At 35.0% G+C, this 288,358-nt stretch overlaps 4 protein-coding genes and 1 long non-coding RNA gene across 7 annotated transcripts; 1 reads left to right on the top strand and 4 right to left on the bottom strand.

The window, feature by feature from the left end:
• Nucleotides 1-19,360: 19,360 nt before the first annotated feature.
• LOC118682326 (protein croquemort) lies at nt 19,361-21,238 on the bottom strand. The gene is made up of 5 exons (XM_070106314.1): nt 21,083-21,238; nt 20,664-20,966; nt 19,799-20,607; nt 19,628-19,718; nt 19,361-19,555 (listed from the first exon to the last, which is right to left on the bottom strand). The coding sequence occupies exons 1-5, from the start codon at nt 21,209-21,211 to the stop codon at nt 19,433-19,435; spliced, it is 1,455 nt and encodes a 484-aa protein (XP_069962415.1). The 5' UTR covers nt 21,212-21,238; the 3' UTR covers nt 19,361-19,432.
• Nucleotides 21,239-26,480: 5,242 nt separating this feature from the next.
• On the bottom strand, nt 26,481-28,358 carry ninaD (neither inactivation nor afterpotential D). The gene is made up of 5 exons (XM_070106313.1): nt 28,203-28,358; nt 27,784-28,086; nt 26,919-27,727; nt 26,748-26,838; nt 26,481-26,675 (listed from the first exon to the last, which is right to left on the bottom strand). Exons 1-5 carry the CDS (start codon nt 28,329-28,331, stop codon nt 26,553-26,555), a joined length of 1,455 nt encoding a protein of 484 aa, XP_069962414.1. The 5' UTR covers nt 28,332-28,358; the 3' UTR covers nt 26,481-26,552.
• An 8,145-nt stretch (nt 28,359-36,503) lies between these two features.
• Nucleotides 36,504-40,620, bottom strand: Arr1 (arrestin 1). Its single transcript, XM_014247816.3, has 4 exons — nt 40,256-40,620; nt 37,922-38,729; nt 37,731-37,860; nt 36,504-36,979 (listed from the first exon to the last, which is right to left on the bottom strand). Exons 1-4 carry the CDS (start codon nt 40,362-40,364, stop codon nt 36,935-36,937), a joined length of 1,092 nt encoding a protein of 363 aa, XP_014103291.1. The 5' UTR covers nt 40,365-40,620; the 3' UTR covers nt 36,504-36,934.
• Nucleotides 40,621-70,066: 29,446 nt separating this feature from the next.
• On the bottom strand, nt 70,067-236,442 carry rdo (reduced ocelli). Of its 2 annotated transcripts, none has more exons than XM_036374553.2 (15): nt 235,099-236,442; nt 202,369-202,402; nt 169,063-169,089; nt 105,965-106,094; nt 101,188-101,385; nt 94,657-94,784; nt 91,172-91,315; nt 90,847-90,951; nt 90,429-90,555; nt 90,142-90,338; nt 87,953-88,108; nt 83,342-83,488; nt 82,761-82,923; nt 80,980-81,111; nt 70,067-72,854 (listed from the first exon to the last, which is right to left on the bottom strand). In XM_036374553.2, exons 4-15 carry the CDS (start codon nt 106,092-106,094, stop codon nt 72,340-72,342), a joined length of 2,142 nt encoding a protein of 713 aa, XP_036230446.2. In that variant the 5' UTR covers nt 169,063-169,089; nt 202,369-202,402; nt 235,099-236,442; the 3' UTR covers nt 70,067-72,339. The 2 variants fall into 2 exon arrangements, with proteins under 2 accessions (XP_036230446.2, XP_069962413.1); XM_070106312.1 differs by lacking the exon at nt 235,099-236,442 and adding an exon at nt 223,614-223,716.
• LOC118683136 (uncharacterized) lies at nt 96,803-106,027 on the top strand. 2 transcript variants are annotated; one of them, XR_004978991.2, is made up of 3 exons: nt 96,803-97,100; nt 105,794-105,874; nt 105,943-106,027. It is a non-coding gene; the product is annotated as an uncharacterized lncRNA (long non-coding RNA). The 2 variants fall into 2 exon arrangements; XR_004978992.2 differs by lacking the exon at nt 96,803-97,100 and adding an exon at nt 101,330-101,414.
• Nucleotides 236,443-288,358: the final 51,916 nt, after the last annotated feature.

Raw genomic sequence — 288,358 nt, 5'->3', positions numbered from 1 at the left:
AATTGTAATTGCCCCTTAATGCAGAGTGTTTGCGTTTAATTAAATGAGCATCGAATCTGCGTTGACATTGCAACGCAGGTGTTTGTTGTGAGTTAAGCGTTTTAAGTGCCAAATAAAGAGAGCAGTTTTATCACATGCTGAAAGTTCTCAAAAAAAGTTGTATGGTTGATAATGTTCGTGAAAAATAATACAGATTTTATGTAACTGAAGAATTTTTAAATGGAAAATTAAATGTGATTCTGCACTATGGTTGTTAAATTTACAATGCTTGCTTTGTCAAAGAAACTGCCCGGAGGTGGTCGAGTCGCAGCTTCCATGTACAAGTATATGGACTATTGAAATGAAGAAGTTATACACGTTATGTATATCTTTAAAGGCTGCATGATAATGATTTTTGGTTTTTGCGGGGTTTTGACATTAAACGTTGGTTGTTAGGTCTATGCCTCGCACCCAATTAACGTAAGAAACTCATTTGTATTGTAACACTAGTTTTATGCTGCCGTCTAAAGCAAAATTCATCATGAATGAACTAATGTGTCCGAGTCACTTGTATTATAGTTATTCCAGATCTACACTACATATTATCTTAGAATTGATTGGAGACAACCACCAACTCGCTAAACCTTTCGCCTAACTATTTGTAATATCCGCTTAAGATTAATCAACAGATATCTGTCCTATTGTGTGGATCTTCTTTGTGAGTTTTTAATAACGGAAATTTATGAGTATTTGGCAATTTTGCTTGCAGTATTATTGTCGAGTTTAGTTTGCGAAGAGAGAGAGCAGATGTTAAGTTCTTCTGCGAACCTCTTTCCGTCATATATCGGATATTTTGGTATTGATAAAGTCAATGCCATCACCTACATGTGAGCCAACTTAAATATTCTCTGAAAGCTTCTATTGAAATCCAAACTAAATACTAAAAGCTGACATAGGTCTCCCCTATGAACAAGATGCCTTGAGTTCCAATAAACTAGTTTTCATCCACTTTTCGTTATGCATTTATCTCACACTCTTTGCAACAGATGTAAAATTGGGGTTATTTTATTAAGAAGAGTTAATTAGGAACAAATTCGTTTTAAATAATTAAAATATTTTATAGAAATATCTTTCAGTATTTGTTGTAGGTTTCTTTTCACAAAGGTGTTTTGCTAAATATTTGAATATATATTTATTAGTTTTCGGCACTAAATCACAGAATACCTACAAACTTAACCTTCCTAAGATGCCTCAGGTATGAACCTACATATTCATATTGTATAAGTCAACCATTATTAAATTAAATTAAATTTTTATATTAGGTATATAAGGACTCTGAGGAGCTCTATATCGCTTTAAGTCATATTTTTTATGAAAAAAGATTTTCAAATGCGAAATATTGACAGGTATTAGAGACAGTGGTTAGAGACAGTTATTGTTCGCATTTGGTTTTTTTAAGGAAAATACGTCCTTGCAATATTATACTTTGGAAAGTGGGTGTTATTGTATTGAATTTTATCCATATAAAATAAACATCGTTGGAATTTCACAAAGCAAACTTGGATCAAATCAATGGAGTGTATTATAAAGTATGTAGTTAATATAAAACGCAAGTTAAGCGTGGGCGGAACGCAACTAGTTTCTTCAATAATTTACCTGCTACACATGTGAGCCATATGTTTCGCCCTCGTTACTTTATATAGTGGATTTTGAAATAATATTATTCACATCCAACCAGGACCATAGAGAGAAAACCGGGGTCCAAGAATGATTGTTGTAAAAAAAATTGGCTGGAGAAAAAATTTGCAAAACATTATTGCAGAGCAGAGGGCTCCGCTGAGAACTCCGAGCTTAGGAATAATTGTGCTCGATATTTTTCCCTTTCTACTTCACTGCACCTAACTTAACTAAATAAATTGTTACTTCAATGGACTCAAATTTGCTTTATATTCTTCAACACTAAAGACGCTGGTGAAATTCTAGTTCAATTTAATGTCATTTCTTCTAAATCTATTTGTGTCAATTGTACGCTTTTTGCAATATCCGAAGAACCTTCTACTTGTTCTATGTGTTAGTGCACTTTCAATGGGCGTGAAAATTTTCTATTGCGTGTCAATACGCAATAAAAAGCATCATCAGGTTGTCATTTGCCATGCAAATAAATGTGCATCCGAAGGAAGTGCTCATATTTTGCAATACACGAAAATTTCTTTAAAAAAATATATCAACAAAATGAATGAGAACGAATAAAATGCAGAGTATAACAACTTCATTGCCAAGGAATAAACTGCCTTGGAATCCACCCGCACATTTTTATACACGATCTGAACGGCACGAACGAGTGCAAGCGGCTCCTTGCAGCTATGCCAGCAATTCTTAGGCTGTCTGTGTGCGTGAGTGTACAATATATATATGTGTGTGTGTGAGTGTATGGAAAAACATTAATTGGGGGAATGGGAAAAAGCGTTGGCTTCAAAAAAATAGCATTTTCTCAAAAAACTAGACTCGGCAACATGAGCAACCAGTCGATAGAAGCAGCAGCAGTTGCAGCCACAGCAAGAAGCACAAAGCTGGCATGAAAAGGCGAAATCGGCACATTAATACTTTTTTTCGATATAACTGCTGTAATATGAGCAACAGGAGTATTGCCGCTGCGCTTTTTCAGCTCAGGCACTTCGTAGGAAGGATGTTAGCCTGCAATAAATTTAAGCAAAAGTAAACAACAGTTTTTGTTTATCTTCATATTTTACTTACTTTACAAATATTGTGCGGAAATGAACTAGGAGCAAACTTTATTTGTGTACTGCTAGTATTTACTTCTATGCATAGCTTGTATTTCCTCATGTCTGGATTCTTCTCGTTTTTTTTTCTTTTTTTGTGTAGCAAATTTGCTAGTTTTTCTGCTTCAATTACTCGCAACAACAGCATTAAATGTATTTGTAGTTGTATGTGAGTTTTCCTATGCTGTTTTTGCTATAAATATTTATGAGTGTTGCACTGCAATTGGCACACAATCATAATAAAGTGTTGACACTGACTGCAGCGGCGTGTAATCACTTTGTTTGCTTTGCTTTGTGGGAATGTGACTTTGCGAAAGCGCAATTTTCTCTAAAAATAAAATTCAAGTCGAAGAGACCGCTATGCTTCAACAAACCTTTGCTCGATTTATTACGTCTGATGACATATGTATATGAAGTTTCTTCCCACTCGGTCCACGTCCGAACGTCAAACCTTAAGTTGGTAGTTGGCTCCAGTTTTCTAGCCATCCATTTCATATTCATAGACGGATGTAATAGTTGAAAAGGAAGGTTCTCAGGGGCATCTGAGGTATTTTGCTACAAAATTCACTCTATGGGAATATTCTTCCTGTCCTGAATACTTTGTAGTGCGAACCTTCCAGTGACTTTTTAATACTCTCAGACATCAAGAAAATGCTATATATAATATTTTATCTGACAGGTTGACTGAAACTTTCGGAAAAAAGTTCGCAATAGGAACTGGCGTCCACATATACGGTATCAAGAGACTTGAACAGTTGTAGTCCGATTTGGACAATTTTTGATTATAATGTGACACATATTCACTATTCGTGCAAAGTTTTATGCCGATATATTGATGCTGGGTGCTTGATTGGTATACTGGGAAGTGAAAGAATCAGATGAAATTTAAATAGGAGTTATATGGAAAGTAGGCGTGGTTTTTTCCGATTTCGCCCATTTTCGCACTGTCACATAGAAATGTCAGCTGCTATTGTGCTGTACCAAATTTGGTTGAAATTGATTTAATAGGTCCGGAGATGTGTGATTTCACCTCAAGGTGGGCGGTAAAACGCCCATCGTCCAATTTAACACCGGCTTCCATAAGACCGTCTCGCCCACTATTCAAAAACTTCAAAACCGCAGATGCTCCTCCTTAAAGCGATTCACTGTAATAACAGTGCTGTATTTTATTATGGAGCTTAGTTATGGCAATTTATACATTTTCGATTAATGGATCCCTTCCACTTGGATTTGAACTCGTCTCATCATCCTGATCATTTATATATGTATAACTCGATATCTATCTCGATTAGTTTTAGGTGAACAAAACTATTATACTTTGTAGCAGCGCGCTGCAGGAGCGTAACAATAGAAAATGGCATCTAAAACTTGAAATAATTTTTTCTATGAATTTTTGTGCCTACCTGTTACTAGTAAAAGGAGTCAGATAGATAGTGCTTCACTTATTAATAATTTTGACCAAGAAATATACAGTCTTTCAAATAACTCATCCACAGTCAGCTGAAAACTTCTTCAAAACTTAGTATTATTAGTTTATAATTGTAAGAAAAACTGTGTTATTACTCCTACAGCTTAATAATGGCTCAAGAGCACCTCCAGAAAACAATGACTACTCAATTCAATTAACCACACACAATTAAATCCATTGTTTGTATTTAGTATGAAAATCAATATCGATACTTACATTCGTTTGACATGAATATTCGCACAGTATAGTTTTTTCATGTGAAAAAAATGTCGGACCATGAAAAAAGTGCCGCCTGTACATCGATCAAACCGTTTTATGCTGACAAGTTTTAAGTTAACAAAAACTTTTGATTGGATTTCTTTTGAACCTCGAAATAAAGTGTTCTAACAGATTGAAGCTACACTTTCATAATCGCGAAAAAACGAGCAGAAAAAATTACCTTTACCTCACAACTCACGCTAAAGTATATGCAAATAAAATCTCATACCGATTGGTAAATATATCTGTAATCTGTTATTGACGTTTTGCGGTTTCATTGGCAATAAAGGTAAATTAAAAATTCTGCCGCATATAAAAAGCCATGAATTTATTATATAAACCGGAAATGTGTCACAACACAAATGTGGAAAGTGGTTAAACACGATTTAACCTACACTTAGCAACATAATTGAGTAGACAGAGAGAGATAAATATAGTAAAATTTAATTTTTCGCAGTTGGCTAATTAATTCGATCAGTGGATAACACCAAAGAGCCTGAGAGCTGAAGTTCAATATTCTATCATTTTGAGGTCTAGAACTTACAGCCGCCAAGTTGAAAATGAAAGGATCCAAAACTAGTAAATAGAATTGAAAGAATTTAAATATAAGATCAATTGAAAATCGCATAAAAAGAGGAGCTAAACACTACCGCTATTAGAGGTTGGCCCAATTTTTGTTAGACCGTTATATACTTGTAGTAGGCAATTAAAATTTGCGATGGTCTTCAGAATGTGTTTCGAGTTCTTATTGACTGACTAGCAGAAAGTGGCAACATCTATAGCAGACTGGCGTAAAAATCTCTATTAACTTAATTCATCATGGGTTATACCTAAAAGAAGTCACGGTGCTGAGTAAAATGAAACCATGGTCCCCTTACTGGCGTATTGAAACTCACTTATCCAGTAGTGGATTTATAGATTTGCAGACTAATCAACTTTTGCATTCTCTAAATTTCGATACATTAGTCCACCATATGTTCGATATCTGACCACTATAGCATATAGTTGCCATACAAACTGAACGATCGAAATCAAGTTCTTGTATGGAATTTGTATTTGTGTATTTGTATTTGCTATAATACAGCTTCGGTGCAGCCGAACTTAACATTTTTTATTGTTTTTCTTATAATTCTGAAAAATTTAATAAACAATTTAGACCCAAATCTGTCGCTCTTCAAAATTTGGTGCCGTAGGCTTCAGCTTACTCAGCCTGCTGGTAAATCCACCACTGCACTTATCGAAATAATATCATCGCCAATCACACACCTTCGTTCCTTAACAACTATCAACATGAAGTAAAGTGTGCACTAACAGCACAACCGTTACCACCCAAATCGTTCATTTAATAACTGGCTTCAATCACGCTCAATGTCGTGGAGAGATCCTTATCTTTTCATGAATTGAAGTTTACAATGAGTTAAAGAGGCGAGCTATGAATTATGTTATCATTAGTTAGCTAGTGTTACTCCTACTTATCCAGACATATTGTGCCCGGACGCCATTGTCGAAGGCGTCAAATATAATATAAAGGTCTTGATAAAGGGAAACCTTTTCAAATGTTATGTATATTCTAAAAAATTATGTGGATATTTCAGAACACTAGCTTAATAATACACTGAACAGGTCACGAAGCCCAAAAGGAAACGTCAGAGACCCTATAAAATATAAATATTAAAGATCAGCATGATAAGCTGAGTCGATATAGTCATGTCCGTCTGTCCGTCTGTCTATCTGTCTGTATATATTAGGTAAAGTAAAAAGTTCGTTCGGTTTTTTATTGATTTTTCAAAAGATGATAACTTTGTGTACATTTGTCCGATTTAAGTCAAATATGCGCCGTTTTGTTGGCAGTAGAGGGCCAAATTGAGCGTTTGGCCATAGGGGAGCAGCTCGCAGTAGATTATTCCTTGCCCATTCCCACCAAACACACAGCAAAATCTTCCTGGCCGTCAATCAGGTCTTGGCCACCATCTGGGCCGCTTTCCCGAGCTTTGACCACGACCGTTTGCGCTCGATGTTGTCATAAGTGACCCATTTTTCATCGCCAGTCACAATCCGCTTCAGAAACGGGTCGATTTTGTTGCGATTCAGCAGCGATTCGCAGATGGAAATTCGGTCCATCATGTTTTTTTGCGTTAGTTCGTGTGACACCCAAACATCGAGCTCCTTTTTGAATCCAAGGTTATGCAAATGATTCCAAACGGTTTTCTGGCTTATCTTTAGTTCCTCAGCAATTAAATAAGTGCTCACGTGACGGTCTGTTTCCACTATTTCCATGATTTCATCCCAATTTTCGACGACAGGCCTCCCGACGCGTGGTGCATCTTTGACATCGAAATTATCGGAACGGAATCTAGCAAATCACATTTGTGCTACACGTTTCAGCCGCTTTGGCTGCTTTTTCGCTTTGATCGAAGAAAAATTGTAAAATATAGCGAATTTTCTCTTTGTTGGTGTCAATCTTTGACGAGCGCTCACAACGTACTGAGTCAATTTATCGTTTCGTTTTCAGCGCCGTATAGTATGACATGATGCGACACGTAACACTAGTACTATGGACAATAACGCCATCTCTTAGATAAAAACCGAACGAGCTTTTTACTTGACCTAATATAACATATATACGATCTAGTCCCTGAGTTTTTGAGATACCGATCTGAAATTTAGCGCTTGATCTTTTCTCTCCAAGAAACTGCTTAATTGACGGAATCAGCGATATGCAACCACTATAGCATGTATCTGCCATCCAAACTGAACAAGTATATTAGCTTCGGTGCAACCGACGTTAACATTTTTTCTTGCTTTTATTATTTTTTGTATCTATTGTACATGAGGTGTTTATGCTGAGTGTACTGATGCGTGGTTATTGCACGGGTATAATTGATTGCATTTATAATCACAGGTGCGCCGACAAGAGTGCAATTGTAACTGCATGTGTTGCATTTCCTGCGTGTTAAAGGACTTGCAATATGCAGCATATGGGTTTATCACGACGCTGTTTTTGTTGCTATATTTTTTTTTTTTTAGTTTACAACATTTTTAAATGTAATTTTTTTTGTATTCACTAAAGTGGCTGATTATCCTGTACATCCTGATTCAAATTGTAAGTTTTTTATAAAATATTATAATAAATTTATATATGTTAATTCAAAAATTAAACGAGTTCAATAATAATCAATACTTGACGTTTATTAATAGCGTTTTTACTGATTTAAAACACTTGTTTCAGATAGAGAACAAGCAATATATCTGGATTAGTTTGCAGAATTACTGATGACTTAGGTAACTATTTCTTTTGAAGGATCTGTTCAATTTTGTACCAACAGCACAGCAGGATCTGTCTCTCACATAACGCCATGAGGCTTGGTTTGCTATTGGTAAGCACTAACCAGTTTATGAGCAGTTCTTATACTCTGCAAAAAGTAATCTAACTGAGGCAAACTATTTAATAAAAGTAATTAATTCTCTGATATGATATGGTAAATAAAAGTTTATGACTTGCCCACCAATCTGTTGGATCTCTCTAGCACTTCGATGAAAGATGTTGACGCGCGAAACCAGGCACTTCTCACTAAATTATTTGCGAGTGGAGCTCACCAAAGAATCTTTCATCTTCAGTTACAAAATAATATAAATAAAGAATGCAAACCGTTACCTTTTCTGTGTACAAGGTTTAGGCAGTTTTCCCGATTGTGTGTGAAATGTGCCACTTAGTTGAAGATTATTTGACGGTTGATTAATTGGTTTTCTTCATTTCACCTTTAATAATAATAAAACTTAATTAATTTAATAGCCAGATCATAACCATACTTAATTTTGTATATTGTTCCATAATTTCAAAAATATTTCTGGAGATGTATGTTGGGATATAATTTCATCCGAAGTTTAATTTTAATAAACATTGAAATAATCTCATGATTAATACATGCAGTGGGAGATCCACAGGGGGGTTCTGATTCAGGAAAACTGGATCCGCTACTGAGTACATGTACAATATTTCTTGGTCCTCAGGTAAAGAATACTCAAGTAATCGCAAAGAAATATTTTAGAACTCGATTAAAGACTGGCAAGATATATACAAATTAGCCTTCATAAATATCAAAAAATATAAAAGAATAATGCTAATAAAATATACATGGTTGTTTTTTATCCCATCAGTTTACTTGTTTTATTTTGATTTTTATTACCTTTATTTTGAGTCCAATGCCGTTTTTGATATAGCTTGTTGACTTTAAAGTGAACATCTCAAGTCTAAGTCTAAGAATAATTTTTATGTTGCCGTAATTGACTAAACATTCTTTTGCTTCTCCATTACTTGTTGAACTAATATGTAGACAGTAACATACAAATCTCCGCTGTAACTTTTGAATTCAGATTCGACGTCGACCTTTAAGTTTAGGCATATTAAGAAGCGGCGGAAAACTCTCATTATAAGGGATAAGCAATACTACTATGTCGATATATATATATGTTAGAAGCGCTCATGTAAATATCAAAAACGATTTATTTCTGGGAAAGCATAGGAAAATACAACTCTTACTGTATGTGATTGATTCAAAATAATAACTGAACTTCAGGCACCGAAAGCGGAGAACACCAAACAAGAAGTAAGCTTCCAAAATGTATTGTTATTTAATGTCCGTTTTTTGAGCTTTTTTGCAGCTACACAGTTTGTCATTGTTTTTATGGATCAAATGGCAATTTAATCATAATATGACAAACAACTACAACACAGTTGAACTCACCTACAGCGATGAACACATGCATACCTTTATATTTATATATGGTACATACGTACATACTTTTACGTTTGTGAGATAATATTTTATACGTTTGTCCATACTACAATTTTTGTAAGCCTTTCATTATTTTTTTTATCAGCTCTTAACATATTTACATTAGATATTAAATTTTTGACATTCAGAAAATAGATAGAAATTTTAATTTAACGAAACAGCGTAAAAGCCAATTTCCTCTCATTTGATGTTAACAAAAAAATATGCCGACAAAGTCTATGCTTGAGAGAACACTCAAACTAGCTTGGTAGTGCGACAAAAGCAATAGCAACAACAATAAAAAATCTAACAAGTAGGCGTGCAAAATGATTAATGCATGACAGTGGAGCATAACGGATAAACCAACAATTACTGTACAATGCCGCTTCTTCGCTTTACGAACAACACTGCACTTACATACATACATACGTATAAGTGCTTTTTGCTCAGCGTATTTCAGGCAAATACCATGGTTATATAAGCCCCTTTTACTGCCTCTGTACAAGTACGCACACTTAGGCATAAATTCACACGTATTTGTGTCTGCTCTCATCCCGCTTTTAGGCCATGTTACTCATACGCTTCGGCGCACAGCACAAAACAACACAACGACTTGTATGAATTCCCTTTGTCGGCTGCATTGTTGTATTTATTTAAAAACAACAATAACAACACACAAGCACAAATTTCATTAGCGACAGTCTGCTGTTGACAGCAACAACAAGAAAATGTGCGACCACAGTTGCATAAATATTGCCTTAACCCGTCATTCTATACCATATGTATGTATATAAATATTGTAAAATTTATTATTACATACCTATAGCATATATATATATGATTTCGTGCATACATGAATAGGCACAGTCTACAATTCAGTAATGTGAAAAATACTCGCATTTTAACCACTTGTGAAAGTGTTGCAAGTATGTGAGTGTGTGTTAGTGTGCGTGTCACTGTCATTCAGATTTATTTAAATGCACTTAGGCAGCAAACGCTGGCAACATAAATGACCGCACAGCCGAATTACGAAGCGGCTGTGGTGTGAAAGGCCTGCCCAAGTAGTTAGGAGCAAGCCGGGCCACAAGCCAAAGTCGACAGGTCAATAAAGTCTCTTGGTCCAGCTGCTAAGTGCGGTACATCAGCCCTGTGTATGTATTTCACAGACATACAAATATACTTCGCTTTTATGAGAAATAACAACAACAACAAGCGCCGCAACAGCGATGTAGAAAAGTCCGCATTGCTGCTCTATTGAATTGATATTGCCCTGACCTCATTTTCCATCATTTCACAAATATGCGAGCGTAAAGACCTATAAATAAGTAAACGATACGGATCAATGCAAAATGTATTAAGCATTTTTTAATCGCAATCGCAATGCCGTTGCAATACGACGTATTGAATGAGGTAAGCGGTCAATATAAGCTATGGCTATTCTGCTTTTGTATATAAATATGTTGCACACATACACTTACATATACATAAATATATATTTATTTGCGTAGATTGCGGCTTAATGCGAGACAATTCTACCGTTTAAATTAGGTCAGCATTTTGCTGCAGTAATTTTTTCATAACTTAAGTTAATATAATCCACGTTCGCATTATATTTCACTTACAACTTGTATTCGCTAAAAGAAAAATAGAAAAAGACGAAGGGAAAACTTGTCCTGCTAGTTCTTGGCTTGTGTGCTGTAAAAGGTATAAATTTTTGAGGATGAGATTTTTAAGTGAGAAAGGAATGATGTAACAATAGTCTGTTAGCTAAGAAGATCATGCCAGCTTTAGCTTAATATTCACATTGATTTTTGACCCTTGTGCCATTGAACAATTAGGCAACACTTAGTGCGGTCGCTTAAAAATTGTGAATTCAAAGGAAAACGATTGCGACCTTCACTGCAGTAGAAAAAAAAGTCAAAAATATTATTAAGTTGTAAGGGATTTCCCATATAACATATAACCTACGATTGTTAAACAAATTGAACTTTAACAAAATGGCAGGCATGCGAGTTTTGCTCCAAATTAGATGGCTTTTGGGCCGGCAAAATTCCTTATTTTATAAAATCGAAAGAAGATCAGAGAAAAATATGAAAAATAAAAATCAAACTGTTCGGATTATTTGTTTTTGAATTGCAGTTAAATACCAAAAAACATCGTTAAAAGGTGAACAGATTGAGGTGATTTAACGGAGTGGGTTTAATTTTGAAAGCTTTAACTCAAAAAATATTTAAAAATTTTCATTTGTTGTTAGTTGTTAGTTTGAAAGAGTGTGAATCCTATAATATGTATTCTTCAAAATATTCTTAAAGCTTCTCGCGAAACAAAAAATTGTGTGTGGCACTCGGGGACTGCCGCGGTAAAGGTCTTGCATAGCATGTTTTTATCAACTTATGCCATTATAATTATTTAGTTATTTTTTATGCAGTATTTTTTTTTCTTCCTTATTAATTCAAGGTTTTTCTTTGATATTAATCCAAGTTTTACTTTTTGTGCGTGGTGATCGATAAGAAAACACATTTTTTTCTTTTATTGAATAAATGAGAAGTTAATATTGTTTAAGATATTTTTATTTTCATGTAGGTTATTAAGGAATTTTTATCATTGAAACTATAGGTTTATGGTAACAGAAATAAGAAACCGCGTCAATGGTGGTCCCATATTTTGTTGTGGATTCTTGTTGATCATTATTCACTTTCAAATTCAAATTTTCCGAAAGAAAAGTTGTCAACCGCTAAGGATTTTTATCAGCGAAGTTGATGTTGAAACCGCCAGTCAAGATAGTTGGAGATTTATAAGCATTGATAATCTGATTGAAATACCAAATTTCAATTGTATTGTTCAATTAAAACGAGTACTGTTCCAAAAGGTGGGGTAGCTATTTACCAAAGTAATAATAATATTACTAATATTATGACTCCGAATATATCATTTATTTGATATTAATTAATTAATATTATTTTTATTTGCCATTAAAAAATGTGTCTCATCATGCTGATCAATTATACAAGGTGCGTTCCAAAGTAAACAGTAAAAAAGTAACAAAGTAAACTCTAGTGGTGCCATATATATGTCGTCTAGTTCGTTAGAATCTGCTATCCTTTATCGATTTCCAGTAGAAATTTCATGACATTTCATCTATTGGAAGTGAAGTTATTGCGTTTTAAGTGTCAGTATGTTTTCATCGGTTGCCATCGGTGCGAAAATGAGCTTCGAACAAAGAGCCAACATTAAATTTTGTTTTAAAATTGGTAAAACTTTTACCGAAATGTTTTAATTGATGCAACAAGTTTATGGCGGTGATTGCTTATCCCGTAGCAGAGTGCACGAGTGGTTTCAACGTTTTCAAAGTTGTCGTGAGGACATAAATGACAATGAACATGTGGGCCAACCAAAATCTGTCAAAAAAGTCGAAAGTGAAGACAATGCTGATTTGTTTTTATGATTCCAAGGGTATTGTCCACAAAGAATTTGTTCCACCCGGCCAAAACGTTAATGCGGTATTCTACCTTGGAGTTTTGAAGCGTTTGGTGCGCCGTATTCGACGTGTTCGGTCCGAATATCGCGAAGATGGAGGTTGTCGTTTGTGGCACGATAATGCGCCGTCTCATGGATCGACGCTTGTGGCCGATTATTTGACCATAAATCACATTTTAACAATCAACCACTCCTGGTATCACCTGATATGGCACCATGCACAGACGTGGAGGCCATTCAACAGGCTTGCACCGGCATACTGGCGGTCATACCGAGCAACGAGCTAAAACACTCGCTCGAGATGCTTTTGGACCGTGCAAAAAGCTGTGTTAAAGCAGAAGGAGACTATTTTGAATAAAATTAATTGATTTTGCCGATAAAACCATTTGTTCTGTCTTTTTTTTAAAGTCCTGTTTACTTTGGAAAGCATAGGTTTCCGACGTTTCATTTTGGGTGTTGCAGACAACAAACGTAATATACGCTGTTCAGGGTATAAAAATGTGGTATTGGAAATTAATAACGTGGTGTGCTCTTTTTTGGTACCAGCTTATGTTGAGCGAAAGCAGCATTCGACGTAAATTTCATTATAAGTATGATTATACTTGTAGTCTCAAATATCATTTTTCATTATCCCAAATTAGATAGATGGCGATCAGAAAGTAAGAAAATCTATCGAAATGCCTAAAGGCATTTATTTCTATATAAGATGGTTCAGAAAGTTTCAGCTATAAATCATTTTCTTCGATGTTTTGCCATGTTCGCATTTCAGATTCTATCATATCATTGTTAAGATGTCTTGCTTTAAAACCCATATTAAGGGATACACCTTGTATGAAAAAACAGTTTTTTTCACATTTTGATATGTTATACCTTAAAATATAGCATGCAAAGTTGATATCTCAAATGGTTTTTGAGGTACAGCGTTCTAAAGTGTAGTCGCTCAGTTCAAGCAGCTCCAACAGTTTAAATGTGCTTGAGTGATTAGGCCGATCATTATTAAATTTTTACTGATAATATCTTCTAGTAGAGCGTTTTTTATGTTCCACTCACGGAGAAGACCGTTATCAGTACAGCAGCGGAGGAGCTGTTATTTACTTAATTTTTCAAAAACTTTTTCGTGTATTTCCAAAGTATTATAAATAGCTCATAAAGCTTTAAAGCAATTGATATGTCGTTTTTTTTGCTTTCTAAAAAATCACACTAGGTGTGCACTTCCATGATGCGTGAATAATATTTAATGTTTTATATTTAATTAAATATTTTTTCCAATATTAGTTAGTTGATTCAAGTTGATTTATTGAAATACTCGTACTTGTTCTGCAATTCGTTTTTACGATTCCATATAGTAGCCTTCGAGGGCGTAAACTTACCGAGGGAAATTTTTGCCCAAAATATATATATATTTAGGTCTCAGCTAGACGATTATCTCTGCATGATGCCTAAATTTCCAACGAACATAACATTGAATACTGAGTACAGAAAAAAGTCGATGGAGACCGAATCCGAAAAAGACAATGTAGAACAATATATTTACTATTGACTTATGTCACGGTGTTTTGTCTGAAAGAAACTGTACTTGTACTTTTATTCTTCAAAATGAGATCTTTTCCGCGAGTTGTGCTTCAAACGTAACTGTGAAACTATCCCGAAGTTTCATGGCATTAAAACTAATTAGTTTAGTGGTGACGCATACTGGAAGAGTATGTAATTTGTAGTTAGAAATTGAGCTATTTATCTATGTCTGAAACCATAAGGCTTCAAGTAACGCAGAATGAATATTTCGTGTCGCAAAAAAGAAGGAACTTGCTTTTGGCACAGTAGGAGAATTTCATTCCTATCAGCAACTATTCCTCTTCATAAAAGATTAAGAATTATGAGCATATTTATCCAATATAAAACTAATATCCTTATTATAAGTCTTACTTAAAAATATTCTTATTAAATCTATCAGAGACTTGAAGATGTCTGCGAGTCCTTCATATATTACGGAATCTTCTATTTGTAATATAAACCCAAGTTGCACACTATATACGGGAGAAATATTATATGTACTTGTAGTTCGACCAAACCTAAAATTTGTTAGCACCAAGAAATGTATTAAAATCATACTGATGAACCTTGAGTAAATAATGGATTGCGGCATATTAAACACGAGAATAGTAGGTCTCATTAATTTATACCAACCCTCCTACTGCAACGCATATCGTTCTCATTCATTCAAATATTGTGGCTCTATGCTACAGCCGACGCTCAGAGTTAACTTAATGCCCGAACACTTGCGTGCTAAAATCCCATAAATACATAATTCATAGTTTTTCAACAAAAACAAAAAATCTCGTAATTTAATTTTGCTGTAAAAGTATTTTTAGTTGAAAGTATATGGTGTTTGCTGTTGCATGTGCTTGGTGCATGTTACACACAATTATTAACATATTAATAAATTTTACCATTTTGAGAGGCTATACTTAACCAGTTACCGCCAAGTATGCAACGCTTGATTACGGTAAGTTTGTTTAATAATTTTCGTTTTTTTCTCTCGGTCGCTCAGTGTTGCATGAAACGTGCAACATATGCGTTTTGCATCTTGACAGCCATTTTAACTTTCTGTTAGCGCAATTTCAACAAATTAGAAATTGAATGGGGGCATTTACCCCAGTTGGTCAGTAGCTATGAAAGGGAGGTGAAACCAGCACACTAAAACCAAGTGCTGACTACGTGGGCAGTTGCGAAAAACACCGTAGGCACCGTTGGCCAGTGGCATGCAACTTAATGGGCTAAGTTAACACCTACATGGAAGCTCACACGGGTTAGTGGTTTGCGGTCGCGTTTACGGTTAGCGTGAACTGTGCTTCGTACCAGAAAATATTACCCAAAATTATCGCTAAAAATAACAGCAAACTAGTAGCAGTTTGTACATGATTATACACATCATAAATATTTATTTATGCACCTAACGATTGTTCTAACCCAAAATATATGTAATTTACGCTTTAAAATACTACAAAGCCGCTCGTTGGTCCTTAGTCAAAGTGACAAGTAAAAATGGAAACAATAATTATTTAAAGCCATATAGTAACAGGCCTTTATAAATCCAAATACGGTGCTTTCTAGAGCTAGTATGTATTTACGAAAAAAAAAATTAAGGAATATTTTGGCTTTACTACGTCAGAAGTTTTGCTATCTTGTATGGCTTCTAAAAGGTGGCAACCAAACGGCAGAGAATCACAAGAACTAGATGACAAATTGACATGGACATCTTTAGGTTGATAAAATTATGTACCAATAATGTCTCCGAAATACAAATCTCAGTCAAATCAAGTCAGGCGGTAATTATTTGTGGATGATACGAAGCATTTTCACTTATATATGACAGAATGTGTCTCATTTCTCATGTGTGATAAGTGCGCGAATTATCAATATTTTTCCAATGTGAGTCTTTGCAATATGTAATTTGTCCTCTGGATAGGAGTGGAGCAATGTACATGCACTACGAAAGGTCAATTGAGGCGCCACGCAAGGTGGGGTTCTGTCTCCTTTTCTCTGAATCTTAGTAGTAAATTACGTATTGAAAGAACTCGAGTGACGATGCTGTCGATTGATAGCCTATGCAGATGATGTTGCACTCGTCGTTAAATGATAATCACATTCCTCAATGTGATAGCTAGCTGGGCGAAAAGAAGTCCTTAAGCTGTCAATCCAAAAAAAATTAAACTGGTTTCATTTACCAAGAGGTATTAAATCCCGGATGCACCCCTTCCCTTATTGGGTGGCTCTCGCCTTTACCCTGTCGAAAATATGAAGTACTTAGACATAATCCGTGATAGCAAGCTGCCATGGTATCCCAATGTTGAGGGCTACTGAAAGATTCTGGATCTTTGGTGTTACAAATAACTTCTCTAGATATTCCAACTTTATAGAACAAATCACTATTTACTACAAATTTTATTATGTAATTCACCTACTAATTTTGCAAATGTATGAGTCCCACTTCGTTCTAATGTCTCCTTAAGAATTTTAGCCGACCCAAACTGAACGATCAAAATCAGCATAATGCCCTTTTTAGCTATAAAAAATGCACCTGTGAAGAGTATTATAGCTTTGGTGCAGCCGAAAATAAGAGCATTTCGTTGTTTAGTAGCAGATTTGTTATCACCTGTAAATAACGGGTGATCCAAGTGGATATACTTTTTTTAATAGCTTTTCTCGACAGAACACGCGTGAGTCGTGTCAAGCTACAAATCGTTCAACACGAAATTTCACGTTCTGTAAAGAATGTGTTTCGCGCGCTTTGCTCTACTTATGATAAACATAATCGGCCTACTAAGCATACTCCCAGCATTTATTATTGGTAAATATTCGACCGAACAGACCACGTCCGGCACGCAGTGAAGAAAATATAGCGGCCGTAAGTAAGAGTGTACACGAAGACCGTGTAGAGTAGATTCGGTGATGTTTGCCGCAACTGGGACTGACGTATGGAACGACTTGGCGCATTTTACGTCAAAATCCAGTTTGCAAGAACTAAAGCCGCTCGACCTTACCTAACGACATCGCTTTAAGATTCGACGTTTTCGAGATTTCAATAAACAAGCCACAGGAAAATCGACTTTAAACTTATGTATATGCAATTTTTTCCAAATGCACTGTCTTAATGGTTTCATGAAAAATCTATTAACCTGAATATATGTTTAGCCTCCATCTGTAAAAATGATGTTTTCATTCAATTTCAAATTTTGTTCAGCGATGAGGCCCATTTCTGGCTCAATGCAAAAATACCGCATTTGGGACGAAGAGCAAAATGAAGAGAATCAAGACCTGCCATTTCGTCCAGAAAAACAACGGTTTTGTGTGGTTTGTGGGCCGGTGGAATCATCGCTTTTTGGGCCGCTCGATTGGCTACCAAGATCGGACAATACCGCTTCGAATCAGACCTTGGAGCAAAACATCACGCGTGTCATTCGCCAGTTACTAGTCCAAATGCTCGAACAAGTCATCGAAAATTGTACTCAATGGATGGACCATCTGAGACGTAGCCGCGGCCAACATTTGAAAGAGATAATCTTCAAAAAAAAAAAAATGATAAAGAATGTTCTTTCGAATGATAATAAACATTCTTCATTAAATTTGAATTTTCTGTGATTTTTCTTAAAAAAAGTAGGGAACCTCAAAATGGATTACCCTACATATCTCGTATGTATGTACATACATTTGTATGTAGGTATTTCACCAATTCACACAATAAAATCCATATCAAATGTGATAACAATGCCAGTTTTTGCTTTTATAAATACACGTGTAATGACTAAGTCTTATAAAGCTTTCGTGTATGTGCACTAGGATGTTTAAAATGGTTCTAGACACAGATTAAATTAAAATTAAAAAATCTGACAAATAATGGGACGTTTGAAAAAAAAATCAACTTGGAAAATAACGGGCACCCTAATATACGCATACAAAACTCACTGTGAAATTAGTAGCATGTTTTAATTATTATTGCCCCCAACAACGCATATCGCTGTCATAAATATTTGTATCAATTTTAATGACGATAATAAAAGGGTTCATCTCTTACACTAGGTAACCTAAATGAAAGTTAAAAGTGTTTGCTTATCGCCATGTCCGCGAGAGGTGCCAAAAGAATTATTGTAAGATAACAATATGCTAACTAACCTGGTAACTATCACTTTTTCGAAGGGAAGGTGATTAGAAAATTAGATATTGTTAACTAACAGACAACTTCCCTCATAAGAGAATGTAGGCAACCGAGGTAGTAAGTGAGAAAAGAAGCTTCCGAAATAAAAACTGGATTTTCTGATAAGAATAAAATAGTATAAAATTAGAAAGCAAACCCTTATTTTATTATGCTCTACACATTCACCTACTCATCGCTTATGGGCATTTTTATGCGTTGCATAGTGTTAGCACCTTATCAACAAACGAGTATAAATACCATCAAAAATACAATTATTCTGTCTGATTGACTTTAGTTTACACCTGCATACGTATAGCAATAAAAGTAGTTATTCAAAGATAAGGCGCTGACCTTGATATGTTAAATCAAAGAAACCATTAGAAGGGGATTAACTGTAATGTAATCCAATACTATATATAACGCAAATATTTTAAAATTGGTAGGGTTTAGTTACAGCGAACGTTACAAAATTATTGGTTTCTGGCCAAAAATTGGATATCACACTCTCTCCGATAACAAGTGAACCCACATAATGTTAACGTGTTAGATTCCATTGTTTTCAGAATATACTTAAAGCATGACAGTACTGAAAGTTGTCGAGGTCAGAAACCTAACAAAGTCAGATAAGATATATCTAAGTATTATGTGCTCTAATGTAAGACATCTTATATGTATAACCGGCGTTTTGATTGAGAAAGAGTATAAGCACATTCTTGAGTCACTACCTTCAACAAAATAGCGCCTTAGGCCAGAGGCAATTTGTTTTCGATATACATATGAAGGTAGATGTGATTAGGTGATGCGTTACATAAGATCCAACTTGCTGAGATGCAAATTTCTGTTATGTATGAATAGTAGAATTTCCCGGGCTAAAGAAACGACTGTGGCTAAAGATCATTTACCGTTCCATTATAAAAATTGAAAGCCTAGGTTTTGACAGTTTTAATAAAAATAGTTTTAATATCTATTTAATAAAAGCAATAAAATATTTTAGACATTTATTCTAAGCTTCTCCATACCAACGGTGAGTAACGGTCAAGTATATGCCAACAGTTCCAATAATAGCGCCTATAACTATAGAAGCAATTCCGCAATAAAATCCAATTGCCGGCAGATTCAAAGCGAGCTGTGAACGTTATAAACAGTATGGAAGTAGAAAGAGTGAAATAAATATCAATTTGGGGCAAACATGTCTCACCTTGATTTCCTTCGCAAGCTCCTTATTGACTACAGCCTTACTAGAGGTCACAAAAAGCGGCGCATAAAACTCCGGTATGTTACGCAATATGCTAAATTTAAAAAGAAGTTATATAAAAATATATATTTCTTAACATTCTAAACACCCTGTCCAAAATAATTCGTTACTTACGTTATATCACTGTCGTTTCTTATGTGTAAGCTGACCATGACATTGGCATTCACCTGCAACGGTATACCCAGTTTTCGCTCCATAACTATGAAGAAATTGTGTTTTTCATAATCGGGTTCAAGACCAGTTATCGTGCTTGAGTAGCTCTCATCGGCATACATGAAATGTGGGTGCGACATGTACATGGGTACGCCAGAAGCGCATGGACCGAGGTCGGTCACACCAGTCGCCGGACAATTGTCGGGTTGTTTATCCGGTGGACAATAACATTTCATATCGGAATTACGTTGACCGTTATCGAATGTGTCCGGTTTCGTTTCATACATAGTCCCTTTGATACCTTCAACTTCAACTTCACTGGTTGGCACCAGATTGATAATGCGGCAAGTGTCGGTAATATAGACAGTGATGTACTCTTCGGGACCAATATTCGGTACCCACAGATCGGCAGTACTTCCATTCACGCGACCGCAATCACCCTCATAGAAGCCAGTGTGATTTGCACCGTTCCAAAATTTAATTTCACCCATTTGACTCAAATCGCCTTGACCAGTATGTATGGTGAAGAGACCCTCGAACTCTTTAGAGCCGTTGCGATTAAGAAACCAAGCAAAATGATTCGAATCGACAGCGCCAGTCAACGAACTATTTAGTTTCATAGCATAGTCCAGGAACTGATCGTAAAAACCATCGAAAAGCCATTCACCGGCAGTGTGTGTTTGATAGAGAGCGCCACCATTATTATTGAGTGCAATATTGAAACCGTATTTGAGGATTCTCGATTCATTTCGCATCAAGCTCGCTGCGGCCTGCAATAATGAACGTGGTTTACAAATATGTCAAATGCGTTTGCTACGTTCCTTACCAAAGAGGGCAGATGCGGACAAGTTACTAGGTCATCCAGCGACGCTCCCGACATCTCGGGTTCAAAGTACCATGTACGCTGCCCATAAAAAGACACGGTTTTGTTTGAATACCAGGTTATATCTTCTTTAAGCTTGTCCTCTCTATAAACAAATGGTCCCACTTGCTGAAAATTTGGCTTAACACCATTTGTGCGCACCTGGTCCGGATTTGTCCAATTGAAGAGATACATATACAAGTAGACCGGTATGGGTGTTTGCACCCATTTGTCGTATGTGGTCGAGCAAGGACTAAGTGGCAGCATCTGCGAAGAAAAAACGTATTAGTAATGTTAGAAGGCTTTTAAAAATTGCGAATCTTCGAAGTTCTTTTATTAAAAGTTCTTCAAGAATGTAATGAGCTCAAATGTGAAAAACTCACATTGTATATTATATCGGTTATAAAGTCTGTCCACAAAATAACGAAGAGTAATCCTGAGACAATGAACACAACGGCTAATAGAAAAACCCATATTTTCTGCTGAGTAACGCCACAACAACTGCAACACATTTTAACACCTTCGCAGCTGCAAGTGAAGTGAGGCCAAATAGCTCTTTAAAATTAGTAGCCGGTTGGCAGTACTTGACATAGCAACAACAACACAGCAGATAATTCAATCTTATCAATCCAGCAACTTTATTAACAAGCTAAAGTATATATATTCCAATATTCTCCTGATTGAATTAGGGCAATAAACCAATTAACTACTTGTATGGTAGTCAAGCAATGTCTTACGCAGTATTTGCCGGTTTCAAGTGGGACTGCTTACTGCATACTTATATTCTTATATGACAGATCCCTGACCTTTGTATCGTAAATATTTTCTCGGCAAGAAATCTAGTACTTTTTGATGTGATAAATCTTTAGCAATGAAAATTAAAAAAATATTTATAAATATTAATTTATTAATTATAATCTCCTCACGTATTCTGAAATCCTTAACTTCAGAATAATTTTATTGGTGAGTTCGGTCAGTATTCAGAGAGTACTACTTTAAAAATTTCTAAGATAGGCTAATGAGTTATATTCTATTCCAGTTACGGTAGAAGTATACGAGTATTTAAGGAAGTGAGGAGTAACGAAAAGTAGAAGGTAATTGAGAAAGTAATGTCGCTTTCATACAGTTTGTGTATTTTATTATAAAAGGGAGAGATTTAAAGATTCTAAACAACTTATCGAAATGATTTTATCTTTAAAGCTCAACGAACTAATAACACTTAGTTTTCCACGATGTTTGCAACACCAAAAGGAAAACCCTAGAATATAAAATACATACAAGTATATAATATAATAATTGTCAGCATGACGAGCTGAGTCGATTAAGCCTTGTCTGCCGATATGCCGGACCATAATAGCATATAGCTATCATGAGAACTCAGCAATCGGAATCGACCGCTTGTTTAAAAAAGATTTTTAATTTGACGAGATATTTTCCAGAAACTTGCCACGAATTATGGGATTCTTGGATACTTTTGTTGGATTCGACTCTTCTGGAAACATCCATACGGTCGACTGATGTTTACTTACGAGCTCTTACGCGTAAATCCACGATATTATAAACGTGTTTCGAAACACCGTTATCGTATTTTTTAACATTTCTCTCAATTTTCATGCAATATTGAATGTATGCTAGTCCCACTAATGCCTATAGTTGTATCAATCTCACGATAGGTTACATGACGATCTTGTCTTGATCAATAGTTTCCGGAACAACAACTAATTTTGGACGACCTTCACGAAATTGATCTCGAAGTGATCTACGACTATACCATCGATAAATACTGGTCCCTAAAGGAGCTTCTTCGCCAAAAATTTAATTACGTTCATCGATGCACCGTTGCTGAGTAAATCCAAGTCAAAAGTTGTAAAGTTGAAAGTTGAGATAAGTAGTTTAAGTTACTGTGAAGAACACAAATAGCGCTCATATGTCAAAAGGTTCTGAGTATGTATAACATCAAAAATATCAAACTTTACGATGATTGTGAGTTGGCAGATTGCAATACTTGGGTTGCCAAGTCCCAAAGTACAATATAAAACGCAACCTACGTATACCCTGTTCATGGTATAATTATTTTACATTTACATAGCTATCTATGCCATAGCTGAACAGCAACAGAACGATTACAGAGAGCAAGAACTTTGTATTCAAAAGAAAATTACATGGGGTCATTAAATCATCATTGCACAATTTTAAATTGCAACTGATTCTTTCACATTTCCATATACAAATTAAGCACCAATTAATAAAATATGTCGGGAAAAAACTTCGAACGAACAGTCCCTCTAAAGTGTGCCCCCTTATGACCAAATATTGTCCAAATCGAACTAAGACTGTTCAAGTCCCTAGGTACTGTGGACCCCATTGCCTATAGTGGACTTATTACCGAATATATCGGTTAAAGTGTGAGATAAATAAATGAAATTCGGATAGAATGCTTTCCAGATGATAGTATTTCTGAGTGTCAAAAATGGGTTGAATCAGTTCAATATTTCCCTTATCTCTCATATACCTAATATAAAGATTCACTAACTGTGTTCTGGGTGACGTTTTCACATCAACTCATTATATTAAATTTAGCTTCTTCAGTTGAGTTTATATCCCATATATCTCATATGAAGATAATTTTAATACAGTCAAACCTGAGTAAGAGAGAACTGGGTAAGCGAGAAAACACTATTAGTGAGAATAATTCTGAGGTCCTGAACTTTGACCTCTCAAAAACCTCTATGAGTAAGAAACAAAAACCTCCATAAGTGATAGTCGTTTTCCTACTTTTATATTTACCTCTATAAGCGACAGTTTTCCTATGTATGACACATTCTTTTTTTCAGAAATCAGGAACTATGTTGTTTTCTAGTAATTCAATGAAATAATATTTAACTGTATTAACTTATTTGTCATGCTCGCTGAAGCTCATAAAAATCATTTGCAACGAACAGTACATCTCTTACAACAATTTTTAATGTCTAAACGAAAAGTCAACGTGTTGTCGTGTTAGTGGGGAACCTCTATAAGCGAGAATAAAATCATGGTCCTTGAACTCTCTCTTAACCATGTTTAACTATAAAATTTTAATTGAAGCGAAGTAAAATATAGTGATAAAACTAAGGGAGTCTATGACCTATAATATAACTTAATAAAATACCAAATTTGATTGTAATCCTAACGGTTGTTTGTATCACCTAAGACTAAGCTAATTTTTTTTTAAGTGAGCGTGGCCCGCCCCCTAATAGGCTTAATGTGCATATCTCCTAAAACGCTAACGCTATAATAACGAAATTTCCTGAAATCAATTTTTTTTAGCACCCCTATCGACAGTGTGAAAATGGGTGAAGTCGGGTGACAACCCCGCCCACTCCCTATATAAACACGCTAGAGTCATTAAATTTTAACTCAGGGAGGGTATGAGATGACTTTATAGGATCCGCGTTCAAAATTAGGCAGTGGGCGTGGCACCGCCCACTTTTAGATGAAAACCCATATCTTGGGATCTACTTAACCGATTTCAACCAAATTCGGTGCACAAAATTCTTCTAATACAAGTATTTCTATGTTATAGTGTAAAATGTGCAAAATCGGATTACAACCACGCCTATTTTATATAACACTATTTTAAATTCCATCTGATTCTTTCAATCAAGCAAACAAGTTTGTATCGGGGTAAAACTTTTCATGAATAATGCGTTTAAAATATGCCACCTTGTGACCAAAAATTGTTTAAACCAGTGCCTATAGTTGACTACAAATATTTACCGAAAATATCGGTCAATGTGTCAGAAATATGATTGTTCATATAATACAATAAATAAATGAAACTCTTGATAATAGTAAGTCTTTGTATCAAAAATGGGTTGATTCGGATCAATACCTTTAATATAAAATTTCGCCAAGACCTGAAGTAATTTCCCGGGCCTTGATCTTTGCAAGTTGGTTGGTTACATCCGAACTTAAAACTTCCTTACTTGTTTTAATGTCAAGTTTTGCTAACTCTGAAGGTATTTTCCATGCTTTAATTTTGTCTTAAGTTGCAGGAGTATAAAATGTTCGGTTACACCAGAACTAAGCGCTTTCTTACTTTTTAAAGAGTAGGCTTAGTCCCGCTCCTAAAGGTTTAATGTATGTAGATCTAACCCTAAATCGACGGACTGAATAATCGGTATTCACCTATTGTCAATTCTAACTTTCACACTAAGCATAGATATTTATTATAAATTTTCAATTTATTTTTCAAGATTAAAATTATTGTATAATAAGGAAGCATGAACTGAAATTATGAATACATAATTTCTCTTTCCATCTCCCAAAGCTTCAATGTCAGAAATTTGATTATAAAATAAGTAAATGTTCGCGAAATTGGAGAGCTAAAATGGCAAACGCTTTGCTTGAGCAGAATATTAAAATTGTTCATTTCCACATGTCACACGGCAGTAGGATAGTGGCGGTGAGTGGGTGAAGCGCGGAAAATGATGAATACTCAGTGAAATTTTTGACAAAGCGGATTCACTTTGTGGCAAATTGACATTTCTTTAATGAATTTGTAATCCAAAAAAATGGAGATCACACTTTTCAAAGACATTTCGTGGAAAATAATTGTCCAATCTGTGGACGGATAACGTTTTGAGAATAAAGCGTGTTGATCGATAAGAAATTCCGTAGGTGATTTTGAAATCTTTAAACAGTCATTCATTAGCCCTACATATTACTTATTCTCCATTGTTATGCTAAAATATGAGTTAAATAAATGGCTATTTATTGAAAACTCATGAATTGTGCGCCACTCGACCAATTTATTAAAGTTTAGTTTGTAGTATTATGGAATAAAGATCGAAATGGCAGCAATTGGGCAACAATCTCACCTACTTCCAAAAGAAGGCTTTTGAATATTATCGACGTATTATATTTTACAATAGATAATTTGATAATTTGAAAAATCCTCCATCGGTTATATATATGGGAGATATTCTAATTAATAGTGCACGGTATAATTAGCTTGAAATGGGTTCAGACCTCCCATAGTCCTATTACGATTTGCCTCTATGATAAAACTTATACCGTGAATATCGATAAGCGAAGGCTTGTTTTTATAGACCAAACAATAATGGTCCAGACCTTGCTTTAGTTCCCATATACATACCTATTATAATAGCTTCCACCCCTCTGATCAATGTATAAGAAGAATTTTACACAGTTGAGATTATCTAATCGAAATCTGCCTTTTTAGACACAGAGCTGCAACTAAAAGGAATGTAGTACATTAACTTTTTTGTGACAAGGTATATGTAATGTAAAACATTAATGCAAACTTACATTTCCCGAGCTTCTTAAGCTTAAAAAAATGTTCGTTGAAATGACTTTTGATATCACACGGTTGCACGAAATACATAGATTTTCAAAACGTAACACAAGTATTCTATAAATATTTTGATAGAATTGGAAACATTTCATAAAATTTCGATACATTAGATAATAATTTGGACAAAACTATGTTAATTTAATCTTTATGAATTTTAGTAATCGAAAAATATTTGTATATGTAATAAAAACATTCTTAAAGTTAAGATAACACGGCAGCACACTATAGAAAATTTAAACCCTATTTGAGGTGTTTGGTCGTTTTAGTAGTAAAATATTAGTAGGCAACCCCCTGCGAAATGGCTATATTTATACTTTTGCAAGATGCTGCTACTTTTGGTCACCTAACGGTTGTATTATCTGTATAAAGAAACGACTGTGGCTAAAGATCATTTACCGTTCCATTATAAAAATTGAAAGCCTAGGTTTTGACAGTTTTAATAAAAATAGTTTTAATATCTATTTAATAAAAGCAATAAAATATTTTAGACATTTATTCTAAGCTTCTCCATACCAACGGTGAGTAACGGTCAAGTATATGCCAACAGTTCCAATAATAGCGCCTATAACTATAGAAGCAATTCCGCAATAAAATCCAATTGCCGGCAGATTCAAAGCGAGCTGTGAACGTTATAAACAGTATGGAAGTAGAAAGAGTGAAATAAATATCAATTTGGGGCAAACATGTCTCACCTTGATTTCCTTCGCAAGCTCCTTATTGACTACAGCCTTACTAGAGGTCACAAAAAGCGGCGCATAAAACTCCGGTATGTTACGCAATATGCTAAATTTAAAAAGAAGTTATATAAAAATATATATTTCTTAACATTCTAAACACCCTGTCCAAAATAATTCGTTACTTACGTTATATCACTGTCGTTTCTTATGTGTAAGCTGACCATGACATTGGCATTCACCTGCAACGGTATACCCAGTTTTCGCTCCATAACTATGAAGAAATTGTGTTTTTCATAATCGGGTTCAAGACCAGTTATCGTGCTTGAGTAGCTCTCATCGGCATACATGAAATGTGGGTGCGACATGTACATGGGTACGCCAGAAGCGCATGGACCGAGGTCGGTCACACCAGTCGCCGGACAATTGTCGGGTTGTTTATCCGGTGGACAATAACATTTCATATCGGAATTACGTTGACCGTTATCGAATGTGTCCGGTTTCGTTTCATACATAGTCCCTTTGATACCTTCAACTTCAACTTCACTGGTTGGCACCAGATTGATAATGCGGCAAGTGTCGGTAATATAGACAGTGATGTACTCTTCGGGACCAATATTCGGTACCCACAGATCGGCAGTACTTCCATTCACGCGACCGCAATCACCCTCATAGAAGCCAGTGTGATTTGCACCGTTCCAAAATTTAATTTCACCCATTTGACTCAAATCGCCTTGACCAGTATGTATGGTGAAGAGACCCTCGAACTCTTTAGAGCCGTTGCGATTAAGAAACCAAGCAAAATGATTCGAATCGACAGCGCCAGTCAACGAACTATTTAGTTTCATAGCATAGTCCAGGAACTGATCGTAAAAACCATCGAAAAGCCATTCACCGGCAGTGTGTGTTTGATAGAGAGCGCCACCATTATTATTGAGTGCAATATTGAAACCGTATTTGAGGATTCTCGATTCATTTCGCATCAAGCTCGCTGCGGCCTGCAATAATGAACGTGGTTTACAAATATGTCAAATGCGTTTGCTACGTTCCTTACCAAAGAGGGCAGATGCGGACAAGTTACTAGGTCATCCAGCGACGCTCCCGACATCTCGGGTTCAAAGTACCATGTACGCTGCCCATAAAAAGACACGGTTTTGTTTGAATACCAGGTTATATCTTCTTTAAGCTTGTCCTCTCTATAAACAAATGGTCCCACTTGCTGAAAATTTGGCTTAACACCATTTGTGCGCACCTGGTCCGGATTTGTCCAATTGAAGAGATACATATACAAGTAGACCGGTATGGGTGTTTGCACCCATTTGTCGTATGTGGTCGAGCAAGGACTAAGTGGCAGCATCTGCGAAGAAAAAACGTATTAGTAATGTTAGAAGGCTTTTAAAAATTGCGAATCTTCGAAGTTCTTTTATTAAAAGTTCTTCAAGAATGTAATGAGCTCAAATGTGAAAAACTCACATTGTATATTATATCGGTTATAAAGTCTGTCCACAAAATAACGAAGAGTAATCCTGAGACAATGAACACAACGGCTAATAGAAAAACCCATATTTTCTGCTGAGTAACGCCACAACAACTGCAACACATTTTAACACCTTCGCAGCTGCAAGTGAAGTGAGGCCAAATAGCTCTTTAAAATTAGTAGCCGGTTGGCAGTACTTGACATAGCAACAACAACACAGCAGATAATTCAATCTTATCAATCCAGCAACTTTATTAACAAGCTAAAGTATATATATTCCAATATTCTCCTGATTGAATTAGGGCAATAAACCAATTAACTACTTGTATGGTAGTCAAGCAATGTCTTACGCAGTATTTGCCGGTTTCAAGTGGGACTGCTTACTGCATACTTATATTCTTATATGACAGATCCCTGACCTTTGTATCGTAAATATTTTCTCGGCAAGAAATCTAGTACTTTTTGATGTGATAAATCTTTAGCAATGAAAATTAAAAAAATATTTATAAATATTAATTTATTAATTATAATCTCCTCACGTATTCTGAAATCCTTAACTTCAGAATAATTTTATTGGTGAGTTCGGTCAGTATTCAGAGAGTACTACTTTAAAAATTTCTAAGATAGGCTAATGAGTTATATTCTATTCCAGTTACGGTAGAAGTATACGAGTATTTAAGGAAGTGAGGAGTAACGAAAAGTAGAAGGTAATTGAGAAAGTAATGTCGCTTTCATACAGTTTGTGTATTTTATTATAAAAGGGAGAGATTTAAAGATTCTAAACAACTTATCGAAATGATTTTATCTTTAAAGCTCAACGAACTAATAACACTTAGTTTTCCACGATGTTTGCAACACCAAAAGGAAAACCCTAGAATATAAAATACATACAAGTATATAATATAATAATTGTCAGCATGACGAGCTGAGTCGATTAAGCCTTGTCTGCCGATATGCCGGACCACAATAGCATATAGCTATCATGAGAACTCAGCAATCGGAATCGACCGCTTGTTTAAAAAAGATTTTTAATTTGACGAGATATTTTCCAGAAACTTGCCACGAATTATGGGATTCTTGGATACTTTTGTTGGATTCGACTCTTCTGGAAACATCCATACGGTCGACTGATGTTTACTTACGAGCTCTTACGCGTAAATCCACGATATTATAAACGTGTTTCGAAACACCGTTATCGTATTTTTTAACATTTCTCTCAATTTTCATGCAATATTGAATGTATGCTAGTCCCACTAATGCCTATAGTTGTATGAATCTCACGATAGGTTACATGACGATCTTGTCTTGATCAATAGTTTCCGGAACAACAACTAATTTTGGACGACCTTCACGAAATTGATCTCGAAGTGATCTACGACTATACCATCGATAAATACTGGTCCCTAAAGGAGCTTCTTCGCCAAAAATTTAATTACGTTCATCGATGCACCGTTGCTGAGTAAATCCAAGTCAAAAGTTGTAAAGTTGAAAGTTGAGATAAGTAGTTTAAGTTACTGTGAAGAACACAAATAGCGCTCATATGTCAAAAGGTTCTGAGTATGTATAACATCAAAAATATCAAACTTTACGATGATTGTGAGTTGGCAGATTGCAATACTTGGGTTGCCAAGTCCCAAAGTACAATATAAAACGCAACCTACGTATACCCTGTTCATGGTATAATTATTTTACATTTACATAGCTATCTATGCCATAGCTGAACAGCAACAGAACGATTACAGAGAGCAAGAACTTTGTATTCAAAAGAAAATTACATGGGGTCATTAAATCATCATTGCACAATTTTAAATTGCAACTGATTCTTTCACATTTCCATATACAAATTAAGCACCAATTAATAAAATATGTCGGGAAAAAACTTCGAACGAACAGTCCCTCTAAAGTGTGCCCCCTTATGACCAAATATTGTCCAAATCGAACTAAGACTGTTCAAGTCCCTAGGTACTGTGGACCCCATTGCCTATAGTGGACTTATTACCGAATATATCGGTTAAAGTGTGAGATAAATAAATGAAATTCGGATAGAATGCTTTCCAGATGATAGTATTTCTGAGTGTCAAAAATGGGTTGAATCAGTTCAATATTTCCCTTATCTCTCATATACCTAATATAAAGATTCACTAACTGTGTTCTGGGTGACGTTTTCACATCAACTCATTATATTAAATTTAGCTTCTTCAGTTGAGTTTATATCCCATATATCTCATATGAAGATAATTTTAATACAGTCAAACCTGAGTAAGAGAGAACTGGGTAAGCGAGAAAACACTATTAGTGAGAATAATTCTGAGGTCCTGAACTTTGACCTCTCAAAAACCTCTATGAGTAAGAAACAAAAACCTCCATAAGTGATAGTCGTTTTCCTACTTTTATATTTACCTCTATAAGCGACAGTTTTCCTATGTATGACACATTCTTTTTTTCAGAAATCAGGAACTATGTTGTTTTCTAGTAATTCAATGAAATAATATTTAACTGTATTAACTTATTTGTCATGCTCGCTGAAGCTCATAAAAATCATTTGCAACGAACAGTACATCTCTTACAACAATTTTTAATGTCTAAACGAAAAGTCAACGTGTTGTCGTGTTAGTGGGGAACCTCTATAAGCGAGAATAAAATCATGGTCCTTGAACTCTCTCTTAACCATGTTTAACTATAAAATTTTAATTGAAGCGAAGTAAAATATAGTGATAAAACTAAGGGAGTCTATGACCTATAATATAACTTAATAAAATACCAAATTTGATTGTAATCCTAACGGTTGTTTGTATCACCTAAGACTAAGCTAATTTTTTTTTAAGTGAGCGTGGCCCGCCCCCTAATAGGCTTAATGTGCATATCTCCTAAAACGCTAACGCTATAATAACGAAATTTCCTGAAATCAATTTTTTTTAGCACCCCTATCGACAGTGTGAAAATGGGTGAAGTCGGGTGACAACCCCGCCCACTCCCTATATAAACACGCTAGAGTCATTAAATTTTAACTCAGGGAGGGTATGAGATGACTTTATAGGATCCGCGTTCAAAATTAGGCAGTGGGCGTGGCACCGCCCACTTTTAGATGAAAACCCATATCTTGGGATCTACTTAACCGATTTCAACCAAATTCGGTGCACAAAATTCTTCTAATACAAGTATTTCTATGTTATAGTGTAAAATGTGCAAAATCGGATTACAACCACGCCTATTTTATATAACACTATTTTAAATTCCATCTGATTCTTTCAATCAAGCAAACAAGTTTGTATCGGGGTAAAACTTTTCATGAATAATGCGTTTAAAATATGCCACCTTGTGACCAAAAATTGTTTAAACCAGTGCCTATAGTTGACTACAAATATTTACCGAAAATATCGGTCAATGTGTCAGAAATATGATTGTTCATATAATACAATAAATAAATGAAACTCTTGATAATAGTAAGTCTTTGTATCAAAAATGGGTTGATTCGGATCAATACCTTTAATATAAAATTTCGCCAAGACCTGAAGTAATTTCCCGGGCCTTGATCTTTGCAAGTTGGTTGGTTACATCCGAACTTAAAACTTCCTTACTTGTTTTAATGTCAAGTTTTGCTAACTCTGAAGGTATTTTCCATGCTTTAATTTTGTCTTAAGTTGCAGGAGTATAAAATGTTCGGTTACACCAGAACTAAGCGCTTTCTTACTTTTTAAAGAGTAGGCTTAGTCCCGCTCCTAAAGGTTTAATGTATGTAGATCTAACCCTAAATCGACGGACTGAATAATCGGTATTCAGCTATTGTCAATTCTAACTTTCACACTAAGCATAGATATTTATTATAAATTTTCAATTTATTTTTCAAGATTAAAATTATTGTATAATAAGGAAGCATGAACTGAAATTATGAATACATAAATTCTCTTTCCATCTCCCAAAGCTTCAATGTCAGAAATTTGATTATAAAATAAGTAAATGTTCGCGAAATTGGAGAGCTAAAATGGCAAACGCTTTGCTTGAGCAGAATATTAAAATTGTTCATTTCCACATGTCACACGGCAGTAGGATAGTGGCGGTGAGTGGGTGAAGCGCGGAAAATGATGAATACTCAGTGAAATTTTTGACAAAGCGGATTCACTTTGTGGCAAATTGACATTTCTTTAATGAATTTGTAATCCAAAAAAATGGAGATCACACTTTTCAAAGACATTTCGTGGAAAATAATTGTCCAATCTGTGGACGGATAACGTTTTGAGAATAAAGCGTGTTGATCGATAAGAAATTCCGTAGGTGATTTTGAAATCTTTAAACAGTCATTCATTAGCCCTACATATTACTTATTCTCCATTGTTATGCTAAAATATGAGTTAAATAAATGGCTATTTATTGAAAACTCATGAATTGTGCGCCACTCGACCAATTTATTAAAGTTTAGTTTGTAGTATTATGGAATAAAGATCGAAATGGCAGCAATTGGGCAACAATCTCACCTACTTCCAAAAGAAGGCTTTTGAATATTATCGACGTATTATATTTTACAATAGATAATTTGATAATTTGAAAAATCCTCCATCGGTTATATATATGGGAGATATTCTAATTAATAGTGCACGGTATAATTAGCTTGAAATGGGTTCAGACCTCCCATAGTCCTATTACGATTTGCCTCTATGATAAAACTTATACCGTGAATATCGATAAGCGAAGGCTTGTTTTTATAGACCAAACAATAATGGTCCAGACCTTGCTTTAGTTCCCATATACATACCTATTATAATAGCTTCCACCCCTCTGATCAATGTATAAGAAGAATTTTACACAGTTGAGATTATCTAATCGAAATCTGCCTTTTTAGACACAGAGCTGCAACTAAAAGGAATGTAGTACATTAACTTTTTTGTGACAAGGTATATGTAATGTAAAACATTAATGCAAACTTACATTTCCCGAGCTTCTTAAGCTTAAAAAAATGTTCGTTGAAATGACTTTTGATATCACACGGTTGCACGAAATACATAGATTTTCAAAACGTAACACAAGTATTCTATAAATATTTTGATAGAATTGGAAACATTTCATAAAATTTCGATACATTAGATAATAATTTGGACAAAACTATGTTAATTTAATCTTTATGAATTTTAGTAATCGAAAAATATTTGTATATGTAATAAAAACATTCTTAAAGTTAAGATAACACGGCAGCACACTATAGAAAATTTAAACCCTATTTGAGGTGTTTGGTCGTTTTAGTAGTAAAATATTAGTAGGCAACCCCCTGCGAAATGGCTATATTTATACTTTTGCAAGATGCTGCTACTTTTGGTCACCTAACGGTTGTATGTATCTGCTAAAATTCGAGGTAGAAATAGGGTTATGTATATTTAAATGATCAGGATGACGAGACGAGTTGAAATCCGAGTGACTGTCTGTCCGTTGGCGCAAGCTGTAACTTGAGTAAAAATGAAGATATCTTGATGAAACTTGGTACACAAGATACAAGCATACAAATCAAGCGGCAATGAATATATCGGCACAAAACTTTGCACAAATAGTGCCTTTGAGCTATACAATCTCATGTTTAAAAATTGTTAAAATCGGACCATAACTGCTCAATTTACCAGTTACCAAATATGGAGACCCCAGTGCCTGGTGTTAACTTTGTACGGAAGTACCATAACGGTCAATCTGTGAGATATATTATTGCAATTCGAAGAGAGCCTCTTTCCGTTAATAGTATGCCTGTATGTCAAAGATGGATTGAATCGGGTCAATACTTTCCTTAACCCCCATAAATGTTACCTTATCAAAATAATTTCGAACTTCCGGTTTATCCGGTATAATAAAATTAAGTGAATATATTTTTCATCTAATAATGCATATTTGTATCCAAAATGAGCAAAATCGGGTGTAAACTTGCCCTAGCCCCATATAAGTAATCACAGAATTTTCAAACTTCCGGTTAATTTTACTCCATATTATTTATATTAAAGAATGTTGCGAAACAATTCAACATGCATTATTCGATGAAATTATAAATGGATTACAAATTAATTTGGTATTAAGTTATATTATAGGTCAAGGATTCACTTAGTGTTATTTCTATATTTCACTTCGCTTCAGCTAAACTTATATTAAAATCATCTTCAAATGTAAGAGATATAAACTCAACTGAAGAAGATAAATTTAATATAATGACTTCAATGTAAAAATGTCAACCAGAGGATCGAAATTCATTATTTCGGTGAAATAAGGTTTAGACCAATTTCTAGATCAATTTCATTAATGTTCCTATAAAATTTTTAAGAAAACTTCTTCATTTAATCACACACACATCACACATTTTGTCAGGTGGAGAGTCGGAAATTATTACACAGGCTATATTGGGAACAGAGAAAGCGCTAATTTCAAGCAATTTTATAAATTTATCACTCACACATTGAACGACATGTTCGGCATAAGGTCCGTTAGAATAACGAAAGTCAATATAGGTCGTATTCGGGAGTTGGGGTGATTCGTAAACTAAATTCACATATTTTTGATATTGGACTATAGTATAGTTCTGGCCGGTATATATGGCAGAAGGCCAACCCGAAGTTTGAACATTTTTTATTAGGTATATGGGAGGTAGGTTTAGTACTGACCCGACTTTACCTATTTTGGGCAATACTATATATATATGTATTATTAGCAGAAACAGATGTTCACTGAGTTTCATGAATGTATTTCACATACCATCACCAATATAAAGGGTGTTTTTTTAGAGGTATAGAACTTTAAATTGCAATAAAACAAGGATGGATTATTCGATTGACATGAACTTTATTTATCCGAAAGATAATCTTGTGGCTTTACATTTTAAATATGATTTCTGGCATATAACCGCCACAGCTGGCTCGGATGTAGTCCAATCTGGACGTCCAATTTTCGATGACTTTTTCCAACATTTGTGCCGTATATCGGCAATAACACGGCGAATGTTGTCTTCCAAATGGTTAAGCGCTTGTGGCTTATGCGCATAGACCAATGACTTTACATAACCCCGCAGAAAGTAGTCTACCAGTGTTAAATCATAAGATCTTGGAGGCCAATACACAGGTCCAAAACGTGAAATTAGGCGGTCACCAAACGTGTCTTTCAATAAGTCGATTGTGGCACGAGCTGTGTGACATGTTGCGCCGTCTTGTTGAAACCACAGCTCCTGGACATCATGGTTGTTCAATTCAGGAATGAAAAAGTTAGTAATCATGGCTCTATACCGATCACCATTGACTGTAACGTTCTGGCCATCATCGTTTTTTAAGAAGTACGGACCAATGATTCCACCAGCCCATAAAGCGCACCAAACAGTCAGTTTTTCTGGATGTAACGGTGCTTGGACATAAACTTCAGGATAAGCTTCACTCCAAATGCGGCAGTTTTGTTTGTTGATGCGCTTCATCGCATCATATGATAAAATGAACGTAGTGCGATATACGTATTCCGCACAGAACCATTATTTTCGAAATAAAATTGCAGGCGTGAGTCTATTCGTGATGAATTGCCATACCAAACTGAAAATAAATCACTTGACAGCTGTTCAATCGGTTCATTTTGAACAGTAGTGCCAACATAAAGTTCTATACATCGAAAAAAAACACCCGTTATACATAACGCATGAAGTCAACCGCATGTTTGAAAATTTTGATATTAGTTACACGATTTTGTCTGTTTTAGGTAAACAGAAGCAGCGTTATTAGAAAAACGGAAGTTCCTCCATTTTTAACATACAGACATACTATTTTCAGGAAAGAGTTCTGGAATAGTTATGGTCCGATTTTGACGATTTTTTGAGCTATACCCTATACCTTAAAGGCACTATTTGTGCAAAGTTTTATCGACCATATTCATTAGAGATTGATTTGTACACTGGAAAGTGAAAAAATCAGATGGAATTTAAAGTTGTGTTATACTCGTATGGGAAGTAGGCACGTAGTAGTGCTTAAGTTATCGTTTGCACAGACAAACGGTCGAATGGACCGACAGATAGGCAGTCGCTTGGAATTTAACTCGTCTCGTCATTTTGATCACGATTTATCACTTTTTCATATATGCGTGAGCAGTTAACTCCCTTACTGTAAGTAATAGGGTTTGTATGCTGCGAGCGCGACGAAATTTTTTAACGCAAAAAAAAAACAGCAGTTACAATTCTTAGGTATGAGAACGCCGATTGCAACTTATTATTATCTTACAAAAAAAATTGTCATATTTAATATATTCCTGTCCTATGCATACAATTTTTTTTTATATAACGCATAAATATGTTTAAAGAATGGTTACTCTTTCAGATTTTCATAGTTTATTTTAGATTTTTTTTTGTTTTTGAAGTAAATTCAATACTTATGCACTTTGTTGCATACATACATACAAATATACTAATTGCAGCTAACAAATGCTAACAACACGTAATTAAAAGTAACAAGCTTCAAGTTTCCTCTCCTCTCAACAAACCAAATATAATAAATAAATCACATTGATAAATAATTATTCGGATAAATATACATATACTAGTACATTCTTATACTTGTATAATATGTCAGTATATATAATATATAAATAAGTAATGCACTTCGTAATTGTGACTAGTGGATTAATGCGGATTTGTCAAAGTCCATTTGTAAGTAGTTGTAGAGTATAATTAGCAACATCATCAAAAACTCTCTACCGCAATATTTCTTTTTCAAGTAAATCAAGTGTACAGCAGGGCTTAAGCTTCTACTTCTGCCTCGGCCTCCTGGGCTTTGCGGCTGGGCTGTGAAAACATAATAGTGCGAGAAAATATAATCGATATAATTGCTGAATCAATAAATGAACATGAAATAGTAAATTATGGTTGAGAGAAAAAATTGGTTAATCGATTTTTTTTGCGCTCTGCGTTATATTATTAATACTCAATGCTTCAAAATCATTTAACTTAGTAAATTTTGGTAATAATCGAAAAACATCGATAAAAAAATATGAAAAGCATTAACTTTCGTCTATTGTGGTCAGATCTGAACAATATGTGCGGTGATTGCAGCATTGCTGAAGATATATTGAGCAGCTTCTTGGGGAGAAAAGGACTAAATCGATTTAATTCGTCAGGCTGATTATTTTTATATATACTTGATTGGGTCTCCGACGTTTTTTTCTGGGTGTTACAAGGCTCTGCATGCGTAGTGATTTTTAAGTTCTACGGAGGTAAGTTCTAAGAAAAGTTGATCTCGAGTTGTTTCTGAAAAGCAGCTTAAGGGATGAAGAGGTTGTCTTATCACCATATTTTACAAATTTATTTAGGTTTTCAACTTTTTTCATTCTGCACTTTTAGAGAGCGCTTCTTTTAGTAGAGTTGACTGGACTCCTTTCGGAAACTTTTGTGCTATACAAACACAACCTCAATACATTAGTACTACTCTCTCAGAAATTTAAACGGAGAAGATTAAATTCAGAAACTGTAATCTCACCAAGGCTAATTATGACGGAAAATTCAATTAAAATTAACAAACTATAGTTAAAATTAATACCTTTGGATGCATCAAAATAAATGGTAACTCGGCACATAGTTCACCTCCCAAAGCGCCCAGAAACAGCTTGACCTTTACGGCGTACGAAACGATAATGCCAAAAGCATCTCGCGCATCTTGACTGGCGATCCTGTAAGAATTATATAAAGTTAAAAAACAAAGCTCATATCAGGTGCTTTGGTGTCACTCACAAAGTAGTCGATGCCAGTGACGTCTCCTTGCGTTTCACATCACCCTCAACGGCGATGCCAGCACGGTCACAATTCGCCACTAAGGTCGGAACCAAATACATAACCTTTTGCAAGCTGGAACCCGGATTGAGCGGACAACCCTCACTGGTCTCCACAAATGCAATCGTATTGCGAAATTGTCCATTCTGGAAGAGGACCACATCGACACCCTGCTGTACCATCGTCTTGATCTTCTTTACCACCTTATTCGAATTATTACGCACACAAATATTCACAGCAATTTTCTCGCTGTGATGATATAGTTGCTTATCCAGCGTGACTTCCAGCTCCAGTTCACCGGGTGAGAGTAGAAAATCTTTCCGTACCACTGTACAAGGCTGTATGCCCTGCTTATTCGGTGCGTACTGTACTTTGCGTATACCCAAATTAATGGTGCTACGACGATGTGAGCGATCACATTCGCTATCGCCTGTAAAGACTTTCACGAAATATTGTACACCGCAAGGTTGCGTTTCATCGTTGGCCTTCTGCTGCAGCACTACTGAAGCTGGTGAACTGGGTGGCAAATCCATAACGAATGGGAAAGCGTTGGAGCCGAGCTTCTTTAGTAAACGTTCCTGCATTTTGGTCAGCTGTATGTCGACCTTCTGCTGTGGATACACCTGCTGCGAGACGAGTGTAAGCTCTTTTTGGAAACGCAGACCGATCATTTCATCGTCTTCGCGTCCATAACGGAAGTTGCAGATGAGTTGCACGTATATTTTACGGTTTTGCCGTACGTATTCATCATCCAGAACGATAATACCATCTGTAACACATTTATGATATAATTATTTCTAACAAGGAATTGCTTGAAAAAAATTTGGACGAGTTTCGGAAATGCTTATCTTTCCATCTGCAAACTGTAATGCTTTCTTGAGTAGAATGTATATTAACATATTATATCAGAACCCTCAAATTATATTTTTAAATTGATCAAACTGGGATTTATTCTAATTTATTAATCTTACTTGTATTATAATTCTTATTTTTAATAAATAGATCATTAATAAGGAAGTTGTCTAGAAAAAATTTAGTATAAATGGTACCCTAAAATTTAGGAGGGAAAAGGCTACTATAATCGGTTCATAGCCCAGTATTGCATGTGAAATATGTATGTGCTGCAGAAATACTCGTAACATTCTCTCAAATAATTAACAGAGAAGAGAGCATAAGTAGTTTGTTGTTGGTAAAGCTTGAAAGATATGAATACACAGTTACGTGCCAACATATGTGTAAGGTCATCTTTTAGGCTGATCCTGCCGACTTATACGATGGGGATCTCATTCTGATAGTTGAAAAGTCATCCTTGGTCACACAAAAAACTCCTAATTAGTATCAAGTGACCTTTACCTACGTCGAAATGCTTTATGTTTATAAAAAATCTGTTTAGTCGACTAATTTCCAAATTGCAGACCGAAATCACGACGTACAAAATGGTTCAACTTTAATCTAACGGAAACGGGACAGTCTAGAAAAAATATCGAGATGTTTCTGCTTTTCAATTTTGATAGTTAGCGTCCACCAAGTCTTTAACCGCACCGTATGATAAACATAGCTGAAGGAAAGTACTTCAATGGACTTCTTGGGTCTGAAGGATCATACAGCCGCGCAACCTTCAGGTCACGCGGGGTCCAGTTCAGTGCTAAATTGTAAAAAGACGTTGTAGCTCCAACCCGTTCCCAGACTGATGAGCTTCCTTGCAATGATTCCAAGCTATCCAGGGCTAAGCTAACAGATTGTAGAAATGACGAGGTAGCAAAATAGTGCATTAGTACAGTCAGTTGCAGGGTTCCAGACAATTCACAGTGGCATTTCTAGGTAAAAGTATTATTACTAAATAAAAAATGACTACTGTTTTTTGAAAAACGGTACGAGATTTTAGATAAAAACCGTTAGTTAGGTACCTTGAGCTGTGATATTAAAAGTCGTTAGCTTTATTTAATATTTACACAAAAAGGGCTTTTAAAAGCTCGTTAAGTCTTCGAAACTTTTTGGACCTAAACAAATTAATTTATTTTATTTGGTAATCTAAAGTTCACAAGTATTACGATAAGCGGTTAGGTATCACTGCTAGACGACGCTTTATTTTACTCGAAGGGCGTCTACATTTATCTTTAAACATTAATTTTTCAATTCTGCGCAAAGTTCAGACTTCTGTAATTTTATACTATCCGTCAGTATAATTCAAATTCATAGTCAAACCAAAAGCTCCGATGATTAATGACTTCATGGCTGTGTATGTAGTGTAGCCCGAAAATGAAAATTTATTAACACATACACACGCTCACTCACCGACTGGCTCCACCACCGTTATGGAGTCAACGAATTCACGCTTGTTCATGTACAAGGTGATCATGTTGTTGGGTGAGACCTTTTTAAAGACCTTAAAGTTGACAACCATCTTGCCGACTGCTTTCTACTGCTTTGAGTTAAACAAAATTTATTAAATCAGACTCGGACGCGCGAAACACACTGAACGTTCGCAAATTCGAAAAATTATTTCACAAAATTGTTTTATTTGGAAAACGCGGAATACGACGCGTATGCGTGCACTCAGTTAGCTTCCTAAGCGCTGGAGGTTTGTGGATTTAATGGACGCTTCGGACGATTCTCTATTGGCGCGTTGCACGTCTGCGGCGGTTTTAAATTAAATACCGTTTGCCAAGCAACCTTTATAGTGGACGAAAGCAGCTGACATGATTTGACTCTTATTGAATTAGCGAACGTATGCGTGTGTGTGTGTGTGAGGGTGTTTGGCAAATACGAAAATGTCGTGTTATTTACATACACATAAGCAAGCGCACCCACATATTAGCAGAGAGGCTAATGCACACCCACCCACAAGTACACATGTGACTGCACTGCGCTGGGTACAATTTCTACGGCTTCGGCGACTAGCCTGACTTTCACAATTGCTGGCGTGCAGCCTGGTCAGTTTGACCGAAATTGAGTTCGACATATACACACATACATATATGAGAGGGTGCAATGGGCTGAGCCACTGTGTGGGCGTAAAATGCGCTGTGTGGCCTCTGGCTTGCGGTACATTTGGAGAATTTGAGCCTCTGTTTGCATATATGTACAACTCTGGGCGCTTATGCTTGTTCTTCTGTGGACTTATGTGACTATTTTGAGCATTACAAAGTATGTTTGTTTGCGTGTATCTAACTACGCAATACCTTTGGTAATGACATTCAACACTCTGGTAACAGAAAATCAATGAAATTTAATAATATCTCATAGAAACACATGCACTTATTGTTAACAGAAACCTAAATAAAAGCTATTTTAATTGGCGGAATGGGTCTTAAAGATCTCATTCGTTTGCTTATTTCATAAAATATACCTTATTCTAATACATTTTTTATTTGGATGTGAGCGTATTTTTGGCACTTTATTGGAATGCTATGTGTCAACTTTTTGTTATTGTTCCAAAATACAATAATTTAAATGATTTGATTGATTTTGATTGGTGGTATATGCTATATTGCTTTGATCTAGAATATTTGCTCGGATATTTTAGTACTGCCTTGGATAATATTCCGTGCGAAATCTCGTATAGACATTTTGTCAAATATAAAAAAGTTGCTTACAAGAACTTGATTCTGATCGTTCAGTATGTATGACACCTACATGCTATAGTAGTCTGATATCGGCGGTTCCGACAAAAGAGCAATTTCTGGGGGAGAAAAGGATGTGTGCAAATTTTCAAATCGATGGAATGGAACAAATCATTGTAATCCCTAGGTTCATATACAACTTCTCTTCCCGATTGAGGCGGAAAACACTTTGATTATCTGAGAACATAGTATATGTAGACACAGCCCAGAAATTTATTCATACGATGCTATTTATTTTTCAACTTTTTGAATTAATCAGCTAGTTAAGCTTATTTAGTTATGAACCACAGTCGTGTTCCGTAACTCTCTGTTTGAACATAATTTCTAGAAAGAGTTTCTTACCGTGTATAGTTATCTGACCATTCACTACTCTCATAAGATAGTATATAACTTTCTCTCTCAGTTAAAATACTAAATATTCAAAAAAAATTAAGAGAATTTTGACAATTGGATTCTCAAAATCTGATTGGATTAGTCAATTTCAGCATATCAGTCAATTTATGCTTTTGTCATTTTTATCACCATCGTATCGCATTAAATGCTTTCGCAGCTATAGAATCTACATTCTTTTGAATATCATGTGTGATTTATCGTTGCATTTCAACGTTCCCAATATTTTTGGTGTTAGTGTTTGTAGCAAGATATACGAAATTATCTACAACTCCCTATTTGGGACAGTAAAAGTAAGTCAAGATGCAAATGCTATGACTACTTAGACGATAATATCTGCTTTCAAGAGCTTGTCCATTAACAAATACATTTTTACTTCTTTGTCCAATGATAATGTAGTTGATCCATTGTTTTGCACTGGTTGACATTACCTTTGCTTTTCGTATTACCATTGAAGAAAGATCAAACTAAGGCGAGTCCAGCAAAAAAAAAAGAAGAAACGTTAACTTCGTTTGGATCGCTCAGTTTGTTTGGCAGATATATGCTATAGTGATTCGATATGGAAAGTTTCCTCAGATATCTTAGCGTTGCCTTAGGCAATTATCTATACGAAATCTCGTGAAGATATTTTGTGAAACAAAAAAGTTTTTCATACAAGAATTTAATTTTGATTTGTTATCGGCGGACAGCATGGGTAAATCAACTCAGCTGGTCGCGCTGATCATGTACTTGTATATATATTTTTCCAACTTTTCATTCTGGGTGTTACAAAATTCGTGTAAAACTTAATATACCCTGTTCAATATGCTGTCTGTTATGATAGGAAAATGATATCGATTACCTAAATATGTTATGTTTCTATGTTTGACTGTGCAACATGTATCTCTGCAACAATTAAGTTGTTTTGTAAAAAATTAGCAAAAATGGAAATACCCATTAGAGCCGTTTTATATTAGATACGATTGAAGAAGATAAATATTCATATAAAGCGTATATATACAACATTTTGGTGTTAAAGTTTTCTTGTGTTGCTAGGCACGCGCTCTTTACAAGACAGAACTGCATGTGTATCGCTCCTAAAAAACATTTCTGGCTTCAACGAAGTCGACCAATCCATTACTGAAAGTTTCATCGGGATTTTTTAATTTAATACTAGTTCGAATAACCTGCATTTGAAATCACCAATATTTAAAAAACACTCTTTATTAAATTCGACGCTCTTATAGAGAGGACTATGATCTCATCAGAGAGTGGTATTTGTCGTCGAACTTATCGAGTGACTTTTTGCATCAACTAGTCTGACTGAGAAATATTACAAACAAGGACAGGTGAATTATTTTAGTTTCTACAACTTTAGCTGAAATCGTAATCAAAAAGAGTGGTTGCGTGGCTACCGCAGAACTTAGCGAGTCCTAAATTTAAACAAGATTGTGTTGGAACCAAAGAAATTTGATATTTCAGTACAAATTAATGCACAAGTTAAATTAAATCAGTGCTAAATATGAGTAAGTGGCGAGAAGTATAAAAAATGGCATACACCTAAATAGTTAGAGCATTGCGAGCACGTTTAAGCTTTAAGCTACAGGTATTGCGACGTGACTTACTGCCTCAGCCATAGTCATTCTAACAAGTAAGGTCCATACATACGCATGAATGTACGACGCATAATTTAAAATAAATGTGCCAACAATAAGGAACAACTTTGCGACTGCCAAATTATGCGACTCATTTTCTGCGGTAGACGCTTCTTCATAAAGAGAAATATGGTAGGAATTCCCTAACACATAAAAATCTGCACACTTACATACATATGCATATTTATTCGTATACCAACACATATTGTAACTATGTATGTATATGCATGTATCCGCAATGTCATAAAACTAGGCAACACACAAGTGGCGGTACTCATGTAGTTCTCAAATCGCCATAAATATATTGTGCAATGTGTCGCAGGGCGGTACTGCTGACCCGGAATGGCCGTTCAGAGGCGTGAAGTCGACTTTGTGGCCAAAAGAAGAAGTTTGTGCATATTTTTTATGGCGCTCGCGTAATTATTACGAGTATGTTCATTGAATGGCAGTGTGTTAAGTAGTCATGTTTCATGTAAATTACATTAGATGGGTGGACGAGGCGGAACGAACGCGCTCAGCTGGTGCACAGTTTTATATGCAAGAACAAGTTAATATGTGTGTTTGTTGGCGCACCAATAGAACTTTCCGGTAGTTAATTGAAATAACTTGACCAGACAGTTGACTTTCACACCATTTCAACTGATTTTGCAATTTAGAAGTGAGACATTAAATATGGAACTGCCACCGTACACATGCATATATTAGGGAGTATATTCTAATGGGTAAGAAAAGCTTAAAACTAAAAACATTACTTCGATATATTTAGACTAAGTATATACAGACTTACAGCTTATATACATATATATGAAACTAGCGAATCCCCAGATATTTAGACTTGATTCCTAGGAGGAGTAGAACAAAATGTCATTATCTTAATCTATAATAGTGTATCTTTGTGCTTAAAATGGATAACATCGGGTGAAAACTTTTCGGACATACGGCTGACTTTATTCCATATGGATTGGTGGTGGTATGTGAGGTACCTTAATGAAATCCATGAAACATTTTGTTAGTATGTGGCATGTTAATAATATGTGGTATTGGGAAAAATAGATAAAATCGGGTCAACCATTCTCAACTCCCATATACTACAAGTATATACCATTTAATGATTCTCGTTTTTCTAGTATACCTTAACAATGTCAAAATTAACTCAATTAGCTAGTCCCTTTCTTTGCCCCCAATATACCCCATATAATTATTTCCGTCTTTCCACCTGACTTTAAACCGTTTAGTTTGATCAAAATGTGATATTTAATGAAATTTAATGGACAAGTTTTCTTAAAAATTATGTGGTTTACCGTTTAATTAGAATGGAATTGGTCTATACCTTGATTTATACCTCATATACCTAATATAATGGATTCCAATCTCTGGTGGTGTGTTTTCCACAGCAACTCAATATATTAAATTTAGCCTCTTCGGTCGAGTTGACATCACATACCAATATCTCAGTTGAAGATGCTTTTACTATAATTTTTGCTGATGTGAACTAAAACATTGCAATAAAATTAGTCTAACTTAATGACCTTCAATACAATTTCATTCTAATTTATTCACGATTTCTTCTTGCTGCAGAGTATAATAGTTTTGTTCACTTAACGGTTGTTTGTGTCATCTAAAACTAATCGAGATAGTTAAAGGGTTATGTACAATATATATAAATGATCAGGATGGCAAGACGAGTTGAAGTAGTTTGGTCTATGGTTTGAAATTCTTAAACCTTCGGTATTCACCTGAGCGGTATACACTTGGACTTGTTTTAAATGTAACTATTTGTGGGGAATACCCAGTTCTAAAATTGTCGCAGATTACCTTCAACTGAAAAATTAAGTTTTGACTGAGTTACTTATAGCGTTTCATAATTTTACGATCAATACGTTTTGTGAGAGTGCTCCGATTTTGTTCGTCTGCACTACCAATCAGAGGAATCCATGTACCAAGTTTCATCAATATATCTCAATGTTTAGTGAACTTATCGCTTGCATGGACAGGTGAACGAAAATTAATTCCCCTTTTACAAACCACCATTTGGTGGTCAAAGCTATAATATTCGCTTTTACTATTATACGAATTTCTGTCTTTATTAGCTCCAATTATCCTTATAAAGAAGCTTTTCATAACTTATACTGAATAGCTTTGATATATAATATGAGGCCTTCATCAAGAGTTAAATCTTCAACTAAAAAAGTTTCAAAGCTCACACGGGCCTGACATACATAGCTTTTGTTTAATGGGGACCGAAGTCAAAGCCGTTAAATTTAATTTCCTTAAAGGGGTTACTGGTCCCCATACGTAGGTTTACAAGCACAATGCATGTGCGTGCTTCGAGCGTCCAACACGCGTCAGTACCACAAGTACCACAAAAGCCATAACATTTATTTTAACAGCAAGGTTTTCGCATGTAGTTGTTATGCTTTAAGCAAAACACTAAATTGAATTTGAATCCGTTTCAAGTTGATTTCATTTTGCACCAGTGCCACCAAAATTGGTCTGATTATCACTTCCGGCTCGACTGCACATCCGGTTACTTTGCTGCTGTTGGTTATTTATTTGTTGCCGTTCGCTTGAGTAGGTAGCGGAGCGCCTATTTGATGGTGCAGGTCATGTGACTTCTGATAGGCTGATTTGCCAAGCACACTTGTTGGTGAACTTCCGCAGCGATGGAGCAATTCGGCTATGGGAACCTGCGGCGGAAGGTCAGTATCGCTACAAAATTCAATTTCGATGGTCAGTTGACCATCAACAATGCCGAAAATTTTGCATCACGGCTTAGTGCCTTTGTGCGCGCGAATGCAAAAATAGCAAAAATCACGCCCTATGGCATAGTAACTGCCGCGCGCAGCGTTAGCACGATGACTGCGGTATTTGGTTTAGGAATATTTATACGCTCGCCAAATGCTGCACGGGGCTTAATAGTTTGGCTCACCTAGCGAGTGCATAATTATCGAGTTAGACATAAAGTTCCATATTTTATGTTCACAGGCGTCAAAATAAACCTTGTGCATGTGTGCAAAATATTGGCATGCCGCAGTCAATAGAGGAAACAGTACTTTATCGAGGCCATAACGTAAATTTATTTACAATTAACGGAAAGCTTATAAAAACATTAGAAGGGAACTTAAATTTGGAATAAATCTATGTATATGTATATCATATCATATAGCACCATCTTCACTATAACAGTTTTCCTCGAAGCAATGTTGAATTTCCTACAAGAAAGTTTATATTCCTTCATTCATTTTCATATCTCTTAAACTACTTATCACCTGAAGCTATCTTACAAAAATAAGAGATCCACTAGTATTAAGCAAGATATTAAAAGAAATTTTGGCACAAGTTTTAACAAGATTAAATCAGACACTAGAACTAAAGAAAAAAAATAGAATGGGCTAAATTAGAGCGGGATCAAACATTATATGCTATAATCGTAAGATGTAAAAGACTGCTGTATTTGGGAATACCTATAACCAAAATATGTTTTCGGAAATAACTATACGTTACTAGAAAACTTGTGAACCCAATGCTTCTATTTTATTTTCGGTATTTCTAGGCTTGTCCTAAGCGAAAAAGACAACAGATCAGTATGGAAATATTTCGGTTCTGGTTGTACTTATATGCTGTTTGCAGAACGATATATGATTACAAGAATCTACCAGGCAGGCCAAAAAGTTCGTAGCGTTTCAAAAAAGAAGTTCGCTATAATATAATGCATATATGAGTATTTTGTAAATCGACTTAACCTCTAAAAACACGTGTATAAATTTCACAGCTTTCGGACAATTTGTGTTTTGAAAATATGGTAAAGAGTTTTATGCATTAATGAAAAAGTATTTTTTGGTGAAATAATAGCTTCATGAGTGTTATCCGTAAATCCACACGGAATAAATAGATTTATAGTACTGCTTTATAAAAAAGGTATAGAAAAATTGGAACAATAAGGATGGGTGAACAAAGCTAAGCATAATAAAGCATTACCGTAGTTTTGGAATTAATATTCTTAGGCTATTCCAACTCCAAGCCTTAGGTTACTTATTATTTTGTTTTTTATATCTTGTTACAAAATATTGTGATTTACAGTTTGGATACAACTGTACCACGGTTCGCTGGAAACAATGCACAAATTGGATATTTCAGTGTTAAAAATCTGTCCAAACATAGCAAGAGCTGAAAACGCTAAGCTATGCTATATATATATGAAGGCATGCATGTTCATATACACAATGCCAATAAAAACAATATGAACCTTTCAATTGAACACTGCAACATAACCGTTATGCCGTAGTCGCTGACTAAAATTGCATACTTCGCTCCGTACGCCCGCGCATTTTCTGCATATTCTTTGTAAACAAAATATCTTCCAGCATGTTTACAGCCGTGATTCGTGTTTTTTTTCTGCTTTGCTTTTATTTGCCGTTAGTCTTAAAATTTTCACTCCTCAATATACATACATACATATGTCCCCTGTATTGCCAGTGCTAACGGTGCGACGTGGGCGCATGCCATGGAACTTTGTCATTTTGTTTCTTGAACGTTGGTAGGAGAATTCTTACGTCCCCCATTGCCATGGCTTTTTGACAATGTGTGAACTAGCAAAATGGCAACAAATGAACTGGAAACGCTGTTGACGACTGCAACAACAGCAGTAACAGCAAACATTGCTTCCGAACACTCAACAGCCAATTTCACGGTAAATAGTTGCTTGTGTTCTCGTGTCGTTATGTCTTTATTACATTTTTCGTCGATTTTTTTCCCTTCTTTGGCAGGTGAAAATTGCGACTGAACATGGAAATTGCTGTGCTTGTTGTGCAATCGAAAATAAATTTGAAACTAATTTTTCTTGGCTTTGTGTTTGGCTGAGAGCGAGTTGGGTTTGGAAGTGAGTGTTTATAAATCCGGTGTGGCTGTGGGAAGGGTAAAACCTGATTTTTACTTGTGAAACATTTATTGTCTATTATACTCATATAATAAATTAAAGCTTAACTTGGTGAGAACTTCTCTACCGATAAATTTTGCTTTAAAGGCAGATATGTTCAAAATAGGTACACAAGGATGAGCTCGAGAAAATGTGAATGGTCCATTCAATATGCAATATCTGCAGATGTTTTGTGAAATTATTGTATTTTAATACTTATATATACATTCTAAAAACCTACCAGCATATTATTTTTAAGTAGAAAATCTTTCAACTGTATTATAGCCAAAAGTTAAAAGAAAACCTCGAATTTTCTTAACTTATTTTTCTTGAGTAGTTAAAACGGCACTTATAAAAACAATTTTTCGTAAAATGGCGGACTTCTAAAAAAATTTAAAATTTTGGCACGAAAAAATGAGAATACTGTTTCGAGAAAAAACATTTATAGTTTTTATGTGCTTTAGCCGTCTTCACTTTCAACGGCCGAATACATTGGTAATATAGCGAACAGAGAAATGCTTGTCAGTATTTTACCAATTAATAATATTTTTAGGACCCTAAAATGTACTTTGCTTCAAAAAAAAATTAGACTTACACGAATTTACGGACTGATCTGATTCAGTTTTTGTTTAAAATCTAAGTTCTATATAATATGTTCTTACTATATAATCAACGAAGCTACAGCTACCATGTCTACCAGTTATCGGTATAGTAGCATTGAAATTAAAATGGTTACTGTTATTTAAAGTTGGATTGTCATTTGGAATCCTGCTACCAACCATTTTTGAATTTGTATACTTTTAGGGAGGAATACGGGCCGTCCCACAAAATTGCTTTATGTCGGTGTGTTGGTAGAAAGGCCGAAAAATATTAATTTTCAATAGGGACGAATTTAATATTTTTACTTAATAATTTAAAACCTGGGAAAAATCGTAATGTAGAGTCATCAGGTTGTGAAAGATGTTTGTAGGATAAGGGAACATTAGAGTGTAGACTAAGATAAATTATTGAAATTGGCTTGGTGAGTTGAAACTTGAAGCTTCCTTTTTAACCAACCAGCCGTTGACTCGTAGACAAACATTAAGAACTCTAGTTGTGTTGTCGGTAGGTCCTTATCTCGTTTGTTGTATTTTGGTTTCATCAGAAGTTTAATTTACAAGCCCCAGGCTCAGTATTATACGTATGTAATGATATCTGCTATCAAAATCAAGTTCTTATATTTAAACTTTTTTATTGGTAAACTGTTTTCTAGCTTCGTTCTATCTTCCAAAGTTAACGTTTTTTCCTCTATTATGATAATAATGTGGCATAGAGCCCAAATCGGATTAAATTGGCTCAGTGTTTATTAGAGTGCTTTTTTTTTGAACTATATGGCCTTGGTCTAGTACTTAATATTAATATTAAGAGCTTAAACTTTCAGGGAATTTTTTTTAATGTATTTCCAACCAAATTTCCTCGTGGAATCGAAAAAAAAAGTTAAAAACAAGTAAGGAAGGGCTAAGTTCGGATGTAACCGAACATTTAATACTCTCGCAAAGTCAAATGGCTTTAGATTTCTTTGTGGATTTTGCCGCCTTGTTCTATGTTGACCGATATTTTCGATAAATAGTCAACTATAGGTACTGGGGTCCATATATTCAGTACCTAGGGGCTTGAACAGTTTAAATTCGATTTAGACAATTTTTGGTCACAAGGTGGCATACTTCAAACATATTATTCACACAAAGTTTTACGCCGATATAATCATTGTTGCTTGATTTGTGAAAAAATCGGAAAAATCATCCCTGATATAAAATTTACTGTCTCTGTCTTGTTTAGTGCTTGATTTATCGCGCTTTTAGGAGTTCTTAACAGTACCGTTATATGGTGAGTGGTCGGGGTTGTCACCCGATTTCACTCATTTTTACACCGTCGATAGCAAGCTAAAAACATTTGTTCCCAGTGAATTTAGTTATTATAGCTTCAATGGTATAGGGGATATGCACATTAAACTTATTAGGGGGCGGGACCCCGCCCACTTTAAAAAAAAATTTTAAATGCAGATGCCCCTCCCTGATGTGATCCTGTATACCAAATAGTCTTGTATCTTGTTGTGAAGCTTAGTTATGGCAATTTATTTGTTTTTGATTAATGGCGTTTTTTGGGCGTGGTAGTGGTCCAATTATGCCCATCTGCAATACCAATCGCCTTACGGTACCAAGAAATATGTGGACCAAGTTTCATGAAGATATCTCAGTTTTTACTCAAGTTAGAGCTTGCACGGGCGGACGGACAGACGGACGGACGGACGGACGGACGGACGAACAGACAGTCACCCGGATTTCAACTCGTCTCTTCATCCTGATCATTTATATATACATAACCCTATATCTAACTCGATTAGTTTTAGGTGATACAAACAACCGTTAGGCGAACAAAACTATTATACTCTGTAGCAACAGGTTGCGAAAGTATAATATAAAAAAAGCACCCTAGTGTTTATCCAGGCTTTATATAACTATGTCATACAATGTCTTGTGTTACCGGTCAGTATGTAAGATATCGCTTGGGGCTCATGATAAATTCTTGTCAAATTCTTTTGTCATATAAACCTGATAGAAAAACAATATACCCCCTAAAAATTAAGGAATGGATAGATTTTGTCCACATTTTAGCTTTTTTAGCAAATTACATACTATAATGAATTATGGTGAACTTCGACGCTTAATATTACTTACTTTGAAAAATGGCGAAATTATTTTTTTTACTTGAGACTCAATCTCTCTGTATAACTGTTGATATGATTGCTGATGCACTCGCCTGAGGGTGTTGTCGTTCACCTCCCTTGCGGTCGCTTAATATTATTGCGCATTATTGCGATTTATATTTGAATAAAAAAGTTATGGAAATTTGCTTACAAGTTACACTTAAACGTCGATAACTCAAACACTTTACGCGAAAAGTTTGGTTCACAGATTTCAGGGTATGTCACGCCTACAGAGTCAATTTAGGTACAGTGGTTGCAAAGTTGTTAATCTTAACAGGTATAATTTGGTAATTTTTATACTCTTCCAATAGTTTTATTCACCTAATGTATGCTGAATTTTAAGAAGAGTCATTTCTAAAGCTTGGTGTAGTCAATATATAATTGATAATTGAGCCCTTCTTACTGAATCAGAAATAATGAAGTATTTTAAAAGTCTGTGATAACAACGAATTAGATTCCCCAAGATCCCTTTGATATGAAGCAAAATAGGAAGCGTAAACTGAAAGCTTTGAATTGTAAGGTTATTTTATGAAACCAAAATTTCAATTAGGTAGATCATCTTGTACAAAGATAAGTTTTGTGGAATAAATGAGTTTAAGAAACGGATTAATAGCCCTAATCCTGTTTCGTTTAAAGCTCTCTCTTTGGTATGTATATTCCGAAGATATACGGTATATTTTGTTTGTCACGTTTGTACCACCCAGAAGAAAATGTCGAAGTTTCTATAAATTTCATATATAAATGACGAGCTGAGTCGATGTAACCATGACCGTCTGTCAGTCCGTCTGCCTGTCTTGAAATTTTGCAAACAAATTTTACTCTCAAAAAAATTGCTCATTTGTCGGAATAGTCGATCGAATCGAATGCGGAACGCTTTTTCACTTGGCGAGATACCTTCACGAAATTTTCCATGGATTATTGACTAAGGCAATACTGCAATCTCCATAGAAATTTTTCAGATCGGATCACTTTAACAAATAATAATACAAACTGAAGGATCTTGGGTTATGTCTAATGCAATGGTGCAATTTCCGTATACTTTTTTCAGATCGAGTCACAAATTGACTGGTCAAAATGAGGTTCTGGTAAGGATCTTTTGCATTTGTGAAGGGTATTATAGCTTCGGTGCAACCGTATTTTCGTTTTTTCTTGTTTCTATAACATTTTGCCAAATTAAACACTGCACCGGCTGCCAATGTTGGACCTGCTGCAGTCAAACCAAAAAGTTTTGCTGTTGAAACAATAAAATTATGAAGTAAAAGTACACAAATAATAAGTGCCATAAAAATATTGAGGCGTTTAGCAAGTCGGCGAATACACCCACACATACGCCCACACGCGCGGAGGTTTAGGCACAGACCAGAATCAAATTTTGATTTCTTCCGAGCTGCAGCAAACACCTGCCACCAGCCGAGGCTTGAAGAGCAAACACGCGAAGTTAAATTTCTAAGAAATTGGTGAGGCAAGGAAGCGAGAATTGGGGCCAGCTGTGAGGCGCTTCTGTGCATACGCATATATAGTTGTGGGAACAAAAAATAAATAAAAACAGCGAAATTTATGCTTTTGCAAAAGTTTGCCGACTGCACCCATGGGGCTTTTTAGCGATTGCCAGTTTGGTAGGAACGAAAAAGCAAAGCTGAGCAAATTAGGGGCCAGTTGGGTGATTAGTGCGAAAGCTAGTTGCTAGGGAGTCGTGTTGGGTGATGCGGATAAAATTTCATGCACAGACGTGCTGTAAACAGTGAGCACTGATTGTTAGGTTAGTTTAAGTTGACTTTAGTTTTTATGCGTCAGTGTTTCACTTTTATTTCTCTCCAGCCAATAATCATTATCCTTATGTTCGCATCAAAACGGTGATTTTATATGTACTTACATACTTCTGGTTATTTTAAGCACAGTTTGATTATCTAAATTTGTATACAAGTATTTTAAGAACGACGCAACTTAAAAACATCTACACAAATGAAATATTAGTTCTCAAATTCAAATAAATAGCTTAGCTTCCAAATCAAAAACGAGTTCGGTCACTTATAGCATTATTATAGGAACCTCACTCCTATGGAAATAATGAATTTCGTTACTTCATATAAACTTCAATTGCAAATCACGGACCAATGGACCAGGTGAGCATTATATTTTTAGATATTTAAAGTGTAAAATTGGCTAACTAAATCACAAAACAATAAAAAATGTTAACTTTGGTTAATACTCCTCACAAATACAAAAGATTTCTTTCAAGAACTTGATTTCGATTGTTCAGTTTGTATGGCAGCAATATGCTATTTTGACTCAATCTGTACAATTTCTTTCGGAGATTATATAATATACATAAAATACAATACAATAATCCATGCCAAATTTCGGGAAGATATCTCATCAAATAAAAAAGCTTTCCATACAAGCGATTGTTTCCGATTTCGTCAGTTTGTACGAGTATAACAGCTATACACTCTAGTGGTTCGGTATCGCTGTGCCGAGAAATGAAAAGCTTCTTCGGGAGAAAAGGACGTCAGTAAAATTTCTAAACGATTTATCAAAAACTGAGGGTCGGGTTCGCGTATAAACAGGCAGACGGACAGACAGACGGACATAGCTAAATCGACCCAGCTCGTCATGCTAATCATTCTTATATAAATTTTATACGGTCTTTGGTTCTTTCTGATGTTACCAACATCGTCGCAAGCTAAATATATCCTATTCAGGATTGTAAGGAAACATCCTCAACCATACTTAAGTTTCATCCCAAAAGGAGATAAAATAAGCTCTGACCTTTTGCTAGCCCGATATAACCATAACATTGATTTTGGAAATTTCAGTTTGACTTTCCAAACGAAGATGTCCATTATCCTGTTATGTTTTTAAGAGAACACTTTTACACTAAGAGAATTGATTTAGTGTAACTACTCACCTATTCTGCGATATGTTTTATATATATTGGGCATAAGTGATCTTCTTCTTAGATCATAGTTGTGTAACGTGTTTTAAACTTGATTTTGACACTGAGATAATTGTGACTTGGCAAACAATTTTTTCTATGCATCCCATTAGATTAAACCATTACATTACCAAACCATTTATAGGGAAGACGAATTACTTTTCCTTGATTCCGCTTATATTTAAAAAGGCTAAAATATTATTTTAAACACTGTTAGTTTTATTACTACTGTAGTGACCTGCTTAACCGCCACTGCGTATTAGTAGCATAAATGCATACAACTCCAAACAATCGGCATTGATTCGTTTTCATATTTAAACGTACATCTATTGATTTTGAATATGTGTTTGTAATATATATATATACATTTACTGATGGCAGCAAAGCTTAGACAACAAAGATTATGTGGACCACTTTAGTAAGCCAGTACACGAGAAGATTTTCTGCAATTTGAGAAATGCCACGCGATTTCCATCCTGCACTCAACTTTGATATACTGCAAATGGATATGGCAAACCAAATCCAATTCCATTGTGGGCAGCCTCCGGCTAAAAAAGTACTCCACAAATACTGATGTTGTTTTTATTGCATCGCCAAGCAGTAGTGGCGTAATAAATGGCACAATCGGAAGAAAATCACGCTTGTGTGTACACCAATACACCTAAACGCTTGAACTCGAACGTACAACACAAATCGTCTGTCACAAGCGCCATTTACTTTGCGAATGCCAGCGTCGCTGCTAAACATACTTCAATGTGGAATATGAAAATTCATCAACGAACACAACCATGTGTACATATTTGTATTGTAAATACCTATATATTAGGAGCATATACTACAATGTTATATTTAGTGCTCACTTAGCCTGTTTTGGTTGATATAAAATCATATAATTAATCTGTTGTTCGGGAGAGGTGTTTAAAATACTATATTTTAAAGCCAACTAGTGAACTTTCAATCTGCCAAATGTCCTTCCTTAGCTGTAGTTCTAGAATTACGCTTCTAGGTATTGTCTTGATAACGCACCTTCTGAAGATTCTTAACGACAAGTGTTTGTTTTTCATAAGCTCCAAATAAACCATGAATAATAATAGTCGGTGCGACCTCATTAACCACATCTTCAATATGCTGACTCAGTGTTATCTGCCAGTATTTACGGGACCTATAGCGATATTTTAACATAACTTAGTTATTTGACTTATAATGGGTTCCTTTCCGTAGTTTTATGACGAAAGACATTTGATTTTTTATTCGATTATCTAGTTGGTATAATTGAGAACTTACTATACTAGGTTCACTTTATATGGTACAGTACCAGAATCAAAAGCCCGTCTCTGTATTTGAATGAAAATGAAAGATATTTTTCGTGTCAGAGAAGTCAGACAGTTACTTTTCTCTATAAGTATAATTTATTTTGAAACGAAATTTTGTAGTGTAAAGTTTGTACGAGTATTCATTTAGAAAAGGTGTTAAAGCTTTAAAAAATATGTTGCGCTAAGACTGTTAGCCAACTTTTATTAAAAATTTTCGTTATTGCCTAGAATATAAGTTTATGAGTAGATTACGAGCAGTTCCGTGAATCTGGAACTATGGCCTGAGAACATAAGGGGTCACATATACCACTGTCTGGAAAAGTATTCGTTTCAATGCTCCTTCATTTCTCAATATTTTGTGTGTTTCAGCCTCGAAGGTTTTCACCGATATAGTTCTCGTATATATCAGAGGTATTCTTGATCGAGCGAATAAATTCTAGCAAGTACCATAGATGACAAAAACAGGATTACTCTATAATTTTCTACTGGCAAAATTTGTGTATGTGTGCGGTAAAAATCACGGAGCTCTCAGCTGTAATGCATCGAAGAAGTCGAGAAAATTACTAGTTTGCTAATGGAATGCCTACAGGGAAATCGAACTGTTGGGAAAAATTCCAGTCTAAAGAAGTGGTAGAATTATATAGAGTTATATATTATATATTTTAAAAGAAGCTTTTTATTCTAGAAAAACGTTCGTGCAACAATTTTGAAATGAAGCTTTTTTATATTTGTCGGTTCAGGCTCGAGTCCAGACGCTGCTTACTGGTAGTGCACAACCAATCTACAACGGAACCAATCCACAACGGAAGATAATCAGACTGAAAATGACAAATAGCCAGCTGATTACTTAAGTATACAAACAAGCTTTTATTTAGATGCAAGATGGCAAAAAAATAGACCAGTTGCTATTATGGGATACAAGTTAGGCAATTGCCATCGTCATCGTAGTTTGAAAGCATTTTACAACTAGTCTCTATTACTGCGGTTTCTCTGCAAACTTACAAACGTTTACATACGCCTACATACGCTGGCATTAACAAACAGATAGACGAATGCTAACATTTTCATTTTACTTTAAATTGCAATTCCAATCACCGGCCGTGTGATGTATGCCAGCGATAGCTTTTTCTACCCACACGCATAGTCGTTTGTGAATATGTTGGCATTGGAGCGGCTGTTGCGTTGGATCGTGGCACTGCGAAGTAATCGGAATGCATTTTCCATGAAGCAAGAGAGCTGTACGATAAACCAGCACCAAATAAAATATATATGTTTGAATTGCAGCAACAACAGAACCACCAATAAAAGCCATTCCGTTAGAGGCAAGTGAAAAAATTTAATTAAAAGTGAAAGTGTTGTAGGTAAGATAATATTCCAAATTTGTTGGTAAATTTCTATAGAGCCTCAAATACCGTTATCTTGTAAGCTGCCAGAGGCTGCGGATTTCTGCGAACATAAGAAAGCGTTTACAGCACAGTATTACGAGGCGCCATGGGCGAAGCAGAATAGAGGATAGAATACCCTTTTCAAATAAAAATATTTCCATACAATAACTTGATTTCGATCGTTCAGTTTGTATGGCAGCTGTAAGCTATAATGGTCCGATATCGATGGTTCCGACAAATTAGCAGCTTCTTGGGGGAAAAGAACGTGTGCAAAATTTTAGAATGATACCTCAAAAACTGACGAACTAGTTCGCGGACAGATGGACATGGCTAAATGGACTTAGTTCGTCACGTGGATCATTTATATATACTCAATTTTAGAATAAAATTACATTAAGTGCTTTATTACTAGTCTGTTGAATAATACCATAGATTTTAAAGCAGTGAAAATCTGATACCATAGTTTTATCGATAAATTTACACAAAATTGTCATTTCGCAGCGCAGAAAAAGTCTGCGTACAAGCTGTAAAATGGGAATTCTTCGCGTTAAAACCAAGAGAAAAAGTGTCGGAAAATTAAAGTTTTACTTGTGGTGGAAATAATGGTTAAAATTTTGAAAGAAGGAATCATACGGTGAAATCGGTCGAATTGTTGGAAGAATATATTCTTCTATAAAAAGAATAACAAAAAATTACAAATATACCGGCTTTTTCATATGTTACAGAAAATATGAAGCAAAACCCCCGACTTTTTTGAGAAATCCCTCTGCACTGACATGATTCTCAAAATTAAAAAAGGGCACGGTTTAATAGTCGAGTTATATACAGGAAGTCGTTCGTATCGTCAGTCAATAGGCAAGAGTATAATGCTTTCACGAAAGAGAGTTATTTTGTCCGATGAAAACAAGTTTTGGGTCTTTGAAATCAAAGACCGTAAGATTTTAGGGCGAAAAACGAACAAGGCACTCGATAAGGAAATTTTGATGCAAAGTATTGATATGGGAATGAATAGCTAGTAGTGTGCTCATTTGAACATTTCATAAACACTTTCTCATTTTTCGGTGTAAAAATATTTTTTGATCAAAGTAATATTTGTTTTTGCCTGTATGGACATTGTTGTTGGATAGTATATGACTTACAGAAAATTATCCCACCCACGTACTTGACAGTAAAGTCTATTGAAAATTTGGCCCAGCTTAAGTAAAACATTCCTAAATAAGCTTAGCAATAAATCTGTCAAATAAACATTCCATTTTGTTTGTTGTAACTGTTAGGAGAGATGCTACATTTGTTTGCAAATTCTTTAGAATTTATTTATTTTACAAACTTGCAAAACGCTGTAAAAATAGTGCAGTTTGTGTTGTTGATTTACTTACTTTTTATTATTTTAGCTAGTATTCTATTATTACTCACTAGCAAAAGAAAGGAGTTACTGTTACCTATAGTAAAAAAAATTAGCAAACCAATTTAATTCAATGCCGGGCTGTGAGAGTGTCATTCCGCTAAAAAAATGTTTGAATTTAACAAGTAGTGTATGGTTTTTTACCAAACGAACAATTTGCTTAATGTTAAAGTCTCAAATGCGGTAATTTTTTCAAAACAAAAGCAAAAAACGTTAACTAGGGCTGCACCGAAGAAATAACCCTTCACAGCTGTATTTCACATTGCATACAAGGGTATAAAAATATCTTTTTTTTATTTTAATCAGTTTGGATATCAGCTATAAGCTATAGTGGTCTGATCCGAGCAATTTCACCGGAGATTTTACCGTTGCCTAAGACTATAATCAGTGCCGAATTTCGTGAGGTCTTCTTAAAAAAGTATTCTAAATATGGTCCGATATCGGCGATTTATTATTCCGATAAATGAGCACCTTCTTTGCGAGAGAAGGACGTGTGTAAAATTTCAGATCGATATTTCAAATACTTAGGGACTAGTTTGCGTATATACAGACAGACGGACATGGCCAAATCGTGTCTACACATTATGCTGCTCATTTATATATATATTTTACAGAATCTGAGACCTTTCCTTCTGAGAGGTACAAACTTCGTGGCAATTTTAATATACCCTATTCAGGGTATAACAACATTAAAGTTAGTCGACTAAAATCATATTTGAACTTATATATTTTATCCGACTTATGATGAATTTTTGACATACATAATATACATAACTCCATATGTAGAGATTATAGGGACTCAGGCTTCCACGATGCTCTATTTGTCGAAGAAGGTCGAAAATTTGTTAAATATCCTGGTCTCCGAGATGACTTCAGCGTATTCAGTTGGCTCCCATGGCTACACCAAGAGTTCCCAATTGTGCCTTGAGTATGTTGAGTGTTCGCATTTATATTTTTCTTGAGCTTCTATATAAATAATATACATCCATGTAGGAAGGCAAGCTCATAACGAGTACTAAATACACATATGCTCTTACTTTTTATGCGTCGTCCATTTATTACATGCTCGCCACCATTTTTAGTATCTTATATAACCTTTTTTTATTTTTTTTAGCATAAATATGCGTCGTCGCTAAGCAAGGCTGTTTCTGCTTAAATACGCAAATGTCATTCCGGGCACTTAAGTGATTCCCAAATGCGCAACGCAGCCACAAACTGTGAGAGTGTGTATGTATATGTTTGCCTCCCTTCACACCCTACCCACATGTTTAATAATTTCTTAACTCGGCATGTGAATGTCCATTTGTATGCACATAATTATGTACTTCCTAACAGCTGTCTAAGCTGGCATCCCCAAGCACCTCTTCGATTGTCGCTAATGCCAACGGGCGATGCCGCAGCAAGACCAGCCATTAACAGCCGCAAGTAAGATTTGTTTTTGCTTAACAATATGTGTGCAGTGGTCACTACGCCACACACACTCACATACACACGTGTACTATAATAACAATACAGTAGCTCCTTTGCTCTTGACTTTGCTGCGGCAGCTGCGTTCGTGTGGCGTATGGTTGTTATTGTTGCTATGGCGGTCCGTCAATCGATGTGCTGCCCGTAGCATGTATACTCTCAATTTCTTAGTTCGTTAAGTCACAAACGTTTGATAAATTGCTAGGCATTATGCTGTCCATTGCCCCGTTGGCCACATTGTCCGCCGTCTGGCATATGTCTCGAGGCGTAAATTGCAACCACATCTACTATGGGTCAACAAATGCAAATATGTACCCAAATTGTTATAAATTAGAAGAGAGCGATTAGAGAGTGGACGATTTTAACTCCATTGATTAAAAAGACTCAATAAAGTGGTATGACTGTTTTCTTCCATGATACCAAGTTTGTTTTAAAGACTTTAGGCAAGTTTTCACTATTGTAAATGGCTGAAACGCGAAAAAAAATGTCAAAAATGTCAATATTACTGTTTTCCAATTCAAAACTTTTTAACGCTTGGCGAAACGATGGCGGTGAATATACTCTGACCATGTTTGCTTAGCATAAGTTATATAAATATATGTATACAAGACAATGATAACAACAATAAACGAGTTCCATCCAAACCAACACATATAACACCCCCCCCCCTCTCCATGATCCGACGATCACCTCCAATTAGGTGACTTCGATTACAACTAATTTGCGCAGGATCTAAATACTCCGCAACAACAACACATGATTGCTCTAAGCATGCTCGAGAGCAATTTTTTACAAAGGATTGATGGACTTTTAACGAACCTCGTTGAATATCGGACAAAATGGAAAGGATTGTAAAACTACCTTACGATGTAAGAAAATTTGGATCCCGCGGAAAAATTCATCACGTTTATAAACTAGTAATTATCATAGGAGGATCTTCGAACGCACTTCATTGTTTAAGTAATATCAGCTGATAGAATGCCTTCTGGTTTGACTTGGTATTTCCGAACACCGAAATTAGTGGGTATGGACATAAGTATATATAAGTTGCACCCATATATTTTTTAATTTTTATTGGCAGAAGGCCTTTTCTTTTGCCCTCGCGTGCATCAATTATAGGATCCTCCAAAACAACGGAAAGTGACTGACGAACGACTGCACACTTTGCTATCAATCCCATCGAGAGCTGTGCCGGGACCAGGAACATAGAACTTCAGTTACATGGAAGTGTGCTCATCAAGGCTGAACGAATTCAGTCATAAAGCAAAAGTCACGTGTGTTTGTAGGTGTAATTGTTTTATCATTTATAGAATCTCTATTAACAACCAACTAACTCAGAGCTGGACTTGTAAGGACTAAAAGAGGTTGCCGTGCTTATTGACTCATAGACGCAAAGACTATTTTCCAACATGATAAGAGATTTCTCTTTAACCTACACTGAGAATATTGAAGAATATCCTGAGTGGGATATTTTTGATTTTGTCTTTTAAACTCAGTGAGTCACTCGAGCCCTGTCCGAGTTATATAAAATAATATATTGGCAGATTTGATATGTATCAGTGATTTATTACAATATATTCGACAATCATTCATGGAAGTATGAGTATTTGAACTCATTTTTGTATATATATATAGACAGAGGGACGAGCATATCTAAATCGACTCATCTCGTCACGCTGATAATTTATATACATACACAAATGTAATACCCAGATGGATAGGTCGAATACTGATATATGTATACTTAATAGGGTTTTTGACATTTGCTTCTGGCATTACATACTTATTTCCGAAACAATTTTAAGGAACCTCACCTTTCGCTGGGCCAACTTCCACAATTTCCGTCGTTTCAGGATTCGGAAGAGATCTAAGCTTTTGACATGATAATATATTGAATATAGAAAAGAGCTAAATTAAGTCGTCCATTAACTGACAAAGCTATCAGTTTCAGTATTTTCACAATATGGAGCACCCAATTAAAACACTGTTGGACTAAAGAAACGCTCGTGAAGTGTTCGTAATTACATTCAAGCGCTTAACGCATAAGCATATAAGCGCCTCATACACAAGTCGGCACACCAACACACACACAAGGATAGAGCAAAGCCGCAATTGTTTGCATGAGCGCCAAATTGAGCTATGGAACTTAACGGTTGTTGGTGTGAATAAGCAACTAACTGCGGCATAAGTGCGAGCAAATTAATCATCGCTTTGATTTAGTGCCACTTAGATGATAGAACTACATGTATATAAATACGTACACGTGTGCTTGTATGTGTTTTGCATGCGGATTTGTCTACCGTTTGTAGCATAAGCGTTAAAGTGAGTGCAACACCTCGCCACGCATAAAGCACCGTTAAGATTTGTTAATTGCCAACATTCACAACCAGCCGCAGATAATCAAATGGCCGAACCGGGCAGATAGCCAGACCAAGCGGCAAGGAAATTGAATAAATTAATGGAATTCATATGCTGGTCATTAGCATTCCAGTTCACACACGCACACAAAGCATCCAATTACTCACAGTAATTGTGCGCAATGCGATTCATTAGAGGCTCACATAGACACATGTGCACATACCCAAGCAATTTTATACACTCGAGAAAAATATTTGCTGCCTTTCAAACATTTTCTGTTCACTGCTTCATGTTAGCTGCCTGCTGCAGCAGCCAACTTCAGGTCAATAAATAAAGCCAGCCAATACCACTTAACATTGCAGCAGCACAAGTATAGTTGAAGAATTTTCTCAAAAGACTTCTTAACTCTTGCAACGCATTTAACCGCAGCCCCAACGGATGCCCGTTAGTATTTGCTGCAACTTTTCATGCCATGCCACATGCCAAGCCTCGGTTGCGCTACTACTACTGCTGCTTCTTTTACTGTTGTTATTCCTTTTGCTGTTGTTGTTGCCATTGCTTTTACAGAAAACTAACGAGTTATGCCATTGCCAATACCAAAAACTGCCAGACAAACAAAACGTTCGACCGCCGTTGCTACTAGTGAGATTACAAATCACCAACAGATGCACATACACTTGCCACTCACACACATACACACACACAGAAGGAAAAAAGGAAATAGGAGCAGAGTATTTATGTGAGCTCGAGTGCTGTTGGTAAGAAAAATTTTGAATGAAAACAGAATTTTTGTCCAGAAGGAGAATTTGCCAAGATTGCCATACACTGTTGCCTACATAAAGGCGCACACGGCAGCACAGCTTGTAGTGCAGCTGGCCGTAGGTGGCGCATGAAGTCGGTGCTTAGGAGCAAGCTATTAGGACAAATGACCACACCGGGCGTTCGCTTGCAATAACCGCAGTTCCAGCAATGCATTTTGTTCCTTGTCTGACCATTGTCCGTGCACTAAGCCAAGCCAAGTGCAGGGACGCCCACTTACTTAGATATGTATACAGTTAGCAACACCAATCCACGCACTAAAAATACACACGCTATTCCTCCTTCGACTTGCGTGAATATAATACTTTTTCCTGCCTTCCGAAATCCATAGTAATCATGCTTAGTTATTGTAGAATTGAAAAAAAAAAACAACAACAATAGCAACGCAGTGACCAACTTAACATGCCAGTGAAATACCTTTTCAACGTTATTGTGGCCGGAATGCAAACAAAATGAACAGTTAGTGAAATTGAACCGCCGGCCAGCTCAAAGGAAGAACGCACGTTAAATGGGTCGAAGTGAAATCCGCTTCGGAACCGCAGCAGTAAAAAGAGTTGCAAACTCGGTCAGTTTACTACTAATGCAAGATTAAAGATAGTTGCATTAAGAAGAAACAAAACGAAGACCTGCCGAAGTGGCGCGAAAACGAAAATGAGAGGAAAGCTGGCAGACTTAACTCGGAGAGTACGTGACAAAAATACCGCATCGCAAAGCCCTCAGTCGACAACTAACTAACTGACTCAACTGTTGCAGAACGTAGCGAAAGTGAAACTGCATAAAGTGCGGTCAAATTGTTGGGGAAAGTGATTGGAAAATCACAAAAGTGTTTTCCAAGTAAATTGCGCTTACAGAAGAAGTTCGAGTTGTTATTAAAGTGCTTCTCCTTATTAGTGCGCTTGTAATAGCACCCTGCTTAAAACTTCAAATTTAAAGTTGTAAAGGAATTAGAAAATGTGTATCACGTCCAATCCGTGCTTATTAAAGTGTAGCTAGAAGAAGAGCTTGCATTTCTACTCTAGGCCAGAAAGATCTCGCAGTCGCGTAGACGTTGGCCGTCTTGCTAGCTCATCGGATTTGCAGTTTTCGACAAATCCGCTATGATCTGGCACCCAACGGAGTCTGATAATGAAGTAGGTTGATGATATATCTAGTGATGGTAGACACTCCTTGACTTACTTTGAGAGCACAGTTTGCCAGCTCAACGCTAATATTACCACCCTGCTGTCGGAGTGAATGCTTCTCTCCCTGAAAGAAACTGCGCCTCGGAGATGTAAGGCTACTTCCATATTAGCCAATTTTGCCTGAAAAATACTTCAGTAGTTCGACTCCCCTCCAAACCTTCCCACTAGCTTCGACCCATTCGTGAAATAGCTCACTGCTCTTCTTCTCCGGCGACTTCTCCCCGTGCCCATATCCCTCATCGATATATGAGCCGAGAGCCAGCCACCAAGAGAAGCATCTGCGACGGAATTCAGCAAAAGACCATTGCTAGGTAGCTAAGCCTGGCACGGGGTACCACTGATCTAGGCTTGGTGTTATCAGTTTTATGTAAGACACAAAATTTTCTTTTTATTCAGGTTTCGACAATAATAAAAATTGTGTAACTCAAACTTAATTGTCGGACAGCTGTTAAAAGTTTACAACGCCTTTAAAGCTTTATGTCAATATAAAATATATAATATAATATATAAGAGACATGTGCATGTAGGTCCCAAACTTCGCCCACCGTCCTAATAATGTCCAACTAGAATGAGAAACAATTAAAAAAAAAATACTTCAATTTAAATACTAAGTTTCAATTATTCACTAATCATAAAAATAGGCTTGTACATTTCAACAATTAAGGCGTCAAAAAGCACGAAGCAAACTAGCCACAGATTCGCAAATGCTCTCCACGCAACTTTAACTAGAACTGATGGAGAGCAAAACGCTGCAGCCGCCGACAACAAAAACACTTACAATCAGCGATGCGGCCAAGGCGGCGTTCGTGTCGGCAATTCAGAAAACAGCATTGCTGCGGTTTGACACACACTGTGACGCAGCAAATGTCCACGCACATTCCGTCATATGAACGGACGAGTGCAAGCAAGTTGGCCATGACGTCGGTAAATGAAAGATAATTTTGCGCGCATTGTCTGAAAGTGTCTGAAATTGCGCGCGGACTGCAGCTATCTGCCGTTTCGTTACTGACTCATGGAGAATTCATCTTTACTCCAAATGCCACTTTCTGAATACGTAATCTTCGACATGCCACGTTTCTACTTCGTTGCGACGACACTTTAACAATGGTCGCTTACATTAGTTCGACGGAAATTACTTCCGTTTCCGAAGCGTGGTTGCGCAATTGCAGATGTGTGGGCCTGTGTTAGATATGAGAGATGACGATGGTGGTAACGCCACTTTGGCTAAGTGAATGTCGCTTCCCAACTGCGCGCCACGCTGTCGCCTTGCTGTGTCCTTCCTCTCAGCCGCTGCCAACCGCAAACATTGTTGGCAATATGCTCGCTATGATGAAAATTGCAACAAAGCAATGTTGCAAGTCGCCATTTGTGCGGCTGTGGTGTCTGCTTCATATTGCAAGATATACTATTCAAGTTGTTATTTTTGCAGCCAATGCATGCAATGCTCAGCATGATTACCGAAGTTGTTCTGCGCGGTGAAAGCAAACAAAAATGTGGAAATTCGCTGCGACGGTAGTCAGAAAAGAGCGGTCACAGTATGCTGTGATGTTTGTAAATTTAGCCCAGAGCAAATTATCTTCTTTTAAGTTGCATCGAATTACTGAAGCATTAATAGATATATCTGCGTAATTTGGCTCAAGTTGATCTCTTCGAGAAATACATTATCGTGAATTTTTTATAAAAGAGTTTAGATACTTTGCACCACCGTGCCTTATTATAAGCGTTCGCGGCATATCGGCGAAAGTACGAGTATCTTGATTGAGTCGTATTGTCTTGGTCGCCCTGTATAATGGGTAACAATACCGCGTCCTAAATTGCTGCCACGTATAGGTATATTGAGGGGCAAAATGTATCACATCGCTTCTATCTAAGCACGTATTGCCACCTAGAAGCTTTGCAATACGGGTTAATTTTAATTGACTCGCTAATAACAAGTATCATTTAATACCTCATCAACAAATTATCTCAGGTCAAAAAAATTTGAATTGATATATGTATATATGTATATGCCACCGCTAGATCTTTGCTTGCGCTTATCTTCTCTAGAATGTTGTACACATATGTTAACTATTAACCGTCTAAAGGATATTCTCACAAATGAGATCTGATCACTTAAACTGACCTTACGTCCTTTGCCCAGAGTCTCCTGTTAAGATAAATACGTATCTACATATCTGGGGCACAGCTGAATATTAATTCAGATGCCATATGCAGATTTTTAAGAGAACAATAGTAGTTATATATGCCATTCCGGGTCGAATATATTCATATATACTTTTAGAGGAAGTAACCAAAAGTTACCTGTCTACATACTGTACATACTGTTGAATGCTTTCGATTTCAACTTTTTATTTCTTACCACAAAATAGCGTTTGTACAGCTGTTACAAAAAAAACTTAAGACCTGAACTGAGGTGTAATTACTCCCTGAACAGAGAAGTTTGTAACACTTAGAAGGAAACTTCGGAGACCCTTTAAAGTATATTACTATATAAAATTATATAAATGGTCAGCGTGACGAGCTGAGTCGATTTAGCCATGCCCATCTGTTTGTCTGTATATTAGAGTGGGTTGATTTACAGGAAGCCAAAAAACAGAAAAATCACGTATGCGGGAAATATCTTGAAACACTTTGCCTAGGAGAATGTGGTTCTAAAACCGGTTTCGAGCCAGCGTTTGTATATTAAGTTTGCCACGATATTTGAAGCTCAAAAAGAAACGTCAGAGACCCTATAAAGTAGATACTCGTATATAAATTATCGGCGTGACGAGCTGAGTCGATTAATCAATCTGTCTGTGTGTTTATATACAAACTACTCCCTCAGTTTTTGAGATATCGATCTGAAATTTGGCACTAATCCTGTTCTCCCCCAAAATCTGCTCTATAGCTGCCATCCAAACTGAACGATCGGGATCAAGGGCTTGTATGGAAAACTTTTGCATTTGAGGATATAACTTCATAAAATTTGACTTGGGTTATTTTCTAAGTCAACGGCGCAATCTCTAAAGAAATAGTTCAGATTCCTTCACTATAGCATTTAGGTGCCATACAAACTGACCAATCATAATCAAGTTTTTGTAACTAATATTTTGAATTTGTAAGGGTGTTACAGCTTCGGTGCAACCAAAGTTAACGTTTTTTCTTGTTTTGTTATGTTAGTAATGTCATTTAAATAAGGCTGGATACGAAAAGTAAGAATTAAAGCATTCAATTTCATGCAAAAATAATGGATTTCTTTTTACTACACCTAATCAGGGGTTTTGTGAAATCCAAGGCAGACTTGCGTAGTTGTCATTATTGCAAACCAATTCTGATTTTCAATGGTGTCACAGAATCTAAATGGACTTCCGTCTTTTCGAACATATGCAAAAACCAATTTTCGAATCAGCTGTTTACTAATGTGACAAAACTTGCAAATGAATAAATTTACCGAGTTCCGCTATTTTGGCTTTTATTTTATTGAAAAAAAACGAAAAATTAAAAGGAAGATTTTAAAAGATCAAAGTAATCCTCTTGATGCACTAGGGGAGTCGCATGTAAAATTTGCATTGCTTTTACTTGTATGTTTGTATACATTTTTACTTTACAGATTTATATCACATTATCGACTGAATAAAGACGCATTTGGGTGTTAAATCACGTTTTGTAAATCCTTTTAAAATATCTGGATTTTGTCCCATAAACTCATTAATTATGACATTTTGTGTTTTATTCTTATGTTTTCCCTATAGAAATAACGATAAATTAAATCGTAAGAATAATATAAATTATTTTCTTAACTTACATTTCAAATCTGTCAGCAAAAATCCTTTTGCTTTATTTCTGATACAATTTCTGTTTCGAACGTCAAACCAATAATATCTGAATTTATGACACCTTCTACATTTTCTTATCGGTTTCAATTCTGATTCCGACAACTATCAGATTTTGCAACACCCCTGAATAATATTATATCTCAGTAAAACGCCATTTTTAATTTTCCAGTTGACAATTTCTATTTAAGGATTAGCAAAAATCTGCCATAATAGGACGTTTCCATCACCCTTGATGGCCACTCTCACTCTCTTTCTTCGCCACCATAATTTCCAAAGTTATCCTAAAATGTATATTGATGATTGTGGAGATAGTCTAGCTTAATACTTAAATTTGCTACTGAAGTCTGAAAGTGTTTTAGCATGTTTTTCACAATTTCTTCATAATTTGGTACTTTATAGTTAACTAAGATATTTATGACTATCAACACAACACTTTTTCAAGCTTAAATTTTCGGAACAGTCACAATCTTGATGATTTTTTTATTAAGTTCGTATTTGAGTAGCATCAAAATTTAAAATCTTTCCACATCAATTGGCTTATAACTCCCTAATAAGAAAAAATTAAGCTCCTGAGTTTATTTTGAGAAAAAACCTTTGACGTAGATGTTTCACCCTCCCTTTCATTTCCACTGGTAAATTGGACCGATTTTTAGGAATGTGGCGACATCATTGTTTCTGAGGGCATGATAATTACTTTTGAAACACAAGAGGATATTGTCTTTGAGTATAACTAGATATTTTGTAGACTGCAGCTTTAGATATTCCCACGTTTGATTTTTATTAAACCGCATAGTTTTCCGCATATTTTCGTTAAACACCCTGAGAGTGCTGAAAAATATTTTTTATTACTAATAATCATAAAAACAAGAGCACATTCAATACTTTCATGAATAAACTCATGATCTGGGCAAAATAAAAATGTATATTTTTTTTAAAGCTGCGTATCAATAAAACCAAGTAATTATCAATTTGAGTATCGATTTTTATTGCTGGTAAGATTTTTAACTGTCTTACATGGGAAATTCATAAATGTAAATACTGTAATTAATATCTGAAACCGAGCGAATATAAAATTATTATATAGAAAATTGTTAATTAAAATGTAAACGTACTTAAAGCTAATTTTTTTTAGAACTAAACTTTATAAATAAAATATACTAAAACACGCCTATTTAATGAAGTGCTACTGTTTGATTAAAAATTAGGTTTGAGCATTTTTCTTGTGAAATATTAACTAAAGAACTGTGAATAATATGCATTCAAATGCAAAACTAGATATGGTTGTTGATGTTCATTTAATATGCTGTTACATTAATAATTACTGCTATATTTTATTTTTAAAATGTCTCCGATTAAAAAAGTAAAACAAAAAAGTGAAAGAAAACTTAACACAACATCTTTATAAATTATATAATTATTAATATATATATAATCTTATAATTAGACTTGCTATGTCTTCTGTCGTGTTGTGAAGACTCTTTTTGCTTTGTGCTTAAAATATTAAAATCTTTTAAGCCTAACTAATCAACACTTAGGGCAATACTTGTTTAAATTTAATTTCAATTAGTTCTATGAATATTTTTTTACTGACAGTTCGTGAGAAAGTGTTATGACTGAAAATTTCATTTTCCGAGCTTTGCCGATTTTGAATCACCACGAATTTCAGGGTTTGCAATGCAAAACTGTGTCTGAAAAGTGATATGCTCCAAATGAGGACCACAGTGGAACATCTTGCTTATAAAGCAAAGTAGACTTTTGTTGGACTGAGTTGCCAACTAATTTTCCACGTATATATTTAGATACATTTTGAGGCAAATATATCACTTTTATCCCTTAAGCTTGAACCCTTTGTAAGACAAAGGTCTGCTTTATACTTTTTGCCTTTTTAAATAAGTAAATTTTTAAATATAGTTTTCAACAATACTAATTTTCTTGCAGTTTAATGAATATAGAGGCACATATATCAAAAAAATGTTGAACTTATATGGGTACCCCTAATGTGATTATATGCTATAAGAGTTATACATATGAATGTCATTGAGTGCATTTTACACACGATATATACATATATAAATTACATTACTTATATACTTATGTTGTTAGCCCTATACATCGGTATTCGATTCGATAGTTTTGAAAATTTATTATATTATTTTCCGTACTTTGCTAAACACAATTGTTTTCGTTAGTATCACATTTTGAATGTGTCGCCGCTACTTACAAGCTATAATTAGTATAGCTTACACATTAGCGCTTATAATTAGCAAATGCATGTATTACACACTAAATATTTAATCTTAATCTCTCTTATCAAGTAAATGAAACGTTTGTGGCACACTTCCGCGCCTAATTTTATGCTTCATTAGGTTTTAGCGTTTTTTTTTTCTTTACACATATATTTACCGTTATATTTTGGCAAACAAAAGTTGGTATTGAATTTTGTTTTTTGCTTCACGCGCTTCTTATCAGAAACGATTGTCATTGGAGCCTAAATGTATGTAGCAACTAAAATATGTAAAATTTAATTGTCGAAACAAGCATTTAGGAGCAAACAAAATGTGTGTAGTTCAATTATCGAAATTATTGAATTGAAAATTACTTCGTATTTTTAAATTAGAAATGGAATTTTTGATTACCGATTTCGTGATATTTAATTGCTCCGGAAATTGGAAAAGCATATAAGCAAAGATAGGTGAAGAAGAAGTGCAGTTGAGTGAAATGAAGCAAAAATAGCGTTCGAATTCTTTTTGCAGTTATAATGCACCTCCTGCTGTTGTTGGGCATGCTTTTCTGCATTAAATCATTAAAATTCACCGGAAAGAAAGCCATATCGTACTGAGTGCTCTCGAGTGTTGACTAAGTTGCTGCATATGTGTGCGCTCATCTGAGAAAACATTCTTCTGCCAGTACCTCTGTATGCATGTAAAATTGTAAAGTGTTTTTTCCGATGTCTCGAGGTATCTTCACTTATGCGTATTCGTATGGTGGCAGAAGCGGAATAGAATCATATCTTGTAATTGCGAAATATCCGCACTTAAATCAATGGAAATGGCTCAATTACATTCAAAAACGGAGACATTCCCTGCATATGAAGTAGCTGCATTTGTATGTAGTGCCAGTGTACACTTACCACTGAGCATATGTTAGGTTCAGTTCTGGAATTTCACGCATTCAGTACAGTTTATGTAGGTTGGTGCTCACTGAGACTTGAAGAATTAATTTTGTAGTTACTAGAGAAGTTTTTTAACAGTAACGGGAGACGAAAGTTATTTAGTTGAAAGGAGAGCCGCAGGGTAGAGGAAAATGCTTAGTTTTCTAGGTAGATTTTAGATATTTACCACAATTCGAAGGCATTAGAAGACCAAAGATAACTATTTGAACGGGCTCTCCCCATAAACTCTTTGAGTCATATTTACTCAAAAAAACATGAAACAATCGATGGAAATTGATATCAGTGGATACTTTGTTATTATTACCGATCGCAAGCAGGTGAACAATGTTTTGAGGTTTGCTGGTGAGCCATATCATACTGCGGTTCAAAATATTCTCACTTATTCACATTGGACTTGCCTATTACTTCGTGTGACCTTATTTAAGAAGCAAGAACTCCTTAGCAATCCTTGGACCAATCACAGTTTCTTTGAAAACAATGGATTTATAAACGAACTCATGGCGTTTAATTTTTATAGGAACGTATCAGACAGCAGAGGATTATAAAGGCGCAGATGCTGTTTGTGAAGTTGGTCGGTAATGAATATGCATCTAGGCTTAGTAGGCTAGAAACGTCGTTTGAACTATACAAGCCTGAGGATATAAAACGCGGTATAAATTCGTGAAAAGGGAAGATGCACTGGAGTTGAATAAAATTAGTAATTTTACTTAAAATATCTGAGTGATTATAACCTGAAATAAAAGGTATGTATTAGGTATAGTCGTTGTTTCCTCTGTTTTCAAACTTTTCTGAAATTTTCGAATTATTTAAATTAAGTAAATAAGAGCAAGAGCTCAGCCAAACATCCGCTGAAGATTTTAAAGTAATATTAATATATTCCGAGGGTCCAAATTGAGGCTACTATTCCAATCGTTTCTGCTTACGACGTCTTTGTTTAATTTTATACAATCTTATTTATAGGTTTCTTAAAAATAGTTATCGTTTAATGCTTTCGAATGATAAAAAATATAACTCCGCTTCGCTACACGTGGAGCTTGTGTACATATTGGTTGAGAGCACTTACGTGTGCGTTGTGGTTGTAAACGCCACCTGCTTTCCTCTTTCTATCGTTCTGCCCGCTCTCACAGTCCATGGCGAAAACGCTAAAGTCGTCGCTGGTGTGTTGACACTTTTATTTGTGGCTGCTGCGGTAGCTGAGGCGCTTGCAACATCAATACTCGTCGGTCAGTTCACACTGATCAGCGGTTCGATTGTGGTCAGCTGCAGTTGCTGGGGTTGTTGTAGTTGTTGTTCGGTTTTATAATGCGTTGGCGGTGTGGGCAGTACAACAACGATTGCTTCAGATGGCAGATTATTATGTGCTGGCGACATGGTTGCCGCAGCACCCGCGGCCGAAGGCGCACCTGGTGGTATAACGGTGGCAGCTGCGGCTACTGCCGCCATGGCGGTGGCCGTATTATTGCCGTTACAACTATTATATGTTAGACTATTCAGAACGCTATTTGCTGTGACTGGTGGTGATGGTGGCAGTTGTGATGGTGGCTCTTTGCTTGGTGGCGGTGGTGCGGGCGGCAACACCAGCTCATCGATGGTGCAAACGCGGTCATCGATGGGAAATTTGAAGTTGATTTCATTTGTGGGCGTGGTAGGGGTATTAGCGTGCTCAGGCGGGTTGCTGCCATTTACACCATTTCCGTTACTAGTTTCTAAACCTTTTTCGATACACTTACCGCTCTCACCTAAGGAGAGGGTGGATGAAAGAAAATATCATTAGTATATTTTGTAATTTTATATTAAAAAGTTTCCTGTTTTATGTGATATATGATATGTTTCTCATTTGAATTAATTAGGTCGATTTTAACGTAAATATGTGTAAATATCTCGAGCGCAAGGCAAAATGTAGCCATGAAAACACTTAAATATATGATCTGTTATTTAAGTCAATAATATACCAAAAATATTGATTAGTACAACATTTTTATAGCCTGTACAGGGTATATCAAGTTTGCCACGATGTTTGTAACACCGAGAAGGCAACGTCTGAGATTCTTTACAGAAGATGTACGAGCTGTGTTCAAAGGAAATGGCGAATTTTGATTTTTCGCGGGCTGTGCACATTCTATTATCGGTATTTTGTTTTTGGTATAATCGGACACATATGTTTATCATATGCTTGCATTAGGAGCCAATTTCTATTGGTGGTTTGTTTTTGACAACAGAAAAGGTTAGTCACGTTTTTGTGTGCTCTTCGATTTTTGAGTTTTGAAAGAAATGAATCAAATAATATTATATGTAATGAATTGTGCGTTAAAATGTGTTTATAAGTAATACAATCGCTTTACATATGCCCAAGAAGATATTGATCACGACGACCACCATGGAGATGCGACCACATCAAAAAGCAAAGAAAACATCGAAACAGTGAAAAAAATTGTTCTTGAAAATCATCGAATCACTATTAGGGAAGTTGCAGAGAATGTTGACATATCAATCGGCTCATGCTGTTGAATTTTCTCGTATAGTTGAGGCATGAAACGTGTGGCAGCGCAGTTTATTCCGAAATTGCTAAATTTTGAGTAAAAGTAATGTCGTAGTATCACTCGGGAGTTGTTGAATGACGTCAAGAACGACTTTTTCCCATTCCCAAAACTAAAGAAATCAATGAAAGGAAAGAGCTTTGTCATAAGTGATGAGGTCAAGTCAGAATCGAAGAAAGAACTGAAGAACACCTCGTATATATGTAACGTGGCAACTCTCGCTGTGCGTAAAAGCAACACCCAAGATCAGCGACTAGAGTAGTCGCCAGTAGCACCAGTAGCCTCATTACAACAAAGTTCAACAAATATTTTTTTAAATAACCTTTGCCAATAAATATTTACGATTGTATATGTACACATTAGCGTGACAAACGAGTAAATTTAGTCATGTTCGTCTGTCTGTATGCAAACTCAGTTTTCGAGATATTGACCTCAAATGTTGCCCCTTATATAGGATTTTTAGATTATTGTCCTGGACTTCGCTACAATCGCCGAACGAATTGTTCAGATCGGAATAATATAGCATACTCCTATAACTGCCACTGGCTGATCAAATCAAAATTCAAAATTGTATTCATAAATATTCTTTTTTCCTTATTAAGTAATCTTAATTCGACTTGAAGGTTGTTTCTACCAAACTAAGTGGATAGAAAGAACTAGCAAAATATACCATATTATAAAAGTCTGGAATACTGTATTTCATCAGAAATATCGTTAGTAAATAGCAAGAACAAAATCAGACCAAGACGATTTACTTGCAGAAACCCTTAAGGCTCGCAAATTCACGGTAGAATGGTGCCAGGGGAATAATGTCAATAGACACTATAGTTTGAAACATTGATTTAAAAGTGAGCAGTTTATTGTAAGTATTTAGACCGAATTTCCAATCAATGAGAGGGTACAGTGTCTTAATCACAATATTTATTTTATTAAAAATATTCGAAACATGTTGTTATACTCTTGAAGCATGTTGAGCAGAGTGTAATAGTTTTATTCAATTAACGGTTGTTTGTATCTACTAAAAATAATCGAGTTAGATATAGTGTTATATATACAGGTTGGTTGAAAAGTTTCAGCTCTCACGAAGAAATATCACTACTAGCTTTAATTTTCTTTTCTCAAATTGGTACATCTGTCGTGAGAGCACATGCAAAGTTACAAGTCATTCTGCAAATTAATTCTTTGTTTACAAGCCATTTGAAGTTGACATGTTAGAGTATTTTTTTAAATCGAATGTTGTGCAGTTATTTGATTCTTTGTTTTAAAATGTTTAAAGGCAAAGGAAATTTATGAAAAATTATTAAAACTGTATAAGGAGTCCTCACCTTCAAAATGCACTGTTGGGCTGGTGAATTTAAACGTCGTCGTACTAGGCCTGAAGACAATCCACGCAAAGGACCGCCAAAAACCGCAACCACACCAGAAATATTGATCAAGTTCATAATATTGTTGGTGAGGATCCAAGTATTATTTCACATGGAGCAGTACATATTAAAAAGCTGCTTGGAAAGTTAGTGCCACACACGTTAATAATTCAACAAAAATTGGATCGAAAACAAATTTCTCAGCATAGTTTGGAGCATTTTAAGCAGAATAAAACCGATTTCTTGCATCGTTTTATAACTATGGATGAGACTTGGATATACTACCATGGTTCTAAATTGAAACAACAACGCTTACAGTGGTCTGAAGCAGGTTGCTCAGCTCCAAAGCAGGTGAAGTCACAACGATCAGCAAAGAAGGTTATGGCATCAGTTTTTTGGGATGCAAAGAGAATTTTTGGTGAGTGATTATCTGCAGAAAGGTAAAACAATCAATTTTGAATGTTATTGTAGTCTTTTGGATTAGCTGGATGAAAAAGTTTGTGGAAAAGACCTCGTTTGCAACTCGCAAAAATATTTTAGCAGTGACGAAAGTCAACGAATCAAAGTACGAATTGCTTGAGTATCCACTGTTTTTACCAGATTTGGCTCCCAGCGACTACTACCTGTTCGTACCAAAAACAGTACTTTTTCATTTCGAGCGCAGAAACTGTTCAACCAACTTGTATATAAATGCTCAGGATGACGAGACGAGTTGAATTCTGAATGACTGTTTGTCTGTCCGTCCGTGTGTGCAAGCGGTAACTGGACTAAAAATTAGGATTGGCAAAAAAGCAAAAACGAGCTCTTAGATGATCTAATTGGACCACTGCCACGCCGACAAAACGCCATTAATCGAAAGCATTTATAATTTCATAACTAAGCACTAAATTAAGATATAAAGTTGTTATTTGGTACACGGGATTGCAGTAGCAAGTTGCACCTGTGAACGAATATGTTTGAAAAAGGGTCTTCTTCTAATAAACCACTGAAGCTACAATATTCAAATTCGCCTAGGACAAATCCTACAATACCCCTTATCGATAGTGCGAAAATGGCTTTTTAGGAGCCGGGGTCAAAATTGGACGATGGGCCTGGCACCGCTAACATTTAGGTGAAATTATATATGTACATATCTCCGGACCTACTACACCAATTTCGGTATATACTTGTAACATAAGCCTAACGATTCTATGTCACAATGTGATGGTACACTCACTTTCCATATAGCACAATTTTGAATTCCATATGATTCATTTTCTTTCCAGTATTCAAGCACCAATGAATATATTCGGATAAATTTGGCTTTGATGTATCCTTGTACGTTGCAAGAGTATAAAATGTTCGGTTATATACGAAGATAGTCCTTCCTTATTATTTATAAATTAATTTTGTATCATAAATAACGCTGAGATATATTATTTTTTCATGCCAAGGAACAGTAGCATTGATTAGTGCAACACAGCTCTTGGACAAATATGGAATAAAGTTTTGAACGATTTTAATTAGTTCATTCGGAAACCTAAATTGATTTATTTTGTAAACGTGTCCATCATGCCACACTGAGTCAAAAGCAGCTTTGATGTCCATTAATACCATACCATGGATCAACAGTGTTATGTTCATTTCTTTCAAAAACCTTTTCCAGTATTTTACTGATTGATGGGAGTAAACCTATGGGATGGTAAGAACAAGAGTCTTCGGTTGGTTTATTATTTATATTATTTAAGCCTTTTTCCATGCTTTTAGAAAGTAATTTAACCGTTAGCATACAAAAATTATATTTACAAGATAACGCACTCCTTTATTAGGTAGAGATTTCAGACAACTTGTGTGAATCCTATTAAAAATTTGACTAAGAAACGCACATTTTTCATTAGCAGTACAGTAACAGATTGTATTTTCTATCAACGTTGGTATGTTTGAATATTACTTCTTAAAACTATATTTTCGAAATTTGCATTTTATTTGCATATACACAATATATGTATGTGTGCACATACATGTGCATCAACAAGCCATTTCCTAGTTTGTAATCTTTTCTGCCACGAACAGTCGCACAAAGCAAACTTTCCAGCTGACTAGCACATTACAGATCACGTTTGTTTTGTCGTTTGCTTGTTTGCTTTTAATTTCTTCACAGATCGTATTTTATGTTTTTGTTTTGAGCTTTTTTGTTGATTCTGCTTTACCCTGCAGAGCACTTTTAATATAATATATCTATTCCCACCAAAAAGGAAACAAATGAAAAGAAATTGTGTTCAGAGTTTTTCAAAAGTTTGCTTTCGTTCTGCCGCTGGCGCTGGTGTCGATAATGGTTTGTGTGGCTTCACACACAAATACACACACATGCGACTTTTGGTTGTTTTTCTGCAATTCTACAACTATCATTACCGTTAATATTATTATTGGCGCAATGAAGTGTTGGTGTTGTTGTTGTTGCTCTTTTATTCATTTATACTTTTTATGAGCGGGTAGTAAGTTAGTGCACGCCACAGGATTGCTTTTACAGTTTGAAAAATGGCGATAGCTGCTTTCCGGCACTCTCAGCGCTGCAACACAGCATGCCATAAAGGAAAACGATATCGTTAACGTGGCAAAGCGGAAACGCGAAACAACAAGCCAACTTTCCTACACTGTGGCATTGAGTGGCGTGATGCTTTGGAAGTTCGAGCAGCGGAAGAAATTTGATTTTGGCAATTACGAGTGCTTAAATGATTGCTTTGCTTAGGTATAAAGGCTGCGAGTAGTAAAATGTTGAGGTAAAATTTCACTTTTTAACAGGCTTTTTTTTGTTGCTTTATGTCATTTACATTTTTTTATTTATAGCTATCGAGTGAAATGCTTTGACTTTGTAACCTTTCCGAAATTAATGGAAAATGGTGCATTTGTAATCATAATCGGATTATAGCTACTGCGGTGTGATTGAAAAAGAGCGCTATAACTCTTAAAGCAATGAAGCTTGGCGCAATAAGTCACATTTGCGGAATTTCTGTATCGCAAGCACTACTAAGTACCTTGTAACGGTATTGTTAAAAATAAAACAAGTGCAATAGCTCTCCACAGAATATCAACAATAAGTTTTCAAAATTTCACTTTTGGTATGACCCAACTGACTTGCATGGGAAATTTCATGAAGTTGAACTCATATGTTTTGTAGTTTGTAAGATTCTACGCTTGAGCTTTGAGATGTTCACACATCCTTCAAATCCTCGACACTTTCCGGTCCTTCCGAGATTGTGGCCTAATTTGAAGCAATGGGGTAAATGTGGTGTCGAAGACCATTCTAATCGGTGCTTCCCCATGACAACTATGATTAACTTCGTCCCTCCGTTAAATACCTAGTTAGCTCCTTATAATGACCATACTGGTTTCTAACTCTCAGATGGCACTCCGATAGCCGAGCGAGTGTACTTCGCTTCGTCGATCTATGAGAATCCGCTGACCCACTTTTAGTAGTTTTTGGATAACACAGGAAAAGAAATATCTATTAATCGAATTTGGATCAAACCTACGACTTAACCTAATTATTTAGTTTATTTTTATAGTTTGTTACTTATAAAGGGTAATTTGGTGCTCTCTTTCCCCGTGAGAAATACAGCGTGAGCTCTGCTTAATTTGAAGCGACACGAGAAACATCAACAGAAGTTAATACGCAGTCCCTCACCATAATTGTGGCACCAGTTCAAATAAATATTTTTTAAATTAATAGCTGAATAATTTGATACCACTTCATTATTTGCGCCATCTTATACAAATATTTACCGACTCTCTCAATTTTGAGTCGAGTTGATTTTAATGCAGCTACTGCTATGAAATATATATAATATATCCTCCGTTCTTTTCATTAAAACTTCACCTTCGTTCGCTGCTGGAGGGGGAGTTCAGAGCGACCCGCCGTGGCCCCTCATTAATTAAGTGCAATTTTTTTTACTTTTTAGCTTCCGTTCTCCCAAGTGGCACTCGAGTTCATTTTCGTTTATGTTTTAATTTTGCATTTTCACTTTCTCTTCAATGCATCTTTTTAGCAATTTAAATTTTTTCTTCACACTTTTCGCGGTCTACAGCCTTAAGTGTGAGCTTACTTCTGTACCCGGCTACGCAGCGCAGAAAGTTAATAAGCCATGCTGTTTGCAAATGATGAAGGCTTGCCTTCTGCGTAACCCCTGCGCCTGTGGTTCTATGCCCAAAAGGTTATGTCAGCGGCGGGATAGGTAGCAGTGGGATATGCTGGGAAGATGCAGCATTACCTCTCCGTATTACTTTCAGAGTTTTCACGTTTCCCATGCATTTCTTGCTCCCGGCGTTTATGCTCAGAACCCAGAGCGTTTGCTTCAACACCTATTTGGTTTGGAGTGACGTTGTGAGGTTTATGCAAGTGTTGTTTTTTTGTTTTTGCAACAAGTTAACTTAAATATACTAGGAGGAATTTTTCCGCGTACATTTTCTTAATTTTCACTTTTGGTTTTTCTTGCCTCCTTTCGAGCAACATTTAAATTAATTGGATCTTGTTTATTGCTTGCTCTTGGGGTTACCACTTTCTTAACATCAGGTTTTGTATCTTCGCACATTTTATGTGCTTTTAATTTTTTTTATTAATTTTAGTGCCTGTTTAAATTAATTAAAAACTATTTGTTTTGACGGCGATGCGAGCAATTTAAATGAGAATACTGGCGTTTCTAATTCTCTTCGTTGGTTCTATGTCATAATCACTGACCATTTGTATTAAATGGACAATACTAAGAAGCTTAGTAAATCTAGTAAGCTTTAAAGCTCTGCTCATTACCTGCATAATTCGGGAACAATATTATTCTTTAAATTATCTCTTCGCTTGCACTTTGTTTTCCTCACCATTCTTCTCTTTCGGCTTAAAGTTTTTGTACGAAACAAAACAGTTAGCCATGTTGCAGGAGTCGCCACGGCAAATAGCAAATGAGCTGGCTTACAATGGCTACTACAACACATTATCCCCGCTAAGCCTTTGTTTTCTTACCGTTATAAAACGTTTTGTCTAAGTGCAAATAGTGAAAGCTCACCAATTTTTTTACTTCGCTTCTGCATATGTTTCCAGTTATAGTATTTGCCTCGGCAGCATTTGTGGAGTATGAAGTATTCACAGTTAACTCACTAATTCGTACACATAAACTTCACATTTCTCTTGTTTATTAACGAGAAATTAAAACGGTGAATATGAGTGTACTCTTTGTGCGAGCAATTTGGAATACTTACTTAAGTCACAAAGAATCCTCAGTAGCTACTGTTATACTATATGTTAGAAGAGTAGCTTATCTCTCACTACGAAAATAGTAAGACAACGTTATATTTCTAATACAAGATGTTCTTTTTACTTCCCGAAGAGGGGAATTTGCGCAATCACATTTTTTTTATATACTCTAACAATCTCTTGATGATAAATTTTTTATATACATATACTAGCGGCAATTAAGTCTTGTTTGACTCTGTTGAAATTTAAAATAGCAGGATCATTTTGTACTAGTTATTAATATTTCGATGTCTTCGGGATTATTTCAATGAATAAAATAAGTGAACTCGTAGAACCGATATTTATATGTCTTATTTTTCATCGCTTATCAAGGGCTCTTGCGAAAGATACATATATATATTTGTTTTACAGTGACTTGGACTATTATTACGAATGTACCAAAGTTTAATTTGGTCAATCAACAGAGAGGCATACAGAAAGGGAACTGGAAACCGGTAACTTTTCATGTTTGTTTCATGAGTTCGGGACGTCCTAATATCAAAACAATTGTGGGGTAATCCGAGAATGTAAGCCATTAGATATAGAAGTGTGTTTAATGGGTTAATATTATATACCCTAAAGTTTACACTTCCAGTTAAACACGTGTAACGTGATACTTGACTGCCAAAAGTACTCGACGTTTATCATCATTAATTCATTTGGCATAATCACCAATTCGCTTTCACTTTCATTCGCTACTCACCTCCGTTCAGTCGATCCTCACGTGTATAGTAACGTGCTCGCCTCTTGGAAAAACAAACAGCCATAGCCAGTATAATGACAACAATTAAAACCAATATAATGCCACCAAGTATGGCGAGAGTATTAAGGCCACCTAAAAGTAAACAAGCGAAGGGTGAAAATAGTAAGTAAATGAAGGAATGGAGATGAAAATACTTGTAATAAGAAAAATGCAAAACCAAGTGATTGTACTCATTATGGTAAAACAACTAGGTAACAAAAGCTACTGTGAGCTCGTTATAGGGCAACGTAACCCCTGATTATAGTTGCCAGTTTGCTTTTTACTCAAATACTGCATGATTTTGTAAATTATTAATTGGTGCTGTTTTATCAACTTGGTTTCAATACTTTAAGCAGTTTAAATGAGTTCAAAAAGCAAAAGTAAGAAAATAGGTTAATTGCATATATTGGATCTACAACTAAATTCGTGGATTTTGCCAAGAAATGACGTAACTTGATTATTATTCCATTCTTCCTAAATTCCGAACATGCGTTGGAAAGCTGTTCCCTTGTGCGTCTTTTTTCGAATATGTCATTAATTTGAGCCGTAAACAATATTGATTTTCATACCCTGCACAGATAACTATTGGGTTTACCAGGATGTTTGTAAGACCCAAAAAGAAAGAAAGAATCGTGGTCCCGATAAAGTATATAATAGCTGAACGAACTGAGTCGATTTAGCCAAGTCCGTCAAAGTGTCCGTACACACGTCCTTTTCGCACCAAGAAGCTGCTCCTTTGTCGGAACCGCCGATATTGGACAACTATAGGGTTGGCTGACATACAAACTGAACGATCGAAATCAAAATAAAAATCCTTTAAACCCTTTTATCAAAAAAAAAAAAACACCTGTGAAATGAGTTGTTTGTTCTTGTTTTCACTCAAATACATATGTCGAATTTTGTGACTGAAAAAGTGATCTTTTCGGATAGAAGCTAACCGAACGTGCCAAAAGTTGTTTGAAAGTAGGGATTTCGAATTGGATGCCGAAAAAGGTCTTGGGCGGCCACAAAAGTTTGAAAATGAGTAACTGGAAACATGACTCGATGCGATCTTTGAAGTCATTTAAGCAGCGATATCAAAACATTTAAACCAGCTGGATATATTCAAAAATACGGAAATTGGGTGCCATATAAATCGAATCGGATTGTGACTGGTGATAACGGCAAAGTCCTTGACGCCAAGGTAATGCTCTGGATTCGGTGGGATTAAATTATGAGCTTCAGAAATCGGGAAAATACATTAATGGGGAACGCTACCTAACCTTGGCTCTTTTGATTATTATTTGTTGCGGTCAATGCAGAATGCCCTTCAAACCAAATCACGGTATCAAATTGGCAAAATGGCTTGATTCATTCTGGGCAGTCAAGCTGGCGAAGTTCTCTTGGAATGGAATCTCTAAATTGCCAGAAAGATAAGAAAATGTTATAGCTTCATATGAGCAATATATTGAGTAATACTATTGTACATAATTTTCTTGAATTAACGTTGAAGCCTTTTATATTCGTTTAGATATACTCGTATTTGCTTCCAAAATGTTTTGTAGATCATGAGCAATTGTTAGCAAGTAGTAGAAATGGAATGTATTGACGAATTTAAATCCATGAAGATTTCATGTGTGTTTTTCTTTAACATATTGTAATCTTTATATAATATATCGTAATAATTACATAATTTATTTTGCAATCATTGTATATTATATCGTAATCATTACTTCTACAAACATTCGATCAATTATTCTTACCTCGTTCAAGAAAATTGTGCGACGTACTGGCTGCATTCTGCTCCTCATCTGTTATGTAATCCAAGCAATCATGAAGCTTTGATATGTCCAAATCTGTGATTTCGGAACCGCGCAACGGTTTTGGCAAAAAACAAATCGGATAAGTTTCCCATTTCCACTGGAGCTGCAGCGAAATATTAGTAAATCCATAAATATATGCGAAAGTTGCGATGTTACGTAAAAAACAAGCACATAAATTCAGAATTAAAATAGGAATTTGCCACAAATCACAGTTGTGATTGCAACAAATGCAAAAACAAATGCGCTATATTTCTACTAGTGTACGATTTTGCATTTGCAAGTATTTGCATACAAATGCAAACGAAATTGCGGGTAAATTTATCGGAAGCAAAACAGAAAAATAACAATAAGTGCAATTCAAAAAGTCGTAGCATCACCAGCAGCATCGCCATCTAGTGGCTGTGTTGGCAGTATGCATTTGTATGCAACAAATGCTTGTTGCATGAGCAAAACTGCGCTATTCCAGCATTGCCGCATTTTTTGCATTTGCTTTTTGAGGTCAAATTGTCTGTGGTACTCACATGCTGCACGACATTTATTAATTTTCCCATGTGACACTCGTCGCATATCAGCGGATTGTTGTCCAGCCGCACGTTGCGTATGCGCTGAATGCGCACCACTGTGTCCTCATTGATGCCGTACAGTTGGTTGCGCGACAAGTCCAAAAACTGTTGGTGTTCATTAGTTGTGCGAATATTAGTTGCGAACGATTTGTATAATTATAAATATGTGTGGCGCATGTAATGAAAAGAGAAATACTTATTAATGAATTATTATAATATTATATTGTATATATATATAATACCATATATAGATATACCAAACTATTCGAACAATACCGTATTGTAGGATATAAATTAATGGAAGTATTTCCTATCAAGTATTTGTATAATTTTTCGAATTATCGAACTTAGTTTACTTAAGATTAAGTTAGTCTTAAAGTTTAGAATTTCTCTTGCTTCTTTATAAATTCATATCGAGGTAAACTAATAAGTTTTACTTTACATGTTTAGCTTATAATTAATTCCTTCTGGTAGAGTTACGGAAAATTATCTAAAAATGTATTTATAACTTTTGATTTGAGTTTTAATTATGGAGCATGGATCTATTTTTGATATCCATAACAAATTTGTAATAATGTATTGTAGGTATATGCTACAATACATATAGTGGTCAGTTATCAGCGGTTCTGACAAATGAGTAGGTTCTTGGAGAGAAAAGAACGTGTGCAAACTTTCATATTTATATCTCAAAAACTAAAGGACTAGTTCGTATATGTACAGACAGACGGTCATACCTACATCGTCATGCTGATTTAACAAAGATATAAGACTTTAATGAAATGCTAATATGTCACACACCACTGCAGTGAATATGGTAATAAATAAATGCACTTGTAACTTTGAATACAATATTAAATTTACAAAATAAGGCCTAAGCTAGATAAGGCTAAATGAAAGTATGTTTATCCGAAACGAGTGATCGCGAAAAATGTGTGGACGAATCGATTCAAATGGAAATTACTGCGCTGCTCAGCTCCGCTGGCTGCTCATGTGAGTTCGCGAAACGGTGTTGAAAAAGTATAATCGCACCGCGCAGGCTCGTTGTCATAGTAGAAGCCGACGTTTCTTTCTATGTGTTGCAAACTTGGTGACAAATTTAATACGGGGCTTGCCTTTTATATTTCGGGATTAGAGATTAAAATCAAATATTAGTCATCGAAAAACACTTTATTGTTTTTCCAATTATTCTCCATTAAGATTTGCGTTGCTCCAGTTATATGATTACGACATGCCAAGTTTTACCAAAAAAACAGGCAAGAAGTTGCTTGGAAGTACTTCGTGCCCGAACAACCTTTGTTGGATTCGACTCATCTGGACCGCTGTTTATTTTTTTTACCATACCATCGATAAACACTGGTCCTTAGAGTAGCTTCATCGTTGTTGTTGTTGTAAAAAATAATCGCGCGTAAATGTTCGCGATTTAATTATATTTTTTGGCCAACATGAATATTTTAAGTTATTGTAAACTATACTAATAGCGCTCGTATGTCAAAACGTTCTGAGTATGTCACATCAAAATGTAAATCAAAAATATCAAACTTTACGATAAAGTTGTGAATTAGCAGAAGGCAACACTAATATACTGTTGCCAAATTTCGAAACATAAAAGGCAACCTACGTATGCTCTGTTCAGTGTATACTTTTTTTCAAATGCAATACATAATATGTACATATTTTATTAATTTATATATAGTATATGGCATAGATAGCTAAACATTGTCGAACAGCAGTAAAAAAAATTACAAAAAGCAAAACATTTGTATATGACAGAGAAATACATGAGGTCATCACATCATAAATTAAATAATGTAAGGTTTGTTGCGTTTGATTATGCGTTATTAGATAGACTGTCGCAATTTGTGAAATCTTGCACCCTTGAGTCTATGGGAAATATGACAACATTTATCACTACTTTGTCAGCGAAGTTTTACTGAATAAATTCGATCAAAAATAATTATGTTGCCTGCTCGGAACTATCTACGAAGAACTATCTTGTAATTTTGTTGATAAATATCACATACATATATAAACAAATATCAAGGATGAGTTTATTGGAAATTGAAAAGATGACGTAGTTAGACTTGTTATGCATTAAATTTTTTTAAATGTATCTTGTCTTTGTACAAAACCGGTAGCATATACTTGTTGGGTTCATTAATTTGATTAAATTGACACTCTATGCAGAAACCAAGAAACGATTACTTATAAGATAATTATTAAGTGTGTTACTCCTTAAACGTTCATTCCCACCGCTTAACGAAACTATTACACTTTGCTGTAGAAATAGTAATATTTTGAAATGTTCGAAAATGATCAAACGGTATAAAATACTAATATCAGTGTATTATAAAATAACGGCAAATATTCAACAAAAATGCCACGAATGCCAAATACATTTGTGTGTTTAATTTAGATTTCGTTGAACATTTCATTTCAGCCAGCAGCAACCACAAATATTATTTCCCGGAAGGCAACGCCTGGAGCGCTGCGACCGACTATTTGTGTGAAATGTGGAATATGTATGTACATATATATTAAATACTTATTATACATATACTGGAAGATTGAATGCAAATATTTTTTTAAATATATATTTAGTTTTCACTTACATGCAAATTTATATGATTTAAATATATTTTAAAAAAATTCATGGGCAGGAAATTAAATTGTATATGTATATAGTAATTTAATTATGATATTTCTTTAGAAGTTATACATTTTTTCCAAACAATATTTTTAAATTTATTTACTAAAGGAAGTTTGTAATTGATATAACGGTAAATAACTTTGTGAGTAAAACTGACCGCCACGGAAATGAAATTCCCTGGATTTATGTACGATCGAATTCAAGGAGAAGGAAAATTATTAGAAATATTTCAATTGATATTTTATTATATTAAAAATAGTTTTAATTATTTATTTGATAATCGAAATATAAAAAAAAATATTACAAACTGCAATCCAAAATTATTTTTATTAGTTAGTTGTTTTATTAGCTTGATAGAATGATCCGATTTGGGTCAAATATGCAAGCGGTCCAATTATTGACAGTACAGGTCCGAATAAAGAGCTTAGATATCAATCGTGGCTTGGCCACTGTTTGTGCCGGGTCGACCACGACCTATTTCGCTTGACTTTGTCGACGTCGTAAGTGACCCACTTTTCATCACCAGTAGCCATCCGCTGTGGAAATTTAACGATTTTATGCCGAGCGTATTTTTAATTCCAGCCATTTTTTAAATGGTACCATTGATATTTTGTGCCAATTTTAGCTCCTGGGTAATCCAAACAGTGCTTACACTGGACGCGACATTTTGCCACATTTAATCTATATTTTCGATAATTGGTCTTCCAGAGCGTGGTACATCTTTGACATCAAAATTACCGGAACGGAATCGACGAAAGCAAAATTGCACGCGATTGGCTATCACAGTTTATGTATCGGAACCATAAACACTATTCGTTTTTAGCCGCTTGGTTTGTGTTTAACCCTTATCGAAGAAGAATTCTTAAATATTATATATTTCTTCTGTGTCTATAAAGCAATCACAAAAAAGTCTGAGAATTTTTTTTCAGTACGAAATCTTATATTTCAAAGACCGCGTTAGATAAAGATTACTAAAGCCATTTATAGCTTTCATCTCACAAACAGGAACAGCTGCAACTGCTATTTTATCTATTGTCTAATTTATCAGGAGGGGTCGCTGATGTTTGTGTGATTGGCAAAAAGTAGAAAAGAGTGAGTTATGTAAGTATGCTTCAAAGATGAGAATAGGCATTTCTTGAGTGCAACATCCTGAGACACCCCTGCAAATAGGGAAAAGAACCCGGCTGTTCTCGAATTGTTGTTATTATCATAAAGAGGTGAGAGATAATCGAAATTTCGAAACAACAACAATAAATACATTCAAAACTGTACAGATCCAAATGTTCGGACAGATGCCAACACGCAATGGTGAATGTGTGACAACAATGTAGTTTACACTTGCATGTTGCAATATTTTGTGGGTGGCATGTTGCATGTCCGTTATATTATTTTTATATACATATATCTCGCCACACTTGTTATTGCCTTTGCATGCATGCAACGAATGTCGCTCGCTGCTGCTCGTAATGTAGGTCTGTAGTTTGTCGGGTCGGCCGTTGGACGTCGGTTGTCGGTTGCATGGCAGAGCAATTTGTAGCAGACGAGCGATGACGAATTTTTTGCCCTCAGTTTATATTCTTTTCAAGTTTGTTGTTTTTCTACTTTACTTTTCATTTCATTTTTCTATTCATTTTAAGCGCTAACGCTTTGGACTTGCCAGCTTGCATGCCACACAGAAATTTGTGTTCGGTTTTATCGCAGTGCTAACATTTGGACATTGTTGTTGGGAGTGTTATATCGCTTTTTACTGCCATGACAGACTTGACGCACACACAGCAACACAAATACACACACATTCAATTTTATTTTGGTTTAGACGCCTCCACGCTCAACTAACCAGTGGTCGCAAAACTTTTGTTTCAACTTATTTCTATAAATTTGTCCGGATTTTCGCTCGCTTCATTCTTCATCTATGCACTCACCTCCAGCTCCCGGCACGGATCGATTACTTGCAATGACATATTGTCCAAATGATTGCCGGATATGTTGAGATAGCGCAGCTGCTTGAACGGCACCAGGAGTCCCATCGGCAGCACTCCCATGTCGGCTACCGAGAGATGTGTCAGCTGTGGTATGACCTGAAAATGGGAGACAACAACAACAGCAGATAAATTAAATTCCGTAAGTGATAGCAATGAGCATAGGGCGGTAATCGAATTTTGAGTAGTTGAGCAGGAAGTTCGGAATGTTTTATTGCAAAGTTTTTATTGTTTTTGGTCGTGGAAAAGTTTTTATATTCGATATGGTACTTAAACTGTGCAAACATAATATTTGCAGAGAGATAGGTTATATATGTAATTGCTAACCGAGATTAAATGTAATCACTTTAAGAGATTGTGTGCTTTTTAGTTTTATCTTAAATTCAAAGTTAGCTCTTGGAAAACACAACTTAAAACTCCAATACTTTAGTTTCGAAAAAAAAGCAATGAAGTCTGATTTAATGTCTATTTAAATAAATTTTCTGAGTAATCGGTTGTGTGGGTGATATATGTTGTAGTTATCCGATTTTCTTTTTGTTTTTCACTGTCACTATTAAGCATGTATAAGAGAACTGTTCTGCAAAAATACGTGCTCTTAAATTTTTAATTAAAGGCTTTATATCGGGAAATAAAAAAATCTGTATACCCGGTTAAAGGGAGATACTATGTGATATAGTTGTCCGATCTGATTCCTGAAATGCTAAAATTTTGGTTCAGACGTTCAGATTTTGTTTTTGTTTGGTTTCTACTCTCTCGTTATCATACCAGTCCATGTCTCTTTTTCCTAATTTTAAAATACTTAGTGACTCTTACACGTACTTATAAAGGTCAGATGAATAGTAACTGCAGAAAATTTTTTCCATTTTCGATCTTGCGAGGCTTCCATTGTCCAATTCATTAATATTTCAGTATTCCGGAACATCGAAAGTGTTTAGTTGAATAATACTCTTTTGTAATAAGTTTCCTTCTAATTTTCGAAATGTATTATTGATTATTATATTTACTTTTCCCGAATTTTATGAGTTCCTTCTTATCTTTGATACATGGTCCTAACATTACCATGGAGAAATAAGTTTTTACAGTATACTTCATTTCCAAACAAAGAGTTTTAACAAAATTTTGTATTTTTTTGTTTGCTTTTTTTATTTAATTTCTTGATATTATCTGTATTCGAAAACTTTAGCAAAGGGTTTCCAGTCTTCTCATAGAGCTAAATAGTATTCAGAGCACTCACCTAATATAAAGGACTAATGATCCTTAATTACTAATTGTGATATACTAACTACTTGGTTGTTTTGAAAGAGCCATTCTTAACCGAAAGTCCTTTGTTTTCTGGTTCGCTTCTTCAACTAGCCGTTTGTACAGGCCAACTCTCCTGGAAATGCTACACAAATTGTCTATTGTAAAATAAAAAAAAAATATTCGAAAAGATGTTTGTTGTATTCTTTCAAAAGCCAATTTGAACTAATCGAGTTGGTTTTTCCATAAACAATAGGATCAACTGGATATTGGTATCGCCTCTCTGAGAGGGCGGTAGACGTCTGGTGTAAAAAATTGTTACATTTGTCGGATCATTTGTTCGTCTCTTACTGACACAAAGTTCGATATTGTTTGACTGGTATGGTTTATGTTCCAAGAAAATTCTCACAGGAAAGAAATTGAATGAAAGGGTAATTTTCGAGACGACAAGAAAAAATTATATCACAAATTTTCCAAAGAATCCCTACTCTTTCTGGGATAAAGTAAATGAAATTACTGAAATATGTTTCGCTGTACTTTTATGAGCTATAAATATATACTAAGTAAAGATTTGAATGGTTTTCGGTTAGTCGATTAGTGCGTCAAAACTTCCACCCATTTATAAATTTTTGTTCTTGATATATTTATAATATATTATAACAATCAAGCATAAGGGTTTGAAAATAATTATAAATGTAAATTTTTATAGTTAGTGCAATTAAAATCCATCTAAAACATTTTCGACTATTTATTTCTAGTTACTTCCCTAAATGGTCTCACAATTTACATACTCTGAAACAAATCTCCCACCCGTCCTTCAACCAGTTCATTAATTGAAAATCAATTACATATTCCTGCATTCATATGATGTTTTTTGTATGTACTAGACTCACCTCGAATGTTTCACGCATGTCATGCAAATTCATCTGCACATTGCCGCTAATATTCAGCGTTTGCAGATTGCTTAGTCGCCACACTGACTGCGGCTCCAGTCTTACCAGCTTGTTGTATGACAAATCCAGGAACGTCAAATTGCCCAAATGTTTAAACGAGTTGTTGGGCACTTTCGCCAATCGATTGTAGGACAAGTCTGTAAAGAGGAAATATGAAGTGTGACAACAGCGTAGCAGGCGCACTAAAGCACAATTTGTGTGCGGCACTTTGTTGCAAATAAACTTACCCAAGTGTTGCAGAACTTTTTGATTTCGAAACAGCTCATCAACAACGACGGACAGTTGATTGCCATCAAGTAGGACTTTACTGAGATTTTTGACGTCGCGAAATTCATCCTTGTCGAGGAATTTAAACTAAAATTAGAGAAAAAAGTACCAAAGCATGGAAGTTGCAAAGGTCGGTTAATCTTTCACTGAGAAATGATGTTTGCCAACATTAAATGTACTCAGTGCAATTCAAGTAAAAAAGAAATAAAGTCAAAAGTCAAAAGTCAATAGTCATTGTCTGTGAGGTAGAAAAAATTTTCAACCAAAAGCGATGACTTGCAAAAGTCAATACAACAATGAGTTTAAGGTGTGGCTTTGTAGGTTTATAAAAAAAACAAATAATGCAAATAATTTCGCTCTTGAATTGGCCATGCTTACCTCATTACGTCCCAAATCCAGCTCTTGCAGCATTGGCAATAAATTATACAACTGCGGATTGATTTTCTTCAATTGACAATTACGGCATTTGAAAATGCGCAGCTCCTGTGGAAGGCACAAAGAAACAATGGCTAAATACAAGGTGGAAGCAGTAAAACAAAATATTATATTTGTTTGAATTGGTTTTTCATTTCAATTTTCGATTGATTATTTCTTCAATTTTCTCCACTGCATGTGCGCAATTTAGTGAGAGTTAGCTTATGTTTCTGCGAATTTGAATAACGGCAACAGGAATTATGTGCGGGCATATAATAGCACAGCTTACCGGCAAATCGCGAAATACATCGGGTGGCAGGTCTTGTAATGGATTTCCGCTCAGGTCGAGATACTGCAATTTGTTGAGCAGGAAGAATATGCGCGGAACGAGCTCCAATATTGAATTATCAGCCAAATTGAGTTTTTGAAGTTCCTGAAAATATAACAAAAATTGATTTTATTAAAGAATTAGGCAACTACTAACAAAGACATAAAGTTTTACAAATGATATTCTCTAACCGTTTATATGTAAGTATATAGTTTCTGCTAGAGCTCATTGTGAGAGAGAGCTAGTGCGTTAGAATCTGCTATCCTTTATCGACTTCCAGTAGAAATTTCATGATTTGAAGTGAAGAATTTCATCTATTGGAAGTGAAGTTATTGCGTTTTAAGTGTCAGTATGTTTTTGTCATCGATGCGAAAATGAGCTTCGAACAAAGAGACAACAATAAATGTTGTTTTAAAATTGGTAAAATTTTTACCGAAACGATGAAACAAGTTTATGGCGATGATTGCCTATCCTGTAGCAGAGTGCACAGTGGTTTCAACGTTTTCAAAGTGGTCGTGAGGACATAAATGACAATGAACATGTGGGCCAACCAAAATCCGTCAAAAAAGTCGAAAGTGAAGACAATGCTGATTTGTTTTTATGATTCCAAGGGTATTGTCCACAAAGAATTTGTTCCACCCGGCCAAAACGTTAATGCGGTATTCTACCTTGGAGTTTTGAAGCGTTTGGTGCGCCGTATTCGACGTGTTCGGCCCGAATATCGCGAAGATGGAAGTTGGCATTTGTTGCACGATAATGCGCCGTCTCATCGATCGACGCTTGTGGCCGATTATTTGACCAAAAATCACATTTTAACAATCAACCACTCCTGGTATTCACCTGATATGGCACCGTGCGATTTCTACCTTTTCGGAAAATTGCATTTGCCGATGAAAGGAAAGCGTTATGCAGACGTAGAGGCCATTCAACAGGCTTGCACCGGCGTCCTGGCGGTCATACCGGGCAACAAGCTAAAACAGTCGTTCGACATGCTTTTGGACCGTGCAAAAAGCTGTATTAAAGCAGAAGGAGACTATTTTGAATAAAATGAATTGATTTTGCCGATAAAACCATTTGTTCTGTCTTTTTTTTTAAAGTCCTGTTTACTTTGGAAAGCACCTTGTAGTAACAGCAGCTTTGAAAAACCGGCAGTAAGATATTTTTTTTTAATATTTTACATTTGCATATACAATATAAAGCCAACCGCAAGTACTGAATGGATTCTATTTACTTTAAGCACCAGATCATATCATTATAAGTAAAGGACAGGTGCTCAGCTTTCATTAAGGCTCCAAGTTTTACAAATTAGCTGATATGTGCGTAGAGACTTAGCCATAGGTGATATTCAACATGAATGCACTAACAATCTGGGTTTGATGCTACAAAAGTTACAATCCGAGTTTGAAATTGTATTTTTATGAGTGTGTTATATACTAACGGATGTTTATCTAGATGTGTGGTTTTTAAAGAATTAAATTTCGTAGATGGTATTTTTGACAGCTATTGCTTGGTTCTAATCAGTTTGGTGTTTAATTTCGCAGATGACTTAAATCGCTTCAGTGAAAGTGTTTAGACATAACTGAATATCATGAGCAGCAACTTAAATTAATTGGCGCTCCCAAACAATAATTCAATCTTTTCCGTGTTCTTGCTTATAAGAGCGAAAATGTCAATGTTAAATTAAGTTTAAAGTGCAACTAAATGTGAGAGTAAGGCATCTACGCCTTTCTACCATATGTATACTACATTTCTGTACTTTTTAGCTTTCATTTAGAAACCCATTTTCTTGTTTACAGGAAAGACGAATTTTTCGCTTTTTGCTAAGCTATAATTTGTGACCGTAATTTATTTTTCCTGTACGCTTTCTTAACTTTGAAGATTTCACACTAAATTCTCGAAATAGGTGGCTCATAAATTCTAGTTTAGTTTCCTTTGCGATGTGTTCATTCATCAAACACTCTATCCTTATTAATCCATAGTAATCGCTAATAAATATCTTTCGAAATATAAATGCGGGACCGTTGTAAAATATTGTAAGCGGAAGCTTTGCCATCGAAGACAAATTAAAAATAGACGAGGCAGACAATTTTCCGCATTCGCTATTTATTTTACGAGCACGATCCACTAGAAAATCTTGGAGGAGTGCAAGCATGCACATACTAAGTGTTTTCGCTGACCCGCACACAATGTGATGATGAACTATGTAGGACCCTGCAGGAAGTGAAAAACAAGTTTGGATATTATGCTACATATTTGGCAACACGCCTGGGAGAGATTTTTAAAATAAGATTGTTTAAGCAAAGTTAAACTAAAATATTCTAATAAATATCTCAAAAGAAAAAACCTTTAACTTCGGCTGCACCGAAGCTATAATACCCTCCATCCTTGATCGGCTAGTTTATATGGCAGCTATATGCTATAGAGATCCGATCTGAACCATTTCTTCGGAGATTGTAGTGACTTCATAAACCTCAATCAGTGCCAAATTTCGTAATATCTTGTGAAATAAAAAAGATAAGCATACACGGATTTGAGTTGGATCGTTCAGTTTGAATGGCAGCTACATGCTATACTTGTAGTCGGGATATGGGGGGTTCCGAAAAAATGAGCAGTTTCTTGGTGAGAAAAGGACGTGTACAAAACTTCAGATCAATATCTCAAAACCTGAGGAATTAGCTCACTATAATTTATATAATAAACCCTGTTCAGGGTACAAAAAAAGTAAAGTGAAAATTTTAAAATAATTTCCTGTAGAGACGCAACTGACCCAAAGGCTAAAGCTGAGCGCACGGGCATGAGCAGCTGCATGCTGAATGTTGAGTACCGTTAACTAGATGCAGAGCGAAGAAGCATAATGTATATATTGCAATGTGCAATACAAAAACAGCAAAACGGGAAGAGCAAACACAAGGAAATAAAACAAAATAACACATAAAATTTATTACCGCCCACGTTCGGGCGATAAAAACCCGGTGAATAAGACAGTAGCAGGTGGTGGGGCGAAGAGCCTGTGAGATGAGCATTATTGGCAGTTTAAACGAAACGAAAGTAAATACGAGCTTAAGCCCGGACACTAACCAAGTTGCTGCAAAGCCGGATGCGCATTGGCTCTCGATTGCTAAGACCTGATTGAATCCATATAAAATATACATATATACATATATTCACAGTCAATTCATCAGCCGAGCGCCTTGGCGATGCAATGCGATAATTACATTAAGTTGGTATTTACGCGTTTTCCACCCGCATTCTGATGAATTTTAAAATTAATGCACAAGGCGTTTCTCAAAAAGTGGAAGAGAGAAAAAAAAACGAAAGGCAATCACAGGGAGGCGCAAATTAAACATTAAACGGTTGTTTTGGTTGGGCAGCTGATTGACTTTGTCTTTATGGAATATTTTCCCTTTTCAAGGTCGTTAAATTGTTTGTTTTTGTTGCATACTTACGGTTAAATGACCAAACGTAGTGCTGGATATGTTTAATATCTTATTCTTGGACAAATCCAGTTCACGTAAATTATCCTGTCCTCGGAAATTATTTCGATTTACATTCGTGATGTTGTTTCTTGATAAATCTGAAAAATAAAGAGATTTTGCTTTTACTAATTTGAACTTACATATAAAAAATTTTTTTCATCACTTATATTATCTGTGTAAATACTGTTTATATAAGTTTATGAACGTACAAAGGCCGACACTTTAAATCCTGGATCTGGAAATTTTATCGGCAATATTTTAAGGTATTTTATTATTTCGCTTATGTCATTTTGGTAAGTAAGTTTTCTGACAATTAAAAATATAAAGTTATATTATATAGAGGAGATCCTCCAGATCAAGAATATATATTAACCGTGGGAAACTCATAGTTTCCGAAATATTTGCATTTAAAGTTTTAAAATTCAACTAGTTAGTGTACGTATTTTTCAATTTAAAATAAATTGTACACTTATATTTTTCACTTTTATATCCTTTAACACTGCGATAATTCTTTTGTACACATTTATTTACCATTAAATAGTGAAAAATAGCTTTAATTCAATATCTAACTCATTGTTCAACTCTAATAATTCTGACAATAACAAAAGGGTTGCAAATGCAATAACCAGTGTTACCATACTAATATACTTTGCAAACGAAGAAAAATAAAATAAAAAGAGAGATTATACCTCGAATAGAGGAACCATAATCGTTGATGGACAATAATAAATCTTTTAGTTTTTTTTTTTAACTTGAGAAACCCTATTGTTGGACAGACAAGGGTTATTTTTTTTTTAAGTGCGTCCGAAGGCCGTCACCACAAAAAGGAGTTCTAAGTAAAAAAGTAACATTGTCAAAAAGGATATAATATAATCCTTTACGCCAATGTTCTCTAACGGATATTACTACTGTAAGCTTTGAAGAAAAGTACCGTTTCATCTTTTTAATTTGCTATTTATTTCATATTTGGCAAATACAATTCAAGTGGGTTTAGAGCGAATAATTGTGTTAATAATAAGATTTTTCCTCTTCCAGTCATTATTAAATTTTGAATTTTGAAAATGAGTGCAATTTCATCAGGTAAGTTATTACACTTTTAAATTTTTTTAAATATTTATTAATAATTATATTTAGAGTCGAGGAACAATCGCACAGTCATGGCATTATTCACAAAATTAATGTGATTAAAGTGGCGGAGTTGAAGGACATGTGGAACATTGGAAAAGCATTCCAAACTTTCCAAGTATTCCAAACTGTCAATGGTGCTCTCTATGGACGTTTAGATGCTATATCTCGATCTAAGGGGACTTGATTCGAGAACGCGAAAATACCCTTGAATCAAAAATGTTAACTTATGTTTTGCTTCTCATCACATTGGTCGCATTAAGAGGTGCGTAAAAACAGTATATTCAGGTAACCATATATGACCGGTATAACTAATGCTGTAGTATTATATCAAGTAGACCATCAGGAGAAGTTGGGTAAAATTGGTGGCCCTTGGAAATAAGTACAGATCGATGAAAGTAAATTTGGCAGAAGGAAATATTATATAACAAAGGTAATATTAAAAATAAACAATAATACATAATTAGTTATATATTTTTCTTATTTCAGAGGGTCACTATATGTTGGAAATGGTGGAAGATGGCAGGGAGGAATTGCGGTTGGAAGTATGTTCTGATAATGTCAGATCTGCTAAGGGGCTCATACGGGCGGGTTATAAAAAGATTTTTTGCCATAATAACTATACTAATCTGGAAAGCTTTGCGGATTTAATAATAAAATATTTGGCGAAGAAATATTGCGAATAGGGATGATGATCCGTTTGTAAAATTTAATGAGGCAATAATACATACATATAAGCCATTAAACAATTTCGTTTTATTTTATTGGAATAATTTCATAATATTTTTTTTTTTTGGTTTTGGATTCCTGTATTTGGGGTATAATCTGTTTTCTTTATTTCTTTTAGTTTTTATTTTTATTTTATTTACAAAAGATGTCGATAAGGTAACACTGGTTATTTGACATTTTGCAACCCTTTTGTTATTGTCAGAATTAATAGAATTGAACAATGAGTTAAATATTGAATTAAAGCTATTTTTGCACTATATAATGTAAAATAAATGTAAAAACACGAACTACCGCAGTGTTAATGGAAATTATTTAGTTTTTTAAAGTGAAAAATACATACTTTAAATAGTTGAAATTTTCAACGTTCAATGCAAATATCTCGAAAACTATAAGTTTCCCGCACATACCCATTTTATCCCCGAAGTCCTGGGACGGTATTTTAAATCCGACCCTTATTATTATAGAACTATTGAAAAGACCCGTTTGTATTTTGGATATGTATGTGGCATAAAATTTCACGAAATTTAGTAGTCACTTAAAAGCGGCTACGAAATTGTGAGGTGAGGAACGACGTTATCTTTGGCATTGCGAAAAACTGAAATTTTGCACACGTCCTTTTACCTCAAAGAAGTTACTAATTTGTCGGAACCGCCGATATTGGACCACTACAGCATATTGTTGCCATACAAACTCGTCAATCAAAATCCTGTCCTTGTATGGAACACCTTTTATTTAACAAGATATCTTCACGAAATTTGGCATGGGTTATTACAAAAGCAGCGAAGCAGATCGCATCACTAAACCATATAGCTGCCACACAAACTGACCGATCAAAATCAAGTTCTTGAATGTATTGTATTTGTTAAAGTGGTATTAAGTGGGTATCGGCGCAATCGAAGTTAACGTTTTTTCTTTTTTTGTTGTGGCTATGAGAAGTAAACTTTTAGCAAGTGAGCGGCGCGCAAATATAATAAGCACGGATATGGCGAATCGAAGCCGGCTATTGCAGCACTTTGTAAGACTGTGGGACAAGCGAGTAGGATGCAAGTTTCTGTGATATGATTTCTGTCAACACTGCTTATCAATTAGTAACCCCTAGTACCGATATTTACCAGGATTTTATCGAACCAATGGCTGCCTTTTCCATGATTTAGCTCACCATTTCAAACGTTAAGAAAGTCATCGACCTTTTTATGCCATAATAATTCACAGCTTTTGTTTATGTAAGCTTCGAATGGATTTTCAAAAAGAAATTTGCGATCAGTTTTATTTAAGTAAATTTACCCAATTTTTTATTCCGACACTGATTGTCCATAAATCAATTAGTTCCAATGATTATTTGCTAAGGGGAAAATAAATAAAACAAAAAATAGTCTTCTTTTAATGTGTCACTTTTTTTTTAGTTTCCAACAAAACCGTTAATTATCCTCAAGGCTTTAATGCTCACTTTCATAACGGTTGAATTACAAACTGACAAAGTACTCTCTTTTAAAACATAGAAAGTCGCTTATTTCATTACTAATTTGACTTTTGGCTTCATGTTTGTTTTCTGAACTTTTTTTCGCTGCATTGAATTCGCTTGCTTATTGTGCCATTCTCCATAATACGTACTCTTATGTAGTATATACTCGTGCATACATATGTACTAACAAACAGTGCATTGCATGTTGCTCATATGCTACCTTGCTTCGTTGCCAACGCGACGAACAAATGGTAAATGACATAAACCTTTTATTTGTTTAAAACTTATCCACATGTGACTGCAACGCCCCCCGCGACAAATGTACATCGTCCTGGCGGGGTATGGGAACGTGTAGGTTATACAATTCAATTTTTTTACGCTGTTCAGCTGCTGAATTTTCACTTTTGCTGACACAGACAAAGGCAATCATTTTGAATTCCATTAAATGCGTACAATAACTGTAAAAACGATGCACACTGTCGGCCATATAATCTTTTATTTATCTTCATTTTTTTGCATTCACGATTTTTATGCTAAAAACAACGGTGTTTTCCTTGTCTCTTTAGCGGTTTTATTTTTACATTTTCATTGCTCTTTTTACTGCGGCCTGTGAATTTATCTACTGATGACTTTTTGTCGTTTTTGCCAGTCAAAAACGGAGATATTAAATTTAAATTGCTGCAGTTTCGTAATGAATGCAACGACTTTGATTTTTAAAGCGAATTGTATTACCAAATGACAAAAACCGTTAGCTGAGCTTCGCAAATATCAAAAGGTAAAAGTCGTAATAAATTGAATTTTTTGACGATGCGGATTGGTTTTATTCAGAATAAGAAAAATGTTGGCTTCGGTTATACCGAAGCTTTAATACCCTTCACAAATACAAAATATTCCTTACAAGAACTTTAATTTGATCGGCTAGGTTGACTGGCAGCTTTAGTATATGCCATAGTGATCCGATCTGAACAATTTCTTCGGAGATTGCACCATTGCCTTAGGTCATTTCGTGAAGATATCTCGTCAAACAAAACAGCTTTCCAAGCACTTGATTCCGATCGTTCGGTTTGTATGGCATGTATATACTATTTTATCGGGGGTGCGGCAAATGAGCAGGTTCTTGGGATGAAAACGACGTGTGCACTATTCGCGTATATACAGACAGAAGGAACTTGCAGACGGACGTGACTAGATCGACATTATTCGGCATGCTGGTCATTTATGTATATATTTTATGGGGCATAGCATTGATAAAAGAATCAACAAATTGATAGGGATGTATTATTATACAAGTGTTTTTCGGTCAATATTTCTGTCAGTTTATACAAGTATTACTGTTATGCCTTGATGAAAAAATAAAACTTAGCGTGAGAGTATTATTTGTCAAGGCAAAACAAAAATCTGACTCTTCCACTCTTACCGCGTGAGAGTTAAGTAAATGTCACGAGCCTTTACTATATCGACTATATAGGCAAAATTATTATAGTGATTTCCGAAGTTCTGAATGTCTCAAAAAGTTTACGAACTATTGACTGTACATGTGTAACGTTTTTATGATATTGGCGATTTTCGTTTGTTAAAGGCTCACACTTCGTTGCTAGTTCCTCCATATTCGCTAGAGATGTTTTCGTGTGACTTTTTCTTATTTCCAAAAATAAAGAGCACCCTGAAGGGCCATTGTATTACAAAATAGATGAAATGGTATAAATGCATAATATCGAATGGTGACTATTTTAAAAGTGATAACATCATTGTAGACGAATGGATAACATTTTTTTCCAAAATGAAACTTCCCCTTATTTTTTGAACACACCTCGTAGATGCCACCATCGCATATATTGAAAATGAAAATTGGTGCATGCAGTCATATCAAGGTTCAGGGTTAGTCTTGGAAATTTTGTATACTTCAGATTAGGCGAATCAGAAAATATTATACTCGTAAGTCTATAAGTACCAAACATACTAATTTTTTGAAAAAGTGACTACTAAATCTAGTAAATAAAAAAAAAAAATTGCAAATGTAATTCTGTATGCAAATGTGAAAAATCTCAATATGGTTCGGTCCCAGCTTGTCATAAAAAGATGTGATGGAAATAATAAACAAATTTGGTTATTATTTATGAATATTTTGATAAACCGTGAACAGTCTGGCATCTGATAAGGTATCAGCTTGCAAACTAAAAATATTGTCAGAGTAGACACATGCTTTATTTAAAAGATAAATTCAAAGGCCTTAAATTTGATTAATATCCCGATGGCTCTCTACTTCAAATAGCAGTAACTGAAGGGTTTAAAATGCGGAGTAATCAGCAGTAGCAAGAATAGTCGGTAAAACCTTTCTTATTAACACCGTAATCTCTTCGCAATTATTGCCCCACAATCTTAAAAACAAAATGAAATACAATTTAAGCATGCAATCACATCTTTTGAGTTCCGTTATTCACTTTTCCTTCTTATTTCCCTTCTTAGGCTATTAAGCTGGCGATTTCTTTACGTTGAGAGAAAACTCGTTAATTTTACGATATTGAATGTGATTGCAAAATGCCTTTCGTGTGAATTCAATAAGCCACCTCAGTGCTGACCAACAGCGGCATCACCAACACTACATACATACAGACATCAGGGTGCTGGAGTTTGCTTTAAAATATCTCCCTGTTTTGGTTACATTTTGCACATTGATTGTCCTTTATTTTATGATTATTTTCTGCAATCTTCTTATTTCACTTATTCACATTTTTCGCGTCCTCTCTGTCGGCTCTGCGCAGGTTTATTTGTCGGCTAGTAAAAATGTAATCCTTGAAATCGCTGTCACTACATAAAGTTCATACGGCGTGCCCTTTTCTGTGGCGGACGATTTTACGAGAAAACTATGTGTTTGTATGTGCGCATGTGTGTGTTTGTCCATTTGCGTTTCCACTTAACTGTTGTGAGCTTTTGTTGTTGTGTTGTTGCATTCGTTGTAAATTGATTTTGTTTTCATTTTTGTTATTTTTGATTGATTGTTGGCATTGTGCGCGTAAAACCCGCTTTCATACTTATGGATTTTATTTAAATTTTTACGTTCGTGATACGAGCATTTCGCACATTTACCGTTATTTCGGCATAATCCGACACGAGCAGATTTGTTTTATTTTATAGATCTTTCCAAATTTTACACTCATTTTTATTATGGTATGTTCGGTACTTACCCAGTATACGTAGTTTTATTAAACCAAAAAAGCATTCAGTGCCCATCGAGGGGATTTGCGAGTCTGTGATGCGCAGCACCTCGAGATGCGAGAAATTCCGGAAGTACTGACCGATGGTGATGGTGTTGCCCGGCCCTTTGATGATAATGACGCGCACATCCTTGGCGATCTGACTCACCGGCATAGCGCTGAGGCCACCTGCAAAAATGAAAGCCCACAAAATATGAGTGAGTTGTTGAAAATTGAGGTTTTTTGTTATTACAATTTGATTTAATATTCCCAATACAATTGTAGGTTGATTGTATATAAAGCGGATAAAAATACTTTGCTAATGAATGGAGGTGTGCGGCACAGGCCATTTGTATTTTTACGATTCGGCAATAAGCGCAAATTTGGTATTAGTTGAGAATTTACGAGTTCAAAAGGTAGCAGGTGATTGTAGGTTAATGGGCTTATTGATATGCATTGGTAGTAAAAATGTTTGCCATTTTACTTCAATAATATTTCCAGTTCACATGCTTGTGTGGAATATTATGTAAAGAACTTATGATAATTTGTAATCCTTGCTCATTTTGAAGCCTTCCGTATGCAAGCGCCAAAATAAACAGAATACAACCAATCAAAAAGCAGACTTTTTCCTCTGTTTTCTGATTGAATTCGTTTATGGGTAGAGTGTGAATATCCAGCCGAATTTGTTATTTATGAGTTTGGGAGCCGCTGTAATGGGCCGAAGGCTTTCATGGCATTTGAGGCATAATGGAAAATTATATAAATTTGTTTTTTTTTTTTGTTTTTAATTTTTTAATACTTGTCGGCACTCGGCAATAATGCTGTATGTGAATTTTTGGTGTGAGGAAACTTCTTTTGAAAAAAATGCAGACTCGAAGTTAAAATACAATATGTTCTTTCGACAAACATTGAATAGCTTTGAAGAGGAAACTCTTCCCTTATATTTACCAAAGCTATAATACGCTTCACAGGTGCATTTTTCCAGCATAAACGATCTGGAAAATTTATGCAGGTATTTCTGCGTTGCCTTGCGCAATAACCCATGCTACATTTTATTAAGATATCTATCGCATTATCTAAAAAAAAATTCCATACAAGAACTTGATTTTAAGCGGTCAGTTTTCATGACAGCTATATGCTATTATAGTCCCATTTTAACAATTTTTTCGAAGATTGTAGGGATGGCTTGGATAGTAATTCATGCCGAATGTCGTCATGATATCTCGTCAAATAAAAAAAAGTTGTTACAATGACATGATTTTTATCGTATAGTTTTATGGCAGCTATATCCTAAGTTGTCCGATATTGGCGGTTGCGATAAATGCGCAACTTCTTAGGAAGAAATGAACTGGTGCGAAATTTGAGATGGATATCTCAAAAACTGAGGGACTAGTTCGCGTATATACATACAGACAGACAGACAGCTTTGGCTAAATCGACTCGTTCAAGCCGATCAAATATATGTATACTTTATAGGTTCTTCGACGTTTTCTTTTGGGTGTTCCAAGCATCGGGGCGACCTTAATATACCCTGTTCAGAGTAAAAGTCAGAGGTAGTCCAATTCGATGGCATTATCAGTCAGATTTTTTTTCTATACTTGGAACTAAATGTATATGTTACTATTTACGTCAACTCAGCAGGCAAACGTGGCAAAAATGGAATATGAGCCGCACATGCCGACTGTTAAAATTCAAATGTAATGATATAAGAACTCTAGTAGGAGTACTAACAGGCCACTGTCTAATAGGCAGACATGCAAGTAGACTTGGCACGCCATATAACGACTATTGTAGAAGCTGTCAGGAAATAGAAGAGGAGGAGACCATTAAACATCTTCTATGCGATTGCGCAGCACCATATAGGAAAAGAATCGCAAACATCGGTCGTGGGTTTCTTGACGACGTCTTGGAGGTTGCACGGATAAATCTTGTCTCACTGATGAAGTTCATCAGAAGTAGGGGACCACAGTCCCAGTGGTATCACAATGGGCCTCCTAAAGGCCTAGGTGTGTCGAATGACAGCCACTTTACCTACCTACCTACCTACTATTTACGTCGAAGGAATAACCATCAAGAGGGTAAAATCGACTAGGAGAAAACTTAAAATCATTAATCTGAAAGTGAATTTTCCCTTTTTGCGAGATAAATTCTGTAAAAAATTTACTCTAACGCAACACCAATATTTTTAACTAATTCCTAAATTCGCAAGAATCTGTCACACTGTCACACATTTGTTGCCGTCTGACGATTTTAGCTCTTTCTCTGGAATCCAGGGTTTTGGACGAAAATTATACTGGACAATGGCAAGTTGAGTATGTTAATGGGCATATTGTAGCGGAAGAGAATGGAAGTGGAATGAATCATCAATGGCTCATTTTACCTCTAAAATACGGTTGTGTTGACGATTCATGTACGAGGTGAGTTCAAAGAAAAAGTTGAGTTTTGATTTTTTTTAAAGTGTTTAACTATTCATAAATATCTATTTTGTCCCCTTCAAAGTAATCCTACTCAGATATAATACACTTGTGCCGACGGTTTTTCTAATCCTCGAAGCACTTCTGAAGTGCGGTTTTTGGTATGGCCATCAGCTCTTTCTTCGATTCTGACTTGATCTCATCACTTATGGCAAAACGCTTTCCTTTCTTGGGAATTGAAAATTGTATTGTTGAATACGGTGGTTGACGCATGATTACGGTTTTGTTTTTGGCAAAAAAATCACGAATAAGCACTGATGTGTGAGCTGGTGCATTATCGCAAACTTCGGTGCCACACATTTCATGCTTAAAACATTTGAGAAAATTGAATGGCATGAGCCAATTGATATGCCAACATCCTCTGCAACTTCCCAAATAGTAATTCGACGATTTTCAAGAACAATTTTTTTTACTGTTTCGATGTTTTCTTCGCTTGTAGATGTGGGCGCACCTCCATGATGCTCATCGTCATCAACATCTTCTTGGCCTTCTGTAAAGCGCTTGTATCACTTATAAACACTTATTTGAGTCAAAGTGGACTCACCGAATGGCACAGTCAACATTTCAAGTGCTTTGAGGCACTTTATTCCATTTTTAACGCAAACTTTAATACATATTATATGATCCATTTCTTTCAAAAGTAAAAAACTGAAGAGCCCACAAAAACGTAACTAACCATTTCTGATGTCACAAACAATCTACTAATCGAAATTGGCTCCTAATGCAAGAACATCATAAACATATGTGTCCGATTATAACAAACACAAAATATCGATAATCGAATGTACACAGCTTGCGAAAAATCCAAATTCACCTTTTCCTTTGAACACACCTCGTGTATATGGTAGGCAAGGGAACAAAGAGACGAAGAATTAACGCTCGTTTAAATGCGTTGTAATTTTACTCGGCCTTACTGCGGCTGCAAATATCGAAACTTTTACTTTCAAGTAGTTGGTCACCTCACTCACTGACACCTCAAAAGTGATTGAACTAAAAATCTACTTTGCTTACATTTCAGTATGTAAATAAGTCAAACAAATTTAGCGCTCTTTTGCAACAATGTGAAAACTCTACCTCAAGCTTCTGTCGCGTACCAGTATACCCAAACTTTACTATAAGCCTAAACTTATATGCAGATTAATTTAGAAGCCTGCGCTATTTTGCGGCTTGGGGACGAGGGTCGGAGTGGCGTGCCATGCTGAGGGACCCTGAAGAAAAATTATTAAACAAAAAAGAACCGCCCTCTTTCCATTTTTGTTTTTCAAATTCATACATCTGTAGACAACTGTGACAACTGCAGCTTCATTTCAACTTTTTTTTGTTTTTTATTTTTGGCGTTGCTATACACAACAACGTGGCGCTTCTTTGTCGTACTAACACGCCTATATTGCTGCAGCGCCTGCCATGTTGCCTCTTACGATGTTTGCATTTTTAAGTCCATGCAGAGTGCATTTTTTAATGTACATATACACACACACATTGCTAAGTACTTGTTGTTAGGGTTGCCTATGAACAACAAAACCACACGCATACTTATGCATAAATGCATGTACATATATATGCATGTGTGCGTATGAATTCCACACTAGAAGCTGAAATATTCGAAATTCATGCTTGGTTTCGTTCTTCGTGCCCGTTTTTCATTTTTGCATTTTTAATTTTTCCGACTTTCATTTTTCCATTTTTTCCGATTTTTGCTTCGTTTGCAATTTCTCGCATCCGACAATTTCCGCTTATGATTTTTTATGCGAAATTCTGCGTAGTTGTTGCCACGCCTGTTTCTTTGCTGCCGCGGCATGGTTGCGCCACACAGATTCTCCGAAGGATGCAAAGCATTAATGTAGATTGCAAAGTTTCTTCGTCGCGCTTATTTCCATTTGCATTGTGTGAACGCCTCTCAGCGCACCGTCACTTTCGTGCAGCGCGGCGTGTCGAAACAGGGGCTTGGAAACGTTTCATTGTGGCTGAAATTATGTACTGTTTACTTTTGTTGCACGAAACAAAGCACGTTTGCAATTTGTGCGTTTCATCATACGCACGTAGCTAGCATAATCTGTTGTAATACTTCTTCTCCAGCGGCATTGTATTGTATTATACCATTTAAGAGATTTCGTTTATTATAGCAAGGACAATGCTGACAGGGATTGAGTCTGCTCGAGTGTGTGGCAGTTTGCATGCGAAATTACCCACCATTCATTGCAACGGTAAAAATTTACTTATAATATGAATTTAGCAATGATAATGTACAGCGCATTTTTCATTTTTCTTAAAGAAAAATCGCTGTTGCTACTCACCTTTTGTACAAATCACCTGGCGGCGATTGTGCTCATCCACGTTGCACGCGCACTCCGTCGGACAGTTTTGGCCGGTGCCTGTCAGCACGGGCATTGCCAGTAGGCAAATCACAAACCACTGCAGCAGCATCTGGAATCAAAGAAGAAAAAAGAGACGTTGGATGAGAGATGGTATTTTATAGCAACAAAGCCATTACAACAAAATGCAAAACAGATTCAAAGTGTGAGTCCTCTAAATTTCAAAGTTCTATTTGGCTTGGGATTTATGTCAATTAAAGCTACTTATACGTCTCTGAGACGTTGCGCAGTGGAGCTATACGAGTATAAGAATGCATTATTTAACATTTGCTACAGGAGAGAAGATAACTTAAAATATTCAAATGAGAATCCTTTTGAAAACAATATCTGGTTAAAATGTTAAAATATGTTTCTTAGACAAAAATTAATTAATAATTGTTAAATCTTCCCAAATCACTTAAGAATTCAACCCACTATTTATAATATATATATTTTCCACAGAAAACATTGAATGTTTTATACACATTTTTTACTTATCAAAACTTTAAAGCGTTTTTGCAGCAACACATGTTTTGAAAGTCGGTGCCCTTCATAACTTTAAAACTACTGCACCGATCTTAACCTTAAAAATTTTCAATTTTGAACACTTTTTTTCTACTTAATTTTCAAGGTAACAGCAAAAAATTATTTTCAATTTAGTTAATAATTTGTATTTTACAATAATAAATAAGCCGAAATGTTTGCTAAAACTCGAGTTGTTTTCTTTCAAAGTATTCTAAAAATAAAAAATAGGATTTTGATATACCCTATCGATGTTACCAGAGAAAAACAATTATTTATGGCTTGAACCTGACTATTTTGATTTCTGATAATCCAGCAGTAAGTTATAAGCGGCACCGCAAACTTTTTTTCCGAGACGTGTTCGAATATTTGCTGCCATTGCCGTGTTTTTAAATATTTCTTCCTAAAATTTTATGCGATATTCTTCGAATGTGATACTTTTTGTAATTCAAAAACTGAATTTGTACAAAAAATTCCCAAAAACCATGCTTTTTTTTGAACGTTTTAAGCTTATTCCCGTAAACTGGTTGGTAAACTCCTAAGTCAAAAATATGTTTAATTTTATGTTATGTTTTACTTTCATTAATTAGCCAAACGTTGCAGAGTAGTGAATCGACTGGTTCGATATATATGACTGGTTCTGTTTGTTGTTGGCTTAAAGAGGCGAAGGGAGTCAAAGACGGCTACATTGATAATAAAATATAAATATAGTATGCACATATCGAATAAGAAAATTCTACAAAAGAATTTGCTTGAACTTAGTCGCAAGTGTAGAGATTTAAGATATTATAAATTGATAGATATACAAATCAATACCCTTTAACGCAATTCGCAATTTGCACATCTGAACAGAAACTAAACATCAAAATTACACTACTTTTCCAGAGCATTAATTAACTGGCCCTACGACAAAATAAATCATTCCTAGTATAACCAAATAAATATTCTTCAGGTATATTAATTACTATGTGACCACAAATATCACAAAATTACAGAAACTAGAAACTAAATATGTCATTTCAGAATTTATAATAACGAAAGCAGTCATTCATCATGACAATTACTGCGATTGTAAAGTTTTTCTACAAATTAATGCGAACTCTGACCTCCTGTAAGTACTTCACAGGTTTCAAATTGCAAAGCGCACTTTCGATATGCGTGTCAACTCTAAGTTAATTTCCCCAAAGCAATGCATCTAAGTCAAAATGCATTTGCGTAAATTTGAATGCATCAATTTCAGCTTTAGTTCATTATAAATATAGTGAAAAACTTAATAAATATTTTGATTGACTTTGTGACCTTATGCAGAATATTACCCATTTGCAAATTAGTGCAATGTGAATATGAAAGCACTTGACTACTTTAGAGAGTTGTAGATGTGGGCATAATAATAATAGTGATATCCCTGAGAGAAATATTAGGAAGTACTACTAACTAAAATAACATTTGCCTGGCTGATATATGACTTCCTTTTCAAGTTTAATAAAACTTACATTTTATATAAGAAACAAAATTATGATAAATATAGTAGACTTAATGGATACGGAGCATTTCTTTTATATAAATTCAATTTTGTACGCAACAACATTCTTATCGAGAACGCTGTTCAACGAGCCTTATTTTGAAGTCTAAGAAGAGGAAAATCTTGCTGGCGGTCAGATTCGGAAAATGCAGTATATGCGGAAGCAATTGCAACCCCGATTCGAAAAAATGTTACCATAATTTTCATTTATTGTTGAAACAGTAAATCGAGCGGTTCGGATCTTACGCGGCACTCCTTTTTCATAGAGTTTTTGTATTCCCAAATATGCAAATACGATTTGGCCAACACATTCTTTTGATACCTCTAAAGAGTTTATTAAGATAAACTTCATTCTATGAACACCCAAATTCTTTTTATTATATTATTTAAATGAATCACAAACTGAAACTGTAGGAACTCCAAGTTCATTTTAACTTCTTTTTTAAGGAGATAAGGTAAATTCGTGCAAAAACATGCATGTTTTTGGGAAGAAAAAGTTAAAATCTCTTTCGTAGCACCATAGGCACGTGTATCGGAAAAAAGTTAAATAGCGGTTCACTTCATAACTTGTTGTTGAAACATTAGAAATCAAGATTCATTCGTTTTCTAATACTTTTTCCCAGGTAAAGTCGGTTGGGGCCTACTAAATTAACACAGTTGAAAATACTTCTCCGGCGTTACATCGTATGTTATTTACATAAATAGTTTTGAAGAAATAAAGGGCACCGACTTTCAAAACGTGAGTGGTATAGAAATGCTTTTTGGACAAATAAAATGCTATTACAATTACGGGTTTCCCATGTAGTTCACTCGCTTTTGCACAATACTCGTATATGTGTCTACATCTCTCCACTCGTCTGTTCTTTATATTCAGGACTCGGGAGGACCAATATGTAAAAGAGCTTATAGCTTTTGATAGATGAAACAGATTTTGCTTCAATTGGTGGTACAATGGTGATTCTGTCATCATCCGCCAAGAGATGTCCAATTTTTTACATTTCGTTCTGATATCTTTATTTTGGCTTTGTTGCCCAAGCACAATCAGCGGAGATCTACTTTCACTCTGCACATCCTTCTGTACATTTCGATTTCCACATAGCAGCTGCGTGAATTAAGCTCAAATTAAGCTATTAGGCATTGGAAACTTTTTCAAAAGCTTATCTGAGTCTTTCCGGTGAGTTGCGGCAGCAGCAGAGAGCCACACAAACATTGAAACACGGGCAAAACAGCTTACAACTAAAAGCCAGCAATCAACTGCCAAATGCCGCTAACAAACACAACATCAGCAACAACAAGAGCAAAAGTGTGCAACAAATCAGCAAACCTAATCGACTTGCAAACCCGCACTGACTGACTGAGAGCTCACAGGCGCTGCCGACTGAATTGTGCCTTGTATAAAACAGCTCCAATCTAACGGTGCGGGAGGAGGTGGGACCAAACAGCAGAGAGCTGCTATAAAGACCTGCTGAAAGAGAAAGGAAAGCCGCTTGGTGGCGAAATGAAATTTGCTTAAATGTTATCGGTATCAACTTTCAACGCTGAGCAGCACTCAAGCAACTTCTGCGATGACGTTGGCGGCGACGCTGACGTCAAAGTCAGAAGCAAAGTGGCAGTGATAATAGCAGTGCAGAAGAAGACTCGGATTAGATGACTGCCTGACACTGTGCAGGCAAAGTGTTCAATTGTTGTTGTTGCTGAAGGCACAAGAGAATATGTGTGTATGCGTAAGGGGGAAATGATAATGATGAGACAGAACAGTTTAGCGGAAAGGCACCAACTGCAAAATGGCAAATGGCATGCAGCACGTGGCGAATTTGGCAGCAAAGTATTGAATGGAATGGATGAATGGTAAGCCATGAATACCGTTAGCTAAACATATGTGGCAAGAACTTAGCTTTTTTATAAAGGCAACGAGTTGGCGCGAGAATAAATTGCTTAAAGGCCGTTGGACTGTTCGCTGGAAGCGGTATAGGTGGCCGCTTGAAATAGGATATGTTAGTCAATTACACGTGATGCGAGCACGCCACTTAAAGGTTAAGTTCATGACCGCTGCCACACTGTGTACACATATGTATGTGTCGGTGTGTGTTGGCTGGCAGGCTGCATGTAATCGAATATAATAAATCAAATAAAGCGGCTCTTGTGTGGCAGTGGAGTGTACTTTGTATTAAATACCACGAAAAGTTGACCGCAAACCGACGTGCAACAAAGCAGCAAAATTAGTTGCAACCGACATACAAAGTTAAAAACGTACTCATTATAGGAGCAAGTTAATATATAATATGATGTTACTTTAACATTGTGCTCACTCAGAAGATGTTACGTGATATGTTCCGGATGATATTTCTGGGTCAAAATACTTCCAGCTGGAGTAGTCAGCTTTTTAGAAACTTTGTATATACTCAGAAAAACAATTGCATGGAATGAATTCATCGATTCGTCGGCAACAAAAAAGGCAGAGCTAAAGGAGATGAAATTGGCCAAAATCGGAGCATCGCTTGAAATGTTTATAAAACAATAGAGGTTTCGCTTGGAATTATGCAAAGAGAGTATCTACAACCAATCAGGGATATCAAGTTCATGTATTTCAAATTAAAATCCCTTGAAATAGGTCACACATATAGATAAAAAAAGATTCTCAGCATGGTCCTCATTTAGCCCGATACCATTGAATAAGCGATACTCTAACCCGTCAGTAAAATATATTTTCTGGAGGTCTACAAAGTAGTTTTTTTGCATTCGATGTCCAATTGGCCAAATAATTCGGTAGAGACCTTCTGCAGGTAACTGATGTGATGCGCAACAAGCAGTGTATTTACCAGCGGATCCTGAGCTATCGAGCTGTACAATAGTATATCAAATTTATTATTGAAGTATTCCATTGATCTTGCCGTAGCTTGAGTTGCAGCCATACCAACCAACAAAACAACTGGTAAAAAGATATAAAATAAAATTTTGGTAGATTAAATATAAACAAATTTAAAACATCTTAACAATTATTTAACCCTTTCGGGCCTACTGGGACAATAGGTCCCAGCAATTTTTAAACTTCTTTATCTTTATTAGTATTTAAGCGATCGCAAATGTAATATATCTCAAATTTTGATTTTTGTCTCTATTTCGCTATGTAAACACATTTTGCAACATGCTAAAATTTCGTCAGTTCAATTGCAAAATTTTATAACAGTGCTTGTGTCAGCTTCAAAGTGCACACTTAGCGGTTTTCAGTAAATAATACTTGTAGTAAATACTTTTTAATAATTATCTTGGAAGCGGTAAGCACCGATAAATTATAAGTTAAATTTACCAAAAAATCCCAATAAGTATTTTATTTATATGAACTAAGCAACATTTCTGATGTCGAAAAGAAAACTAAATCTAGACGATGTTGAGTCAATTGTGCCTGAAGAATTGGACTCAAGAGACGATTGTGAAGACTCTGTTAGAGAGAGTTTTTTTGTGATAGCTCTGAAGAAACAGATTGCGCTTCAGAGACTGATATTGGCGAAAAGATTACCCCTTACAAGTATAACCGGAGACGCTGTGAACGATGCACATCGCTTGGCACAAAAAACATATGATTGGGCTGAAGTACACGTTTTTGTTTCGAATGCTTTACACTTTATCACAAATTACATAAATAAAAAATCACAATTAGGAAGTATATATAAATTATCTTAAAATTCAACCAAAACGTATTTCGACTACTAATATTCAAGTTACAGACTTTTACACTTATTGGTATTATATGTCCACTGAAAATACAGATTATACATATGTCCCAGGATAAAACGACGACTTCAAGATTTTCAAGTGTGCGGTACATAATTTTTTTAGCCACTTTTCAGAATATGTATAAAAAATTTAATTGTAGCATATCTTGTGTTTTAAAACAAAACTATGACTCGAAAGGATAAAACGAGATCTTAGCATCGCAGCTGCAGAGGTACAGGCACAATTTTTAAGTTTCCTGTGTGCACAATAGTTCAATACACTTAACATACCTAAAAGTCTCTCACTTTTGTTAACTACTGAAAACTTAGTTCCGTACGCAATTCTACAACGTGTTCTCTCCCAAAAGAGGTGTCCAAAACTCATAGTTAACGAAAATAAGCGACTTCAGTAATTGATGAATGGGTAAATAAGAATTAATGTGTACACTTACTTTCTAAGGATCTCCTACGTAGATCACTGGGAGAATATGTGTTTGTGTGCGCTGTGTAATCAGAAGCTTGAGGAAGCTGTAAAAGCTTCTACTGCGCTCAGAACAAATGGCAGCTCTATTAAAAGCGGAATACTAGGGCATCATATACACAGCCAATTGCACTTTACTTTAGATATATGCGAGAGAATGTACGGAAATGTTAATGCAGATGCATTTGGCCTAACCGCTGTTCTGTTTATGCAATTAGATTGTTTACCGGGCGGAATTTATAAACAGTCATACACTCAGGGGTTATCAAAGGGGAATGGAAGCATTGAATCTTGTCGATACATTTACTAAGATGTATTGATTCAGAGCAGTGCTAACTTGAGAGACAACAAACAACTTTATTTGAGCTGTGTGAATTTTTCAAATTTTGCACAGAGCGTCACTGAGCAATTAATTACGTTAAAAATTGAACTTTGGCGTTACAACGTCCACTTTTATATCCCTTTTAGAAATAACAATTCTGGTTTTCCCATGAAGTCACATTAAGACAGTTTGAAAACGATATAGAATATCAATTTCCCCACAATTATTATTTATCGCAACTTTGATCACATTTTGAAAATAGCAGTTCACAATAAAATTATCTGATTTTTCGACATAGAGGTTTTAACTTTTGAGTATAACGTTATTATAATTTTCAATACTGTATACTGTAAATATAATGTAAAGTGGAAAAATCAAATGAAATTTCATATTTTGTTACACGAGAAGTAGGCGTGGTTGTACGTGTATTCCGCTTTGTTTCTGATGTATATATCCAGTGAGTATTCGCGCATTTGATAGTTTTACACCTAACCGTTATATGGGGAGTTGGTGGTATTATCACCCATTTTCACTGCGTGAGAGAAGGCGCCAAAATGCTTTGTCCTCAGCAAGTTTGGTTGATTTAGCTTCAGAGATTTGTGAGATATTTAATCTGTTATGGAGCGGGGCAACTTTTTAAAAATTGGCAACCCAGACATGCCCCTGACCACAGCGATCTTCTGTACAAAATTACAGTTATGTGTCTTAATTCGGATCTCAGTTACAGTACTTTATGGGTTTTCGCTTAGTGGCATTTTGTGGCGTGATAATGGTCCGATTACGCTGGTCTGTAATACCAATCTCTCTATTGTGCTAAAAAACACGTGTGCATATATAAAATGAAAGCGATTTAAAAATAACAATCACTGAACTCATAGATATCGAAAAATCGTAATATCGCTCATCTCTATTATGTAAACGTAGCAAAAGTACCAACACCAAGTTCACCACCGCTCCTACCGTCCGCGTATGTGGATATCCACGAAAATTAGATTTTTCCCGTAAAAACGAGTCAGCTAATTGCTCTGTTACAACACATGTTTGTAGTAATTAAAAAATAAACTTGAATATATTTCAAATATTCTTAAACTAACTCAAGATCACAGTCGAATACAATTATTTATCAATAGTTAGACTATTTTTAATAGTTGAATTTTAGTTTTGATCTTTTACAATATAAAAAGTTTTAACTGAAAATCTAAATCTATGCAAAATTATGTATACAAATTGAGCAATGGAAACATTAGTCAAATGAAAACAAAAGAGAACAACTAACCTATTACGGGCATAACTTTTGACAAACTTCGATACGGGCGGTAAGTACGAAATGGCGCGTCACTAACTGAAGCATGAGAGGCGCTTCCAGTTAAAAAAGCAGATCTTCTGCAAAATATCGTTTATTTTTAGAATCCACCACGGAGCGATTCGACCTATAACCCATTATATGTCAAGTTTTGAGCAAGCGTCATGTTTCACATGGAAAAACGATATGGAGGGTAATAGGAGGAACATAACATCTCGAGTAAGGTCATTAAAATTAAAATTGTGAACATATCAAATTACATAATTGACGCTACATTACATAATTTTCTTTAAATTTACCGTTTTGTAAGCTCAACGATATTGAACACCTCGAAGGGACGTGAGCAGCAAAATATTATAAAATAATGTACATATAAATATTATATAATTTCGGCCTTCTTTTTTTCATTCCCATCACTGCAATAAATGCCAATACAGCATTTGTACTGAGCCGGGAAATTAGTTTTGAAGCACTTTTCTGTGTTCTGTTTTTGGTTTTTGTTTTATTTCATTTCTTTCTTTTTAGAAATTAGGCCAATTTAAATGGCCCCACCCTTTACGCCCACCAGTTTTGCTATGGGCTTTACTGTTGTTGTTGTAGTTATTGAAGCGCATTAATGTAAATACCAGGCAACTTGTTCCCCATTATGTTATTCTGAATTATATCCAATTTATTATTTGAAATAATATTTCGAGCGTAAATGTAATTTATCAATTTACAGTCCGCCAGCCGACGCTATTCAAAAAGTGAAGCAGCGTAATATTCAATATTCCGTTATTCCGCCCACGGACCAACATTTGCTGCACGGCACCGTTCCCTTTCTGGTCGCTGGCTTTCCTTCGGGCATAGCATTATTGGTCCGGCGTTGGATGTACGGTTTTTGGTAGCTCGTAGTTAAGTGGTTTGGAGCAGGTGCCGCGCTATATTCCCATTCACGGCTCGAGCTGCTCACTTCAGCGGAAAACTGTAATTGCCAATAAATGTGTTCATGAATTTTAATGTCGGCTATTTTTCGGCAAAATGCTGACAGCACCGTTAAAGGATAAGCATTATTCATTTCAAGGTTGCATTCTGTTTTTGTTATAACGTTATTTATTTAGCAGTTTATTGTGGTAGTTCGAGCCCTCGTTGGGAAAACTTGGTTATCTTTTACACAGAGGAGGGATTATACCGATGGGTATATTATATTTACTTGAAATGGCCTTGGTTGTTTTATCTATATCTGTCTACAATTAGCCAATCATGGACTGGAAATCATTGAGGAATTGTTTCTAATTAATGCCCTTAAAATGTATAACATTTTGGTAGAAAAAATAATCATATTCATATGATATCCTTTTAATATAAATATTACTTTGATTTTTAATTTAGCCATTTCTAATGGCGGTTTCAAATATAATTTTTCCATAACCTTCTTTTCAATTACAAAGTCACTAATAACCCAACTATCTCCAAAATTCTTTCAATATAATTCTGATTGAATTGCAATCGAAGGAGGAAAGTATGAGACGATACTTTGCGTCTAGTTTATTTTCAGACATGTCTTCCATTCTTACGTGGCAATATGTGGATTTGGGGAAATTTTTAAGCTATTTCAAGTCACATATTGACTGATGTACTATATGTTATAAAGTTAATCTGTATAATATTAATAAACCAATTTATTTCTGAAGCTGTTTCTCGCTTTTAATAGTTTCGAACTAAACTTTATATGGATGACGGTGATTTTTACCGAGTTTGTCTATTTTCACTATGAAATATAATAAGTAGATATGCAATTTCTCCACTAACTTTGGTTAGCGATTATTACAAATAGTCTTCGTTTCGACGCCTCTGTGTTTTGCTCAGTTGCTTGTTCGTTTCGTCACTCTAAATCATAAGTAGCTAAATCACACAACGCTTGTAAAACGAAAAATTGAAGCACATGCATAGCTTTTAAGCTTTTATTGTACCTAGATTCTACCAACTCGCGCAAGCTAAGCACTAATGCAATTAATATTATTATGATTTATATGGCAACATTGCACGGACTTTAGTATGCTAAAGGCATAATTGAATAAAAAAGTGCGTTGGTGAAACATATTAAAGGTTTAAAAACCAGCTTTGAGTCACGTGCGCGCTACATTAGATTTCATCGATGATTTGTGTTGAAATGCTAGCGGCAATATGTCAAATTAATCGCTATGAATTTTAAGTAATTGAATTGGCACTGCTCTTCGACAATCAATTGGAATTCAAAATATAAAATAATATATCAAAAATTAAATAAATTAGAACCGTTTGTTAATTGATTGACTTTGCGACCTACGAACAAACGTGTTGAAAATAAATAATTTATAGTCCATTGAACTAAATTGATTTATAATCCCCTTTAAGTTGCAAGTAACCTAAACAAATATATTTTTGATGCAAAATGGTAATTAAATTTAAAGCCATGCTGGCCTTTACTCTTCAAGCGTCAGACTGCCTGCAAATTATACAAAACTAGAATGCGGGCTACTTGTTCGTTTTTGTTGCAGCGCCGTGGCGGGTCAGTGTCACAATTTCTCGCGTTACCCTCGCACTTTGCCGCGCTAAATCTTCAACGGTATTCCACAGTTGCATGGGGTATCATAAAATATTGTAATCGTCGTGTCTTTCCCTTTGACCTTGTGCTGGCCCAAGCGCTTGGAAATTGCCGAGCAAGGGCGGAGATATGCGTGCTTTCCTTGGCTGCAGAAATATTCGTGCTGCCTGCCTTGTTGGAAATTTTTACAGCAAATAAAGGACACGTCTGTGTATACAAATTTAAATATGTAACTGACTGTGTAGAATACAATATCATTTGTTGGATTGTAATGATAGAACATTTCCGTGTAGAATAAAGCTCGCTCAAACGTCTGCTGGACTCGTCATAAGAACAGTAAAGCCAAGTTGCAATCCAAGAAGTCTCTGCCAGAAGTCTACCAATGTTAAATACAATAATATTTTTTATAAATATAATAATAATTATAAATATATGTGTGGTTGATGATCTAGTGCTAAGTCCAAAAGATCTTTCGCCGTGTTTAAGTGAATTTATAGAAATATAAACGTGAATATATGATTTAGGCTATGTCTGCTAATATTGAATTGCTTTATATACAATATATGTTATCATATATTTTCCGGTACTTAACCTAAATCATAAGTTAACTAAAATAACTACCGATTTTGAAATTACTTTGCTCCACCACCCACAGTAGTACAATCGGGGCAATAAATTTATCAGAAGGGCGTGCTATAAGCTTCTAAAACCAGATGAAACTATTAATAAGAAATGCTACCGGCAACAACTCATCTATGTAATTGAAGCGAGCAATTGTTGAAAAATACCTGGTATTTGGAAAACAGCGGTTGGGAAGTTCTGCCTCACCCACCTTATAGCCCAGACCTTGCCCCTTCTGACTATCATTTGTTTCGGTCGATACAGAACGCTCTCACTGGAATATAGTTCAGTTCACATCAGAACAGGGTATCAGCCAAGTCGGCTGTCCTTTGATACGTTTTTTTTGGATGGTTTGTTAGAAAGGTGCGAAAATGTTTTAGCTTCGGATGAACAATACTTTGAAAAATTCTATTGCACATATTTTTCTTAAATACACGCTCAAATTTCGAAAAAATCCGCAGAAAATGGTTATAGATTCAATATTTCTTATCTACATCGTTTAAAATTTGTCTCTGTTTTCGAAATCTTGTATTACCTACACATTTATTATTAAGCAAATTTTTGAATATTCTTACTGGCATCTTTCACTTTATGTATTCTAACACTTTAGTAGTTCAAATGGATACAAGCGCACATATAGCAAATACTTATAAATAGCGAAAGGTAGAAACCGTTTTACAACAATTTTGCTAGTTATCTGTTTAGTTACAGGGCAACACCCACCAACACACACTTACGTCACAAGAAAACGCGCATAGAAATCACTGCTTTAATGGCAATCTCTGCGGCTTAAAAATGAGGCATAATAATGTGTGCGCGCCTAGGCGCTTGCTCCAAATTTTTCAATATCACAGCAGGTTGAACGCTCGAGCTCCTTGCTCGTGTGAATACAAATATGCGGCAGCATGAAGTTGTGTGACGCACATGATGCTACTTGCCCACAAATGTGAGAACTGCATATTACCAACGCTTTAAACACAAATATGGAGACATGACATATACCTATGACTGTACTAGTATGGAGATGCTTGAAGCAGTTAAATAGTCCTCCATCCTTCGCACGCATACACTTGCACTAATGCTCAACGAGACTGAGAATTCGAGCACGTACTGTTTAAGTAATCGCTACAAACGCTTTCCACACCAGCAACAAAGGGAAAGCGTTTACCAAAGTGGAGTGTCGAACGACGCCGCCTGACCAGGCGCAATGTATTGCCGAAAGGTTGTAAGGCACCGAGCTGCTCGTGAAGCAGCGAAATTACACGGGCATCTTCACGCCTACTTCGGCTTAAGTCGCTTATTACACTTGTGTCTTCTCCCATAAAGTGGTGAAGTGGACGTGTGATTGGATAAGTTTGACTGCAGCTTGGTCTACTAAACGTGTCTGTTTGTCTCTCGTGTTCCACTTCGAAGCTTTTGTATAATTATGTAAATATAAAAATATATATAAACTCAAAATATTGATTAAACGAGAATTTGTTGTCGCACGTGGTAATTTCAGGATTTGTGAAGGAACTTCTTTTAAATTAAAGTAAATACCGCACGTTTTCACTGGGATGCTCTCAAAATAATTGACAGAGAGAAGTTTTGGAAAGCTTTGAAACTGTGATTTAAATAGCTATAAATATTTCTGTCTAGTAGGATTCAATGCGGATAAAAGTGTGCTTGGTGAGGTTTTTAATAATACCAGCAGGAATAAAGTTCTGTTTGTTCGAGAGTTATACAGGTACGAGTATAGGTACATGTGGTTTCTGAGGTATTGACATTTAACTGTGGACATAATTTTCACCTAATACTATCGTACTATCGTAACCTGGACGTTGAGCTTACGATTCTATTTACTTCATAACTATTTCTGTTTAAAAGTAGAGATTGAAGATTAAATACAATTTAATTAATGCCCTTTTGATTTATAAATGTAGATATATGAATACCTCTTCATTTTTGCATTTTTAATTATTTAACTTACCATTATTTATAACCAAAAATTTTTAACAAAATAAACAATTTTTTTTGAAATTATATTTATAAAGAAATAAAAAGTGTGGATCTGGTGACGAAAAAACCAATTGTTGACATCCGAAACATATGGGAATATTATTGACTATCTGACATATAAGATCTAAATATTTCACAGCCAGTTCGATTCAGAACAAATAAGTTACTTGCTTCTCATGACTTGACTTCAATCTTCTTCATCTGAGGCAATCCAGCCACTTTCTTCTCTATTATCTAGCCTTTGTAAGACTGAGTTTGAAACATCTCGGTAGTTTGCCTACGATGAACCAGAAGACTTAGCCAAAATTGACATCATTCATCTCAAGAAATTTTGCGATAGGCTCAAAGCGCTTTGTCAATTTGTAAGGATCTTATGATCTACAATATTTAATATGTAAGAGTTTTAGATACCACAACGAACCAAGCGAGATCGTTGTTAAGATCGCCCTCTTAACCAAACCTAATCTAAGTCTAAGACTTTCAACTCAGGTTTGTCGAAATGTGCAAGCTTAATTTCGAAACTTCCAGTTTTCGCATTTGTCCCTGTCAATATCTGTTGCAGCATTTCATCATCATTATTATTTTCTGGAATTTTTTTTAACCTAATACAAACATATTTTCAAGAAGCTGCTCGCCCAATTTTAAAAAGTCCTGTATTTCTAAAACAAGCATTATATAAAAAAGTCCTTCACAGGCAATATATTAATCATTGGTCCTTCGAGCCAGTAAAGAGCACAGCCAAAATAAGTCCTGTTATACGTATAGCCAACAAAAAAGAACCTGTTTTTAAAATACAGGCAACGAAACGTCCTGTATTAATAAAATGCAGGTAAAAATTAAAGCCCTGTTGTTCATAAAGTCTCTTCAAAAAAAATTAATCGCTAATACAAAACCGAATGAGTATTGTTCTAAAAAATACCCAAGAGTAAGAAGCGCTTCGTATTTCGGAGACACAAAAATATTTTAATGAGAAAACTACTACCGATGCAGCTAAAGTTAAAAATATTGAGACTGTGATTTTAAACAAACAAAAGAGTGGGGATAGTTCTGAAGAAAAGGCACATAAAGTGGCTAAGTTTAAAGATGTTAAAGATGAAAAATTAACTTGGCATTTTCTTTAGAAGACGAAGCTGAAGCTATGATGCGAAAGAGGAATTTAAAAAACCAACACAATTGCCGAAAAACCGCAAAGTTGTCTCAGTTACACAAAATCCAATACTCACTAAAAAAGACGAAGATCATGTAGCCGATGACGAGCAGCCAACAAGTACGGTTCGCAAAACTGCTACAATGGAGAATCATATTGATAAAAACCAATATCACGTCTGTACCAGCAAAGAAAATCGAATCAACCATTTCTAAGTCCGTTAATTAAAATATTTTCCCTCGGCAATATGTTCAAATATCTTTAAATATGCAAATCTTAGACAGTGCCGAGACAGTACAAAACGTACATACTTACATAAACATAAACATAGAGTTAGATGCAATGCAGATGCATACAAAACAAGCAAGGAAATTCTAGGTTCAGGTGTAACCGAACATTTTATACTCTCGCAACTTGCCAGGATTAAAGCCGGGAAATTACTTCAGGTGTTAGCGAAATTTTATATTAAAGGAAGTATTGATCCGATTCAACCCATTTTTGACACAAAACATACTATATTCGAAGGTTTCATTTATTTATTTTAGTATATGAAGTATATATCCTTCCCGATATTTTCGGTAAAAATATTATTACAAACATATTCAGTACTTAGGGGCTTGAACAGTAAGTTCGATTTAGACAGTTTTCAGTCACAAGGTGACATATTTTAAACGCATTATTCACGCAAAGTTTTACGCCGATATAATCTTTGTTGCTTGATTTGCGTAGTGGAAAGTGAAAGAATCAGATGGAATTTAAAATGATGTTATATGGGAAATATGCGTGGTTGTAATCCGATTTAACCCATTTTCGCATTATAACATAGAAATATGAAAGGAATGTTATGTACCGAATTTTGTTGAAATCGGTTAAGCAGATCCCAAGATATGGGTTTCCACCTAAAAGTGGGCTGTGCCACGCCCACTGTCTAATTTTGAACGCGGTTCCTATAAAGTCAGAGATAAAATTTAATGTCTCTGGCGTGTTTAGTGATTGACTTATCGCGCTTTTAGTATTTTTTAACAGTACCGTTATATGGGGAGTGGGCGGGGTTGTCACCCGATTTAACCCATTTTCACACCGATACACACATAGAGATGCTAAAAAAATTTGTTCCTAGTGAATTTTGTTATTATAGCTTCAGTGGTATAGGAGATATGCACATTAAACTTATTAGGGGGCGAGACCACGTTCACTTAAAACAAAAAATTTAACTGCAGATGCCCCTCCCTATTGCGATCCTGTATACAAAATAAGAGTCTTGTATCTTGTTGTGGAGCTTAGTTATGGCAATTTATTTGTTTTTGATTAATGGCGTTTTGTGAGCGTGGCAGTGGTCCGATTACGCCTAATTGCAGTACAGCTTGCTCAGACGGACGTAAGGACGGACAGACAGTCATCCGGATTTCTATTCGTCTCTTCACCCTTATCATTTATATATATATATATATAACCCTATACCTCTCTCGATTAGTTTTAGGTGATAAAAACAACCGTTAGGTGAACCAAACTTTTATACTCTGTACCAACAGGTTGCGAGAGTATAAAAACACATGTTTTAAAAAATACATTTGTGAATTATAAATCTGTGCACTTGAAAACAACGCTAACGTATTGCAAATTAAATGGATACAAGAACATATTTATACACATTATATCACATAATATTATTATGTATACAGTACTCTTAGTTCAATAAGATAAAATTAAATTTGTATAGAAAGACTAGAAAGTCTAAAGAAAAATCTGAAGGAATATATTCACACTCAAATACAAGTCTTTTCTAGCCCCCACGAGCACTGACTATTATCAAAATCTAAAATTTAAATGTATTTGAGGAAATGTTTGTTGATGTGATGCTTTGTACTATTAATTATCAATTGAAAATACAAAAGCAAAAGCATTTTTTAATTGAGTGCTAACACGTTAAATTCACTTTATTAAGTGTTGAAATTTAAAAAATCAGTTGTTTTAATATATCACAAAATCAAAAAAAAAAAATCTGTAAATAGTTTTTTCATATATTAAACGGTCAATAAATTTTAAATCTTAATAAATTTTGGGTCTTTTAATTTAAATGCCCAATTATTTTGACTGATCTATAATACAAAATGTTATAAGAAAGGCTAAATTTGGGGCGCTCTCACATTGGAATAAGTTGGGCACCCCTTTATCCCTTGACCGTTTTAGTACAAAAACTTAAGCTACTGGATCACCGAAAAGAGGGGAGAAGGTCATTAAATTGATAAACCAAAGTTATGTCAACGCCTATTAGACTTCACGACCATACTTAAAAGTTATAATGTCCATTTGCACACACAATACAATTAGAAATAATGTTACCACGTACCGCAAAAAATTAAAGTCAAAGATATGAAAATCAAACAAAAAGCGAGTTGCCATCTATAAAAAAAGCTGACAATAAAAAAGGAAACGGTGAGCGAAAAATAAAATTAATAAAGGGTTTCAAGGCATTTCTGGAAATTAAGAAATATATTTTGAAATAGAGATGCTACTTATTCAAAATACTGTTAAGTATATGGTAAAAAAACATGCCACAATTATAAAGCTGTTTAGAAAAACGTAACCCTTTTCGTATTGCTAAAAATGTTATTCGAGATGAATTCACCTTGCACCGTACTTCACTTTCACCAACTCTATTATTTTCAATATCTTCATTGGTAAACATCGACAGTAAAAAATACCCTTTTCCAACCAAAAGCCACCTCGACATACAAGCGCAAATTCATTTTTATTTTTGTGGGTGGTAAGCCCCTTCAAAATCCATACCGCTTTCAAACTACAAATGTCCGTTCAATGTTCAAACTATTTAGATTGAAAGTAGTTATTTTTATAAATGCATTTAATGCGACTTTCACTTGATATACCATCAGCATTCCCTCCCCTGCAGCAATACAAATTTAAATTTTATTAAAAATGTCAGCTTAATGACATAATTCTGTGGTACTCAACGAAACTTTTTTGATGTGTTTTAACTTTTCCATAATCCATTCAATAAAAGTAAATGCAAAATAAAAGCGTACACTGAATAGAGTAAAACAAAAGAGGACGTGCAAAAAGTGGAGGAGAAAACATTGAACTACACTGAACTTTTCCTATTAATTAAACGAAGCAGGCCTTGAAAAGAGTCAGCGGTGGCACGGGTTCAACCACTCACACAAATTTATTTATGCGTGCCAACTGGTATAACAGTGGTATTTAGGTAGAGCCAGGTACCACACGTATGAATATTTCAATGAATATATGTGTGTGGAGCCAAAAAGGTTGTGGTAATTACAAATTACGAAGGAAAACTTATGTAATGCTATGTCAAGGACGTAATATACTCTAAGCTAGTTTTAAGGAATTCATTAATAATTAATTTGTACGAAATTTTATTACTTATAATGCTGGCTAAATGTCGGAGTATTAAGTGTTTTTATTAGCTCTCTAAAAACACTTCATTTCTAATGTCGAAAACTTAAAAATAGATGTAGGAAAGAAAAGTGTGTTATATCAATTATCTTATATTACCTCCGATCTATCTCGTTTCTTCTATGCAGGGTATAAGACTCTCAAACTGCACTTGCTAATATCGCAATCGCTGAAAGTTGTATAGCTGATGATTCTTATTATAGAAGTTATCTTTAGATGTCGATATGAAATCATCAAGCCATATAAGAGCTCACAGCTATCAATGAAACTATTTATGAACAACTTGGTCCAGCCTGAATGAAATAACACTTACAATGCGATTACGATATCGTAACCGGTAATTCAGTGGACGTTGTTGTTGACCAAGCAGTCTGTTCCAGATACGAAGGTTTAAAAAAACTCCTTTGGTATCGCCAGGAATATTCATTAGTTCACATATCTTTTTGATATTTAGGACAATCAAAATCGTTTCGCCTCTTTTTATTCTCTCCGTCTAACAATCATCGAAAATTAGCGAATATTTGCTAATTTTTTATTTTAGTATTTATAATTAATAGATTTTTTGAAATACTCCCTGAAAATTTGAAGTACATCCAACAAATACTTTTCGAGTTATTCGATAATTAGCAAAGGGTTCTGAACCGCCAAGGATTAGTGGTGGTCACCACAAGGAGCTTCGGTTGTAACTGGATCAGCGCAAATAGCCTTTACTTTTAAAACTATAATTTTTTTTCTTCAAATTTCAAATTTTCAAATTTCTTCATGTATCTGACACCTATCCCCGCGAATGGCGGGCGAACAAAAATATTTTGTTTAATTAAAATCATTTTGTTCTTGGGTCTCTTGAGCGTTAAAATTACAGTTAATCTTCTAATACAAACGTCAATTGCAGGCTGACAACATAACAAGCCCTCAAAGCGTGACATATTAATGAAATTCTCGATTATATCTAACGCTGTACCAAATTTATTAAAAAAACAAGTAAGGAAGGGCTAAGTTCGGATGTAACCGAACATTTTATACTCTCGCAAAGTCAAATGGTATACTCGTTTGAGATTTCTTTGTGGATTGACTGATATTTTCGGTAGAAGGTCAACTATAGGCACTGGGGTCCACGTATTTAGTACTTAGGGGCTTAAACAGTTTTGGTTAGATTTAGACAATTTTTGGCCACAAGGTGGCATACTTTAATCGCATTATTCACGCAAAGTTTTACCCCGATATAATCATTGTTGCTTGATATGCATAGTGGAAAGTGAAAGAATCAGATGGAATTTAAAATGGTGTTATATGGGAAGTAGGCGTGGTTGTAGTCCAATTTCGCCCATTTTAGCACTATGACATAGAAACATGAAAATAACGTTATGCACCGAATTTGGTTGAAATCGGTTAAGCAAATCTCAAGATATGGGTTTTCACCTAAAAGTGGGCTGTGCCACGCCCACTGTCTAATTTTGAACGCGGTTCCTATAAAGTCATCTTATACCATCTCAGAGATAAAATTGTATGTCTCTGGCGTGTTTAGTGCTTGATTTATCGCGCTTTTAGTAGTTTTTAACGGTACCGTTATATGGGGAGTGGGCGGAGTTGCCACCCGATTTCAACTATTTTCACACCGTCAATAGAAGTGCTAAAGACATTTGCTTCCAGTGAATTTTGTTATTATGGCATTAGCGGTTTAGGAGATATGCACATTAAACCTATTAGAGGCGGGACCACGCCCACTTTTTAAAAAAAAATTTTAACTGCAGATGCCCCTCCCTAATGTGATCCTGTGTACCAAATAAGAGTCTTGTATCTTATTGCGGAGCTTAGTTATGGCAAGTTATTTGTTTTTGATTAATGGCGTTTTGTGGGCGTGGCAGTGGTCCGATTACGCCCATCTGCAATACCAACCGTCTCACGGTACCATGAAACATGTCTACCAAGTTTCATAAAGATATCTCAATTTTTACTCAAGTTAGAGCTTGCACGGACGGACGGACAGACGGACAGACGGACAGACGGACGGACAGACGGACGGACGGACAGACAGTCACCCGGATTTCAACTCGTCTCTTCATCCTGATCATTTATATATATATAACCCTATATCTAACTCGATTAATTTTAGGTGATACAAACAACCGTTAGGTGAACAAAACTATTATACTCTGTAGCAACAGGTTGCGAGAGTATAATAATTTCAAATAAATTTTGAATGAAAGCTAACTTGTGGAATTTTTTTTCAAAGTTTCTGGCTAACTAAACGCATTAAAATCTATGTAAAAGGGATCTAATATTTTTGAGAAGATTTGAGAAAACGTTGCACAAATTCACTTAAAGCGTTTTATTAAAATCCCCGTCAATGGTTTCTTTCTGAGTTTGAAACTAAATTATTTTCTATGTTGCCAAATGTTCAATGGCAAGCAAGAGATAACGGATATTTACCCACATATATATATACATACTCGTACATATGTATGTATGTATGTGGGACTACTGTAAAGCATAGACACAAGTACCTTCATACAAAACGGAAATTCAATCGGCACATCCGGTTGGCCATTTCAAAATTTCGAACCTTATGCAAATATCTACCGGTGCGTGGCAACACACAACGTTCTTTACTTTCGCATCGTTCCCATGAACAATAAGGAAGTGGTCTTACTGCTGTATTCATTCGTATCTGCGCTCGTGTGCTGATGAGGACTGGCTGTGAACGTTGGTTGTGCATGTACGTTCACTCTTTTGTGAAATCCTTTTAATATGCTCAACACTTATTTTTCGGGATTTTCATTTTGCGTTCGTTGCGTAAAAGTTTATAAAGTTAAGTTTTTATTTGTTTTTATTATTTTCATTTTATTGTTGTGTTTACTTTTGTGCTGTATCAGTTGAGTCAACTTTTGGCGAACGAAATTCAAGGTGTTAGAGCAGGCGCGACCAAGCCAACACACTACGTATAGCTGAAATGTTTGCTAGTACGTACAAATATGGCAAGCTCTCGCCTTGATTTGACCCTTTATTAGCCAAGAGTAGGTGTAAAGTTTTAAAGAAAATATTGAATTTCCCACTGAGGCTGCCAAATTGGCATAATGCCAAGATTTTCCTGTTGCTCGTCATTGCATTAGTTAGCCATTGGTGTAAAGAAAAAGTCTTCAGGTTTATTTCGTTGAGAATGCAAATTTATGACTACTTTCAATTAGGTCTCTGACGTTAGGGAACTCAGTGATGGGCAACAAAATTTGCTTTAAGGCGTACATTATTTTGGTTTAAGTAGTGAAAATAGCTGAAAATATTCAGTTAAAAACTTTACGTATTCATTAATTTTGCACGGATCTTTAGAAATTTGAAATGTATGAAAATTTTCGAAATTCGTTTGCGATCTTTATATATGTAAATGAGTAATTTTCAATCAAATAAAACAAAAACAGATTTAAGGTATAAAAACGTACAACCCTCAGGGAAAAATATATTATAAGCAAAATCTTAATTCTACATTTAATTAACTCAGCTAAGAAATGGCGAAAAAATAAATAAATTCTCCATCTCTTAAAACTAAAGCAAACATTTACAACAAAGGTGTTATAAGCCCTGCACTCTGATCAAATTCACAAGGAAAAACAATAACAAAGTTAGCTAGTGAATTCGATACAAGAGAGTATGCCAATATCTTCATTTAATTTCTACAATATATCTTGTTAACACTTTATTCAATATCAATTATATTTAACTAATTAGTAATGCTACAAAGTTTATTATTTTCAAAGCTTTATGTTGGTAATCAGCAGTACGTCAGTTAAGACGAGACAAATTCTTTACTAAAGTTAGTCTGAATTGCGAATTAATACAGTTAAACATTTTTAAAATAAGATACATTTTATTGGTAGTATTTATTCGATTCAATTGTACACTCACCTTTTTGCACTTTAACGAAAAATGATACGGCGTATAAAAAGGGAACACGGGCGGAAACTTGCGGACGTCTGATCGGGGTGATTCGCTGATGAAAAAGAAAAGCTCTGGTCTATTGTTACTCCCTTTTGAGTGTTGGGTAGTGTAGAGTTGTGGTAGGATGTGATGTGTGGGTGGTCTGTGTGGTGTGATATCTGCGTGGTGTGATGTGTGCAGGGGTGGTGTGTGTTAATGGGTGGAGTCTTCTTGTGGATCGTGTTGATGTGGTGTGTTGGCGCTCAGTGGCGCGTATGGAGGGGGGAGGCGTAACTCATCTAGCCAGGTAGAATGATTTCAGTTAAAATTTAATTTTCGATCGAAGACTTGATCCTGCAATAGAACCCATATATGTATAATTACTATAGACGTTGATAAAAAAATTACCAAATTATTGAAATATGGGGCTTTCTTCGTCTTAATATTATATTATAATCCAAGGTTCCGAGGTATTTTGCGTTTCATAAAGTATATTACTTTAGAATTAATGTCTAAAAATTTGAAGTAAATCCTTTCCTTTTGGAATTATTCAATAATTGTCTAGTTAGTTTATTCAATAAACTAGTCTAGTTAGTTTATTCAATAAAAAAATTTTTTTTTTTACTTTTCAAAAGTAATTCTCATGCGCACAGAAGCAATTATGTCCCCAAATTCAACAAAAACATTACAATCTATTTGCGGAAATGAAAGGGATGGTGAAACATCTACGACGAAGTTATTTTTTAAATATGAACTTGAAAGATAAAACTTATTGTCAAAGCCTTGGAAGTGGGGATATTATTTTGTTTACATTTGTAGAAAATTTCCGAAGCTTCGTATGGAAAAGTTGAAAGATGGACTATTTATTGGTTCTCAAATACGACAATTCATAAAATATGCAAATCAAAGTTGTGACTGTTTCTGGAAGTGAAGCTTGAAAAAGTTTTGTGTTGATAGTCGAAATTCTCCTAGGCAACCATAAACCATAACATTATGAAGAAATTTTGCAAAAGTATGCTGACAAACTTTAAGATTCCAGGAGAAAGTAGTGTAACAAGTTAGACTATATCCACAATCATCCGGATAAATGTTTGGTTAATTTAGATAATTATAGTCAGAAAGAGAATGTGTGGTTCTACTGGGGTCTAACAGTGATGGAAGAAAGGTATCAAGGTTGAGGGGATCGTCAGATTATTGCTTATCCTTAAAAAAAATTGTCAACTGGAGAATTACAGAGGAAAAACTTATAAAATGCGCTTTATTGAGGTATAACATATGATTATATTTGTCTCTCTACTTACTTCGATGTATCCTCATTTTCCTATCCTAACCTGATATTATATATATTTTTGTTATTATTTCATGTTTTTTGATTTCTGTAATAAAACTAAAGATTTAAAAATAAAGAAGAGCAAATTTTACAAAACCACTGATAGGACCATGCATTGTGAGCACAATCTTATATTTAGGGCGCCAAAATTACTGTAGACCAGAGTTATCTATTAATAAAATAAATTTTGTTTTTGATGCGATGAATTTTTGATGAATCTCCAAGCTTTAGAGATAGTCACCGCAAGGAGCTGCGGTTGGAACAGGATCAACACAAACACACATTACTTTTAAATTTATAATTATTTTTGAAGTTTCTGCCAAGTCAAGTTGAAACCTTTTTTAATGATTCTATGTTTTTACTGTTACAATATAAAAATATTTACTAACAAAAAAAATTATTTCAAATGGAAATGGAAAAATTTTCATGTCTCTGACTACTCCTAGCCTCATAAGAGAGAATGTAGATATCTCAGCAAAGTAGTATAAACACTCGATATTTTATTGCTATTTTTAAGGACATTACCAGTAGCGCGTTCGATTCGATACTTTTAAATTGCTGGCGAATGACATACAAAAATTTTTAAATTAAACGTGAAAAATTGGTCTTACATAAGATTACCATACTATTTAACAGATTCTGTATATACTCAAGTGATACTTCTTTTGATTAGCTACATCCTGGTTATATAATTAAAGCAAAGAAAGTCTAAAGAGAAAGTAGAAAAATAAATGAAGTTGACGAAGTTGAGAAAAAATAATTAATGCGAAACATTTGTTAAACATTTTCAATGACAATTTTAATTAAGAGGAAGCCTTACACACCACCCCTGAGTAAATATTTCGACATAGTATACCCATACACTGGATACACTCATGCGCACACACACTTGTTTTCCAACTCGCTGAGCAATAATACAGGCATCACATGCTTCCAAAAAGCCAGTAAATGAGTGAAGAGGACACGAACACGTGGACATATAACACCATCACGCTCGTTAATAACGCTTGTTCCTACTGCTTGTATGTAGGCACCTAGGAACTCACTTCTCGTGTGGCTTCTACGCCAATATGTGTACATTGTAGCGTTGGTATCAAGAATTTTCTGCTTATTTAAGCAGCATCCGCTCCGACGAAGCTGGCAAGAAACAAGCCTGCCACACACAATACCCACCTTCCGGACTGGCACGCCAAAGGCACTAGTGAAATCTTGCACCACCTACGTTGCCTACACGACAGCTCCACTCGCATGCACCCACATTCGAAACATTGCCAGCAAGCGTTGTAACGCAGAAAATAACGACACGTCACTAATTGTTTCCGGTGTTCATTAAGCGTAGCAAGAACATCACTGTTGGTGGCGGCAAGCGCTTTCATTCTGCGTGGCAAGTGGCTGTCTCGATCCTACGCCACACACGAGCAGTACCGAAGTGCCTCCACATTTGGAGCAAACCGCAAAAATGAAAATTAAAACGGCTTCAATAGCAGCTTTGCGTTTAAGGATGTGAGGCAGCTGCTGCTGCGTCGCCAGCTGTGGCAGTCTCGCTCGCTGCGATTGCGGTGGGCGCCTCCATTTAAGTACGTATATAAGTAATATCTGTGTAATGGTATAGTAAGTGTTAAAAACGCGAAGAACATAACCGCAGGAAGGGCGCTACAATTGCGCCAATATGGCAAGCTGCGGTCGCGTCTTCATTTTGCGGCTGGTTGTTGGGCCCCGCCATGTTCTTGCTCTTGTTCGGCAAATGCTTCGCCTGTGATTGCTGTCGTTATTGCATTTATCTTGCGCACACATTTATCACTCTTCATTATTTTGCTTTAATTTAATGTTTTACGCTCAAGTAAAAGGAATAAGAAAGCACAGCAACAGAAGACTGTAGTTGGGTCTGCAGGTAACAGAAGGGAACATTGAAGCGGTCCGGTAGTGCCGACAAAGTTCACTTGCAATGACCGAGCAGCAGTTGATAAGCGTTATTTCACATCTTATTTCTTTCTTAACTAAATCGCATCTCATTACGTCGACAAGTTATGTACTTGTGGACTTGGAGCGCGGTTTCTTCGCGAATCATAAACTGCTAAAATGTTTTGTTCAACTTTTATTGCGCCAGTGAAATCTGAGAAAGTATAATAATTTAAGAATTTTAACAGAAACCAGCAGCAAATAATTTTTAGCAATTGTTTTTATAAATATATCTAATTAGATATTTTAGATTACTAATGGTTCTAATTGAAAAAGGTGGAATTGAATAAGAACAACTTTCTGTTGTTCAAAAATTTCAACAACACAAAGATTATTAGCTTTGTTAGGGTCAATTCTGGATAGCCTGCTATAATATCCAGAACGAGAGTACCCAAGGATCTCTCTAGATTCACACCCGTAGGAATGGGTAGTGTGGTGAAGGTGTTTTCGGTAAATTCTGTAGTATTAGCAATAGTAAGGATACTCTCTTAGTAAAATGCCAACTTAGTAAAACGAATGCCCTAAATCAACTTTTTAAGAGAGTTTTTTTGCAGTAATAAAGATACATGTACAAGTATATACCTAGTTGATTTTGGAAACTTGCTTCAAATTTAACTTTCGATATAGCATTAATCTTAGTTTATTCTCTCTCTTAATCTCTAGTTAATTCCTTACAAAATATTTGTAACCAAGTTAGGGTTTGTCAAATGTCGAAATTGAAAAAAAAATTGTCAGCGCTTCCAGGCTTTTCATACAAGCATTCACATTAATCTGTATGGCTCGAGCATAAGTTTGTTCTCGTCTAAACCACCGCTACCGTAGCCGTCGCCGCTAACAAACATATTGAAAACAAATTAAATTTCTGTCAAATGCCATAGCTTATCAATAAAAATAATTTCTTATATGCCACTCGCAGAAACCAAAGCCCGCAGAAAATATGTTAGGTGGTCTTCAGTTATTTTGAACGACGCAATCTCACCTTTTTTGGCTTCTTTTGCGTAAGTATCGCCAAATTAATTTATCATTTATTCATTGCCAACTTTATTTCCATCTACTACTCGTTCTTCACCTGTTCATAAATATTTGCCATGCCACACTTATTTGTTTACTTTAATTGACAGCCCATGTCCAATCCGAGTGCTAAGAAATTTCGGTTATTGCGTGTTTCTTATCCGTTTTCTTTTCATTAAATATTTTCATAGCAGCAGTCGAGTGGGCTGAGTGCTTAACTAACGAGCGATTGGTCGTGGGTTCGAGTGCGATAAAAATTAATAAATTTAATTATTTCGGTCGATGCTCGACAGACAATATCGAATCTGTCACAGAATATGTTTCGGCCAAGATAAGACCGCTCATAAAAGTCCCACAACTTTTGGCTGTTTGCGACTCAACAGAAAGCTCGGCTTTTTGTTTTGCTTTGGTTCCCATTTTTGGCGCTTTTGTCAGACGCGAACGGAAGGGCTCATAATAAATGAGTTAAAAGTGCCATTATTCGAATTTCTTTGCATCATAGTTGTTGTTATTGAGACTTGGATGCTTGTTTACTTTTGTTGCGCCAATACGCATACAGTTGGTTAAATAATTTCGGCTGATCGCTTTTTTCGGAATTAAGCATTAAAGAATGCATCAGTGATGAGTGCCATAATAAAGGAAAACAGAATGGTTAAGAAAATGAAATATACAATACTTCGTGAAGTCAAAGTTGACATTTCAGAATATTATAATACAATTTAAAAAATGTTGAAAAAGTGGGCTAATAGGTTTAATGTACATATCTCCGCTAAAGATTTAATAACCAACTTAGCTCAGGGCAAATATTTTTGCGTTCCCTACCCACTCTGTAAAAATGGATGAATTCGGATTAAAAACCCGCCCATTCCCCATATAACAGATTTGTTAAAAACTACTAAAAGTGCGAGAAATCTTTAACTAAATGCAAAAAAGACAGAAAATTTTAAGCTCGAGATGGTAAAAAAGGGCTTTATTAGAGCCTGTTTCAAATTTCGACGATTTACGTGATACCGCCCACATTTAAGTGAAAACCCATATCTCATGACCTGCTCGACCGGTTTCAACCAATCTTGATAGGTAGCATTATGACTTTGCACAGACAGTGCCTTAAGTGTACCATCTTGTGACCAAAAATTGTCCAAGTGGTCCCAAGACTGTTCAAGCTCCTAGATATATTATTGAAATTCGAAAATAATTTTTCTTGAATTTGATCCTTGAAAGTTGCGAGAATATAAAATTTTCGGTTACACCCGATCTTAGCCATTTCTTACTTGTTTAAAATTCGTTTTTGTTAAGTTTCACTTGTTTATTTTCCGAACCGTCTAATATTACTGTACCCAGAATAAATTGTTTGCATTATGTGTTACGAATTTTTCAAATATTAATTTTCCCGGCGATAGTCTGTCCAAGTCATAGTCCAATCGGGGACAGCTTATAGTATATAATGTTGTAGGTAATCATTAAAGCACCTTTTTATTTCGCTTTATTTTTAATATTTCGAACCGACTCATATCAAATTTTCAAGAATAAATATTTTGTGTATAATTCTGCTTTCTTTCTTTTTATAATTTTTCAGCAAGAATATTCATGAAACCTTTACTTCTTCAGATCCTGGTTATTAACTTCATCAGTTGAAACAACTATAGTCAGGTAGGAGAACAACATGAATACTTTTCTTCATGACTCATGATTTTTTTATGGAAAGCGTTCTGCTGATGCCATTCTGTGTTACTCATATATACAAACATATTCAACTGTTTTGTAAGCTTTCAGCACATATTTAGGATGTTTTTAATTGAGTTTGTTAACCCAAATATGCAAACAACCCAGAGCAAGTGTCAACAGTCGATTGGCAATGCTGGACGTTGGACCCGCTACACAAAAAGTAAGGCACAACACACGCACCGAACGAGCGGTAAAGTGTGTGTGAGAGAGAGAGAGAAAAAGAAAAAACCGCAAACCCATAAATTATCACCTTCATTGACATTTTGTCATAAATATTAAAACTCGTAACCACTGACATACAAACGAGTAGGTGTGTATGTATATAACCGTGACGAGATGCGTGCCATCCACATTTGCTGCGACATAAATCCCGGCACACAAACGTTTTGCCGAAATAAAAGGGAAATGACATTTTTCATTTTTATGGAATGTCAAACTTGCACGCACCCCGCCACTTTTCACCGCTTTACTAGAGCCAGTGCAAAACTTAGCAATGATAAATTAGCATGGTGCCCACAGCATTTCCATTTTGGGGTCAATTGATTGAAAGAATAATCAAGGACACTGCGATGTAAGGGCTAAAGCGGGAAAAAGTGGGTGCCAAGTTTTGAGCGAAAATACTTGTTTTGAATGGGCAATGCGCCGAAGTGCCGAAAGCGAAATGCTGCGTTAGAATGGTGTGCGCTTTAAAGCAATGAAAAGCGACGCTTTCTGCGTTATTAATAACTGGTATAGAAATTTAAGTGATAGATTAATAGCGAATATGCGCTCCGTCGAAAGCGAAATTGAAATTATTTCCGGTGACAGTTCAATTTACAGTCATTGCTGACAGTCGCGAAATGACATATTAATACGCTGGCAAAAAAGGATTAGAGCGGATAAAACAAAGTGAATGCAGAAGATTAATGCGACAGCGCGCGTCTATGCTGAGGTTAAAACGAAGTGCCTAATGGAAAGCAGCTTTAAATGATTTTTGCAAAGAAATGGTTTGAATGGCAATTTCCCGGAATAAATTCAATTAATTAGCTTGAATTTTTGATTTGTTAATGCATAGAACAAAATGTTGCCTATACGCAGTGGTGGTTATCTCTTATAGTAATAATGGTAGATTTCGACTCTTTTCCGGGTATTTTTCATAGAAATTAAGTCATAAGTTCAAAAGAAAATTTTTCATTTTTCAAAGTTAGTATCCACTGTCTAAATGTATGTCTTCGATTTATTGTAAAAAATTATTGTTGCGTGTAGGAAATTGTTGTTATTGTAAGTTGTATTTTCTCCCTTCTCCTCTTATTTCAATGGTGTACAACATTTTGTTTATATATTTATATTTTAGACACTAAATAAAGCCAAAACCAAGTTTTCGAAGATAAGCTCATTCTTATATTTCAGAGAAACTCGATCGATAATATTACTAACAATATTCTTGTGAAAGTGTTTACGATTATTTTTTTCTTATCATGCCTACACTGTCTTAAAAGGTTCAGTGTTGTTTCAGATGTGAAGTGTTGCCATATTTTCGATAATTTGAAATACAATATTCTTTAAATCAATTAAGATAATTACGAAAAACTCAAGCTCCCGGGTTCTTTAAGCTTCAGATCCACTCCGAATAGCTAATGGCTGCAATAATAGATAGCAAACATAAGCACAATTTGTTTTTTCTTTTGCTAATTAAATTTATTAAGGAGATTGCTCTTGTCTCACGAGGGTAATTATGTATGATATATTGATACCGAAACTCTTGCAATTAATGTAATAAAACAGACATGCCAAAGTCAATGGTATGAGAATTAATTTAACTTGAAAAATATCTTGATTATTTTTGAATAAAGCAACCAAACTCAAAATACAAACTCAGCAGTGAAGTGTATATATGTTGTTGCACGACACATTCACTCTTAACTTTAAATTTTCTTGCAAAAATATTGCCTAGACAGCACACTCACCATTTAATTTGGAATCAATAGTATTTTCAAAGCAATGCGACACTATTCAGCGAGGTAAAATGGAATCTAAATGTTTAGCGCTACTCAAACGCAGGCGCAAACTTTTACACAACTGCAAGTCCAAAAAGTTACGTATACGCCGTAGTGTTGCAGCGAAAAACAACTTTTTCAATGTTAGTGTGCCTGTGTGGAAAGCAAGCGTGACTCCTTTGCAGAAAATTTGGCGACAACAAAATTTTATTAGCAACTTCGCGCATGATATACTCAACTTAGCAACCTTACGCTCCTGTATGCACACACACATACGCACATACACGAATACATAAGTGTGCTTTAGTGCATATGCACTCACATACACGCGGATACCTTTATGTGCACATATACCCGTATATGCCGTTGCAAAGTTATCGCCAAGTTAAGTTGCCGACTGTCACGCCAAGTTGTTGGCAATAAAAAGTGAATGCAAAAAGTTACAGTCGGTTAGTCAGTCATTCTTGATTGCAATGTCTCCACAAATAAAAGTACAATCGCTGGTATGGTAAATGTGCAAAGAAGGGCTGCTTACAATAAAAAGGAATGTAGAATTACTGTGACAGTAACATTGCAAAAAAGACACAAACATGACGTGTTAAAGACAAACTGACAATGAAATGAGCAAACAAAAGCGAGTGCCACAAACTACCAAACTAACAGGCTGAAAGCGGAATGCCTGCACTCCGGAATAAGTATCACGAACTGCTTGCCGGCTTTAGCGACTGAGGAGGTTGTTGAAAGCCCTTTTTAGGACAATAAATGCGAAAATAGGAATTTCGTTTAGATATTCTTTTCAAGCGTCTGAAGAGATTGCTATTTGTACATATGTTTATATATATATACACTCAAATATGTATATATTGGTTGTCTAATTATAAATTTAATTTAATGCTGATTTTGAGTATTAAAAACCCAATTTAAATATTTAGTATCATTGCGTACCAGACTTGGTACACTGAAATATTTCGCCTTTGAAGGTCTCCTTTAAACTCTTGCCTAAAATTGAAGAAGAAGAACAAGTAATTTTACATCAAATTGTTTATTTGAATATATTTTCATGAAATTATTAGATATGCGAACAATACTTATATACCTATTAACCGACAGAACAGCAGTTTTAGAGAGTGCTTTCAACCACCTGGCTGAAAGTTTTAATTTTTAAGACACGACATCATTATAGATTTTGTAACCGATTTTGGGGATTTCTGATGAGTTAAAACTACTTATTTTTCGTTTAATAGAACGGCCCTAAAGAACAGGTCCAGGAATCAAAATGCTTCTTTGGCAATTCCCAGACAAAACAAATGGTTTCAAACTAAATTATTTCAAATTCTATTTTTTAACGATGAGTTCAGTAAACATCATTTGGGTAGAGACTTGAAGCAATAGATCTTAAAGGAACACGTAAGTTGGGAACATGGAAATCCAATATCCAATCCAGTATATGGTATACCACGACTTTTGAGTATACTAAAGGGCTTGTGATTTTGGGAGCTTGCAGAGCTTCCGAAAAGTCATTACAGGTATCGCATTAAACTAAAACTAAAAATAAACTGAATGAAAAATATTTTTCGTACTAAAAACAGTATTTTTTTTCATTTCGAGCGAAGAAACTTTTCAACCAACCTGTAGATAGCTAAGAAGATCGTGTGAAAATTTCAAGTAGATCGGCGAAGCCGTTTGGCAGAAATTTACCTCACCTATTTTGAAAACAGCGTTTCGAGAAAAACGCGTTTAAATTTTTGGAACTGATTATACTAACTTCTAAAATTCTTACAAATTTGCTCATATTTCTGAAACTATTTACTTCAGTTGCACAGAAGCTATTATACCCTTCACAAATGCCAAATTCCATACAAAAATTTGATTTTAATGGACCAGTTTGTTAGCAGCTATAAACTATAGGGATCCGATCTGAACAATTTCTCCGAAGATTGCACCATTGCCTAAAGTAATGACCCATATCAAATTTCGTGAAAATATCTCGTCAAATGAAAAGGCTTTCCATTCAAGCACTTGATTCCGATTGTTTAGTTTATATGGCAGCTATATGCTATAGTGATCGGATATCGGCAGTCTTGACTAATGAGCCGTTTCTTAAGGGAAAAAGAATGAGCGCAAAATTTCAGGTCGATATCTCAAAAACTCTCAGACTAGTTCGCGTATATACAGACAGACGGACAAACAGACGGACATGGCTAAGTCGAATCAGCTCGTCATGCTGATCATATAAGATATATTTTATAGGGTCACCGACGTTTCTTTTTGGGTGTTACATTTAGGATATAAAGTACATATATATATATTTATGTAAATATACAAATACTCAAGCGATAACTTGAGTAAAAAATGAGAAAGCGTTGTACTCACTCACTAACTGAATGCGAGAAATTACTCTTTCATAAAATGTTTGCATTTTTTATTGCTTGATTGTTTCTGCTATAGATTTTGCTTATATTTTTTTCAAAAAGTATCAAATGATTGCAACACTTAAAAAATGCTTCAACATGAAACGAGCAATCAATAAAAATACTGACCAAGCTCATCACTGGCATAAACGCTATGTTTGTATGTATATGTAGATGTGAATGTTTGTGTAAAAGCCATGCAATGTGCACAACAACAACTGGTTGTATAACTTTTCAGAGACCACTTCCCACAGCATTGCAAAGAAAGCCATTCACAACTGCAGTTACAGTCTCTAGTTGAGCACACACATGTCTACAAACACACACTCACAGCTGACTGCTTGGCTGACTGGCATGCCAGCGCGAGTGTTGTCAGTTGCGCTGGTGGAGGCAACATAGAATGGCGTTGTTAGCTCAACAATGTATGCATATGCTCAGAAATAAACGCCACGCAGCCACACACTTTGATAACGCAATTCAGCGCATATGTGTGTATGTGTGTAAGTGTGAGTGTGTGCATGAAGAATTTTTTACAGTCGGCTTAGCGCATCTGCGTTCGCGTATCATGTCTTATTCGGCGCTAAGAACTGCGAAGCGGCAGTAAACGCCAACACACATACATACTTGCAACATCCAGCAGCTCGTTTGAACACTTCACTTTATGACTGTTTATTGTTGGTATTTCTGTTGTTGCCTCTTTATATGCATATAAACCTGTACAAGTACATATGCCCGAGAAGCAGATGACTTTGTAAGCACGAATGTGCTATAAACCTCTCATATGCACTTTTCCATCCGCAACATTCACTCCCACACACAACAGTTGGTGCACACATGTACGTAAGTGTGTTATCTTATGCAATTTCATACAAGTTCTCGTATATTCGCTTAGCCACCGGAAATTCCTTTTGATTTGCTGACAAACTGTAAATTTGAAGAATGTTAGATCCGAATATCAGAAACAGTAACAGTGGTTCCAACAGTTTACGGAAGAGCTAAGCAATAACAACAACAACATTCAGAGGAATACCAAAATATTTGCAACACTTTTGTGCCTCGGCGTGTTTACCAACACACACAACTAAATTCCTTCTGAGTATATTGGGGAAACACGTAAAAACGGAATTTGAGATAGTGTGTGTAATGTTTCAATGTAAATATTTTGAAGTTCACTTCTATTTGCATGCATTTTAGCTGAAGGTTGCCAATCTCAAGTCCAATTTTTCGTCATTGTAAACAAAATTTTAAATAGAGCTCAGCATTCGAAGAATTTCTGCAATTCTTTTGAGCTTGTAAAGTTTTTGGTAAGCAACATAATAGCTCTTAACAAAAATACTTAAATACTAATAATTGGTTACATATCCTTCAACTTAAATTTAATGTAACGAAATTGCCATTTCAAGATAAACTCGACATATTTACAGAGACTTAAATTAAAATTTGATAGTAGAGAGTGAACCAAAGTCAGTTCTGGATTCATAACTCGGCGTCATCATCTACCGTTTGGATCTGGGCCTTAGTGTCCACTTGCTATTCTAAGAATAAATGCCGGCTGGAAAGTAATTTAATTTTTTTTCTTTGTCACAATATTGTCACATATATTAAATATGGTATCTCTAATCTGAAGGATTGGAATAATCTGTATAACGCCTTTGATAGTGACTCGAAATAACAATAACAGAATATCTAACAAAACTAGTAAGCAAGGGCTAAGTTCGGGTGTAACCGAAAATTTTATTCTCACGCAACTTGCAACGATCAAACCCTAAAGTTTTTTTCGAACTTCAATTATATATCTGACAGGTTGACCGATATTTTCGGTAAGAAGTTCACAATAGTAACTGGGGATCATATATTCAGTATTTGGTGACTTGAATAGTTTTGATCCGACTTGAACAATTTTTGATTGTAAGGTGGCACACCTCAAATGCACTGTTCGTACAAAGTTTTATCCGGATACCATGATTCGTTCTTGATTTGTATACTGGAAAGTAAAAGAATAAGATGGACTTTAAAATTCTGTCATATGGGAAGTAGGTGTGGTTATCCGATTTTGCCCGTTTTCGTCCGGGACAGGAATGTCAAGATAATATTACATACTGGATTTGATTGAAATCGGTAGAGTAAGTCCCGAGACATCGGTTTTCACCTAAATGTGGGCCCATCGCCCATCGTCCAAAGTTGAGTATAAAGCTCTTTTGAACCATCTCGGGTGTTCAATCTTATGTCTCCTTTGCATTTAGTTATAGATTTATCGCACCAGAATAACCTTCGCAAGTATAGAAGTTTCCATATAGTGGTCCGATATCGGCCATTCTGACGACAGAGCAGCTTCTTAGAAAGCAAAATTTCAGAGATCTATGCATCTCAGAAACTGAAGGACTAGTTCGCGTATAACATATAAAGGATGGTCCGTTGCGAAAGCGCATGAACCGATGGCCAGCCCTGAACTCACGGTTAGTGAGTCACCGTTATGTTATTGGCAGCAACTTTGGCTAAAAAATCCCTGAAATAATGAGGAAATCTGAAGCTGACGTCGATAGAGAGTGCTTGACAATATAGGAGGATTTAAAAATTTTCATACATCTATCGATTAGAAACAGAGATTCTAAAATATTATATTAACGAACGAAAGAAATATCGGTTTAAATGCTACATACACCAAAATATATTATATATATTCAGTGTATATATGAGTTTTTTAAGTCGAGTAACAGTAAACTTGAGCATTTTAAGTCATTTACACAGATTTGCATTTTAGTTGCTGTTCATTAGCAGTTACGGCAGTCATTAACAATAAATTTAATTTTAACACAATGCTTAATTTTGTGGCAAATTGATTTCTTGCGACAGAGAAGTTTTAAAGTGTCGCTCCAATTTGCTGCCAAAGTAAAGCATAAAAAGAAGGACCATAACACAGTAGCAAAGCATCAGCGCCTCAAAGTAGGCTGCCTTTAATGCAATCGCAGTGTTTTTGCCAAAATAAACACATAAATACAACGGCTGAAGTCGTGAAAGTGAGAAAATGAGTGTTGGAAAATATATTAAGATAAGCCAACTGGAGCAGCTTATCGCAAGCAAATACCACACAAATCCCTTGTCGGCAATTTGAAGCATTTAAAGACTGCGCGTACAGATTTAGTAGCCAAAAAACACAAACGCAGTTGAATAGACAGACTGCCACACACATACACATACACAAACATATAAAAACTTGTAAAACACACAGAAGATAACAAAAACAACAACACTTTATTGTATATATTACTTTCCTCATTCACACTTGAGTCGAGTTGCTACTCGCAGTGTCTTTTTCCCTTACTGTTTTGGGTGGCAATCTGGGTTTTCATTCAGTTCGCTTGTCTCGCTATTTAAGGGTAGAGTACCGGGCACTATTTTGAGTTGAGCTTAACACAAATTTGTTTTGTATATTTTGAAGCTTTTAATCCTTAGTTTACATAAAATCATGTTTCATTCACATCGGAGTATGTAATAACGGAGCATGTATTTAACAGACGTGATAAAAATCTTTTGTCTCTATTTTTTTAGAGTTTTGACAGAGTTATTTCAGAAGTTTTTAATTAAGGAATGCCAAGAATATGCTATGACTACCTTTGCCTTCATAATATTTAAAGCAAATTTTACAAGATAACCTCTAGAAAAGTAAGTTAGACAGATATACCTACATAATGATGCTATCCTAGCGCAATATGGACAGAAAAATGTTTCGAAAGAACTTTCGTTTCATAACTTTCAGTTGCGACACATTAGTAATAAGTAGCATTACAAAAATATATGTACATACGTATATATCACAATCTGTTATTTTGCTCTCTTCACGACATACCTAAAAGTACCCAAAATATTCGTAATTCGAAAGTTTACTCTTTGCTTCTTAAATTATTAATTAAGATTATGAGTTTTTCTGAAATCACCTTCACATTTCTGCTTAAATACTTTGCAAATTTCTTTGCTTTGCGTCACGTCGCTTCGAAATCGCTTAGTTCGGAGAGAAATATGCCTTAAAAAAAACAACAAAAAGGAATAGAAATCTGTCGAAAATACTTTAACAATATGCAGCAAAAACAAAAATTTCTCTAATGAAAGAATGAAGTACTTCCAATTATTGTGGTCCCACTGTCGGTCGAAATATGTTTATACTCAACAGCACTTTGTGGGATGAGAAGATAAATATCCTGTAGATTTCTGCGCGTAATGAGAAGAGACAACAAGTAGAGGTATTAATGCCTACATTCTTAGCTGATGAGTGGGGTAGCGCTGGGTTCAATTGGTGGACTGCTGCAGTAACCGTAAAATACGGACTATGTTTGAGACATGTGCAATGAATTACAACTACTTTTCACATATTTACAAGTATTATACTATTTGTAGCTGAAGGCAAGAGAGGATTTCCTAGGAATTACTGTCAAAAAAATTTGACGAATATACATATATACATCAGTATGTGCCCGTGTAATATTTAAAAGTTGCAAAAAATATATTAAAACGTGTTATATAATGTTAGAATTTGAGGATAAAGGTAGACATTTGTCATTACATAAACCTTTTGGATGTACGGTCCGACTTCCCCGTTTTGTGGTTTTTGCAACTAGTGAATGAGTAGTTACTTTGAGTGTGAGTAGTGAGTGAAATTGTCTATATAAATAGAAATATATTTTTAACGATTTACCAAACGCTTTTTGGGGTCTTGCTTATCGAATTCGCTCCGTTGAAAAAAACTTCTGTTACTGGACAAAAATCGCGTAATTGAGAAAACTTTGTGTTTTCATCTTAACATCATTATCATTAAGAATCATCAAAACGCATTAGGTTTGCTAAAAAAAAAAAATTGAGCGAATTGAACAGAAAAATGTAAATGGAATTCTCCGCATCCTGCGAGTGTTTTGAGAATATTTTTATACACTGAACAAGTTACATTAAGTTTCGCCTAGCTATATCCGTCTGTATCGAGATTTCGATTTGAAATTTTGCAGACGTAATTTTCTGTCAAGAAGCTACTCATTTGTCGGGACCGCCGATATCAGACCACTATAGCATATAGCTGCCATACAAATGCAGCGATCAATATCCAAACCTTGTATGGCAAACTGTTTTATTTGACGAGATAATTTAAAGGGTATTCTAGTTTCTGTGTAACTAAAGTTAACGTTTTTTTCTTCTTTACTGATAGTTTGGTTGTGCTATGAGGTATTTATACTTAGTAATCTATATCAAAATAAGGAACTGAACTCAAAACATCTAACTATACTACTTGTCTCGTAACAAATATGGTATACCACTTGTTTGCATGCCATAATAAACCTACAATATAACCACCTAACGACATATTTTTCCATATAAATAATAATTATTTTTAATGACTTCGAGTTGAGATAAACAAGCTCTGCAATTCGCTCTCATAGGAAATTATAACCGCCCACTGCCGTATGAAAACTAAGAAGTAATAAATCATTAAGCTCACATGCTGTTTTATAATTGAGAAAATAATTAAGTGAAAAATCTCATAGAACTTAACTCCCTGAGCACATAATCTTAACATGTCATAAAAAGAAATTATTTTAGCTGTAAAGAGAAAATAAATCTATGCACTACAAGCTTTTTTGTGTGTATGTACGAACATGTGAAAGAAAGCCTTAGCAACACAAATATACCGAACCACCTTGAGAAATGCTTTCCTCTAGAGAGCGCTGCTGGTGCAAAATGTTAAATGTGTTAATAATGCCAATTTATGAAACTATAGAGCAGCTGAGGATGTTTGCGCTAAGCTTGGTGTTGCTCAGCAACTCCCATCGGACATTGTCAACAGTTTAAACTCGATCCGAGAGTGGCCAGCCGACCACACCCCGTTGCTCTTAACTATAATTCATACCACAGTGGGTCAAAGCCGGCAGCAGAGGCAACGAAATATAGGGTTTGAGAGCGCTTTACGGTATATCGCACACATGCAAACCTTTGTATGTGTGATATTGGTCAGACGACAAGCCGTGCAATAAATGCTAAGACAACGAAGACCACAGCGATATAGACAGCAATGCCATCAACAGCAGCATTAATAAAAACACCAACGCATAACGGCACATGAAAGTTATAGGAAGTTGGTGGCCTTTGCTGCGTGAATGTGCGAGCGTGTGCTCCTTTGGTGAGTGCTTAAGTGTTTTTCAAATGAAAAATAATGGAAAATTCGGATTAGCAAAGCTTAACGGCACACAAACACACACATGAGTGCAGCATGTACGAATAACGAATGTTGAAATTAATACCTTTGGAGGATTAAAGGCACAGGCGCGCACAAACAGCAAATCACCTACTCAGGACCTGCCATTACGACATACATACACACATACAGACATATCCACAAGTGTATAATGCGGCACACAAAAATTAAGAGCTTGTTTATTAGGGCAATGATTTTTCCCGCAGCAAGCAGTAAATGCTAGATAAATGGTTGTTGTCCTGTCAGTATGTATTAATCGTCGCTCAGACTACTCACCATCACTCTTTCCGATTGTTGTTTTACTGACTGTCAGCAGACTCATTATCTCTGGGCTTAGATGATAAGAGCTTTCACTTATAGATAATATTAATGACATTACGCGTGTATATTTATTTTAGGTGTCATTGCGAAAGGGATTTGAAAAGTGACGCATGTGGGCAGAGAAAATAAGAAGAATCAAGCGAGTTTCTAAATAAACATTCCATAAAAATGAAGTAGGTTACGCTCGTGCTAAATATTGTATGGAAAACATTATAACCCGTTCGGAATTTCAAAACTACAAGTTTTGACTTATTTATATAGATCAATTTGGACTCAGAGGATTTTACTAACCAAAACGAATAGTCGATAATATTAAGGTATTGAACAAGAATTGGTTGCATTAACTAAACTTTAAGGGTTAAAGGTATTTCTGCATGGCTTTAAATTCACACATTATATTCAATGGCCACTAGTGTTTGGTGAAGTTTTAAAAAAAGCAATAAATATATTTGATAATATACTGGAAATCAAGCCATGATTTAACTTTTAAAGCATTCTTTTTCTCGATGTGTTTTGAAGCTAGGAAAAGCTTTTGAAGTTTGTTTTGAAGTTATTGTAGTTCAGTTGACAACTGAACTGCTTCAAAGTTTGGTTCAAAAACTGATAAAACCATTTTAACTGTCCATGTACTTTTAATTAAGAATAAACGAATGATATAAATAATATCAATACTAGTATTCAGTTTTTTCCATGTGAGTCCTGCTCAATATTGATATTTGAAGTAGTCTTCTTTTTAATGGCTTATTGTGGCGAAAATGTTTTCATTGCACTTTAAAGAGGCATATACACTCACTGTCAGATCAATTACAGTTCCAAGAAATATTCGCAGCCTTGTTTAATCAAATGTTGTTGGTTTTCAATTCATGCGAAGCACTAATTAGAGCAAAATCAAGTGATTTATTACAAATATTTTTTGTGTATTTTATTTCCCCAGTTAAATGAAAACGATATTTAATCTGAAAAAGCAACAGCTTTAAAAAAATAATTGCTGGAAATAACCATAAATATCAATTGATAACAAATTGCCGACGAGGCAAAATATAAGAAAATAAATATTTGCAAATATTTTAAATAAACAAAAAAAGAAGAAAAAAAGACACAAACACAATTCTTGGGGCAATTTGAAAGTACCATAAATTTAAACATTGTATACAAATACCAGAACACTCTCATTTCACACAATACATGTAAAGATGTATGTAATTGTGACAAGTGTCTTAACTGGTGTAAATAAATGTCATATATCATCTGAAAGGATAAGCATTTACATACGAAGACTTATCTATTTCACATTTATTTTGAACACTTTTAATAGTGTGTGTGTGTGCAACGTGCGCTATATTTATATTTGCACTTTGTGTTCTTCAAGTGTGAGTCACTTCCGAGCCAATGTCTTTCAAACTATTTTAATTTATTATGACTTAAGTCCTTTCAAAAAATAAAATATAAGTGCGAGAAATAGGCACAACCTAAAAGAAGGTGGTAATAAAGAGTATGGCTCAAATGTGCTTCTATAGCAGTATAGCGAATATATCCCAATAAGCACAAGAGATTACAGCTAAGTTACCTCGTATTAAATACGGCTTGAATATGATTAAAAATACCTTTTAAGTAATCTTTGTACGAGTAGAAAGAAATGGATCAGAATATTTGTTTTGTGACATTGCCGACACTCAAGTAAGGCTTTTAGTAAGAAAAAGATGGTTTCACAAATAATGTGTGTGTAAGACCTTTTAGTAAAATCTACTCAACAACTTTATGTATTCTATAATCTCGCAATACATTGAAACAGAGAGTATAGTAGTTTTGTTCACCTAACAGTTGCTTGTAACACCTTAAACTAAACCGGGTAGATATAGAGTTAAAGTATATATAAATGGTCACGAAGAAGAGTTGAACTTCAGGTGACTATTTGACCGGCCGCCCGTCCGTGTAAGCGATACCTTGAGTAAAAATTGCAATATCTTAATGGTACTTGGTATACATCCGTAAACTATAAAATTCTATAATCAAACCACAAATTAAAGTATAAACCTGTAATTTTGTACAGAGTATCGAAGTATGGAGAGGCATATCCGGTTTATAGGTTTTTAAAAAGTAGGCGTGGTTATATATAAAGTTTAAAGTACATATACCACAATGCATTCAAACCAATTCAACCAAACTTGCTACAAACAAATGTATTCAACATCTGCTCATACCATATATATAAATATATCAGAAGTAGTAAATTTCTCCTCCTTTGTGATAGGGAAGGATTACAAAAGAGTAAGTGTAAAATTTGGAAAATTATCTCACTCCTCCAATTTCAACCAAATTTGAAATGTAATGTTACCCCGAAAACAAGCGAAATCGAAATCCATCTGATTCTTTCATTTTGCAGTATATAAAAAATCACCAATGAAGACATCGTAACGAAATCTTACAAAAATTGTGACCGTAAGGTGTGCGATATCTAACGGCGGAAATCTGACCATACATTTTCTAGCCTCAAGATACCGAATATGTAAACCTCCGTACCTACCTTGATGACAACCAACTTGATCTTTACCACCCAAGTGGGAATTAGATAACCGTTACAACAACAAAATTTTGCACACGTTCTTTTCTCCATAAGAAACGGCTCATTTGTCGGAATAGCCGATATCTGACCACTTTTGCGTAATAGTCGTTCAGACAAACTGAACGTTCGTAATTAAGTGCTTGTATGTAAAACTTTTTCATTTTACAATATATTTTCATCAAATTTTGCATGGGTTATTGTTCAAAGCAACGGTGCAATCTCCGAAAAAAATTATTTAGGATCGGGTCACTATAGCATATAAGTAGCTGGCATAAAAACTGACCAATTGAGATTTATGCAAGAAATGTTTGTATATGTAAAGGGTATTAAACCGTCGGTGCATCCGAAGTTAACTTTTTTTCTCATTAATTTTTTATAATAATCTCTTCTTGTGTTGAAAACAGTCAATACTTTCCTTAACCCCCGTATACCTAATTTAAGGCTTTCTAAACTTCCGTTATCATATATTGCACCATCTTGATATTTTATATACTATCATAGTTAAGTGGCGAAATTAATTCGAAATCGGTCCAGGAATTACCCGAGCTTCCTTGTACTATATGTAATGATAGATTTTATAATGATTATATTGGTCAATGTGTTAGTTATTTTCATAAAATTGCGTAGAAACATGTTATCGAGTATACTTGAGTAAAGCCAAAACTTAATGTAATCAGTTCAGATCTTAGCCTAGCCTCAATATACCCAATATAGTGATTTCCGACTTTCTATCCTTATGTTGAAAATGATTAAAATCGGTCCAATTCTCATATAGCTAAAATTATTTCCGATTATTTGGTTGCCTTTCGTTTATTCCTCATGTACCCAATATTTTATATTTAGTCATCTCTGTCGAGTTTATAGTACATCTATAGCATTTATATTCATAATGATGATTTGTATATAAATATTGGGTATAAGAAGTGAAATATAGTAATAAAACTAACTGAGTCTATGACCTATAATAATATATAAGCTATTAAGATACCAAATTTGATTGTTATCCATTTACGGTTTTGTCGAATAACATATAAAGTTTTGCCAACACCTAAAAGTATTTTACCGCCTTCAATCATTCCACATTGCGAGAGTATAAAATGTTCGGTTACATCCAAACTTAGCATTTCCTTACTTGGCTTATTATAAAATTTATCAAATATTTCGAAATAATTCTGTCCATTTCCAATTTCTTAATGTTCAATAATATTTCACAGTTAAATCTTATTTGGTCATTTTGAAAAAGAGTTCTCTCTAGGAGCATTACTGGACATTCCTCATATACACATTTGAACAAACATCAATACGGAATACGTCTACTTATAATGAATTACTGAGAATATTTTTAATAGTCAACCACCTACAGATTAGACACTCAGGTATATAAGCAGAAACTCTTTCCTTTCCGCTTCCTTTCCCTTTCATTGTTATTATTGTTGCTGTACGGGCGTGTATGTGGATTAAGAAGAAATATGAAATAGTTTACAAGCGGATATTTGAGAATGTGTAGCTGCAGGATGTGGTCAGCTGGGGGAAGCCTGGAAACTTTGGATTATACTTATTTATTTATTTTCGCAAAGGCATTGAAGCAAAGCCTTGAAGCACATGTGGGCAGAGCCTTCACTTCTATGCAATTGCCCGTATATGTAGTTAAACGAGCTGGTCCATAAATATAAATACTGGTTAAAGTTTACGAGTTGATTTAAGAAAATAGACGGTGGCAAGGATTTTAAATTCAAAAAATGAAATATTGCTTGAATTGCTTACTATTTTGTAAGGCTGTCCTTACAGTTTACAAGGGTGGGATATTAACTTGTCTTGCCGGCAGGTGTATGGTGCGAGAATTTAGAACTTTATGCATGCATAGTATATATTAGATGTATGTAACACAATTATGCAACTGTGTGTATGTACGAGTATGTGTTGGTTTTGCCTGCATTGAATTTCAGATTACGGCTCAGCAGCGCATACTTTTATATGTATATGTAAAGAGTGATCCATTTCGAAGTTTTCTACTTTGGCATTTATTTTTTGAAGATTATTTCTCTCAAATAGTGGCCGCGGCTACGCCTCAGATAGTCCATCCGTTGAGTCCAATTGAGTCTGAATCGAAGCGGGATCGTCCGCATAGACTTTAGACTTTACATTTGCTCACAGAAAAAGTCGAACTGTGTAATATCACACAATGGACCGGAGCAAAACGTAAAACTATTTGCTCATCGAAGTGTTCTCTCAATAAATCCATTGAATGATGTTGATGTTCATGATAAAATGACAAATAATATTGAACAAAAATAACATGGCAACTTGACACGACACCCGCTTGATTTGTCAAAAACGGAATTAAGAAATGGGACTCTACTTGGATCACCCGTTATTTATAAAACTAGTACATTTCATTACATACAAAATCTATTTAATGTAGGTTGCTCTTTTAGAGAAATAAAATTTGATAATTGACAAGACAAATATTTAGATTGGTACAACGTTTACAAATAGTTTACGGTTTTTTTCTAAAACTCTCAATCTTTGCAAAGATCTCTGAAAGCATTTCGCACGGGTATTTAACGGGTACATAAATAAACAAAATTACCTGATTTAGATTTACAAAATTTCTCACGATACTCTTTGAACTCCTTTTTATACAAAACTTTCAAATTTCTTTGGTGATTTTAGCGTTGCATTAAAAAAGTCAAAATTCGTGTAGTTATGTCGTAAAAAAAAAAAAATTCATACAATGACATGATTTTGATCGTTCAGTTTGTATGTCAGCTATATGCTGTAGTGCCTGATATCGAAGGTTCCGACAAATGAGCAGCTTATTGGTGACGAAAGGACGTATGCAAAACTTCAGATAGATATCATATAACTGAGGGACTAGTCCGCTTATATACAGACATATGTGCAGAGAGACGGACATGCCTAAATCAACTCAGCTTGTCATGTTGATCATTTATATATACGTTGCAAGCTTTATGGCAAACTTAATATACCCTGTTCAGAGAATAAAAAATCACTGTTTATTGTGGTCTCCAAAGCGAAAGCATTATCGATTCGTTCTTATTCAAAACTAAGGATTGGAACAAACTTTGTCGTTAATGTTGAGCTCTACAGGCAAATGCTTGATTTTTTTAATTTCTAAATTAAATTTAGGTATTCGATTACCTGTCGTGTTGTTATAAATCATACTATTTGACGCTGGAAATACTCCCATAATATTGTGCCAATCCTAATACCGCAAAAATGCAAGCCAATGAAGGTCATCTCTTTAAATTTTCTGCATTTGATATGAAATAAAAGTACGTACCTCCAAAAAAACACCCTTGCACCACGCACACATGTATATATCTAAATATATTTCCATCACAATATTTTACTTAATAGGCATACACAAAAATATTTGTATGTATATAATACTATAATTTACCCCGATGGAATGGCATGCTTTGTTACAGCATACTTTGTCCTTTACGCTTTTTTCTAAATAAATATACACAAATTGCATCAATAAATGCATGGAATTCATTCGTAAATAAAATATTAGGTAAATAGCATTCATGGACTTTTTTTTCTTTTTTTGTTTTGAGGAATGCTTTACTGTGCCTTTATTATTATTTTTTTTTATTTTTATTTGCAATTATTTTCCTTTTTTCCATTCGCTTCGAAATATGCCGTTTGCATATGCTTGTGATTTCAAAGCTTTACAGCAAATATTTGAAGAAAAAACGCTTTATTGACATATTCATGATGCGGAATTGAAAAAAAATTGTGACAAAAGCTTTTGCGAGTACTTATTTTTAATTTACAAATTTAATATGAATATTTCACGGTGACACTTTGCGCGTCTATTTCGCGGCTGAATATACTGCGCACATAAATACTTGTATGTGACAATTGATGTATTTATTACATGTGTTTGTATATTCAGTTAACTCTTTTTATATTGTATCTTTTTCAATAAAAAAGAAAGGGATATTTAATAACCGTGAGAACTCAGATGTGTATGTGGATAATTCTAATTTAATCGCAATATTTTCGTTAAATATAGCGGAATTCGCAAAACTTTCCTGTACTGTCGGTAATTATGAATGTTACGTCAATGAAAAAGTTTAAACATTTAAGCAATAAATAAATTTGTTGACTTAATGGGTATCATGGCTACCTTTTCACTTCTTCCTAAGCATCTAACGTTTCTTTTGCTTTACAGTGAAATTGGCTGGTAAAATAGCATAAACATCTCATAATTTTTATTCTAACCCTCAGTCTATAAGCGATCACTTAGGAATAAGGAAAAATCACACGCTTCCATAAATATGTGCAATTAATTTCAATACCAATATATTATCGAATTCTATGAAACAGATAAACATTTTCATATCAAAATTAATGATATTTTTTACATTATTACGGTAAAGTTTAAATTATTTTAGAAGCAGTTTAAAACGTGTGATCATAAATAGTGATGACAAAAATCAAAAATTATGGCACTTATATTTTTATAATTATACCCTGCACAGGGTATCGTAGGAGACCCTATAAAATATATATATAAATGATCAGCATGATGAGCTGAGTCGATTTAGCTATGTCCGTCTGTCTATCCATCTGTCCATATGTCTATATATATACGATGTAGTCCCTCGGTTTTTGAGATATCGATCTTAAATTTAGCATATGACCGTTTCTCCCCAAGAATATGCTCATTTGACGGAATGATCGATATCTGACCATTATAGCATATGGCTGCCATACAAACTGAACAGGAATCAAGTTTTTGCATGAAAAACCTTATCATTTGACGAGATATCTTCACGAAATTTGGGACGAATCATTATCTAAGGCAATAATGGAATATCCAAAGAAATTGTTCAGATCTAATCACTATAGCATATATCTGCCATACAAACTGAACGATCGGAATCAAGTTCTTCTAAGAAACGTTTTGTATTTGTGAAGAGTATTATAGCCTCGGTGCAACCGTACTTACCATAGCAACAACAGAGGCAGCGAATGTTTTGTGCTCATTTGTGATTCATTATATACGGCCATTATTATTCAGAAAATTAGTTTGTTCTGTTAGTTCGCGTTACAGTGAAATTAAATCATGAGTATGAAAATTCAATTGAGTGTATTGAAGATAGAAAATTAAATAAATGTTCTAATTTAATTTTTAATTCTTTTAGTTATCGTCATGAGTTTGTTTACAAAGTATCACGTTTTCAATAAAGTTCGTCGTTGGATGTATTTAGTGGAGTGGCAGAAGCGAGGATTGCCTCACGCAGATATCTTGATACGGTTGGTCTACTAAATACGACCGGATGAAGTAGACAAAGTTTTATCAGCCGAAATTCCTGATAAAAACACTGATATGTCATTATTTAATGTTGTTATGAAGAATATAGTTCACAGACGATTGATTGCTGAAACGGTAACAGGTGTTGACGGATATCCGCTTTATCGTTGTCGTTCTGTTCAAGATAATGGGAATGTAGGATTTATTCGAGTGAAAAATCAATAGATTGAAGTTGATATTAGGTGGATTTTTAATGTATTTACTGTTGGGTAAAAATCCGATCACAGAAGAAAATTGCGTTAGCTCTTACTGCATCAGGAATTGCTATCACTTTGTGGGATAGTGGTCGAACTTCACATTGCGTATTGAAATTGTCTTTAAATTTCCATATTATTGAATATCCAACATGCGGTATTACGAGAAGATCGGAGATATGGAAAGTTTACTAGAATGTGACATTATTCATGGGACAAATGCACAATGGCACACAAAAAATTATTACATGCATTGGAAACTACAATAAGAGTTATTGGAAAGAATGATAATTTGTTTGTTGGTGCACCGATATTGTTAGCTGGTGGTCTGAAAGGATCACCGTTATGGAGACACGTTAAAGTGTTACGCTTAACAACAAATGTCAGAGTTCAGTTGCAAAACGATTCATCTGCTGCTGAATTCTCTAAAAAACTTCTAGAGATTGGAAATGGTACATTGACTGTTGACGCTACAACAGGTATGATTACTATGAAAGCGTGTTCCCAAACTATGTGATGGGTTGAGTGAACGAACTATTTTTGCAGTTACGAATAAGGAAGTTACCGTACTCAATTAGCCTATTCAAAGTAAAATACCAGGTATAGCAAAGTATTGTATATAAAATTTTTCAAATTACAAGAAAAAAATTAGGTTTTGAAATTTTCTTTAATTTTTCTAATTTGGTAATTGATTTTGTTGCATTACCGGCAACATGCAGGTGATGTAGTACCCTTCAAGACAATTGATACGGTCACGAATGAGGGTGACCTTGTACATAACACAACGGAATTTTTAAATTCATTGGATGTGCCTGGATCACCACCACATAATTTGCGGTTAAAAGTGGATATTCCAATCATTATGCTCCGAAATATAAGCCAACTGAAGCTTTAGAGTGGAACCCGATTATTCAAGGTTGAAAATGTATAGAAAATGTATGATTCTAACCGATATGCCATTCAGTTTTAAATAATTGCAATTTACGATTTGTACTGTTTTTACAATAGCGGTATAAATTTGTAAAATCCAAGCAATATACTTTTATGCCAAAAAGGGAAAGCACTTAATTATAAAATGATAAATATATATACGGTTTTTTGGTTATTAAAAATTTATAATTTTTATACTCTCGCAACCTGTTGCTACAGAGTATAATAGTTTTGTTCACCTAACGGTTGTTTGTATCAACTAAAAATATACGAGTTAGATATAGAACCTATATATCTATATATATTTATATAGTTAGATATAGAACCTATATATAAATAATTAGGATGAAGAGACGAGTTGAAATCCGGGTTGACTGTCTGTCCGTCTGTGCAAGCTGTAACGTGAATTGAATAAAAATTGAGATATCTTTATGAAACTTGGTATACATGATGAGCATGATCGGACCACTGCCACGCCCACAAAACGCCGTTCATCAAAAACAAATTAATTGCCACACATACGCTCAGCAATAAGATGCAATACTGTTATTTGGTAATCACATTAGGGAATGGCATGTGCACTAAAATTTTTTTTAAAGTGGGCATGGTCCCGCCCCCTAATAGGTTTAATGGGCAACTGTTCAAGCCGCTAGGTATTGAATAAGTGGACCCCAGTGAGTGTAACTGACTTTTTACCGAAAATGTCGGTCAATGTGTAAGATATATGATGTAAATTCATATAATAAAATAAATAAATAAAAGTCTCGATAATAGTGTGTTTTTGTGTCCGAAATGGGTTGAATCAGATCAGTACTTCCTTTAACATAAAATTTTGCCAACACCTGAAGTAATTTCCGGGGCTTGGATCCTTGCTAGTTGCAAGAGTATAAAATGTTCGGTTACACCTGAACTTAGAACTTATTTACTTGTTTGTATTATGTTTCTATTAAAATAAGTTAGCGTCCAGCGAAGCGGATAAGTTACGCTAGTATACAGATTGGTTGAAAAGTTACTGCGCTCGAAATGAAAAAATACTGTTTTTGGTACGAAATATATTTTGTTATTCAATTTAATCTCCCTAAACTTCAATACACTTATTCCTATGATCCTCCAATAATTTTTTGCCATCTTATAACGACTTTTCGGAAGCTCTGAAAAATACCCGTCTACGGATGTAATAGCATCTTCATTCGACGAAAAACGGTCTCTACGAAGGAATTGTTTCAGGTTTCTGAAGAGGTAGTAGTCGCTGGGAGCCAAATCTGGCGAATACGGTGGATGGTCAGGCAATTTGCATTTAATTCGTTCAATTTTATCATTGTTAAAACATCTTTGTTCGCAGGTGGATTATCTTGATGGAAATTGTTTTTTGTGCTGCAAACCAGGTTTTTTCTCACGAGTTTTTTCGTCCAGCTGATTCAAAGGGCTGCAATAATATTTAGAGTTGATTGTTTCACCTTTCAGCAGATAATCAATCAAACAAAATTCCAAAAAAACTGATGCCATATCCTTCTTTGCTGATCGTTGGGACTTCACTTGCTTTGGAGTTGAACAACCTGCTTCAGTCCACTGTAAGCGTTGTTGTTTCAATTTAGGATCATGGTGGAATATCCATGTCTCATCCGCTCCAAATTATGCTGAGAAATTTGTTTATCCTGTTTTTGTTGAATTGATGAATTGGCTTGTAAAATATGAAATACTCGTTCATCTGTAATGCCTTGGTATTAGTAAACTTGGATCTTCACTAATAATATTATGAACTCAATGATTTCTGGTGTGCTTGCGGTTTTTGGTCGTCCTTTGCGTGGATCGTCTTCAAGCCCAGTACGACCACGTTTAAATTCACCAGCTCAGAATTCAACAGTGCGTTTTGAAGCTGAGGAATCCTTATACACTTCTATAAAGTGTTCAAAAATTTCGTTTGCTTTTAAACATTTCAAAATAAAGAATCAAATCACTGCGCGATATTAAATTTTTTTCCTATTAAAAAATACTCTGACACGTCAACTTCAAATGGCTTGTAAACAAAGAAATAATTGACAGAATGACTTTTAACTTTTCATGTGCTCTCACGACAGATGTACCAATTTGAAAAAAAAAATTGAGCTGGTAGTGTTTTTTCTTGGTGAGAGCAGAAGCTTTTCAAACAACCTGTATATATAAATGATCAGCGTGACGAACTGACTTGATTTAGCCATATCCATCTGTTTGTCTGTACCCCCGTCTGTATATACGGGAACTAGCCGCTCAGTTTTTGAGATATCGATCTGAAATTTGGCATCATTCCTTTTTTCCCAAAGAAGCTGCTCATTTGTTACGATATCGTATCACTATCAGCTACATACCACACAAACTGAGCGATCGGAATCAAGTGCTTGTATGGAAAGCTTTTTCATCTTCAATACTAAATACATTTCATAATTTACATTCAATAACTAAATAAATTTCCTCCAAAAACTGCTCTAACAACTAACAGAGAAATTTATGCATGGCAACCATTTTAAATATTCCCTCCCAACCTTGCTCAGGAAGGTAGAATTTCAATCATTCGCAATTCGCTGTGGCATGCACTTTTGGCATTTATTCTATTTTTTCATAATTTTGCACATTTTTCTTTTACCAATATGCGACCTTTGCAAGCTTTATTTCCATATAATTCTTGCGTGCCACATACATAACGGAGCATAATGCAATATGTATGTATAAGGCTCGTAATGCACTAAATCGTAGCAAAACGCATAATTACACTCTCAACGCTCAAAAACATACTTTCACGCACGTCTTTACATACATACCATATGCGTACACTCACACATATACAGCACACATTCAAACGAGCACTATCGCGCGCTTGCTCCTGTTGCAGAGCTACAACTTTGCCCCTCCAGCGTCTGCGGATAGTTTGACGCAACGCGCGAACACCTACCAACGCCGCAAAGTATGCAATATTTTTTTGCACTTTTGACGTGCTCTTGATGACACTGCTGCATTTCAGCGTTTCGTTTCGGCATGCCTTCGAGTTGTAGTTGTTCGCGCTGTTCGTGCGCTTTGCCTGCTGCTATTGGTGCATTAAGTTGTTTTTGTTGTGAGTGTAAGAAAAAGGTCATAAAAGCGAAGCTGATTATGCGAATACGGGTGACTGAAAAAAAAGCTGCGAAAAATGGCGAATTTGGGTCAAAAACATTTCTGTGCGCAAAACAGCCTCAGGTCTCTCGTACGCGTCGGTATGTGTGCGCTTTTTGCGAATGTTTTAGTATCTCCTTTCAAATTGGCATTTAATGCAGTCTTTATACAAAGTTGTTATACACTTCGCTTGTGCTGTGAACTCATACTGATTCATTTGAGAAAAACATATATAATTTTCAAATTAAGCTGATGAGGAAATAATGTATGGTAAATTTAAGTACACTTTCTTTTGAAGAAAATATTAAAAAAAAAATGGAAAATAAATTATTTTCATAGCTGACGATTAATTTGAAGATAATTGCGAAGTGAGAGTAACCAAAACCCTAAGTTTTCGAAGTAAATAAACAATTTTATAAAAAGTATTTAAATTTGTTTATGAAACACTGTTTTGCGGAGAAAAATGCTGCTGACACCAACAAATACTATGTTTAACACATGAATCCTGAGGTCTGTGGACGTCCAAAAGAGGGTGTTTTGGCTAAAAAAAAAGTCCAAAAATTGCTTTTGGAAGCGAGAGTTCACAACGGAGCACTACACCTGACCCCCAGTGACTCGAGGGTAATCATTTCAAATTGTAACCATATAAAATATATATTTAAAACGATCCGAATTTTTCTGTCTGCTACGTACGCTGGATCGGATTTCTTTGAAGGTATAAATAAAAAATGAAAAAAAAATTTCCATAACAAAAAGTGTAGCATAAATTAGGACAATATTATCTCAACTACGGAATTTGTTTCACAATAAAGGTCACCAAAAAAAAAAAGTCAATCAAGAATGGAATTGAACAATTTATAAGTTATAAAGCAACTATATTCTATAGAAATTAAAAATACTTAAGAAGATGCAGGAAACTCGGTCTCTCTGATAGGAAAGCAGCCTCAAGCATCGCCTCCAGAGTCGCTTTTCAGTGTACTTTTAGTATATGATATTTTCATTGAAGCATCATTTAGCAACTCTTAAAGGCGAAGTCAACAAATAATCTAATAGCCGATGAGCTTGAGAAAGAAATGCAAAATAAAATATTGAATAGCTCACATTCAGCGGGAAAATTTCTAATAAATTTCACTCAGCCTGACTGAGCATAAATTATAAAGTTATCCTGCGACTGCACTTCTAATTTTACATTTCTTTTGGCTACAGACACACATTGACTCGTTTGACGCACGCCTCACAATCGGTTTGTGATTTTATGCTCATTTGACCTTTTTGCGGATCAGTGAATTTCCAGCAGCAAACCCGTTCGCACAAATATATTCAAACAATTACATATGCATGTGTATAAATATTATTAGATATTACTCAGTTATGAGCGTTTTAAATTTCATACCTATTCAAGAGTATACCATACACACATACATATTATATATGTATACATATATAATATATACTTAAATGAATGTCCTTTACTTGCTGTTTCGATATATGTATATTAAAGTGTATGTGTTTTAGTTGGGATATGCATCCATTCATTACGTTCAAAGTGAATGCTTTGACAGCCACTGAAGTGTTAAAAGCCGGAAAATGTTATATACATTATATACACATATGTATATAAATATTGCTTGCTGAGATTTTATTGAAAAACTGTAAGAGTTATGTATGTTATATGCGTCCATATGTATAAAAGGGTGGTCCAATTGTTGTACTTTAAATAATTTATATATATAAATATATTTTTATTATATTATAAGTTGCGAAAAAACACATAGATCGATTATCTTTCTATAGAGTGAATAGCATATTAGTATAAATTATTATTATGTAAACTCTGTAACAATGATTATTGGGATCATTCTGAAATCATAATGTATAGTTACTTGGATGATCAACTCGATTTGTCCATCTGGCCAAATATTGAACTTTCCTTGTTCTCTCCGTGTGTTTTCAAGAAAACTGAGCTGCTGAGCAAATCAATTTGGTTTCTTCTAAAATATTGTTTTAATCTCCTGCCGAGCAAGTTCAAAAAAGTATATATTTACGTAAATGTACCTGTATTTATACTTTTTGTGCTTTATAATAAAGACTACAAGGAATTATATAGTTTTGATAGAAAGTACTCGATAAAAATAATTTGATGATGTGATGATTTGAGTTATATTCCAATGAGTGCAGACATCGGGGAAAATTCTTGCAGGGCCCGGAGTTCGCATCGCATATTAATCACATCAAATTGAAAATTTTTATTATAAATAATGCGATGGATAGCACTAAGGTCGAAATGTCTCTCAAATTTAAAATTAATATATGTATATTGAAAATGATTGAAGCATGAGAGGTGATGGCCTTAATGATACTTTATTGAAAATAGTGACTTTTCAATGATTTTTATTTACACTCCTTCACAGAAAATTATATAAGGTAGCAGTTTCAATTTCCATTGTTATGAAAAATTTTCCACTAAATTGTTATAGATTTGAAGAGAACCGTTTAAAATGCTTTGAAATCTAATGTTGTTGATTTTGACATTGAAAGAATTATAGTGAACATATTTCCTCGAAGTAAAAACAGAAACCATTGAAAAATTTGATGTTAAAATTTCGTTCATTCTAGAGCACTGGAAGACTATATATTTATAGTATTTTCAGATACAATTGCTAGAAAATTCGCAAAACCTTTTGATCTAGGCAATAATATCTTTGCAGCGGATTACCAAAACGTTTCACTTTTCTTAACGTTCTTTTGGACCATCCTGTGCAATGTACGATGCAGTCAAGTTCAAATGATTTCTGAGTTGACAAGTAAATTTGCTAGATTAAAATTCATTATACTCGAGCAAAAATTAAATTATATATTGTAAAATAACAATTACGATACATACTAACATACAAGTATATGTATGTGAAAGTGATTTGAAATTGTTAAATACATTGTATATATGTATATAGTATATATAGACACTGAAATCTTTTTTGTAAAAAAAAGCATAAATAACAAAAATAAAATAACAGGTAACATTAGTTGCTTACAAAGTTAATTAAAAACAACAACGCTGTAAATGTATACTGTAGTGCTACTGTTGAAGTAACTAAGGTGTTAATTGATCCATCGTTTGATCGTACTCAATTTACTCAATAAATTTGTGACAATTTTCAAAATATGCTTTGATTTGTTACAAGCTCCATTTACAAATTTATGACTGAAGTATTGATTTTATTTGATTTTTTTTTTTGGACTTTATATTGCAGATTGCAAAGTTCTTAGGAAAAAATGCCCAGGGGTATTCGCTAACCAATGTTGTTATAAACAGAAGCAGCCACCACCCACGCAGCCATAAGATTTGAAGTTAATTACACTTCGGAAAAACCGCTAAAAAAATCTCAATATAGAAGTTATCTTTATTCAAAGAATATACTAAATTAAGATCTTGTTCATATTGTGTATATTTGCTGACAAAAACAAAAATAAAAAATGCATTTATCCGATTTTCATAGTGTCATATCTTTCGACCCTCCCAATTGAACCACTGAACACTCAAGTTGACCATTTGAATAGTCACGAGTAACATACCGAAATAAATAAACATGAAAAAGCCACAATGGTCATCAAACCCACTACGAACGGGCAAAAAGACAAATCACTTTCTAAACTGAAATTGCCCAAATACTCAGGTCAAATTGAAAATCAGCAAAACCAGCAGGCGGTCATAAGCTGGTCATGTGTTGTACATAGAAATAATATCTACAATTCTCTAGGTGTAGGTATATGGCGCTGAAAGGTCGGACAATGTGCGAATGGATGAAATCACAGTAAAGTCATCCGTGCCCTGGGGATGTTTAAAAAATTAATATAAGATGAGCAACATTATGTTTCGAATGCACACACATACAAGCACATATACAGCAGCCATATTTCGGGTCGTGCTGCACATTTGTTGCTCCCTTTGCTTTCGGAATATAAAGCATATTTCAAATTGTATATATATATGCCGGCGTCCTTAACCGCAGCTGATTGAGCTAGGTCGTGGGTTTCCTATTCTTGTTGTCCTTCATGTTCCCAAGCCAGTTTGACCTTTTTTCCGCAGACATATGTACATATGAGCTATGAATGAATATAGACATTAGTGTAGGGGCTAACCATGTGATCAACAAACTGATTAAAGAATATACTTCAAAAGCGTTACCGTCGGATCAGAATCATGATAAATTTAGTAAACGCAATGGGCCAATCTTCGGAATCACCTTTTCAAGTGGACATCTACGCGCACCTGTGAAACAAACCGCCAAAACCAGATCTTAATTTACAATAATAAATTGTTACTAAAGTAGATATGTTCTAAAAAAAATTGTTCGCACAATGGTGAACTTCCAAAGAAAGTTTCAAGAGAAAATAATTTTAAAAAAATCACACAACGTTTTACGTTTAACCGATCCGATCGCATCGAGACTGCGGCGTGTTGTAGAAGTAGAGTAAAAAATAGAGAGAGCAAAAATAATAATCGATGTTTTGAAAATCTTAAGCTGGCTAATTCATGCAAGGCTAATAAGGAACTCACAATGTACGAGTACCGGCTTAGTGAATAATAATAAAGTCAAATTGCTCCGCTTCTTAAGTTGATTTACATCTGTGAAACTTGTTTTCAGTAATTAGACTTCTTGTAAACAGAAAATTGTGTTGAGAATTTATGGATTATTTACAGAGACTAACAGATCGTGTTTCCTTTCAAACCCTTATTGAAGTAAAAGAGTAAGAGATCTCTTAGAAAAAGTCGGAGAAAGTATCTACTCTGCTTTAATTTCGCCTGTTTGAAAAATGGATTTTTGAAAAGATCAACTTTTTAGCGATTACTACTTACTTTTGAAACAAAAATGAAAGTATATTAGATTGATATTAATATATGTTCTGAACTCTACGCCTTTCGGAACAAATATTTTTCACAACATTGCTTTTTGAAATTTTTTAACCAATTTGTTTTGACTAAGGTTGGACCTCTTTGCATTTTATTTAGTATTCAGGTATTTATAATACAACCCTGTTGTATGCTGGGTTGCCCTGTCGTGTAGCTATTACACGAGTATATATGTGTATATATAAATGTTTGCGTTGCAGTATATAACGTTTGACAAGTTTCCTTTACTTTGTCCTGCCTTGCCTTGAGCGCTTTACGCCTCAGTGGTAAGTACTGAGCATTGGTGAAAGTGTTGTGCATTAATCGACACACACATACACATATATATGAAAGTAGTTTGCCGTTTATGTAACTATGGGTAGTGTGTAAAGAAAGTCGTAAAAAGGAGTAGCTGAAAAGTTTAATAAATTCGTAACATTTTCTCAGGGCATTTTTCTCCCACTCTCTCTTCTGGTGCCTTTTTCTAGAATTTCTATTCTGTCATAATGTTGCTTCTTCAATAATAAATACTGTTGTGTATATATGTCAGAATTTATGGTTTTCTATATAAATCTTCGCTTGCTAACGTACTTTTCTCAAATATTTTGCTTGCTACTGTACGCTGAGGTACAAACCGTCTTCACTTTGTATACTCGTACAGTGGCTGTTACCTCGCCGCAAGGCCTGTATGCTGGCATACTTATGTATGAATGAATGCCTTTCTTGTGAATTCTGTTTCATCTTTTGCTTCGAGCGATATTAGCAAACACATTATTTGTAACTTGTCCTCCCATCAGTGGCTTGCTTTCTTCAATACCTTTTTGCTAAACAGGGGTTTTGCTGATGCCACTTTTTTTCTCCTTTTACAGTTAACCTCCGGTCAATTTGTCATGGCATAAATAATGTGCATAATTCCATATATTCTGCTATCTAACATCTGTTTTCTTTGCACAAAAGTGAAAGTATTAAAATGTGTGATGTAAAGATATCAGTATACTAAGTATGAAGTGAAGCAGCCGGCTTGAATTATTTGCGAGAAGTTTGCGTATTTTATCAGTTTGAAATCTTTAAATATTAGAATATCAATTGAGTTCCGAAGCTTCCATTCCATATTTCGTTAAGTACATCTATTTCATGCGCGAAAGTCTTTCCCTTCCTAGTATACGGATAAGGAAGAAGCACACTTTCCTACTCGCCATTACCGTAAACATTTTCCCACCACCTTAAACTCCATTTTACCCAATTCGTGTGTCAAGCTTTCGGTTTGCTACAAATCTCTAACCTGCTCACTCTTATTATTATATGTATACTCGTTCTCCACCTTCCACACTCTAGAGCGACTGACCCCAATTCATCTTCTATATATTTTAAAGCACTGATTGCTGCAAAGATCCCGTCGCACGGCAACCACAAATTGCCAAACATTTCCACCACAAAGTGCATACAAACATACAAATCTACGTGGGTACACATTTGCCACTTCTTTCCGTTGCAGAGCCGTGTGACAAATTGCCATATTTCAATTCATTATTGTTGCCACAAAACGTTTTAGATTTCCCGCGTAGAGTCGGTTGCCCGTATGAGAAGCACTCAAAATTAAATTCAATAATAACAAGCTGTTAACTCAATTGATAGTATGGTTTAAAAGATCTTAAGGTGCTAGAGTAGCTGGTCTCTTCATGGACGTGCTTTTCAGGCAATTTTTATTATTTATTTAGTTACGTTTGAAAAACTTAATTGCATATACTAACTATATAAACATATTTTATACGTTTCTCAAATTTTTACGTGCAACATTAAATTTTGAAGACAATTAAATACTTACATATTGAAATAAAATTTTCTGTGAAAGCAGTTTCAAATGCGAAAAATACTTTTTTTAGTAACCAGTCAGTATCCCAATAGTAAATATTCATATGCTTATAACCTTTTTGGTTAAATCGCCATGAAAATTTTATATTTTATTTGTATTAAAATAAAATAAATTTACATTTACATACATACTTATATTCATATTTACGAATATATATGTATGTATGTTTATGCTTCTGAGTATTCAGATATTCATAAACCAGTATATCGCATAAGAAAGTTCCAAACAATTTTAAAAATTAATCTATGCTAGAATGCATTAACCTACATTGTTCTCAAACCGTTAAAATTTCTGCTCTTCAAAATCTTTGTTACAACCCTCATTAACAAATCAAAATTTAATATGGAACACTTGTTGCATGCGCTACCTTTAATATTTTATGTTATTTGTATACAAACATACATTTGTCTATGAATGGCTGAATAGTATCGAAATAGATAGTGAATATATAATAGTTATCACATGTCCATCTTTCCACTTAAATTTGTTCTATGTACATAGATATTTCACTTTCACGAAACTTTTATTAAAAATTTATATATATTTCGTATGATGTATCATATATGGTATGCATGTCCACCATATACATACTTGTCTATGTACATTTCGAAATTGATAAGTTTTTGCTGCTAATAGCCTACCCGTGTCAATTTGCGTATTTTTCTATTTCAATCACTTATACTTTTTGTGAATTCTTTTTATATTTCACTGTTTACCTACAGCTTTAAATACTGACTATGGTTTTTATTAATATATGTAAATATATGTATATTGTCTGTTTGAACATTTATGTTACTATCTAGTAAAATATTCCAGTAGCTTTTATTTTATGTCGTATGATCTCGTATTTATAAATATATATATATTACGTAGCAGGTTGTTGGTCCGAGGTAAACTTCTAAACTGTTGAACCGATTTTAGTAAAATTTAGCACATTGTGTCCAGTTTCATTCAACTTAAAAGATAGGATAGTTTACATTTTAATTATGTTAAAAATCAAAACAATTTATAAAAAATATATTTCTGAACAAAAAAATGGGTTTAAAAATAAAAAAAAAAATAAATCAATTTTAGGTTTAAATTTGGAAAATTCATTGTTTTTTAACTTGACAAATATTTGCATCGATTATTTTCAAAATTAAACCTCAAATACAATTCCTTCGATTCTGATTCCGACAATAACGTTTTCATCTTTATTCGTAAATAATATTTTAACTGCATTATTGTATACTCTATTCACAGCCACGCATGGCTGAAACAACTAATTATTATTGACATTGGAAAGCACTTTTCTAATAGACGTTCCAATAAAATGTTTCGAGTTGTTTTTATTTGAAAATATATTTTCACGAAATTTTGCATAGGTTATTATCAAATTGTGCAGGCCGGAACCGATGTTAACGTTTTTTCTTGTTCTATTTTAGCTGGCCGTCTACAATTTGTTTGCCCTGTTATTTGAAACAATAAAAAGCACAACGAGTGTGTTTTTAATACTTTCCGACTAATTCGAGCGGTATAGTACTAGTTCATCAATGGCCTGAGAATTACTTGCATACACTTAACCTTAACTATAATTAATAAAACAAAAAGAAGTCGAGAAATCAAATACGAAAAAATAGAAGGCCGGTCCTAGCCGCCTCTTTTTAAAATCCAGGTATTGTTTTTTGATCCTAAACTAAATGATCTAATTCGTTTAATTCGCAGGGTGATTTAGAATGTTTTCTCATTGGAATCAGTAACCTTGAGGACATTCTTACTCATTTGAGAGCATTTACGATGGCTCAAATATTATTATTCCATCAACTGTTTCATTTTGTTCGATAAAATATAGTGCAATAATGGTTTGGACACAAAAGCCTACTGAAATTGTCGCTTGCGGTCGCGCAAAGATGCATCATATATTTTTAGCATATTCTCCGTTTCCCAAATTGGCTTTTTTTGCTTATTTACACCACCAGGCACTAAGAAATGATTTTGTCAAATGCATTTTGAGTTAATATGACTTTAACCAAGTAAGCTGTATCTATTTCTGGAATATATTTCGGTGTGAAGTGATCATAGTTAACCTTGCAAAAGAATAGTGAATGGCAGAAGTTAGTTTACGAAATATCAAACCAGCAGTCCTTGATATAAGAGAATAATAAAATAGAAAATTATCTAATAAATCTTTCCATCAGCTGCTTGGACCTGTCTTGAACCTCTTTCATATAAATTCAAGGCGTATATTCCGCGGTTTATCTTTGGCTTGGAAAGTGACGCCGACAGTTGCATTTGACAATGAATGAAAATGAAAAACTGTTATATTTTCTCTTTAAGTCTTCTAGTAAACACCACAAAACAAAAGTTACGAGAATGCAGTCTTGTAAAGACCTCATAAATGTGGTACATTTATGCCACACTGTAGTTCTCTCCCCAGTACTAATAAAAAATGTGTTGCTCACTTACTTACTTTTTGCTTTCTAACACCGATGTTATGGACTATTGGTTTCACATACACAAAAGAGTCTAAAGAATAATGGATTCATGGCAATTCACTATAAATTTTTATAATTTTATGTGTTTTACTTTGCTATAAAAGTGACTCTATACAACTGCGGCAAGCATTATAGCAAAATAAAAAGCACACATCTACTAAAATATGAAACATTTAAACAAAGTGTCGCATCAAAACTAACAAATCGGTCGAATTACGGCAGCTGTAAAACCTTGCACAATGTATCCTTCAAAAAGTGTGCACTAAATTCCGGTGGATATAAATTTCACTACACTTTTTGCATGCTTTCCTTTGTCTAATTCCCCGTTTCGTCGGAAACAAAACGCGCCAAATTCGCAACACTTGTAGTTGCTGTACAGTCTGGGCGTCCTTTGCAAAACGCTTTGTTTACGATTCGCACTCAACCGTTAGCGTCGATGCTTTATTACGGCACCTGAGCGCATTGTCGTTTTGTTGTCGCACATTCACCAAATTTGCGCAAAGTCGCTGAACAAATTTACGCAAGCACGACAACAATAAGAGCGTAATTACAGAAAAGTTGCAATATTCAGCGAATTTGGTGTGACACAAATGTGTTAGAGTAGGGGCTTGTGTGTGTGTGGGCTTGTGTATGTATTTGTTGTTGCTAATTTCGTTCACTTTCACCGACCAAAAGCAGGGCTTAGGGAGTTTTGTCGGGCAATTAAATGCTTGCTACCGTTGCATGCCACACCAGTTTGGTTGTTGCACACTTTTGGGCGCCGTAAAATACAAAATTCCATGAATTTGTGCAAATGCAATTAAAAAATCGTAAACTTTCGCAGCGCCATAACTGTGAGTAGTCACTGGTCGAGCGCCTGTAGGTATGCAATGCATTTGTCGCTTCTGCTTGTGTGTGTTTGTGAGCATATTATGAACATGGTTGCTTATTTATATTTCGATGAGGAGTGCATTAGTGTGGTTTTATCGTAAAATATTAAACGCTCTTGGCATCGTTCTGCAGCACTGCCATAAGCTATATAGCTGTAACAGTTAAAAAATCCAATTAACTTTGTTGCCCAAAAATAGGCTATAAATCGTGTGAAAGGCTTAATATTATATGAGAAAGGTTGGGGCTACTTTTATAAGTGAGGAGAAATTATTTAACTTCTCCTTTTAATAACTTACAAACAGATAAACCTCCATTTTGAGGTTATAAAATTTTGGGCTTATAAATTATTCAGATTAGCTTAAATTTATTTTGATTAGAATAAATCTCGCCAGAAGAAGCTTTTAGTGCTGGGTTTGTAGTATCAATATTTGTAGTTGAAAAACCAAGCTGAAAATGGATGTAATGAGGGATTATCACTAATTTATTCAATTAACTAGTTGACTAAAAAAACACAAACTAATATTCTTAGGAATATCTATTTGTATGTTTGTAAGATAGAGCTTCACCACATAGATGTTTCTATACAAAATAATTTGGAACAAATATACGATGCTACATGAGAATGTCGTGAATGTAGTCAATGACAAACAAGAAGATATCTGACAAAACGATAATATCTTGGAGATAATTAACACCGAACTCATATTACATTCTATCCGTTAGGTCTAGATATGGCATGTGACTCTACTTGAAAATATTTGTTTATTTGTTCCTTCGGTTGGAGAACTGATTCCTTTGGAATATTACGTATTGTGGTAGAACAACAATCCTTGTTTTGAGAGCAATTCTCAACAACTTTCTGTGTTTTGCCCTGTAACGGACTGGATAATCTCTTCGCTGAAATTCTGTTCTCAAATGCTGACGAGAGATACTCATTGAACACTTTTAACGCTTCTTTGCTTACGAAGTCTTTTCCAGGGCCCTATAAAATAAAGAAAGCCCCTACAAAATACCGATTCCAGTGGAGAAATTAGCGGTATTTTCTGCAGTATCCTACTACTACAAAGACTAGACTTGTTAGTTCTCAAGTTATCTTAACCAAGCTTTGTGAACATTTTAATATGAGTAAAAATTAAATTATTCGTCTACTAAGTACCGCAAATTCGAATAGAAAAGGAAATGAATTTTTCATAATGCGAGGTTTCAGAATGTTCTTCACTATATTTTCGTTAAGAATATTTACATCGTCTTGATTAACGTCAACTGGCTTTCAGCCTAAAGGATGAATTGGAAAAAGGAAAATAAAGAAAGTATGTCTCTCACCTTAACTGGTTCTCAGCCGAAAGGATGAATTGGAAAAAGGAAAATAAAGAAAGTATGTCTCTCACAGGTGCCTAAACATGTACAGACTATAAAATTTTCAATTTACAAAGTTACAGATTGTTCACAGCGTTTGAAGCTGCATGGGATAATAAGGACCTCCAAAAATCAGCGAAGAAAGTAAAGGCACACTTTATTACAACCAACTTGGCTTACTTTCCTGGGCGACTCTCAACTTAATCAAGTACAAATGCTGTTTATGCGCCGAAAAGTATGCTTCACGCTTTTCGGATAAAGTGCCCAATCATGCGCAGCCACCAGTAAGTAGCTTGATGGCAATGCTTTTGATTAGTGATTAGTAAGTGATTTGCAACCTATGCTCGTAAAATCAATTTAACAAATTTTGCTGAGAAATTGCGGCGTGGCGGCTCGAGCGCGGCGAAACGCTGTATGTTTTTGGCGCGATATTTAATGTATTGCACATTTTTCTAGTCCAATTGAAAATTTTTCCTTTTCTTCGCTTCAGCACAAAGCTCAACTTTATTGCAGTTTTTTAAGCATTTCTATATGCACGCCCAAAGTTTGGACTAGCCGCTGTGCGAATATAGCTCTTTGCGAAACACAAATATTATATAGTTTCTGTCGCAAATGCTCACAGATTTCCAAGTATTCAATGATAGTTGAATCAATTTCGAGCAATTAAAAGTTTGCATCATATTCTCCCATTCCTGTTTGCTATTTTCAGCTAGTCTTTGCACACAACTCTTAGACACAAGAAAGCAGCAGCTGTGGAGCAAGTTTTTCCCAACAGTCGTGCAGTAAAGGATGATTACAACTAAGATCCTATTAATTGCGGTTGCTGTAGTTTACAGTTACTTTTTGCGAAGTTGATTTTGAAATTGGCATTAATGAAATCGATACTGCACAATTATAACATCAAACTTACCTTATTTCCAATGCGAACTTTGTTGATCTGCAAAAGAGGAATATTCTCATTAGATAATTTTAAAAGAATTCGTTTAGGGTTAAGCTCTTTTTAATTATCAATTCTAAGCCCAGTTTAAAAGAATAAGAGAGCTGGTTTAAGAGCTATTTAACTTTCAGTGCCTTGCTGTCTTTTTTAATACATAATCATATTTTTATCTTATACATAGTTACTGGTTAGTTCACTGATTTACTATTATATAAGCCACTAAGGCAATATATGATAAGCATAAAACCAAATTTAACGTCAAATTCTCAAATTAACCGATTACGAACTTCTTATAATATATGACAGAGCCTCAGGAATGAAAGAAGTAACTAAATATCTAGAGAAACAAACACTTAAGAAGACATGAGAAACAATATAGAAACATAACGTTCCCAAAACAAAAGGTGCCTAATACAGAAAATGTTATACGTTTATTCCAGTGATGTCTACTTATGCGGTTATATGAGTATTGCATACCATACAAGCAGAAAAGTTCGTATCGTAGAAAAAAAAAATAATATAGATTCCATCAAGAGTGATACATCAATTGCAATCTTCCATCTGTCCCATAACATTTTTGTACTAAAATATTTTATATTTGCCTCAACTGATCTTCTGCAAACATTCTCTTGAGCTCTTAGAAAAGTTACTGCAAAGCAAATATCTCCACCAATTTAATTTAACTTCATCCAAAGTAAATTTGTGTATTTTTTAATTGTTTCACCTATACCAAAGTCTTCTATGGTACGTCCACTGTCATTTCCGGTGCTTATATGGCTTTTACAGAATTTAACATAGAAATATTTATAAAGACACGAATTTACTCTATATTCTGTTTACTTACAAATTTTAGGGAATTGTCGAACTAATTTTCTAATGACTGTGAAATATTTGAATTTAGGTTAGGTCTTACTACAAAACATATGCAATTAATTCTAACGTCGCCCTACTTTATATTATATATATATATATATATATATGCGGTTATTAAAGAGTGGTTTGAGTAGCCAATATTACGAAATTTATTGGAACTGTATTAGTATTTTTCCATTGTTAATTAAACATGTCCTTAGAGTCCTTATGTATAAGAGTTAAATCTTTTCTCACCAAGAAGCAGCTCATAGGTCGGAACCGCCGATATTGAGATTTTTGTAGATTGTATGCTAAAAAAGATGCACTTGTGCTTCGCTGCAACCGAAGTTAACTTATTTTCTTCTTTTTAATCATATCGCTACTTTATTCTTTTTTAATTGACAATCCTACATTCGTGACGCTAGGATCGAATCCAAAGAATTTGAAAATGAATACATTTAAGCAATTCCCAGCCACAAAACCTAACCTGATGCTAACGGTAAAAAAATGTATGTACGTTCGTTTTAGTAGCTGAAAAGTGAGAACCAAAAGAAAAAAGGGAAAAGTTAAACCAAGTTTTGTGGAAAAGGAGCTTCATATATTATATTTTTCACATAAGCAAAACGGTATCTACCAGTTCTTGAAATCGCAATGGGATCAAAATAGAAGGTACTTTAATATTTAGAACGTAGCTACGTGCAGTCGTACATCAACACATACTTGCAACTTGCTGAAATGTTTGTATACAATAAAAATGAAGAGCATGAAAAGAGCAATTCAAAAATAAAATACTAATTTCATATTCCAATTGAATTCCATATACATTCATATGTAAGTGTTTGACTGACTGATTGTGGCAAACAGGTGTGTTTCGGCATGATAAGCGCAAGGATAAAATAAATTTACAAAGGAAGCAACACTCACGAACAGCTCCAGTGGTGGCCACACTGGTTTGTCAAACTATGAATTCTGCTGTCATGCAAAGAATGTTTACGTCACTCATAAATGAGTGACAGTTACAAGACTGCTCTTTAGTCACTACCTTTTAATGCCTCCCCCACCAACCATTTTGTCCTACTCTAACTGATAGACACTTTTTGATGGTTTTGATGATCACGCCCCGGTCGGTCTGTTACATTAGTGCCGTTATAGACAGGGATGCAAAAGAGTCTGATCTTTTTCAAATTTTCTTTTGGTGTCGCTCTGGGCATTCACACGGTCAAAAAGAGTCCAGCAACTCGAGTCTAGTTTTTCTGCATTCCTTTTCACAAAATGTTCGTAAATATTTGTGCGGTTCGACTGCGCAACACCGCGCAACACTGCATGCTGCGTATTTCATTTGTATGTTGAGATGATGGTCACACATTTTGCTTGCAATGAATTACCATGAATATGGTAGAACAATATGCATAATACAAGTACCTACCCGCTAAATAGTTTCAAAAAAATACTAAAGACGGGAATTCCCTAATCCACAAGAATGTATTGAATATCCGCTACTAATATTTTCAAGGCCAAATTTATAATAGGAATTTCCTAATCTTTAAGTATTAAAAACTCATAATTTCTTTACTCCGTATTAAAAATTCATAATTTCTTTACTCCATAATCTATATCTTAATTTTCTCCTTATTTACAATTTGTCATAATATTTCTATTATTCTATGCATACGTATTTGCATATTACATACAAAAATAGATAACAGAACTCAAATTTGTGATCGAATTCATTTGAAACCGAGCGCTCTTGCAACCATTCAAAGGATTTGAAAGTGAAAAGGAATGCTGAAAAGGGTAGCAGCGAGCTGTTACGAAAAAGAACACAAAGCGTGCCACCCGAACACGAGTGGCACGGTCCCTTCGTCTTTCCTCGTCGTCCCCTCGCCCACAATAAACTGGTTTGAGACTCTTTTGAGTCCCTGTCTGAAACGGCACTTACACTCAGCACTATCGTCCTCTTGTCATTCTGCGTGATAATTGCGTAGCAGTGTCCAGTATTCTTGCCTGAAGATGTATGTGTACGCACGCAAACTGCACTTGTCATTTTCAAGAAAAGTGTTGACGATTTACTAATAACTGTTTCTTTGTGTACAAGCGGGTTGAAAAATTATTTATGTGCCAGAAGAGAAAAAAGTGGACAGTACTGTGATAAATGAGTTTGCTGACTAAAGATTAACATGTGTTTGTTGTTGTAGCAATTGGAAAAAAAATAATTAAAAAACACTTTTAACTTCGACTGCACTGAAGCTATAATACCCTTCGCAGGTACATTTCTTATAGCAACTATATTTATAACTAAATCTGAAAACTTAATCGGCCAACGTTTTGGCAGCAATTGTGTAGCATTGTCTTTGACAATAATCGATGCCAAATTTCGTGAAGAAATAAAAAATAAATAAAAAAGTTTTCAATTTAAGAATTTGATTTTGATTGATCGGCTTATATGGCAACTATTTGCTATAGTGGTCCAATATCGGCGGTTCCGACAAGTGAGCAGGACGTGTGCAAAATTTCAGATCAATAAACTGAGGGATTAGTTGGCGTATGTACTGACGTACAGGCAGACGGACATAGCTAAATCGACTCAGCTCGTCGAGCTTATCATTTATATATATTTATATATCTTATAGACTTTCCATCGTTTCTGGATGTTACAAACATCGTGGCAAAAGTAAACTTGTCACTTGACACTTGTGTATATGTTACGTAGTATATTATTTGAATTTTGAAATCATGGGATTAAACAACCGATTCTCGAGGAAAGGATTACGGCCAGTAATAGCTTTAGTACCGACCAGTCATGCTTTATAAGCAAATGTGCCAATTAAGCATAATAATTAGAAGTGAAAACTTATAAATTCCCCCTTCTTTGCTCGCTAATTTTGAGTTCAGCTCTCTTTATACGAGCTTTTTATGTCTATTTTAATATTACAGTCTGTTATATTTATACCAGTGGTCTGTTCAATTCCGCACACTCCCAAGTCTGGCGATATGAAGGCCTAATTAAGAAATTACTAACTTATTTTCATTTATTCCAAATGTTCGGCTTCAGCGGCAACATGCCAAACTTCTAGCTTAAGCTAACTATATCTTCTAACTGCATGTTTGAAATTTAAATTTTACAAAAAAATATATTGAACATGTTAGAAATATACACATATGCAAGTGCGCGAAACCGATATGTGTGTTGCATACCACCATTGAAGTAAAAAATGAGTAAACATTCAAGCATAATTGAACTCGGGCAACAGCTGTTTACACAAAGTTATTGCGGTTATTCGCAAAACTGCTGTTCCTGAGCCATTGATGTTGTTGTTGATGTTGCTGTAGCTGTTGCTGTTGATGTTGATGTTGCTGATGCTTGTGTTGATGTTATTGCTGTGGTTTGCACAAGTTTGCCGCCACATTCATGTGTATGATTTACACATTCATATATGCGCCGCACTCATACAATGGCATGCTTGTTATGTAAGTTTGTGCGTTGGATATTACTGATTGCATGCCTCGCTGTCGATTTGTCTTGACCCTTTCGCCGAAAATGCCAAAAGCAGTCGACGCTGCGGTTGGTTATTATCATCATATAAGCACTGAAATACACACATATTTACATATATTATTATTTATATACTTTCCACACATATCAACAGTTTCGTTTGACATACGACGTCATCGGAGTTTATGGTAGTCATAAATATTTAATGCATCCCTTGTGGCAGAACTTCTTTTGGCTTTGCCTCATTTAATATTTTGCTTCAAAGCAATTCATTTCCAAACACGCCTCGAACTCTTTTAACGCTGCTTTCACAGATGTATTAATATGAGACTTGTTTAAATTTTTCTTTTCCGTTTTTCTATCTTTTACTTTATGTTATATTTGTATTCAATATTTTTAATGATTTCTTAGAACTTTTTTCCTCCAAGGAGCTATAAAAGAATTTTCAACCCTCATCCAAATTTCCGTGATTTCATCAATATTTCATGGTCGTTTTAAAAATTTAAGTAAGCGAGCAATGTTTGATTCTACAAGCGTTAAACAGTAGCGAATCGAACACTTTATACTAACTGCTCAAATAAACGGGTAGCACTGTAAAAGCATCGCCCATGCTTTACATCTTCTATACACATGTATTGCATTAAGTAAAGCGTGTTTTTTTAGGCATGTAGTTTTCAAGAAAAGTAAACCGCATATAATTTATAGTTATGTGCAAGAATTCAACTTTTTTTCTAAAGATAAGGGTTTGCCATTATGTTATTAAATTACTTTGGTCAAGTGACCGCCGAATAAATTCGAGCCTAGAGGCCCAATTTTCGACCACCTTTTGCAGCAATTGGTATCGTGCCATCAAAAACGCGCCGAATATTATCTTCCAAAACGTCAATCGTCTTAGACTTAACTGTGTAAACAAGCCACTTCACATAACACCACAAAAAAAATTCAAGCTTTGGGAAATCGCACGATCATGGAGAACATGCCTCAAGCCCACGACGCGAGATAATGCGCTCACCAAAAGTTTCCTTCAATAAATTGGTTGCTCATTGGCTGTATGGCATTTAGCGTCATCTTGTAGGAACCAAAGCTTGTTCACATCAACAGCCTCCAATTCAGACACGAAATAGTCATTAATCATGGCGCTATAGCGTTCCCAATTAACTGTAACATTATGATCGGATTAATTTTTGAAAAAATATAGACCAATGATTCCCTCTGCTAATAAAGAAAACCAAAAAGTAACTTTTTAAGGATGTAATGGCGTCTTAACAATGACTCATGGATTATCATCCCTCCAATCACGACAATTTTGTTTATTAGCGTACCCATCCAACCAAAGGTGAGCTTCATCGCTGAACAAAATTTTTTTGAGAAAATCGGGATCGGTGGTTTTCCGTATCGAACACATTGACCAAGACCCTTCCACAAAATCTTTTATAAAGTGGATGGGCACAACTCCAAATGTTGCGCGCGGTGATGAATGGACTCATTCGGGTCTACCGAATATTGGAAAGAGTGCATCTTTATTTTGTTAATAACTTTGCACGATTTGCAAACGTTGTTCCGAAGTAAGAAATCAAATGATATGAGCATTATATTGTCCTTTGTAGTGAATAGATAACGGCTAATATTGCAATTGAAGTCAATTACTTTTTTTTAACAACCACGCTGAGCTTGAGTATTATGAGTATTAGTCAAATAAAATTTTATTTTTATTTTAACGATAATTCTTACTCTCTACTCGTTAATAAAAGATCTAAGCTTCTCATGAAGCACCACTTTCATCATTTTCGGTAACAATTTTAGTGTGCAGTAAAGCTGGTTCATGTACTTTTATTTCAAGCAAGTGTTCTGTTGTTCTTTTTGGAAGATAGTTAACACAAACTAGCGGTAATACCTTTGGCAAAGTTTCATTTGACGTTCCATTATCTTTTCACAAAACATTTCCATAATAAATAACTAAATGCATATTGAAGAATTACTTTCATTACTTTTTACTTGCTCACTTTCTAATTCAAAAATATTTAATGTTATTGTTGTTATTGTACTATAAGTATTTTATTATGCATGAAAGCAATACGAAAGTTTTTATGATAACGCCATCAAATTATTCGTATTTATTTGCAGTCTCCACCGCTAGTAATAACATACCACCTCCAACCTTCACTCGACTTGCTTTGGAAATCGTCAACTATTTATTCGGTTTCGGTTCGGTTCTTTATAATTGGCCTCCTTTGCTACGGAACTGTGAGCAAATTCCCACCAAAACTTTGTAGATATATTCGTTGTGGACACATTGTTGTACGCAAACAGCTCTTTAGTTTAGCAAATTCCTAATGAATGAATTTATTTTAGAGTGAAACCCGTTTTCAATATTAAAACTATGTTTTAAACAAATATGGCTTTTAGAAAGATAACAAGTAAGGAAGGGCTAAGTTCGGATGTAACTGAAAGTCAAATGGTATACTCGTTTTAGATTTCTTTGTGGATCTTGACGCCTTGTTCTATGTTGTTGACCGATATTTTCGGTAAAAAGTCAACTATAGGCACTGGGGTCCACATATTCAGTACCTAGGGGCTTGAACAGTTTAAATTCGATTTAGACAATTTTTCGTCACAAGGTGGCATACTTTAAACGCATTATTGACGCAAAGTTTTCCATCGATATAATCATTGTTGCTTGATTTGCATACTGGAAAGTGAAAAAATCAGATGGAATTTAAAATGGTGCTATATGGGAAATAGGCGTGGTTGTAATCAGATTTCGCCCATTTTTGTACTATAACATAGAAATATGAGAGGAATGTTATGTACCGAATTTTGTTGAAATCGGTTATGTAGATCCCAAGATATGGATTTTTACCTAAAAGTGGTTGGTGCCACGTCCACTGTTTAATTTTGAAGTCGGTTTCTATAAAGTCATCTTATTCCATCCCAGAGATAAAATTTAATGTCTCTGGCGTGTTTAGTGCTTGATTTATCGCGCTATTATTAGTTTTTAACAATACCGTTACATCGGGAGTGGGCGGGGTTGTCACGCGATTTTTCACACTGCCAATAGAGGTGCTAAAAGTATTTGTTCCCAGTGAATTTAGGTATTATAGCTTAAGCGGTTTAGGAGATATGCACATTAAACCTATTAGGTGGCGGGACCATGCCCACTTTTTACAAAAAATTTTAACTTCTGATGCCCCTCCCTAATGTGAAAGTGTATACCAAATCACAGTCTTGTATCGTATTTTGGAGCTTATGTATAGCAATTTATTTGTTTTTGATTAATGGCGTTTTATGGCATGGCAGTTGCCCGATTACGCCCATCTTTGGTCCTAAGATACCAAAAAACATGTCTACCAAGTTTCATAAAGATATCACAATTTTTACTTATGTTTGCACAGACGGACGGACGGACAGACAGTAACCCGAATATTAACTCGTCTCTTCATCCTGATCATTTATATATAATATATAAAACCCTATATCTAACTCGTATATTTGTAGTTGATACAAATAAGCGTTAGGTGAACAAAATTATTCTACTTTGTAGCAACAAGTTGCGAGAGTATAAAAAGTTATTACAGATAAATTTAGAAAGGTTATTTGTTTATTAGCTAAGAGAGTATTATTAAGTTTCCGAACAAGTAACGAGCGCTTAACTTCGGCAAGAGCCATATTTTAGATGAAAAAAGTACGCGATTTCGGAACAAGTAATGAACTTATAAACAGCTAGCTCGGGAGGGTCCGTACGTAAGAGCTCAATTTAAATGAGGAACATATGTATAGCTTTGAAACACTCCGATTGTTTCTGGTGTTTCAACAAGTGAAAACACCGCGTAGGAACGGGTACTTTCTCCATTCTTTTGTGAGACTAAGGCAGTGGAAGACAAAGACTTTGGCAGAATCCTTCTAAGCAATTAGTTCACAGAAGGGTATATTAGTACTGCGCTGCTGTTTGCGCTGACTCGAAAATGATTTGTAGAATATTTTTTTAATAAGTAAAAATCAAAAACAATAAAAAATATTAACTTCTATTGTACCGAAGCTATAATACCCTTCACAAATGCAAAAATTCCTTGCAAGAACTTGATTTTTATTTTGATTCCGATCGTTCAGTTTGCATGGCACCTATATGCTATGGTATAGTGGTTCGATATCGGTGGTTCCGACAAATGAATAGCTTGTTGGTGAGAAAACGACGTGCACAAAATATCAGATCGATATCTCTAAAACAAAGAGACTAGTGCGCGTATAAACAGACGGAAATGGCTTAAGCGACTCATCTTGTCACGCTGATCATTTATATAGTTACATACTTTATTAGGTCTCTGACGTTATCTTTTAGATGTTACAAACATCGTGGCAAACTGAATATACCCTGTTCAGGATATAATAATTACTGGTAAAAAAAAAATAGAAAAAACGGTATTTATTGCATAACCTAGCCACTTACGAAAAATCGTTTTATTCGAAAAATTCTTTAGGGAAAACATAAAAAATTTAAAAAATAAGTGCAGTGGATTTTATTATGTGTAAATATTTTATTTCTTTTTTTTTTGAGTTTTAAAACACAAATGAAGGCTTTAAGAGTGGTTGACGCAGGCTTTGCCACTGTTTCGGCCGGCGGCCGCTAGAGTTACTGTCCAAATTTCAAGTGAATTAATAAATGATTATATTAATTATTATGTTAGTTTAGCCGGTCTTGTCGTAAAAAAATAGTTTTGAGAAAAAATAATTCATTATGAGATGCACAATGCATAGCCTTTTTGAAAATTCTGTTAAGTACTTATTTCTAGTTTAAAAAGATTTTGCATACAATTTTCACTGTCTTTACTTTATTACTAAATTTACTTGCAACAAGAATCAGAACACTTCTTGCGTCAAAAGGAAAGTTTAATTCTATATCGAGCTCCTGTTTATACACCCATATTCACTTTATTTTGCATTTAAGCAGAGACCTCGTTGGACGCACACTGTAGCTCCTTCGCATCTCTTAAAGAAACCACAAAATTAAAATGCACATGCAAAACTTTAGCAAATTAATGCAAACTTACGCACAGCCGCCCAATTCGAGCTAGCCGACTACGCTTTTACTGTAAAGCACTGAAAGCAAAACTTTTCGCTGTCTTAGAATTTTGAAAGCAACTTTCTTTTTAATTTCTGAGTGACATCAACAGCAGTGGCGGTTTGGAATTTTTGTCACTGTGAACTTTCCGAGTACCGTTAGCGAGGCCGCGGCTAAGCAAAGAATGCGTAACTTTCCGCTGCTGTACTTCTCTCGTATGCCATAATTTTAAGGGTGTTTTTTTCTTAATTTGCCAAAAAAGCTGTTCATCTCATAATTTTCGCTAATTAACTACCATGCGCGAGTGGCCTCATGCGCACGTGTGTATGAGTAAATAAGTCAATTTCACGCTGTCTAACTTTAGCTGGGAAGTCGCGAAGGCAGTGGCGGTTGGGACGTAGTCAACGTTGGCAAATACAGACGCCTCCCGGAGGTCATCACTACACATTAGGGCCGCTTTTCATTTTATTTACTGCCTCTGCACACGCAAAACAAATCAGCTGCCACACCCCTCACATTTCTCAAAAACAAAAAAATCAAAATATATTTACGGAAAACTTTTATGGTCAATGAACGCGTACAATGGTCGTCGGTCGGAAATGATTTGCACACATGTACCGGTGTGCCAGGCGCAGTTTTGGCTGGTGCGTACGCAAAGTGCGCACATATCAGTTGGACACATCTTCAGTGGTCTTTAGTGGCGGCAAAGTGGCTCGACTAATAGCAAATGGCCTGCTGATGTATGCACTCGTCCGTTACCGCAACTTTTGCATAAACTTTTATGTTGCGAAAAACATTTAGTTGCCAATGATCATAAGTCCATAACTAACCAGTGGAATGCTAGCCAGCGCTACGTCAATGCATTTATGCGGCACATTGTCAAAGCGGAAGTGACTCTGTGGCGGAGAGGGTGCCGGCAAAAGTTTTCACCGGCACCGGTATTTGTTTGTTATTTGCCAGCATGAGAGGCGGAAATACTGCATGTTAAAAGAAATATTTTTTTTTTGCGCCAACTCTTATTCGGTTGAAATCAAGCGCCGCTAAAGTTGCTGTTGAAAGTGAAACCGCAATTCATCACAGTGCCGCACTGCTTCAAATGTATGGAGTGCTGATTCTTTTACGAACGCGCTTTTATCAGATTTCCATTTTTATTTCGTATACACTCCCTATTTCACACTCGCGTCTCGGCAGCTTTGCGTTGTGACCCGGTAGAAGCTCTCACGCCGCAGGAGTGAGTAGAGGAAAGGTTGTGTAATACTCAAACCGACTGACCATATGAACGATTGTCTTTTGGAACCCTTTATTTTCGTTCTCTTTCTCCCTTTCTCCCTTCATCCCTCGCTTTCTTAACTTTTTTATTTAATTTCCACTAGTTTCTCCCTCTTTGTGTCTGCGCAAAACTTTGAGTGCAATACCAACAGTCGACCTGAGCTCACCTCCCATCCGCTGTTCTCGTGTTTCATTCTTCCTCTTCGTGTGTCGCCCTTCTCAGTCTGCTCTAATTTGTTGCAAGTGAATTCTAGCCACAAGCCGGTCCAAAGTTAACTTGACGTTAACACTCTACTACGTAACTTTTGCGAAAATAACAACAACTCTGTTGCAGGGTGGATATACAATGAATAGCGTCGAGTCATTCCCGGAAATGCCGCAAGGTGCCGCTTGTTTTCATAGCCACAGTTCTATGCGTTTGTATGTAACATATCTGTCTAATAATATTGTTTGAGTAACTCATTCGGTTGTTTGTAATCATTTGCCTTTCGTTTTTGTTGCTATTTCCTTGATATACATTACCGGATGCTCGACAGGAATTGCTGTTCTGGGTAAACTCGTCGTTGTCAGTGGCTTGACACTTCTAAATATACAGTTCAGCTTAATTGGCTGATAATTGAACTGGGTGATTTGCACCGCCACTTATTGACTTAACACTAAAACGACCAATGTTATTGGTCAAAATTTATACTTAGTTCAAAATCAGAAGAATTGAAAAAGAAGGAAGCAGAACAACGCGTTTTTTCTTGACATTCTAGCCTAAAGTTTTTGGTTAATATTACATTTTTAGAGAAAAAGGAAAACGAGAAGACAGATGGTAGCCTTTTTTTGTTGAGAGCTGAGATAAAAGTTTTCATTAGTCAATAAGCTAATTGCAAATCTCATAAGTACATTAATAATACCTTAGATGGCAAAGACTGAGTATAAAATACAACCAAAAATTATGATAAAATGATGTTTTTTAAATACATGCTAGTTCGAAACTTTTACTCGCCCCAAGTGGTTATCTTGGGACATATTATTATATTATCATGATCATGATATATCTTTTCTTGTGTCCTGATTACAAAATAGTGTGTATATGATTCTACTCTCGCTTCTTCGAGTTTTTTCGCAAAATGTATGCTAACGGATTCAAAACGCATGAACTAGGTAGGCAATTGGCAAATCCTTATTTTAATTTGACTGAAGCGTTACCACTTACGTCATTCTTGACTTAACTCTCAGTAAAAAAAAGTATGGACATATAATTCTATCGGCATGTAAAACACACCAGATATCAACATTTTCTAGATTCAAGAGAGACTGGAGACTCTATTCAGAAGGTATGCTTAGTAAGCTTCCTTGTCGGCGATAACCTCCTAATCGACCACCCGTCAAGTGACCTTTGGAAATTTATAAACATAAGGAAATCCCGCGGCGCTGTATCAGGAAACTACGGTAGATAGAGCAGTTGTGAGTGAATTTCAGAAAACGATGGCCTTCGCCGTTTTACCTGAAAAAGCAGTCGTCCCTTCTTCAGAACAGGTTCACCGAATGCATTTTACTGTTTTCACTGTTACTTGGTCTCTGATATCTATTAATGACTTCATCTTTCGTCGAAGTTCATGAAACGATGCAGACACTATTTTAGGATATCTACTGTTACAGCTGTATGTAATGTGAAGCCAACTCAAATGAATGAAAAATTACGATATCGAATTTTATAAAATTCGTCCTTGATAGTTTGCTATTATTTGTAAGGGTTAGTAGGCAGATAAGTTCATTTTTATATGTAAAAGGACTAACTGTACGCTTTAGAAATGTAATGGTCAGATTGTGGTACTGATAGCTTGCAGTGTTTGACAAACAATAGAAATATATGTTATCCGTCCTTATACGGCTTTCCAGCATAACAAAACCTGTTTACACACTACTTAACATAGTAATACTTGTACCGCAGCCATCTTCAATGTAGTCCTGCTGAACACAAGTTTAAAGTTACTCCTGCCACATAAATGGAGTTTGTTAAAGTTTATTGAGTGACTTAAGGTAATCGCTCACACTAAATACGAGCAGTATCATTTTCAAGTACCGCAGGCGTTTTATAAATTTGCTAGCAGCAAAATATTATAGTTTGTCAGTTCGCCAACGACAACGAAACAATGCCGAAGTGACTATACTGGGCAAGTTATAAATGAAGAAGTTTACCGCGTTTAGTGGGCGATTACGAACAGCACTGGTAACAAGTAGTGCATAAATGTTTGTTGTTCGTCATAAAAGAGGGCTTATGTGGCGAGGATGTGAGCTTTGAGCTGAGTGCGGTCGAGGAACGCATTTAAGCGAAAACTCACTAGCGGCAAGGTAATAAAATACTTTGGCGCGAATGCGAACAATAGTTTGCAAAGTGAACAATAGTAGCGAAAATTCTGTCACAAAATAAATACTCGTATAATGCACGAGTGCATGCGTATGCGAGGCACATTACACCTGCAAGAAAATATTAGTGCATTTGTAAACCCTTATTGAGTTCGTCATCTTTTACAGTATCGTTATCAAGGCACATAGCTTGTTTGAATGTTCTGCAAATATTTTAAAAAATAAAAATAGAAATTTGTGTCAACTAATGCAGACCTATAGCCCAAACGAATACCAAGAACTCTCTAAATTACAAGTAGAAGAGAATGTATACTTGGACATTCTACTACGAAAAAATGTCAAGTTTCTATTATTTTGCACTTAAGTGTAGAGGAACAGAATACATCCGTGTAATGTATGCATTTAAGTTTCCGTGCTGGACATTTTGAAAAACACAAGCGCAGCCGTGCGCAACCAACGATGAATCGTACCATAAAAGCGGCTAACAAAGCTCTGAACGCGACGGTATAAATGACAATCGAAGTAAAGCCACGCAAACGCCAACGAACAGTGAAAAGTAAATAGCAAACGACAAACAAAGGCAGCGGCAACAATATCGCTAACAATAATAGCAACAATGACTGCCACATGTGTGGCAGCAAATGCAACTCACAGTCAACGTTAAAGCTCTGAGAACATTAGACAACAACACAACCCAGCAAGCATTAAGGACGGGGTTCGAGTAGGAATACTGGGAACCTCAAATTAGTTTTCTGTTGCAGCAAATTCAATTCATGATGGCCTGTAAAAACTGTTGTTAGTTTGATATATGTTTTCAACTTAATTCTATCTGGAATAAATTTTCAGTTTTTGATAAGTTAAACCAAGGTCAAAGTTGCCTGCCACCCTGCATGTCCATGAAGCTACGTATCTGATATTATTTAACTCAATGAGTTGTTGCGAAAGCTCTTTATTCCTTGTGTTCTAGTGGATATTCGAGTATTCTTGCCCTAGATTCAGCTCTACAGTTCTTCTGCTGTCTTATTTCTTTCCGAGAAAAGCTGCGATTGACTTTCTATAGGTGTTTAGCCCTTACCCGTTTTACTATTCCATATCTTCCTAGATACCCTTTAGCTACTTGTCTCTCAGAATATTTTGTGGCTTGCAAGTCTCTTTTATCGCTAGAGTTAAAAGATATTTGCTTTGTTCTTCCTTCGTGTAGAGAAGAAGAGAAGGGAGTCATAATCTTAGTGTCCCGCAAATGATTTAAGAAAGGTAGGAATTTCGGTCTCTGTGTAGAACTCATGACGTATTTTGTGTTTAAACGACTAAAACGAAATTTTAACTTAGTTGTATCGTTTTAATGTTCAGCTCGGATAAATATCATGCCTCTTGATTAAATTATAAACATTTGTTTATTAATAAAGAGTATTCATGGCTTTATGAATAGGAATATATTATATCTCTTTACGTCCTTTTTGTATTACTTCGGCCGAAAACATAATTTTTAGCCTTTGTGCAACTTTCTATGTACCATGTACATATATAATCTTCTGCACAGATATACACGTATGATCAGCGACTAAGCTTCGAGGTCAATTTTCTTGACAATTCACCCATATTTTATAATATATAAATTTTTGAACACACCTCTTTAATGTTCGTTGGGCATCGCCAACACGCTGCATGAGCGCGCTGTGATACACTCAGTATTACTGTCAGTAAATGAAAACAATATAATATGTAACAACAATTACAGAAAACACCGCTGTTAGCAAGCAGTCAACAATCATAATTACCAATAAATGCCACCAGCAAAGTTTTAACTGCGTAAATTTACTTTCGACATTGTTGTTGTACGTAACTAATTGTCAAAAGTTGCAATAATATGAGTTGAAAACTCGTGACAGTTGATTTTTTCGCATAAAAGGCATGCATTCAGATTCGTGTAGGTACAGAATCGTAATAAATTTTATATTCAATAAGTTTGCATAGATTTGTGCTTAAAGTGACTTAGAAAAAAATGTTGTTCGGTCGTCTTACAGAAAACGACTGAGAGCCTTTTAAATTATTTTTAGATTTTATTCATATTGTAAAGAAAATATACATTAGGTTCTAAATTAGAATTCGACTCTTCATTTCTCTGCTCGCTTCTGCGTTCTGGTCGAAACAAATGTATAAAATCAATAACAGGGTTATCAAGTTGAATTCGCACAAGACAGTATGCGGATACCTCTTTAAAGTGGTATAGCCGCCATCTGCAATGCTATAGAAAACCACAATAAAGGGTTATAGCAACAAAGTTTATACATTTATATATTTTGTACTTCATAGAAATTATTACCGCCAAACCAGGGCTATATCCGAAGCTACAGTATGCTCTATGCACCATCTATGCTAAATTGGTTCGTTACTGGATATGAAGAAACCAAACAGTTTACAAGAAAAGTGATAGAGTGCCAACAGTTCTTTTCACCCAAAATCATTCAAAGAGGAAGATTGGAATATCTTGGCATCGAGATCTAGGAAAAAAGGAGAGCTTATTAGAGAGTAGTACCTTGAAGTGTTTAACAGGTTACCTTATTTATATAAGTTACATATGTTAATGAGAAACAGTCACCTATTTCGGTAGAAAAGATTCAAAATTTGAACTGAAACAGTTTCTTATACTATATACGCTTACATAATCTCCAGTTACATTATAACTGTTCTTCTATAATTTTATATTTATTTCGATTGATTTTTCCCGAGAGGTAAGAACATCCGAAATACATACATACGCGTGCGTATATATGCTTTAGAGTCTTCTCCGACAATAATCCTTAGAGTACTCCTATCCATTTGGCCACAAAGGCACGCTCTAATAACACTGGTGCAAATGCGAATATTGTATTTCTATGTAGCCAAGTCTTCGTCGTTTGCAACTTTATGACATTTATTTTATTACGGTGAATATTAGTGCGATTATGTGTCGGTGAAATGCTAACATATGCACATGCCATTAGGTGTAGGTGTGCATTAAACGCAAATTCCTGCAAGCTTTACAACGCAGACCTTGAACGCGTCGCGTTTCGCTGAGTCAAGCTACTACAACAACTAAACGTTATGTGGCTTTTGTGTGTTACTTCACCTATTATGATATGTATATAATAAGTAAAAAAAATTTTTTTTTTTGTAATTTTGGTGCACCATTGTTCTTGTGTTTGCAACGCTCACTAACTCGCTAGCTCAGAACACTTTTGCAAGAGCAAAACCGAAATACAATTTGTGTGCGGTGCATTCACAATACGATTCAGGTCAGTGCGCGCCGGCTCGGTACGCTTCAGCCTGCCTACAACACGTCTCCGCATTCCACGTCTAGCTGAAGCTCCAGCACGGGTTTAATATACAGCTTAGCGTAACTATGTTGCCACATTTTAATATATATATATATATATATATATATATATGTATGTGTGCCCTTTTGTGAAAATTAAGCAACTCTTAATGCAATTCGTACTCGTGGCAAATTTATATGCAGATGTGCTCCTATGTGGATATGTCCGCATGTGTGTGTGTAGGCCCTCAATTTCACCACCGACCGCCTCAATCATCTCCTTCACACGCTCATCCTTTTACCAAGCCACTTGTCGTCTCGTGTGTCACTTATTTACCGACGCACACACGCTCTACGCTGCTGCAATTTAATACAGTTGTAGAAATGCTTGGGCGCAAGTGCCATAGCCGCGGCAAGTGGCTGACTGACACGCAAGCGCTCACAATGCAATTACAGCGCGGAACAATGATTGTGTGAAACCCAAATGTGAACCCAAATATGACAGTTGCAGCGACCGCAAGCATATTTGCAAGTAAACTCTGGTTTCATGTGACAATAATTTGAATTTTTATTTAATTTACAGGTTCTCCTTTTATTTCCGGCCATGCGATTGTTGGTGTAAAGTTTCAGTTGAGCTGCAAGCCGGCGCTGAAGGAAATGTGTGTGACATTGAGGTCAACCGAGAAGAACCTTAATGCTACAACGCAGGCAATGCAGCAATTAAAGACAGCCAGGCAGTTGTTGATAGTTTGCATAAAGTGGCACACAAATTTGTGGAATTCAGTGAAGTTGGCGAAGCCTTTTTTAAGTAACCACGAGAGTACTTACAGACTTCGTCGAGGCTATAAAAATAGTTGGGGAAGATAGCACAACTTCAAAATAATACCTGGCATAAAATATGCATAATAATTGGAGTTATGAGTGACATCACCAGTCACTTTTGATACACGCTCTTCTAGTTTGGAAATACTTCCTGCAAAGTTGTAGTTGTGATATTGTTAAGCTTTTGATATAGCCAGGACATAATAAAAATTAAAAATTTAACGCAAATCTCAGGTTTTGCCATTTTTAAAATCTTCAATATGTTTACTACTAGTTTAAGTATGAAGTCAATGGAAGACAGTACTAGCTACCGCATCCACTTTATGGAAGTAAAACTGAATCCACTACAGTATGATAAATTTTACCATACTTGAACTTCGATATAAATAAATCCCAATGTGTATCACTTGTTCATGAGTGGCGTTACGCATATTCTGGTGCAGCATTGCTGTCAGTCTTTGAGAAACTGTACAAAAAGAAGCCTATTTACCTAGCCTAACATAAGCTAGAGGGTTATTCCCAATTGTTCGGCAAAAAAGCGTCAGAAGACCGTTAATGTCTGTAAGCTGCTTCCTGAATTAACACATCCGCTAAATTAACACTACAAGACATTGTTTCATTGTTAGGGGAGAAATTTTTCAAATCGCAATTTTTGGTCTTTTACTTAGAAAAGCTTCTGACCTCTGATTTTGCAACCATACTCTCTTATCCAATCTGATAGTGAGTACACCGATTATGTTGCTACGAGATATCGTTATCTCATGGGGCTCGTTTTATAGTAACATTTCTTCGATGAATAGTTTTCATACACGTATACTCTCAGACAATTCGAGATTATTTAATACATTTTTTTCTCGTTAGAGTTTGCGACTGCAATAATAAGAATACAGATACTTTATTATATACCCCACGTATACAAAATAGGCCTCGAATGCAACTAATAACTGATATTGAAAAAGGAAACATAAATGAAACGTTTAACGAATTTCAAAGTAGCCGCACGGAGGTTATTGTTATTGGACGTGTTCGAAATCGCTGAGATAGTAGTCATCTTAAAAGATCCTGCATGAGACATTGGGCATGAGAAGTCTGTCGGGGAGTTGTGTTTGCTCACTCCGAACAACGAGTGAAACGTTCACAAACCCTTCACATTAGTATGTGACGCTATTCAAGTGAAGAAACCACTCGCCGCCAGCAATTATAGTCGAATGATGACGTTTTCGCCATTAAGGATAAAATTTTTTGAAGGGTTAACACAGTTGGAAAATTGCTGGGTGAAGTACATCAACCTAAAAGGAAACTATTTCTAAAATTTTCATTTTCTTTTTGTTGTCTCAGAACTTATAGTATCAGCCGCGTATAGAATTTTTGACAAAAACTGGTTTCGCTACCGACAGACATTAGAAAGGTAAGATAGGGAGTTCTTTACTTTTAATTATACGATATCCTTTCAAAGAAAATTTAGACTGAAAAAAAAAACAATAAAAGCCGTTAACTTTGGTTGCACCGAAGCTATAAAACATTTCACAAATACAAAGGTTCCTTACAAGAACTTGATTCCGATCGTTCAATTTGTATGTATGTTTGATATAGTGATCCGATCTGAACAATTCCTTCGGAGAATACATGGTTGCCTCAAACAATAACTCGTGCCTAATTTCTTCAAGATATCTCGTCAAATGAAACAGTTTTTTATACAAACACTTGATTCCGATCATTCAGTTTGTATGGCAGCTATATGCTATACCGTTCCGACAAATGAGTAGCTTCTTAGTGAGGAAAGGACAGGTGCAAAATTTCAGATCGATAGCTTAAAAATTGAGGGACTACTTTGTACTACAGACAGACGGACGGACGGATGGGCAGACAGACTGACTTCGATATAATTCTTATATAATTTCGTTGTACAATTGATCTCTTTCTCCAAATTGGTCCTCAGCATTAGCGATATCTTTCCAGCGGTCATTCTCTGAAAATCTGAAGATATTCCATTTGGTATTTAGCTGCTGATATCATACGTAATTTATATAATATTATAAGACCTCGACCTGAAATATGTCAGTCTCATACTACTTCAAAATTGGCAAAAACTATTTAATTTTCTTCTTTCGATTAATACTTGGACGTGTAAGATTAATTATAAAGTTGTCAGTAATTAATATTAAGCACAAATAAACATAAGATATAAGATATTAAATTTTTTATTCTATTAATTTTTTATTCAAATTTGCAACAAATGAGTAATTTTCAAAGTTGTTAATTGAAAACATTTGAGATAATGAAAGAAGGTAGATTATTCTTAATTTGTAACAAAAATATTCCTAGTTTTTAATTATAAACATTTTCAAATTCAATTTAATTCAGGTCTTTCGCATTGTTCATCTGACACTATTATTGGAAAACGTGGCAAGAGGACTATTTCTCTATTAAACTTTCCAGTCAAAATTATTGTTACAATAATAGTTCCTGTAATATTTTTGATTACTAAACATTTACCATTGCATAATTGAGTTTGACTGAAATTAGGCTACATAATAATAGGAACACATAATAATTTTGAACCGAAGACTAGGTGATGTCATTCCGAGTATATCTAGATAATTTACGTTTTCATTTCAACATCTACATTTTTGGCCGATATGTAGACTGATTACTGAGCCAGTTATGATCCAAACAATTAATTTTTACTTTCAGGACTATATTCCCTTATTAATCAATTTTTTTCGTGAACTGGAGTTCAGAAATTGTCTGGCAGTATAATTCATATATTTGGCTGCATTTCTATTCTACTATTCTTAATATCTAGCAATTATTAGGAGTATATGGTTTTCGGTCCCCACTAAGTTTCAGCCAAATCAGTTCAGCCACGTTCAACACGACTTTCTTTTATATATGTATATTGATTTTCTTTTGCTAAAAGTCTGATCTTTTTCGAACTAGTTTATCTTCAAGGGCAGTTTGGTTGTAAGCCGAAAATTTCCCGATCTGTTCGATTTAAAACTGAATTCTTTAGTGTTAAATTAGTTATTTTATACCCTGAACTGTGTGCCACAAAGTTTGTAACAGCAAGAAGAAATCGTAGAACCTATACCTCTAACCGGATAAGGTCCGGTCCGTCTCTCTTTACCATTGAAATACTTAACAGAGATCGCTACTTATGAATCAATTCCTAGTTTTTGAGTGTCAAACCCCCCAAACTGGGATAATGATAGTTCATTAGTAATAAAAGAATAAAAGATTGACGAAAAATTGATGTCAGAGGGTATCAGTGAAAAAGGGAAAGGTTTTGTTTACAATGACTAACGCGTCGAGAGCGTTTCGAAAATGCTTGCCTGAAGTTGGCAGGATGAAAACCTTTTTTTCAGAACCTTCCCCATAAAGGAATTCTGGGTCTGATATATGGTATCATTATTATATACAGGGCTCAACATGCTGTAAGATCCGGAGTTTTAAAATTGTTAAGTTAAATAAATGTTAAGGCTATTCAAATAGCATGATCTCCTCGTAGTTTTGTTAGAAAAACATATACTTCAACTATAAAAACGTTAACTTCAACTGTACCTAAGCCAAAATACCCTTCACAAATTAAAACGTTTTCCTTACAAGAACTTGATTCCGATAGTTGGGTTTGTATGAAAGCTATATGCTATAAATGAATAGATTCTTGCTGAGAAATGGACGTTTGCAAAATTCAGATCGATATCTCAAAAACTAAGGGACAGACAGGTGGACAGACAGACATACGGACATGGAAATTTATAGGAAGTAATACATAATGAAGTCTAATTTATGGCATAGAAAAGAAAAGAATGAAAAATTATTCCGTTTTCAACTGGTTTGTGAATATACCAAAACGGAAGAAAACATTTTCAAAACACTTAAATTAGGGTATTGTAGTCATAATTTTAAATTTTTTAAATAAAAAAAATTTCTTGAATATCTTTCTGTTTTCACCTTATGAAAGGAAAAAATCAGATCTACATACATATTAGGTCAAGTAAAATTTTCGTTCGGTTTTTTATTGATTTTTCAAATGATGATAACTTTGCGTACATTTGCCCGATTTAAGTCAAATATGCTCCGTTTTGTTCGTAAACTTATTGCCAACTTCATTATACCTCTCTCGTAGAAGGCTGCGTCCCTATTGGCAAAAAACTCGGAGAGCCAATTTTCACAGGCTCTCTTGAGGCTATAAGGTGGGTGCATTAGGACCTACTATCCGAGCTTCTGGCGCGTCACCAAAGACGTGTGTGGCCTTTCGTTGTCCTGATGGAACACAATTCGGCCTCTGTTGATCTAAGATGGCCTCTTCTGATGAGTGCTGCCTTCAAGCGGTCCAGTTGTTGGCAGTAGAGGGCCGAATTGAACGTTTGGACATAGGGGACCAAACACACAGCAAAACCTTCCTGGCCGTCAATGCGGTCTTGGCCACCGTTTGGGCCGCTTCCCGAGCTTTGACCACGACCGTTTGCGATCGATTTTGTCGTAAGTGACCCATATTTCATCGCCAGTTACAATCCGCTTCAGAAACGGGTCGATTTTGTCAGCAGCGATTCGCAGATGGAAATTCCGTCCATCGCTCCTTTTTGAATCCAAGGTTATGCAAATGTTTCCAAACGGTTCTCTGGCTTATCTTTAGTTCCTCAGAAATTAAATAATTCCGGAACGGAACCTAGCAAACCACTTTTGTGCTACAGGTTCGTTTACAGTATCGGGCTCATAAACTAAATTAAGTTTTTCAGCCGCTTTGGCTGCTTTTTCGCCTTGATCGAAGAAAAATTGTAAAATATGGCGATTTTTTTCTTTGCTGGTGTCCATCTTTGACGAGCGCTCATAACGAACTGAGTAAATCAATCGAAAAACTGTCAAAGACAAACTTTTAGCGCGAATAAACACGATTTCAGCGCCGTATAGTATGACATGATGCGATACGTAACACTAGTACTATGGACAATAACGCCATCTCTTAGATAAAAACCGAACGAACCTTTTACTTGATCTAATATATACATACGCTTCATTATACGACGGCTCATTCAGTATGCTTGTCAAATTTTTGTTGCATACCAGACGTCTGGAAACACAGCAGTACGTGACGAAGTCTAGGCGCATTTATCCTCGCTTGAAAAAAGCCAACTGCTGCTTGCTTTCCAACATTAACCTACTGTGTAGACTCAATTCTGTCGACGCAATGGTAAAAAAACGCCCTCACACGCGGAAACGTATTTTGACAAAGCCAGTTTTTGTGCAATGTTTCGTCTGCGAGCAAAAAAAGAACGAGTAAAAGCTCTCAATTAAAGAGACGTGCCGCGACATCAGTCGAACGGGAAAATGGCACGCAGAGTTGCCGGCGACTGCTTCTGCAACACAGCTTCGCAGCCATTTTTCGTCCCACTGCTGTTTATGTCGGGTGTGCCTCTTTATAGCTCCCGGTCGCTCGGTTCTCTCTCCCATTCTATTTACCTATTATGTAACCGCGAAGCAATGGCTTTGTCAGCCGCCCCCGTTGAATGTCTTAATTAACGTATTTGATGTTAGTAATGTGCAACATTCGGGAGCTGCGTTCTCTCTGGATCTGTGTGGATGTTTCCTTCTTTTTTTGTTGTGGCCAAATTTGCTTTTCTTCCGTGTGCGTCTGCTTTGCTGACTTATGGAAAAGTTATGTATTCGGATTTCACGTGTGTGTGTGTGTATGAGTGTGGTCATAAATGAAGTGAGTGCGCTAATGCGATTTGGATTTGAGTTTGGAAGCAAATTAGCGCATCAAATGCGTAACGGAAATTTCGGTTGCACACGAATGTGCTTAGTCGAAAGTAGATTTTCACGTCATTTAAGAGTACACGACATTATTGACCTCCATTTTAGAATATTAGTAGAAATCTACCGTAAAGAGGTCGGTACATAATATTTGGGAAGCAAATTTAGTACGATTATTCTGACATATTTCGTATATATCTATATATGTATGTATACATATAAAGGATATTATAGGGGTCTATATATGTACGCATGTAAACGTTTCGGCGAGCTTCTTAACCTAAAGAAACGTTCGGCTTTTAATTTTAAAAAGATTGGTATTGTACATCTGCATTACATTATATTTGATGATTCTTCTTGTTTCGGAAATTTAGAAAAAAAATCAATCAAGCTCTTATACTACGTAATAGAGTCGGTAAAGAGTTTAGACAGATGTGTCTTCATTGTCCATTTTCTACTGGAGTGTGTAAATTTGACATGAACATGGTCTAAAAATTGAAATTACTGAAATAAGAGGTTCTAAAGATGTGTGCTTTGGGGTCAGTTGCTTCAGATAAAACTTCAGATTCAGTGAAATTTGCTTCAACTTCAAGATTGGAGAGCAAAATGATTTCCACCTATGTCTTTGGTATCGTAGTAACTACTACCTGCCCTAAAATCTAATTAAGTACTGCATATATGTACGAAATAAATTATACCACAAAAGCACAGTTAATTTCAAGTAGTCAATTCTTTCTAAAAATAAAACATGATAACATTAGGAAAAGCAGACAATCGATATTACTGTAAATATTTTGAAAGGAACTTAGATGTGGGTTTAAAGCATAGCAATGCACGGATAGCGTTAAACAAGTAAGGAAAGGCTTCAACTGCCTCCCGATTAATCGATCCTAACGAAAATATGCAATACAAAGATAAGCAGAGCGACTAAGAACATTACATTTGATATATGGAGGCTAGAAAAGAGTAACCGTTGATAGCAAATATTTGTGAGCCGGAGATATCTGCTATTAGAGACGTATTTATGCTTAAGTTTATTTCGATATCTTGGATAAAGCTTAAGAAGAGATTCAAAAGCGTTTTCTTAAACAAATTGAAGTGATTTTGTTACATATTTAAACTCTATCAATTTGTTTTCGAGATATGAACGTTCACTAAAAAGTAAATGGTTCCACGCTCATAGTCCGGTTTATAAACTAATTCATATACCTATAGGTTCGATACAGCAAACGGTTTAGCATATTACAGGCTTCTGATAAAGTTGCATTTTTATTGCAGTATTTTCTAATATCCTGTTTTTAATTTTAGGTTTTACAAACAATGCTTGAGGTGTGAAAGGCTATTATACTCTTTTAGAGCAGTTTCTGTTTTTATTCCCTTTCTTGTGAGCACTAAGACCCGAACATTATTATCTGGTTTTGTTTGATCACTATGCTATATGATCCGTGTAACTTCACCTATACTAAGTATTAAGTCTCTCAAAAATTTTATGTTGTTATGGAAAATCATTTAAGTAAAGAAACACTATATATGTATATTTATAAAATATGTTTTTATATACATAAAACGGCTTATGTGCAGTTGATTTTCACATTGTCACAATTTATATGTCGATATTGTTTTTAACTATAAATACAAAATTTTTGTTCTCAACAAATATTTTTTTTTGTTGCAATTTTTATGCAGATTGCATTCATAACGCCACAGTGCAGCTATAAGAAATCTGGCGAAACCACAGCTCAGCATGTGGTCAGTCTGTTTTTGTTTAATTCCTTTTTAGTTTTGGCAAGCTATGGAGTTTGCTCGGTTTGCTGCCACCGCTTTTGTTGCGCACAGATTTGTGGCGGCTGATAGTCGAAAGCGGAAATAATAAAAATAAAAGCTTTAGCATTCGCACTGACATTGTGGAAAACATTTTTGAATCCACTATGTTGAATAAATTTGCAAAAAAATCGATAAAAACTGTAAAAAAAAACAAACTTCGTATTTTTGTATGGGCCACAGCTGCAACCATAAATTTTTGGATGACAAAATATTGAACCAATTGACGCGATTTTTACACATCTGCTGGATAGTTGGGAACTGATCTGCACTACACACAAATTTATCTGCGCCATCACCATTGTACCTAACATTGTAATGGCTGTCTCTCCAATTACGCAAAGGAACAATTGTATAACCGTCATCGATTCGCCATGTCTTTGCTCGCTAACATTCGTTGACAGCTAAATGTACAAGTAAAATCAACAACAATGCTAGCGATTTCAATTCGACACAACAAACTATATGGTTACTTCACACAAGAGCGAAGTAGAGATGTTAAAAACATACACACATGTATATGTGATAAAAGAGATTGTTACGGATGAAACAATAAAAAACTGTAAAAACTTATTTTTAAAGACCGTGCCATGAAATTGAGCGAAATAGACAATACAATAAAGTTCCCGAAGTCTTGACCATATCGTTCATGGATTGTTTGATATGCGAAAGTGTGTGAAAAGATCAGCGAATTTTTACCATATTGACCATATTTGATTTGGCCCGATCATTTTTGTTCGCAAACCTCATAGAAGTTCTCGCTGGAAAGAAATTTAAAATAGAAAAGAAAACAGCGGCTACTCAGGTCTTTTTTGAAGCAAAAGATTAATCGCTGTAGGTATCGAAAAGTTGGAAGAGCACTATATACAATACATTGTTTTTTCTTAATATCCAGTATGTAAATTTTATTAACCAATCATGCCAATAAAGTTTTCACTGAATTCAATGATAGTAGTCCCACCAAACTCAAAATATACGTTATAGTCTCACCTTCAGGCCATCAAAAATTTTAAAACACCTAAACAATCCATCAAATAACATGACACTAGACGAGCGAGAAAGAGTGATATAAATATCTCCATATAAGTAGATCAGATGTGTTTTACTTGCATGAATATTTCAACGATAAAAAACGAAAATGAGTAAATATGAGGTGTGTTCAAAAAATAATTCATTCCTATAGTCCACATCCGATATTATGTAATTATGCCAGCGCTTCTTTCAACCGTCAAAATACTTCTCAAACTCGATTTTTGGAATAGCCTTTTAGCGATTTTCATCTATTTTGTAAAACGACCTTTAAAGTTCTCTTTATTTTTGGAAAGAGGAAAAAGTCACATGGAGCCATGTCTGGTGAATATGAAGACGATGGGACATCGTTACAGTTTTGTATTTGGTCAAGAATGCACGAACAAGCAACCAGTGTGAGTTTTTAACAAACGAAAATCAACGAGCTCATATAAACACGTCTAAGCTTAGCCGCTGCTACAGATAAAGTAAGCAATGAATACGGCTGAAAATTTTATCGTACTTTAGGGGCACATCGTACTTGAGTATTTCAACATAATAAAAAAAATTTGACAATGGAACTCTCCAAACCCGCGAAAAAATTCCCGTTATTTTCTGAACACACCCACTACTGTAATGCTAGGCGTTCAGCAGCAACCAGGGTACGTTTTTACATTATTTTATAACCGAAAACGAAGCAGGGATATAACTTTAGAATCCTCAAGTGGTTAAAGACTCTTATATGAAAAATTGCCGAAAATAGGGCCTTGAATTACGCATTTAAGGAACAATTTAGTATTAAACTTTACAAGAATAACTTCTCCTTGAGACATGATACCTAACAAACGTGTAACCGCATGACATGATTATTTACGTCAATTATAAGAATAGATAGGGAGGATTACTATGTGTTGTTTTGCACTTGTCTATCTTCTTTCCCTCTCTACGCATACATTAAATTATATTAGAATGCTTGAGTATGTGTCGCGCATACATCTAACAGCATCGGCGAAATTGAAAAGCGACCCATCATCATCAATCAAACGACACTATGTCAGATCACAAAGTTAATAATTTGTCACATATTGTGTCGCCACTTCCTTAAACGAGCGCAACGTTTTGTCCTTGTAGCACAGTGTAATTAGCAGGATAATGGTAATGATTTAATTAGCGCAACATCCATTGTCACTTTGAGCGCCTGACATTTACTGGCCCAACAAACAACAAATAGCGACAACAACAACTCACAGCTACATTTACATTTATGTTTGTATTTGCACACACACACATTCACCCAATGCTCTTTTGTTTATGAGTGAGCTGGTGTGCAAGAAAAGTCGTGAATAAATTGCAAATGTTAATTAACCACCTACAGGCAACCAGTCCTTGCTCAGTTACCCAACTAAAAGGATGATGAGCTCACAAGCCACACAAGGCTATATATATATACATATATATAATATAATATATATGTATGTATTAAATACTCACATATGCAATATTTACTTATATGTATGTATATATGTACATATATACTATGTATATGCACTTAAGCAGTTAAGTTGTGCAAACTCGCATGCGAGATTACAATTGAATGCACCACAAGCGGCTTGATGAGAGCAACCGCAGCTGCCTCGCCTGAAAATAATGAGCTTAAGATACACATATGATAAGTTCAATAATAATGGCACTGATGTCACTATCTCTTGTGTGCTTTCAAATTTCTCGGCTAACCAATACACTCACAATTGGCTTAGCAACACACTTCAGCCTTTATTATGGCTTCTTGTAGTGTAGAGATATCGCATGGCTTCAAATGAAAACGGTATCCTAATAAAAACAGCAGGTAATAATATAATATTATTTATCAAAGCTATGGCATAGCGAAGTCGTTCGCGCTATTGAAAAGTAGATATTCTTTACAATATTAAAGGTGACTTATGTGGCAAGTACAAATCTAGTTTATGTCCCCATTATGAATCCAAAATATGTCAGCAATAATCGCATGTCAAAACCCAATATTTCAAGCCTTTAGAGTATTTATCAAAGTAGTATTTTAAAAAATCTAATAGAGAAAGACAAAATTAACCAAAAGAAAAGACATATTTGAATAATTAGTATTTTATTATACCTCGATGATGCATGAATTGTAAGATAACAACGGTTCAACTGACAAATAAGTATTGTCTAGATAACTGAAAAGCATATTATTTAAGTTAATACATAGGGGTGGATCCAATTGAATTTAATACTTATAGTAGTCAGACCTTAGCTGCATACGACGCGTATATAAATTTCACATTCGTAGATGGTGATGATTCCTTTAAGCTTATAGGCGCCGCTGATTTTGAACCTTCTGGGCGTCTAAAAGATGCTGTTATGGACGAAAACGTCAAAAAATCTAAATAGTATGATAAATCGAAGTTAAGGTAAAATCTGACACTTTAAATGCACCCAAGTAAAGTGCTGAACACTTAATTTTTAAATATTTAGGTAAGTGAAAACTCAGAGCAGATAGGGTACCTTATGAGTTCAGAGCCGTCAAAAAATAATAACGAATTCTGAGCACTGTTTGTTTTATTAGGATTCTACTCGGACTATAATTTCAGGACTGAAACTTTCTTGGATTTGGTTGAATCGTGAGTTAATGGTCAAGTTATTTCGTCACGTATATTAGATAAAGATATTAGCTCACTACGGTGCCAGGCAGACTGTTTAAGAATCTTAGCATCAAGCCAGCACATTTGAGGGGGCTGGAAGAATGCTTAGCGGTGGCGAAGCGAAGCATGAGAAAGAATCCAACGAGAAATTTAAGAAAATCGCTAATCGAGCTGACTCAATAGAGCTGGGGTGTGTAATTGTAGTAGGGAAGATGTCCTCCATGATCTCCATTGCACCCTCGCGCTGCTTGACTTACGTCGTACCGACCCCTCTATTCAACCAACTAACCGAAGCATTAAACTTCTATCGGATTCCATTTATTCGTCATATGAAACTGGATTTTCAAAGAATATGTCTTTAAAATACAATTTTTTTATCACATTTAAAACAGTATCTTAAGTAATTTTAGGCTTATCAATGATTTTTCCGAGTATTCTCATTCATTATAGAGTTTGAACTGAAACCCATTTAATTAGTTTCACCGACATTTATATTCCTAATCGATTCATATTTGAGCTGGAGCTGGCAAACCTGATGATTAAATAGCCTGATGTGTAAATAACTCTTAAAAAATTATATTTTTCTTGCTGTACTTCTTAAAAAATATCAACGTCCAGCAACAAATCTGGAACAGACTCGCTGTTTACGATAAACATCAGTTAGAAAAATCCTGAGTCCATCAAAAAGAGTTGTGGAGAACGCTATTACCTCTCTAAGACTGTTCCGTTCGGATTAATGGTTGAACAGACACTGTTGAGGCCAGTTTTAAACTAAGCCCCGACTCAAATGTGTGACTTAAGTTCTCTCAGTTCTTATTATTGGATAGATTTGATTCATTTGAATCAGCCACTGGTACATATTATAAATTTTGGTTTATTTTCCTGTTTACTCCCAGCTTTGCAATTGAGTAGTCAAACACTTTGAATTACTCGCGAGTGGCACGAAGTATTTTGAATACATACATGTGTAAAGTGCAGCCTGAATGATGTCTGTTCGAAAGCGTTTGAGGCAACGGAAATGCGCTGCTGTAAAGGAAATTGTAGGGAAGGAAAAGGAAATAAGCGGAAGCAGGCGTAAGCCGGCTACAAGCACAAATTTTCAACGCAAATGCATAATGATAACAAGGCGAAAGGGCAAGCAGTGCAAAAAAGAACGCTGGTTAAATAATAAACTGGCATAATCACCAGGCAAAAACACAAGTTTGAGTGGATAAATGGAAAAAAAAAACACAAAAAACGAAGGAGCCGAAATGTGCAGAGCGCAATTTTGTTGCTTCAAATGCTTTTTCTTTTCAATTTTACGCGTTAGCGCTCTCTGCTGGTTAGATATTTACTTAGCGCCTTTAGCTTTGCTTTCATACTCCTAAGTGTTCCGTTCTTGCTGCCATGCTATTTTATGGCACAATTTGACTCATTATCCTAGCTGAGGCAGAACGATGACATCCACAAGACAACGTCCTTGTGCGGAAGAGCAAGCGGGTAGCAACAAAAACATGACAACTCATGTGTGTGTGTAAGAATATAAGAACATATATACCAATAATAATATAATATGTGTATATATAAGATACTGAACTTGCTTGCCAACGGTCGCTGGGAGACAGTGCGCCGGCGACGCGGCAAAACGTGGCTTGTTCCAAGTAATAATATTAAATAAGAAATAGAATAGAAAGCGAAGAAATGGAACGCGTTTTGGCAAGCGGAGGAAAATAGAAACATAAACAAGCGTAGCATTCACTTCGTTACACGGTCCTTTAAGGATATCGCAGACGGAATTGCCACTACCTTGAATGCTATATATGTATTATATATAAGTATATATGTATATGTAGATATACATATTATGTATGACTGGTGGCGAAGTGCCTGTGTGTGGTTGTGTCTTCATTTTTTTGCAGGTTATTGGCCTATTTGGCGTTTTTGACTGCCTGGCTGTGCCATTCGCGCCACTCGTTGATGATCTTTATGATTCAAGAAATGAAATGAACGCTTAGCACGCTCGCCTCCACAATCATGTGCATGCACATTGCGGAACATATGCACTAGCATACATACCACACATCATATATTACATACATCATAGATATATGTATATACTTATGAACAGACCATAAATAGCAAATCTACAATGTCGTTAGGCGCATTTACGCACAAAATTACCATGAAAATGAAAATAATAGCGAAATGAAAACGATTCGAATAAAACGCACAAGGAAATAAAAATAAATTTGAACATAAAAATGAAAATGAAAATAAAAGTCATAGGAGAATCAGAATGGAAATAAACAATTGAAAATCATCGTCAAATAGTAAAATAATAATACAAAAGCAACAACAAGTATATCATAAGTGTAGATAATCATGTGTAAATTTCCTGTTATATACTCCACCACCCTTATCAGCTGTATGTACACATATGTACATACACCATGCTTCTGATATAAGATTAAATTTTAAAAAAATTTCCCTTATATTTGCAACAAGGCTGTAAAATTATTTCACTTAGAAATAAAGTAAATTAGAAATGTATCCAAATCATAACAAGTAAGAAAGTTCTAAGTTCAGATGTAACCGAACATTTTCTACTCTCGTAACTTGCAAGTTTGGTGTGTTTAGTGCTTGATTTATCGCGCTTTTAGTAGTTTTCAACAGTACTGTTATATGGGGAGTGGGCTGGGTTGCCACCCGATTTCACTCATTTTCACACTGTCGATAGATGTGCTAAAAGCATTTGTTCTCAGAGAGTTTTGTTATTATAGCTTGAGCGGTTGAGGAGATTTGTACATTAAATCTATTTATTAGGGGACGGGACCACGCCCATTTAAAAAAATTTTTAACTTCAGATGCCCCTCCCTAATGTGATTCTGTGTATCTTATATCTTATTGCGGAGTATAGTTATGGCAATTTATTTGTTTTTGATTAATGGCGTTTTGTGGGCGTGGCAGTAGCCCGATTATGCCAATTTGCAATACCAACCGTCTTCTGGTACCAAGAAAAAAGTGAACCAAGTCCCATAAAGATATCTCAATTTTTACTCAAGTTACAGCTTGTACAGACGGACAGATAGTCACCCAAATTTCAACTCGTCTCTTCATCCCGATCATTTATATATATAATATATATATATATAACCCTATATCTAACTCGATTAGTTTTAGGTAATACAAACAACCGTTAGATGAACAAAACTATTATACTCTGTTATTATAATTGAAACAAAAATGTAAAGGAAACAAGAAAAAACGTTAACTACGGTTGCACCGAAGCTTTCATAATTAAAAAAGGTTATATATCTCTTTAAATAAAATAGTTTTTAATGCAAAAACTTGATTCCGAGCGTTCAGTTAGTATGACAGCTATATGCTATGGTGGTCCGATATCGACGGTTCGGACAAATGATGCTTCTTGGGAAGAAAAGATGTATGCGAGAGCAATGTCTCGAAAACTAAGGAACTAGTTCGCGTGTAACCGGGCAGACGGACATGGCAAAATCGCCTCAGCTCATCATTCTGATCGTTTATACTTGTATATACATATATTCTATAAGGTCTTCGACATTTATATAGGGTATCCAACGCTCAGTGTATAAAAAGCCAATATAATAGTATAACCGAAATTTTGCGACGTAAGGTTGACTTAGGTTACAGGTTTTTAAATTATATACCATATATATTATGCAAAGCAAACTGGCAAAAATAGTCTATTTCCTACAACGATATGTGAATTTACACCGATTCTTGGAATATAACATTAATCGAGTGACCTCATAATCGAGCATTGGGAATTTATATCTATTTGCTGATATTTAAATTACTTATTGGAATTCCTCGGACTTTATGGCATTGTTCGGACTGAATGTTTGACTTGAGATTGTCAATTTTGATACATCAGTATAACCTAACATTTTGAACATGCAATGCTATCTCGTTTACCGAATATTGGGGAAATTCGTCAGAAAATAAGAGATGTCTCATATAAAGTTAATAAAGAGTATATGTTGGATAATAAATTAAAATAATGTGCAGTATTGAAAGTATTTTAAATATAATATAAGAATGCATGAAATAATCAGGGTTGTCAGGATTTTGATATATAACAACTTTTTGGGAAACTTTTTTTTTTTTGACAAGATATATTCACGAAATTTAACATGGATTATTGTCCAAGGTAATACTACAATATCCGTATAAGTATATTGATCAGATCGAACTACTATAGCATATAGCTACCATACAAACTGGTAGATCAAAATCAAAAATCAAAAAACCTTGTAAGGAAAACTTAAATATTTGAAGGGTATTATAGCTTCGGTGCAGCCGAAGTTAATACTTTTTTTCTTTTTTTAAGCTGACTGCAAAACATACCGTTTAAAAGTGATTTCTTTACTATAAAAAAAAATGAGTTTTCAAATATATTTTCTAACGAACTATTAAAATTCTATGAGTTTATAAAAATGTGTGTGATATTAAATAAAATTTTTGATTTAAGCATTCAATTACATATTTGTTTATTTAAATGCAATTACATCCTTTTTTTTTACTTTTTGCTGATAAAAATTCAATTTTTGCCTAATTATATACATATGATTTTTGCCATAAAATTCGTAATGATTTTAATTATTGTCAAAAATGAATAAACATAGGTTGATTATATAATTAAAGGATTACAGCGATAATGTTACAAATAAAGAATGCAAATGACTGAGGTATTATTTTTAATTGTCTAAATGGAGAATTTTTAATTACTGGCATACATATGTATAAGTATTAAATATATAATATTTTAATTTCAACTTCTTTAGCAGCAGTTAAATTTAAAAGGTTTAAGGAAAAAGTTTTCGATTGATAGTTAAGATTTGCTGGAAAAATAGTTTGCACAAGTACTTACAAGTATTCGTATCTGATGCCTCGCCAAAATATAACTGAAAATATAGAATAAGAATTTTATTTATTTTACATTATTAAATGTGTTACAGGAGTCTAAATTCACTTTAACTAATTTTAATATAAACAATGTCATATGTACAATATGTATTTATAGAAATGTATCGCAATTAATACTTTATTAAATTCTAAAAGCTTTCTAGTGACCTTCATTTCATAAGCCATTGCTTTCATGAATTGAGAAAATCGATAACTTCTAACAAGCCTAAACCCATACAAGCATATAATATGTAGACCCGAGCACACAACATACATGCACAAATTTCAAGTGAGTAGTACAAATCAACTCACAGCGCCTAAATGCATACCAGGGGCAGTAGAGGTAATCAGAACAATCTTTACGCTGATAAGCACTGACAGCTACTGTAGCACCAGATGGATGCCTGAAGTCACTACTCACATACATATATACACTCGATTCACTCGGTTGCATTTGATTAAAAATTCCAATCTATCACATTGCCTGTCAGTGGTAGAAAATTTAATTTTTCAATATTAACAGTTACCCCCTGTGGCTGCATCCCCAAGCGGCAGCTAAGGTGTAAATGCTAGTTCAGATGTGAATTTGTTGGTGCCGACATTGGATTAAATGAAGGGATCACCAGCATTTCAAGTGGAATTATGGATATGATTACAGTAATGCTGCCCACGAGGGCAAAGCCGATAGACTATATGCTAGAAACTGACAGCTAGGCTCACATATAACTGAGTGCCAATATTTATGTGCATATGGCAAGTATAAATGTATGGTATGTACTTAGGTATAGTCCGCAGTTGTATTTTCGCAGTTCATTGCAATTTTTGAATGGCTCAAGGCATATTGGAATAGTTGATTCAAATGACATGAAAGTAACGAGATAATCTATGCTGGCTGACCCGCATACAAATATATTATTTTTATATATTTCCAAATGCAAAAATATTAGAAATATATATTATAATGAGAAAAATATCAATTTGTAGTAAAGTAACTTAACACCATAAAGCTCCCGCTCCACTTTCTGAACATTTTAAGACAATACTTTTTGTTTGAAATTCTTAGAACAGCCAATCACACATACTTACACAACAAGATCCGCACATTACTAGCGTAGACAATATCGGGCAAACAAAATTATGAAGAATACGTCATAATAGAAAACCAGATTAAGGTCAATATCATAAGTTGCCGACTCTGACAAGCAGCACAACGGAGAGCAACGTGAAAACGGGAAGATTAAATACTTTCAAGGATTTTACAGTGTCAAGACAGAAATATTTTGAAATTAGTTCACAGAAATACAAAATTTACGATTTTTATAAAAATTGTTGCTATAATTACAACACAATTTTAATAAAACTCAAAGCAAAGAGAGGAGAACTTCAAAAACTACAAACATATATACCTATGTATGTATTAACATAACATTTGTATTCACTGTCCTGCTAATGGGTCCAAACTTGGGTTTAATAGGTGTTTGCTGTGGTAGTGGTCAGATTTTTAACCATATTACCAACTCCTTGAAACTTTAAGGACAAAATATAATGCTGGTTTCAAAACTATAAAAGAAAAATTATGCCATAAAAAAGAGATGCCCTAAACAAATCCCGCAGGGTGTTTGAGAGAAGAAACAAGTTTTAACCAATGCTTCCAAGTCTAGAGACAGCTTAACGCAAATGATTTTCGATCGATCTTAGCCTGTCCCGAGAGCAGCGGGGTTAGACTCAAAGGTGTCTAACATGTTGTTAATAAAACCATAACTATGTGTAACGTATTTACCGCGGTTTCAATGCGTTAGCGTGGCGTCAATTAAGACAAAAAACTGTTTTTTGGTACTATATATCTTAACTTTAAATTCCAAATGATTATATCACATCACAGTATGTACATATATGAACCGAGAGCTAATGACATTATCGAAAGCAGCACCATAACTTTTCAAGAGCATAACAATATCGCTTTTTGGAAATAATATGTTGTGATGCCAAAAATGGATACCATCAGTTATATAACTCCCCTAGCTCCATATACCGAATAGAAAGATTTTCCATTTGACTTTATGCCGTATATATAATATAATATATGTAAGTCAATATTTGAGATATGTTAGAAAATTTAGGGAACGTATAATATTGGATATACCATAGTTTAATACCGAAAATATATTAAATCGATCAACGAATTAATCGAATCAGTCTAGCCTCTGCCTTAGCCCCATTATACCCGATATAATGATTTATGACTTTCCATCTGACGCTAAACCGTTTCTGTTGATTAATATGTGTGACATAATGAAACTAAGTAAACAAGCCTTCTTAAAAATGATGTGGCTTAGCGCTGAATATAAATAAAATCGGTCTCAGACTTTGGATCAAACATCATATATCTAACGGGATGATTACCGACGCTTTGGTTCTTGTTTTCCTGACTTATCCAATACATTAAATTAGGCCCGCTTGGTTAAGTTTACATCACATATATCTTATTTGAAGTTGATATTAATCTGGGCCATGAAGCAGAAAGTAGTAATGATATTAAATGTTTACGACCTATAATATAAGATTATACGATACCAAATACTTAATCCATATATAATATTCATATATAATATCGTAGAAAGCGAATATTGAATACTTTCGCGACATGTTTTTTAACATAAAATACCTGAAATGTAGCCTTTGCGTTGATCTTTGAAAAATGCGAGAGTATAAAATGTTCGATTTCACCTACACTTAGTCTCACGGAAAGTAAGTGAAATTTATGTTCATCTAAACCTTTTCTAAGAATGAGAAAGTCTCAAGAATATGTCTCTTAATCTATCGCCAAACGGGCTCCAATGTATCATTATCAGCTGTTCTTGGGAGAAATAACTGAATTTCATCAGTGAGTATCTAAATGGAACAGAATTACTCTTATAATTAGCATATGTGTACCTCATGCAAATTTTAAGATTCTCTTTAGCTTAGCTCTTCAATACTTGTTAGCCTTTTCGTCCAATTTTAATATAGAGTATCGTTGTATATACGGATTATTGCATACAGCATCTACAAATTGAGATGACAACAACAACATTCAGCGCACTATAGCCGAAATTCATTCATCCAAATCATCAGGTCATCCAAAATTAGCCGAAATATGCAATCAGAGTCTTGGTGGCCATTTTACTGACATTTTGTTTCAACCTTAAATTGCATAAAATTATCTGCATAACATAAAAAAAAAACTATATTGTCCAAACTTGAGTTTTACATCACGTCGTCGTTCTTGTTGATAGACTCTGTCGGGTCCAGATCCATCTGAAATGGAACGATTCAGTCTCTTTTATTCAAATGTGCACAGTTGATAAATTTTCATTTGACATTTTCATTTTTCAGATCAAATGGCAGCTGCATATTAGGACTATTATGAAATATAGAAAATAAGTTTCAAAAACTGAGAAAGCGTAAAAAGGTCGCACATTTCCGAAGTATTCCGATATTAGTTTCTCTTTGAAACTACACACAAGTGGAACCATAAAAGTTTCTGCCTTTTATGCCGCAACAATACGTTGCCAAATTGTGTTAAGCACAAAAAACGAACGCAAACAAACAAACAAAGAAGCAAGAGAAATGAAGAGCAGCAGAAAACAGATTGGCAAAGTGAACTTTACTGACACCAGCCACCGCAAGGAAGTCGGGGATTGTCTGATCGACGCCCTTTGGCCGCTTTGCATGGAGAGTAATTTAATAATTTACTTTTCTTTTGGCCATTGAAAAGTGTGGCAACGCCGGGTCGACTTTTGCAAACTGACAAAGCAATTTGAGCGCAACTGTTTGTGGAAAAACGCAACGAAAACATCGAAAAGTTTCTAAATGACAAAATGTTCTTAGCACAGCTACTTATTCTTATTTCGCCTTCAAATGGAAACTCGCCACATACACTTATGTATATGCATGTATGTGTGTAGAGTTTCAAAGTTGTCTTTTGAGTTGTTTTTATTGTTGCACAGAAGTGCAGCACAAACAATCGAATTGACACATATTGAGCGTATTTCCGTTTCCATTCGATTTACGAATGCCAACAACCGAAAGTTTCAGCTGATATCGCTCGTCTTCCATATTCTACTCCTTCGTGTTACATTATTGTTTTGCATATAGCAGTTGTTGTTTCTTTTTCTTTTTACTTTGATAAATTTTCAACGATTTGCCGCTACTTGCTTTTGGTTTTTTCTGCATTAGCGTAAAAAGTTTCTAAACAACGGTACTAATGGTCGCAGTGAAATGGAATTTGTTTGCTCGCCCATTTAAAATTAAATAATAATAACAACAACACAATCAGAACTAACAAGCCGAGGGTAAAGGACGCTTAGACTCATATATTTAAATGTGACCCGTTGGAAAATATAGTAGATCGGTTCTTTTTATACCCTGAACGATATTAATTTTGCCACGAAGCTTGTTACACGCAGAAGGAAACGTCGGAGACCATATAAAGTATATATATAAATGATCACCGTGACGAGCTGAGTTGATTTAGCCATGTCCGTCTGTCTGTCCGTCCGTCCGTCTGTCCGTCTGTATATACGCGAACTAGTTTGCTGTTGCTTTCAATTTTCTCATTTCATGATGCTCTCTCATTTCATGATGCATGATGCATAACTGATATTAACTTTAAAGTCCTTATACTGCATTTAAACGGTCTAGCGACCGGTTTAGTGATAAAACTAAACATTTTACAATGAATACAGAATATTTTTAGACTGCTATACTTGAACCAGGACAAATTAAAAGAAAATGCAAATTTGTCATGCAGCTTAAAGTTTTCCTACAGGCTAGCAACACATATGGTATGCAGAAATATGTACGTCTTTCGAGATATATCTCTATGAGCTTGACATATTGCTATATGTACTCTTGATTCTTCGGAAAATACTTTTGTAGCTGCAAACAGCAGTAATAGCTGCTGCAAGTGCGGAGGCTTTACAATATTTTATGTTTTCACACAGTACGCACCGAAGTGAAAAATATAAGCAGATTAATTTATTGAAAATAAATTTAACATTTCTTCATCGAGATGGAAGCACCTTCAGCTAATTTGCTATTCATAAGAAAATATCACTGCTGTTTTCAGTCCGAATTTGTATTTACGGATGCTAAAATTAAAGAAATTTTTTACTTTTTTTTATACTCTTGCAACATTTTGCTACAGAGTATAATAGTTTTCTTCAACTAACGGTTGTTTGTAGCAACTAAAAATATACGGTATCAAACATGCTTCGGAGCAATCAAGTTCAATTAAAAATTTATTATGGACGGAGTTTTTAACGTTCAGTGTGTGAGTTATATATCTACAAAATTGCTAGAAAATATGTTCTCAAGTATACCCCAGCACTGTCAAAATTAACTCAAACAGCCCATCCCTTTCTCTGTTCCCAATATAGCCTGTATAATAATTTCCGACGTTCCACCTGACAAAATGTGTGATACTTAAATAAAACTAAATGAAAAAAAAATCTTTCTTTGAGTGGAAATATGAATGAAATTGGTCTAGACTTTAGTCCAAACCTTATATCCCCAATATTGTAAGTTTCGATGCTCTGGTTGACGTTTTCACATCAACTCATTATACTAAATTTTGCTTCTTCATTTGAGTTTATATCCCATATAAGTATGTATGTATCTCATTTTAAGATGATTTTAATATAATTTTAGGCGACGCGAAGTAAAATATAATAATAAAACTAAATAAGTCTGTGATCAATAATATAACATAATAAAATACTTCCACTTTGATTGTAATTCATTTCCAATTTCATTGAATAATGAATTTTGAATTCTCTTTCAACATTTTTATACTCCCGCAACCTGCTGCTATAGAGTATAATAGTTTTGTTCACCTTACGATTGTTTGTACCAACTAAAAATATACAAGTTAGATATAGGGTTATATATATATAAATGATCAGGATGAAGAGACAAGTTAAAATTCGGGTAACTGTCTGTCCGTCCGTCCGTCTGTGCAGGCTGTAACATGAGTAAAAATTGAGATATCTTTATGAAACTTGGTACACATCTTTCTTGGTACCGTAAGACGGTTGGTATTACAGATGGGCATAATCGTTCTACTGCCACGCCCACAAAACGCCATTAATCAAAAACAAATAAATTGCCATAAATAAGCTCCACAATGAGATACAAGACTGTTATTTGGTATACAGGATCAAATTAGGGAGGAACATCTGAAGTTTAAAATTTGGCCCCGGCCCCTAATAGGTTTAATATGCATATCTCCTAAACCGCTAAAGCTATAATTCACTGGGAACTAATTTTTACTACTACTTTTAGCACCTTTATCGACGGTGTGAAAATAGGTGAAATCGGGTGACCACTCCGTCCACTCCTTATATAACGGTACTGTTAAAAACAACTAAAAGTGCGATAAATCAAGCATTTAACACGCTGGAGTCATTAAATTTTATCTCTGGGATGGTATGAGATGCCTTTATAGGAACTGCGTTCAAAATTAGACAGTGGGTGTGGCAACGCCCAATGTTAAGTGAAAAATTCTCATATCTTGGGATCTGCTCAACCGATTTGAACCAAATTCGGTATATAACATTCTTCTTGTATTTCTATGTTATAGTGCGAAATTGGATTACAACCACGCCTATTTCCCATATAACACCATTTTAAATACCATCTGATTCTATCACTTTCATCTATGCAAATCAAGCAAAGTATCTAAAGAAATCTAAAACGAGTATACCGTTTGACTTTGCGAAAGTATAAAATAACCGGTTACACCCGAATTTAGCCCTTCCTTACTTGGTTTATTTTAGCATTGTACACATATAAAGTTTTGTTGACTATCGGAAAATATCGGCAGTTATCAAGTAGTACATGGGCTGAAAACTCGTTGTCCTTACTTTTATTTCGACGTCCAATCAAATGATATACATACATATGTATATTAATTGCGTTTATCGATTATTTTACAGTGTTAATTTTTTACATATTTTAGAGTCAAATCAGCATAGAATTTGTTCTTATTGCGTTTGAGCAGTGCCAGATTGTCGTTAGAAAGTCTTATACGTATTAAGTGTGCCACGAAGTATATACATCCATATGTATGTATACCGTCTGTTTGTATATACCCGAACTTGTACGTCAGTTTTTGAGATATTGATTTGTACATTTGTAGAAGTCCTTTTCTTGCAAAGAAGCTGCTCATTTGTCGAATCCGCCTATATCGAAACACAATAGCATATAACTGCTATACAAAATGAACGATCGGAATCAAGTGCTTGTATGGAAAACTTTATTATTTACCGAGATATCTTTACAAAATTTGCCATGGGTTATTGTTTAAGGCAATTACAAAATCATTGAATAAATTCTACAGATCGGATCACTATTACTGTTATCTGCCATAGACACTGAACGATCCAAAGCCAGTTCTTGTATGGCTTTCTTATTTTTGAAGGTGAGTTTGAATGCAAACAACGTGATGAAATTGGTTTTATGTTATTCCTGTGAACGAAATATAGATGTTCTCTTCTGTTGTTTTTGCTTTTGTGGTATTGCCAGCATTGTTATTATATTGCCTATGTGGGAGATATTTATAACTTTTTTTTATCTTTTTTAGCGAGAAAGTGAGGCGAAAGTACATATATGACGAAAGCCCACTTTATAACAGATGGGAATTTGTTTGCAACTCTCGAAATTGTACTTTTCTAAACTAAAGGTTTTCAGTTGGAACTTTTCAAATTGGAAACATGATCAAAGAAGTTTAGCAAATGATTTTATCGAGATAAAAAAACGAACAAAATATATTCCTACGAAAATTGTTTTATCTGGTAATAAAACAAGCACATAGAAAAAAATAATTATTACCAGCAGAGGCAATCTTGCTTAAAAATAGTAGTTATGAAATTCATTTCACGCTCAGAGGGGCCTTAAAGCTAAGTCCGCAACACTTACCACATACTTATGTATGTAAATATATTATATTCTAATATTTGACGAAAAATATTTGGCATGGCAAGTAGGGCTTATTATTTAGAGATTACATTATAAATATTACGGAAGGCATATAACTTGTATATTTCTTCGAATTTACTTTTACAAATTTTCCCTCTAACTTTAATTGTTTTGCAGTTATAAATGCATAATTTTTCTTTGTTATTTCAATCTTTTATATTAACAAAATACAAATTATTTATTTCCACGAATGCGCTTTTAATAAAACTCCACACACGTCTCTATATATCTTCATCGTAAGTTGTTATGTCAATATTTGAGCTGCGTTGATAAACAATCACAAGCCATAAAGAAGAAAATGTAAATAAACAAGTAAGGAAGGGCTAAGTTCGGATGTAACCGAACATTTTATACTCTCGCAAAGTCAAATAGTATACTCGTTTGAGATTTCTTTGTGGATTGGCTGATATTTTCGGTAGAAGGTCAACTATAGGCACTGGGGTCCACATATTTAGTACTTAGGGGCTTAAACAGTTTTGGTTCGATTTAGACAATTTTTGGCCACAAGGTGGCATACTTTAATCGCATTATTCACGCAAAGTTTTATCCCTATACAGTCATTGTTGCCTGATTTGCATAGTGGAAAGTGAAATAATCAGATGGAATTTAAAATGGTGTTATATGGAAAGTAGGCGTGGTTGTAGTCCGATTTCGCCTATTTTTGCACTGTGACATAAAAACATGAAAAGAACGTCATGCACCGAATTTGGTTGAAATCGGTTATGCAGATCTCAAGATATGGGTTTTCACCTAAAAGTGGGCTGTGCCACGCCCACTGTCTAATTTTGAACGCGGTTCCTATAAAGTCATCTCATACCATCCCAGAGATAAAATTTAATGACTCTGGCGTGTTTAGTGCTTGATTTATCGCGCTTTTAGTAGTTTTTAACAGTACCGTTATATGGAGAGTGGGCGGAGTTGCCACCCGATTTCAACTATTTTCACACCGTCAATAGAAGTGCTAAAAATATTTGCTGCCAGTGAATTTTGTTATTATAGCATTAGCGGTTTAGGAGATATGCACATTAAACCTATTAAAGGCGGGACCACGCCCACTTTTTTAAAAAAAATTTTAACTGCAGATGCCCCTCCCTAATGTGATCCTGTGTACCAAATAACAGTCTTGTATCTTATTGCGGAGCTTAGTTATTACGCCCATCTGCAATACCAACCGTCTCACGGTACCATGAAACATGTCTACCAAGTTTTATAAAGATATCTCAATTTTTACTCAAGTTAGAGCTTGCACGGACGGACGGACAGACGGACAGACGGACGGACGGACAGACGGACGGACGGACAGACAGTCACCCGGATTTCAACTCGTCTCTTCATCCTGATCATTTATATATATATAACCCTATATCTAACTCGATTAGTTTTAGGTGATACAAACAACCGTTAGGTGAACAAAACTATTATACTCTGTAGCAACAGGTTGCGAGAGTATAAAAATTCGCTTGTCAGTCAGCCATTTAGTTGAAATTCTACGAATAATATTCCGAGATCATAACAAAGTTTTTTGCGGCACTATTTCAACTAATTCCACCGCATCCCATTCCACAGTTGAGTCCCCAGCAGCAACGAAGTATATTTACAAGCGCACGTCTTCTGTCGCCTCACACACACACAGACATGTTCATCAGTGCAGTGCTTTCGCATTTCAGAAAGTTATGAATTCCAAAAATGTCGTATTTATTGGTATAATTCGCTTTGTTTATTACTGCTGTTGTTTTTGTTCTTCAGCGACATTATACTGCATATTAATTATGAACATTAAACAAATTACCCAGCATTGCATAGACACGCACAAGCAAAGAGAATGGAAATAAGACGATTTGTAGATAGATGGGAGTATGGCGGGACAATCAACAAAAATGACGACAACTTCTCTGTCAACAAAAAAAAAAAAACAAATGAAAGCAAAAAATCGAAGAAAATACTTAATAATCGAGGCTGCGAGTAGTTATGCCCCAACGGGGCAGGGCTGGTGCTGTATTTTGATGAAGCCATTTAGACGGCGAAAACTGGCAAAAAGATCAACATGAAATTACCCTAATGAAATTAATGTCTCACATATTTGTATAGTGAATGTCTACGACGTAAAAGTTTCACTGGCAAACTTTGACGAAAACATTTGCCCATAATTAGGCGTAAATGCTGTTTTACTTAAGGATACATGTTGACGTTCTGGGGAATTTATGCTACGTTATAACTGTCCGATTTGGGTGGGTAGCACAAGACAATAAACAAGTGTAATATTGTGGAATCTTATAATTATTTGCGCATCTTCGAAATTAAATGATTTAAATTGTTAGTTAAACCTAAAACAATTGTGTATGTTGAATAAAGAAAACAAACAACAATGACAAGTAGCCAAAAAATTAGCTGAGCTGTTTGATATATTAGCCATCTGTTGATTACCAACCTAGCAATATTCCGAAGCAGGGCTTAAAGAAAATTACAGTCCCCACATAACACCCATCTAACAATTTTTTCTTTGTTTTTTTCCAACTAATAAAATTTTTTCTCTTTTGTCAAAATACCAAAATCTTGGCAATCATATTATTATTATTTTTTAAGATTAGACTCAATATTGATTTCTTTTAACGCCAATAACCACAAAGGTGCAAAAAAATGTGTACAAGAATAGTAGAAAATATCATGATCAGATAAGAATTAACACATTTGCATATGAAATTGGCTGATTGATGTCATAATACCTGATTAGTTTTGAACGGAACTTCAAGTAGAAAAGTGTAGAAAGAGGAAATCACGATGAATGATTGACCGTACATTGCTCATTTAAGTTTTTAGCGAATGAATATTTAAAAGATTGTAGGCATGCTGATGGTAGCGGACAAATAGCAGATTATACAAGACCTAGATATAGTTAATTTAGAATAGCTAAGCTGTCGAGCTTTAGGTTTCTGTTGAAAAATCTATAGTTTAACATGTATACTGAGCTCGAGATTAAGTGCAACTGACATGCACTAGCTCTCTCTCATATGCCTTGACTCAGTTTCTTTTAAAAGACTCGCAAAGATATGCTTAACTTGCTCCGCTTTATGCATGACTACAGGCTACTTATCACAGACATCCAGTTTCGTTTATGTCACCATCTCTTGTTAAAGCATGTTTCCAATTGAAGAACTTATCAAAAATGTATCTCTATTTAATTTATTGATTTAAATAATACAGTGAAACCTGTATTTATAATTATAAAATTTTTGCCGAAACGCTGCAATTTTTTCTCTGTTTTTTAGTATACTCAGAGCAATAGCTATACATAATAGACATCGTATTATTGTATTCAGTGCAAGTAGGCTGATAACAGTCGAATAGTTAATCATTTATAAAGTGATTGAAAGTTAATACGAACTGGACGATTTGGCAACTGTAAAATTTCATACGTAACCTAACATTAAGTGCCCATCAGGTTTATCCTTAACAATAGATACATATATTCAAATTAGTAATACCACCAAATTTACATAAAATCGAAATTGTTTCATCTACTATCGAGTTCGTTTTGTCACAGGCTACAAGACTTGCTCATATTGCCTATTTAGGCTGTAGTTTCGGCTTTTATTATGTGCTTTTAAAGCTTAAGCTTTACCATTTTTAGCCCTAAGCCCTAAAAGATAGCGCCTGATTTTATTCCCAAGCGGATTTAGAAGACATGAAAAGCAGATTGAAATTTTTATAGTCTCGCAACATGTTGAAACAGAGAGTACAACAGTTTTTTTCACCTAACGGTTGTTTGTAAGACCTAAAACTATTCGAGATAGATATAGAGTTATACATATACATATAAATAACCAGGTTGACATAACGATTTGAATTCCGAGTGACTATCTGTACGTCTTTTCGTCTGTGCAATAGATAACTTGAATAAAATTTAAGATAGCTTGATGAAACTTAGATGATGTGCCAACTTGTTGGTACACTAGGGATGTTGGAATTGCTTATGGACGGTATCGGACTGTTGCCACATCCACAAAATTCTGTTAATTGAAAACCTTCAATATAAATCACTAAGTACTTAAATAAGATACAAAACTATAATTTTGTACAAGGGAGCTATAAATTGTTTAAAAGTGGATGTGGCCCTGCCATCTAAATGGTTTAATGTACATATCTTTCAAACCTTTTATCCTAAAGCAACCAATCTTGCTCAGAAGAAGTACTTTAAGTACTTCTTCAAACATTGTAAAATAGGTAAAATTGAGTAATGACCACGCCCACTCCCTATATAACGATTATGTTCAAAACTACTAAAAGTGCGATTACTCAATGATTAAACGTGCCCTAAGCATAAAAGTTTGGTTACACCCGCCTTAGCCCTTCCTTACTTGTTTTTATTTTTCTATTTTCCGTTTTAAATATTCAATCACACATACTTACATACATATTTACTTCAATGTGTTTACACTTGCATTCGTATTTATTTGCTATTAGAGTAATTCGAAAATTTCAATCTTTATGCCAGATCCAGCCCAACTAGCGCTGCAAGAAATCCAGAATTCTATTAGTTTCGTCTTTCCTACAATCATTTTGTGTTCAATTTGTGGCGAAGAACCTTTATTTGTTTAGCCATTCGTGTGTAAGGTTTTTGTGTAAATATTGTATTATCCAAACATATACACTCTCAAATGTGTGTATGTCCGTACTATAGTTGTTGGTGAAGAGCGTACTCTGTTTAAAGTGAAAAATCCTGGTGAGCAAACGATTTGGTCAAACCCAACAGCAAGGTAGTGCTACTGACAGCATTGACAGTGAGCGCTGAGTATTTAATTTTTCTGCTGTGTAGCGTGAACACTTAAGTAACCATAAAAATACCGAAACATCGTGTGGCACCTGCACAAAGGTTTGCATGTGTGTGTCTATAAATCTGCTACGGATTTAATCGAAACACATGTGAATATTCACACGTACATACTTATATGCATCGGCACACATATATACATGTGCTCGCACTTGTGCACGCTATTGGGGCGGCAGCATCTACAGCCGTGCGGCAAACCAAAAATAAATTGTCCTTTACCTTTCACAATTTTCTTTACGATTCCAACGAAATACCAGCACTTTGCTGATTTGTAGTAGTGGCATCCGTTTTAACTGCTTTTTTTAGTGTTTACATTTCTCTCGCTTGTATAAAATTTCTATTGGATGTAAAGTTGTTCATTTGTGTGTATTAGTCATATGAAAACATCATGTTTGTATATTATATATGTGAGTTTTCTGCAGTTCACTACATATGCACTTCGAATGGGACACAAAAATCGTTTTAAAACTACAAAACGCTTTCAATTTCTCTCTAACATTTTGCGATTTGAGTGTGAACAAGCTCAGTGACTATACTTATGTACATAGCTTCAATATAAATAGAAACGTATGCATAAAGGCTATATAAGTACATAAGTATATAAAAATGTCTGGCGAAACCTGTAAAGGAATCGCTTAATTTCTGTATTTAATGTAACTACCTCCAGTGCATTTCGAGTGAAGCAAATTCAACAAGTAAGAAAGGGACAAGTTCGGGTGTAACCGAATATTTTATACCCTTGCAACTTGCTAGGATCAAGGCTAGTGAAATAACCAAAATCATATACATATGTAGCATGTGGGAGGTTGGGTAATCCGTTGACCAATTCCACATTTTTTCGGCATTAAACTATGGTATATCCAGTATTATATGTTCAGTTAATTTTGCTATGATAGCTTACTCATGGACCAATATAAGTATACAGATATTCACGCCCCTCAATTTTATTAAGATAACTCACATATTAGCCGATATACTTATGTCAGCCGAAAGTTCGAAAATCTTTCTATTAGGTATATGGGGGCTAAGAGAAGTATTGACCCGATTCAATCCATTTTTGACATACAGTCATAATATTATCAGGAAACGATTCTCTCCGAATTCCAATTATATATCTCATACATTGAACGAGAATTTCGGTAAAAAGTCAGCCATAGACACACTTAGGTACACATTTTCGGAATATGGATGCTTGAACGCGACAACTTTTAGACTTGAGATGGCATATCTTGAAAGCACTCTTTTTGCAAAATTATATATCAATATATTCATTAGTACTTGATTTTGTACACAGGAAACTCAAAACCTCTGAGGTACCTTTGTACTAGCTTTAGTGGTTTGGAAAATATGCACATTAAATCTATTAAAGGACGGGGCCACTCCCACTTTTAAAATTTTTTTTATATTACACAATAATTCTTCAATAATGCGATTCGTTGTACTAAATAACAGTTGTATATATTATTTTGGACCTTGGTTATGGCAATTTATTAGTTTTTAGTTAATGGCATTTTATGGGCGTGGCAATAATCTAATTACGCCTATCTTCAATGTTAACCTTCTCATGGTGCCAGGAAACATGTGTATCAAGTTTCAACAAGATATCTCAAGTTTTACTTAAGTTACAGCTTGCCCAGTCAGACGGACAGACAGACAGTCACTCGAATTTCAACTCGCCTCTTCATCCTGATCATTTATGTATATTGTACATATAACCCTGTATCTAACTCTATTAGTTTGAGGTGAGCAGAACTAGTATGCTCTGTAGCAACACGTTGCATGAGTATACAAGTTAAGGAAATATGTTAGACGTCAGCCGTGACTTCCAAGTCCAGGAACGATTCTAAGACCTAGAGCTAATAAAACCACATATATATATATATAACATCAGGTCGAACAAAAAATATAAGAGAAGAAGATCCGGTAAGACTTTGGAAGAGCTCTGAGCTAAAAGTACCTATATGCCAAAATTATGGCTTATTCCAGGCTACTGGATCTACTGGTACCACTGTTAGGGGTAGTTGAAAGACCTCGAAAAGCTTTTGTTTTATGAACGTCAATTATTCAAATAGCCAGGGTTCGTTTTCTCTAATCACTTTGTTTTCGATACTTTGTTTATTTAAAAGTTTTATGTACAAGGGCTTGATTTTGATCGGTCAGGTTGTATGACAGCTATAGCTATTTTACAGTAGTCCTATATCGGGGTTCCGAAAATTTTCAGATTGCTGTTTCAAAAACTAAGGGACTAGTTCGCGTATTACTCAGAAAGGAGGAATGGTCGTCCTCGCGTGGTACGCATTCATAAAAACTGTTTGTGAATGCAATCGCAGAAATCCCCTTAGAGAACAGAAATGTTAAAACTTTTTCGAGTGATCTCCAACATGACAACGCGCCTGGAGCAAATTAAGATCAACAGATGCAAACGGCTTCTTCAGTAGCATGCAGTTAACGGCCAAGAAAATATTCTCTGTACCATGAAAAAATGTTTGCTGTTGAAGTTTTTAATAAGCAAAAACTTCCAAGGGTTCAACGTGGTCACCCTGTAGTTACTGTAATGGGTTGGTGTGCGGTCTGCTGTAAAGTCGTTACATCTCTTCACTTCGGAGTAAAAGGTGTTAAAACTGAGGCAAAGTGTACCCGCAGAATGTTTTGGCAGGCGTGGTAAAGCAGTTAAGCAATACTTTCTGCGAGCACTGGATTTTCCAGCAAGATTCTGCTCCTGCACACAAGGCCAAAACCACTGAACAGTGTATTAAAAGCAATATTCTTAGTATCATATCAGATTCATCAGATTTTAATGCATTTGACAAAAGTTTGTGGTCGGAGTTGGAGAACAGGGAATATCGAATTCCCCACAGAAATTTTGGAGCATCTCAAAAAATCAAAAAATCTTTAATTCGAGCAGCGTCGTCAATACCAATAAAAACTGTGTGTGCTGCTATAAATCAATGGCTGAATCGTTTGAGAGCTTGTATGAAAACCAAATCTGAAAGTTTTGAATAAAATTTTGTTCATCTCTCGTTTAAACATAACTATACTATGTACAAACATTATTAATTTCTAAAAAAATTTTTATAGTTTAATTTTTATAACGGCCTGAACATCTAACAGAACTCATGGCTTGCAACAGAAATTACGGCAGAACTAAGTACATATACTTAAGTACATTTTATAGGCTCTCCGACATTTCCTTTTAGGTATAACAAACTTCGTAGCAAACTTAGTATACCCTGTTCTAGTAATATAAAAATTATAAAATTAGTTGGCTTCATGACATCTAATAAATAAAATAACCATTATGTTATGGCATGTTTTCTATATAAATAATAAACTATTTATTTGGTAGGTAGTGAAAACAAGACAAGCTTCTAAGGACTTGATATGCATGCGACAAGAACTATTATTATTATTAACGAAAATGTATTGAATGTGGTTGAATCGGCGCCGCCTGACCGTTTGAAGGTTAAACAAGAAAAAACCTTTACTTCGGTTTCACCGAAGCTATAATACCCTTCAGAGATACAAAGGTTCCTTACAATAACTTGATTCAGACTTAATTTTTTGAATCGGCAATAAAAAATAAAATTTTTTTCCATGCAGGGACTTTACACCGATCGTTCAGTTTATATGATAGCTATATGACATAGTGATCCGATCTAAACTATTTCTGCGGAGATTATATTCTTGCCTTAGAAAATAACTCGTGCCAAATTTCGAGAAGATATTACGTCAAATAAAAAAGTTTCCCATACAAGGACTTGCTTCCGATTGTTCAGTTTGTATGACAGCTATATGCTATAGTGGTCCGATATCGGCCGTTCCGACAAATGAGCAGCTTCTTAGTGAGAAAAGGACAGGTACAAAATTTCAGATCAATGGCTTAAAAACTGACGGACTAGTTTGCATATATACAGACGGACGGACGGACGGACCGACAGACATGGCTAAATCAACTCAGCTCATCATGCTGATCATTTATATATATATTTTATAGGGTCTCCGACGTTTGGGTGGTACAAACTTCGTGGCAAACTTAATATACCCTGTTCAGGGTATAAAAAGTGTGGACAAAGCATAAATCGACCATAAATTGGTTGAAGCCATAAACACTTCCAAGGCTATAAACTAATTTCGTATTTCAGACAGCATCAAAAGTGTTGACAGAAAACCGTACAGGGTTCCATTTCAATAGCACCGTTTTGAATAAAATAAATAATTATATAATAACATAAACAAAGCGGTCACTTGACGCTGAATATGTGGTGCTTCCTGGAAAATATTTGTTTTGTTCTTATTTATTTTTAGCTATTTTGGCTTCCTTCTTTGTGTAAATATCGCACGCCAATATTATATTTTATGGAAGAAGCCAAAAAAATAAATTTTAATTTTTATTATAATCGTCTAAGATTGCGCGGCAATTGGACAATTTCAAAAACCGCCAATCACAAAGCGCTAAAAATCATTGTATATGCCTGGTAGCGGCTGCAAAAAATTAAAGCACCGCAACGAGAGACGGGCCTTGCCGACAGACGCGTAAATAAATTGGCATTTTTGGTAGGTATTTTGAGTTTGCCATCTCTCTTGTTTGTCAGCAGCAGACACTTTTCAATATTGTAAGTGAGCTGTTGTATGTATTGCCGCTTTTGTTGAATATGCTTTTGTTTATTTAACGTGCATATATCAAATAGGGAAATCTACTGTAACTAGTTCAATTCCAACTAATATTGACCACCATCCCAGCGAGAGAATTGACCTTTTCCTTGACAGGTTTTGGTCAAAAATATACCAGTCTCTTTAGGACTAGAATGTAAGTTCAAAATAAATATATATAACTGTCTTTATTTATCATTTCTCTGCTCTCTATTTTTGGGCATTGCTCTATTGTCAAAAAATTTACAAGTGTAAACGATAATGAACTGGATATAAGAGAATTTACGCTCGGTTATCTTAGTAAAATTATGAACGTTTTATTCAATGGCACCAAATTTTGTTTCTATGATTTTAGACAAAATTTGCTATTGTGAATGGCTAAATACCCAAAAATCTGCCAAAAATGGCACTCCAATATGTGTTATTACTAAATGTAGGAAGTACTCCTTAATAACAGACTTTCAATCGTTTATTTTAAATGCAAACTAGTTCTCATCCGACCAGTGTGTTGCTTCATTGCACGCTACTTTAACATGGGCAGAGGTGTGTGTATGTGTGTGTGCGTAGCTTTGTTTACATTTTCAACGATAGCCAGCGGCAAAATGTTTTCCTTGCTACATAAATATATACATACCATATTTGTTCCTTTGTATAACTGTTTTTTATATTTCTCCGTCCTTTATCAATTTGCTCCAACGCAACCCACAATTGATAAGCCAACAATGTTGCATGACGTCGGGGTCGCGGTCATGACGCGACTGCGGCAAAAGCTGCCGCCAGTGTCAGCAGAGATCCTTTGTCATTGGCAACTTTTGCTCACCGCTCTTTTCTTTTTGCCACAATTTTCAATTGTTGTAGTTATTGTTGTGGATTCTTGGCTTGGCAGCAATCGACCGCAATAACCACAGTTATTGTCGCCAACAGTGACAGCTCCGCAACTTGGCAGCAGCGATCGAGCACCAACCGACAACGCAGCAATGACAGTCATCACTCTGTCAAAGTGACAAATTGGGTCGTTTGCTCGCCTGCTTGACAATGTCGCAAGCAAACAAGTGCACATTTATACATGTATGGTAAGTTAGTGTGTACTAACCTCACGAGAGCACTCGGACAAATGTACTTATGTATATAAACGAGACATATGTACGAGCTTGTAGGTATGTGAGCGCGTGTTTTTATTTGAAAAATTGTTTAACTAATGTTGGTCAGCGTATATTTTTTACTAAAATATATCGCTTTCTTCCCAGTTTTAGTTCTCTTTTTTACCTAGGCAGCATGTTGTTTAAAGCTTTCTACTTCGTATATAAGTACATATGTATATCGGGATGTTCGTCAAGCGTGGTAACCCACATTTAAAGGTGCCTTATAATGTCAAATAAACAAGGAACATAATTGGATTCAGATTTTCCTTGTAACCACCATGACAGGTATAATGAAAATTTTTTATTTATATATATACACAAAATATATACTTTAAAAAATATTTACAGACTTGTTAACATTTGTAGCTTTTTTTCTTTTTTTTTTTAATTCCACTATATGTTTTTTCACGTAGATTCATAATTTAGTTAATTAAAAAATCATCAAAGCGAACTTGGGCTTTTTTACAATGATATTCAACGTATTTCCAGTTATACTCTTATTAAACGCTAACCTAACTACTTAAACAGATCAATACTTCTCAATATATACATGAGGATATTCTCACAATAACAGGTAGTGCCTGAAATTATCGAAACTTTGTCAACCTTTTTGACAAAGCAAACAAACAGAAACGTCACCACTTCAGCTGGCTTCTAAAGAACTTGTTCATATGAAAGGTAAAAATGTTGAAAAGATCATAAAAGAAAAAGTCCGAAAAGTAAAAATAGTAAAGTAGACAAGAAAAGTTATAGAAAAGTGAGAGCCTTATTTTACTCATAACTTTGGATGCCCTAACGCTCAACTCGGAGCAGGCTTAGATGGGCATTTCTGCAGATGCCCTTTTGCATTAGGTTACCTACTTTCCTCACGTCTTATTCTGCCTAACTTCAAAGCACAATCTCTCACTGGGTAGCGAGGAATGTGTTCACCTCAGCCTGAATATCATTGCAGTCTGCTTAAGGATGATGCTTGGGTAAAAATATTGTCCATACTTAGAGAGCACGCTACAAGTACCGAAATGAAATCTGGATATATTTTCAACGACTTTCAACCACTGAACCAAGTTTTGAAGAGTTATTTTTATAATAAATAAATTCCCTGTTCAATCCGATGGTACTATCATCACCTACAAGTATATCCAATATAAATTAAACAAGTAAGGAAGGGCTAAGTTCGGATGTAACCGAACATTTTATACTCTCGCAAAGTCAAATGGTATACTCGTTTGAGATTTCTTTGTGGATTGACCGATATTTTCGGTAGAAGGTCAACTATAGGCACTGTGGTCCACATATTCAGTACCTAGGGGCTTGAACAGTTTTGGTTCGATTTAGACAATTTTTGGCCACAAGGCCAAATTATCAGAATGCCGAGAAGAGTTGAAATCCGAGTGACTGTCTGTCCATCCGTCTGTCCGTCCACCCATCCAAGCTAAAGTAAAAATTAAGACATCTTTATTAAACTTGGTACACATGTTCATTGGCACCATAAGAAGTTCGGTATTGCAATCAGACCACTGCCACGTCCACAAAACGCCAATAATCGATTTTTGTCGATACAAGCAAATTTTTTATATTGTAGTTTTTTACCTTATATAAAATTAAATGTAACATTACTTTTAAGGTTAGAGTGCATATCTTTATTTTCTATAATAACTATGCTTATAGTAAATACACATTTTATATGCGATTTAACAAAATAAAAAATCCTTTTTTATTTTAATAGGTTTTAAAAATAAGGAACCAATAACCTATTTTTGCATACGATCAATGTCTTTTTTAAACGGATTTTTCTGAAACTAATTTACCGTCTAAGGCTTTTTTGATGGCTCTGGACTTACATACCTAACGCCGTACTCATCACATTATCTGGAGAAAATCTTTTTTTCGTTCTCTGCATTGAACTCATTTCAATTGCATTTCACTGACCAACTTTTATATGCTATAGAATGATCAGACTGTGAAAGCAGCTATTAAAACACGAATTTAATGAAAGCTCTTGCTAGATAGATTTTGAAGTTAAGGAAAAAATGAACTACAGAAATATTATATTTAAAGAACTAGCGACAACATAGGGAAAATTCTTTTATCGAGATATTTTGTTTATTGCTGATATATAATATTAACATTCATCGTAAATCAATAATAAAATAATTTGTATATATTTATGTAAAACTTCATAAACGCAAGTTTTGCAAAACTTCACTTTGTTCCATTATTTGTTGGTTATCCGGGTCAGCGTAATCTTCAACTTGGTTGTCACCGTGTGTGGCAAGTGGGACTGCGTATTGATTTACATATTTGTTTTGATTGGTTCTGTGATGCTGTCAACTGTAGTTTTGTATATACATACATATATGCATGTATACTTGAAACAGAAAAACCAAATAAATATTGTACACATAACGACATAAGTGGTAAACGCACGCTTAAACTCTTTAACAGCAGACACTATGTAGCGCATGACATATCATATTTCCTTAAAATAATAAAAAATCGAAACAATATACATACATTCATATATGAAATGTAAAGAGTAATAAAAGTCGTGAAAGAAACATATACACATACTTGTATGTACTCTCATAAACTCTTGGTTTGCTGTCGGAGTCTGTGGCTATGTCCTCGTGTCGAACGAAGTCTGCTGACAAATGTGTGTGCCTGGAACAAATCATCCGTACTGATGTTACATTTCCACTTCATTTGTTTAAATATCCATTTACACATGCTGACATACATACATATTAAATGCCAGGATATAATATCCGTGTGAAATAATTAATAGGAGCGTAAATATAAGTACAAGTGGGGGTATGCATACATTATCTGTTTTAAAGCTTATAAGGTTAAATGCCGATTAGATTGAAATTGTCATGCATCTATTAAATTATATGTTTTGAAATGTTTGCTTATAAGTTAATACAGATACATATGTATATACGAATGGTTCGTATTTAAATAAATTAAAGCAAATTTCAAGTTGCCTTAACAGCTATAGCAATGAAATGGAATAAAACTTAAATAGTGTCAGATTCCTTATAAATTCCAAATTACTTAAGGAGGGTTAATATAAAACCAGAAAACGTTATATTCGGTTGTACCCAAGCTATAATAACTTTACAAAAAAAAAGTTTCCTACAAGAAACTGGTTTTAATCGATCAGTTTGTATTACAGCTATGCGAGGTGTGTTCAAAAATAGCGCGAGATTTCGTTTTTTGAAAAAAAATAATAATTATTCATTCGTCTTCATTAATGTTGCTGCCTTTAAAATATTCTCCGTTCGATATAATGCACCCATTGCAGCGCTTCTTAACTTTTTAAACTCGACTTTTATACTCTTACAACATGTTGCTGCAGAGTATAATAGTTTTGTTCACCTAACGGTTGTTTGTATCACCTAAAACTTATCGATTTAGATATGGGGTTACATATTATATATAAATGGTCAGGATGAGGAGATGCGTTGAAATCCGCGTGACTCTCTGTCCGTGCAAGCTGTAACTTGAGTAAAAATTAAGATATATTGATGACACTTGGTAAACATATTCCTTCGCAACAAAGTAAGGATAAGTTCGTAGATGAGCGTAATCGAACCTCTACCCCGCCCATAAAACGCCATTAACCGAAAACGTATAAACTGCCATAACTAAGCCGTCGTGACACCGCCCACTTTTAAGTCACATATCTCGGGACTTTACGCCTTATACGAATATATTGGTGATGATATGTGAGGTACCTTACTGAAACACAGGGGGCATCTGTTTCTACTAACAATATGGTAATGCCCAAAATAGATAAAATCAGATCAATACTATACCTTACTCTTATATACCTAATGAAGGAATATATCCGTCAATTTGTAAGATATATTAGCAAAATAAAATTGCATATACTTTAGTTTAATTCCAAAATTGTGCGATATTAATGTGTTATAAATATAATAATTTCCGTTATTCTAGCAAACCTTTTTATATTAATGTTTTAGCGCTGAACATGATTGGAGTTGCCCTATACCTTGGTCTTAATCTCATATCAAAAGAATTTGGTGATCTTTAAACTATTAAATTAATAATTTTTTTAATTAACTTAAACTAAATAACGCACACCATTAAATTTCATTCCAATTGACTTCTTCATTTCAAAATAAATAGGCTTACTCTCAGTATGCAAACATCGAAAAACAAAGAAACAATAAATCGTCCTTTAATTCGAAATACTTTTATTTAATTTAAATTTTTTTAAAGCATTTTTGTAATGCAACCTTAATCAATTGGTAGCTTTTATACAGCGTAATAAAATTGCTTGTATTTCTTACCTACTACAGGTGGTAATTGAGCTCAGCAATGGCCCGAGGAGTGCTCATGTACACCTAACTCAACACAGAACTTTTGTTGCAGTGCCTGAATGATTGAGAGCATGTCAAATAAGCCTTTTGTGGTCTTTTTGAGTGTATCTTATTCGAGAAATGTTGCAGAAAGTTCTTTGCGAAAATAATTTAAGTGTTGAATATTTTTATTTTCTTCACTTAGTTAGTTTCTCCACCGAAGTTGCATGGCGAGTCACTCGTATAGTTTATGGTAGAAAGTTTGTGTAGCTCTTATGCTCTTGTTATTTGAGATGTAATGTTTGCATAGGAAATGCAATCTTAAGTTAAATTTAGGAATTTGTGCATTTCAAGTGTGCACTTTTCGATTTTCACACTTTAAAATAACAATTATTTGATTCTGTTGTTTATTGCATCAAGATTATAAGCCATTACAGACATGAGGCTATTCTCAAAAGTGAGACAAAACTGTCTGCCTGCTTTTCGAAATTTTTAGTCACATTAAAATAAGGATTCTAATTTCATGTTTGTTTTTTCCTGAATATATTATATGCGGAAGTATAGCTTAACAGTGTGAAAAAGCAAACACTCATTAATTGATTTTTGGAGAGCCACCCTACATATATGAATACATTTTATGTACTGTTGAATTATATGTGGACACTTATACCTACTATATCCAAAATATTTTGTAATAAGTGGCAACTCAGAAAATATGATGTAAGAATTTTTGAGTCTGCTAAAAAAGGATAGAATGTTGCAACTTTGGAATATTAATTTGTATATATGGAAAATGTAATTGTTTCATAAATAAATATGAAAAGAAAATGTAAGGCTTAAGTACCTCCTTCTACCTACACTTTCTTTAAACAATAATGGGTGCGTCATGTGGAATTGGTTCGACAAGTTTTAAACACTTTAAAGCAGTAAAATAATAACTATGAATATGTTCAAACAGAAAAATGTTTTACACCGAAATGACCGTATAACCGTATAAATTCTACATGCAAATCGTTGAGCCCATTTCTCACTTCTCGCGGCATTAATATTCAAAATTTGTGAAAGAGATGATACAGTTAAGATAGCTAAAGTGCCGTTTTACGACTGTAAAGTATTTAAAGGTCCGCAGTTGCTTCGATACCATCTCTAATATTTATCCAAACGAATCCAAACATTGTATAGAAATGGATACGAACGGATGTTGACTATTATGTGTATCCGTAAATGAGTGGATATGTCTTCACGATGACTGGATTCAAAAATATGGCGCGCTATGTTACAACATGAATAAAACTATATGTTCCTGCACAAAAAGTCTCCGGACATTTGATGTCCAAAATACTTGACAGAGTTTAAAAGTTCATCCAGATCTCCAGATTTGACTTCCATTGTCTACTCTTTGGGCGGTTTCTTGAAGCCTCAGATCAAAAACCTATAAATCATAAAGAATCCATTCAAATAAAATTATCTCAAATTTAAAAGGCGCTACCGTTCTGATATAAAATATTGCACTCTTTACCTATAAATCTTATTTAATCGTAGAGGTATGTGCTTATTGCGAATTTGTTCATCTTTTATATTCTAAACATTCTGATAGTCGAATTTTTCAACAATTAATCTAGGCGTTGAGAAAGTTTGTACACTAACAATGCTTTACTATTTTAACCACTCTGTGTATCTTTCTTAATGAAACTGCAATCAATAGAAATTCTTTCGAAATTCCAGCATGAAAATTTTGTAATTAGAAAAAGAGTATGCGACGAAAGCAGATGTAAATAGTTATTATTACTTTCGAATGGGCAATGAGCATGGGGATAGGCCAAGGTGGCAGCAAAAGTTTTTTGCGCAGTGTCTGCTGAGTTGATTTTTTCTACTATTTTTTAATCAAAAATACATGCCAGCTGGGAATCAACGTCGACAGTCTCGTTTTATGTAGCAATACTGTCCGTGACCTTGACACTCAAGTAACATATTTTCTACCTATTCAGATGAAAGTATGTTTCATAACATATGCCACGGCACAACGCCCTAAGTTATGCTTTCCTCCTGCTGCCACAGCAATTTTGATGTCTTGATTAATTATATCAAAAATATAAATATATGTGAGAAAGAAGTTTTTTAAAGAGATAATGTGCTATTATAAACTGGAGACATACATTTGCAATACTACAACGAAAGCAAAGAAAGCAACACATTTCAAACTAATGCAGAAGAACAAATATTTGCCCAACAAATTTTGAATGAAAAAAGAGCATTTCCGTAATAAATTTTCCCACATTCAATTTTCAGATGTTTTTGATTAGAGGATTGCAAGTCAAAGCCGTGTCTACGTCCCGCCATCCTCTTTGCAAAGTGTTTCTCGTGAGATTGATAAGGCATTTTCGCATCAGCAGTTTTGAAAAGAGGAAACCGACTTGAAAAAATAACGGATGATGGGAAAGGGAATTAGAGGAAATGTGGTAAGAGAAATATGCATAAAAAAGCAACTTCTAGCAAGTTCTAGACGGCAAGTGACTTGCGCTAACTTGAAGTGACTCGTAGAACTACACTTATACTTGTTAATATATATATATATTATATATACATACATACTGTATTGGAGAGCACACTGGTTTAAAATGAATACTGGCTTTGCATTTTAACAAAAATAAGATAAATTGGAAGGAATACAGGAAAACCGAAAAATATTTTTTGTTTCAAAGTTCTAGTGTATAAACTAGCAAATTTAAATATATTAATAATTTAACCGTTCATAAGCTTCTTTTAGATTTTAAATCTAGTAAAAATTCAGTTTAAAATTTAAACAATTTACTGACACCCAAGCTCAACGTAAAAGTGTTACGCGTGAGAGAGAGAGAGCCGGAAGCTCGCATATCTTCATATCCGGCTTACGAGGGCTAGAAAAATTCTGACTGATCGAATAACTTAGAGACAAAATGCTGAAATTCAAAAGAAACAAGAATATTCCTTTAAATGTTAGTAAATAAAGTAAATACATTATCTGTGCATTGTTTTGTGTAATGAACTTAGTCTGATTTCGAAGAACATTTTGCAAAAGATTGTAGAAAAGGTTTTTCTGATGCTTTTTTGCAAAATTTTAAAATTGAAAACTGTAAGGCGGAGGACCTTCCCGTATATAATTAAGAGCTCAGGCTTGAAGAAACTTTATTGGAGGTGTCTAAAACCCTATTTTTCATTTGTACCAAGCGCAAAAAAAAGGATCGCCATAAACTTCCAACAAAATCCAACCACTTTCGACTGAAATTTCTTCATATATATTAAATTAAGAAAGGGGAATTCCCTTCAAAAGAAACTTCTCAGTCATAAAGTTCGATATATTTGAGTGAAAAGAAATTATTTTTATTACGAATATAAATATATTGTATTCGATTCCCGATTGTATTCTATGTAAGGAGTTTAAAGGATTGGCGGGATACCGTGCACTTTTATGTGAAATTCTATACCTCTAGGTTGACTCGTACAATTTCAACTAAATTCGTTACGTAACTCTAATTGTTTTCTCTTTTCAGTAAATAAATCAAGCACCAATCAAGATATCGGAAAAAAACTTTGCACAAATACAGCCACTCCAATGTATGACCTACCCTACCTCTCTTATACTACATATTACCCTCATTATTCACAAGTGTTCTTAAAGATAATGAAATTGCTATACACCTCCTTAATAAAATATGTTCCGATTCTCTGGTTGTCTTTTTCCTTATATACCCAATATATTGAATTTAATCCCTTTGGGTTAAGTTTTATCGTATATATCACTCTTGAGTTAATTAGTGTGATTTTAGTAGGAATATTTCCAACACGAAGCAAAATGTAATTATATAACAAAGTGAGTCAGGGTGAATACTCAAAGCGGAAATTTATATTTCATATTATACTCGTGTGTTTAAAATACTACCGTTGTACATATTTTGTAAGAAAACACATATTATTTAAAATTTATTCTGGGGAAGGTATTCCCATTTCGTTGTCTATACTATAAAATATTAATCCGAAGCAAATCTCTTTTGAATGAGATGTATATGAATCTAGTGAACTAATATTATATATATATTTATATATTTATATATTTATATATAATATAAGTTTAAATGCGTGCACTATTGTATACAAGAGTGAAGCCATAAAGCTCTGATTATATGAGTGTTACAATAAATTTATTTAAAATATATTGCATAAAATTTTTCAATACATATTCGAATAATTTATTTTAAATGTAGATTATTTCTCCCCCTTATTTTCATCACCAACTGTTTGTTTGTGTTTGCTTTTACTTGCCGGAAAACACATAATGCAATTTGCTTTCGGGAATGTTGCAGAAACTTAAACTTGCCTGCATACAGCCCCGTGCATATACAGAAGAGAGAGCACACACAAAAGAGCAATTGAATAATAAATGTCTGTGCGCCCTAGAATATGCTTCATGTCGCTTTCATAAATCAAATTAACTTACACTTATTTTGTAGCGTGTTCGCATTGTACAATAGTATTTATAAAAGCGTTATAAGCGCAAATAGGATTATAAGTGAGGACGAACTTGTGGGTTTACGTGGGCGTACACCGAAAGGGTTTTAGCATACTGGCGAGCAGTGAGCAGCAATAGCGTGGTATGAGACCACTTACAGGCACAGTCACCATACATGCACACACATATGTAAATATTAACTCAAGTGTAGTAGTTGTGCGCATATTAATCATACAAGCTATTAATCACCAAACAACATTGTAAGTAATTGATGCGCGATGTGCAAACAAAAGGATTCTGTCACCGCTACATACAGGGACGCTCCCACAAACATAAGTATGTGTGTTTGTAACGTAAATAAATGCTCGGCTATAACAATGAAGTTGATTGGTGGGCGTAAAAGCATTTTCACAATTGCGAAGTTATGTATCTGCTCACATGTCTTTGAAAGGATATTTGAAAGAATAGATTTGCTCGTGTGCGCGCCAATCTATTCAATACTGAAATAATTTATGCTGAATACAAGTATATCCGCTTTTGAGCGTATAGTTTGATCTACTAAGATACTAAGATAGCACTTTAATGAGGTCACTGACACTAGGTAGAAGAGTACTTAAGTAATGGGGTTTCAGGTGTATTTCGGTTGATAAATGTCTTTCATATTTTACGCATATAGAGAGTGATATTTCTTAGAATGCTATATTTCGGTAGCATTTAAGTCTGTGTTACTTAATTAAGTATTAATTAATTTTCAAATAGAAGCTATTGTTATTACTTTTATATGACGATATTTTAAAATTGGAATGGAAAGAAATAATAAAGGTATCCTACGAAGGTATAAAAACGAATAAATGGAGAGAGGTTAGAAAGAGAGCTGTATTCCAGTGTTATCGTAAATTAAATAAACTAGCATATGGAAAGAATATTAAGAATATATTAAATATATAAATTCGTTAGATGTGCACACAAAGATTTTATGAACCGAAACACCCAAATGTTTGGCACTAAAAAAATAAGCCACATTGCTTATTTGGTTCCATTACAATACTAAATTATCTAAAACTACCCCTTTTACAGCTATATTACATAAGGTTGATACCTTATATTTTAAAATACTTATTACATCATGTACAATAGGTTCCACGCCTATAGCAAACCTGATAGATGCCTCTCTAGCTATTTATTTATATATTTAAATTTCTTTTCGTTTTTATATTGTTATAAAATCATCTAATCTAACTGACTTAGTAATATTATTTACTCTTTTTCTGCGAAATTTTCACTATTCAATTTCATGAAATGCCACACATATTTATTAATATATTGATTGATATATATTCGATGCCAAGTCAACGGGTAGATCGAAAAGCACAGTAATAGGTGGAGCGGGCTAGAAGAAGATCTGATCTTGAGGAAAATATTTATACCCAATTTTCTTAGATAACTCACGTTGAAATTAATTTTTTATTTGTCCTCCATTTTGCTTATTAACAAGTCGCAAGGAATCGTTGAGCGTTTATTGTCTAAATTTATAAAATTCCTAGTTTTCTCATGGTAAATTGTACACTGTAAACTGGTAGATTCAAGCCTCGGCAAGGCAGTAGCTATGTTTCTTCGTGCGCCTGATGACTATATCATATTTTTAAAGCCAAAAAAAGTTGGAGATGCATTACTTTCTTTTAAGCAAAAGTAAATAAAAAATATGTCCATATATTTTTATACTCTCACACACTGTCTGTCACTTCAGTTCACTTAATTAAGCGCAAATTTTCCGCAGTGTCATGCTGAAAGCAACATCAAGCGCCGGCCTTTCGGCTTACAGCTGTCATAAAATCTTGCGGCGACACGATTAAATATTCTCTTTAATGTCCTTAGCTTTAAGTTAAGAAAGCACTGATCATGACAAAGTGTAATGCAAAATTTATCAATCAGTATTCACTTTTAATGGCAGACGATGAGCATCCACCGGATGTCCAGCAAAGAGGTAGAAAGGGTGTAAGGGAGCTTCAGTAGCTTCTACCAATATTTATTACACCCGCCAACAAAGTACTCGTCAGTATTCCCCTGGACCTTCACTTATTGGCTTCCCTTTAAGAGCCTTGGAACCCAGTATTTATTTATTTATAGACTCAAACTCACTGTTACCTACATGTAGGTGTTTTTCATTTTCACTCAGCCAAAAGACAGACGTATGGAGCAATCTTAACGTCTGACCGAAAATAACTTTGCTGCTGCGCCTTTCGCTGCATGCTTATTTTAACAATGCATACTTTGCAGCTTCTCTGTATATACGTTGTAACTGTTGTTGTGGTTGTATTTTATTTTGTTTGGCTTCTGACAGGATGCTTAAAAATTCCGACAAAACCAGCATAGGCAGCCTACCTTTCGCCACTGTTGCCGAACCTACAGCTAGCGATGTGGCGCACCTGAGTCATATACTTGTATTGCGGGCGTGATGACTTTTGAATTGGACTAAACAGGCGTATTTGCTTGAAAATGTACCGTAAACAATTTCATACATGTATTTGTGTGTGTTTTTTTAACTACATGAAAGGCGTGAAAACAAATCTGCTTAGAAATCTGCCTAATTTTATGCATAAATAATGGCATGCTCGTTTACAAGGATTATGTGTCAGTGTGTTGCGTCTGCAATCTTTTCTGATTTTATCAGGTGTAAAAAGTTTTAAGTTTCAGAAAACTTTACACGGCAAAATCAAAAAGTGTGCTTGAACCCCTTAAGGATTAAACGACTGTAGATCTTCGAAAAAACAATGCTGACGATGATAATTATAATTATGTCGGTCATTTTATATGTATATAATTAGAATTCATGAAAAAGCTTTGATATGAAATTACGGTTGTGAAGGTGGTTTATTGTAGGCTGATCATCATTTAAGGTATAGACGTCGCAGGTTTATTGCCCAACTTTATTATACAACGCGAAAATGTTCTCATTTTTACTATACAAAAACTTTTTCCTAACATTAAAACTAAAAAATATATAAAATATGATATATAAAAATTCAATTCTTCTTCTATTAAAATAATTATTTAAAACATTTTAAAAGTTAAGAAACCATTTGCCAATATTTTAACAAAAAGTAATAATATAAAATAGTAAGTCATCAAAAAAATTCAAGAATATAAATAATACTATTCGATAATCGATTTACCATTCAATAGTTTAATGTAGATATAAAAAAATTAATGAAAAATTAAAAAACAACAAATTTTAATATTATATTCAATTAATAATCCTTGTTTTGATATAAAATATTGTATTTATATAAGTTCTGGAAAAAAATGTTCATCAATTTCGTACACAACAATTAGTAACTGCTTCCACTAGAAATAAATACACCAAACCTTCTCATGTTTTGAGCCAATTACGTAAATTGCAAAACGAAAGGTGAGAGTTGTATTGAGTAGTGAAATCAATCATTAATGATTTTCTTTCATACTGGCCCTAAAGTAAAATGACACAGTGAATGCGATTCCAATTTATATTTTGAGTTGAGTTAACTTCTTTGAATTCAATATAACAACGAATTCTTTCACATTTTTGTAAAGCGTGTTCAGGCTTCGTGTCCACTTTGTTAAGCGCGGTTTTATTCAATTTTATTAAACTTCGTCACCACGCAACCGCTGGGACGAAACAGTCGAGGACAATTTTATATTCAAACGATTTGACACAAAAGAACTTAATTAGGTCGCGCTGCCATTTGGAATTGTCGCACTACTGAGAACAAAAAAAAAAAAAAATTCTGCAAATTATGTTTTCAGTAGCCGTAATGAAGCGTCAATTTAATTGAACGTACATAATTACTTTGAATCAAAAAATAATTTTTAAAGGCTGATACAAAAACTAACGGTAAAGTATAGTATTGTAAACCGTCGAACTTTTTATTGGCTAACAGAGTAATGACTGAGACCAAACCAGTTAACAATTGTCGTCATTTTTATTCCCTGCACAAGGTACAGTACCTATAGTTGACTTTTTACCGAAAATATCGGTCAATGTGTAAGATATATATTGTAATTGAAATTCATATAATAAAATAAAAATTTTGCGAACATCTGAAGTAGTTTCCCAGGCTTTGATCCTTGCAAGTTGCGAGTGTATAAAATGCTCGGTTACATCCGAACTTAGAACTTCCTTACTTGTTACAGATGAGTTAAAATTGAATTTATTTGGATCTGATTGTCGTCGATTTGTATGGCGTAAAAAAGACTAAGCGCTAAAAGATACAAAATTAAATAATATTGTCATTGTGTGGTGTGTAGTGCAATGTTTTCATCAAAGAAATTATGTAAAGAATGGACAACTACTACTTAAAAACTAATTTGACTCCGTCAGCAGCTAAACTCAATTTAATAATATTCAGGAAATATGGGCAAATATAACTCCTGAACTTATATAAAATTTGGTGCATTCTATGAATAAAAGTCTGCACGCTATGATAGAGGGTAAAGGTGTACATACAAAGCATTTTCTTGCAAGAGTGTTTAAAATGTAAATTAATGCAAACTATAATTAACCCGAATTGGAGGTTTTACTATATAGACTAATTGAATTCCATTTCGAACTTATATCTCATTTGAACTTGGTAGTTTGATTCGACATTATATAGTCGAAGGAAGAATCATTATTTCGAACGTGTGTGTGTTTCAATTGCATGCAACTGCAATGTGAATAAAGAGCACACGCACTGCGAGCTGTACTTGTCAGATTTCTGATGAAAATCAGTGTATATTAAACTGCACTATAGTTCTAAGCATCATCTGTTAGCCCTTACACATGCCCTTTTAATTTAAAAAACTTTCATGGCAGGTCACTTCTAAACCAGATTTGATTCAAAAACTTCACAACGCAAGCCACTTATTTGAAAAGAACATTGAAAAGTCGTGCTTTGAAAGCGAATATAATGAATAAAGCTTCTTACAGCGAATTACAAGTTTCTCCCGAAAAGTGGATTTATAATGTAAACAATAGCAATGGCGCCGAATTCTAAACAGTCTACAAATATAAATTTCGACGAAAAAAATGCCTACAAAACATTGCCTCTGTAACGTTTGCCCTCTCTTCGGGGAGCAAATGCTTTATTTGAGTGCACATCACTTAACAATACCTAACAAAGGCACTAATACGCTTTGATTACTATTATATTATTTATTTTTGCTGCCTTTCTTCTCTCTATCCGGAAAGCTCATTGGTAACTTATTGCCTACTTCAGTTAGTACTCACTTTGCATACGTTTAGGCGCGTTACTAAACCCGTAAGGCGATGCCAATGTCAGGATACTGATACTGTGATGGAAGCAGCTTACAAAAATACAGTTAAATATGCTGCTTATACGAAAATTCCGCGTTCTTTTTATGTAGATAACTAACTTCTTTGATTTCTTTTGTTTTCGATGCTTTTTTATTTTGACATTCACAAACACTAATAACTTATGTATATGTGCTTAATGTTGTGGAAAATCTATTTATGCGTTTTCTAGGTTTAAGAAGTTTTAGCACAAGTAGCTTATAAATACGACGACACACAGTCACATATAAGTGGAATGACACACTACTAAAACGCAAATAAAAAAGTTTTCGAACTATAAAACTAATTTTTGAGAACTTTAATTTTTTATTATTTGTACAATTTTCATTCAACTATTCGATTTTATTTACAATATTACTATTGTTTACTTGTTTTCTCTTATGAATGTCCACTTTATATTACCAGTTATTTTATACAACACTATTTCTTTTATTCATACCCCTTTTTACTTAAAAAAAGATTCAAAAATTTGCTGATTAATACGCAACACTTCTCACAACATGCTGCATAGCTTTCGATCTTTCGTCAACAGAGTAGCAGTTCGGCAAACTTTTAGAACATAAGAAAACAATAACAAACAAACTTAAGGCATAAGTTTTCTGCCGAATTAGCAAATTGTGCATACAATTCGTTTGTTTTCCAAACAAGTATTTTTATTTCTTTTTTTTTTACTTTTTTTACTTTTTGTTCGATCACATTTTCCTTGCAATGTCATTAACAAATTTTTACCCAAAGTAAGAGCTTTACATATATACCACTATATTATTAAATAAATCACTTGGCTTAAATTGTATGTTGTGTACTCATGTAGTTTTTGCGGTCACAAAGGTACTTGAGAACTTAACTTCAGAATTTCACTCAATTAGCCTCCGTTACAACTGCTTACAACTTTACACACATGGTTTGTGCTGGAGCCAACATCTTAAATCATTTAAACACTTTTTAAATTGTACATAACCTCAAAAAGTACTCCTGTACAGTTAAATGATTATGAGTGAATACAATTTCATTAAATTGTCGATTTCGTTTGAATTGGATATCCGCTACACAGCCGACAATTACAACGCGTTTGACAGTGACACTGACAACGGCGACAGCAACGACAATGACGCTGACAACGACAACAATCACATACGCATACGAAGGCAATGTGACGAAAATGTTGACGACTTTTTCCGTTTTACTCACGCGTAATCGTTAACGTTCACTACCGTTCACTTTGAATTGACGTTAACTACTGGAAATGCTGTTAGCCATGAAGTTGCTGATAAACGTAAGAACTGCGCGCAAGGCAGCCAGCAGCAAAAATTCACTCACCAGCACGCATTGTATCTGAGCAAAGGGGCAACATGCGTCGCATGCGGCAATACGAATGTTTGATACGACACGACTACGACAACATAACAGCTAACCTACGACAAGCTAGCCGCCCGGCGGTCTACAAAACCAGTCGCTATGAGGCTAATGCAAGCATTAACATCAAATACCAGTAGCCATCAAACCAACAGTAAATAGCGCTTACATGAAATGCCTCCGCTTCACTCACAACTTCGACTGTACCGAAGCGCATAATGAAACTTCATTTGTGTGAAGGCGATGTTTTTCCTGTGCCGTTGCTTCGGTACAGAACGGTTGAGTGCTGGTGTGAAGGCTAAGTGAGCACTTCACAGCTCTCTGTTAAACCATGCTGTTATTTTAGGCTGCTTATTGCGAAGTAACAGTTTCGGCTTAAGAGGTATTATATTGGACTGGTACTTAGTAATACCATTTATAATTTTATTATCTTATGAAGTTCGAGGTTTAAAATATTTACATGGAAAATTTTATTGCAACTACAGTAGCGCACAAAATGCCCAACATCTATTGAATGGAAAGGTGCACCAAATTTTGGAACACCTGATAACTCTTCTTTCTACTGAATTTAGTATCAGTAATCAGTAAGGTATTTTTTTTTTACCCGAACGTTTTAATTTCATCCTTTTGATTTACAATTAGTCAAGCTTTAACCAGTTTCAGCCAACAGACTTTCGAAATAATAACTTCAATAACTATATTTTAAGATATGCCTACAAAATCTGGACTAATAACTATATTTAAATCAAAAATCCCATCCCAGGAAAGAAATGATTAAATCACTCCAAATGCAAGGCAAATTTAAAATTACCTAACAAATAAAATAATCAAAATAATCATAAAGCTGATCTGCTTGCCGAAGGAGAACGCTGCGTTGACAATACATTAGAGTTCCAAAAACTCGTTGACTCTAGAGAGTTCTTCACTACTGCGCAGTGATTTGTAAATTTTCTAAAAATCTTTAAATTTATAGATAAAACAAGATTCTTGCTAAAGATTAGAAATATGAAAAACCGTTGCACCGAAGCTATAATACCTTTCATATAATACAAAATATTTCTGACAAGAACTTGATTTTGATCAGTCAGTTTTTATGACAGCTGTATGCTATAGTGGCTCGACCTAAACAATTTTTTCAGAGATTGCACCATTGCCTAAAATAATAGCCCATGCGAAATTTCTTGAAGATAACTCGTCAAATGAAAAAGCTTACTATAAAAGCACCTTATTCCGATCGTTCAGTTTGTATGGCAGCGACTTTTGTACTCTCACAACATATTCTCCGAAGTAGAATTGGTTTTTGAAAATCAAAATGTGTTATAACTCAGTTTCTATAGGATCAACTTGATTACAGTAGTAAGGGGTATGTATAGTTTATAATCTTGTATACCATATTAGATACCGTTGTATGATTATTTTCGTTATTTCATTTGAATAGGTAGATAGATAAGACATTGTGTTTAATATCTTAATGTAATTAGTTGGTGCTAAAAATAGGTTAAATCATTCAATACATAAATTTCAATAGACATAGGTGATACTTCTTATTCACCCTGTTATTATTAATCTCTGATTAACTTTATTTTCCACATATCGGTTGATAAGAGCGATAAAATTAAGCCCTCCCAACAAAACTTGATTTAGGATGTAAGGCCAGATACGCACATATATATAAAAAATACGTACACTGTGGGCAAAAAATGAACAACCGAATACCTGATTAATATCTATGACTGCCTTGCGACAATATCACATAAATCGGTATTGGCACATTTCCTACAGATGGCATTGGATTTTTAAGATGGCGGCTTGCGAAAATTAGTGAAGATGAGCCACCACTCATTGCCATTAAATGAAACACACTGCGCTCGTTGAATTTTTATTATGTACTTTTGCAGAAATTTCCTTAGCAATTCAACCAGAAGAAAAATTATTTAAACAACTATCCTCTTTTAACGTTATATTGTATATAAGTACACCTGTGCATATGTTACTTAAAGTTACGTATCTGCATAAAAACCCCTTCTGTTTCCTTCACCACTTCATTGGATACACCTTCCGACTTTTTCACTTTAACCTTATCTACATATTAAAGTGTCCTGAAATTCCTACTTGATGCAAAGCATGTGCCACCGAATTTGAATAAACGACCTTCTTTAACCCGAGCGCGAAATCTTAACGTAAACCACTCACAGGCGACGGCATTAGCGTCTTAACACGAGATATGTGCCGCGACAGCTTTTCAGAGGAGGAAAAATTCCAACAAAGCTGTTGCACACACAACCACAACTACAGGCCCACATACCATAGGCATAGCGAGCTGAAGAAAAGCGAAGTTCCGACCTACCGCAACGGATGCGGTTTGTGCAGGCACACGAAATCGCCCACACATACACACACCCACACAATAAACACACAAATACGATAGGCAAACAAACGAGGTACTGAAGTCAAATATTATCGGCGAACGTGCGGGTGTGTGTGCGCGGTTGAGTCGTTGAATTTCGCCTGTGAAAACCTACAACGCATCATGTGAACTGTTGGTAGCAGCAAAGCGCTGACAAACAATGGTAAAAACGAAGTGTTGACGCCGATTAACCCAATGAAAACAAAAGTGTGTGGAAAGGCAATGAAGGTGGCAGAGCCACCGAAGCGTAACAAGGCTACCGACGGTGGGTGGCTTGACTAATAATGAAGATAATGAAGATGTTTACTAGTTACCATAGTTAATTTCAGTTTTTGTTGTTGCAAGGAACACTAATGCTATAAGTGAGTTAATAAGCAAGGAAATTGTAATTATGAAGTAGTTTTGACCTGACACAATGCTCTACATTCGATGTTGTGGCGATGTTTTACTCTATACACTGCGCATGCGTGAGAGTAAATGAGTAAACAAATATCAAATATGCCCTTTTGTAACTTTTTATTGCTAACAGTGTTCTCTGTGCAATTGATGCTCAAAATCAGCTGTTCTAAATGGCTTTAGTGATGCTGGACATTCTTTAGTGCTGATGTGTACGGGAAAGCGGCAAGTACAAAAAAATATGAATTTTGCTTACTGTTCGTATGGAATAAGACATTACTTACACGTTTTTAATTTTCGAAATTTATTCATATTATTTATATTAAATAATAAATAAATATATGGGAGAACAATGGGCCTAATGATGACTTAAGGCATTATAGCGACACTTAGACTAACCAATTTTCTTTTTAACTATTCAACCATCCAAACTCTAAATAGTTCCAGAGGGATGGTGCAACAAGTCTTAAATCGGATAAAATCACCATTTTAGTGGAAAGAACTTCTGATAACCGAATCTTATCGATGAATGTACACATCAAGTGGTTACCTAGTTTATTTCATTTGATTCTTTTTGAGAAGGAATGTAGAATCAATGGTCACGCTATTGGCAAGAAAAGGACGGCTATGGTGAGAAAAGTAGTGAAAAATTGGACGTGTAATTGAAGGATGGCCTTCAAATTAATTATTCGGAATTTACATGTACCCAAAAAATATGTTCAAATCCTAAATTTCATAACATTTTCCAATTATAAAAATCACAGTATAAACCACTTTATTAATTATTCTGAGTTACATTCGGAACTAACTGAACCAGTGAAATTTATACCGCTCATAAGACATCAAACAAATTGAATTCATGAAATGCGAATGGAAGGATGCGACACGATTCAAGTCTATTCTTAAATCTTCTGAGTCGAAAAGTTTGACTTTTGTCTCGTCTCTTACTCAAAATTTTAACTATTATTATATTCTTGCAACATGTTGATGCAGAGTATAATAGTTTGGTTCCCCTAACGGTTGTTTATATCACCTAAAACTATGCGAGTTAGATATAAGGTTATATATACATATGTAAGTGATGCGTCTGTGAAAGTTGTAACTTAAGTAAAAATAGAGATATTTTGATGAAACTTGGCACCATAATAAAGTTTGTATTGCATATGGGCATGATCGGATTATTGCTACGCCCACAAAACACCATTAATTGAAAACCTATAAATTGCCATAACAAAGCTCTACAACAATAAACAATATGTATTGGTATAACGAATCGCATTATGGAGGGGCATCTACCTACAAAAAGTTCGAACTTCCGTCTAACTTTATACCGCAAATATCGGTCAATATGTGCTACAAGCACTGACCTAATATACCCTGTGTGATTTCCGCTTTCCAGCTGACTTAGAATCGTTAAGTTTGTCAAAATTTGTGATATTTTAATGAAATGAAGTAGAAAAGTTTTTCTTTAAAAATTTATAATATAAATAGTTTGGCGCTGAATATGAATGGAGTTGGTTAAGACCTTGATGTAAACGTCATATCCTTACCACAATAAATTCCGATCTTCTGGTTGACTTTTTCCACATCAATTGAATATATTAAATTTTGCCGATTCTACTGTGATTATGTTATTTGAATACGATTTTGATATAACTGTCGCTGACGGGAAGTAAAATATAGTTATAAAATAAATTGAGTCTACGACCTATAATATAACTTAATAAAATATCAAATTTGATTGTAATTCATTTACGATATACATAATGATCAGGATGACAAGAGGAGTTGATATCCGGGTGACTGTCTGTCCGTCCGTGTGTCCGCCTGTGCAAGCCATAACTTTAGAAAAAATAGATATCTTAATGAAACTTGGTGGACATGTTTCTTGGGTAAAATGAGAGAACGAATTCGTAAATGGATGCAATGAAACCGCTGCCACGCCCACAAAACGCCATTAATTGAAAACCTATAAAATGCCATAACAAAGCACTAAATTAAGATATAAAACTGTAAAATTATTATTTATGTAATTTATAAAAAATAAATTTTTTTAAGAAAAATTTTTAAGAACTCCTGCTGACAGTGTAAAAATGGATGAGCTCGGATTATAACTCCCGCCCTCTCCCACATAACGGTTATGTTAAAAACTACTTAAAGTGCGATAAACCTATAAATAAATGCAGTGGAGACATACAATTTTACACCCCAAATGGTTCGAGAGGGTTTTATAGGAGCCAGTAACAAATTTGAACAACGGGCGCGGCACCGCCCACATTTAGGTGAAAACCGATATCTCGGGACGTGCTCGACCGATATCAAAATTTGGTTGGTACTATTATCCTTACATTCCAATATTACAGTGTGAAAATGTTCGAAATCAGGCAAAAACTACGCATACTTTCCATATAACACACTTTTAAATTCCATCTAATTCTTTCACGTTTCAGTAAGCAAATAAAGAGTTAATCAATGTATCCGGACAAAACTTTGCACGAGCAGTGCTTTAAGGTGTACCACTTTATAACCAAAAATTGTCCAAATCATACCAAAATTATTCAACCCCCACATACCCAATATGTGGACCCCAGTTCCTGTTGCGAGCTTTTTATGAAAAATATCAGCCAATCTCTGAGACATATTAAAGAAATTCAGATATATTATAGAATACTTTTCTGATAATAGTATGCCTGTATGCAAAAATGGGCTGCATTGGATATATAATTCCTTAGCTCCCATATACATACCTAGTAGAAAAATTTTCGAATAATTTCGGGTAATTTTATAACGCATAGTTGACTTTACTTCTGCCAGATATGTCTTATTTAAAGATGAGTTCAATATAATTTTTACTGACAGGAAATAAATATTATTAATATATAATTAAATGTATAAAACTAATTTAGTATACAACCTAGAATATAAGTTAATAAGATACAAATTTGATTGTGAACGGATGATTTCGTCGAAAAATTAATGTCGAATTCTTTCACAACATTTTTAAAATAAAGTCTTTAAGTTTGCCACTATGTTTGTAACACCTAAAAGGAAACGTCGGAGACCTAATAAAGTGAATAAATAAATAAATGATGAGCAGAATCGATTTAACCATATTATTGTCCCTCAGTTTTTAGATATCGGCCAGAAATTTTGCTATTCCTCCCCAAAAAGCTGCTCATTTGTCAGAATAAAATGACCACATTAGCATATAACTGCCATACAAACTGACCGATCAAGACAAAGTTCTTGTACAGAAACTTTTTTTGTGAAGGGTATTATACAGGATGGCTCACGAATCGTATTACAAAAACAAACCGTAATAACTTTTTTTCTGTATCAGCACTCGACTTACTTTTTATTTTATTTGGCAGGTTATTATTTAGATTTTTTTAAAATGAATGCTTGGGATACCGAAAAAATTGTTTGGATAGTGCATCGGTACAATGCCTTGCAGTCTTTCATTTCCATTCAAAGGGAATTCAGACGGGATTTGGGCGGTACTCCCCCGAGTAGATGGTCCGTTATGAGGTTGATAAACATGTTGCCGAACCTGGAAGTATCGCAAAAGGACGGTATCTTCGAAATCCGTATGCTAGTGTTCAAGAAACAATCGCGGCTATTGCATCGTCAATTCAGGCAAGTCCAGGCAAAGAGAGACGGTCGTTACAACGGATAATTCATAATGACTTAAACCTGTTTCCGTATAAAGTTCAAATAATTAGCCGGTAATACCCTCTATCCTATGAGTCGCCTGGAATTTTGGCTAAAGATTATTGAAATAGTCGAACTTGATAAATTGCCTGTTTATGTCTGATGAGGCCCGCTTTGATCTAAACGGAAATGTAAATAAGTAAAATTGCGGTGAAATTTGGAGTGAATCAAATTTAAAAATAATCCACAAGACGGAACTTTGCCCAGAACGAGATACTGTGTGGTGCGCAGTTTCATCACGGTGTATTGTCGGGCCATACTTATTTGAAGAAAACGGTGGAACAGTAACTGTCAATGGGCACCGTTATTTAAAGATGTTGAATGAGTTTTTTTTTACCCAGAACTGCGCCGAAAACGTATCCCTTTCAATAGCGTTTGGTTCCAAAAAGTTGGAACAACTGCAAACATATCCAGACCGGTTATTGCGGAGCTCCATCGAAAATTTGAAAACAAATTAATATCAAGAAACTCCACTTTCCGCTGAACCCCAAGGTCACCAGACCTGACTGCACCAGACCCTTTTTTTGGGGTTATTGGTAATTCACTGGTTAAAAATAAAGTTATTACGATTTTTTCTATAGCACGATTCGTAAGCCACCCTGTAGCTATGTTGCAAATGACAATAACGCCTAAATATGTTGCGAATATCCTTGAAATTTTATTGCATGACCGTAAAATGAAACTCATTGAGTTAGTCAATATCATTGGCATCTCAAAGGAATGCATGGGTCAGATCACTTACGAATTTTTACAAGTGAAAAAGCTTTTCGCTCGTTTTTTCAACATGGTTAAAACTCATTCAGCTTGTGAAATGACCGATAAATTGAAGGAATTGAGCTACAAATTGGTCCTTGAACCAGATAGTCAGATTTGTATGGCCAGCGGGAAACAGTTGTCGCTCAAATCAAATTTAACAACGTCCTCATACCATGGCTTATTGCAATTATAAACCGTCCTAACATTCGTATTAACACGTGGCATTAAAGCTCTGTCAATGAAGTACAGCTTATATCCGTCAATACTAATATGACGCGAACACATACAATGATCATAGAACAGAGTGTCACGGAGTGGTCAACGCTTTGTCGCCATGATACAGCCGCTGCACAAAGTAAGGTTTCATTAACGCGCTCATCTAAAGCTGTGACAGTTGCAATTGCCATTGCATGGCAAATCGATCCCGAGCTGCGTTTAACTGGCCTTTGTGCGATAACGTTTGCCCCCATTGTTTACATTTTGTGGCACGTGCAGCGTTGGGGCACAGATTTGATACCGTGCCCCACAATCCGCACACACGCTGTCCTTGCGCCTTTGGGCACCGCACTTGTTATTGCTATTTCACACAACATCGGAGCGCTTATTGCAACTTCAAACGTGATGGCCGCGGTCATATTTCAAACGCGTCAACGAATTGCAAGCGCGCATACGTGCAATAAAAGCAATGTCCACCTACACGCCCGCCACTACACGGAGACACACATGTACATCCAAATGAAAGCAATATTTTCTGGTTCACTACCACAAAGTTCAACACTGCACTTAACAAGTGTTCGTGTTTGAAATAACGCGCTCTGCACGTCCACCCACGTATTCAGCTTTATTGTACATATTTACTATTGACATTCCGACATATGAGTACATATAATCTACTATATATGTGTATGCCTGTGTGTGTTTAAGTGTGCTTGGATGTATTGATCCTTGGGGCACTTATAATTTAACTTTTTCGCTTGCTGCATCCGTTTATTTATACTGATTTGTTTGTGTGTGTGTATTTTATTTTGTTGTGAATTGTTGTTGGCACTTTTTACCACCAACAACACCCCGGCTTTTCGCTTACATTTGCCATTCCCGTTTTTCATTCAATCATTCTTGTTGACTTCCGGTGCACAGTGATTTGTAAATCTAGTTAAAATGTTTCGGACTTTTCAAATTTGGTTTGCATGCATTCGATTCCCCTCTCCCCTTTCACAGTTATTTTAATTTTTATTATTACAAATACCCTGCGGCCACTTTGGTGCTGGAGTGGAATTTCTCAATGAAGCCAAAACAAAGCTTCTCGACTATATGCTTGTGTGTTGTTGCAGTTTTATACCCTCGCAACATGTTGCGCATTAATTTTGACCACTTAACGTTTTGTGCACCAAAGTGAATATAATCGGTCCGTAGAACTTTGGGCGTATAAAAGATAGCTTGAGTATGGAAATGGAAAGTGAGAAGAAACTAGACACGAACTGTTTTTAACAATAGTATCCTAAAAGACGCAAATTTTCCACAAAATTAAGGTAGACATAATCTTGGCGCACATGGCCCTTTAACGGTAATAAATACTTGTAGTATTGATGTGAGAAATTATAACCATTATCGATTCTGTTAAATGCCTGTTTCCAATAAACTTCTAGAGCCAAATACAGCTTTTCTGAAATTATAAATTCAAAAAAATGGCTAGTCTGAATATCAGAAGTATATTCGATATATGTAATTTTCTATCAAGTAACAATTGATGGCATTTTCCCCACCCAACCGTACAATTTGAAACTCGGTAATTCGTATGATAGTCTCATTGGACTGTTAATATCTATTTACAACCACGCTTACTTCCCAATAAATACTTTTCGTTCCATATTATCGAATATAATGATTTATGACCGCCTTGTTGTTTTAACAATGGAATTATCTGGCATAAGGTGAGATGTGTCGCCTTTACGCGGTTTTATCGGACACCAAACATGGGGACAAACGATTCATAATTTTATATATTTGGGCAATATATGTTATTCCGTTCATTTGCCTTGAATCAGTTTCACTCGAATTCAGTGCTTCCTTACTATTTCCCTTTGCATTACTGGTAAATAAGCCGCTAACCTCGAGACATAAATAAAAAAAGTTTGCGTTCACTTGACTCTTATTTACATTTTTCAGACATATTTGCAGCAGAGGATAAATTTTTAGGGATATCTTGTTGACTGCAATTTCGTTAGATAAAAACACCCAAATATTCTAATGTAATAAATGTTTTATCAATATTATTCTAGACGCTTTCAGACGATGGGATGTACATTGAAAGTACATATACAAGTATGTTTGAACTTTTTTTTATTTGTTCATTTTCGATTTTTGGGAAACCGGTTCAATCTCGTTTTCTCGAATGAAAACACCGCTAAATTTGTAGCTGTAATTATACGAGAACTTTTATCCCCGGATCCACTGTTTTGCCATTTCTTTTATAACAAAACAAATAGACGTTTATGTGTGTTAGTGCATATGTATATTTAAGCTAAACTTCAAAAGTTTATACCAAAATTTATCACGATCCAGATCTTCCGTAAAAAGTTATACATATGTATATGGGTAAAAGAGTATCCAAATTGAGTGTTTTAAATTAGGAAAACTTAACTATGATAAATGGGTACTAGAAACTTTGATAGAACCTCAGATTTTCATCCACTCTTTCCCATCTGTAATCAGAATGAAACGTGAATGAAGGAATTTTAAGAATAATACCGAGGTGTAGATATCACCAAATTACAATTAAAACTCACGAACAAATTTAAATATTATCGTTCTGAAAGGCAGTTACGCAACCTTATGATTATGTTTAATTGTCTTCAGATGACTACTTATTGCAAGGCGCTTACTGCTCTCAGAACTCAGACTGAACTTAAAACTTTATAGACATTTACAGATTTATCTCATTGGTATATCTTAGTTATTAGGTTACATCGTGACCGTTCGGTTTCAACTATATGTAAAAAAAAGGAAAGGTTACACCGAAGCTATAATATCCTTCCCAAATACAAGAGATATCATACGAGAACTTAATTTGATCGTTCAGTTTACACAGAAGCGATTTAGTTATCCGATCTGAGCAATTGTTTCAGAAATTGCATTAGACAATGAACCAAGTCAAAAAGATATCTCGTTAAGTGAAAAAGTTGTCCATAAAAACACTTGATTTCGATCGTTCGGTTTGTATGGCAACTATAGTGGTCCCATATCGGCAGTTCTGACAAATGAGCAGCTTCTTGGAGAGCAAAATTTCTAAGCGGTATCTCAAAAACTGAGGGACTAGTTCGCGTATATACAGACAGGTGAACAGACGGAAATGGCTAAATCGACTCAGCTCGTCATGCTTATCATTTATATATACTTTTTACTTCAGGCTTCTTCCATATTAAACTTGTATTGGTGTCCGGTCAGAGCGGAATTGCCGGAAACTGCAAATTCGATGAGCTTGCTAAGGAGGGCACCCTCACCCTAATTTCATCCGATCGGAAGTCGGGTTTCCGATGTTCTTTTGAGTTCTAGCGCTGGATGTGTGGACTTCTAGTGAGCGCGATAACCTATGTTCAAGAAGCAACACTCTACTGCTGAACTACTTTCTCTTAGCAAAGTCAATCTCGTCGTAGGTATATTTACTGGACGCTGTCCACTTTCTCCTCTATTGACCGGCTGTTTTCAGACTGAGATTGAAATATCTCGGTAGGCAGAAGTTTGGCGAACTTAGCGAAGTGGCTGGGATTGATTTTACCCGCCTTAATAAATTTTTGGTAACCTCAAATCGCTTCGTCGATCTATGAGGATCTGGTCATCCACTTTTATTAGTTTTTGGGTAACACATTGAACGAATATCTGTCCAAGTGAGTTTCATCGATTTTAGATCAACCCAATGACCAAACCTAACCTACACTGAAGATCCGACATTACATTTTTCCGTCATCAGTAACCCTCAATAGCTTTTTGACACATTTATGGGTAGGTATTATGAGCTAACTTCCATTGACGTGTAAACGCAAACGTTGTAAACCCAAACGGAAACAGTTACTATTTTCTCACGCAGTCACTTTCTATTCATGTAGCTTTGGTCAGTTTCGTATATCGCGTATGAAATTACTGTCTTACAATCTGCTGCTTGATAAATGGGCTTCAACGCGTTCTGACTTTAATTTTCGGAAATCCAAGAGACGTGACGGTCGGTTTCTAATATCCTTTGGGTTAATTTCTCTCAAATCCAAACCATTCTTATAAAGCGCCCGCAAAATGATCCCACATAATATGACTCCTGTGGATTCTGGACAACATATATCCTATTTGTGTTCTTAAAATTAACCGACCATTGTGTATATGTTATAAAACAAGCTCATAAAAATGTCATTACCGTTTATTCGTACGATTTCGTTTATTATCTGACATTCTGACATATTAGTTTCATATATTACTGTTACATTGGCTTGAAATTTCGTTCGAAATAGAAAACGAGGGGAAACTAAGGAAATTCCACTAATTAAAATCACTTAATTTTTGCTATTAAAAGTTCAAGTCACGTTCAAATCAATTTCAGAATCTTAGGGTCACAAAGCGACGTATGTCGTTAAATAATATGTAATTAATAAGTTGTAAAAATCATTTTATTGTTGTACAACATGCTAGCAAAACCTAAACCGCTATGCTAGTTGACACAATTTCCCAGAAATTAATATCTACAGCGCAGGTCATTACTGCGGTTGAGTGTATTTCCTGCTCGGCTTTATAATATTGTTTCACTTTTCCGAAGTTATCGAAGTGCCTTTGGTCAGAGATATAATCGCTGCCATTTATATACCATACATGTATATGCATGTGTTGGTGCGTTAGCACTTGTCCGCAACAGGACGGCAACTGGGCAGCAAACACCATAAATCATTTGTACGAAAATAGTGTCCAAAGCTTGCTATTCTGTCCAAAAATTCTCTGAAGTCCGTGAAAAGCTCGTACATAATAAATTCATAGTGGAAGCGGAGAAGAGATGAATGCTATTGTGTTCCTACCAGAGTTTTGTTTTTACCTTAGCACTGCCAATGTCTTTGCACAATGAAAAAACAACAAAGTCACAACATTTTGAGTTAATAAAATACATTTGCCACACCGCAACGGCAATGCAACAACAGCAGTAACAACAGCGCGATAAAAGCAGAAGCATGTCAATAGACCAAGCCAATGCCTTACACTCAGCCTGCTGCTAGACATACAAGCCGCTGCGTGTCTATGTTTGTGTATGTGTGTATATTCATGTAAATTCTCGAGAACACACACGCATATACGCTCGAATGTCAGTGGCTAATAATAAATAGTGGCTTCTTCCGGTCACTTTGTTTTCACAACATAACTCAGCGCCAACGCCGACCAATCGACATACACACACATACAGGCATTCAAGAGCTCCCAAAGTAGGTGGAGCAGGCGGAGATATTTACATACATATACCCACATGTGGTACATATGGACACTTTTGTGTGTTGTTTGTACATTCTGGCTTGTCGTGCGAAAGTAAAAAAGCGCAACTTAAATTGAAACTGCCCGTACGTCGCCGGCCGGAAGCCAAATAGACACGAACCACATATGTATGTGCGAAAGTAATAATGAAGTGGTATGCAGCACGCGCGCTGCCCACACCTTCTGCATTCCGCGCAGACGAACATATGTTGATGGTGTGTATGTACGAGTACATATGTACGTATGTAGTTACATAAAAGTATAAGCACTCACATTCACTCAAACCCGACTTATCGCCTTTCTCCATCGCACTCACACAGATACGCATAGGCTTTATTTCATGCGGGCGTCCGCCGCTGCTGGCATTTGCTCTGCGTACGTTGTACCAGTGACCATGTACGCCTTTCGCCTCCATATAGCGGAATGATCATAATGCCATAACTGTACTGATAACGTTTGTAGGCTTTACCAGTTAGTATGTTGAGCAGTACGGCAGAGCGGCGGACAGTTTTACTTGGTATCTCAGCGCTTTTGGCTAGTAATTTTAAAGTGTCCATTCTACTTTAAAATAGCCATGTACGCTTTATGAATATTTAATTATACGTTGAGTGGGGCGAAATATGGCAGGAAATACTATTAACAATTTAGAGAACGTACCACTTAATTATCTGTTATTGGTCACTCTGCAAAAAGAGGAAATAGTTTACCTTACTTAATACAATATTATCTAATAAAAAGTTGCACTACTTCAGTAGTTTCAATAAAACTCTGTAAATTTGAAATATTTGTGGTTACAGCTGTCATGGGTAGGAGCAGGATATAATTTTAACTTCTGAGGCCTTTATAAAAATGGATCTGTTGTTTGATGAATATTGAAAAAGAGGTCGGGGCCTCGCCCCTTAATAGCTTCAATATACATCTCTCCCAAACTGTTAAAGCTAATTCGACTTAGAGCAAATACTTTCAGTATACCTCTGACAGTGGAAAAGCGAGTGAATACGAATAAAAACCACTGCCCATATAACAGTTATATATAAATAGAATAGAATATTTTAGTGATAACAGCATGCTCTTGTGTCAAGAATGGGTCAAATCGAGTAAATAGTTCCTTTAGCCCCCATATACCTGATATAAATATGTTCGAATTTCTTAATGAAATTCAGAAAGAATATCTTTCTAGGAACAGTGTATCCTCGTGTCTGAAATATATGAAATCAGGACAATACTTTCCCTAGTTTAATATGAAGTTTTGCCAACACTCGACTTTTTTCCTTGTTGTGCGAGTGTAAAATGGTCGGTTACATCCGAACTTAGCTTTTCCTTACTTGTTTTATTTGAATATTAAATTTCATTTAGAATCTGTCTTATTATAATGACAATAACTAAATGTGTGGGCGAATATAATGATGTTGAGGTACAATTGGAGTAATTTTACATTATTGAGAAATTTTTCAAGTTTGAGATCTATTACCATATACATATATCTTTTTAATTAAATACATTTTCATGGATCTCCAAAGGGCAGAGGTACATTCTTGAATTGTTTCATTCAGTGGTAGCATCTTTAGGTCTGGCTGGGGAAAGACCTAAACTTCACGTCCATTTTGGAGTCAGCATTCAGCGAAGAACGCCCGATTATGCAAGTAATACATTAGCAGGAGGTAAAAAGGCGTGAGCAGTTTGGACGAAAAATATAACTTAGTTATAAAGTGTTCCTCCCTGTAATAGCGCTCAATTGTGCCATGCAGTTTTCTGAAGCCAAACTGGGGATTCGGAATGAACTGCATCTCCTCCAACAGTGACAAAAGTTTGTTTTTGAATATTTCAAGATAATTATCAATGAGCAAATCGATTTTTCATTTGACAAGATATTGGCATGAATTATTATCTTAGACAATGCTACAAATTTCTTACAATTTTTTTAGATCGAACACTATAGCATATAGCTGCCATACAAATTGAACGATCCAAATCAAGTTCTTGTATGTTAATTTTTATATGTGAAGGATATTACAGCTTCGGTGCAACTAAAGTAAACGTTTCTTCTCATTTTTATTTGTAGTACCTCATATAAGGCTAAGGAACTTTTTTTTGCATCTCCATACAAGTATAAGTTTATGAACAGAAAACTAGAAGACAGCAAATTAGAAATTATTCAAACAAATTCAAAGAAGCGTATCCTTAGTCAAAACACTACTCTGCTACTTACATATTGACAATAATTCTCCATTTAACTTAAACATTTTAATATGTGGATGTGGCTTATCAAGCAATTGTCGGCGCTTGACTGTTGATTGCGTTTGTCGTCAATGTTGCGTGTAGAAATGCGATGACATTTTATGCCTCTGTGGTTACCACTTTGTATGAATGTATGTACGCTTGTGCAAATGTGCCCAAGTCTGTGGTGATGTAGTGCTGTGGTAGTCCGAATGACATGTTATTTCCGCAAGTTGTAGATCACTCTTTTGTTATTCACGCAGTGAGTTTATGCAATATTGATTGATTAATTGACAAAGAAGTTGATTGGACGCGTGAGATGACCGTTAGCTACCTTGTATGCGCAACAACAAGTAAGCAATTGAATGATGGCAAATTATGAGGGCAGTCGATTTGCATAAGGAGAATGAAAGAGCGAAAAACCTGCGGTCAAACAGAGGAGTGCACGGATGAAAGAGTGTAGAAAATGCCATGGCAAGGCCTTAGTCGTTGCTGATGGGTACAACTGTTGTAATTTGTGTCACATGTGCGTACGTATATGCATTTATGCGTATATTTGTATGCAACATGAACTATGAGTTGTTGTAGCATACACACACACACACATATCCGGACCCAAATACATTGACAAAGTGCATTATTGCTGCACTTGTACTCAAAATGAGGCGAATTTGTGTTTTCGAATATGCAAATGCGTTTGGCGCTTCCGCATTGTTGCCTCTATTTAATTATAACTGTTGCTTGTATTGTTGGTGTTGTTTGCCTGTCTATGGCTCATTAATATATTCACTGCACGCTGGTCATTTTAGTGCATGTAATGTCTTTTTGTCTCGCCACTAAATATGACACTAAAACCGAAGTCCGTTAGAACACCATAGAAGACTAACTCGAATGGGAATTTTGTGTAATCCAATTTTGGTGCTTAGTCTGGATAATGGTTTAATATATTTTACAGTGGGTTAAGTACGCAAAAATTATAGTGTGTTTCATAGTTTACATTTATTTTCTCCTGATCCAACCAAGCAAGTTATTTAACACTCATCCAATTTCCTTAATAATTGTTTTTTTTTTGTTTTGGGATAAGGAAATATTAAATAAATAAAGTACCAGACTAGTTAAAAATGGTGGAAATGGGGGCATTTGGATCTTAAGCTACCATAATTTATGCTTATATGCTTATTCCGATTAACTTAATTGAGAGCATTTGCTGTGCACGTCTTTCTCATATTCAACATTTTTTTACACAATTTTATTTATTATATGTCTTTCAAATTTGAGTTGCCAGTAATATTAAATAAAGTTTTTTAGTTTAGAAGAAGTTAGATTTTTTCAATATTTTGACTAGCATATTGCAGGAATTATATATTGTTTCAATACATTTATTTAGTTAAGAGATGAGATTAAGATGAAATCCCTATTTTGGGTGATCCATTTCAAAACTTAAAAAAAAAACATCGCAGGAATTTCAAATTTAATGTGGAAGGTTTATTATCATTCGAAATAACATTGTTTGGTATTTATTTATACCTTGAACAGGGTATATTAAGTTTGGCACGAAGTTTGTAACACCCAGAAAGAAACGTCGGAGACCCTATAAAATGTATACATAAATGATCACCGTGACGAGCTGAGTTGATTTAGCCATGTCCTTTTCTCATAAAGAAGCTGCTCATTTGTCGGAACGGCCGATATCAGACCGGTACAAACTGAACAATCAGAATCAAGTGTTTGTATGGAAAACTATTTCATTTGACGAGGTATCTTCATGAAATTTGGCATGGATTAATATTTAAGGCAATAATCTAATAGCCAAAAAAATTGTGTAGATCGGATGACTATAGCATATAGCTGCCAGGATCGGAGTAAAGGGCTTGCATGGAAAATTAGTTTATTTTACGAGGTATCTTCACGAAATTAGGCACGAGTTATCGCTTAAGGCAACAAATTATTCTCCGCAGAAATTGGTCAGATCAGATCACTATATCGTATAGCTGGCATACAAATTGGACGTTCGGAATCAAGTTCTTGTAACGGGCCTTTGTATTTGTGAAGGGTATTATAGCTTCGGTGCAACCGAAGCTAACGTTTTTTCTTGTTTGAAAATTATTTCTTTCAAATGTTGGCCACGGCTACGCAGATGGTCTATCCGTTGATTTCGCATTTCGACAGGTAACTGGCGAATGACACGCGTGATGGTTTGCTTCAATGCCTGAATCGAAGCGGGATTGTCCGCATAGACATTAAATTGTATATATCTCCACAGAAAAAAGTCTGAAAGTGTAATATCACACGATCTTGGTTGCCAATCGACCGGCCCAAAACGTAAAATTATCTGCTATCCGAGGTGTTCTCTCAATAGTTTGATGCGATGTGTGGGAAATGGTACCGTCTTGTTGAAACCAAATGTCCCCGAGATCATTCAATTTCAGACATCAAATAGTCGGTTATAATGGCGCGATAATGGTCGCCAGTCACGGTTACGTTCTCATCGGCGTCTTTTTTATTATCACGAAATATGGACCGATGATACCACCGGCCCACAAACCCCACCAACCCTTGTTTCTTCGGGATAAAATGTCAGCTCTTGATTCTTTTCGTCCCAAATGTGGCAATTTTACTTATTTATGTAACCATTAAGCCAGTAATGAGCTTCATCCCTGAACGAAATTTTCTCGAAAATGTCGGATCATTATGGAACTTTTCAAGAGCGATTTCGCTTGGGAAGAACGAGCGGTTTTAGCTCTTGCACAGGCTGTATTTTGTAAGCTTTCAATTTAAATTCTCCACGTAAAATGCTCAAAGCCGTTCCATACGTCTGTCCGAGTTGCTGCGAACAGCGCCGAATCGACTCTCTATGGCCTTCGTGTACTCTTTTAGCTATGGCAGGGCCTTGCGTGCTGGACGTGGTCTATTCGGTTGAATATTATCCAATAATGAATGCTGGTCTCAAGATGGGTGATGGTGTTGCGAATAGTATGCTCAATAGGCTAATTATGTTGACCATAAGTTGAGCGAAGCGCGAGAAACACATTATTTACAGAACGTGAATTTTCGTAATTAATTTATAAATATTATTCAGAAGTAAGTCTATCCAAGATGAAATGCCAAACAATACTGTTGAAAAAAGTACCTCTACTTGGATTACCCGTTATATGGAATTTTTATACCCTGAACAGGGTATACTCGTATTAAGTTTCCACGAAGTTTGTAACACCCAGAGGAAAGCGTCGGAGACCCTATGAAATGCATATGTATATATAAATGATCAGCATGACTAACTGAGTCGATTTAGCCTTGTTCGTTTATCTGTCTGTATGTACGTGCGCTACTAGTCCGTTAGTTTTTGAGATATCGATCTGAAATTTTACACACGTCCTTTTTACCCAAGAATCTGCTAATTTATCGGAACCGTCAATATCGGATTACTATATCATATAGCTCTCATACAAACTGAACAAATTAAATTTCTGTATTAAAAACTTTTTTATTTGACAAGATATCTGCACGAAATTTGGCATGGATATGCCATTATCCAAAGCAGCACTATAATATCCAAAGAAATTTTCCAGATCGAATCACTATAGCATATGACAGCCATACAAACTAGACTGAAGTTCTTGTAAAGAAATTTCTATATTTTTGAAGAGTATTCTAGATTCTGTGCAGCCGAAGTTAACGTTTTTTCCTGTTATATACAGATATATTGTATATAACAAGATTTCCGTACAAAACTCACCCACTGTTGATAAGTTATAATCAACCCACTAATAAGTACATGTATGTCTTCATATGCGCTCATCTATTTGACTATTTGTAAACACTGCTCGGTTAATTGTATTTGTAATGTATTACAATGGGCAGAAAGCATTATTATTACATGCAACAGCGCTGTTGATTTTCCACAATTATTACAATAACTTGCAGCAATTATAAATACACTGTTGCTTCGTTCCTATGGCTTTGCGACTATATATGGCTATATACAGATGTATGTTTGTATGTAGGTTTGTTGCATTATTTTTGGTAGCTTGTTTATTGCTGTTGTCATTATCACTACGAAAACAGCATTCTATGTTCTTGTATTTGCACATATGTACATACCTACAAGCAGCTCGGCTACAAACAGTTAGCCAACTGCATTTGGTATTTTAACAGCCTTATATAAGTACATATAATATTATTGTTATTGTTTCCTTCATAGTGAATGCTTTGCAATAACATTAACTCGTTGCAAATGCAGCTGTAATCAGTTTCGAATAACCGTTGAACGGTCACTTTGTGTTGCCCTTTGGAGGCAAGCATTCGGTATTTACTTACCCCAATTGCATAATTGTTTCGCCATTAACACACATACACACATACATAAAATATGCGAGCTATAATGCATCCATCTTAAAACGTATAATATATGCTCAGATCCTATTTGTATATGTATGTATGAGACTTATCCATGCACACACACATCCTTATATATATAAGTATATATAATGCGCTGTAAGTGCCGTTTGAGCAAAGGTCTATTTGTAAGCGATTCTATATGAAATTATAATAATTTCAACGTATCCAATCGAGTTATCAAAATTTAATCAATTCGTTTATGATTAATGTTTCACACTTCCTTGTTTCGTTTGCCCCAATCTGTTTGCTAATAATTTCACACATCTCTCATTAAAGGGAATTAATATGTGCATAAGTGTGTGCTCTCGATTTTACAATAAATTTTAAGCATACCTGAACAACAATAACACTGCACATAGTATTGCAGCAATTAGGAATAAATTACAGGAACAACAAATGTTTAATAGCTCTGGTCTGACAATAGCAGATTAGTCGCAGTTATTTGTTAAGCTTTGGAATGAAAGCAGGAAGGTAAACAGATGAGGAAGAGCTAACTTTAAGAAAGCTATAAGGTTTTTAGAGTAAGGACGTTAAGAGTGCGGAACATAGCGAGTAGTCTGCAATAAATAATATTGTACTTGTACGCAAGTGCGAGAGAATTTGTACAGTCTTTGAGCTTAATGCAGTATTTTAAAACTATAGCTGAATGAAATGTGAAGATGGAAATGACGAGAATGTAAGCAGCGCTGCCAGATCGGCCGGATTTTTCGAGCTTGCAACAGGTCATGCGAATTTATACCCGGACTTTTCTGTATTTTGAAAACATGAGGTAACAATATCTATTTTGGTTGTATGAATTCGTTATATGTATAATATGAATTCGAAAGAAAAATAAATCGATTTCTCTCTTCAACAAGCGAAGAGATAAAAAAAAAATGGTTTTCTTTACGAAATGTAGATGTTAAGCCAAAAGTAACTGTAGAATTGAAGCGTCTTATAACAGATCACCAATTCAATGTGACACCTCAAGTTATCGATTCCTTTCCTGAGAAGTGCAGGCAATGTTACATAACTTTGGAAAGGAGAGGAAGGGGAAACTCACAACGAATTTAGAGCAGTAAAAATATTGTTTCAGATTGGCGGAAACCCTTTGAATTTCTAGGACACCGTCCCTGCTAGAGCACTTGGCGACGGTTCCCAAAAATTTCCACTAGTAATCTTAAAATTAATTGACAAAACTCGAGTACTTCAACATGCTTCCGCTAATTTCGATACAATTTTCTCCCAAATGTGTTTGAATAATACTTAAATGCGCAAGTATTTTTTTAAGAAAGACAATTTCAGCAATCTTTACAGCAAAGCTCTAGTAAAAAAATTGTAGACTTCATTATATTTAAAGAACGTAGTTGAGCCAAATTTGACTAAATGATGCTTTCAAACTTTTTTTTGATAATTCCAATGTCAAAATAATAATTTTTAAATTTATTTGCATTTTTTATTAAATATTTTACTTTTAAATCAACAAATATAAAAGCATATATGGTAAGAGATCAGAGAGAAAGAAAGACTGGGAGAGAAATAGAATAGAAGAGTGAGGGAAGCACCACATGAAAATAAAAAGCCATTGTCGTACATTTGAATATAATAGGTTATATACATGTAAATATGAATATTGCTATCTATGTTGTACATGACGTTGTTTTGGATAGAACATATGTATGTATGTGATATTGGATTTTTCGGGATTTTTGAAAGATCTGCCCCACTACTTTCCCCTCGATGCGCAGATTTACAGCGCGGACATCTGAAGCACTGAAAGTAAGGAAATATCCGATAGACCAATTTCTGCCATCTTTAAAAAATGATTTGATTTAATATTAAAAAGCTAAAGAATCTGTATTTTCAAATTGAGCAGTTTTTTTGGTTGCTGTAGATTTAACTTTATAACTTTAACTTTATAGCATGGCGTTCTCTTTCTTATATTTTAAACGATGGTGTCTCTTGCCAAACGGTCTTAAACAATTTGGTTGCTTGGTGTGATAGAAATGATTTGCCTTTGAATCTCAAAAAATGTAAGGCGATGTGCTTTTTCCGTAGATCTGTAGACTCTTTTCCTATATAATAAAAATATATAGACTGGAGCTAGTTTGTATCTAAGTTGATTTGGGAGTTCTTATGGGCAAAGCTTAGTTTTAGTCTTCATTTTTAAAACCATGAATGAAAAATGTACTCTTGGTTTTGTTAAAGGCTGATCTAAAGAATTTAGAGATCTTAATGTTACTAAAACTCTTTTTACAACTTTAGTTAGGCCTAGATTGGAATATAGCTATGAGGAACACTAGTCAAACCCTTATGACAAGTTAGAGTTCATTTAAAAAATTTTACTTTTCGTCTTAGGACATTTCCAATGGAATTGATCTTCGCTGTTAACATTTCCTCTTGTAGCTGAGCAGTTTTAGTTCTCGACTCTTAAAAAACTCTCTTGCCTTTAATGAGAGGAGGGTAATCCTCAGGTTATTTAATAATTTCCGTGTATTTGATAATACCTATTAAAGGTTGAAGAAATTAATCGATTTCGCTAATTTCTAATACCAGCTAACCCAAAACTGTCCAAATACACACTGAAAATGCTGTTTAACTGGGGAAATAAAGATTGTGAATTGTAGTCGGTAGGTACACTACTTGACAAAACCACCTGATGGTGTATGGCAGAAAGCTTATAAACTCGAATATATTATTTAGTCGCTAAAGGTTAAGTTCCATTCGTCACTGCTGTAAGACACTTTTGTGAGCCTCCATTTAAGAAGTACCATTAAGTTTTTATGCAACTAAAATGGCATAATTAATGGACGTGCGTACAGCTGATATTAATTTGTGATTCAACTTAAGCGCTAACCCATTGCCGACGCAACTGGCAAACTAGTAATTAAAGAAACAGTACGACAGCACTGTATACCATTACCGCTTTACTGTATCTAAATTGTAGAGACGAGTTCATCAGACAAAATCTTTGATACCGAGCGCTGCGCTTGCTATAGTAGCATTTCAATTTTTTTACGTCGCGAGAGACACAAAAACCCGCTTTCCCGTTTATTTTCAGCGCACGAAGGAATATTTTCGTTCTTTTTGTTTCTTTTAGCAACTATCGCAAGTGTCCAGTCGTGCTTATGGAGTATAGGAAGTGTACAATTATAGATCAGTAATATACATAACATTGCAATTATATTACATACTTTTATAAAGTCTCGTTAAATTCTATGTGTATTCGTGGACTCCACTTTTTAAGTGAGTTCGGCGAAAGATATTTGTAGGTAGCAACCAGTTTGAGTGTCCCCCTATGGTTTTGTTTTTTGCTCGTAGTCATCCCTCTTAACTGCGAATGGTTATTGCGATGTAACTGATATGACATGTCGTATTTTCAAGTGGCCAATGTTTGTTGCGCGTTTTTTACGAACTCGTAGTTGTGCGAATGTAATGAGTAAGTGGGGGTTTGAAGCGACAGCAGCTACTGTCCCCTTTAGCGCCGTTTGCTGCACTTCTTCTGCTTTGTTAATCGGTGACTCGTACAAATTCACTTCGCCTGCAGAGATGTCAAGTGGTTAGTCGCTTGTGCGCAGTCAAGTGGGAAGTGGGGACTTAAATATTCGTACTTGTCTTCTTCATGAAAACTTGTTTCTACTTAGTAGATATTTCAATGTCAGGGGCGAGTTATATACACGGAAGCATACATAATTTGTTTTAAATAACATTGGATTAATTGTACATTATGAAAAGTTCTTATTTCTTATATGTTCCAATATTCTTGATCCGAGTCCAAAGGAGGACACTACTGTCAATTAAGTTCTATACTAATATTATTGGCAAAGTGCTTTAAATAATAATTAACCTGTGCAGTTCCCCATATGGAATTCGCTACTTATAGTAAGTACTGTACAAGTAACCTTCAGTATTCCTCTGGTGGAGGGCGCTCGAAAAGGCTACACTTGCTAAGAAGCTTGAACGTGTTCAAAGAGCGGCTCATATAGGCATCTCTGGTGCACTGTAGACTACACCAATAATAGCACTTAATGCTATTTTACATATAGTACCCGCTGATAATGCTGGCAGGTGTTTTGCTGAGAAGTGCATATGAATGGGTTGATCGGAAGTAGTGTTACTATTTCTATTCCAAAAGAGTTTGTGTTTGTAAAATAATAAATTTAACAACAATAAGTAAGGAAAGCTTAAGTTCGGGTGTAACCGAACATTTCATACTTTTCTCAGCAAGTTAGGTTCCAATATCTTAAGCGATTTGGAAGATATGTACAATAAACCATTTAGGCGGAGCAGCCACGCCCAATTTAAAAAATTTTTTAGCCCACAGATATTCCTGGCCACTGCGATCTCCTGTAACAAATTACAGTTTTTCGTCTTAATTTGCTGCTTAGTTATCGCACTTCAAAAGTTTTCGTTTAATGGCGTTTTGTGGACGTGGCTCAAGTTATCGCTTGCACGGAAAGACAGTCACCCGGATTTCAACTCGTCTCGTCATCCTAAACATTTTTATATGTATTTATATATATACCTATATAACCCTATCCTATCTCGATTAGTTTTAGGTGATACAAACAACCGTTAGGTGAACAAAACTATTATTGTCTGTAGCAACATGCTGCAAGAGTACAAAATCAAATTCAAAACAATTAATTGCCGCGTTTGACACGTAATAAGGATTTTCACACTTAACTGCATTCCTAATTATGTAATTATAAATATCTCAATTGCTTAATTGTAAACTCTTCCAACTTTTCTGAGAGATTACCAATTTTCATACGCAATAATTAAATGTGAGACAATGTTTCAACATTTCATTTATGTTGATCAGTGAGTTGAGTTACCGGAAAACGAATGAAGCTTTCGTGATGCGAAAATTAAAAGCGCTGTTTTAACCACCTGCCATGCCAACACTTCCGACCGCTGACCTCCGATAATATCGACAAGTATTGCCAATGCGTTAACAACACTTCAGAAACAAAAACAACCAACTTTGCCCAGAGTTACTTTATAATGAGAAGTACAATGCTGAATGCTGGCGTGACGAATCTTATCCGGTGCCCATCATCTTCGAAATGAAATTACTGCACTGCCGGAGAGCAGTTCTACTTGTTTTTATTGCGATATTTTTAAATTGTCTATTTTATACACAGACCAAAACTTAAGCGTAATGGTATTATAGAATGGTTAGTATAAATTATTAAACTAATGGCGGAATAGTTAAAACGCGTGCAATATTAATTGCATTAACAGACTTAGAGGAATATGCCAGAGCCACTACTCTGATAACATATTGGGAAACTTCGATCAAATATATCTAACGGCTACAGTGGCTGTCGGTTTGAATTCCGATCGTACAGTTTGTATGGCAGCTATATGCTATAGTTGTCCGACCTGAACAATTTCTTCGCAGATGGGTACAATAACTGGATGTTCGAGACTACTCGAATCGATATCTTCGCGAAAATGGTAGTACAAGAATATGTTACTTTTTCCTTTCGTACCTTCGCGTACTAACCTAACTAATATAGTAAATGCTGTCAAAGGTTCATGACATTTCATCGAATCATTGTTCTCCAAGATATTTGTCTCAAACTTACGCTAAAATATCAAAAAGACAAAAGCGTTGAATTTGCAAAAGATAAGCTTTCACTGATCAAATGTAATGAGAACGAGTTCCTGTGCCGCTACACTGCTCCACAGCCCCCTGAATGGTTGTTACTCGATGAAAGTACGTTGTCTTTTCCGAATCGCCTGAAAAGCGCAAGGTATTTGATAATATTTTCTGGGGTTCACATGACATTATTTTCGTAGACTCGGACATGGTAAAACATCCAACAAACCATATTTCTGTGCATTACTGAATCAATTGGACGTCGGGTTCGAATTTGTGCCATATACTTAGGCCAAGGATCTTTCAAACCATGTAGTATTCTCGTAGTATTGCTTAAGGGGTTAGGGGTAGTCAGAGGCACGAAAAAATTAGAATTTTCAGTAATGTTTTTTTTGTTATTAGATCATGTTATTTTACAAAAGTAGTAATATGGCATTATTATACAATGTTTTGACTTGAAGTAACAAAAATTTAAAAAAAAAAATTTTATTTCAAAGTTATAGCTGTCTGTACCCCTACGTCCTTGGAGATTCATCTAAAATCAATTGAAGTGCCCGAGCGCTCTTTGTTATTTGTCGAATAACTCAAAAAGTAATTATCGGATCAACTTGAAATTTTCAAAGAAGATATTACACTTAATCAAATGCAAAACAAAAACAAATTGATTTTTTGAAAATTCTGTCTACCCCTAACCCCTTAAGATCTTCTTTAAGCACTATTTTAATAAAGTGGCCAGAACCAATATCATTAAAGAAACAAAGTTTTTTTTCGGATATAAATCGATTTTGGTCCACACTTATTCGCATCATATACGAAATTGAACGATCGAAATATCTTAAAACTTTCTCTCTTGTCGTTATAAGTAATATCAAAATTAGGAGTATTTAGACGTTGGTTACATAAATTTTGAGTGCGGTCGAACTCAGCCTGTCCCTACCAGAGTTGTTCTCGCATGATATGCAAAACTCGCTACAAACAAGTAAATATTATAACCGGAAAGGCGAACATAATGTTAAGATGAAAAAATACGTGATGCATTTTTGCTGACCAAGAGTTCCGCAATACCTCAATGCTGCCGCAACTGCACGCCATCAGGCGGTTTCAAGGCGCGCCAACTCGTTGCTGTGGTACTTCATTCATTAAAAATTGCAAAGTGCTGTTGGCTGCTGCAGAGAGTGCCTAGTTGCTGCTGTTCTATCTTCTTACGTTTCTCCACTTTTGCATTTTTTGATTTTTTTTCACGTATGTGTTTTTATTTCTTTTTCCTGTTTATTCCGCATTGACACGCAGCCAACACGCATCCATCCATTTCATATCACCATCATCTGCATCTCTTTCGTCAGTCCTTGCCACTTTTGCCACATGCCTACTGCCCGCTTAGCACACTTGCCGTGTTGCCGATATCACTCGAAACCAGCCGCATCCCGGTGAACTGGTTGGATGCGAGAAGATATCATAAGTATGGTGTATTAGTGAACGAGTACAGGGTGACCGAAAAACGGTTTGTACCCCACAATTAAGATAACTTTCGATACTGCGATTTGGTAACTTGGGCTTCCATTTCCAAACGTCTAAATACTCCTAAATTTGAACCTGATTACGGTCACATTTCCTCGAATTTCATTGATCTTGCTTCTAACTTTTTTGGAAAACGAAAATAATGATATTATTCATTAGAGAAATAAGCATATCTGTTTCCAGATTTCGGTCGAACCAAGCAAAGAATTCAGCCCCTTAAGAAATAATTTTTGTCTGAAATATTTTGCTTTTTATAAAAGCTTTTGACGTGACGTTCCTGAACACTTATATGGAATACTACTACCATGAGACCATTACTGTTTTCTTCATGAAAAGAAAAATGGTGTTCCCAATTAAGAAATTCAGATTTGGTTTTAGATTTAGCAGGACCAAAGTATTCCAACCCTGTAAATGTTAGATGGGTAATTATTTCAGATGCATATGTCTAAATATATACATGGGTATAAAATTGTCCCTCTGATGCTCTCACACTTCTTCTACATAGATATATGTATATATAGGGCGCGACGTCACTTCTGTTGCACCTGCTGGGACTTTTTTACTCTCTCTCTTAACAACTGCATCATGGGACTGCAGATGTTTTTATGCGCATTAAAAAACAAAAAATAGCACATTTATTGTTTTCATCCTTTAATTTCATTGCAGCGAGGAAATACCTTTGTTTCCACTCCTCGCGACCTGGTGGATTTATCTCGTTCTTTCTTAATAATTTCTGATTGACATTCTTGTATTTATTCTTGCAAATTGGACAGCATTTCGTGAGTAGCAAAAATACATGTGTCCAAGTATATACTTATTTGTATTTATATTTTACATGCAGGAAAATAATTTCCTCACAATAAATTTATTTTCTCCATTTCGTTTAACTCATCACACTTTCCATTTACCTTCGTATCTATGGGCATGTAGCGGTCACTATCTTATGAGTTCCTTTTTCAGATAGTTTTCGTGTCTTATTGAAACATACTTAATTTGAGAAAAAGATTATTGATACCGAAAAATATTTGAGGAGTTATCAGCAGAACTTGTTGAAAAACATCCAACAAAGGATGGAGAAGCCCATCTTCCGTCTGAACTAACGAAAATCGGGTAATTCGTTAATTAATATCGCTAATTTTTCGCATTAAACTAGCGAACTTAATTTTGCTGAGATATCATACATATTGACCGATATATATAAGACTAGCAGACCACTCCATTTGCCATCCCACTTAGGGGAAGAGGACCTCATATAGATGATGAACACCGAACTTTTAATATTATTATTATTCACTTCCGCACTCGAACGCTTTGAGGGAGTCAAATGGGCGAGTGAGGCGCGCTGCACTTTATTTCATAGCATTGACTCCCCTCCCGTGGCACAAGGACGCCTAAATCACATATTATGTTGCAGGCTAGCCGAGCGGAGTAAGCGTCACCCACGCGACTTATTTATATTTTTAAATTTGTGATATCTTTCGAATGGGATGTCCAAATCAAATAATTCAAAAAGTTGTATGAAGGTATTCAATCAGTAAAGTAATCAATTTTGATAAGAAATAATACTACGGTACAAAAAAATAGATTTTACAAAGGCGACACTTTAATTATTTTTTTTTTTTAATAAAAGAACACTTCTAGTGACGTAACTATAACAGTTAGACATATACTGTCGCAAAAGCCGTAGTACATCATTTCTTTTTACTTGTAGAATAAATAGCATTTCCAGCGCACCCTATGTAAGGAATTTTTTAGGTAATTTTTAACAAATTGGTTTATATTAGGTATAGTAAAAATAAATATATTATTTTTTTAATAAATGGTGGTGTTTATCTGTATCTCGCGTTGTATATGTCCGCTAGTTGGCGTTAGAAAGATGACATTTCGTCCTAAAAAAACTTTCTTGACAGTTTTGTGATTGGTTGATTCAGTTTTGTTTGAGTGCGCGTCAAAGATAGACAAAAATGCGCAATATTTTACAGTTTTTCTTCGATAAGAGCGCGAACGCAAGCCAGGCGGCTGAAAATGTGAATAGCGTTTATGGAGTGTTCCAGTAATTTCGATGTCATCACGCACTGGAAGGCCAATTGTCGAAAATGTCGAGAAAATCATGGACATTGTTGAGTCCGACCGTCATGTAAGCACTGTTTCTTTTGCCCAAAAGCTAAAGATTGCACAAAAAACCATTTGGAACCATTTGAATAAGATTGGATGTATGGGTGTCTCACGAGTTAACGCAAAAAACCCCCATGAACCGAACGGATTGACGGCCAGGAAGGTTTTGCTGTGTGTTTGGTGGAATTTGTAGGGAATTATCTACTATGAACTGAGCGGCAAAACTCTTAACTCGAAACCGTGCTGTCAACAATTGGGCCGTCTGCAGAAAGCAATCGCCCAGAAGCGGCCAGCTTTTGCCAATAGGAGAGGAATCGTGTTCGATCAGGACAACGCCGGGCCACACACATCGATAATGACTCGCCAGAAGCTCCGGGAGCTTGGTTGTGAGATTCTAATCCATCCACCTTATAGTCCGAACCATCAAGTGATATATTCCTGTCCATGGCGAACAATTCTGCTGATGAAAAATTCAAGAGAGGCTTGTGAAAATCGACTGTCGCAATTTTTCGTCCATAGGCACGAGAGAGGCATAATGAAATTACCCTTAAAATGGCAACAAGTTGTGGAACAAAACGGTGCATATATAACCTAAATCGGATCATTCTAACTATGGTAACTAAAGCCTTCAATTTACTGCAAAAATATTGGATATTTACTATAGCAATCCCTAACTAATATAGCTTTTCAAAGGGGAATTTTTTTAAATCCATCAATTAGTTTCGGAGCCTATTCAATTCAAACAAACAATCAAATCTTTACTCTTTATAATATTAGTATAGTTTTCTTATATAAGGTATGTGGGGACTAGGAAATATATTGATCCGATTATATCCAGTTTTTGTATCACGACATAGCATTGCCAGAAATGGAGGCTCTTTGAATTTCGTCAAGAAACCTTACAGATTTAATAATATATTAGGTATATTGGGTCTAGAGGAAGTATTGCCATAATTTAATCCATTTTAAGCAAGAAGATAGACTGTTAATAATAAGAGATTACTTCTGATTTTATTTATTTGCGGCATAAGTATGCGGAAGTTCGAAAATATTTATATTAGGTATATAGGAGCCAAGGAAGTATTGACACTATTTTACCCATTTTTAATAAAAGAGCATGTTACGAAGAGCGGTCTACGAATCTGCTATCAAAAAGTAAACTTAAATCTGGAAAAAACGACCATAATACTCTACTCTTAAAAATTTGTTTTTTAAAATAATACATCAAGTTCCTTGCAAGATTCAAAAAACGGTCCCCCAATAGCCTTTAAGTATACCACCCTCTAAGACCCTTCTAACTCTACCTATTATAGAGGCCTTCAATAGTTTGAGTATTTAAGTAATTATGTGCAAATTGTGTAAACCAGCTAACAGCTCTTATGGATTCCACTACTGCACTTCGTTTTTCTTGTTTATTGTTGTTGAGAAATTTTCAAGCACAATTTTGCACTTACTCGAGTGGTTTAGATGCTTCTTCATTATCTGCTTGCGGTATAATAATCTGTTGCAGAATCTTTCGAAACAACAACACACCTACTTATGACTACAAATCTATTAGAAAGTGCACTTGTGTCTGTGTAAATATGTAGCAGAAACCCCAGCAGAGTTGGAAAATCAAAAGCTGCAGAAGTGAATTGGTGGCTGTTAATGGAATCGACATTGAAGTATGGTAAACGAATTGATGCAGATGAATGACCTGAATATTAAATAAGAATTTGCCCTTAAGGACTTTCTGATGCTTTAAGCTAAATATTTGTATGTTAAGGTGTACAAGTCAGATTCGAATAATGTAAGTTTCTGAATATTGGCGAATGTCCATTAATGTGTTTATATTATGTATGTATGGTATATATTTTCTTAAAATATTGTTCACTTTAAAAAAAATCAATAAATTTGGTATACTGCACTAATTTCTTTAGTTCAACAAATCCGCCAACTTCATCCAGATCCACACGCAATGTATTTATAAATGTCGGGACGGCGCGAACGCCATTTCCGGCTACAAAAAATTAAACGAACGAGTTACTTGCATTAATAATAATCGTGAATTTGTTTACCTAACGAATGTTTGTATCGCTTAATAATAATCGAGTCAGATATAGGGCTATTTATATAATATATAAATTATCAAGATGATGAGATGTGTTAAACTCCGAGTGACGGTCTGTCTGTCTGTCCACCCGTGCAAGCGATAACTTCAGTACAAATTGAGATATCTTAACGAAACTTGGTGCACGTGTTCTTTGGCATCGGACCACTACCACGCCCACAAAACGCCATTAATCGAAAACCTATTAATTGCTATAACCAAGCCGCAAATAAAGATACAAAGCCGTAGTTAGGTACAACGAATCGCAATATTGAGGGACAAATGTTGTTTAAAACTTTTTTGAAAGTGGCCTTGGGCCCGCTCATTAATAGGTTTAATGTATATATCTCCCAAACTATTCAAGATGTATTACCGAAATTTGCAAAATATATATCTTTTTGATGCCTCTTGCGGCAGCACTCCCTATATAACGGTTTTGTTAACAACTACTAAAACTGCGATAAAGCAATAATGAAATGTGTCAGAGAGATTAAATTTGACATCCGAGATGACACCAGAGGGATTTATATGACCAGATGTCAAAATTGTACGTGGCACTGACCACATTTCGCATATTAGACTATTTTGATTTTCCCATGTTACAGTACCAAAATGTGCGAATGAAGGGCCAAGTTCAAGCGTAACCGAACATTTCATACTCTTGCCACTTGCAAGGATCTTAGCTAGGAAAATGTTGCGAAAGAATTCCACATTCGACGAAATCTTGAATGAATTACTATCAAATTTGGTATTTTATTAACTTGTATTATAGGTCATACATAGACTCAATTAGTTTTTAACTAGATTTTTCTTCCCGTCAGCAAAAATTATATTAAAATCATTCTCTTATGAGATATATTTGACACAAAATTCACCGAAGATGGTATACGAGTATTTAAAACATTGGCATGATGTGCAAAACGTCTACGAACAGATTGCAATTGATGATACCAGGGATATGAAATTACGGCCAAGGTCTAGATCAACTCTTTTCATGTACAAGTATAATAAGATTTGTTAATTAATATTGGAAATTATTATATGTAGTAAAATATAATTTCACATATTTTCGGCATTAAACTAAACAAGTAAGGAAGGGCTAAGTTCGGATGTAACCGAACATTTTATACTCTCGCAAAGTCAAATGGTATACTCGTTTGAGATTTCTTTGTGGATTGACTGATATTTTCGGTAGAAGGTCAACTATAGGTACTGGGGTCCACATATTCTGTACCTAGGGGCTTGAACAGTTTTGGTTCGATTTAGAAAATTTTTGGTCACAAGGTGGCATACTTTAAACGTATTATTCACGCAAAGTTTTACGCCGATATAATCATTGTTGCTTGATTTGCATAGTGGAAAGTGAAAGAATCAAGTGGTATTTAAAATGGTGTCATATGGAAAATAGGCGTGGTTGTAATCCGATTTCGCCCATTTTCGCACTATGACATAGAAACATGAAAAGAACGTTACGCACCGAATTTGGTTGAAATCGGTTAAGCAGATCTCAAGATATGGGTTTTCACCTAAAAGTGGGCTGTGCCACGCCCACTGTCTAATTTTGAACGCGGTTCCTATAAAGTCATCTTATACCATCTCAGAGATAAAATTTAATGTCTCTGACGTGTTTAGTGCTTGATTTATCGCGCTTTAAGTAGTTTTTAACAGTACCGTTATATGGGGAGTGGGCGGAGTTGCCACCCGATTTCACCGTCAATAGAAGTGCTAAAAACATTTGCTTCCAGTGAATTTTGTTATTATAGCATTAGCGGTTTAGGAGATATGCACATTAAACCTATTAGAGGCGGGACCACGCCCAGTTTTTAAAAAAAAGTTTTAACTGCAGATGCCCCTCCCTAATGTGATCCTTTGTACCAAATAACAGTCTTGTATCTTATTGCGGAGCTTAGTTATGGTAAGTTATTTGTTTTTGATTAATGGTGTTTTGTGGGCGTGGCAGTGGTCCGATTACGCCCATCTGCAATACCAACCGTCTCACGGTACCATGAAACATGTCTACCAAGTTTCATAAAGATATCTCAATTTTTACTCAAGTTAGAGCTTGCACGGACGGACGGACAGACGGACGGACGGACAGACGGACGGATAGACGGACGGACGGACAGACAGTCACCCGGATTTCAACTCGTCTCTTCATCCTGATCATTTATATATATATAACCCTATATCTAACTCGATTAGTTTTAGGTGATACAAACAACCGTTAGGTGAACAAAACTATTATACTCTGTAGCAACAGGTTGCGAGAGTATAAATATATACAATATTTTTAGGTATGTGAGAGATAGGTGTAGTATCGACTCAATTTTATCTATTTTTGGCTTTACTTTATATAACTAATAGAAATAGAGGCTCTCTGAGTTTCATTAAGGTAGTAAAGTCAACTGTATGTTTGAAAATCCTGATATTAGTTTCATTGAGGCTAAAGTTTTCATCAAATTTTATCCACAAATATGCATCGTTGTCAGAAAAAACACGCCAATCAATTTTATTAGGAAAAGTAACATATTGGCCGTTATATGGGGTATAAAGTCACCCGGAAGTTCGAAAATCTTCATATTATGTATATGGGGGCTAAAGGAAATATTGGCCAGATTTAACCATACGACATACTATTACCAGAAAAGGATTCTCGCCTAATTTCAATTATACATCTCATATCACACATTGACCGATATTTTCGGTAAAAAGTCAGCCATAGGTTCTATGGTCAACATTTCCGGTATATGGGGCTTAAATAGTTATAGTCCGATTTTGACAATTTTTAGACCTAAGATGGCATACCTTAAAGGCACTTTTTGTGCAAAGTTTTATATATTCATTGGTGATAGATTTCCATCCTGGAAAGTGAAAGAATCAGATAGAATTTAAAGTAGTGTTATATGAGAAGAAGGCGTCGCTGCAGTCTGATTTCGCCTATTTTACACACGCAGTAACATGGTAATGTCAAAATAATTCTATGTACTCAATTTGGTTAAAATTATTGGAGTAGATCTGGATATATGTGAATTCGCCTCAATGTGGGCGGTGCCACGCTAATCGCCATTTTGACATCGGCTCCAATAAAGCCATTTTGTACCATCCCGGACGTAAAATTTTATGACTCTGCTTTTAGTTGCTTTAATTAAAACCGTTATATAACCACGCCCATCAGGCAATTTCAAATATTTTTATATTGTAATCTCGAAAGGATTTCCCCAAATTTGGGTGTTATAGCTTTAATGGCTTGGGAGATATATACACGCCCTTTTTTTAATTTTAAACCACACCTCGTTATTTCAATTTGTTGTATACAATTTTGTATCTTAATTTGCGTGGCAGTAGTCCGATTACGCCCATCTAATTCATTTAGTCCTAAATGACAAGCTTCGACATCTTCTGCTTTCTTATTGGGGGCCATAAATTTTCACATGTGTTTTAGCAATTGTTTATCTATGCGGATCCGTTTGTGCCTAACATACAACTAACATATATAATTGTAAAACATCAGTACTTTCAAAACAGAAATCGTCATGTTAAAACCGATCTTCTCTAGCAACAAGAGTAAGTTATGTATTAAAGACCAGTATCATAAAAATTTAGACTATGCCTATATTTAAGATCCTTTCGCATTTTCGCCTAATTGATGCTAAATGCCAGTCTTATCTTATTATCGACCATAATCTTTTGGATTTCGTATATATAGCTACATAGAGATGTATAAATTTATAAATGTAATAAACCATTTGCTTCTTTAGAAGCCACTCTCTACACTTCAACAAGTCGAGATGAAAGCAAACTGCAGCCGAACAATGAGGCTGAAGTAGTGAGAAATTCTGACAGAGTTTAATTGCCAGGCACTTCTATATGCGCCGCCATACTTCGCCAACAACACCAATCGCACCGAAGCGTCGGTTAACAATAGGTGGCACTCAAGTGAGTGAAGCAAAAAGTGTTAAGTACTATGGCAACACTAGCACAGTGGGCGAACCGCAAATACAAGCTGATTCTTGGCATTCGCTTTAATACCGCGAAATTAGCAGGAAAGAACTTAACTAAACGTTTCGGCAGAGAAGCGCGGAACGCGAGAGAATACTGGAATTTTAATTGTCGAATTTGAAAAAAGTGGCTATAAGTGATGGGAAGCAATAGCTCAAAAGCTTCTTCTCCTGCGATGATTGGCGTTGAGATTTCGTCCCCAATTGAGGCGTCAGCAATATTTACGCTGTTTACCTCTGTACAGAGGAATCACAAATATTTGTGGCGCCTCTACATTAAAGTACTCTTCGGCTTTTTATTTTAGGTAAAGTGTTGAGCACTCGAAAGGCTTAGGTTGCTCTTTATGGGAACCGAGTGCAGGTCATTGTGGAAAACCACTTTACGAAAACTTTCAAGCGGAGAAACGTTTTCAAAACTATTACCTACATATATCTATCTCTCTTACCCCTGTCTACCACTCTACACTCTCTCCCTACTTCCAGCATTCATTTAACATTTAAGTTATTATTCTTGATTAGTATTTCGCGGCAGTCATAATTTTATTCGAGCAGATAGAACAACTGTAATTTATTGTCGCTTAAGAATTGGCAGTTTTGAATTCAAATTATATCATTTAGCCAAACAATATTTAAATCCCGTAACACGTACTCATGAATTTTGCCCTCGTAGGAAGATATGCTACCAAAGAGTTGTCGTTGAACCCTCCTCGTTTTTGCCAAACCTAATTGCCATTGACAAGTTATTTCCGTTTTCCATTTCCCTTGTAAGGTGTCGCTAGCAAATGATGTACGAAATTTGTGAACTTATTTATAGTTTTGCTGCATACTTAATTATATATCCTTATATGTATATATATACGTATTTATAAAGGTATGTAAGTGTACTTAGCTAGCAAATTGCAAACGCACAATGCTTACCAATATTATGGTTACATAATGAATTTTCTAAACTACAAATAAAAAATTTTTGGCATATCTGCAATTAAAGATGCAAAGAACTTTGAATTATTGACTTGTATATAATTTATATATGTTTTAATTGATTGTTTGAAGGAGTGGAAGCGCTTATACTGAAGTCAAAATATAGGGAAAGTATTCATTATAATTTCCCTAGTTTTCAATTTGCTTCCCCCCCTTTGCCCAATTGCCCAATTTCTGGGAGAGTTGGAGAAGGGGCTTTGGTAGTCTGTCTCAGTAGAATATCAATTGTTTACTCTATGCTCTAGACATACAATCTAAATATCTGAATTTTATAGCATTTAAGAATCATATATGGTATCTTGTGGTAAGAAATTAGTAAAAACATGTTTAAAAAAATTTTATTAGCTACAAAACGTACCCGAAAATCTTATCTTCTATTGATTGTTCATAATGATGCTTCCATCCACTATATAATGCTAAAATCTGGTGATAACACTACTTTGCGACTGATGTGCTAAGGGGTCTGTGGGGGTATTTGAAGTGTCCTGATTACGAATATGCGTTCAAACATTTTTCATCACGTACAGCTATTTTTGTCACGTGCCTTTAACATCACAGTCGCAAAATTACTGTAAACTAGTGTACCACTGAGATAGTTGATATTGACAGCCCTATATTGATTTTTACACCTTGATAGGTACGTAATACTTATACAATGCATTTGGTCCTAAGAGAAGAGACCAGCTAAGAAATTTATGCTTCATTACTTATCTAAGTTTCGATGGAGATTAGTTCCATTTGTAATAAATTATTTTATTTTGAAATGTGGATACAAGTATCATCATTCCATGATTATGTGCAAATCATGTGTACGAGTATTGAAAAAAGCTATATATATTACGTAAAAAATACATATCGTTCCAGTTGGGACGCACTTAGAAATTGGTGTTCATGATCTATTCTTCAGGATGCTTTCAAAATTATTTTGAGTTCAAAGCCTAAAAACCTTTTTATATCTGGTATGTATGCATTTAATGTACATATATACTTGTACATATATTTATGGAAAAAAAATCGAATTCAAACACTACTGTTAACAAATATGTGGGTTACAATTTTTTTAAAAATGAGTGTGGCCCCGCCCTCTAAGAGAAATAAGCGAAATCAGACAAAAAGCACGCCTACTTCCTATATAACACAATTCTTAATTCCATCAGCTTCTTTCACTTTTTAGTATACACTGCACTTCATCAGATTAGCACACCTCGGATTTAAATAGGTTGGTTAATTCTGATCAAAACTAAAGAAGCTACAATTTTAAATTAACACATCAATTATCTACTAAATAAATCAGAAATTATTGTTTATCTTTTCTTCTATATTTTTAAATAATTCTTTTCCGAAAACAACTGAAAAATAAGAAATAAAATTAGGTCATCAGATTAGCGCAGACCCCTTTTTACAGTATTTTTAGAAATTCGTCGCCAAGACCATAACTAGTTTAAACATGTATATATTATTTTAATAATGAGTCGATCCCACTTTGTTTTGAATGATCTCAAAGATTCGAATGGGTAGCAATTAGTACGATTTCCAATATAATTTAACGAAATTAATAATCAAGTTAATTTTAATACCTTAAATTATTTCCTCTTTAATAGAATTCTATCCGCCAGACTTGAACATTTTTAATCACATCGGTGTCAGGTGAGTACCGCGCCCACTCGACTACATCGACGTTTTGTCCTTCAATCCCAGACTTAAACCGCCGTGGGAATCTGTGTTTTTCGCATCGTGTAAAGTTTCATACCAATTTTTACAATGGAGAAATACAGTTTCCAGTACGTTTTTATACGCGTTTGCCTTTTATATTAGTATTCAAAATGTACAGTTCGCATGTGCCATATAAGAATATGGCTCCCAATACCATTGTACCGCTCTCACGACTATGTAGTTGTTCCAACTGGTGTTCGGCCATCCGAAGATTATGGAAATAATAACTTTATTCATCGGCCCTTCTAAATTAGTTTTTTTTTCATCTGAAAAGACGACATAGCGCCAAAATCAATAATAGGGTCGGGGAATCTTAAATGGTGGTTTTTCGTTAGTTTTAATAGTTTCAAATATGGAAAATTTCTTAGCATCCTTTAAACATTAGATAAGCTTTCTTTAACACCAGCATTTGCCCGGATCTTGACGGTCGATTCATGGGAGTTGGACGGTTTTCTCAAAATTTCTCTCTTGTTGACATCGGAAATCACTTTATTGTTACCGCTTTTATTTTTTCGACCGTACTCCGACATAATATTTTCGGTATATAACTTATCCACTTCAGCCAACTTATTTTGATATTTCAATTGTTGAGAGCTGTAACTCTTTATAAGCTCTGATTGTTGCTTTTTCTTCAGTCGATAGCGATTCTCCATAGCCATATTAAAGAAAATAGAGCACTTAGGCTACATCGGAAATTTTGTTTCAATACGTACATTCAAACTCCGAAGATAAATTCATCTTACGCCCCGAAGTTGTCGAAATCAGACTATAACTTTTCAAGAACCCAGACGCCAAATATGTGGAACGCAGTGCGTATGACTGACTTTTTGCCGAAAATATCGGTCCATCTGTGAGATATTGTATATTATTGAAATTCTTGGAAAATGTTTTTTTGATAACAATATATCCTTGTGTCAAAAATGGGTTGACTCCGATCAATACTTCCCTAAGCTCATATCCTAATAGAAAGATTTTCGAACTTCCAGTTGAATTTTTACCACATATATCGTCTAATGTGCTAGTTATTTTAATGAAATTAAAAAAGGGTGTTTTTCTTATAACCATTATATGTATCTTTGCGCCCAAAATGGATAAAATTGGGAAAAAACTTACCTTAGCCCCCCTATAACTGATTCAGGATTTTGAAACGTCCCGCTGACTTTACTCCATACATATATTTAAATTTATATATTATATTTATAAAATTGCTTGAAAATAAGTTCTCAACTCGACCTGAACAATGCCAAAAATTAATGCAATCAGCGCTTTCACTTCTATGCCCCCAATAATTTTAGCCAAATTTTTGCTGAAGAAAGGTAAAATATAGTTATAAAACTAAGTGAATCTATGACCTCCAAAATAAATTAATATGATGCAAACTCGATTGTAATCTATTCACCATTTCGTCGAACAATGAAGTTGAACCTTTTCACTAAATTTCTTAATATAAAGTTTTGCCAGCACCTGAAGGTATTTCCCCGGCTCTGATCCTTGCAAGTTACAAGAGTATGAAATATTAGGTTACACTCGAATTTAGTCCTTCCTTACTTATATAACTATATTTTACTACCCGGCAGCAAAAATTAAATTAAAATCATCTTCAAAAAGACCCCGAATTACAATTCGTCTCGTCACCCTATATATGTATATATAACCCTATATCGAACTCGATTAGCTTTAGGTGATACAAACAACAGTTAGGTGAACAAAACTATAATACTCTGCAGCAACATAATCCAAGAGTATAAAAATAAATTTACCTTAGAGTAGTCAAACTTTCAGCGTTATTATCTTTATGTGCATTAGAGCGGGTCGATTTTTTTTCTATAATGTCCAATTTTCTCTAATTTCATTGGTATTGTTAAGGATGTATTACAAGGTGCGTTCCAAAGTAAACAGGACTTTTAAAAAAAAGACAGAACAAATGGTTTTATCGGCAAAATCAATTAATTTTATTCAAAAGAGTCATCTTCTGCTTTAATACAGCTTTTTGCACGGTACAAAAGCATGAGAATACGGGGAGTGGTTGATTGTTAAAATGTTTTAAAATTTTTGGTCAAATAATCGACCACAAGCGTCGATCGATGAAACGGCGCATTATCGTGCAATAAACGCCAACTTCCATCTTCGCGATATTCTGGCCGAAAACGTCGAATACGGCGCACCAAACGCTTCAAGACTCCACGGTAGAATACCGCATTAACGTGTGGACCAAATTCTTTGAGGACAATACCCTTGGAATCATAAAAACAAATCAGCATTGTCTTCACTTTTGACTTTTTTGACGGATTTTGGTTGGCCCACATGTTCATCGTCATTTATGTCCTCACGACCGCTTTGAAAACGTTGAAACCACTCGTGCACTCTGCTATTGAAACGTTTCGGTAAAGGTTTTATCAATTTTAAAACAAAATTTAATGTTGGTTCATTGTTCGAAGCTCATTTTCGCACCAATGACAAAAACGTACTGACACTTAAAACGCAATAACTTCACTTCCAATGGATGAAATGTCATGAAATTTTTACTGGAAATCGATAAGGGATAGCAGATTCTAACATATAGATGGCGATACTAGAGTTTACTTTGTTACTTTTTACTTTGGAGCGCACCTTGTAGAGAAGAGGCAACCGAAAAATAAATTAATAATCAGTTGCATGGGAGATGTGTTATAAAGTTGTCCGATCTGATCAATAGAAACGCAACTATGTATTAAATTTCATTCGGATATCTCAAAAACTCACGAAAATAGAAAACTGTAAGGCGGAGTTACAATTAAGAGCTCACACTTGCAGAAACTTTCTTAGAGGTGTCTATCAACCAGTTATCAGAGTAACAACCGAAAAAAAACATACGCCATACTGTACATAAAAGAAATAGAATTCAGAATGAGCTCTACTCTATTTTTGTTTTTTTGAGGGAACGTAGCTCGGCAACCCGAAAGTTCGAAAATCTTTGGATCCAGTGTAAGAAAGCTCGGATCACCTGTATATATACCAGTGTGATCTATTTTTGGAATAAAATAATAGAATGGACATTAATCTAGATATTACTGCACTATTTTTCTTTTCAAAATTTCGGCAAACTATATAAAAAGTTATTTATAGTATAAGAAGTGGGGGCCTCTCAAGGCCACACATTTTAAATTCGGTTCAACTTGAAGAAACTGTAAAAACATGGCAAAGGTTATCTCGAGATCTAGTTCCATACAGGTACATATTTTGGGGCCAGTTTTTTCGCCTAATCAATGAGAGCAACGGTTGGTTTGATAAAACATTAATAATGAACAGCTTTATGTATATATATTCAAGTTTTATGCTACAAGTGGTACTCATAGCGAAATATATGCACATAGTAGTATATACTATGTATACGGTTAATTGCAGTACAAATAGACCACAAGCCAGATCAATGCATTTGCAGGATTATATTATATATATGGTACTTGCGAGAGTTTTCAATCCATTTTCAATGCATATTGTATGCTCATTACGCACGAAGTGAATTCGTAAGATTGAACGGTAAGGTAATTAGTCGATTTCGAGTCGACTTAAGTATGCTTATGGGTATTAATGCAATTCCATCAGCTGAGAGGGCTATGCGCTCTTGATGTTGCGATTTACAGACAACTCAATTATATTCAATTCCATGAGCTTTCATGTTCAAGCTGGCCTACATGCCTGCCTATGAAGCCTATATGTATGAATTTGTACTTTGTTGGCTAGGAATAAATATTGAATAGCAATTTACCATTACAGCACAAGTATGTATGTACATAACGACTTGAAAATATGAATTAATGAATTTCGAGATGTTTAAAGGATTTTATGATTTTATTCGAAACCTTAATGTCGTAAAGAATTTTATCGGTACTTATCAGTTGAACGATTATTTAAAGGCTTTGACTGAAAACGAACAAATCAATTTTTGAAAAGCATCTCTCGATGAATTTCGTCTCATTTTGGTCTTTACTTATCCTAACCACACATATCGACCATAGAACCCAATAAAGTCGGTTCCGACAAATGATATCTGAGGGACTAATTCCTGTATATATAAAAATCCTAATTATATAGATTTAAAATTTTCAAGCATCAAGCTTTATGGCGGCTCTTTATATACTGCAAGCGTAGCGGAATTTCGTTGCGCAACCTAATATCGCTAGAGTCAATCCATTTGGTCGTCATGCTTATGGAAGTTGCTCTCCAAATTACTAACGTAATTAAATATGATTTTATATAAAGTACGTAAACATAAATGTAAATACATATTTATTTGTTTATTATTAACATATATACGGAATTGAATGGTACCGCAACATTTCAATTGAGAAATCAGCTGATTCTCTCCTTATGGATTGGAAGCTGCGATAAATAATATTTTCTATCGCATTTTTTTTTAATTTACCAACGAATCTCGCGGTCACTGCAACAGAAACCATGCCAAACAATTGAGATGCGCACCCTTTCCACATGACTCTCACACACACACATTTATATAAAGCAAACCCACACCGTGAAATTGCAACATTTTTGCTTAATTAAAAATCGGGAAATATGAAGGCAAATTAAATATGTTAAGAGCATATTTTTTATGAAAGTCGGGAGAAGCGACTGAATTAAATCAACATTAACGAATGCGATGACCACAATTAATTGCAATCAGTTACTCATTTGTTTCTCTTTAGTAATGCAGATGTGCTACGCAATGCTTTATATTTGTATTAATTGTATTAATGCAGAACTGTATATATGTAAATGTATTCATAATTGTTGTAAAGCATCTGACCTCAGCGTGGTCTCTTTCACAGTTATTTTTGCTTTAAAGCCATGGTATAAATATTACGCATATTTATACTTATAGACACGGCCGATATACTGGAATGGCGTTGCTGCACCTTACTTAAAGCATAATTAAAGCAGTTTGTTAAGCGTATGAAACCTATTCGAAAGTGTGCTCAAGTAAATATGCTAGTATGTAGGCTCACATATGTACGTGTGTGTGTATATAAGACGTACACTTTCATATGCTATATATAGGATATTTGCACTTCATAAAAATTTATTCACATCATAAACAGAAAGTGTGCTAGCTTTATGGCTGTTTGGAAGTCAAGCTTCTGCAACGCGCAAAATTTCTGTGTGTGTGAGTAGGATTAAGTAACCGTAAAGGCGACACAGCTTGGCATACTTTTAGGCGTACGGTACACAAGTTCATATTAGCATTACATCATAATGTACAGTGTGTAAGAAAACTATAAAAGGTACAATTAAATGCTTATAGAAATGTTTCACTTAAGTACATGAAAATTTATTTTAATTGCTCTATACACACGTTTATGTTTATTCGTCGATATAGGAGTACTATAGCATATAGCTGCCATACAAACTGAACGATCGGAATTAAGTCCTTGAATGGAATCTGTAATATTTGCGTAAGGTGTTATAGCCTCGATGCAACCGAAGTAAACGGTATTTCTTCTTTTTTTTCCACAAGATTAATACCGCGATTCGAAATCAAATATTTCGAATTCAGATTTATCCCCAAAAACGGAAAGAATATTTTTAACCATCTTTTAAAATATATTAATTTTACTCAAAACTAAACTGAGCATCGAAACTCATACAGAAATTTAGTTGTCTCAATGAAATTTACTTTGTGTACTATTTTGTAGGAGTCTTTATGTGTATGTAATTATGAACTAGGTACAGGAAGGATTAAGGATCAGTGAACCTCTTATACCATACTTAATAACGGAATGAGTTAACTGAGTACGCTGAAAGATACGATCTGTTTTGATAATGTTGATTTGTTCATACGTCCCTACTCAGGACAACTTGAATAGTCGCTGACGACCAAAGGTGCTGCTGTATTTTGAAATTATTGACAATAAAACGCGAACCATGTTATGAAAAATCAATTGAATATTTTGTATTTTGTAGCATTAATAATAATTAATAATAAGTTGGTCAAATAATTATTTCATAAAGCACCCTTATTAATAGAAAGTTTAGCAAAATGTCCGATCAAATAAGAATTCATATCAAATGCAAGCAATTTCTTCCTAAATATAACCCATTTTTGTAGTCGCAAATTATTCAATTTCCTAACCAATAATGTCAATATTTTTCATAGATCTACTGAGCGAACATACAAGCCCAAATGGCCTATTTAAACTACCGAAATTAAATAAATTCAGTTTTGCAATGGAGTATCTCAGTTATACCCCACTATATATCTTGCACACCTACATTGTTTTGGAAACACAGTTATTAACTTTTGTTTTAGTTATACTTGTTGTAGTGGTAGTAGTCGTAATTTCTAAGTTGAAGCTTTTCAACACATTAAATATGCATTTATTTCTTTAAAACTTGCTACATTTGACGCTCAGTTTACACACAGCTTTCACTTGGTATATAAATAAAACCTTCCTTATATTGTATATATGTGTGCAAGTAGACCCAAGGGCACACCTTCTCACTCTCTTTACAAGATTTAGCCTTCTACATAGCATATTGCAACGCGAAAACTGAACTTAATAATTGTAGTGCGATACATACAAGCAAATGCATATGCTGGATTGTGCTGTTGTACTTGGTCTACATTGAGTAACTGAAAGTGTGGCAAATATAATTACATGAGTACATAAGTGCATTAGGGGTACGGGGCATATAATACACACTAGAATATGAGTGCCACACGACACACGCCTTTGCCCACTTTCGCTCCTTTTGTTGCAAATACGACCATACGACCATAAATTAAGGTAGACAGACAACTGTCGTCATTGAGCAACTCCAAGGAGCATGCTTGTAGTGTGCAGTGAAAGCCACCTATTATGCAATTGGCGGATATTCTATGTACGACTACATGCCTCTAGACCTTAGCTCTAAAGCCTGCGCTGTTTACTTTAATTAGGTTGTTGTTGTGACTATGCTTCTTTGTAAGTATTTGCTTGTGAACACTTCTTGAACGTGCGTAACTCAACAGCTTTCTTACGGGTATACTTGTACAAGGGCAGTGCCAAAAATCATACAATACAATTTTGATTACCGAGTGTAATGTGTAAACGTACTCTGGCGATTTTAGTTTATCTGTATATAACCTGCATGAAAATCAGAAATTTCAAAAATACATAATTTAATACATATAGCACGATTTAGGGAAGAAATATAGATGGGTGGGAATGGAATGTTTTTCTATAGACTTAAAGTACGGGTTTTTTTTATTTATAGCTACATTGGTGGTGAAATATGTATATGTGCATGTGTTAAGTTTTATAGATTTGAAAAAAAAGAGTTATTCTAAGTTAGTATTTTCCTGACTAACCACTAACTTTTGGTGTTCGTAGCCACGTTAAGAAGGCTAAAGAAACGTGTGGGTGTTTCATCTATTACTGATTTTCGGTGAAAGTATACTCAAGAAATGGTCCACAATCAATTTCACTAAAATATCTTGACGAAAGTCTTTATATTATATAAGAGACTAGCTTAACGCTTAAACTGTTGTTACCGCATTGCAGACGGCTACTTACTCTTTTTCCAATTTTATTTATCTGCTGTTGTTAAGTAAAACAGTCTAATGAGATTAAAAATTACGTTCTATGAAAAGTGTGGTAAGTTGGTAAGATATCCATGAAACTTAATATTAAATAATCCCTTATGAGTCTTATAACTTAATTGTCCAGATAGCTTATGTGATTATATAATTATACCTATAAAAATGAAAATTTATTCTGTTTTCACGTTTTCACGCGAAAACTTGTGTTTTCATCCATACAAAATATATCAAACGAAAACACAGTTTTCGCTGAAACCCCTTAAAAACTTACATTTCACTCATTATAATCGATGCCTGCTCTAGTTTGATCGATATTATTAGAAGACATATTTTGCCAGCCCTAAATGTCAGTTGACGATTTGTTTACATTCCATAATCGGCCTTAACGTACCCTACAAGAAACTGCTGATGGGTTCACCAACACACTCACATTTGATATGTCAGTACTGACGGACAGTTTACCTGTCAGCTGACCGTCACTGTTATTTTGTAAACAGAGACATTTTCGAATTATATTGCTTACTTGTGTAAGAATGAAAAACCATATCAAAAAGGGACGCATAAAATTCCATATAAGTTTCTCAACAACTGCTCAAAACAATTTTACTGTTCTTCTTGCCACAAACGAAAAGTGTTGCACGCTTCTGTGCAAAACTCTTTTGGATTTTTTGTTAAAAATATAAATTTTTATGAAAGAGAGGTGTTTTCAAATATAATATACATACGTAAGTTAAATAAGTTTCAAAAAAAAGTATATATTTAGTTAATTTACATTTGCATTTTTAAATTTAGAGCTATCCACTGATTGGAGAAAGACGTACGCAGAGCTATTGAGAAGAGGAGATGGCATCAAGTGAAAATTTATTTTTATATTTTCATATTTTATTATTTAATTATATTTTTTGTTGCATTCCTTTTTATATTTAGGTATATTATTATAACTATTTTTTATATATATATATTTTGATTAAAAGTTTGAAATTTATTAAAGAAATAAAAACTATATTATCTACTGCGCAAAATAATTTTTCACTTCTGATAGCGTTTCAGTCATAACTGACAATTTTCAGCTATGACGGATTTATGGTCAGCAATGACACAGAAAAAGTCATGAGAGTGAGCAGTATAGATATATAGTGAATCACTTCCGAATACCCATGTGTTAAAGAGAGATGCAAACTGACACACATAAGTTTGTTTACATCAGTTTTTGCACATGGCTCTTAAGAAAATGATAGAAACTTTGTTCTGCACGCTGACAAAATTTATTCAGCTATGACTGTCATATTACCCATCAGATGACCGTCACTGTTCTTGTAGGGTACATAACAAATGTAAACAAATAGATGTGTGAACTGTCAATGAAAACTCATCGAAAACACACAATGTCGGTCAGAACGACTTTGGTTCCACAATCCACATATTGTGTTTTCAAGAGGCTTTCAATTCGGTGCGAACATAGTATAAGATATTTTGTATATTCATTCTAAATATTCAAAGGAATGTTTTTATGACTCTTCAATTTTTACCCGCCTCCTTCCGCATTTTAGTAATCAAACCTCCAAAACGCCACCCTTACGGTTTTTTAAACTATGCACAGAGAACGCACTTGCAAGGACATTATAATATTCCGAACTATATTTCCAAAGAAAACAAGTTGCTGAAGTGTATGGAACATTTTATTTATAGTTGCTTTAAGAATGCTTTCGCATGTTGTGAAAGGACCAACATCATTCGATTTTACAGACTTTTGAAGATGAACCAAGTGCTTCTTCTATTGGCTATTGTTTTGATGACCTGTGTTCCCAAACATTTTGTGGGAGAAATATCGTGATTCTGTGAGTGATGATTAGCTATAACAAACGCGTGAAGCTGACAACAATCTGAAGCATCTGAAATTATACATAAATGGGCAAGGAAAGGCTAATTCGGGTGTAACCAAACATTTCATACTCTTGCAACTTGCAAGGATCAAATCCAAAAGTTTCAAAATCTTATATTAGGTGTATGAGAGATAGGAATAGTATTGAACCGCTTTTACCTATTTTTGCATTTCCACATATTATTAACAGAAACAGAAGATATCTGAGTTTCACATACCATCACCAATCTATGGTATATGGAGTACAGTCAGCGGGATGTTCGAAAATCCTGATATTAGTTATATGGCGGCAAGTTTTCATCTTATTTAACGATTTTATTGTTATTAAAAAAACACGCTCTTTCAGTTTCATTAAATATTACTATTATTATTATATTATGTGAGTTAATGTTGACCGATATTGGGGGTTTAAAGGCAGCCGGAAGATCGATAATTTTTCTATTAGGTATATGCGGACTAAAGAAATTATTAATCCGATTCAACCCATTTTTGGCACACGGGCATATTAGTATCAAATAAGGATTCTCTCTGAGATTGACCGATATATCCGATTAAAAGTTCACAATAGAAACTGGGTCATATATCCAGTACCTGGGGTCTTAAAGAGGTTTGATTCGATTTTGATAATTTTTGGTCATAAGGTGGCATACCTCAAGCAGAATTCGTGCAAAATTGTATCTCGATAAATTCATTGGTGCTTAATTTGTATACTGGAGTGTGAAAGAATCAGATATAATTTAAAATTGTGTTATATGAGAAGTAGTTAGTCGTAGTTAGCCAGTAGTTTTCTCACTGCGACATAAGCATATCAAAATAATGTTATCTACCGAATATGGTTTTCACCAAAATGTGGGCAGCGGCGCGGATCGTCAAATTTTGACAGCGGCTCCTATTAAGCCTTCTCCTATGATCTCGGGTGTAAAATTTTATATTTCTGAAGGATTTATTTATTAATTTATCGCACTTTTAGCAGTTTCTAGCAGAACCGTTATATGGGTGTGGGCGGTGTTATCACCCAATTTCATCTATTTTTACAGTGTCAGTAGAAATGTCTGGGGGATTTTCCGGAAAAAATTTAGTTATGATACTAAGACGTGCCCATTTCTTTTAAATTAATAGCCCACAAGCGCTTCTTATTGTACTTTTGTGATCCCTTGTGCCAAATAACAGTTTTGTATATTATGTTGCGCCTTGGTTATGACACTTTATAGGCTTTTGTGCCAAGTTTCATAAGAATATCATAATTTGTAATCAACAGACGGACAGACTGACACCCGGATTTCAACTTGTCTCTTCGTCCTGATCATTTATATATACATAACCCTATATCTAACTTGATTATTTTTAGGTGATACAAACAACCGTGAGGTGAACAAAACCATTTTACTCTGTAGCAACATGTTGCAAGAGTATAAGAAGTTTTGATACATATCGAAGATACAACAATCGATGAACTTGCTTTGCCATTACGAGACTATATAGATATTGACGATGTTTTAGGTGAGACCTAACTGGAAAAACTTTTATTCTTAACCATATAATTGCAGAGGTAAGGAAAAATGGGATGGAAGAAAGATGAATTAAATATGCAGGTCTAAAATCAACGTATTTATGGAGACGTGTTCAAAAATTGACAGTGTCAACAAATTTGCATGTTCATCACCAAGGGGTAAAATCAACACACGAGTTCTCCCAAAAGCTTTTAAAAATTATAGATGAAGCGTTCATGAATACGCCTTGCAATAACTTAATAATATTCCCAAATAATTTTTGCAACTTGATAGAATCGGTTATTGATGTTGTAAATGTACTTATTTGATTACAATCTTTTTTTTACTATTATGATCATTTAATTACAAAAATAATAATTAATTTTTCAATACTACTTTTGACAACTTTATGCATTTTCAATTTATAAATGACACATTTTAGAAATATCTTATAATTTTAGTATGTTAAGCGCCACTTAAATTCACTTTCAACTACCACGCCGCGAATTTTAGTATTGTTATTGTTATAAATTGTAAGGTATTGTTATAAATATTTATGTATGTACATATATCTAGTATTGAAATTACACCTCTGTTCGATATTTTGCCAATCTTTTCTTCCCATTCCGAGTATCAAGCTCTAAATTTTGTGCAGTAATAGTAATGACTTCTAGCTATTCATCAATTATAAGTGCAGGGAAGAAGTATAACAATTACCAGCAATAAATACTTTGAAACACTTTCTTTACTCCAACAGAATGTATTTGGTTTATCAACAATTTTTAATGTATACTACGATTATGCTCGGCTTTAACTTAAGTACATATTACCAACCTGAACCAAAGCTTTCATATTCCTAAACCTCTGCTCTTTCCTAAGTATGTGATTTATAGTGGCACAATTAACCTGTAATAATTTTTAACAAGATTCCATTTATCGCCTTCTAGGGAGCAGTCATAGCTATTCATGAAGCTAAGTCGGTAAATTGTATTAAGATTTCGTGCACACCTAGATAAAACCTTCATGTGCTCATAAAATAATTAAGGCATTTCTGGTCATTAATATGTGTAGCGAACAATGGCCAGCATCGGGGCAGCTGCAGCACGCCATTATGTCCTTAATCCTTTCGGGCGGTAAGCAAAAGCTTGCTTAACAGCTATGTATACGTGTAAGGGTGTTTGCATGTGTGTTAGATGCTGTAAATTCACAACTTGTTTTTCGAGCCACTTATGCGATTAGTTACTTGTATGCGCATATTAGCAGAAGCAGAGTTATGCCAACAACAATGACTGCAACCTTTTTACCTATATTTAATATTAGTGAGTATATAAATCCGAGTTAATGTAACGCTTTGGTAAATTGGCTTTAAAACTTTATAAGCGAAAATTATAAAAGCATTCGCGGGTTACACGCGGATCTATTTTGAACAGGTTTGCCATGGCAATAACGCATGATGTCGCATGGCGTTAGTGAAGCAGTGTAGTGGTAATGACGCTTACGCCAGCGACATCAGTCGCACGCTGCTTTCCAAATGTTCCAATGTGTATGTAAATAAATAAAAAATATAATAGCTACAACAAAAATGCTTCTGTACTTGATGGTTATATGTGTTGATGTCATTTTAGCTGTTGTGATGGAGCATTATGCGACGGATAGAGAGAGGAAGGGGAGCTATAATGACATTTAAACGCTTTTATAAATATGCACAAAGGTTTTAATTTATTTGTAGTGCCACCTGGTAAAATAATTTAAGTTGAAGAAAGCTAGGCTAAGTAATTTCCATTTTTCCTTACTAAAACGTTGGGACCATTTTTACGTTAGCATTTTACTTTGTTTTAACGTTTATATGAACTTCTAGTTCTCAGATATTGTTTCACATAAAATGGAACCTCATAAATCGAGAAGCTTGTCTAGATAATACCAACTGTTCCTCTTTAACTTAAGTTGACTTAACCTTTTTTTGTTAACCATTACACATTTAAAATTTCCGAATGAATTTTATAACAGTTATTAATTAATTAGTTTAATGAAATATCAAGCAAATATTTTTATACGTTTATTCCATGAACTATATGACTATTGTATTGTGACTGAAATGATATACTTAAATTTTTAATATTAAATAAATTTAGACAATTAAATTTTATTTTCTGTTGAACAGTTTAATTGTTTCTTTACTTCACATATTATATTGAATTACAACTTTAAATTCTATGGCAACCTTCTATCTATTTCTGCTTTAAATTATCCAAGCACTACAAGAAACAGACGCAGAGATAACGCAACAACAGAAATGTATAATCTTCACGCCGCGAAGAAAGAACTAAAGCGGGCTATCGAAATTAACAAAAAAAGCAAAATGGGAAGAGCTTCGGAATGACTTAAACAAAAACCCGTGGGGTCTAGGGTATAAGGTCGTTATAAAAAAACTAGGTGGTCGGGCCCCACCCCCGCAACTGAACGCATATAAAATGAATAAAATCGTCAATGCCTTATTTCCCACACATGAAAAAGAGCCGAAAAGATAAGACCGACGGAGCCCCCTCAAATGTGGCTTGATGCGAATGGTCTTAAACTTGCCACTGAAAAAACCGAGCTGGTATTGCTAACAAAGGAACACATTCCGACTATAATAGACATGAGGACAACAACAGAAACATTAAGAACAAATAAGAAGGGGGTAAGAATAGGCTTACCTACTGGGCACAAATTCAACACGCTGCGGAAAAAGCATCCATAATAACTAGGCAATTGAGCAGACTGATGTCTAATATCGGAGGACCGAGACAGGAAAAACGGAAACTTTTGATGTTGACAACACTAATGTCTTGCTCTACGGAGCAGAGTTATGGGCAGACACATTGAGGAAAAATAATTGACGCAAATCCCTCGAAAAAGTGTATCGCACAGCTGCTCTAAGGGTAGCATCGGCATATCGCACAGTCTCGGGCGAAGCTGTATATGTAATAAGCGGAGACACACCCATCAACTTATTAGCATTTGAACTAAAGAAAATGTGGACGTTGAAGAAACAAAGAACAGATACTGCCGCTACAAAAGAGGAAATAAAGAACGACACCTTTCAACAATGGTAAGCTCGCTGGGAGCAAGGACGCCACGGCAGATGGACGGCCATGCTAATCCGAAACATAAAAGAATGGTCTAACAGGAAACATGGTGTGGTGGATTTTTACACTACTCAGATACTATCCAGTCATGGATATTTTAGGAAGTATCTATATAAAATGGGAAAAGTCGAAGAGCCGTCCTGTATATACAACAGGGCGATCGAGGACGACGCTGCACACACATTCTTCAAATGCACACGCTGGCAAACGCAGCGATATAGGAACCACACTTTGGTCGGCCTCCTGAATGCGGATAACATCATACCCGTCATGCTTCAAAACTGGAAAACTGGAAGAACGCTAAAAATTTTATAGAAAACGTATTACGGATCAAAAAACGGGACCTGGACGCAGGCAATGACATGTAAGTCTTAAGACGAGAA

This window comes from Bactrocera oleae, chromosome 3, assembly GCF_042242935.1.
Source record: "Bactrocera oleae isolate idBacOlea1 chromosome 3, idBacOlea1, whole genome shotgun sequence".
Taxonomy (NCBI): Eukaryota; Metazoa; Arthropoda; class Insecta; order Diptera; family Tephritidae; genus Bactrocera; species Bactrocera oleae.
This window is presented reverse-complemented; position numbering and strand designations above follow the sequence as displayed.

Bases quoted from the DNA above. Each gene is read 5' to 3' on its own strand.
- LOC118682326 (XM_070106314.1), bottom strand. From the start codon at position 21,211: ATGTGTTGCAGTTGTTGTGGCGTTACTCAGCAGAAAATATGGGTTTTT. The intron at 20,608-20,663 runs GTAAGGAACGTA...TCATTATTGCAG, and splicing joins GTCCGCATCTGCCCTCTTTG to GCCGCAGCGAGCTTGATGCG. The intron at 19,719-19,798 runs GTAAGTAACGAA...TTTTAAATTTAG, and splicing joins AGAAACGACAGTGATATAAC to CATATTGCGTAACATACCGG.
- ninaD (XM_070106313.1), bottom strand. From the start codon at position 28,331: ATGTGTTGCAGTTGTTGTGGCGTTACTCAGCAGAAAATATGGGTTTTT. The intron at 28,087-28,202 runs GTGAGTTTTTCA...TTTTCTTCGCAG, and splicing joins TAACCGATATAATATACAAT to ATGCTGCCACTTAGTCCTTG. The intron at 27,728-27,783 runs GTAAGGAACGTA...TCATTATTGCAG, and splicing joins GTCCGCATCTGCCCTCTTTG to GCCGCAGCGAGCTTGATGCG.
- Arr1 (XM_014247816.3), bottom strand. From the start codon at position 40,364: ATGGTTGTCAACTTTAAGGTCTTTAAAAAGGTCTCACCCAACAACATG. The intron at 37,861-37,921 runs GTGAGTGACACC...TAATTCTTACAG, and splicing joins TCACTGGCATCGACTACTTT to GATCGCCAGTCAAGATGCGC. The intron at 36,980-37,730 runs GTATTAATTTTA...ATGTTTTCACAG, and splicing joins TTATTTTGATGCATCCAAAG to CCCAGCCGCAAAGCCCAGGA.
- rdo (XM_036374553.2), bottom strand. From the start codon at position 106,094: ATGCTGCTGCAGTGGTTTGTGATTTGCCTACTGGCAATGCCCGTGCTG. The intron at 90,339-90,428 runs GTAAGTTTATTT...TCCTCTTTACAG, and splicing joins AAAAGTTCTGCAACACTTGG to ACTTGTCCTACAATCGATTG. The intron at 88,109-90,141 runs GTGAGTCTAGTA...TCCCATTTTCAG, and splicing joins ACATGCGTGAAACATTCGAG to GTCATACCACAGCTGACACA.